This window comes from Mchenga conophoros, linkage group LG11, assembly GCF_057382185.1.
Source record: "Mchenga conophoros isolate Kocher_MC1m ecotype Shallow Benthic linkage group LG11, M_conophoros_male_GT1.1, whole genome shotgun sequence".
Lineage (NCBI taxonomy): Eukaryota > Metazoa > Chordata > Actinopteri > Cichliformes > Cichlidae > Mchenga > Mchenga conophoros.
In genome coordinates this window covers 27,097,437-27,312,349 of record NC_140536.1, presented here as the reverse complement: position 1 = coordinate 27,312,349, position 214,913 = coordinate 27,097,437, and the positions used below count along the sequence as shown (strand labels likewise).

The 214,913-nt window shown below is 41.4% G+C and overlaps 15 protein-coding genes and 1 long non-coding RNA gene across 27 annotated transcripts; 5 read left to right on the top strand and 11 right to left on the bottom strand.

The window, feature by feature from the left end:
- Positions 1-1,083: 1,083 nt before the first annotated feature.
- On the bottom strand, positions 1,084-5,951 carry aqp10a (aquaporin 10a). The gene is made up of 6 exons (XM_085292076.1): positions 5,763-5,951; positions 4,033-4,159; positions 3,518-3,655; positions 3,317-3,435; positions 3,021-3,238; positions 1,084-1,410 (listed from the first exon to the last, which is right to left on the bottom strand). The coding sequence occupies exons 1-6, from the start codon at positions 5,844-5,846 to the stop codon at positions 1,245-1,247; spliced, it is 852 nt and encodes a 283-aa protein (XP_085148202.1). The 5' UTR covers positions 5,847-5,951; the 3' UTR covers positions 1,084-1,244.
- Positions 5,952-7,087: 1,136 nt separating this feature from the next.
- Positions 7,088-18,635, bottom strand: LOC146564348 (uncharacterized). Of its 2 annotated transcripts, none has more exons than XM_085292074.1 (7): positions 18,397-18,635; positions 13,720-16,498; positions 13,427-13,622; positions 13,050-13,148; positions 12,701-12,947; positions 12,484-12,600; positions 7,088-7,720 (listed from the first exon to the last, which is right to left on the bottom strand). In XM_085292074.1, exons 2-7 carry the CDS (start codon positions 16,140-16,142, stop codon positions 7,557-7,559), a joined length of 3,246 nt encoding a protein of 1,081 aa, XP_085148200.1. In that variant the 5' UTR covers positions 16,143-16,498; positions 18,397-18,635; the 3' UTR covers positions 7,088-7,556. The 2 variants fall into 2 exon arrangements, with proteins under 2 accessions (XP_085148200.1, XP_085148199.1); XM_085292073.1 differs by lacking the exon at positions 18,397-18,635 and adding an exon at positions 17,527-18,097.
- On the top strand, positions 8,692-10,398 carry LOC146564349 (uncharacterized). Its single transcript, XR_014894420.1, has 2 exons — positions 8,692-9,051; positions 9,706-10,398. It is a non-coding gene; the product is annotated as an uncharacterized LOC146564349 (long non-coding RNA).
- Positions 18,636-19,400: 765 nt separating the features above from the next.
- ltap1 (lipid transport auxiliary protein 1) lies at positions 19,401-24,532 on the top strand. The gene is made up of 7 exons (XM_085292072.1): positions 19,401-19,699; positions 21,584-21,685; positions 21,765-21,873; positions 21,985-22,038; positions 22,134-22,300; positions 23,290-23,348; positions 23,461-24,532. The coding sequence occupies exons 1-7, from the start codon at positions 19,637-19,639 to the stop codon at positions 23,675-23,677; spliced, it is 771 nt and encodes a 256-aa protein (XP_085148198.1). The 5' UTR covers positions 19,401-19,636; the 3' UTR covers positions 23,678-24,532.
- A 3,279-nt stretch (positions 24,533-27,811) lies between these two features.
- Positions 27,812-38,179, bottom strand: tuft1a (tuftelin 1a). Its single transcript, XM_085292071.1, has 12 exons — positions 37,986-38,179; positions 32,459-32,539; positions 31,499-31,600; positions 31,310-31,396; positions 30,994-31,044; positions 30,801-30,884; positions 30,011-30,121; positions 29,672-29,895; positions 29,455-29,560; positions 29,271-29,354; positions 29,003-29,097; positions 27,812-28,889 (listed from the first exon to the last, which is right to left on the bottom strand). Exons 1-12 carry the CDS (start codon positions 38,043-38,045, stop codon positions 28,817-28,819), a joined length of 1,158 nt encoding a protein of 385 aa, XP_085148197.1. The 5' UTR covers positions 38,046-38,179; the 3' UTR covers positions 27,812-28,816.
- Positions 38,180-47,200: 9,021 nt separating this feature from the next.
- Positions 47,201-67,321, bottom strand: cgna (cingulin a). Of its 4 annotated transcripts, none has more exons than XM_085292066.1 (21): positions 67,121-67,321; positions 60,327-61,212; positions 60,119-60,216; positions 59,932-60,001; positions 59,744-59,839; positions 58,591-58,712; positions 58,292-58,403; positions 57,855-58,067; positions 56,244-56,392; positions 56,008-56,034; positions 53,829-53,949; positions 53,531-53,743; positions 53,136-53,357; positions 52,791-53,039; positions 52,484-52,654; positions 52,049-52,210; positions 51,585-51,758; positions 51,312-51,430; positions 50,482-50,590; positions 50,207-50,370; positions 47,201-48,941 (listed from the first exon to the last, which is right to left on the bottom strand). In XM_085292066.1, the coding sequence occupies exons 2-21, from the start codon at positions 61,209-61,211 to the stop codon at positions 48,806-48,808; spliced, it is 3,612 nt and encodes a 1,203-aa protein (XP_085148192.1). In that variant the 5' UTR covers position 61,212; positions 67,121-67,321; the 3' UTR covers positions 47,201-48,805. The 4 variants fall into 4 exon arrangements, with proteins under 4 accessions (XP_085148192.1, XP_085148194.1, XP_085148195.1 ...); XM_085292068.1 differs by having other exon boundaries at positions 60,119-60,189; XM_085292069.1 differs by lacking the exon at positions 56,008-56,034 and having other exon boundaries at positions 60,119-60,189.
- A 1,437-nt stretch (positions 67,322-68,758) lies between these two features.
- she (Src homology 2 domain containing E) lies at positions 68,759-76,306 on the top strand. Its single transcript, XM_085292064.1, has 6 exons — positions 68,759-69,650; positions 70,058-70,184; positions 71,504-71,758; positions 71,999-72,386; positions 73,906-74,025; positions 74,705-76,306. The coding sequence occupies exons 1-6, from the start codon at positions 69,204-69,206 to the stop codon at positions 74,895-74,897; spliced, it is 1,530 nt and encodes a 509-aa protein (XP_085148190.1). The 5' UTR covers positions 68,759-69,203; the 3' UTR covers positions 74,898-76,306.
- Positions 76,307-80,410: 4,104 nt separating this feature from the next.
- On the top strand, positions 80,411-99,523 carry chrnb2 (cholinergic receptor, nicotinic, beta 2). Its single transcript, XM_085292063.1, has 6 exons — positions 80,411-80,728; positions 89,239-89,384; positions 90,115-90,159; positions 93,014-93,123; positions 94,753-95,878; positions 99,225-99,523. Exons 1-6 carry the CDS (start codon positions 80,677-80,679, stop codon positions 99,372-99,374), a joined length of 1,629 nt encoding a protein of 542 aa, XP_085148189.1. The 5' UTR covers positions 80,411-80,676; the 3' UTR covers positions 99,375-99,523.
- Positions 99,524-102,074: 2,551 nt separating this feature from the next.
- On the bottom strand, positions 102,075-103,810 carry s100t (S100 calcium binding protein T). Its single transcript, XM_085290366.1, has 3 exons — positions 103,706-103,810; positions 102,678-102,840; positions 102,075-102,579 (listed from the first exon to the last, which is right to left on the bottom strand). Exons 2-3 carry the CDS (start codon positions 102,837-102,839, stop codon positions 102,418-102,420), a joined length of 324 nt encoding a protein of 107 aa, XP_085146492.1. The 5' UTR covers position 102,840; positions 103,706-103,810; the 3' UTR covers positions 102,075-102,417.
- Positions 103,811-105,337: 1,527 nt separating this feature from the next.
- LOC146564341 (protein S100-A16) lies at positions 105,338-112,438 on the bottom strand. The gene is made up of 3 exons (XM_085292062.1): positions 112,279-112,438; positions 105,899-106,020; positions 105,338-105,788 (listed from the first exon to the last, which is right to left on the bottom strand). The coding sequence occupies exons 2-3, from the start codon at positions 106,016-106,018 to the stop codon at positions 105,633-105,635; spliced, it is 276 nt and encodes a 91-aa protein (XP_085148188.1). The 5' UTR covers positions 106,019-106,020; positions 112,279-112,438; the 3' UTR covers positions 105,338-105,632.
- Positions 112,439-113,359: 921 nt separating this feature from the next.
- LOC146564340 (protein S100-A11-like) lies at positions 113,360-115,619 on the bottom strand. The gene is made up of 3 exons (XM_085290210.1): positions 115,599-115,619; positions 114,408-114,512; positions 113,360-113,494 (listed from the first exon to the last, which is right to left on the bottom strand). The coding sequence occupies exons 1-3, from the start codon at positions 115,617-115,619 to the stop codon at positions 113,360-113,362; spliced, it is 261 nt and encodes an 86-aa protein (XP_085146336.1).
- Positions 115,620-116,871: 1,252 nt separating this feature from the next.
- Positions 116,872-127,400, bottom strand: pbxip1b (pre-B-cell leukemia homeobox interacting protein 1b). 5 transcript variants are annotated; one of them, XM_085292057.1, is made up of 11 exons: positions 127,270-127,400; positions 125,450-125,528; positions 124,107-124,182; positions 123,149-123,219; positions 122,277-122,670; positions 121,278-121,520; positions 121,079-121,102; positions 120,451-120,503; positions 120,114-120,227; positions 119,730-119,964; positions 116,872-119,532 (listed from the first exon to the last, which is right to left on the bottom strand). In XM_085292057.1, exons 2-11 carry the CDS (start codon positions 125,498-125,500, stop codon positions 117,986-117,988), a joined length of 2,808 nt encoding a protein of 935 aa, XP_085148183.1. In that variant the 5' UTR covers positions 125,501-125,528; positions 127,270-127,400; the 3' UTR covers positions 116,872-117,985. The 5 variants fall into 5 exon arrangements, with proteins under 5 accessions (XP_085148183.1, XP_085148184.1, XP_085148186.1 ...); XM_085292058.1 differs by having other exon boundaries at positions 116,872-119,529; XM_085292060.1 differs by having other exon boundaries at positions 119,874-119,964.
- Positions 127,401-127,840: 440 nt separating this feature from the next.
- On the bottom strand, positions 127,841-129,777 carry lenep (lens epithelial protein). Its single transcript, XM_085292055.1, has 2 exons — positions 128,185-129,777; positions 127,841-128,037 (listed from the first exon to the last, which is right to left on the bottom strand). Exon 1 carries the CDS (start codon positions 128,512-128,514, stop codon positions 128,320-128,322), a length of 195 nt encoding a protein of 64 aa, XP_085148181.1. The 5' UTR covers positions 128,515-129,777; the 3' UTR covers positions 127,841-128,037; positions 128,185-128,319.
- shc1 (SHC (Src homology 2 domain containing) transforming protein 1) lies at positions 129,775-143,747 on the bottom strand. 2 transcript variants are annotated; one of them, XM_085292053.1, is made up of 12 exons: positions 138,532-143,744; positions 138,238-138,308; positions 137,696-137,756; positions 136,141-136,260; positions 135,025-135,078; positions 134,596-134,647; positions 133,770-133,896; positions 133,533-133,680; positions 133,258-133,315; positions 132,871-132,987; positions 132,057-132,313; positions 129,775-131,956 (listed from the first exon to the last, which is right to left on the bottom strand). In XM_085292053.1, exons 1-12 carry the CDS (start codon positions 139,138-139,140, stop codon positions 131,828-131,830), a joined length of 1,803 nt encoding a protein of 600 aa, XP_085148179.1. In that variant the 5' UTR covers positions 139,141-143,744; the 3' UTR covers positions 129,775-131,827. The 2 variants fall into 2 exon arrangements, with proteins under 2 accessions (XP_085148179.1, XP_085148180.1); XM_085292054.1 differs by lacking the exon at positions 135,025-135,078 and having other exon boundaries at positions 138,532-143,747.
- Positions 143,748-152,003: 8,256 nt separating this feature from the next.
- flad1 (flavin adenine dinucleotide synthetase 1) lies at positions 152,004-160,335 on the top strand. 2 transcript variants are annotated; one of them, XM_085292052.1, is made up of 11 exons: positions 152,004-152,242; positions 153,604-153,696; positions 154,068-154,236; positions 154,752-155,129; positions 155,815-155,928; positions 156,259-156,472; positions 156,829-156,976; positions 157,350-157,448; positions 157,594-157,783; positions 159,818-159,891; positions 159,978-160,335. In XM_085292052.1, exons 2-11 carry the CDS (start codon positions 153,689-153,691, stop codon positions 160,111-160,113), a joined length of 1,530 nt encoding a protein of 509 aa, XP_085148178.1. In that variant the 5' UTR covers positions 152,004-152,242; positions 153,604-153,688; the 3' UTR covers positions 160,114-160,335. The 2 variants fall into 2 exon arrangements, with proteins under 2 accessions (XP_085148178.1, XP_085148177.1); XM_085292051.1 differs by having other exon boundaries at positions 152,008-152,242; positions 156,205-156,472.
- An 11,381-nt stretch (positions 160,336-171,716) lies between these two features.
- On the bottom strand, positions 171,717-205,723 carry efna4 (ephrin A4). Of its 2 annotated transcripts, XM_085292049.1 has the most exons (5): positions 205,185-205,723; positions 185,162-185,460; positions 179,821-179,889; positions 174,657-174,683; positions 171,717-174,062 (listed from the first exon to the last, which is right to left on the bottom strand). In XM_085292049.1, exons 1-5 carry the CDS (start codon positions 205,307-205,309, stop codon positions 173,980-173,982), a joined length of 603 nt encoding a protein of 200 aa, XP_085148175.1. In that variant the 5' UTR covers positions 205,310-205,723; the 3' UTR covers positions 171,717-173,979. The 2 variants fall into 2 exon arrangements, with proteins under 2 accessions (XP_085148175.1, XP_085148176.1); XM_085292050.1 differs by lacking the exon at positions 174,657-174,683.
- Between the last annotated feature and the right edge of the window lie 9,190 nt (positions 205,724-214,913).

Sequence of the window (214,913 nt, the reverse complement as noted above, 5' to 3'; positions counted from 1 at the left end):
CAGTTTGAGTTCTTAAGTTATCCCTTTATATGTTGAGTAAATCTGATTATCTTTTGGTTGCCTTTAGTTTATGTTTCACTTAGGTCTTCTGCGTTAGTCTGTCATGTTTCTTGTCTTCTTGTCCATGTTGTGAAATTGTATTGTCATGTCTGCTTTCCATTCTGTTTGCTTTATTTTGAAGGTCTGCATCCTATGTCAGTGTAGCCAGCTTTGCTTCCTTTGTGTTATGTCAGACTAGTGTCAGCTGTTTCCCCATGTGTTTCCACTTCCCCTAATCACTCTTGTGTGTAATTAGTCTTTGTGTTTCTCTTCATTCTTTGTCAGGTTGTTTGTCCTTTGTGCCACATTGTGTTTCATGCTCCAGATTCCAGGTATCTTTGTATCCACATCAGGTTTTATGTTTTGTTTTTTAATGTTTTTTTTTTTTTTTTAGTTTCCCCAGTTTATTTTTTAGCTTCATCGCCACCTTTTGTTTCGTGTAGTTTTCACCAGCCTTAATAAACGGCTCACTTTCTGTTAACATTCAAGTTTTGTCCACGTTCCTTGATGTCTGCATTTTGGGTCCTCTTCGCAAATTCGTACAGTGTGCTGCCGCATACTGTGACACACTCTCAGGCAGAGGTTTCTCTGGATTTTTTGATATTACAAATAAAAACCTGAAGTGGAGCATTATTCTGAAATTGTTCCACAAATTAATTTTTTTGCAGGTTGGTAAATCTCTGACCAACTTTGCTCCTAAGAAATTCTCCAAGATGCTCTTTTTATATATCACTCAAGTTACTGACCTCTTTCCATTTAAACCAATTAGTTACATGAGGTCGTAAGCATTATTGTGAGTCCACTGAACTAAATTAAAACCAAATTATTTTAAAAGTGACATTTACTTCAAATAAACGCCCGCAAAAAAAAACAAACCATCTACTCCGATGAGATCCCGCCCCCCAGAAAAGAACTAAGATGGATTTCACTGTTTAAATCTACACAGTCCTCTATATCTGATTTACAATGAGGTGAACATGGTAGCAGTTTTCCCAGCTACAAAGTCAAAAAAGGACACACAGTGATTATTATACTAAACACACATTTCATTGTAAACAAACAGCTTTATCTTATGACTGACACACACCTCTGCTGGCTGTGTTTAAGGAGCAAACAGCTACATCATTTGAAAGAAGATATTCCTTTTTGTTTTTTCTAACAGTAGAAAAGTAGTTTCAGCGTTAAACTTTAAAAATTCACAGCCTTTAACTCATCTCCTTTTTTGCAAGTTTTTCACTGATGGTGGAAATCCTCTCAAGTTGGTCTGGGTCAGGCAGCTGCCAGTCGATAAAGATGAGATACATCAAACTACCGAAAACGCCTCCAACAAGCGGAGCCACCAATGGTACCCAGAACCAGTAGTTGTAACACCTGCAGAACAAAGAGCAGCAGGACATCACGGTTAAAGAGTGCAGATTCATTATTTTTAACAGGTTTTACTTCGATAGAAGAATTTATCACAGTGAAAAACCCCCAGAGAGTAGCATATTAAATATTTAAATATCAAACTTCACTCAGAGCTCTTTAGTCTAAGATCAGCAGTTTTTGTTTTGTAGGTCGACACCTTCCATCAAGATCATTTCCATAGAAAACCAGGTCCGATTAATCTGTCTGCAGCCATCAGCAGTGTTGTTCAAGTTACTTGAAAAAGTAATTAGGGATTACTTCTCCAAAAAAGTAATCCCGTTACTTTAATGATTACTTATTTTCAGAATTAATTAGTTACTTTTTAAAAAACATGATAAGGAACCTGAAAAAGTAATAAAGCAATAGGCCTTTCAGCCCAATTCTAGTTTTTTCTGCAGACTCCATCATATAAAATGTAATCAAATGAAAGTCTCTTTATAAAAATTGTTTTAATCTTTTAACTTTATGCACATTGCATCTAGCAAAAAAAAATTATATGCAACAGTCTTTGACTTGAAGAAATTTGTTTAACATTTAAACCTATTTTCTGCATATTCCAACATATAAATAAAACTATTTTTTGTGTTTACACTCACTCTTTCAAAGAGATGCAAGTAAAACATAGCAGAAAATAAATAAAATCAAAGACTACGTCGTCCTGTTGCTCTTAAATCTATTTAAACCTGTTTAGCAGGAGCGGAGCAGGCGGGGGTTTGCCCGGTGGCGTAGCGGTCATGCCAGTGGGAGGATCCGGGGGTTTCTCTGTGAATTTCACATTCCCGTGGCAGCGTGCTAGGGTACTTGCTCAGAAGTTTAGGGAGTTTTTTTCGCTGTAAAAAGAAGTTTTCTTCCCACGCATCATACAGCGTACGCTAATGTTTTTGTCACTTTTTACATAATCAAACTCAAAGTAATGTCAGTGCTTCCACCCTCTATATATTATCCATGGTTGATCATTGATCTGCACACGTCCGTTACCACGAACATCGCACGCGCTTACATCATTGTCATGAGACACTCTCGGAAAAAAAAAAAAAAATCACGGTCTAGTAACGCAGCGTGCTTATGGGAAAGTAACAGTAATCTAATTCCTTTTTTGCAATAGTAATCCCTTCCTTTACTCGTTACTTGAAAGGGTAATCGCGTTACTGCGATCAGTAACAAAAACAATCTGTTATTTCGAATACAGCTGAACAATAAGCTGAAAGGCCTGATAATAATTAATCAAGAAGCTATAAACTCAACTCAGATGAGATGAATTCCTCTTTGTCTATTTAATAAAAGCCTTACATGTTGATCTTGTGTTAAATTTGTGTTTCTCTTGGCCTGTTTTGCTGTTTTTCTGCCCATAGTGTTATAACGCAGCTTTAAGTGTTTAAGACACTGTGCACTGAGCATTTGTGGAACCACACGTCTCAGATGATCATAAGATTATAAAGAGAAAACAGCTTTTTCATGGAAAAACCCTCAGGATAACTCTTCCATTGTCCAACAATCTTTGACATACTTTTGTGAAATTAAGACATAAACAAAGTTTCAATAAAACCAATAACTTAAGCAGATAAGATACTTACGTGAAGACCTCAGTCCCCCAGCCTGCAGCTAGGGTAAAGAGGCGAGGCCCCAGGTCCCGAGCAGGATTTATGGCAGCACCACAGTTAGCCGACATTGAAATGGAGATCCCCAGAACGACAGCTGCCACTACAACAGGAACCAGCTCAGAGGGAGCCGGGGTGTTCCTCTTTTCCTCCAAACCCAGGATACACAACAGCAACATGCCGGTGCCCACTACCTAATGAAATGTCAACTCATTACGTTGGGTACGGGAGCAGCTGCTAAAAGATCCAATCCTGTTAATAATTATACTCACTTGGTCAAAGAAACTTCTGCCCACAGAAAGGTAGTCAGAGGGGTATGTGGCAAATATTGAGGCAGTCTCATTCCTGCCGTACACAGTCAACACTCCTCCACTAAAAGTCATTAAGGCATCTGCGACCGAAACAGAGGTGTTGCAGGAAACAAAACAAACTAATTTTTTTATTTATATGTCACAAAAATTAAAAAGACAAACCATAGTAGACGAGATAGACAACCCCCGACGCCACGAAAGCCCCCACCACCTGGGAGAGGGAATAGGGCACGAGCCTCGACCAGGACACCTTCCCCAAAACACAGAAACTCAGGGTCACCGCTGGGTTCAGATGGGCACCTGCAGGGATGTAGGGTACATATTTGGAGAAGGATACAGGAAGGTGAAAGTTAAAAATGAAGGTAATTAGACACACTGGCAGGTGATCGTGTCTCTGATTATCTGTGTTATCATATAACAGTGGATTGTCATAGGTATGAGCCAAAGCAAACACTTTGCAAAAGAAAGTAGATAATTTATTATTATCTATTATCTTATTTGTAAAGAGCTCTGGTGATAAATTTTGTGTACTCATTTAATAACTGCAATAAAAGTCATAATTACCTGAGGGATTTTAGACTGTGCAGAGCATATTGTAATGAGTTTAAATGTAATACTATGTAAAAAAAAAAAAAAGGAAATGTTAGTGCCCATTATGGATATCTTTTAATTTTTACCTGAGATGCCCTTGGTGAGATACATGGCTGACATAACTCCCACAGAGAAGGCCATGTTGCCAGATAGAAACTGGCCTTTAGTCTCATTGCTGGTTTTTACTTGTGCAGCAGCAGCACAGCCAAAGAGCTTTGTTGCAGATAAAGAGGACAGAGAAGGTGGAAGGTGCATGAGAAGTCAGAAGTTACTGCAAAACTCAGGTGAACAAAGAAACGAGATTTTCCACAGCTAAAAATCCCGACATCAAAACTAACTTAAATAGACGTAGAGGAAAGCACATGAGCAAATTTCAGTATATCTTTCTTGACTAACTAATTGATAAACAGAGACAAATTTGTTCTTGTTAAAGTGTAATTTAATGCCCTCCTCTTTAGACTTTGTAATGACCCGTGTTATCTGAATGACCATGTAAGGGACAGTATGGCTGTTACATTGTGATCTCACCACAGATGAGAAGATTTATGTAGAAAATTACGTAAGCTGCAAATATAACTTCTTTTTAATATTTTTTTGATCTTTTTCTTCATTTTAATCTTTTTAATATTTGATATACAAGCATAAATTATTGTAATCTGTTCTAACTCCAAGCAAAGTTCCCAATAAAATCTCAGTAGAGATTCTGCAGTCAGGTGAAAACTGTTTTAGACATGTGGCACAATTAAGGGTTTCAATTTCAACTCATATGGATTGTGCTTTCTTTAAATGCATTACATCAATTTATGTATCCAACTTCATACGCCTGCATTTTTCAGATTAGTTCATTTATGTCTTGCAGAGCTGACTTTGATTCCTACAGAAAACAAACATGCTTGAGAGAGATAAGACTGAGAACACCTTATAAATCCCATTCTAGGAAGCAATTTTTTATTTTATTTTTAAGAAAATTACCTTCACCTGGCTTCAGCCTTAGTTTTAGTGATAGATGTAAAGTCATGTGACAAGTTTTCACAAAACAGGTTCTGCAGTACTGTTTAAAACTGAAAGCTCCCAGTCTTTCAGTAGCTTGTGAGCCAGCTTTATCAGCAATAACTTGAAGTAATAATTTTCCATGACTATTAGTCATCAGTTTATGAGTCTCCCACATCATTGTGGAGGATTTTTTCCCCCAGCCTTTAAAATATTGCTTCAGCTCATTGTGGGTATTTTTTTATGCACAGCTCTCTTAAGGTCTCGCAACAGCTTGAGGTCTGCACTTTGACTTGAAATTGCAGCATGTTGATCATTTTGATTTTCAGTCATTCTGCTGTAGATTTGCTGCTGTGCTGGGATCATTGCCCTTTTGCTTGAACTGTTGAGCAGGTGGCCTCACATTTGACTCTAGAATACTTTGGTATACACAGGACCTTGTGATCTACTCAATGACTGTAGGTGTTCAGGTCCTGTGCCTGCAAAATAACCCAAATCATCCGATACAGTGGGAAAAACAATTTTAATCTGATGCTATTATGTAGTTTCATTTTTTTTTCGAGAGCTGTTTGATTCCATAAACATTCAGTCAATGTGAGGGTATAAAATCAAACTCAAGCTACTTACACGTTTTATGCATAAATTTAGAAAATTAAAAAATAATAAACCTGAAAAATTAAAGGATAATTGTCCAGGGTTTGGGATATGCATATACACATTTCAACTCCTCTTTCTCTAAACTGTTTTCCAGCTTTGATTTTTTATTTTTTTTTAAAAACCCGTTTGATTGATTTTGAAAATTACAATCCAACTCAAAGTCACTCACCATTAAGACGAAAGTTCCCAAAAATTCGGCCATGCACTCTCGCACGAGGGGACACCTCACCCTCATTGCGCGTAGCTTCAACATAGCCGGAGTGAAATGAAAGGCCTCCACTTATCTCACCCCGCTGAGCACAGTGGCAACTGAGTGCTTCTGTCACTGTATCCCACCGCCCCCCTACCCTCTACCTACTGCTCTCTATTCACAGCTGGACAAACACTACTCGTTTACTCGGTCGTCTCACCTCACGATTGGCCAGCGCAGTGAGCGTGATTGGCCCAGCTAAAGACTGATACATAAACAGACACCATAAAGCCAAGAGATATTACTTAATACAGATACCTGTTGACTACTCGGAAGAAGCCGCCGAGATAGTTTTATGACAAAGTGTGTGTGTGAGAATAGCGTTTTACGCATTTCCCTAACAAAGGAAAGCTCCTCGAGGCTCGACTCTTCGCTTAATTTGGTCGCTTTATTCAGGTTGAATAAAGCTGCCCGCTGTGGCGACTCCACGTGAATAAGGGAGCAGATAAAAGTCGCTTCTGTGCAGGTGTACTGAAGCACTGCTTTAATTTGGCTTTTAACCTTTAGAAATACCATACAAATCAAAAACAAACAAAAAATATAAATATGCTTTGTGCACGAACGTAAAGTAATGAGGAATATTCTTTTGGAGAAGAAAGCTTCGTGTTTACATGCAGCTAAAGCAAGTTTCTAAGTGTGTTGATATACAAGAAAACCAAGTATCGTTAAAGGGAACATTATCAGTTAGCATGAAATGACGGCTAAATATTTTTTATTTATTGATTTGTTTTGAAAAATCGGTCTCCAAAATATGTCAAATGGTTATTTAGCAGGATTGGGAATGGATTGTCAAATCTATTAAATTAGTCTATCACGGATTTCCACAATAAAAGCACAAATTGCTGACGATAGAAGCCCCTCTCATCATCGCTGCGATGCATGTCACTGTAACCTGTGTCACTGAACTCTGGACTCTCAGAAGATTATGTAAGCTAAATATTTGCTGTATTACTGCTGATAATATCCAGAGTGATCAAGGCAGTAACATGGGATGAGGATTTGATACTATATAAAACATATAACTGCCATGAGAGATTATTGTGTTAACTTTTTCTTATCAAATTATCTGAGAAATCTCTCCAAAACAGAAACCTTGACTTTGTGATGGAAGGCTGTAAAAGTCACATAGGGATTAGGTATTATCATGTGTTCACTTTTATTAATGTTTAAAAGGAAAGAAACCTTTAACCCCGATCTAAATGAAGACGAATTACTCCCTCTGCTGGTTGTAATAATAACAAACATCAATTTGTTAGCTTTTATTAAAAACAAATATAAAGTCTCAATGGAAAAGTTATTAACTATTAACAGTATAGTACAACATAGTTTTTCACTTACAGGTACCAAATGATCTGTTTTGAACTGATCAATCTATCTGTTACAAATGTTGGTTGATTTGATGCATGTAGGAGCCACAATTACTCAATGATTCGGCTGATAAAAAGGTTTGCCAGGCCTTGAGGTAGATGTAATCCTGTTAAAAAAGAGCATGTAAGAAAAATATACACCCTTGACCTGGTCTCCAAGCTTATTTTTCTTTTTCTTTAGGATATTATAGTTATTATACTGCCTGTACATAAACGCATTTTTAACTATATCATGTCCAGATTTCAAGTTCTTGCCCACTGAAGGAGATACAGCCTCTCATAGATAGCGTTTATGTTTTTGGTCCATCCCTTTAATCTTACAAGGAGTAAACTGCTTCCTTAATCTTCATGTTTCTGGATGCTTATGGGAGCGACGTAGCACCACATCCACAGGCCCAGGAGGAAGTGCTCTGATCAAAGTCCAGGCTTCTAAGCGCCTCATCCCCACCACGCTTGTCCCTTGGACTTCTAGGACCTCATCACCGGGATATACCATGTCAACAGGACCTCCTGAGGGTGGAAAGAGGGAAAACAAGTAATCAATAATGGTTTCTCTGAATGGGAACATTCTCCCTCCCATCATCTCCAACCAGGCAGATATCTGCCTCTCCCTGACACCTGTTCTGCTGGAGGTTTCTTCCTGTTAAAAGGAAGTTTTTCTTTCCGGCTGTCCCCAAGTACTTGCTCATAGAAGGTTGTCTGCTATCTGTTTCTCTGTATTATTGTAAAATGTTTAACTTACAATGTATAACAAGGATCTTAAGATGAGTGTTATTGTGATTTGGCCGTATATTACGGTGGCCCCTAGAGACAAAGCACGTACAAACTCCAAAACACGTACAAACTCCAAAACACATGCAAATTCCAAAACACATACAAACTAAAAAACACTTGCAAACTAAAAAACACATGCAAACTCCAAAACACGTACAAACTCCAAAATGCTTGCAAAATCCAAAACACTTGCAAACTAAAAAACACATGCAAACTCCAAAACACGTACAAACTCCAAAACGCTTGCAAAATCCAAAACACTTGCAAACTAAAAAACACTTGCAAACTAAAAAACACATGCAAACTCCAAAACGCTTGCAAACTCCAAAACGCTTGCAAAATCCAAAACACTTGCAAACTAAAAAACACATGCAAACTCCAAAACACGTACAAACTCCAAAACGCTTGCAAAATCCAAAACACTTGCAAACTAAAAAACACTTGCAAACTAAAAAACACATGCAAACTCCAAAACACGTACAAACTCCAAAACGCTTGCAAAATCCAAAACACTTGCAAACTAAAAAACACTTGCAAACTAAAAAACACATGCAAACTCCAAAACACGTACAAACTAAAAAACACTTGCAAACTAAAAAACACATGCAAACTCCAAAACGCTTGCAAAATCCAAAACACTTGCAAAATCCAAAACACTTGCAAACTCAAAAACACTTGCAAACTCAAAAACACTTGCAAACTCAAAAACACATGCAAATTCCAAAACACAACGGAAGTGCTCCAGGACGCTAGGGGCAGTGTTGAGCTTTTGTTACCTAGTAACTACACAAGCCAGGAAGTACCAATGACCGGATTTGGGGTTTGCAGCCTTAAAGGCCGCATTTTAAGGCCGATTACCTCACAGCGACAAGAGAAGGCTTTCCCAATTCAAAGGCTGCCCGAAATGCGGCCCTGAAAGTGTCCTTAATTTCCCTGAATTTTAAGGATGGGTCGGTGTAGCCTTCATGGCCCAACATATCCCAGACTTCATAGTGCGGTGGTGGTGTGGATAATTTTGCCGAAAAAAAACGGTGGAAGCGGAGCGGAGGAAGAGTAAACTTTCAGAAGTAAGTACTGAATATTATGTCACTTATTTATGCGCAAATATTTTTTTAATGAAGAACATTAAACCATTATTGTTGGCCACATGTCGGGAAAGTTGACATTAGCGATGTCTGTACTTTCAGAATTAACTTGGTTTTAAAGCCTTTACTTTAATAAATATATATATAGTCGACCTTAATCTTACAGAGATTGTGATGATTTTGTGGATAATTAAAGTCAGTCATATATCCACAAACACAACAAGCTGAAAGTCAGTGATGCTGCTCGGTTTGCAGTCCTGAATATCACAGCACAAGCAGGATTCACTGCACTGTTAATGTTAGCTGTGTTATATTGCTGCCTCTGTTCGGTGGTGTCGAGCCAAACGGACTTTAACGTGTGTTTGAACGAGCTGACGGTTCACTCGTTAAGCTGAAAGAAAGATGCTTTAATCACAGCAGTCACACATGTGTCCACTGCACCATCTGGGAACTCTTCTTGTTTCGTAATAACACAAACTAAATCCTCCTTCTTTTGTGCTGTTTTGTAGCAGGTATACACCTGAGACTGCCACCTGTCTGTCTGTCCTGCACTCTCTCTCTGTTTCTTTCTCTCTGATTGTGGAATAAAAGTATGAGCATGTGTTTATAAGTTACACTTGTGTTTGAATCCTGCAGCTTATCACACATTTGATTTCCATGTGTGACAACTGCAAGTGTCCAGAGTGAGGACAGACTGAGGGACCCACTGCTGCACATCATCTGTGAGGCTTTGCACCCCTGATGATCCACCGAACTCAACAGTGTGTGAGGAAGAGGAGGAGGAAGAGCCAGCAGCAGCTGACAGATGGAGAGAATAGACAGACTGTTCCCTGTTTGTGAAGGACTGCTAGGAAAGTTTAACATAACTGTCTGTGCTGAATCAGTCTTATTAGGTAATGTTCAAATAATGTGATCATCCCAGTGTTTTCAGTGTGGGAGAAAGTACTCAGGGCCTTCAAGTTACACACTATGAAAGGCAGCAACAAGTTTAATGTTCAGAAACCTAAAGTCTGTATCAGCAGCAGAATGGAGCTAAAAATAAATGTTTGTTTCAGTTCTATGAAGCTTTGAGTATTTTGGATCAGTAGCACTGCTGTGTTTGTTGCATCATTTTGCTGTAATTGTTTATATGCTTTATATATTCTGAGCTAAGTTGATCTATAGTGTTACATCATATTTTATAAGGATGTTATGTGTTTGTTTACTTTCTGCCCAGTTTGACCCATTTAGCAGAAGCCAGCCTGTTTAAGGCTCTGATATCTATTCTGTATGACTTAAAGCAGTTATGACATGGTCTGATTTTCTCACCCAATAAAGGAATATTTCATATATCAGTCTACTCTTCATTCTATCAGAAACAGTTATCACAGCTTGTACATTTTCTTTTTATAAATAGATGTAAGCAATGAGCCAAATTTAGTAATGCCAACATACTGAAGTAACAACATTTGTCTCTTATATATGATACACCTATATATACACTGTCAAAGATACTTGTCTTTGAGTGAAGATTTAAGGTGATAAGACATATAAATAACTGCAACTTGAATCTGTACTGAAGCTCAGTATTTGACACAGAGTTCATGTTCACTGCTGTAATAGCTAATAATGATTAATATAATAACTATAATATTGGCCATATTATATTTACATTACCAAAGTGATATGACTTTAGTCTCATGAACAACATCAGCTAATTCTTATTTACTAACTAATCTTGAAATGACTGTTCAGTACAGAAATGAAGCCCAAAAATCACGTTTTACTGTCCTGTGGTCTCAGCCTCAGATACTTATCAAATCACACAAAGCTCTTGTAGAAACAAACAAACAAATGAACAAAATATATTCTCCCTCATTTCTGTCAAACCAAGTTGTATGACACGTTTCCAGCGGTTAGTATCATGGTTGCTAGGCAACCTGGGAAGCGCGACAGAGACTAGACCATCCCATACAGACAAACTTGCCGTTTATTTTGCAAATAGAGCTCAACACTGCCCCTAGCGTCCTGGAGCACTTCCGTTGTGTTTTGGAATTTGCATGTGTTTTGGAGTTTGTGCGTGTTTTGGAGTTTGTGCGTGTTTTGGAGTTTGCATGTGTTTTTTAGTTTGCAAGTGTTTTGGATTTTGCAAGCGTTTTGGAGTTTGTACGTGTTTTGGAGTTTGCATGTGTTTTTTAGTTTGCATGTGTTTTTTAGTTTGCAAGTGTTTTGGATTTTGCAAGCGTTTTGGAGTTTGTACGTGTTTTGGAGTTTGTACGTGTTTTTTAGTTTGCAAGTGTTTTTTAGTTTGCAAGTGTTTTGGATTTTGCAAGCGTTTTGGAGTTTGTACGTGTTTTGGAGTTTGCATGTGTTTTTTAGTTTGCAAGTGTTTTTTAGTTTGCATGTGTTTTGGAATTTGCATGTGTTTTGGAGTTTGTACGTGTTTTGGAGTTTGTACGTGCTTTGTCTCTAGGGGCCACCGTAGTTATATAAATAAAAACGAATTGAATTAAATAAATAGCCGAAAATCTACATTAATGTCAAATTTTAACTTTATGCTGCCATAAAAGTTCATATAGTAAACATATAATATTTAGGACTGAATCTTAGATGGTTCTTTATGATGCTGTTTTCTTTAGTTATGAAGAAATAATGCTCCACATCAGATCACCAAGAGTGACTCAAGACTCAAGTGGCTCAAGAGTTGGGCGTTCGCCTTGTAATCGGAAGGTTGCCGGTTCGAGCCCGGCTTGGACAGTCTCGGTCGTTGTGTCCTTGGACAAGACACTTCACCCATTGTAGGTGGTCAGAGGGCCCAGCGGCGCCAGTGTTTGGCAGCCTCGCCTCTGTCAGTGCGCCCCAGGGCAGCTGTGGCTACAATGTAGCTTGCCATCACCAGTGTGTGAATGAATGGGTGAATGACTGGATGTGTAAAGCGCTTTAGGGTCCTTAGGGACTAGTAAAGCGCTATATAAATACAGGCCATTTACTGTATAACTTTAAGGTATTTCTGTATTGTTTTCATTTGTTGTATTTATTCTACAACTCATGTCAAGAGGAAATACTGCATTTCTTACACTAATGTAAAAAAAAATATATTATTTTGACTTTAAATACAAAATACATGACAATTCAGTAAATTAGTTAGTTAATTCTAATATGAACAGCCAAAGTTTTAACAGTCAAATTGTGTAACAATATAACCCTATATATGGTCATGCTCTATTGCGAGTGCTTTTCTTCTGCTGGAGTTGGACCTTCTCCCTCCTGTCACAAGGCAAGAGATGGGGTAGACCCTGCACAGGTTGCCAGTCAGTCTAACACACAGTGATAACTATCATTACCTATGATCAATTTTTGAAGGCCAATAACCCTAACATGCATGACTTGGGGCAGAGTTTCATGCATGACTTTGGGCAGAAGTTTGGTTTTTACCTTGGAAGATTTTCTGGACGGTGAGTGGTCTGTTCCCCAGACTTGAGCCTTCACCTCCCTCCAGACTGAAGCCCAGATCCCGGCTGTTTTTCTGCAGTTGCACAGACACTGTTTGACCTAAGAGGAGGGGAAAACACAAATAAAGTATCTCATTTTCAGTTCAAGATTAGGAACGTCATTATCAGATCTTTGTTAGAGCATTACCTCTAATACTGACCTGTCTCATACTGTTCCGGTGTTTGTCCCCGACTATTTCCCTCTTCTCCTTTCTTAGAGCTGTCTATGATGTCCCCCCTCCTCACCACCACAACTACCATATCCTTTGCCTTTGCCCTTCTTAAAACCCTCAAGGCTTCCCAGTGGGCACTCCCAGATAGTGCTGTGCCATTGATGGATAAAACCTGGTCACCTTCCTTTATAGAGCCTTGCTTGGCTGCAACACCTGAGTGAAATACTTTGTGAACCTGAGCAGAGGACAAAAGAAAAGAAGAAGAAAAAACATAAAAATACTGCAGACACACATTTGAATATTTGCCAAGTCGAAGCAGGAAGTAGAATTTTCTCACAGTGATGGGCTTGTTTTGGTCCACGCCTCCTGCCAAACTGAAGCCTAGTCCAACTCCCACATCTTTATGGAGAACCACTACCTGCACATCATCATAGTCCTGAGGGAAACAAAAGGATGTCAAAATACACAAAATGTTCAGGTGCTCAGAGTTGAACATTTTTTGTCCTTTTTTAAACTCAATTCAGTCGGTACATGACCTGGTCAGCTGCAACAGCTGTAGCAATATTAACATTACATGTAAAGTGCCTAGGGAAAGCCTTATCTAGATGGAGGTTACTGGACCAGTGAACTGACCACCGCAACCACAGCCGCAAAAATATCAAACAACTGATCATTAAAACCATTCGAAAGGTTTTAACTTCATGCTGTTTTTACCTGCAGGGCATTGTCCCCCAGGTTCCTCACTTCCTCTACAAGCTTGTCGAGCTCCTCAGCGGGCATCACAGACACACAGGAAAACGCTGACATATCTGAGCTCATTGAAGCGGTACGCCGGTTTGTTGACTGCCAGTCATCGCTGTCATTCTCTGAATCGTAGTCAGCTCCAGCAAAGTTACACAGGTCCGAAAGACTACAAGAAGGAAAATAAAATGTTTTAGGGGTAAAACTAATTATCTGCTTCAATGAGCGACTCCATTAAACCAGAAATAAACAAGCACGGTACGCACGTGACAGAGAAGCTCCTGCGATCTGACTGACTCATATTGCTGGTGATGGTAACTGAGGACTCCCCTGAGTCTGAATCATAGTTTGAATCATCATCTTTTTGGGTGCTTTCATCATCATCAACATCCTCATCATCACTAAAGACTTTCAAATCTGGGTTCAAACCAGCTATCCAAGCATTCAGGTCCAATAACCGTTTCTTGCCTTTCTGGGGTGTTGTTTGGATGTCTGGGGAGATGACATCTTGAAGGTTGTTGTTAGAAGATGTGGGAAGGGCACGAGGAGAAGAGTCTGGATCTTTTGCTGGACATGTGAAGACGGGAGGGCTTTTGTTGTCACTGTCGGCAGTGGGAGTGACATCCCCCAGCTGTGCCACAGGTGAAGTAGTCAGTAAATAGCTAGGGCTGTTTGTTGGAGTCTGTTCATCATCACTAACTGGTGAAGTAATATCAGAGTGTGACCTTTCCTTGTGTGAAGGGTCACAGGGTGGTAGTGGGGTTGGTGTACTGCTGCCTGTCACGTCTCTCTCACTTGCCTCTTCAGGGCTTGAGGCTTTGGAGAAATCTATCTCATCTGTGCCAAGCTTTCCACTTACAGCTCTGTCACTTTCGTGAGGCATTTCTTGGGTAGTCTTGAGTCTGGAAAATTTTAAATCGTCAGTAGAGTCTATTTTTCTTTTCTGATCCAAGTCATTTAGTCCTGTCTGTTCCTTCTTTATTCTTAGTCCAATTTCATCCACTGATAAATTTCTGTCAGGCCAAACCTTGTTTACTGTTCCCATCATTTTGTCTTCACTTTTATCTTGTGCCTCCCCTTCTTCTTGGAGTCCTGCCCACTTTTTCCTTAGCTCATTTATTTCTTTTGCAGACCCGCTCTTCTTCACTCCTTCATGTCCCCTGCTGGCTTGTGCTGGTACAGAAAAGGTACGTCTGGGTATTTGGACTTGGCCTGTTGCAAAACTCTGAGTTCGCTGTGTCAGAGCCTCAAACTGGTTGATCTTCTTTCTAACACTGGCTGCTGAGGAGTCAGACAGAGCCTTCTTTCTCTCTGCTGTTTTCACATTGGTTTTCTGTGGATTCGTCTCAAATACATCCTCATAAGCATTGCCACCCTTCAATTCCGTTATTTGATCTGGTCCATCAACACTTCTAGTCCTGTCTCTCAACATCCCACTTATTACATTAGTTTTTCTGTTTTCCTCTCCGTTGTTTGCAGAGCTATCGTCTTTGCTTTTGTCTCTGAATTCAGATGACTCTCTGAAAGAATCTGGTGTCTCTTCTAACAAAGTTTTTGGCTGTGCGTTTGCCCTTGCAGATCTAATCTGTGCAGCTATACTGGACCTACTCCTGGCTCTATCCAGGGACCTTGTACCTGTTTCCATAAAACCCTTGCCCCAATTAACTCCACTTTCCTCTGAATACCTTCCCTGCATCCACCCTCCTGGTGAGCTATCTCTTATGCTTGCCCCAGATGAAAATGAAGTCTCAAACCCTGAGGCATTGGCATCTTTTTGTGTCCAGAGTGAAAGTCCACTTTTCACTGCACTATTGCTGTCCTTCGAGAAGAAACTCATAGGGAAGGTGCCCCCTGCTGTCTTCTCATGAGGCTTTTGCTGCTGTGAAATGAGGGATTCTGTTGATGATTCAGAGTTATTAGAGGAATCCCTATTTTTGTAGTCATCCGTTTTACCAAAACCAGTAGGTCCAAAGAGTTTCTCTATCCGCTCCATTATACTTTGGCCACTTTTGGGCCCCAATGAAGCAGATGTCTCTGTGTAACTATAGTTAGATCCAGACAGGGATCTTAACCTGGTAGGGAGAGTCTTACCCCTACTGCCCCTTTCCAAAAGCTCGCTTCTCTCTTGAAGATTACTTACACCTACAGAATTAAAGGCCGGTAGTGATGAAATCCTGTCCATGACGCTGCCTTCAATTTGTGTCCTCCTTCCCTCCAAAGCTCCAGCATATTTACTGGTGTCCCCCTTATTGTTGTTGGACAGCTGAGAAAAGTCAGCTATGGTATTGGGATCAGGTTTTCTAGCGCCTGTTTTGAAATCTAAACTCTTACTTCTGCTTGTAAGGTTGGATCCCCTCCACGCCGATCTTCCCTGGCTTTCAAATGCAGGGTTTTCTCTTCTGTCAGTGCCAAACTCTGGGATCGTTCTGTTTGTGCTGACACTGCTGCCACTCCTAGTCCTGGTTTCACATCCAGTGACTGTGTCGTCATCCTTATTTGTACCGTTTGTGTTGGTGTGTTTCCTATATCGTTCTCTTTCTGCAACTTCTCCTATGCCCTCCCGTTTCCTGACACCTGAGCTGCGAGAGAGACTGTATGTGGGAGAGTTAGCTGAGCGGACGGTGAATTTCACCCCTGTCCTCTGCTTGCCATACTCATTCTGTGAAGCGGGCAGCAGAGACGAGTCCATTGTCTGAGAGTAAACAAAGTTAATGACCTCCTGTCAAATGCCAGATCCCAAAAAAAGAGCGGAAGAGTGAACTAGATATTTTCTGGGAGTCCAAGCGACTGTCTTTTAGATTGCTCTCTGGAAGCGGTTCATCTAGGAGGCTCGCGTTTTGGGCGTGTAAAAAACAAATAGTGTCACAGTTACAATCCTCTCATTAGATTCTTCCACAGACAGACATCCTCAGTGCAGTAGTTTGATATTCCTAATTGTGCTCTGGTTTGCAGCCTGGAAGTGGTGACTCCACTGGCTCTTCTTCTTGTTTTGACCACAGGAGACTCCAGTTCCCCAGCTCGACCTCACTGAACAGCTCCCATTGCCTGCCAAGCATAAAAATGCACAAAATTTTATTCTCAGAATGGATTGGACTGGAATGTAGAGATGTGGATTGTGGTCACTTTGGCCACTTGGAATGGTCAACAATATCTCACAGTGTTAGAGGACAGGAAACATAAAATGTGGAGACTGATTCGGGTAGAAAGTATTAACAAATGTTAAGAAATTAGATCAAAACTAAACAACAACTCACTTAAAAACCTCTGCCACAAAGCTCACTTTGCAACATGTTCTTGCTGTCCTCTCCCTGACTCACCGAACAGTATGACTCAGATAGTGTTCTCTGCTGTACACACGTATGAGACACCATGTTTACATAGGCAACATACTTGAAGTTACCTGTCAGCATCAGCTAAACCTGAACCAAAAACTGGTAAAACTCACCTAACAGCAATCCACTCAGCAAAAGCAATGTATCAAGTGCCAATCTCTGCAGCAGGTATCAGTCTCGTGGTCAAAGAGAGACAGCAGCTTGTTCAAATCAAACGGTCATAAGAGCACAGATTTACTTTGATTTAAATACAGCCTGCAGATAACATCACTGAGGGGTAATGACTCATCATGGTTATCTGTGTGTACAGCCAATGAAAACAATGATAACCATCTTTAATCGCTAATCAAGTCTGAATGAAGATCTAATCATTCATAATGTCATTAAGGATAAATTCTGCAAGCTGATGGTTTCCTGTAATTATATATCATAAGAGTAGATTTACAGTATGCAGTGCTTTGTTTAGTTTAGGCTAAAGCATGGCACTTCCAGACAGTCACTGGAGGTGCTTTCCAGTGCAGATGAGCCTGAGAGTCAGTTTACAGAAACACCTGTTATATTTTGCCCCATCTGCGTAAGCAGGGCAACACATAGTCATTCACTTTAAACTCCCCTTTGAATCGCAAGAAGGAAACAATTGCACCCTCACATCAAATGAAAATACACACATTTACTCAATTACACAGTTACAAATTAGCCAACTAAAAGTCCGCTCCTATATTCACAAAAAAGGTATCTTACCTCCTTTAAGTGTGTTTTCTGTACTCGTCCTGGGTCATTGTGTTAACTCGGATTCGTAATGAAGACATTGCCATGTAATGACATCAGCTCCTCGCTCCTGACTGCCCTTCTCTCACTCTTTGTCTGCTTCTCTTTACATCAGCTTTGCATGATAGAGTGTGTACAGTGACGCAAACCTGCCACACTGGTTTGTCCTCTCTCCTTTTCTTCCTCCCTGTGTCTCTCTGTCTTTCTCTCTCCTCCCCCTCCTATTGTTGTTCTCTCCCTCTTTTCCTTACTCTCACAGGGTAACATTCCTGACTGAGGTTCAATGTGTCACCCTTCAAACGCCTCGATAGGGAATGCACACACACACGTTTACCCACGTTTAAACACACACCCCACTAATCATTTGATATGAACATCTTTTATAGCTTCAGGGAGATAAGATACAATTTCGATATTGTGTGAAACGGTACAAGCATGACATTTCCTAAAACAAGGCCCGTAATGTCACCCCACCTCAGGCAAACCCGGGTCCAATCATCTGGGCTGAGCAGGTATCAAAATACATAATAACAGAGCACCTTTAATTGGGTCCAGAGATTACAAAGAGCCAGGAATACTAGCAGGGATAAATATTGCCATAAGAACACATCTCATATGTCAACTGTTCAACAAAACAGAGCTTCACTCCACACACACACACTTGGTGAGAGTCAGTGGGTTTGTAATGCTGACTAAAGGGAAAAATATCTGTGATTGCTGATCATTTTTGTTCTCACTGAACAAGCTGTTTGTGGGAACAAAAAGCCTTTTTATTACAAATTTTAAAACAAAGGGAAGCACACATAAATGGATAAAATAATTTTAAAAAATGCAGCTACTTACAGTTTTGTTTTTCATGAAGAGGCTATCTACTTACTGCCGCCTTTTTGCATGCACCTGTGACTGTTACTTGTCTTCCGTTGAGACAGAGGAAACTGTGGTTACCACGCTAGCTTGCTGCACAACTAAATAAGAGAAGTCTTGATGTTTATGTGTGCCTGCTGAAATAAATAACTTACATACACAGACCCTGGGATAAGAATTAGGACCATAATGATCCAATCAATTACCAGCCTTCCGGACAGAGGGCTGGTAGTTTGCATAGTGCCTCTCAGGACAAAGATAAGTGTGTGAGTAGGGGTAAATAGCCCCATGCAACTGCACAGACACCCACCCTTGTTCCACACAGAAGAATAGCACCCACTGTCTCTGCAGGATGGATGCAAATAACAGTTCAGCTCACACAGGCACACACTAGTGCTTGAAATTCATTCTTTAGGGTGTAGGACTGACAGACTGTGTGTTGCAGAAGCATTGTGGGAAAGGACAGTGTATTTTAAGTAGGGCATATGACGTTTAGAGTCAGGGAAGATAGAAATGTAATATGAAGAAGGAGAAAAATCTAGAAGCTGAAAGCTGGGGATGGAGATGACTTGAATTGACAAAGCATTTCAGTTTTTATTTTTATTTTTATGATTTGTCTGATATTGAGTTCCTTTCAAAAGAGTAAATTTTAGTGAAGAAATAATGAAGGTAACAAAGAAGAGGGTATTTTTTCAAACAGGAGAGGACAGAGAAAAAGGGGAGAAGATGAAAATAAAGACTTTAAATATCCAGTCTTATAAGTTTTTGTTTTTGAGGAAGAAAAATAGAAACACATTGCTGAACCTCCTTTATTATAAAACAAGAACTTGGGCGGTTTTTTCTCCTATTTACATGTGTGAAGCAATGACTCTGTTATACGGTCATTGCAGTAAAGTAGCATCCGTAAATATATAGTTAAAATAAATAAATACATGCACACAGGGGCAGCGTCAGACCTGACGTCACCCCCGTCCGTACCGGTCACGTGACTACCGCGGAAGTCAACAAATCAGGCAGCGAAATGTAGCAACAAGCACTTTAGTCCGCTCAACTTCCCCGTTTTTGTCTTTTGTTCCTTTAATGTTGGCTGCTTGCGGTTTGAAAACGCCTTCTTAAATGAGACACGTACCGGGCACAGGACGCACTTTGAATCGACATTTATCCAGTTAGTTCAGTTAAAATAACAACAAAGTAAAAAGAAAACCGGCAGATCTTCAAAATGTTTAACGACTCGCTTCCTTCGAGAATTAACGTGGTGCTTGTGATGGCCTATGGCAGTCTGGTGAGTTTGTTTAACGTTGTTTGTGCTGGTTTAATCCAAACCGAAACAATGAACACAGTCCCGGGTTACAGAGGTAATCGCGATGCTTGGACAGGTGCCTCATTCCTCATCAGAGGCTTGTAGTGGTTGATACTTTATCCAAAGACTCATTTCTACTTGATAATCTGCTATTAAACGCAAATAAAGCTGTTATTACAAGTTTGAACACCTGGATCCCTCAACTATGGTGTACTCCACTGAAAGGTACTAATAGTGTGTAAAATCTGTTTAATAAATATCACTGCAGCCCAATTTCTCCTCTGGTGCCTGTAGTTGGGCGATTAATCATAATAACATTCATAATTATTGTAATGTTTACAAAATGTCGACACTACACTGTGTGATTTAAGGATTTAGAGTGATGAATGACAACATTTACCCTTTGGAGGTGTCACAACCTGGCTCAGGGACTGTGGCAAAGAAATGAAGACAACAAAAAACAAACAAAACAATTTATTTATAAAACCACAATTAACCAATGGAGCATACTGCAGGGCCCAGGCATGACTCATGTTGATGGAATTTAATTTATATAGCATGTTTAAGTTAAACATAAAAACATATGTCGGTTTAAGATGTCTTAAGGCAGTGAAAACAGCAAAATAAACGTTTACAATGAAGTAAAATACAAGTTAATGTACATGTGCATGCACACACACACAACAGACACAAAAAGATTTTGTGTCTGTTGTTGACTGTATGCACGGATGTCATTCACCTCAGATCAGCAGGCAGCTTGTTCCAAAGAACAGTGTGGTAGTAACTGAAAGTACCCTCATGTTCTCAGCACACTTAGATCTAATTCTGGGGACATTTAAAAGATATGCACCTGATGACCTGAGAGGTCTTTTTTTTTTTAACCGATTTTATTTGAAAAGGCACCATGTACAATATTAACATACATGTTACCATGTGATGCATTGTTCCAGAAATATCTTAAAGCTAATCTGCATCAGCTGTCCCTTCAGTGGTTTAGTGACTGTTTCTCAAGCTTGTTTCTAACATATAGTTTAACATATGACAAAGAATCATGGCATGCATGAAGGTCTTACCAGCTTCTACTGAGAGGCAGACTCTAATGTCCCTCAGGCTTTATCAGATTATATGTAATAGTTTTGATCAATTGCTTTATATTAGACTTAAAACTGAAATTTAAATCATACCCAGATATTCAAACTCACTCACAATTTCAATCTTCTAACCCTTAGTGAAAGTTTCTGGTCTGAAAAGACCTTCCTTTATTCTTACTTGTATTAAGAGTAAGACAGGACTTGTCAAACCCCTCCATGAGCATTGCAATTGTCAATTTACTCGCCAAAAGCTTTGCAGTTTTTGATGAGCCACTTGTAGAAGGTCACTGATGTAGAGGTTAAGATAAAAACCAGTACAAACCATATCCACGCTGCAGACTGTGCCATTATTGTCCTCTTCAAACACATGAAATGAAATCACCTGATTGCAGCACAAGTGCAAGTGGAACCGGTAAGAGGGAGTGATAGGCAGGCAGACTAACAATTTCAAGGAGTTGGACTACTGGGTCATTAATCGAGAACGGGTTATTGTAGAAAACTGGTTCTTGATATTGATATTCTCGATATTGGTCCAAACCAAATATTTCGGTCTCATTTCTGTTTAGTTCTAAAGAATATGCTGCCATTTACCCTCATTTTAGCCGCTACACAACAAAACAATGAAACAAAGACACATTTAACCCTAGGACTTGCATTTATTTACACTATATGGACAAAAAAACAGTGCCACCTACAGGAGCTGCTTGGCCATGGAAATAATGTTTTTAAAAAAAGGGAAACTCAGACATCCATCTAGCATTTAACTTTCTTTCAGATTTTTGTCTTGCTGTTCATCTTTGTCAAAAGACAAATTATGCGACTTGCCATGAAGTCTCGAAGAGGACCACATGTACTCCTTGGCCACAACGCACCAAAGGTTAAACGCACACTATTATAATGCAAGTGTGTTCTGATGTTTTTTGTGTTTGTGCTGAAGAATTGTGTCTTTGTTCCAGGAGCTGAGACAAGAAATTGAGGCCAAGCTGAACCTGGTCCAGAAAATCCACTTTGAGCCTCGTCTGCTGTCTCCAGATGATGACCGGTTAATGCAGAGAGAACAGTCTGGTAAGAGGAGCAAACAAACACACACATAACACGCACCACTCCTGAAGCTATTCATATAAATAGTTTCCATGCCCGTGCACTAAGTAGTCTGTGTGTGTGCACATGTTCCAGGTTCCTGTGACTATTTGTATAGAATGAAAGCACTTGATGCCATCAGAGATGCCGGTAAGCTTTTCTGTTACAGTTTGTTTTGTTTTGCCATGAATCCAGATTAAATCCTCCTGACTGCTACAGCAACATCTTCAACTGTTTGTCATTAGATTTTCCTTTTCGTGAACTTGGAGGAACGTCCACCGCTGTTACTGGAAAAAGATTTCGGACCTGGCTTCTGCAGCTACGAAATTCCCACTGCATATTCAGAGAAAACCAGAGCTCTGTCATCGACACGGTGCTAGATGGCTACAATAAAGCTCGTCATGGGGCAGAGGTCAGCATTTTCTCAGACGGTCCACAGCTCAGTCCTCTCTTATTTACTCACTGACTCAAGTACCAGGTTGGACCCCCTTTGTCTTCAGAACTGCATCATTAGTTCTTTATGGCTCAGATTCAACAAGGTGCTGGAAACATTCCTCAGAGACTTTGGTCCAGTTTGACACAATAGCATCACAGAGTTGCTGCAGATTTGTTGGCTGCACATCCGTTACAGCACGTTCTAACCCTGCTATTCAAATGTCACAGGACAAACAGAGACTTAGCAGACCAGGCAACATTTCATGTTCTGTTTTCCGATATTAATGAGCATGTGGGAGTTGTAGTCTCAGTTTCCTGTTCTTAGCTGACAGCAGGGAGACCCAATCCGGTTTTCTGCTTGACAGTTCAACGTGTTTTGCTTTCAGAGATGCTTCTCTGCATACTTTGGCTTGTAACAACAGCTTATTTGAGTTCTCCTCTGACATAATTTGCTCAGAGAACTGCCGCTCTCTAGATATTTTCTCTTTTTCAGACGATTCTCTGTAAAACCTACAGATAGTCATGTGGGTACATAATTAGAGTTTCTGCCATGTAATTTGATGATGAGAGTTGTGTTGACATGTAGCTGAATGGATGTACCCAATAAACTGCCTGGTGAGTGTATATCATCATCATCATCATCATCACATGAACAAACAGTTCCATATTGACCTTCCAGTGGGCTCCCAGTTTGTGTTGTAGTTCCGATGCACTTGATGTCATTTTGTTTGCTAATTCTTGTGCTTTTTCTGAAATAAAAAATGTATGGGGTCTTTAATAGTAGTGCTTTTTGTAACATACTGTGTAGCCCAAGGTATAAAGCTATATTATCCATATGATTTAAGTTTTCTCCGTATTGCCCAGCACGGCAGTAAAAATTTGACAAATCTTTAGGGCACTTAAAGATTTTATTCTGGTTTCAGTAACAAATCACTGATCTTGATGTTTTCCTGCTTTTATCTTCAGGCTTTTGGTGAAGCAGAATTCTTGAAGTACCAGGAAGCCCTAACAAAACTGGCCTCCATGTAAGAAAACACAGCCAATCCTCACGCTGCTCCCTTACAGCTTTTCCTTTAATCCCAGCATGGAATGTTAATAAGGCAGCGGGAACAATTGGTTCTCCTTGTATTGTTTCAGAGTGAAGTCTCAGAGCAGCAGCACTTTAAATCAGCACCATCAGTCTGCAGCCAGAGACCTGACCGGCACCACAGAACCTGCAAGCACCTCCTCTCCCTCTCCGACCCAACCCACCTACCTCTCATCTACAATGCAGCAGCGCAGCAAGAGGTCCAGACACTTCCTGGAGCTGAAGAACTTCAAAGACAACTACAACACTTTAGACAGTACACTCTGAAAATGAGCCCGTCCAACAGAAAGTCAAGGACAAGGCAGCGCTGCCAGTGATTATGGAGCCTGAAGTCTCAGAGTGAAAAGACAAAAACACTGCCTTCATACTCTAACATGTATTGCCTTGTTTACACTGTAGTGCATATCAGATTACTGTTACAGTGCCCTTTACCTAAGTGTAGCTTATGCATATTATTGCATGTATGTATTATTGCATGTATGCGTGCTATATGCGTGGGTAGAATGACTCTAACCGACTATAGTAAGTAGGTTTGATTTGACCAAAACAAATCCAGAGCTATTAGGCTATGCAACAGCATAAGACAATCAGTATTTATTGCACAATGTAAACACCTATGCAGACTTGCTGAAAATAACCAACTGTTTTAAAATGTTAATAGTTACATTTTCAGAGAAAACCAGCATTAATTGTTGCTTAGTGAGAAAGAAATCTGCTGTTGATGTCACTTATGTTTACACGTACATCTTTGCTGTCTTTTGTTGCAGTGAATTTGACAACTTGTTTTGTTGATTTGTTTTTTTTAAGTCTTGATCATTTTTTTTACAGAAGCCAAAGTGCTACTTGTTTTCAGGAACTGTGATTAATAAGTGCATTTTAAAAAAAAATCAGTTATCTCAGTGCAATGTGAATTAACAGTATTTCAGTGTATTGATGTATTTTAAATGTGGGGTATTGCATTATGGGAACTCTGTTCCTTGACTCTTAATGGTATACTGATATGAGAGCTGCGTTTCATTTTCATCTGCTTTTATGGTTTCCCAGGGAGGCATTTTAATGCCTGAATAATTTATTTTATGTGGTGCCTACTATACAATTTACCATCCAAATAAAACTGTGACATACAGTTGATTCTTGAGTCATTGGGAATTTTCTTTGACAAGAAAAACTGCAAAATCAAACTTGCAAACCTACCCACTGTGGCGACCCCTTGTGGCAAAGAGGGCAGCTGAAACTAGCTGTATTAGGCACACCGTGATAGTACTGTGTTAGACCCTCTTTCCCCTTCTGCTGCCTTTAAAGTCTTCGTGGCATAAATTCTACAAGGTGCTGGCGTCCATATTGACATGATAGTATCACACAATTGCTGCAGATTTGTTGGCTGCACACACAAAACTAATAGTTATGCTGTCGTGAATAAACAATTGGATTTCATCAGGTTATATTGACCATGCATTCACATGCCTAGATGTACTGCATTGCTAAATTATTTAAATTAAATGTATGCGTTAATGAGTAGTTGATGTACCTAATAAAGTGTATCATTATATCATTTTGTAATGCAACTAGCGTCCAGCAGAAGGAGCCCGCGTCACCTTATTTCACTTGTGCTCTCTGCGTAAGAACTGAAAGGAAACTCATTGATTTTCAGTTATTTTATTCTAAAACAAACACAGATAGCAGATTAACAGGTACTTCGTACAAAAGCTTCTCTATTAAACAATGTCTCTAGGCATTTCATTTAACATTAATAAACATAGAGGAAAAAGCTGTTAGGTAGAAATCAAAACATCAAAATCACATTGATATGTACAACAAGAAGGTGACTGTCTGCGCAGTGACTGAAATGCTTTACAAGAAATATTAAGAAAAAGGACGCCTCTCACGTGTCTGACTTCCCAAACATCAGGGTGTACACCCCACCCCTGGCATCGTTGCCCACCTCTCAATTTTAAATACACGTAGACATTGAGGGCTAGCAGGAGGGACCATACGCTTACCTGCTGCTCTCTGGCAGGTAGCTCCATGCCCTCCTGGGTTTTAAATGCACCTTAGAACACACATGCATCAACATTACAATGAGCGGGTGGAGGGAGGTTTGGAGTCTTCTCTCACCCCCGTTCTCTGCGACCTGCTGGAGCGGGGGGTCTAGGAGGAGGAGTTGGCCGTCCGACTGCGGTCTGGAGTGTGGAGCCTTCCTGCTGCTGCGGAGTCGGGGCGGTCTGCCTCCCCCCACCGCAGGGAAAAGGGAAACACCACCTGGGTCTGGGTGCAGTTCCCCCCTCCAGGGGCGAGGGCACCTAGACCCGGTTTGTAGAGTACGCTTGGGGAGTGTGATCGTGTGTACAACGTCTCTTTATGTCTGTCTCCACGTTGGTTGAGTGTGGAGTAAGTGCATATGAGAGCATGAGGGTGGGAATGGATGTTTGTATCTGTGTGTGCCTGTATGTCTGTGTCTATATGTCAGGTTGGGTGTCAGGCGCCACCTCTCTGGGGACATCTCAGGCCCTCCAAGGTTTGGAGGCCTATCTCCCCCTACCACCACTTCCCCTGCCAGTGGCGGACCCCCTCAGACATCGGTGCGTTGGTGGTTCTTTGTGTCCGGGGATGGGCGTCCAGGTACACACCGGCTCACTCCTTGGCGGCCGCTTATCGGGGCCTGGAGCCTGGGGCTCGCTCGGGCCACTTCGGAGGTGGGGTGCCCCCGGCCTCTCGGCCTGGGGCTCGGTCACTCAGGCGCAGCTGGCTGCCGGCGGAGCTCACGGGCGCGTCACTGCAACTCCCCCTGGCTTCTGCTCCGCGGCTGCTGAGTGAGCCCTCATCTGGGACTCTCCTCAGCTCTTTCCGGGACAGTGGCGCAGCTGCCCCTCTGTTGGTCTTCCTTGGTCTCTTGTGTTCTGGGGGCCTCTGGATGTCTGGAGTTTTGATCTCCTCCACACCTGCTTCACGCCCTGGAGGACGGGGCTGTGGCCCCCCCACACCCTCTAGCAGATCATTACATGAAGGAACCTTTTAAAAAAACAAAAAACAAGCGCGTCCATGCTCACAGGTGTACACACGGGTGATCACACCCACAAACTACACCCTTTTTGGCTCCTACCTCAAAGCACACTGTGTTCTGTTGATCTTATGTGCTGCACAATAATGTTTAACATTTAGTATTTACTGTCATATTCCCATATATCATTGTGATGTTGTTTATTCTATTACTCTTGTTCTCTTCTGCTTGCTTTCTTTTTTCTTTCTCAGCAGGTGATCCAGGTGATTGATATATGCATTTTTTTTCTCTGCCCGTTCTGTTGGTTTTTGTCTTTTGCCCTTCTCCCCCGTCCCTCTTCTCAGCTGTTTCTCTTTCCCTCTTTCTTTCTCCCCTTCTTTCCCCCAGTCAAGTCTGTCCCGTATTCAGTAAGTGAAAATAAAATAAACAATAAAAGGTGAATCAAATGGACCATTACGGCAAGGCTGGGATGGTCAGTTTGGTAAAGTAAATCCGTTGGGCATCTTTCTTTGCCTTTAGACAACAATTCTGATGGCAAAAGAGCCAAACGGGACAGGCCCCAAAAAAAAAAAAAAAAAAAAAAAAAAAAAAGAAGCCATAGTGCTACTTGTTTTCAGGAACTGTGATTAATAAGTGCATTTAAAAAAAAATCTGTTATCTCAGTGCAATGTGAATTAACAGTATTTCAGTGTATTGATGTATTTTAAATGTGGGGTATTGCATTATGGGAACTCTGTTCCTTGACTCTTAATGGTATACTGATATGAGAGCTGCGTTTCATTTTCATCTGCTTTTATGGTTTCCCAGGGAGGCATTTTAATGCCTGAATAATTTATTTTATGTGGTGCCTACTATACAATTTACCATCCAAATAAAACTGTGACATACAGTTGATTCTTGAGTCATTGGGAATTTTCTTTGACAAGAAAAACTGCAAAATCAAACTTGCAAACCTACCCACTGTGGCGACCCCTTGTGGCAAAGAGGGCAGCTGAAACTAGCTGTATTAGGCACACCGTGATAGTACTGTGTTAGACCCTCTTTCCCCTTCTGCTGCCTTTAAAATCTTCGTGGCATAAATTCCACAAGGTGCTGGCGTCCATATTGACATGATAGTATCACACAATTGCTGCAGATTTGTTGGCTGCACACACAAAACTAATAGTTATGCTGTCGTGAATAAACAATTGGATTTCATCAGGTTATATTGACCATGCATTCACATGCCTAGATGTACTGCATTGCTAAATTATTTAAATTAAATGTATGCGTTAATGAGTAGTTGATGTACCTAATAAAGTGTATCATTATATCATTTTGTAATGCAACTAGCGTCCAGCAGAAGGAGCCCGCGTCACCTTATTTCACTTGTGCTCTCTGCGTAAGAACTGAAAGGAAACTCATTGATTTTCAGTTATTTTATTCTAAAACAAACACAGATAGCAGATTAACAGGTACTTCGTACAAAAGCTTCTCTATTAAACAATGTCTCTAGGCATTTCATTTAACATTAATAAATATAGAGGAAAAAGCTGTTAGGTAGAAATCAAAACATCAAAATCACATTGATATGTACAACAAGAAGGTGACTGTCTGCGCAGTGACCGAAATGCTTTACAAGAAATATTAAGAAAAAGGACGCCTCTCACGTGTCTGACTTCCCAAACATCTTCATTTTTCTTTCCTCCTCACAGTTTCATAAAGTGCCATACTTTTCGTTGGAGGCTTGACAACCATATATTTACTTACAAACAGCTCAGAGAAAAAAAATAAATAGCCCATAAAAATAATCACAGGGTGTCGCCCTTATAGAGGCTACAGTCAGTATTTACACTCTAAAGCATTACACTGCTCACACAGAAAGGGAGCGGAGTCACGGAGGAGTCAGCAACGAAGACAAAGACACAATTCAGATAAACGTGTTAATGATTCTTCACATCGTGTGTCCTGACGGTGGCGTTAGCTACAGTTTATTGGCGCTGCATTGCTGTATGTGAATTTTATAATGTTGTTAGGAATTATTACCCCCTGCTCTTTGAGTTAATCATCATTAGAAACTTAAAGCAGGGCAAGCAAAAACACTTGCATACAGTTTGCAGTACTACACGTAAACTTAGACACACATCGCTCTCTCTAATGCAGCTACATTAAAGCGGACATTCTTTATGCATATGCGCAGACACGCAAGTGTGTGTGTGTGTGTGTGTGTGTGTGTGTGTGTGTTTGTATGTGTGCTGATAAACCCCTCCCACCCCCTTTTTTCCTTCAATATTGTTTGGTTTGGTAGTTGTGGTCTCTGATGTTCAGCACGCACATCGGAACCGTTCACTTCAGTCGACATCGAACAGGCAGTTGGTGCTTCTGAGCCCTTCTCAGCAGTAACTGATTAATTCATCTGCCCAGCTGGTTCATGACTTGATCTCGATGACTTTGATGAAAGGAAGCGGTTTGTTGGATGAGGTGGACAGCTTGATTGGTTTGCTGTAGTGATGAGAGGAGGATAAATTATTTTTTAGGTGGAAAACAGCATTTAACGCACCTAAATGTGTTGTTTATAGGTAATATATTGGAAGAGCGCTGGCAAAATAAGTCACCTGTAGACAATCTGGGCGTTGCGTTCTGATGAAAGGTAGGAATTTGACCTTTGTCCTCCCAGAAAGTAGTCCACCTGGTCGTGCATTTCTCGGTTCTGCAAACACAGGGAGATTTCAAAGGGTGCAAATTATAATCACAGAACAGACACTGGCTTCAGCTTTTCTCCTTTCGTCTTCTCTCTAATTGCAGAGGCTGGTCTACGTTTTACCCTGACCCTTCAATTTAAATTCCTCAGACATATTTTCTTACAGAAGAAGCTGTCCTCACCTCAGCCTCCAAAAATGCCACTTTCTCCTCCAGCTCTTTGATCACGCGGTCCCGCTCCTGGATCACCATGCGAGAGTTCTGGAGCTAAAGACGAGCAAACATGGAGACAGACAGTGAGCGATCCCTACGCAAAGAAGACGGAGACAATGTATTTGCTTTATAGAGCCACACATGCTCATCCCACCTGCTCGATCATGTGTCTGACTTTCCTCTGTTGGCTTTTCAGCATGTCATCCAGATGGTGGATCTTTTCTTTGAGTATGGCCACCTCCTTCTCCAACTGCTCAGTCCTAAAAACACACACAGTATGTTACAGCACGCTATTGAACACGCTATTGACAGATAATTGATAAGTGGAGAGTTTAACACTTATATGTGTGTGTGTGTGCTTATTAGCTGACCTTTCCGCCCCTTTGTGGCCCTCCTCTCTGATCTTTCGCAGTTCCCACAGTTCATCTTCACGGTTGCGGATGGCCTCCCGCAACGTGGCGCTCTCCTGCTCCATTCCTCCCAGCAGCCTCTGAAGCTCATCGATGCGCTGGTCTTTCTTCTCATTGGCTTCTTCTGTACTCCTCAGCTTCTCCTCCTGGTCACTCAGATGCTCTCTAAGCCTGCTGCCTTCAGCCTGGATTGGTCAAAAAGTTTTGTTCTAAATATCGCTTTCATGCAAATTATATAAATATGTATGTGTTTACTTTGTATGTAATATGCACGATGAATGCAAAGCCAGTGTAGGTTACCTGCAGTCTCTCTTTCTCCTCCAGGTGTTTCTTTTCTGCTTCCTGCATCTGTGCATACAAGCGCTTACTGACTTCTCTCAGCTTGCTTCTCTCTGCTTCGTCATCCACGTCCTAACAGAAAATAAAGCGCTGGATTACCCTAATAGTACTCAGATGTTTTTAGAATGATGTAATCAATACAATGATGGCCGAGTCTCGTAAGAGCTCTGTGGGTGTTGCCGCTATAAAGAAAACAGGCGTGTCCACGTGCGTCAGTGGTGCAGCTGGAACATGACCTGCGTTTCCCTCCTATTTGTGCCTCCCACACTTAGAGCGAGTAAGGTGTCATGTGAGTCACAAATGTTGCTATAAGTGGCGCAAAAACAGTAAAAACCAAACACAACAGTGTCAGCTTCTTTGTTGTGTGTGTCTGCAAAACACTGCTGACACGCACAACAAGAGGATGCGACAAATGTCTGGCTTAGAGTCAGCGAGGATGAAGCATGCGTGGAATGAAGGGGGCCTGAAAACAATAACACACGCAGGCAGCGGTACATAGTGTGCCGGAACAGCTCTTCCGCGCATTTTCTTACACCCTGGGGTGCTGTAAACGTAGCTGCTTTTTGTCTGCCATTTTAATCCTCTTTTTCCTCCCATGATGACACCACATTCTATCTGTGAGCCTCCGGGAGGTGATCGCTTTACAGGAATCTTATAGAAAACGCAAACTGACGCAGATAGCCCGTGGAAAAAAACAACAACAAGACACCACAGGACTGAAGCTATGATGTGCATACGTGTGTTTGCTCACCTGCCCGTCATCTTTAGGTCCTGGTTTAGTGGATGAAGTGCTCTTTCTGAAGGGGATTCCAACCTTCCACCCATTTGTGTGCGGCTGGACAGATAAAAGGAGGAAGTGCAGATGGAAAATGTTAAAGACAGTGAGGGGAGAGCTAAAGGAAATGCCATCAAGAGCTCAGGATGCAAGGCTAACAATGGCTTACCTTGTTTTTGGCTGCCATCTGCTCCCTCAGAGTCTTCAGGCAGTATCTCACCTGTGTGACACAAACACACAAAAAAGATATTGTTATAAATTAAGATATTATCTGAACATGTATGTTTTCTACTTGAGCAAATAACCAACACAGGAAAGTCGGGAGCTGAAGGGAATCACGAGAGAAAAGAGGCGTATGAGTGAGGATGATTTTACAAGATGCAAATTCTTACATAAGTTATAAAACAGGGACGACAGACTGTAGAGTTACTGTGTGCATTTGTGTGTTAGTGAAACAGCCAGATAGATGCTGTCCAGACACTGACCTCCTGTATCTGTGAAACTTCATCTGACAGCATCTTCAGGCTCTCTTGGTGTTTCTGCTGCTCTTTTCTGCGGGCCTCTAGATACACCTGAAACAAGGACATACATGAATGTATATACTGGTTTAAAACCAACAGAAGAAAAAAAAACAAAAAAAAAAACACAAACAAAGAAAATACAAAGAAGCCTACCTTGATGATTTCTACCTGCTCCTCTGTGGATTTGACTGGTTCAGAGGTCAAAGCAGTCCTCTCGTTGGCTGGCTGCACCAGTGCAAAAGCTCGTCCGATTGGCTGGAGATTAGCAGACATAAGAGGAGTTCACAATTGGGTTTTTGCGTGAATAGATGGGTGTGATAAATTTCTAAATAAAATGTCAAACTAAATGCAGATGATCCAGAAAGGGTTTGGTCATATTTACAATCAATGCTGCAACACAGGATTCGTGAGAACTGGCAGGAATGAATCTGACTGATAATTAATACAAAGCTTTTTGCCAGGACCGTCTGCATGCTTGGTCAAATTAAACTGTTAACAGGCAAAAATGAAAAATTTCTTCCTGCGTGGGTGTGAAAGACCGAGAGCCTCTGCAATCAGGAGCCAGACTTTGAGCACTAATTACTATGGAGACTAACCCATAAACATCTGGCCAAAACGCAGAGAGGGAGTGAGAGAGCGAGGGGGGGGGGGCATGCAGATAAAGGTGGAGACACGTTATGCAACTGTGCTGGTGGTCCCACTGGTATTGGTATAACAATGGTTGTTTTGAGACACTGAGTGTGGGAACCCCACTAATGAAAAGCTGATGGCATCTTCTTACGCGGCTGGTGTCTTTTCTTTTTCCTTTTTTGAAAGCGCAGCTGTTCTGAGCTAATTACTGAGGATCGTAGAGAAGATTAAGCAACTGTCTGAACCTTCAGATCCAAAAATGGGGTGAACAAACCTTCAGCACTTCTTTTCTCATCCGTTAACATTTTAAAATCAATTCTCTCAGTTTAGCCTAATAGGTGACAAATCTATTCAAATATCAAAGACTCGTATTTTAAAACTCTAAACTCCAAACACGCTCCATCTGCTGCTGATCTAATGCCCAGGATCTGCTCTGTTCTCCCTTCTGGTGGTCAGAAGTTATCAGGTACAGGACGTGCTTACCTTGTCCCTGTGCTGCTCTGTGCTCCGAGCCGCCGCCTGGTTCTGGTCGTGAAGTGTGAGCCGCAGCCGCCTACACCCCTCCTAAAAAAGGCAGCGAAAGTAAGAGGTTGATGAAGTGAAGCCACAAAGAGACGGTTATGTGATGGAGAGGCTGATTGGGGACTATTTTGAGGAGGAGAGGGGGAAAAAAAAAGAGGAGGAGGAGAGACTGAGTCATACTCAAAGAGTGAAACAGAGAAGGAGGGACAGTGGGGTGGGGGAGTATCCAGTAAGAAAGTGTGCTATAGGAGCATCAGAACGAAAGAAAAAGTTTTCTCCCTGCTGCACAGGGACAGATTGTTTGATTTAAACCAATTGCTACAGACGTCAGAGGGACTTAGGCGGAAACCCTCCAGATGCTCGCAGCCAACTGGAGACAGTGGCTGGATTTCTGGGAAAGTACTCAGCAAATGTAATGTCAAGCAAGACGGAATATTTCCATGGCAACATAACCTCACAGTAGCCATAAACTGTCTGGCACACTAACAATACAAGAGGGCGGAGTAAGATGGAGGCAAAACAATGCACAGAATCAACGCTCAAGCAAAACGCACAGATATTTTCTTTCAGTCACAGGATAAAAGTCCCAAGGACGGGACTCCGTGTGTGTCTTCCAGTACACGGCGGCCTCTAATAAACAGTGACCAGTCAGCGTCTGTGCTAATGCAAGTATGCGGATGTTTGGGAGGAGGTCGGAGACATTATATAACTCGTTCCAGCCAACACAACTTGTTCTGTTCATTTTCCCGTGGGTATTCACTGTGTCCTCCTCAAGTCACCGCCAAACAACTCTAAACAGAAACTAATGTATGAACGAGTAATACTTCCAATCAGATTAACTGGTGATATATTACATGTAATCAGATAATTGGTTAAATCGTAAACAAAATGAACATATCTGTGTGTGCCTGCTCTCTGGTGCGTTTGAGTGGGAGCGTCTGGTCATGTTTAGCCACTTGTACGTTAATAGTTTATTCCTTTGTGTTCTTTCGGTGCTCATCATGCACCACAACAGCCCTACCTACATTTTGTTACCTTGCTTTTCCTTTCATAGACACTGCTTTAGGCGGTGTCACAGCAATCTCGCCTAAATGTCAGTTTAATTGGCGTTACAGAACAGCGATCAAGTCGCACGATCTTCATCTGCGGATGGACTTTGCCCTGCTGTCAGTTATAGATGCATGTTGTTCTCTGAGCCTTTAATACAACTCGGTGAAAGTGCGGCTAGAATGAACATTCGTGTGCGATTTCCTTTATCAACAGCTGTTTCTGTTTTGGTCAACAACTAGAAGAGAACCCAGTGAGCCCATCCTCCACTAAGGTCAATGCCAATTTTTAAGGCATTTTGTCTGGATTGACACTTTAATGGGTCTTTCCCTCCCAACAAGCTTCATGATCTTCAGCTTGGTAGTTTCAGCCAAAACCTTCCCTGTTCTCCCCCGTAATTATAAGGAAGTGTAGATAAATGAAATGCAAAATCACCTGTCTTCAAGTGATTTTTGAATGTAGATGAAATGCCACTTACCAAGCAACTCATTTAAAAAAAAAAATGTATCAATGATGGATAATAAAAACAAACAAATAACCAATTCTAATCTTTCTAATCTCAGCTTCTGTCCAGAGACTCTGTCTCATGTGCAGAGTGCGTCTCGATTCTGACCAGACGAGGGGAAATGAACTCGCTCGTGTTGCGTAATGCCACCATAAAAAGCTGCTGTTAAAGAAAAGCTTTGTGTTTAGAGAAGGTCTAGGGCTAGATTAGCTGGTTATCTTTTCAGGATGCAGTGAAAGGGAAAAGGCAGACAGCGAGACGTGTGGGACTGATATTCAGGAGACATAATAATAGAAAATGAATGTAAAAAAGGAAATAGAGTAATAGTCTTGGTGGAGGTCCAACCACAATGAAGAAAACTCCCCTTTCTTTCTTCATGTTCTCCTCTCAGATTGCAAATGTCTGTAAGCTCTAACAGGGTGCATGACTGGGGGAGGACGAAAGGGGAACAGTGGGATAGTTGTTAAGAAGGAATCCATCATTACACGACTTTTCTGGACTTCCACAGACAGCCAAACAAAGAGTCCACTAATCCCAGCTCTGAGCTATTCAGTCTCTCTGCTGGTTTGCTCTTTTATGTCCGTGGACACACAAAAATGCGGTCCTTTCCACCTTCAGCAACAACCTGTAATACTACACTTCCCGGGAACACGGACAAAAGGACCAGTTGGATGAGCTTATAGACAGTGACCCACGCATGGCCACTGACATGCAGAAAAACACACATACGAGGTTAAGTGCACACTGCCTTTATAATGGCAGAAACATGACAATGAGCTTTACGCACAGAGTCCACACAGCTGGGTGCACGACAATGGACACAAAAGATCACGGGGTACCTGCAGGCAGAAAGGCTGAAAGGATACGAGGATGCTTTTCATCTCAGACTTTGGCATCAGGAGGCTGTAACTGAGGGTTGACTAGCAGTTTAGGAATGTTGCTGTTAAACATGCAGAGTTTCTGGATTTGTCCCTTAGAAATCGATCCCGCTTAAAGAGGAAAGAGTTTATATTTCCGAACAGAGGTAGGAGCAGGTATCGCGCCCTTTAATAGTAAAGCATCCCCTTGTCTCTACAAGTGTACTTCCTGCATTCCCCAAAAAGAAACATCCTCTAATGTGTGTGTGTTTGAACAAACGTCTTTGAATTAAATGACATTCCTCCTCTCTTGCACTGCTTTCCCACACGCTGCACAGGTGTCACTTTATCTTTTGTCCAACTGCATCGTAAACCTCGGCCTTTAAAACGACAGGTGCAATCCGAGCATGGCCGCCAGTGCTTCCTGTGTGCTTTCAGGTAGTTTAGTAACAATGTTCACACTGTTATTGAGTTTCAGTGTCTTTCTTGCATAAAGGAAACGGGAATATAAACACATTTGTATAGAAAACCTTTATTTCAATAGGCGTAACCCAATACACCTCTTACTGCATCACATGCTCTCTTGACACAACTGATTGTCTGAACAGCAAACACTAACACAGGGAACTATGTGATCAAAGATTAGGTAAACAAAACTACGGCTCGAAGCTTCAACACCAACTTATCGGTAATAGAAACTGGATTTTATGACCACTTTTATATTCTGCTCCACCCAGCTTTGGCAAGCACAGGGAGTTTTACACAAAACCACAGAGATGAATCAAAGTTAATCAAAATAGGACTGATGCACAGTTAAACTGGTAACTTATTTATCGTTTCAGGGTTTCTTCATGTGACTAACCTGGTGCTTGCAAACCTCCAGAGAGGCTGCTTTTCTTTGTCACATAAGAGAATAAATTAAACACCCACTTTTGGATTTTGGACTGTGCTGAGAAGCTATGATGATTGTTATTCAATTAATCATTTAATCTTAGACCATTACTGGACGATTAGGTGATAATTATAGTGCTGAGCCCTAGTTTATGCATCTGTAGCTCCTGCGGCAGTGAAAAGGTGTCACTGTCCCACTGACTCAGCAGGCTGCGCCAATTAATGGGTTAAATTAGGTTAAGTCCATTTTAAAGAGGACAGAGGAGCTGATTGTTGCGTGAAATGCCATCATGTGAGAACCTGAACAGGTGATGATAAACAAGCAGTCCAGGATCAGAGTTCACAGTGACAGAGGACACTAGAATCCCTATAATCAGTCATTTTTCTGCTCTGTGTGGCAGGTAAAAAAGGTGTTTGCGGGCATATTGCAATCATGTCGCAACACAAATGTGCCAATAAGTCATGTCTGGCCCATTCCCAGCTGGTGATGTCAGACTCTCCTGACTAAGATGACTGATGATGAGAAGAGACGCTGGGAATGTGTTCAACAACATGCAATTGTGACATCACTTCTAAACATTGCCCGAGCTGAAAATAATACCTTGATAAATCCTGCTGTGCAGGAAAGAGAAAGCGCTACAGTTTCAAACAATAGATTAAAAAACCCTGGGATTTCTGGTCACTAGTACTAACCTTAGAGCACTCTTTGTTTCAGAGTCAGTGCTTCTTGTTCCTTCTATTTTATTTTTATCACATGATCCCAGTTCCCGAAAACATACTTAACAAATGAGCTGCTGAAGGCCTCTCTGTGCTACATCAGGCACATTCCTCCTCCTCTTGTATCCTTACAGACGTGTCACTGATAACTGTGTCATTAACTAATCTGTCAGCACCCTGCAGTCGTTACAGTACGCCGAGGTGAAAGTTCCTCGGCTGCTTTTTTAACTAGGAACAGCCATATCAGATGCAAATACTGCAGGTGGGTGACTATTTGACTGCTGAATTTGACTTTGTTAAAGATAAATTTATGTTCTCTGTGAAGCTGATGCAAATGTGCTATCAGCCTCATGTTCAAATGTCATGTATGATTAGATAAAACAAAGACTGGACAAACATAAAGTTTCGTATATTGCCCCATAACACATTCCTGAGAGCTGTTAAGCAGTTGTGTGTAAGTGGCCTTTGTACACGTTGACGTTTATGTCTGCTTTGTAGTTACACAACAGAAGATCTAGATCAGTGGGTCCCCAAATGGTGCGAGACTTTGTGCCAACCATAGATTTTCATCACAAATGGACAAAAAATAATGAATTTAATAGAACTTTAATACATTCATACACATCAAAGGGTCTGATTCATTGTAAGTAAAATAATTTGCCTTCCCGTCGAGCTCAGTCAGACAATATCTAATTAAATTAAGAATTTAGACGACCTTCGGGTTATTTTTAAACAAATATGAACGTGTGTGTCTTGAAAGTTTTACACGTTTCTGTAATATGATTTGATATGAGCTCAGCAGGGGAGCGCTGAGGTGGAAGGTGGAGGGTATCATGTTGCCCCGCAACCTCATAAACCACAGCGCAGGTCAACAGTTTGTTTTTTCAGGTGAGGTAAATGATTAATGCTTTTGCTGTCACGCAAGCAAATAAAGCCCATTCAAGGGATGTAAAGTATAGCTTAGAACTACTTTCTTTACAGGTTTGCAGCAAAGCACACACATAGTGAGCTGATTATTCCTGGTGATCAAACCTTCACATGGGCAGGTGGCACACATACTGCACAAGCACAGCCTTTAGTTCCTGAGCTGCCTTCACTCTCTGTAACTGTAAGCCTTTAAATGATGTGTCCAGAAGGTACTTGTGACAGACACAGATGTTATTTGGATTAATACTGAGCTGCCACCTTGTCTCTGTGGGTAAGAGGGGTTAATACCTCAAAGCCAGGGACAGTAAATGCACCATTTAAAGCAGGTGAAGCCACATAATCAGAGGGCAGAGTACAGACAAAAAATGAAAACTTGAAGAAATAGTAAATAACGTAAATAAATTAATTACAATAAATGAACAGGAAATTATCCACCGTGATTTATTTCTGGTTGGGTCATCCATTGATTAGACCTTCTTCAGTTAAGTACAGCAAACGCACAAAGACACAGAAATCCACGTAAGCTAATGTATAAGTAACTTACCCCATATTCTTGACTTCTGATGTCCTCAAAGGTGCACAGACTTCTCGTCACTCCGTTCATCTCTCACAGAAATAAATACTCCACACACACAATAAATAAAGAATTCAAAGCTTCGTCACGGTGTCTCTCTGCTGACCGCACACAGCAGCTCAGTCACTTTATCAGTCCTCGGCCCGGTAAGTGTGTGAGGAGCTACTTCTCTCTGCACGTCACAGTGGGAGTGAGCCACAAAAGCATGCGACCCGCCCACAAGGAGACCGAAACGGCCAAATAGGGAACTAGGGGAATCGGGAATAGCTGAGAGGGGAGGGTCAGCACCGGTATGACAACTTCTGGCACAGTGACTTCTAGAAATGTTACATCCCGATTATCACACGATGTTCAGAGAGCCATGAAAAAGTAGTAAACAGAGGAATGTGATGGCCCCTTGCTGAGCAGCGGAAGGCAACACCTACTGACTGCTGTCCAGTCAGCACACTGCTCAATGAATTATTGAGCGAGCTTGAACTCCTGACCGAGCCTGTTTAAGAAGACTCTCTCCTAAGATTACAAAGCAATGGAAACCAAAAGACTGAGTTCAGTGATTTGAGGCATTTATTCTTATTATTATTGATGTTGTTGTTGAACTTTTCTCACCAAATTCGACATGTAACTGCAAACACAATTGTTAATATAATACGTCTGCCCTATGTTAACAAATCCCAGATACTGTAGAAACCCATCCAGCCACAACAGGTTGCTCTGCAAACATATCAAGGTGGAAGCAGGCTAATTAATCTTCTGCAATGCATACACACTGTTACCATGGTGATGGCCATATTCAGAATATACAAGTAATACCTGTGGCCTACAGCACACTGGCCCCACCCACCTGCCATTCAAAGCTTCTGTTTACAAAGGGCAGCCAATCAGAAGGGACGAAACTTAAAGCAAGGTATTGGCCTTAAAGGGGAGTACGTATAAAAAAATAACGAAGCAGATTATCTCAATTAAACGGACAAAAAATGCGGTAATATGGGGAAAAATAGGTACTCAGTAAGTAAAAATCTGCAATACTACAAGTTGCTATGTAAAAAGCAAAAATATAAGGCAGTAAGATTGCTCTAAAAGTAAAACAATCAAATAATTTCCCCCAGGGATCAATAAAGTATTCTGATTCTGATTCTGATTCTAAAGCTAAAGAAAACAGAGTGTAATTAAAAGGAGAAAAGAAGCTGTTACAGTGAACATGTGTTACTTATTTATGTCAAAGCTACTTATTTAATGTGTTGCCATCGCCTGAATGTTTTAGTAATTGTGTTAATGTGTTTTTGACTCCATGCATGAATCTGAAGAATTGGTTTTACTGTTTTGATGTTTAATATCCTTTATAGTTATGCTTTTCGGTTGCCAGTCATATCCTTCACAGGCCGCATCCATGGCTTTCCCTTATTGTCTGTAAATGACATCAGCGTGCCAGGGACTGGGGGTGAAAATGAACGTATATGGCCAAATATAAACCCATTCCTGTGAGGTCAGCAAAGCACAGCTCATTCACGATATCACTCAACTGCAATACCAAGCTAAGCTTGTTTTCACTACCAGGTAAATGGCTGATTTACTTTAACTGAATTGTGAAATTGTTTATTCTTTGACAGCAAAGCATAACCACATGTCCTCACATAACAGTTAACAGTTCAGTTCAAAGCCTAAAAATGATTTACAGCATTTCAAAACAGAACACATGAAATATTAAAATGTTCCCTTTAATCCCTTTAATGTTGACTTTACATAAAACAGCACAATAAGCTGTCCTCCAGTCACAAAACAAATCAGTCGCGTCCAAAAGCTTGACAAAAAGGTTACTTCTTTATTTTCTTTATGTGTTTATTAATTTGTTGGTGCCAGGCAGATTTTTTCAGCAGTAATGTAAAACTCCAAAGCTTACAAAACATCTATTGTTCCTGCAGAATTCCTACTGTTGCACGACCTGGGCTGCATATTTCTACAGGCCACCCCGAAGGCACAAAGGTGACAGAACAAATGAGTAACAGAGTGAGCGTTCCTCTGCTGGCATGTAGCTGATGCAGCAGCAGCTGATCCAGCTCTGCACAGACCTCAAATTGGATAACGACTTTAGTGGCGTTTAGGAGCAAACAACAGCTCAGAGTGACACACAAAAGGATGATGTTAAGTGAATTCGAACCAGGAGCAAAAACCAGGAGCACAAAAGCAGGAAAAGCCTAACCAGGCATTAGCGAAATTGTCTACATGACCTGCATTTTTAATAAGTAATCACTTCAGGGTAACCAGTCACTAACCAAGAATGTAACCTTTATATCAGAGTGGTTGCTTTCACTAATGGTTGATTTATCACTGGGAATGAAGTTCCTCCACAAACTAGAAGACCAGCACGTGTACACCTAATGCACACACCAAGCAACAATCCTAGTCCTGATTATGAGTTTACATCATGCCATTGGTCGCATGCAGACGCACTGATCCAGAGATCAGACAGGAGACTGTTATGAGAGTCTATGTTTTCATGCATGCACGCATTAGACTGAGATCACAGAGTGAGTCAGACTCCTGCTAGTCGCATTCAGTCGTCCTTCTTATCTGTTTGGAAGAGTATGTCTTAAGTTGTGCCAACTTCAAATATGCACATAGCCCGGACGAGCTTTGTGTTTTCAGATCCTCAAGAATCTGACAAGCCTGTCTGGACTAAAGTCTTTGTAGACGACTAAATGGAAATGTCTCATTGGCTACCTTAAAAGGGCTAACACAAGTGAGTCAGGAAAAGTGCTGCTCTGTGTCCCTGCTGAAGCCCAAACATAACCAGATAACAGTTTCAACAAACGCTGTGACAGAAAAAAGGTAAATGCAAATATAACAAAAGACCATAAAACAACCTTCATTTTATACTTACTGGATGTACTTGGTGAGGGAGAAGGAAAATCACACTCAAATAAAATACAGTATTTATCTTTCACATACTTGATGTCAAATCTGGAACCACTCTGTGTTCATGTGTGTGTTTCTTAACTTAGATACTTCTAGCTTATTGGGATTTGTTCATCTCACTCCCGGTGAGCCAGTGTGCACGTCTGATATGGTTCAACAGAAATTCCACCAATACTGTAGGATTTTTTTTAACTTTATGCACTCATCCTTTAACTCTTTCCCACTTATAGACAACATTTGATAAACCTCTTTTGCACCTTGGTATATATCCATAAAGATGTGGTTTGCAGCTTTTTCCAAGGGTAGCTGCACAGGCACAGATCACACTCACTACTGATGCACATCCAGTTGTTTTGAAGGTTATTCCCAGTCGGCTTTCAAGGTGTAAAGAGTTAAAAATAAGTCGACATTTTACGCATTTCTTGAGTTGTACACATTGTTCTGGGGCATTAAAAAAATGAGTTTAAGCCAAAATTCAAATATAAAAGACTGCATTAAGTTTTTCCTAAATTGAGACTTTAAAATATTGATATCTAACCATGTGACCTGAACAAGAACACAACATTGTCTGACCTGCTATAACTGGGTTAAAAGTGCACTTCTGTGTAATGCAGATAGGAGCTGACAAACTGATGAAAATAATAATGACGCTATAAGTGTGGTCACATACTTTAGATTATCAAAGTGAAGCTTACAGAAAACAATGGCTCATTTCCTGTCTTGAGGGCTGCGGTTACCACTGAGGATGCACAGGTCATGTCCTTACACACAGATAAAAAGGATGAGTCCCTCTGGAGTGACTCTTTTTTATTATGTTTACTTCTAGGGAGCAAAATCACGAGCTAATCATCTACTAAATTATAACAAGCAGAAATACGGGAGGTGGGTTTGAGCAGTTAGTTAGAAAAGTTGAATTTGGGCGCTGTTGTCAGTTTCCTTGTAAAAAAAGAAAACTTACATAACACGCTTTAGTGGAATCATGATATCAGAATCTGGACACAGCCCTCATTTAGCGTTGAACACAAGAAAAGTTATTTTTAAAGCACTGCATGATGACAGTCTTTGCTCCACTCCTTATCTTTTTTATTAATTGTGCACTGCAATTACAACAGAACAACTGAAAACATTAGTCACAGTGTGTGGGTAATTTCACTGCTTCTGTTTTTATTGTGTTTCTACATGTGAAACCCCTGAAGGCAGACAGAAATATTTTCACACCTTCGGCAGGGCAGTTTCTCAACAACAGGAGCCATACGTAACGACAAACACACCACGATTTCTAAAGCCAACACACCCAGCTCTTTGGCAAATCAGCTCTCAGGTTTAATGCTGTGTGCTGGAAAACAGGAATCATATGGAAACCCAATCCCACCCACGGAAAGTATGTTCTAGTCTAGCAAAACAGGTATTGTACAAACATTAAAGGTGTGACTTCATGCCAATAAGTTTGTTCCAAGAAAATATTTACAAGTTCAACTCCCAGTGAGAAGGAAAGGAAAGGCACATTTTACCTCTTTTGTAGATCAATCGCACAATAGCTCCATGGGAGGTAAAATAACTTTGTTAAAAAATCAGCAAGACTTAAAGTCTGTGTGTGCCGATGTGCCAAAAAGGATGTAAACACATAAATAACCCAGGGAGTTGGTGAAGTGTTCCCTCCAGGGTGCTGACTTTGATATCTTTTTTTAAAAATGCAGCAAAAAAACCCCTAAAGTCATAAAATGTTGTGTCTTAAAGAGCAAAAGCCACAGATTTGTTCCCAGTATAGTGAGGAGAGTTTGCTGATTGTCTCCTTTCATTATTTCACTCATTTGCACTTCTGTAGAAGCTTCCTTGAACTTGTTTTCACGTTGACTCGGTACATTCCTGGAACGCTTCACCCAGTTGTGCTTCTGACACCAACAAACCATCCACCACTGGGCATCACTGGGAGATTCACGGTGCCGGCTCAAACACACTGGGCTATTTGTAGTAACATGCATTGCACGCCCTAATCCTATTTACACAGTTAGAGCTTCGACAAACAGATGTTTTTAATTCGTCTTAAGTCTGTCAGGGTGTTGCACAGGTTGGTTTCGGGATTTTCATGCTCTTTGCTGTGTGAATGTCCACTTTTAACAGTGTAATGTTTAATTATGATGATGATAATAATCGTGCAACTGTTTCTTTAAAAAAAATGATTCCAGTCACACAATAAACAAAGTTAGAGGCAGATTTGGCTTAGAGCGTTACGGTCATGTTTGTTCCAGAAATGTAAAAACATGATGATAACAGTGTACTGAGAGCGCGGGAGCCCAACGCACGGTTGATTTCTGCTCTTCTTCTGATGTCGCTTTGTGAAATGTCAGATTTAACTGAGAAAAGTGTCTTCCAGTTTAATGTTACTAAGTCTTGTTTGCTTGTTGCCTCATCCTTTGTTCTCTAACTGGCCTCATCAATGTGCCAGCATGTCAGTTTGTTCTGGGGTGTTGGAGAATGTATGAGCTGAGTCAGAAAGCTGAAATCTAACAGACAAGAAAGCAAAATATTCATCCAGATTTGACTGACCCCTGTAATCACATGGATGTGTGCCTGTGTTGATAAAATCTTTTATCAGCACAGCAGCTGTGGTTGATTCTGCTCTGCTTGATGGATATCACAGGCGTGATGAGCAGAAACAGTTATGCAACAGGAGACACCCGGAGTCAAAACAACACTCATTTGTGGCCTCTACAACAAGCAAACTGTGCAGTTTTAAAACAATTTATAGCTTGTTGTTCTATTCTGCCACAGAGCGGAACATCAGGGGTGTACTTTGGATCTCGCCCCATGACAGCTCAGACAGACTCCAGCCTCCTGACAACTCTGAACTGGATAAGTGGCAGAAGATGGATGCTGTTCTTTTTGTTATTGAATCTACAAAGTGCCAAGCTAAAATCTGTGTAATTCTGCTGTCATTCTCTCAAGTGTTCATGCAGGATGTATAGGCTACTTCACTCACTTAAGGAAAGACGGGATATAAGATCTTGGATGGCAGAAAACTTTTTACAACTTAACCAGGACAAAACTGAAGTTTTAATTGTCGGTCCTGAGGCTCAGAGAGAGAAACTCTTGTCTAAATTAGAGGCATTTTCACTATGTCCTTCGCTACAAGTGAAAAACCTGGGTGTTATTTTTGACTCTGAGCTTGGTTTTATCCCACATATTAAACATGTAACTAAAATTGGATTTTATCATCTAAAAAATATAGCCAGAGTCCGCCCTATTCTCTCTCGGGCCAACACGGAGATGCTGATGCATGCTTTTATTACCAGTCGCATTGATTACTGTAATGCCCTGCTCTCTGGTCTTCCTAAGAAGAATATTTCAACTTTACAACTCTTGCAAAACTCGGCAGCTCGTGTGCTGACGAAGACCAGAGGGCGGGCCCACATTACACCGGTTTTAGAATCGCTGCACTGGCTCCCCGTGTGTTTCAGGATCGATTTTAAAGTTCTTTTATTGGTTTTTAAATGTCTTAATGGTCTTGGGCCTTCCTATCTCTCAGATCTGCTTTTACCATACGAACCCTCGCGGACCCTGAGGTCCTCTGGTACTGGCCTTTTGATTGTCCCTAAAGTCAGGACACATACTCACGGAGAGGCAGCGTTTCAGTGGTATGGTCCTCGTCTGTGGAACAGCCTGCCGGAGGAGCTCAGGGCCGCAGAGAACGTACATGTTTTCAAGAACAGGCTCAAGACCCACCTTTTTAATTTAGCTTTTACTTAGCGTTTATTTATTTTATGCTTATTTATTCTATCCTGTTATTCTATTATTAATTTAGGATTTACCTAATATTTGTTTGATTTTATTCTTATTCATTTTTTAATCTTCTTATTCTATTTATATTTATATTGTATCCTGTTCTTATTTATTTTATCATTTTACCCTATATATATTGTATTGCGTCATATCTCCAGTGTTTCCTTGGAGGGCGCTCTCTGCACCGGGGCTGTTATTGACCGTGGCTGCTGGGTCTCTGGGGTCCTCTCAGCCTGGCTGGGGGGCTCCTTTGCCTCCCTCCTGCTGTTTGCCCAGCCTGGAGGCTGCGGTCTGTGACCGGCTCCCGGTGCAGACGGCTCCCTGTTATAGTGTTTCCTCACTTGGCTCATGCGAGCCCAGCCCAATTTTTACTCTTTAAGTGTGCGCGTGTGTGTATGTGTGTGTGGGTGGGGGGATATATGTGTATTGAGAGTGTGGGGAGTGAGTTGGAGGGTGGGGTGGGCTGCTTTTAACTATGTAAAGCACTTTGTGCTACATTTTCTCTGTATGAAAAGTGCTTTATAAATAAAGATTGATTGATTGATTGATTGATTTAAGGACTCAGTACACTTGAAACTGTGTGATGAAAAAAAAAAAGACAGCCACAGAAGACTTTTTACCATAAAGTCTTCTGTACTGTAAAAGTACAGCTATGTTAAAAACATTTATGAATGAAGTGTAAGTCATGCCTCTGTGTTAGAGCCTTGGGGCAGGTAAACTGAAATAAACAGAAACTGTGTTATCAGAGTTATTAATTACACCTGTGGTTTTCTGTGCACACTGGCAACATGTCATTAAAAAAAAACATTCCTCCAAAAGAGCTGGAAGCAGACTGGAATAAAACTGCTTAGAAATCATAGCCAGATCCAAATACGCACTTATCAAACAGTAATAGGAAACAGACTTCAGTGGAACTCACCTTTAATTCCTGAGAAGTTTGGTGCTGCTGCCAAAACAAACATGAGCAATCTTTGCGATATTGTATCTTTGGAAGTGATACTATACAGACAGCATTTATCAACTGCAGGTTTAGATTAGAAGTGACAAATGTTAGTTTGTAGATTTCTGTGTTATATGTGGCAGCTGAGGGTTAATGTCTAGGTGTCTGTGAAGGCTCTGTCATCCAGGTCATGGTAATGTAAGGAGCTTGGAAAGACAAGCGACTCGACGTCTTTAAGTTATTTTCAAGAAACGTAAAAATTCGTCCAGTTGCTTTTCTTTCCAAGCTCCTTAGGCTAATGTCTGCGGTTACAAATTCCTTCCTTGTATCAACAGTTTAGGCTGCTGCTGGTGTAATGGTGTGGGGGATATTTTTTGGAACACTTTGAGCGCTTGGTACCAACTGAGCATCATTTAGAGCGTATCTGAATATTGTTCTTCATCATGTACGTACTTTTATTTTTTATTTTTATTTTTTTTAAATTTTATTTTATTTTCACTTACTGAATATGGGACAGACTTGACTGGGGGAAAGAAGGGGAGAAAGAAAGAGGGAAAGAGAAACAGCTGAGAAGAGGGACGGGGGAGAAGGGCAAAAACCAAAAACCAACAGAATGAGCAGAAAAAGAAAAAAAAGAAGAAAAAAAAATGCATATATCAATCACCTGGATCACCTGCTGAGAAAGAAAAAAGAAAACAAGCAGAAGAGAACAAGAGTAATAGAATAAACAACATCATAATGATATATGGGAATATGACAGTAAATACTAAATATTAAACATTATTGTGCAGCACATAAGATCAACAGAACACAGTGTGCTTTGAGGTAGGAGCCAAAAAGGGTGTAGTTTGTGGGTGTGATCACCCGTGTGTACACCTGTGAGCATGGACGCGTTTGTTTTTTGTTTTTTTAAAAGGTTCCTTCATGTAATGATCTGCTAGAGGGTGTGGGGGGGCCACAGCCCTGTCTTCCAGGGCATGAAGCAGGTATGGTGGAGATCAAAACTCCAGACATCCAGAGGCCCCCAGAATACAAGAGACCAAGGAAGACCAACAGAGGGGCAGCCACGCCACTGTCCCAGAAAGAGCTGAGGAGAGTCCCAGATGAGGGCTCACTCAGCAGCCGCGGAGCAGAAGCCAGGGGGAGTTGCAGTGACGCGCCCGTGAGCTCCGCCGGCAGCCAGCTGCGCCTGAGTGACCGAGAGGCCGGGGGCTCGTACGTACTTTTATGACCACACTGTGCTCTTCTGATGGCTGCTTCCAGCAGGATAACGTATCATGTCACAAAACTCAAATCATTTCAAACTGTTTTCTTGAACATGAGTTCACTGTATTCAAATAGCATCCACTGTCACCAGATCTCAATCCAAACCAACAGAGCGCCTATGGGATGTGGTGGAACGGGAGAATCTCTTCATGGCTGTGCAGCAACACTATGATGCCATCATGACAATATGGACCCTGCTGTCTCAGTCAATGAGAGATACACAGAAAGAGAGGCAGGCTAGGGTACAAAATCCTATCAAGTAAAAACTTTCACTGTGAAGTAGGGCTGTTGTCCTCTTTAAATTAATAGATTTAATGTGGCTTAATTATTGCAATACAAAAAAACAAACAAACTTAATTACAGACAGCTTTAAATGTTTCCAGCCAACAATGACAGCGTACCAGCATCTTTTGATTCAACATGTTTATCTGCATTTAATAAATCATATTCATTACTATTTTCCAGTTTCTCTGAAAACAGTTTTACACTACGGAAAAAAGTGATTTTAACTTCAACTGATTTTTCAAAAATGTTTACAAAATTTAAAAAAAAAAAAAAAAAAAAAAAAAACATTTACAAAACTCATTGTCAAGTGAATTACAGATGATTCTTTAACAACTTCAAGGCATTATAATTACATACAAAGTAGATACAGCATAAGTTTAACTGGTTTGATATAAGGGAATGCACAGGAGCTGCGCAGCTTTAATCTTCTGACTAATTGAAAATTTTGGCCACTACTTTTGCTCTAAAAGTGAAAAGGCTTTTTCATTTCATATTCAGAACAGTTGTTAAGTGAAAAGACTGTTTCCTGTCAGGATGGACCACAAAACCAAAACACTGGAAATCCTGGAAAACCAGGAATCCTGTTCAGATGCAGAAAAGACTCACCAGGTAAGTCTAACCTGAACTTTCACACATTCTTCCCATTTCTCCCATCACACCACAAACAGAATTTATGTCTCTCCCCAAAACAATAAATATAAGATGGCAATTTTGTTATAATTGTACAATTCAGCTTCCCTGTGTATTATTTGACATTGAATTCTGTCATTGAATGTCTCAAATGTATCGGACATATTCCATAGCTAAAAATTTAAACAAAAACTAAATATTTTTGTTTTCAGTGAAAAAAAAATCACTTTTTATTCAGAAACAACAAAATGCAATCCACATAAGGTTGTGTTAGTAATTTAACTTTCAGAAAATGTAAGATTTTTTTATGTGAGGTTGTTTGTATCTACAATTAATGCTCGCAGTGTCAACATTTGGTCCACGTTTGTTAGAAAATCTACGTCATTTCTTTGCATTGTGTAGAACAAGAGCAGAGGAAAAAAGTCCAACATGTAAATAAGGAAATGATGAGGATTTCGCTCAAGGCAAGACGATCAGCTTTAAGTGCTTGACCAGAGGCTTCATCCCTGAAAAAGACATGATGAACTTGTACCAAAAACAAACAAAAAAAAGAAAATCATAACCTGCTTGTTTTTTGTTTTGTTTCAGATTGTATTTCTTCTCATGCAGTTAACATACAGACTTGGTTAGTGATACGTTTTTGTATGCTGGAGGCTTTTGACTAGTCCCCAGTGTCTGCTGGTGTACAATGTGCATCAAATGGAGGGATTTCAACTGTACCCTGGAGGACACCTGCATATATTGAATGCTGAAGGAAATTCCCTCAAATGTTGAGGATGTTTTGTTTCCTTCAATTCATACTGGTATGCAAAAAAAAAAAAAAAAAAAAAAAAATGTCATTACCTCCCCAGGTTCCCCTGCCTCATTGTCTGTAGTGCCTTTTGGCCTTACTCCAAGCCTATAAACTGCACACTCTCCTCCATAGTCTTGGCAGAGTTTTATTTTCCCACCTTCGACCTGCTCTCAGAGCGTTGCTTTAACAGGAGCTGGTCTGAAGGTTGCTCTCTGTGAGGATGGAGGTGATGGTGGAGGAATCGTAAAGACTGTCGTCATCGTCTGAGCTGAGAGCTGATGAATCCAAAGCTGGGCGTATTGCTGCCTGAGTTTTCCTCCTGTGAGACATAATAATCACTATCAGTAACCACATTCACAAAATCAGCTGCCGTCAGGTTTGATAAGGGAAAAAAGACTGTCTTTCAATACGGTTCAGGTCAGGGTTTTGGGAATGCCATTCCAGAAGCTTAATGTTTGTCTTTTTTATCCATTTCAAAAAACTATTTTGATTTATGTTTGGGATCATTGTCCTGTTAAAACAAACAACTGTGTCCAAGTTTAAACCATCTAGGTGTTTACATGCTTGACAGCTTGTACAGTGTTTTTACGTTGGAAAGCTTCACCTTTAATCATCCAAACATACCTCATGTCATTGTGGTTAAATAACAAAATCTTTGTGTCATCTGAGGTAAACCGTTTGGGTCTTCTTGGAAAACTGGTGACAGAGCTGAATAACTTGTGCTTACATTATGATTGGTTGAAATCATGACCTTGGAATCTGAAATTGTTTAGAAATGGCTCCAAGAGACCTAAATCCATAATTCTCATTCTTAGATTTTCACTGAGATCTGTCAAAAAATTATTTTTATGCCAGCAAAGAGAAACTATCAACTGTAGTTAACCACGATCACTAATGAGTGTTAATAGGCCTTGGCCTTACCAAATACCAAAGTCAATTTAAACCTAATTCTTGTTTTTTATTAGTCATTGAAGATGCTTGCTGTACAATCAATCCACCATTGAAGACAGAACAATTCAAAGAAATCTTTAAAAGCCCAAAATGTCCATGTCCATGATGAGTGCACATCAACATCTGAGCACGAGTCTGATCATCCTTAAAGTGGTTGGATACCCCGCCCTCTGCTGGTAAAACCAAAGAACTACATGCAATTCATTGGAACTCGTTAGAGGATGTTTGTAATTTAATTTCCCCTGTGGTATATGAGTAATGTATCGTTTTAGTTTAATGAAATCGCCGATCCACATGTGGCTGATTGCTGGAATGTTTTACACACATCAGACTGTGTAATGCTGCACCTTAGGGAGGCTGTGTGAATCTTTACCATGTGTCTGTATCAATGTGTCACAGCTAAACAATGTGAGTTCACTGATTATTACATCATGTGAATGCAGTTTTTTTCATTCTGTGACGCAAGTAGGAGGAGATGGTGTCTCTCTCAATTAAACACACACACACACACACACACACACACACGATAATCTGGCTGCCAAGAAGAGCCTTGCATAATCGTTACCAGAAGCTCACATTGAGTAACAAATTGGAAGAGAAAAGAGGAATGGGACAGGAAAAGGAAGCGCTTACTTAAGCTCAGTCTCCAGTGCTGTGACTCTGGTCTGCAGAGCCTCTTTCAGCTCCATTTGTTCCTCCAGGTCTCTCTGAGCTTTTCTTCTCATTCCGTCTAACCTTTCCAGCTCTGTCTCTCCTTCATCCACCTGCCTCTTCAGAGCCTTCACTCTCAGAGCAAGCTGCAACACCAGTTGACATTTAAGCATGGTTTGCCAGTATGTGTTTCAACTTTTCCACTTTCTGTGAGTGGATTTCTGTATTTACATTCAGCACATGGTAAATATTTATACCTGGTCTCTCTGTTCAGTGTGTGTTTGTCTTTCCTCATCCAGTGTCATATTGAGGTCTTTTAGCTTCCTCTCCAAACGACGTTGTGTTGCCAACACAGTGTTCTTCTCTCTTGAAGTCAGAAAAAGAAAGCAAGACTTCTCAGCTACTGAGCAAAACCGCTTACCAACTCACTGCTGTTACATGTTACAACTAGAAACAGTGACTCAATCACTTGACAGAAAAACGAGCACGACCTAGAAAACCTACAAAACCAATTTAATGAAACGTTTAATTTACTAGATTTTAGGATTGTCCTGAACAACAACTCATGATCGTCATCAATTAATACCTGTGATGCCATCTGGAACAAAACAGTAGCATACTCTATTTGGACAAAAGCCACATGTCCTAATCGTTTAAATCAGATGTTCTCGGTCACAGGTGTAATTTCAAGCACCTAACCATACAGTCTGCCTTTACAAACATTTGTGAACAAATGAGTTGTTCAAATGAGCTCACTGAAACTGAGTGTGGTACTGTAATGGTCTGTGACATTTCATCATTTCTGCAAAGTGGAAGCATCTAGGAACCACAGGAATGAAGTGGCAGACTACATAAAATTATAGAGCAGGGTCGCTGAATGCTGAAGCACATTAAGCATAAACGTCAGTGCTCTGGTGGCTCACTAATAACAATGCATAATAATCACTTTTGTGAGTAAGAGGAATGTCAGACTCATTCTTTACATTTCTATACAAAAATCTACAAAAACATTCTCAAACACAGCAATAAATAAATAGTTTCACTATATAGATCAACATGAGTGCAGTAGTTGCTGTTTTCACTGCACCTCTCTTCGCTCCGCAGACGGTCTTCCAGCTCCTGGATTTTGCTTTCCAGCTGGGAGACTCCTACAGAGGTACGCGACTGACCCTCCATGTCAACCACACGACTCCTCAGCTCCTTCAGCTGCAAAGACAGACATGAGCAAATATGACGTTAAAAAGTATAGACATGTTGGATGCAAACCCAAAGGCTTTATTTGTAATTAAATCGATAATACATGAGAGTTAAACAATACTTTGGTTAACTTAGCAAACAAATTTGGTGCATGTGCACATACATGTCTCTCCATTGCATTCTTGTCCAGCTCCAGGTCCTGCTTCGAGGATCTCTCCTGCATGAGCTCAGAGCGGAGCTGATCGATCTGGTCTCTGCTGCGAGCCACACGATCAGTCAGCATATCCACACTGCTTCTCTCCTCCTCCACCTCCACCTCCAAACGCTTTAGTTTGTCCTGATAGAAACAAGAAGAGATCAGTTTAATAAGCTGCTCAGAGGAGACACCGCTGGAAAAACCACACTAATAAATAAATCACACTACTTGTGTTTATTAAAATAATCAGCATTTATCATATTTTGATAGCTATGCTACCCTTGATTTATAAATGTAATAGATGTGCAGACTGTCACAGAGTCAGTGCATGCAGAGCACAACTATTAAAAGCTGTGAGCACAATATCCATGGGTTACACTCCCAAATGACTCATTCTCCCAAACCAGGAGAGGAGCAGATGAGCCGCTTACCTCCAGGATGCGAATCTCTCGGGTTTTCTCATTGTGGCTGTTTTTGCTGGCCTCCAGCTCTCCCTCCAGGTGGCGCAGCCTGTTGGCGAGCAGCTCTTTATCCAGCTGGTGGTTGTCTCTCTCCTCACATGCAAGAAGCAGCTCCTTCTTCTGCCGTGATATCTAGTTAGAGCGATCAGATTTTTTTTAGAAATGTCATGCATGTGCTAGAGGAAGTAGAATTAAACCCTTGATTATTATTCAGACAGGATATAGTGCCATAACAGTTTGGGTTGATTCCCTTTGAAATGAAGGATCATTTTACACCATGCAGGGCCTTAATCAGACAGTTTTTTTTCCTCGTTACCTGTCTATACATGAATACAATGAAAAAAAAAAAAAAAGAAACTCAGTCAAAAGGTTAAAAACACAAGTCCTTAAACCACAGGCACACACCTCTTCCTCCAGTTTCCGTTTATTCATCTGGCTTTTTTCCAGCTCAGAGTGAGCATCGTTTTCGTGACGCTGCACCTCCTGCACTTCCTTGCGTGCTCGCTCTTTCTGTTCTTCCAGTTGAACCCTGAGAGCCTGCGTTTCTTCTCTTAAGGATACGTTTAGAGAGTCATACTGACAGAAGGACGGAGGCAGGCAGGACAAAACAAAAACAGAATGAATTGTGCTGTGTATCCTCCAGTGAGCAGAGAGGACAAGATATAGACTTTTTTTCATTTGCACAGGTATAAAAATGATCCATCCTTCTTACGTCTTTGTTGAGTTTCTCTAGAGCTCTCTCCTGCTGTTGTTTAGTGTCCTCGAGCTGGCTGATGGTCTGTTTGAGGGCCTCCTTGTCCTTTTCTGTATCCTCCAAACGCTGGCTGAGTTCACGGTGCTCCTGGCTCAGCCTGGAGGCTTTCCTCTTAGCCTCATCGAGCTCAGATCTCAGGCCTCTAACCTCAGTGTGGAGTGCGAGCTCTGCCTCTGAGCTCTCTGTAGCATTGCTTTGCAGCTGAGCCTGAGGAAACCACAGAGGACATCCAAATAAGCCTTAATGTGAACAGTTTCCCAGGCATCACTAAGCTGGGTGGTGCTGTAAGGGATGCAACCTTACCTCTAATCTTGAGATTTTCTCTTTTAGACGAGCAGTCGCCTCCTCCTGCTCCTGCTGGGCATCATGGAGCGAGTTAATGTCCAGGTGAGCTCTGCTTAGCTGTGCCTTACTGGTGTCTAGTTCCTCTTCAGTCAATGAGAGCTTCTTTTTGAGCTGGGCAACTTCACCTTGGGCCTCATTAAGCTTCTGCTCTAGCTCTGAGATGGTTGCTGGGTCTGGCAGCTACAGGCAGGAAGACAAAAGATAAACCAGAGGATAAACCACAGTCATTTAAACAGATGCTTTTAATACCAAAACTACCACATTCAGAGAAATGTGTCGACCAAACTGGCTAGTTTTTATGATTAAAACAGGAGTTTAAATTATTATTATTTTTGCTGGGAGATTAAACCTACCCGTTTATTTTTCTCTTGTGCTTTAGCAAAGTCCTCCTTGGCCTTCTGTAACTGGCCCTTCAACCTGTCAATCTCATACTTCAGTTCAGCCTCTTGGTTCTGGTGAGATTTTTTCAAAGAGATGACCTCCATGACCTTCTTGTCAAACTCCACCCTCATTTTCTCTACCTCAGACTTGCCCTTCTGCAAATCAGCTTTGCACTGCTGGAGCTCCTAAACAAAAATGTAACATCTTGTTAAACAGATCATTCAGCAAAGCCTCCGTGATCAGATGAAGTATAGCGTTTGTCTACTGCACCTGGCTGAGAGTCTGTGTGTGGCTGGAGTCTGGTGTCTGTTGTTTCATGGAAGTCATTTTGTCTTGGAGTTCCTTTAATTCTTCCTCAAATTCCTCCTTCTCCAGACGGGTTTGCAGGAGTCTAAGAAATGTGCACGTGCATCTGATCTTAACCAATCAATCCATATATAATTGTTTTAAATAATGTTTTATTATCTGATCAAGAGCAGTTTGATTGTATTCGTTAATCATTCTGATGTATCAGAATTTGCTTTGGTGTTTTCATGGAGGTAAAAGATTATTTTTAAGTGACACAATAAATTGATTTCCAGCTACCACATAGCAGTCAAATAAATTCACAAGAAAAAAAAGTCTATATTATAGTTTTTGCTAAACACACACAAATAAGGCCATCCACACCACACTTCAGCATCTTAAAATGGACAGTTTATGCCAAAATCTAATTTACACATTTTTCCTCTGTAGTGCTTTTTTTTTTAATAAATAAAGATTGTGCACGTGAAAAGTGAAAATATTTATTATGGATTGCATTTATATAGCGCTTTTCGAGACCCTCAAGCGCTTTACAATTCCACTATTCATTCACTTTCACATTCACACACTGGTGGAGGCAGCTACAGTTGTAGCCACAGCTGCCCTGGGGCAGACTGACAGAAGCGAGGCTGCCATATCGCACCATCGGCCCCTCTGGCCAACACCAGTAGGCGGTAGGTGAAGTGTCTTGCCCAAGGACACAACGACCGAGACTGTCCGAGCCGGGGCTCGAACTGGCAGCCTTCCGATTACAAGACGAACTGCCAACTCTTGAGCCACGATCGCCCCAGTTCTTAGATTAAACTGCTGACTGAGTTTAAAAAAAGTTTTATGGTTATGATTTCTCCATAGACATTAGCAAATAAAATAGATGGATATATACTCTATTTTACTAGGTACACCCATTTAACTACTCATTAACACAAATATCCAGTCACATGGCTGCAACTCAATGCATTTAGGCTCACAGCTTTAGACATGGTCAAAACTGAAGGTGAAACAGCATCAGAATGGGGAAGAAAGATGATTTAAGTTACTTTGAATGTAGCATGGTTATTCGTGCCTAATGGACTGGTCTGAGTATTTCACAAACTGCTGATCTATTAGGATTTTCCGTACTCTGTGTCTCTATGGTTTACAGAGAATGGTCTAAAAAAGACAAAATATCCAGTGAGCGGCTGTTCTCTGGGGAAAATGCCCTGCTGATGCCAGCGGTTAGAGGAGAATAGCCAGAATTCCTTAGGTTGGTGGGAAGGGGGCAGTAACTCAGATAATCTCGTATTACAACTGAGATGAGCCTCTAACACACAAAATATTGATCCTTAAAGTAGACGGGCTATTGTATAAAGAAGACCACACCTGGCGCCTCTGCTGCCAGCGAAGAACAGAAAACTGAAGCTAAAATTCACACTGGCTCACTAAAAATGGACAACAGAAGAGGATGCCTGGTCTGAGAAGTGTCGATTTCTGCTGTGACATTCAAATGTTGGGGTCCAACACGAAAAGCATGGATCCAGCTTGCCTTGTATCAAAGGCTTAGGTTGCTGGTGTAATAGTGTGGCCTCCACTGCTACAAGAACTCAATTCAACAGAGCACCTTTGGAATGTGGAGAACAGGAGATTCACATCACGGATGGACAGCTGACAAATCTGCAGCAACTGTGCGATGCTATCATGTCGACATGGACCAAAATGTCTGAGGAATGTTTCAGCGCTTTGATCAATCTGTGCTACAAAGGATTCAAAAGTGCTAATTTGTTATTAGCAAGGTGTATCTAATGGACATGGACAAAAGATGTAAATTTGATTTTGGAGTTAACTGTCCGTTTAAAGCTTTATGCTTAGACACTGTTTTACAGTAACTCAGCCCACTATATCAACACAACGAAGAACAGGAAAATAGAATTTTTTAAGGTTCAAATTGTGACTAGACAACTAGACACATTAAAAGTAGAACTAGAACAAATATGATCCATATTTGATTGTTGGTTTTAGACACAAACACTTTGATTTGGCTAAAAATAAAATCATGAAATACGTTTATTGAGAGCGAATGGCCTTGACACTATAGACAGTTGTTAGCACAGTTCAGCACATCTACAGCTCAGTAAAGCTAAACAAACACTGTTTAGTTTGCGACTCTCACTGTGTTTCAGGGTGGCTGGGTGTCTCTCTGACAGAGAGGGTGAGAAACATTTACCAGGTAGAATGAGAGAGAAAGAATGGAAACACATTAGTAAAGAGAGTGCAAAGGAAAACATGACAAGATGATGACAAAAATCCATGTCCACGTGAACACTGGAAATGTCAAAGTCAGGTCAGCAATGATGACTAAACACTGCGAATGATACGACTGTTACATCAGAATGTATTAAGACTCACTCTTGTTTAGTTGTTCGAAGTTCGTCTCTGGTCGAATGAAACTGCTCCATCCAGTGGCTGCTCTCATCTCGACAGTCCTCCAGCTGCTGCTGCAGGGAGCGAACTGACGCATTTACACGCAGGCGCTCTGCTTCAATCCCTGCATGAGACTTAAGTAGGAGACAGAAAAACTGATCACCTGTTGTGTCATTTCTCTTTCGTAGTGTGTGTTAAATCACTCTTTTTGCATTTGAATGGCTTTTCCTTTCAAATATTCAAGTAAAACTCAACAAATGCTGCACTTTCACAAACACACAGAAAAGCTTTCATCTCAGTCCTTGGAAAGGCTATCGAAATTAAATCATTTTCTGTTGTATGAACCATTTTCAGTATTAAAATCCTTCAACTTGTTTTAGAAATATAAAGAAGCAGCAGTATGGCTTCATACTGAGAAAGAGCTCTACAGATGTGATGTTTGCTTTCAAAGTGTTGGTGAAGAAGTATAGAGAAGGTCAGAAGGAGCTGTGTCTTATGGATCGAGAGCGAGCATATGATAGTAGCAAAGAGTCAGGAGTAGCAGAGAAGCATGTGAGGCTTGTGCAGGACATGTATGAGGACAGCGAGACAGTGGTGAACGGCTGGAGTGACAGATGGGTTTACATCAGGGATCAGCATTGAGCCCATTCTTGTTTGCGATGTGGACAGGTTAACAGATGAGGTCAGCCAGAAATCACTGTGGACTGTGATGTTTGCAGTCGACACTGATCTGTAGTAAGAGTAGCGAGCAGGTGGAGGTATGCTCTGGAGAGAAGAGGAATGAAGGCTCGCGGAATCAAGACAAAGTACATGTGTGTGAATGAGAAAGAGGCAGGTATAACAGCGAATATGCGAGGAGTAAATATAGTGAAGGCAGACGAGTTTAAATACCTGGGGTCAAAGCAGCAGACAGTGCACAAGAGAGGAAAAAGAGTGCTGGAAAGGTGGAGCGGATAGCAGTAAGAGTGAAAGGAAAAGGTTACAAGATAGTGAGATCTGTTTTAATGTATGGTTTGGAGACGATGGCACTGACATTGAGATTTTCATTAGGAGTGACCAGAATGGACAAAATTAGAAACGAGTACATTAATGGAAGCGCTCGGGTCAAGCAGACAAAGAGAGGCTACGCTGAGATGGTTTGCATATGTGCAGAGGAGGAATATAGTGGTACAAAGGATGCTGAAGATGGAGCTACCAGGCAGGAGGAGGAAGGAGAAGACCACAGAAAAGGTTCGTGGATGTAGTGAAGGAGGACACGCGGAAGGTTGGTGTGATAGAAAAGGAGGCAGATGATCTAATGTGGTGACCCCTAAACCAAGCAGCTGAAAGAATGAGACAACCTCCTTGCTGCTGTTTCTTAAGAATTACAGGCTGTTTGACCAATTTCAGTTTTTTAACTTATTTTTCTTCTTTATTTTTAACATGGCTGTACATATAAAATGTTTTGTACCTACATAACTTTTATTCTTTATCCCGCTGCATTAGCGTGGCAGGATAATGATGACAGAATAGAATTTCCTGGATCAATAAAGTATTTATCCATCTTTCTACATGCCAACTGTAAGTGATGCTCAGTTTGCTACTGTGAGTGCACACCTGAGACACCTGCTCCATGCTGCTACGGAGCTTGTCCATATCCGCACTGTACTGCTCTCGCAGCGCCTCAATTTCTTTGTCATGTGATGCCACCTCTTCCTTCAGAGCGCCCTTCAAAGCTGTAAGCTCCCTCTCTCTCTGTCGCAGTGTCTCCTCCAGCTTCTTTTTTAGTTGCAAAACTTCCATCAGCTGCGCCTGACAAGAAACCAGATCCTGCACATGCAAGGGAAATACAGCATTAACCTGATAACTCTGACCACTCGCTCATAAAAATGTCTGAAATGAACATCAACTTCCTGTTTCAGAGTAAAGGATTTTTCAAACGAGTGTAAAAAATAGAAGCTACACAGCAGTTTATTTAAAAAGTGGGGTGAGATAAACGATCCCGGTGCATCAGTGTTTGTGTGTGTGTGTGAGAGGCCAAATGTCTGAGATACCGTCTTGTTGCTGCTCTCTCTTCTCAGCTCATCTTGAAACTCAGCCATCTGGTCCTCCATATCTCTGACCCGCTTCTCAGCGTTTTCTCGATCCATACGCAAATGAGTCAGCCTTCAAGGAAATGAGAATAAAAACACGCCTGTGAGGGATTCTTTGAATATAACCGGCACATTTGTTTTGTGAATAAGCTACAGTAGCTGCTTGTGTCATCCAACTGTCTAGCATGTAGCAGTACCATGCCCTTTGCTGCTTTCCCTTGTAAATGTGTTTGCGTGTGTGCATGCCATTATGGTCTTACTCCGATTGTGTTTCGTTTAATTCATTTTTCTTCCGGTCCAGCATCTCCTGGAGTTGCAGATTTTCATCCAGACAACTCTCCAGCTCTGCTTTCAGAGCAGGATCAGAATTGCTAACAGAGTCCTACACACAGACAGACATGATGAATAAATGAGGGCAGTGAAACATAACACCGTCTGCTCTGCTGGCATAAACAATGGGCTTTTAGGAAATGTTGAAGCAGGGTTGCATTTGTGCACCAATCAATATGTGTAAGAGATTTAAGTTATAAAGAGCTATTAGAGATTAAGACCTGCCCAGCTTCCTTAAGACAACATATAATGGGTAATTATTTAGATTAGTGTGTGTGTGTGTGTGTGTGTGCGCGCGTGCTGCTGACCCGACCAGAGAGCTTAAGGGATTAATCTGAGGATTAATCTGAAGCACACTCCAAGCTAAGGAACCCCCCAGTCCTCCTGGTAAGATTTGTTAAAAAGGCACAAAAACTCAGAGGACAGTTTCTGAGTCGATTTGGTTGGTGGAGTAGCTGCTCTCATTCCAAGAAGAGTGGCTTGAGTGTTTATGTGAAGCACTAGATGTGATCCGTGTAATCAGAAACGAGTTACTCTGGTAGGGTACTCTGAATGTTAACACCTTCTTGAGGCTGATTTGAGAAAAACTAGTCAGGTCCCACAAGACACCGAAACTACAGGAACCGTCTTAAAATCTAGTGCACAGTTTCCACTGAAACTGAAGATAATGTGACTACAGATATGGTTCAAAGTTCACATTATGGCTCAATTTGTCCTACTCATTATTATTATCATAATGCGTCACTTTAACACTGCTGAAGTTTTAGTTTAGTGTAAATTTACTTACTCAGCGCCAGTTTACTGAAACAGTCAGCTCAAGGTATTTATATTGAACTGCAAAGGATCGTTGGGACCACCCCAACAATCAGATGATAAAGCACGTAGCAACGTTTGGGAGAAAGAACTCCCTTTTAACACAAAGAAAACTCGACCGATTGGAGGGTGAGGGGACCAAAAAGAGAGCAAAGAGGAGCACAGTGACACCAAAAAACAGTAAATAGGACAAAATACAAACTACAAGAAAGACACGAAAGTATAGATATCAATATCTCTGTCTTACTTCTTTTTCTATGCTCCACTTACCTTCCTTTCTTCCAGCAGTGCAGTTTGTAGTGCAACCACCTTTTCCTCAAGCTTTCTTTTCTCACTCATCCACTCCTCCCTCATGCTTTGTTTGGGCTGTCAACATAGTGGACATAGATGAAAACGGTCTCTTCAGTGGACAGCAAAAGAAAAACTTATAGAATTTGACACTTTCAAAACAAGCAAACCTTAAGGTGCTGAATGTTCTGGAAGATGAGCTTTACTTTGTGCCTCACGATGACATCGGTTTCACTACTCCTGTGAAAATGAGAAACTGGTCAAATGACGAATTTACAAACACGTAACTATTTGCTTTTCTACCATTTTATTTAATTAGCTGAATGCGAGCAGAGCTAATAACATGAAAGCACGTACCCTTGTCTCAGGATGTTGTATATGGTCTTCATGGCCTGCTCCTCCTCACTGCTCAGCTCTGCACTCTGACCCTGGTCCAGCAAAAGGTCAGGGGTCACCTTAAGATATAGATCAGAAAACTACTCTTGCAATAGTGCACGGTTTACGGTGGTCAAAGCTCACTGAAAATCTACTTTATTGTGCAACCACAAATAAAACCAATTCTTACTTGTGCCTCAGTCAGATTTGGTCGTTGTGGCTCCAGTGAGGCCCACTGATTCGCTGGCTGTCCAGGAATTTTGGTGACATTGCCCTGGCTGCGCCTCAAGCTGCTGTGAGTTGGCGATGGGGGTGAGGTGTAGGGATTGGCGGTGGTGAGAGGAGATGTAGCTCCTGGACGTTGCTGGGCAGGGGGCAGTCCTCTCTGCTGGCCTCCAGCATTAGCACTATCAAACCTGTTTATTAGCTTGTTGACAGACGTCTGTCTCTTGTTAGAGTGTAGCTCGTTTGGCTGAGGAGGGGGCTCGGGACTGTCCCTCACTGACCCCAGTGACCTGTTAAGCCCTGCCTGATAAGAACCGTGCCAGATATTTCTTTCAGTGCCCCTCTCTCTATCACTGACATGCCACCCCTGCTCTCTATCTCCCCTTACTCCAATTCCTCCATCCAGATTCCCATAACTACCAGACTTTCCATCTCCTGGTGGTCTAGATAACTGATACTCCTCGTTACTCGGCCCTCCATCCCTGTCGAGAAGCGACCCATGAGACTGAGCCCGGCGTAGTAGCCCTCCCTGCTCTCCTCCTCCTATGTAACCTCCCTCTGTTCCTGGCTCTGCCTTCCCTCTGTTCCGAGGAAGGCTATTATAGCCAGAGGAGTACTCGGTCTTGAGCTGAACCCCATACGAATCTCCTTTTTGTCCATCCTTCAGAACCACATATGGTTGGCCAGCAATTCCCTGCACTCTGACTGCTACACCATATTTAGATGTGGTCTGAGTCTTGGTCTTGGGCTGGGGTGCAGGCTGCCCTCCACCATTCTGATAGTCATTGATGAAGCGGATCTGGACACCATAGTCCACCGGGGTCGTCTGACCTGAAGATGGTGTGGTCATACTGGCAATAGTAGAATAAGAAGAAGTTAGATATATTTTTGTAATTTAAAAAAAAAAAAATTCTGGCTTGAGACTAACAGTACTGTGCCAAGTATTAAGCGCGCCCTCATTTCTTTATATTTTTCTTCCAGTGAGCCAGACATTCTTGTGTTTTCTTAACATGGCCTTGAACAATAGCGCTCCAGGCTTGCTGAAGGTCTTTCAAATTTTGTCTTTGAGCACCAACTACTTTTTCACTCAAGTCCTTGACATTTTCTTTTCTTTTGCCAAGCAGCAGCCCCCCCCAAAAAAAACAATCATGGGCAGCTGAACAGTATCTGAAATTCATGTCCTTAAGAAAGGAAGAAATGTGTCAGCAAAGACTTGATACAGAACATAAAAGATGCATCTGACCCCTTCAGTTGATCCATCTACTGCTTTCCAAAGCCTCGTCAGACTGATGAGGCTTCATGCAATACCATCTAGAATTACTCTGACTGGCAGCAGCTTTATTTTTCAGCTTGAAACACACTGCCAATGTAGTAAAAGCATACCTGGATGGAAAAAAACCCCCACATTGGAACACTATTGGTTATGGATTGACCTCCCAGAGCCTAGACCTCAACATTATTGAAGCAATGTGGAATCATCTTAACAGAGAAAAGAACAAAAGAGCTTTGAATGTCTGTTAAGAAGCCTGGAGAACTATTCTTAAAGACTACTTCAAGACATTGCAAAAAAGCTCACCTAAGAGAGTTAAAGCTATGAATGAAGATGTTCATGATTTTCAACATGTAAACTCTGTTTCTGATATTTTGATTTCTATATGCTGTATTTCCATTAATGTTTTACCTGTAATATTAAATGTCTGCACCAAATTTTCTTCAATCAAATCACATTTTAGGTAAAACCCCCTCATGACACACAGATCTTTTGTTTCATTTGATTTTTTTGGCTCAGTTTTTTTTTTGCCAGTTTCTCTCTTGTATGTTTTTATATTTCATCTATATGATTTAAAAGTGCAGGTACAACAATATATACCTTATATGAATGTTTTAGATTTTTTTTTAAAAAGGGAAATGATCAAAGATACTTCTACTTTGCTTTCCATGAGGACATTGACTTCTGGACCACCAATAATGGACAACCTGTTTTGTTACAACCACCCTCTAGATAAAATTCTGTGACTCTACCAAAGTATGACTACATAACAATGTTGCACATCAAGCTTTTATTCTGATAAGATGGTTACTTCTATCAGCTGTATTACTGTATTGAAGCAGGGAGGGAAAAACTTAGAGGAATTTGTGCATGTGTCAGATTTTTCCCAGAATAGAAAGATTTAGCTGAGGTATGTGTGTGCAAGTGTTTCCACACCTCAAAAAGAAAATGAGTAATACTGAAAAATATATGGTGAGAGCCACACCTCAAACATCAGCTGATAATAACTTTGAGTAAATAGCAGTCTTTGATGTCATTAAGATACTGTGACTCATCGTTCATCCACCTGACCTGCACACATGAGATTATTTTTCACTGTAAACTGTAAGGCCATTTTTTAGTGTCAAAAAAAAAATCTCATGGTTCTATAACAAGACTGATTGTTTATTAAAAACAGATCTTCATATAGTTATTTGCTGTTTGTCAAGTATAATATTAGTGTCAGCTTTAAAATTCCTCAAATTGTGAAAACAAATGTATAGACAGTAGACTTTAATTAACAGGTAATTCTGAAAAGTAAAAAATAAGAGACACAGACTTCCTTTTAAAATACGTGTTCTGAGATTTATAGGCGCTTTCTAGCTCTTTACTGCTTATGTGGACTTTAACCTCAGTGCGCTCCATTAGTCATTAACCTGAGAGCACACACCCACATATCACTTTCCCCTGTGAGGACCAACTAAGCCTTCTGAAGCTCTTCGAAGTTTCCAAATCGAATTCCCTCAACTGAACTTTGACACCTTGAACACAGACAGCTACTACAGCAACTAGTCAAGTGTCACTACTGCTTTCATTAACTATATCTGAAATTTCTCAATTCATCTTTTTCTTGACTGCCTAATCCTAACTTTTTACACTTCCTGAATACACAAAATGAGGATTTCTAAAATAATGTTTCCATTCATTGCACTTGTTTAAGCTTAGTCACTGCCAGCCTTTTTCATCACTACTGATAATAACTTGTTTTAGGTCACCCAGTAAACCCCATCCCCCAGGACAGCACAATAGTATGGTTCATTCAACTCTCTCCCAAACTATTACAAAACTACCCCCCACCTCTGCGCTCTGCACCTTCCATTTCCTGTCTGCAGCCTTTGGAGGTGACAGACAGAAAGTGGGCTGGGAAACAGAGAGGGAGGGTGAAGTGAGAGAGAAAGAGAGAGAGAAACACTCCACTTTTCTCTTCTTATCAGTGCTGAGTGTGATAAAATCCAAAGTCAAGCTGTTCCTCCAAAACAACCCTCCCTCTCCTCCAGTCCTTACAAAGGACTGGCTACAAAAGTAGCCATCGAATAGATAACTATTTCCACAGACACATACTTCCATAAATTATTGCAACACTTTTTAAAAATTTCTATACTAACTTTTTAATCTGTATGACAAGACAAACCAGCCAAGCTCCTCTGAGATAGAAGTGAGACAAGCAGGAGTGGTAACTATGAAAAGGGGTTTTATATATGAAACAGTTTCGGAGCAAGATAAGAAGGTAATGACTGGCCCAGCAATGAATGGAGTGACGTCACTGAGAATGACCTTCGAAGGTATCTGTGTGCAGCTGGTCGATTTTTTTCACCCTTTGGGAACCACAGAAGAAGCGCTGTGTGTCACAACAAGTTTGTGAAGCTGAGCATAAAGTTTTCAGCCCACTCTTGTAAACCAAGGTCAACCAAAAGTGTGGTCCACTGACGACTGCAGCACAGACACGCAAGATAGTGCACTAACTAGTAATCTTTGATTTAATGGGACATACTCATCTAAACTGGTGTGACCCGTAAAGCAACAAGTAAGCCAAACTGATGTAAAGAAACCAAACTGTAAAGCAGAAACATGTCTGTCTGAGAATATCTGTTTATTTGTCACAGAGGAGGAAGGCACTTCCAGCTCCGACAGCGGGACGAGGTTGAAGGAGAACTCATCCCATTGTCCAGCTGATGTGGGGCGGAAAATGAGGGCAGCAATTCTGGAATGCTATAACTACCCCTGCTGCTCCTGCCCCTTTCTCTTCTGTCACACTGTCCATCTGATTAAAAGAAGTCATTTTCAATACTTAAATTTTGCTTTTAGGCTTCACTCCAAAGTTTTTTTTCTCCACAGCACTCTAAATAAACATGCTTTCTATACTGAGAGTAGGATGGCAAACAAGCTCTCCTTTGATCTTAAACTCGTGATGTGAAACTAACATGTCACACCTAAGGTGATTGTTTCAGGTCTGTAAAACACAGAAATTATTATTTTTTTAAATACAGAAAGCAATCCATTACCCAATAAGCGACTAAACAGTGTTCACTCTGGAGATCCAGAATCTTAACTATGAGTATTGCAACTTTAATAACAGACCAGCTTTGCTTGCACAGCTATATCTGGAGCTTTTGTAATTTCATGAGAGTCGTGCTACCCTGCAGCTATGCAGACGGGCCTGCGGCCTCAAACTCAATTCTCAAAAAGTAAATTGAATTGAAGCTGCTTTCATTTTAAGACCTAAGGTGGAAAGGAAAAGAAAAAAAGAATTAGGACATCAGAATGGGTGAGGAGAAAAATTAAACAACGGCAACGTGTGAAATCACATGCCTCTGCTGACTCAGAATCCACATGGCTAATGTGATAGCATCATCTCTAGACTGGCCCAAAAATGACACAGCTGGAGATGGCAGACAAGGGTGATGGCAACATGTGCCAAAAACATATCCTTAGGGTGTAAAAACAACCCTTCATGTCAAAACGTAAGCACTACAAATACGTAAGCACGTGCTATGCTTTTAAGTAAAGCCAGTCTTCTCTCGTTCTCGTACGAGAACAGCTTTGCATGAGTCACAGTTCAAAACAAACCTTGTTTATCCTATACTGGTCTTTGGTTTCACTCCTCAATTAATAAACACCCGAAACAATTCATTTAGCTGCTCTCCCTTTAAACTTTCTTTTTATTGGCTACCAAAAGCAAACAGAAGGTTTGAAGAGCAAGTGGGCGGAGCTTCTGTCCTCATAAAGCCACAAAACTGGACTTGGCAGAAAAAGTTTTTCTAATTACACATCTTAAGCAGAAAAATAATAATGCGCTTTACTACTTCCGTAAAAAATAAAAATAAAATAAAAAAAATAAAGCAATAATTAAGATTTTTGCTTCCAAAACAGAATTTTGATTAAAGAACTTTTAAAGAACAGAAACATAAAAATGATTTTGGTTACCGATACTGTCAATTTAGGGCAGATGTGCCATAAACCCTACAATGCACGGGGGTCTAATAAATTTGGTAAGCATTGTATAAACGTCTTAAGAATGAAAATGTAAACGTCTGTGTGCTGAATGAGGTTGAAAGCGATGGAAAACAGCCAGACACTAAACAAGGAAGAATCAAAACACCACATCTGAAAATATTTGCCTTTAAAAAAACCCAAACAAAACAAATCAATTCAAACTGTCATCAACTCATTGCTAGTTGGACTATTTGAGAGCTAGTTTACAGCATGCTATAAAGCTGGCATATGGATGCTGTAAAAACACATTTAATCCTCCTTTTCTTCCAAGTGAATCATAAAGTTTTACAGGACTGTCCTGCAAATCACAAATGTGATCATGTAAGCAACAGAGATACAAGTGCTGTACTCTCTCTTCTGCTTTTAAAGGACAGTCAGGTACTCAGTCCTCAGAGTATACTCCCTCTCCATTACATTCTTGACATAACACCAAGCCCTCATCCTCTTTCACCCTCAAACAAACACCCATTTATTCCTCTTCTCAGGTCAAAGGAGTTCATTTGCATAACAATGTACAAAAAATGACACAAAAGTAGGAGCACATAAATACACCCCTCCTTTTTCCAAATTCCTGACACTGGTCTCTCTGTCCTTTACACATACAGGGGCGGAAAGTGTGTCAGTGTGGGAGACTCACTTTATGGCGTTTTATCTGCACACTTGAGTGTATCAGCTGCTTGTACGTGTAACACGGCACAGGTCTTTATCTGTTAGTCCAATGTGAGGCATTCCCACCACATTACGAGTTCTGAAACTGTACCCGAAGCTTTGCAGGCTCAATGCTATAATTAGTGAAATTCATGACCCAATCCATGAGCCTTTCCCCACCTCAAAACTATAATCTGCTATTCCTTCTTGCCCGTGTCATCAGTTTCACATGAGCTGTGAAGAGAACAAAAGCAGGTGTACTCTAAATGCATGTTTATCCATTGTTTACCCGGGTTCAATCCTTTAATGGTTTCCCTACAGTTGCATTTATCCCTTTGAGCTCTGTGCTAAAAACCTTCCTCCTGTACCGTTGTTCCAGTGACAGATCGCCTGGTCCCACAGGTGTACACAGAAACACCTGGCTCATTTCTAAACAACTTAATGGTTTTAAAAGTTAAACCTCTGACATTAAGCCTACCTTCGCTATTCTTACATTTGTCTTAAAGAGACGTATTATTCTGTTTTATTTGTCATTTGGTTCCCCTCATTAACGGGCAAATCCAAAAGTTATCTTGGAGTAACGTTAGCTGGTAGCGCTGTTTCTCTCGAACCATCGTTAGCTGCTCAGCTACACTGGCTCACAGTGACACACTACCAAATAAACTATTAGATAACTGCCATAAATCAAAAATAAGTGCCGTTTGGCAGCACCAGAAACCCACAAAGCGTCAAAGTAACTGTCTGAGGAGCGGCGCCTGTCTGGTTTAGCTGTCTGGCTATGAGAAGTCCCAAACCCAGCGTGAACTTACCTCTTTTTTCTGAACTTAATCTTCTGCTCCTCTCGTATCCTGTCGCCTCCTGTATGCCGATAATAATTCAGATATATTGACTGACATCCATTAAAGCCCACACGGAAACCTGAACAGAAATACCTAACTCCTACGGAAATTATCACAGCAATAAGTTCATTATGCTGCTGCTGGGAATGCAACCTGTTACCTTTTTGTCAGGGATGTAAACGTTCCGCCCAGCCCCGCCAAGCACGGCGCTGCGATTGGACCGTTTCGCTGGCTTGGGCGGGGCTATTGATATTGTCTAGGTTTGTAATTGGTGAAACCTCCATGCCAATCATTCCTTGTTTCTGTACCATTTTTTTCACCTTTTTTGCTGAAAAGTGGAACTTGTATTTTTTTTTTTTCCAAATAATGACCCGCGTAACCTAGATAAACAAGACTCTTCAAGGACTACTGATTGATGCAGGTGCCTCAAAACGTTTATTTCTCCTCTTGACCAGTAGATGGCGCAGCCGTACACCAGCTGGTTCTCAAGGGTGGCAGTTTGCTAGATAGCGTGTGTGAAAAACACACCTATATATTTAGACTATGTCTGTTCAGAAGATGGTCGCTTAGGTTTAAGTTGCTATTTTTAAAAAAATTATAATTCATAGTTTCTTTCTTTCTTTTTATACTAAGTTAGTATTAATAGTATCGATACTAACGCTGGTATTTGTATCAGATTGATATTAGTGCAAAGGACTGACACATTTTGATTTGTTTCTATCCTGTAAGTTCAGTGTGTAGCCCACGAAATTTTGTTAAACACTTTTTCTTAAATGTTTGTTAAAATATTTTTTCAACTTACACTGGGCTGTAGCACTTTGCTATCATAGCAACAAGATTGTAGATGGCATCGGTTGGTGTCTTCCAACCAAAATTGTGATTTTTTTTCCTTCCCACTGTCACCAAGTGCTTGCTCATAAGGGGTCATGTGATTCTTGGGATTTTTCTTACTAATACTGTTGAGTCTTTATATAAATATAAATCACATTGAGTTAATTATTGTTGAGAATTGACACTATATAACAAAATTAAATTGAAAATTGAGAGCTTGAAAAGAAGGCAACAAGACTTCTTTAGATTTATGAGCATGTTTCGCCTCTCATCGAAAGGGCAGAACTGAAGAAGCCTCGTGCACGAGAGGGGAAACATCTTCATGAACCTAATGAAGTCCAGTCTACTATGACCTGGATAACTGAGAACCTACAGACATATTTAAACTTCACTTTTCCATTTTAAGCACAATTTTTGACATTGTAATAGGTTACCCGTGTAACTTTCCATTTAAGAAATCATGGGAACATCCCTGAGTGTAAAAAACATATAAATAAATATAACTTTTATGTCCTTTGTTATCTTTTTCTGTTGCAATGTTATGTGTGTAGAGCTGAGTTGAACACAGTTACTAAAGAATAATAATAATAAAAAAAGGTTTTAGAGGTTGGGTTCTGGAAATAAAAAGTTTTCATGAGATTTACAATCTTCCTTGTTGAGTAAAACTGCCACTCCGCCCTGTGCGCGCAGCTCCTCCCCAGAAACCAGCGACATCCCCCAGTCTGCTCACTCCAACTTTCCTCTCCTTTCACTCCTCTCATCACTTCGCCTGGTCGACAGACTGGACGCACCATCTCACGCTCCGGGAATGGGATCTTTACTGGGTTCAAAGAAAAACTTCCAATTCTTTCGAGTTTATGCTCTGCAAAAGTTACTTTTCAAATTGCAGGGATAGTTGTTACTGCAGGTGCAGGGTGACAGCAACACAGAGCAGCTGGCTAATGATCTCCAAGACGCACCAGAAGTTGTGAGAGAGTCGCAGGAGCTAGGAATCAGCATAGAATCATAAAGTGGGCTCTGCTTAAAGTGATTAGTCAGATACCCTTGCATACCAAAGTTACTTCAGTCGAAGTGTGAACAAAGTGAGTGTGCGTAAAGTTGGAGCTGTTGAGAACGGCTAAAAGTAACTTTTAGGGGGAGGCTAATGCAAGGAGGTGGGGAAAAATCCAGTAACTTTTAGTAAGGTTTAAAATCAGTAAGAAGTGTCATCAACTTAACAACCATGGCAAAATGGTTCAGAGATTTCCCCATCAACCTGAAGAACGGAAATGAAAGAGTGCGCTCAGCCTCCGAATCTGGTCCACAAACTCGACCCAAACCTTCATTTTCACGAGACAGTTTGAAAGGAAATCAGCGCAGAGATGGGGGAGTGGGGGGTTTGTTGGCAGGGAGAAATAGAAAGAATTCGGCTACAGAACTGGGTCGTAACAATGCTGGTTCTGGTGGAACAGTCTGGGACAGTCTCACGGCTGGAAAAGGTCGCAAGAACGCCAAGAGCGACACCGGGTCATCGGATGAGAACCGCCAGGTCAGGACCTCTAGTGTGGCTCAAGCGTACATCAGCAGGATGATCAAAGTGGACAAACAAGAAAAGACCCCCAAACTCAATGGGATGTGTCAACAGAAGCTACCCGAGAACGAGAAAGGACGATCTGACATTAAAACAACGGTGAGTAACTTATAGAAATTATATAACATGCACATATAACATGTCTTCATATTTCAGCAGCTATTTATTTATGAATTAGTTAATGAAAACATCATTATAGTACAGGGCTTAAGGTCAGTGCTTTCCTTTGTGTTTTCCGTCCATGTCTCAGATCATAACACTGTATTCAGTTTCCATCGTTGTCAAAAGAATACAATACAGTTTCACTTCATTGTTTCAGATCACACAGGCAAACACAATGCGCTGACCTCCTTGCACAAGTATTTCCGCTTGTCCCTCCATTACTTGTCACTCAGTCATGGACACCACACACATACACACACGCACACACACACACACACTGCTTGTTGTCTCTGTGACTTTTGAATAGGTAGCAGGCCGGCATTGTGCTTTTCCCTTTTCAACAGCTGATTATCCTGGAGGACTATGCAGATCCTTTTGATGCGGAGAAAACCAAGGAGCAGAGAGAAGCCGAGAGAGCAGGAGTGAATGATGGGTACATGGAGCCTTATGACGCCCAGGTCATCATCACAGGTGAGGTCAGGGTCACATGATCTCGTATCTCAGCAGCCAAATTTTTATTATGAAGGTGCTTCTTGGCTTTCCAGAGATTTGGACTGTTTTCTCAGCAGTTGAGCAAATGTGAACGACATATTTTTGTGAATTTCGCAGAAGAATTCAGTCGTGAACTTAGGCCTACAGCACATCTTTAAACAGAATGGCAGAGTCGCTTACAGAAACACAACAATAACACTAGCAATGTCCGTTCCTACACCTTCACCTTGTATTTTTTTCTTTTATTTGACCATCTTTTGTTTTTCTGAGAACTTAATTCCACTTTTTTAACATTTTGCCTCACTTTGTATATCATGCTTGATAAGCCAAATGTATTCTGAGCACATAAAGGAACACTAATTATACATCTTATTTAAGTTTCTCAGCACTTAGACCACATCACATTCTTGTTAACTTATCATTTTAAAGGGACTGAGAGCCGAGCTAGATCCTCAGTCTCTCTACTGACTTCCCTCCCCGCTGGCGGTGGCTATAGTAACAGTGTTGTGCAGGGACAATGGGTGCAGCTTCCTCTTCCAGCTTCCTGTCTCCTGCCTCTGTTTCCTTTGCCCCATTCTCTCGATAGGACATTGGCCCTAATGCCCTCCTGCCTCCCCTTCCACACATACACAAACACACAGAGACAGACACCAGCTACTCTATGGTCCCCTGCATGTGACAAGAATCGAAAGCCCCCCTCTCACCCCTCCCTAAAAACCTACAGGTTTCCCCCCCGGTCTCACCCAATCACTTCCCAACAGTCAGGAAGCGGTCCGGTTAGTCAGCCAATCAACGGCTGTGTTGACCTTTTCTTCCTGTAAATCCATTGTTTGGTCACACAATAGTGTAGACACACAGGCTACCTGCCGGGCACCAAATGAAAAAAAGAAAAAGGAACATAACAATTAAAATTCCCCGAAAATGTTAAAAAAAGACAATATTCAAACAATACTTGATTTATTTAAAAGAAACGAGCAAATGAAGGACACAACAGTGGAGTCTATATATGTAATCGGCACAATGTTGCTTTATAGACTGTGTGATGTAAACTCCTAATTTGTGCACTTGAGTGAAAGCTGGTAATAAACTAAGGATATTTCTAAACTTCAGTTTTGTTGTTTATTTTGTCCAAAATATCTGATTTGGACTATAGTGGTTATGTTTGAAATGGCACGTAAATTATTTCAGTAAAAGTACATTTGTAATTTTTTTTCTACTGTAATTTAGTTGTTTTTCTGTGCCTTTAGCTGATCAAATCTTATATACAGTTAGCTAATCACATATCCATTCTGCTGCAGAGGTTCGTAGACGGGGCTCCAAAGACCTCCTGAAAGTGTGTGTCCTGTTGGATCGAGGCCAGAGCGAGGGGAAGGCAGAAGAGGGAATGCCTGCACCCCCAAACATCTATGACATACCCTACGAAGGAGGACTGGAAGGCGACAGTGAGGGCGTGTGGATCCCTGTCACACGACCGGAGTCTGATGTCCGTCCAGCTGGAGAGTACGAGCTGCCGTGGGAGTGGAGAAAGGAGGACATTGTTAGAGCACTGTCAGGTAGAGAAAAGGAGGGAGGGATCACGGGAAGGGTGGGGGTTTAGTGTTTAGGGTGTGGAGGAATAACGTGGATTTTGTTTGTACAGCACACACATAACAGCAATTTTGTGTTTACTTTATTGAGGAAACAAAACAATCCTTCTGAATTAATTTCCAGAGATATGTTTACTTTGGTATCACTGGCATGCTTTGATAGAACTTTTTATGAAAGGTTGATATTGTCTCTCCTGCTTCTTTTAGCTCAGTTTGAAGCGGTGGATTGTTCTCTCAGTAAAGAGAACAATTCGACCCCTGGTCGCCAGCAGCAGCAGCAGCAGCAGCAGCAGCAGCAACAGCAACAGCAGCAGCAGCAGCAGCAGCAGCAGCAGCAGACCCTGAGGCAGAGGAACTGGAGCCATAAAACACTTGTCTCCTCTTCTCTTTCATCTTCCTCCTCCTCTTCCTTTCCATCTTCTCCTATTCTTAAACTCGCCCCTCTTACACAGCCATCTTCCTCCTTTCCCACCCTCAAGCTCTCACCCTCATCCAGCCCTACCAAACTTTCCCCTCCATCTCCTACCTCTCCCATTCCCCCACTGGATGGGGAGGCGAACAAAATGGACCCCAGCGTGCCCCTGGAGAAGCAGAGGTAAGGAAGGGGGGAAAAGGCATATTTGTGTCCATAAGTAAGGACTGAAACAAGTAAAGTTTTGAGTAACAAATGACAAATACGATGACCGCAAGCCACCAGATTTATTACATGGCGGTGTTGTCATGTTCAAAAATAGTACGTGCATTAACAGAGACATTTAAGACAGGTTTTCGAAACACAAAATATACTAAAAAGAATTACATTGAATAAAAAGTCAAATAAACAAATCTGCAGTACTTTAAAAAGATTACATAACTGTATAAAATTTATTAGACCTTCATCTCCAGAAGGAAATTCCCTGTAAAATATACATATACAGTGATATAGATAACTTATTTGTCAGCTAGCATGGTGTTATGTGAATATGTTCAGGGTTTAAATCCAACCTGTTAAGCCTAAAATATTCCCCAGGGAAGAGTCTTTTCTTTTTATGTATCATTTCTTTAAAAGACCTGTGACCTACCTCTCACCTCTGCATGCTGAAATCAAATTTAGCACCCACTACAACATCCCTGAACAGATTTAGTGGTTGAAAGGGATTAAACAAATGAGACGACAGGTTAAGAAATCTGCTCACCTTTATCTCAGATCTGTGCATTGTAGGTCTTAATTTAAATTAATCACATTTCCCAAAGCATCATCAGGGTAAAGTGCACCTCATATTTGCTTGCTCTGTAGCTCCACGCTGCATTTTTAAATTTATTTATGATAAGCCTACAATTTTTAGAAGAGCCCTCCCTTCCCACCTCCATCTACCCAACTGTTTGCCTGAAAATCAGTTTGACTTTGTAAAGGTTAAAAGAAATCAAGGAAATTTCCATCATGAAGAGCCGCAAAGCCAGATACAGTACAGTATAAATACAGGGATACATAATATATTACACATGGAAGTGCAGATAATTCTTAGTGAAACTAAGCTTTTGATACCAGACGGGTAAGTCAGCAACAAACCTCCCGATGAGACGCTGAGCATAAATGTTGGATGAGAGGTGCAACCTTAAGGTGAGACAGAGAAGTCTCACTGTAACTCTAAACTTTCCTTCCCCGTAATATTAAAGCATGGCGTTTCTTTTTTGATGGGACTTAGCATTTGTTCTTCTCATGTTGTGGTTGAATGTCAGTGTGTTTTGGCTCCTGGCATCCTGTTTATGTATGGTTCCTGCCCGTGGCCACTGTCAACACCACCTTGTGTCCTAATAGGCCTTTCTGGACACCCTACAGAGTCCCATACACGTTCATTTTATTTACCTTGGCGTCTCCAGTTTACCTTTGACTTTGTTGACTCATTCCTTCTGCAGTACATACCTGTCAGTCTAATTTGCACTGACTGTAATTTATTGTCAGCGAGTTTTTTTTCCTCCTGTCAATCTGTCTCTTTTTTCCTCTTTCAGTGATATCATGAACTTGGCATCTCTCTTAACTCCATATGTCACAATGCTATATGTCACTGATCTGTTGTGTTTCTCTCCGCACCCTGATCCCCTCTATCTCCCTCCTCCATCGCCTCAATGCCAAGCTGGTACCATGGCAGTGTGAGTCGGCAGCAGGCTGAGGCTCAGCTGCAGCGCTGCAGGGAAGCCAGCTTCTTGGTGAGAGACAGCGAATCAGGAACCAGCAAATACTCTATTGCTCTGAAGTGAGTGCACGCTGTCATACAGCATTGTCATGAATGCGCATAGATTTCATAATCAAATCCGTCTTTCTGATTTCCTTCCTTTGATTGTACGCAAAAAATTGTAAAAATTGACACAGCACATTTATCCTCTGCTGTCACATGTATTTTACAGCTTAAAATTGTATGCTCTCATTTGCCATTAAATACATTTAGGCGTTGTTTCTCACTGACATTTTACCCAGGTCCGATTAAGCCAGATTTTAGCTTTTTTTTTGAGGCGCTGCTGAGGAGCTACAATAGCTGCCATTGTAGTGGAAACCTCTAAGGTGTTAATGCATGAGAATGTGTGTCATTTGTAGAGTAGACGCTTCCAACAAGCGTGCCAGGAACAGGTTCTCCAGGATAAAGACTGAAATCCTGTGGTGCCATTGTGTGTGGGAGTGTGTGCGTGCGTGTGCTCATGTGCCTCAGTGCACATTTGTTGTACGCTGCTCATTCATTTGAGAGTCCACATCATTAACCCCATTTAAACATCCACTGAACTCAGAGAATGCACAGCCTCGTTTGGAGAGAGATAATATTTCCATTTTTTTTCATCTCCTCCGGTTGTGTCATCTGTGTGCAGGACTGTCTCTTCGGAGAAAACTGATGATAAATACACATTTTAAAATGCATCTTTCTCTCTGTCTCGTTCCACTAGGACCAGCCAAAGCTGCGTGCACATCATTGTGGCCCAGACTAAGAGCAGTAAGGGCTTGTGCTACACGCTGGATCAAAGCAGCTGCGTTTTCTCCAATATCCCTGAGCTGGTCTACCACTACTGCACACACAGACTGCCTTTCACTGGAGCAGAGCACATGACCCTGCAGCATCCTGTGCCCAGGCCACACTGAAGATACACAAAGAAAGACACACTCAGACACAAACACACATACTCGCACACATGCGCAGACATTTAGACACAACTCTGCACAGGCACGTACATAAATATGTTGATATATGTGCACACACACACTCAAAGACATGGCTTTGGATTCTCTTTTCCGCCCTTATAGTTTATAGTTTTTATCACCAACATGCGCTACCTAGTGGTCGAAATCAGACACTACAAGTAAAGACCTGAATATTTTACCATTTAAACCAACAAGGCTTTGATTCCTGAAATCACCACCTGAAATGATATGTGTATCTATAAATGAAATTTCAGGTGGACTCCCCTTTGCCTTCAAATCAGCCTTAATTCTTCATGGCATAGATTCAACAAGGTGCCTGTAACATTCCTCAGAGATTTTGGTCCATACTGACTTGATTGCAGTACAGAGTTGCAACAGAGTTGTCATTTCTAGTGATTTGAACAATGCTCAGTTAGTACTACGTGGGCCAAAGCGTGCCCTTAAATACCATTACACCAACACCACCAGCCTCAACTGTTGATATAAGGCAGGATAGATGCATTCTTTATCCCACTGTTTTGCTATTTTCTGACACTACCATCAGAAATTGAGACTAATCAGACCAGGCAACATTATTCAACCTGTTGTCCAGTTGTGGTGAGCCTCTGCAAACTGTAGCTTCAGGTTCCTGTTGTTAGCTGACAGGAACACTAGGACCAGCCCATCAAGCACCAATATTTGAGCCACAACCAAAGTCACCTTCTTAAGTCACCTATTTCTCCGATTCTGATGCTCAGTTTGAACTTCAGCAGCTTGTGTTGACTATGTGTACAAGCCTAAATGCATTTGGCCGGTGCTACGCAATTGGATGATTAGATACATTAACAAGCAGTTGGACGGGTGTGCCTAATAAAATGGCCGACTCTTGTTAGTCTCTCAGTGTGGTCGATACACCCAATTGGAATACATTCACTCATCCATCTGACATGTCAATCAGCCTATTGATCTATTCTTAAAACTGGGCACATTTGCCGACCACTCCTAATGTCAAGAGAAAGAGCTTTATTGATTGGATGATTAGACCTGGTGTAGCGAGAGGAGTCTTATCACATTAAAGTGCCCTGTCAGCAAAAATGGTTTTAGTATGTATAAGTGTTCTCTACTGCAAATATGTGAATATCAGCCTTTATTTACCTTCCTTCACAATCAATTAAATACTGTATGAAGCCTTTATGACTTAAAATCTGTCTTCCTTTGCTGTGAATGATCTGCACCTGTGCATAAACACTACATGTATGGAGCGATTGTTGGCTATCCACTGTTTTTTTTTCATCCCTGTTGCAATGTTGTGATCTGTATATTAATGCTGTAAAACATTTATTCGGTAAATAAAGTACAATTCATTTTGAGTGAAGAAAAACAGTGTTATTCATAGACACAGAGATTGCCAGGAGCAAAAAGTCAAAGGAGGGGGGGTTCAAGGAAAAAGGCAATATGACAGAGATGAGAAGCTAACCAGAGTAAATCTGCTGGCTGTTCTTCTGTAGCTAGAAAACCCATTGACCTGAGTTTGAAATCAAAACAACACACACACGCATGCATGCATGCACATATTTGTCATAAACAAATTACTGACAAACATGAGCACACATACACCCAGAATGCATATGTAACTAGTGCACACATAAATAGCATTTACTCACACAACCCCAAAGGTGCCATATTTAAATCCTTGCCAACACACGCGAAGCTACTCACAAAACAGGAAAAAGCTTTACCCTCGCAGTGACGCATGGAAGCGTGTGTTTGTGCTAAGATATGTCTTACCAGCAAACACCAGTGTGCTGAGTTGTATGAGCATCTCTTACAGAATGTGTGTGCATGACTGCATGTGCAAGCATGAGCGTGTGCACCCATGTGTACACACAGTTCCGCTCTGTCACTGTGTGTGCGTATTTGCGTCTGTGTGTGAGAGAGACATTTTTCTGTTCAGGGATTACCATGTTGCCATGGTGATTAGTTAGAGTGAGGTAGTGCTGTCCCTACAGGGAATGATGAGAGGGAGGAGAGAGGAAGAGGGAGGAGAGACAGGCTGCAATATATATAAGAAAGCTATGAATAATTGTAGCCATAGTAGCATCAAAGGTCCCCCACAGAACAGACTGCCTGGTTTGTGAATGGAAAGCTGCAACATGTAACATCGCAGAAGTTAAAAACTAATGAACTCCATTTACTGCTAGCTCATAAATAAAATTTATTGATTGTGTGACGCCTCCTTAACTGGCCAAAGTCTGTGGTCTGGTCTAAAACAAAACATCTAGCACTCGCTGATACTTCAGCAACTCAGATGCTCAGTTTTGCACAGGCTTTATTTAACCTAGACATTCCGGTTCAAGGGCTGTCCCTAATCTTGGCTATCCTGCTACCCAGTGTGTCACAAATGGCAATGTTACACAACAGACAGCCCTAACTATTTTGCCCTTCCTGCCATCCATGTGATCTGTTGTGGTTAGTCCTGTATGTCCTCTTAATTAAATCACAGAGCGGGTCAAAATATACAAGAGGCCTGGGGTGCTGGATGCAGGATTCTGGGGAGTCTGTTTTGGGGAAAGTTGTTTCTGGTATTCATCCAGCTTAACATCTTAGATGCTTGTTTGCCTTTTGTTGGCCTTTAATATCATTGGTACCCAGTGAAAAGCATATGTGCATCTGTGATAATAGGCATGTTTTATCGTGCACTGCTCAGTTTAAGATCTTTGCTGTTTGCATATAAGATGTCTTCTTTAGCAGTGGTGGAAATTAAATGTGCAAAATAAACAGGTATGTGATTATTTTACAGTGCAGTCTTTATTCTGGACACCCAAGATTTTCTCTGAGTGAAGGTCTTGAGCCACACCTCTGTATATTTGGCTAAAAAATGGGAAATATGTGGAGTGATTTATTGAAACATGTGCAAACACAGTATATTAGGAGTATATAAAGTTTGGGATCATTCTCATGCTAGAAAATGACACTGTTGCCCATCAAATGCTTTCTAGATAGTAGTGCAAAGTGGATCAAAACCTTATGGTACTTTTTTACCTTCATGATTTCATACATTTTTACAAGATCTCCAACACCACTGGCTGAAATGCAGGTCCAAACTATGACAGAGCCTCCGCCGTGTATTACAGATTGCTGTAGTTGTACCTGTTGTACCTCTCTGCTGACCACCTCCGTAGATACTGATGACTTGAACCAAATATTTCCAATTTATGATTCATCACTTCCATAAGCATTGTGGTGCCGTGGTTAGCACTGTTGCCTCAGAGCATTTCTGTGTGGAGTTTGCATATATGTAACTTAACCCCACAGCCCACAGGGGTACCCCTCCTCTAGTATCCTCTTAAGTATTGTGCTATTCATAATTTCTAAATTATACAGAATTTAATTCCTCTCGTGGCTAATGACAGAATTATCTTGTGTTTGTAGTGATAATAATACATTTCCCAAATCCTCCCGGAAAAAATAAATATCAACTCAAATAGTATCTATCCATCATCTACCCATTGCTCTTACCTACTTTTCTAGTTTTGGGTAGCAAGGGGCTCAAACACATCTCAGCTGTCACAGGGAAAGAAGCAGGGCACACTTTGGACTGGTTGCCAGTCCATCACACGGCCAACACAAAGAGAGGCAGATAACCATTCATGCTCACATTCACACCAATTAGCCTAACAAGCATGCCTTCGGACTGTGGGAGGAAGCCAGGGTACCAGGGGAGAACCCACAGGCACAGGGAGAACATTCAAACTCAAACAGAAGGGCCACAGCTGGCCGGTGGTTTCTATAACCATGAACCCTCTAATTTACTACAGAATATTGTAAGCAAAAAAAGATTTTGAGTGAATTAACCATATTTATTTCTACTTGTTAAATTTCTCAGTGTGAAAGAAAATGACAAGAACCGGCTTATGTCAATGACAAGACCTGATACATAAATTTAGAAAGTAAATTAAATGCAGGAGGAGATTTTTGGTTTATAAAACTCAGACACTTAGTGAGATACAACAGTTTAGTAAGAGTACAATAAACTTATAGCAAAGAAAAATAATATTAATTAGAAATACTATAGGTTTTTATAAACGCAGTCACATTTCCCCACTGTAATTTCTTAGACTTTGTTGAGTCTTGTTCCGGTAATCACTGTGTGATTCATAGTTCTGATTTGTGTTTCCCAGACATGACAGAAGCACAGGAAGTAACTGCAGCCACTAGAAGACGGAATGACAGCAGGAGAGGAAGGGACAGAGAAAAGAAGCGAGAGAGAGGGAGCGTGAGGTGGTGTTAGGGGAAGACAAGCACTCGTGGGGGTCCCAGCTTTTAAATAATTCAGAGAGAGACTCAGCACTCAGTAAGGGGAGGAGCACTGTCAGGTCAGCTCATTTCGCTGCAGAGCATAGGTGGGGGGGGACGGAGACAACTGTACAGCAGAGGGAGGGAGGAAGAGTGTATAAAGATAGCATGAGAGAGAAAGACATGCAGAGGACTGTGGAAGAGTTTGCTATTGTGTGCATTTATGCATGAGTGTGTGTTTTGTGCACGCGTGTTCACCTGTGTGTATGTGTGCTTCAGTGACGAAAATAGACAAAACGAAGGAGAAACAGGTCGCTTCCTCCTGGAGCTTTCTGGTTTCTCTGAGTCACTATGGCAACCGCCTCCTCCCTCCAACCCATACTTCTGTTTACTTGGCTTTTTTGTTCTCCCACGCACTTTTGACTTCCTTCCTATACCCCTCCTATTTTTTTTTTTATTATTTGCTGGAGTCCCATTGCCCTTCATCGCCCCATTCAGTTATCATCAGATTGTGAGTCTCAGCTCTTTCTCAATACCTGGACACATTTGTTTCTTAACTTCCATTTCCAACTTCATTCTGTGCAGCTCAAACATGTATCAGAGGTCACTTTAGTGGCCTAAAGGGTAGAGGAGAAGGACACACAGAAGCTTCAACTTTCAGACTACAGACCATCCTGGGGAGCCTGTGTGAGGATAGGGATAGATGTGGGGTGTGGCAGATACCAGAGCATCAAATTAACACACACACACACACACACACACACACACACACACACACACACACACACACACACACACCAGCCAGATTTCTTATGATTTACATTTACAGTTAATATTTTTTAATATAAGCAAAGCCAATGTAATCACATTTATAGCTTATGTTTAATTATCACAGCTACCACCTCCACAAATATTTGACCTGGAACTTTAACTAAACATAAAAATCCCATTAAGTTTGACAAGGTTACTATAAAGTCAGACTGAGCAGCACTCACACCCTAGGAGTGCTTATTATTACATTATGGTGATGTGTGACTTTGTGCGGGGAACACACTGGCATCTCTAACTGAGATACGGAGTCTCAGAGGTATGCCACATCCTCTCCTCCCGTCTCCCCCACCCTGCTCCTCTGTGCGCCCCCCCTCACCCGCCCCCGCCTTTCCAGCGCGTCGCATCGCTGAGCAACGCTCAGCACGGACAGCCAACACAACTCAACCGAGCGCAGAGCTTACCTGGCTCCGCCGAGATATTTATATTTTCCCCTGAAAAGGAAGGAGTGTGGACCGCCGGAAAGCCCTGACGTCACCATGACAGGTAGACAGTAAAGAAAGGTTTGAGTCGTGAGGAGGAGAGGGAGTTAACACTGCGGGCGTGCTTGAGGTGGCCTCTCCATCCCGGTGAACACCTTTCCGGGCTCGGAGCGCGCTCGGACGCACGTTTGACGATGGACGGCTGGCCGCCGCTGCTGCTGCTGGCTCTCCTCGCCATTGCGGGAGGTGAGTAGCCTACCTTGTCCACATAATGGCTCCATCGAAGCTCTTGTGCGTCACCCTCATAGGGCAATAAAACACCGCGCGTCTGTGCATTAAGGGAATCCGAAAAGGTTTCTTCCAAGTAATGAAGAAGTGAATGCAATAAAAAAAGGACTGGTTAGACGCTAGGGAGAGGCAGAGGTGGAGAAAGCGACTCTTTCACTGCTGTGTCACCATCTTTCTTTAAAACAGCAGCGAGCGCGACGGAATGATGTAGTGGAGAAATACCCACTCCATAGAGCACAATGAAAATACATTAGCAAGTGTAAAGGGGGAAAACACTTGCATCGTAAGCATATAAAATACAAGATATATTTAACCTGAGATTCTGTTGGGGTTAATATAATGCGTTTAGGGACGTGTGTGATGTTCTTCTATGGAATTACTGCTATTTCAGTGTTGAGTGTGCGGGAGTTAGTCACATTTTGGTAGATCAGATGAAAATGATACGTATTAAAAGACTTAAATCAAACTTATAATCTTTTCTACTGAAAATAAAACATGTGATAAACATACATGAGAAATTTACCAGCCTACTGCAACAGCTAAACCACTGTGGCATCAGTTAGCATATTCCTTCTAATTAATTGAGAGAGAAATAAATTATCTTATCACTCACTCGCCTCTCTCTCCTTCTCTCTCATTAACACTGAGGTCTTGCATTGAGTGGGCAGGTTAATAAGAGGCATGTTGGGCTAAAACAACTTCTTCTTCCTGTCATCAAAGGGCAAATGATGTGTCATCAGGGTGCACAGGGAAAGCCTTCTGTTTTTGCACAACAGCTTAGATGGATAAACCTATTGTTATGGGGCGCATGCATTGGGTGGTTATCTTATTTATGGCTCTCGCAGCACATTTAAAGTAAATACTGTAAGCTCTTAGGTTGTTTGGACATATTTTACCTCTGTAAGTTGGCTTTATTTTGGTGTCGCTCCAACACATCCGCTCAGTGGCTGAATTATGACTGCCTTAAGATTTTGTAACCTATCTACAGCAGAGGATAGAGCAGAGGCCAGCTCAGCAGCTCAGAGCAAAAGACTGCCTGTGCAGCAACACACACAGCACACACCTCTGTCCACTCGCGCGCATGCACACGCTTGGCCATCTGCCTTGCACTGACTAACCGTTCATCATCACCAAGGGCGAAAACATGCTGCTTTGACTCCTCTTTTACACCCTCCCCCCAAAAAAGACAGCTTTACACCCATAGTTCATCACACTGCATTCAGAGGAAATGACGAAGACAGATAGTACGAGATAAAGTGCTTCAACTAACATTAACCTGCCACTTATCACATCAAGCACCGGTTGCAGACGTTCTCACAGCACAGCTTTGGTAAAAATAGCAGCTGTATACTAGTTAAAGCATCCGTTTAAGATTTATATGGAAACAACATTTAATGCTCGATTTTGTTAGCAAAAATACAAAATCTAAAGTCTTTAGAGACATACAATAAAATGAAGATAACTAAAGAACATGAAAATAATCAAAAAATATCAGGAGTAACATTCATTTAATAACAGACTTTGTTTTACAGTGAAAATAATGAGTTCCAGTGAAAATCTAATAAGCTAAATGCCAATAAAAGCCTGAATAGAGCTAATTGTTAAAATGTCAAATGTCAAAGGACACGCTTTTTTGTATGAAGCTGGTGTAAATTTGCACAATATTCAATTCTTGCCCTATATTCGGTTCAAACAGAGGTGTTTGCACTAAAAATGCCAACATGAGATATCACTTTAAGGAGCCTCATAAGCTGTGGAGTACTAATGAGTCATCTTCCCTTAAGGGAGAAAATCTGATTAGCATCATCCTCAGAGACTATAAACTCTGTCCACACACAAGCACATGCAAACACATGTTTGAAGAAAAATGCACACTGGGCACATATAAACACACACACACACACACACACACACACACACACACACACACACACACACACACACCTGGAGCTTATAAGGCGTTTAAGAAGTTTCCTACAAGCGAGCAAGCAAAAACACACAAATGTTAAATACTTAGGAAACACAACCTTTGCCTAGTTTGAGGCTTACGTGTTGATTTCGGTGTTCTTATTTAGTCATGTTTGTCCTTTATTGTAATGTTCACGTCATATAAGAGGCGAAGAAGGCAAGAGACATGTGAGAGAATCCATGCATTTCCCACAACAAAAATAGCCGGCATAAAAAAAAGGTGGTGATCGAATGAAGAGGAGAAAAGTCATAGGTTTACACCTCCAGAGCCACGGCATCATTTACTTACATAAGCATCCACACACACAAACACACACACACGGAGGAGTCTTGTATTGAGTGGCTGTGCAAGGACGCTCAAGGACATTTCACCACCTGTCTAAGAGGCTGCCGTGAGGATTTGGCCATCTCGCTGTGTGAGGAGGATGTCTCTTGTCATTTCCCCAACAGGCCATGCATAATAAAAAGAGTCTGTGGGGCTGAGCTGACCTAATGCAGGGGTTACTTGATATGGAGCAGAGTCTGCGACACTCATCAGCCAGAGATGTCTCTGCATCTTAAAAGATATTTTAATAAGTGCATGCATACACTGGAACGGTAGTCCTCTGCTATGTGTGAATGCACATCAACAAATCATCTCTGTGCTAGCGCTACAGTCTAGAAAGTTCTGCTCCTTTACTTTAGTCTGTCATCACTTTTTGGGCTTTTTTTGGTGCACCGATTTTCCTCATCTGATCTTTGCAGAATCTCATTGTTCACATGACAGCAGCCCTGCTATCGTCTCGCTCAACCTCGCTTTCTCTTTCCGCGCTTTATCTCGCTTGCTTATTTTCTCTGTCTCTATCTCGTTGGACCGACTCCCAATACACAGCAGCAACAGGATCAGATCAGCGGGTAGGGGCAGCATCTGTGATTAAAAAATGTGCAGCGGATTCACCGCACGGGCCTGCACTCGCATGTGAGAGTGTGCGTGATTCCATGTGTAAAACCCTGTGCTCTCATGTGTGAATTGTGCAAGATTGTGTGTGTGTGTTTATGTGAATGAATGTGCAGCAGTAGTAGCAAGAGCAGCAGCAGCACACAGCAGTGTGGCCCGGGAGATTAAAGGGAAGCAAAGGGAGAGCACAGAGGTTTAATAGAAACTTAAGCAGCAGAGAAGAAGAGGCAGATAAGAGACGTTTGGAAAGTTAAGAGTTTTAAATCTGACCTTGTCTAAGAATATTTAAAAAAATAAAGGTGGACTTAAGTCGAGGCAGGTGTGTGCTTACCTTGCACTGATACAGCTTTTTGTAGAAGTGCATTCAAGATGACGCACACCTTTCAATAAAATCAAGTATAAGAGACGAAAAAGACTTTCTAACTTCAACAAAATGCGACATTAAGAGTTATGTGGAATAATTTTTGCAGTCAGTCCTCTTGTTGTTATCTATTCATGGGCACATTTTTGCTGCAGGCGCTGACCTGGTGCAAGCGTGGCCTCGCGATTTATGAGTATCTAAACGACAGTGCAAATAATAGCTGCGACGAGAGGCATAATGCATTTCAAGTGATGCATTTTATTGCAGCCCCTGAAATAGGCACCGCTGTTAGAAGGCCATATCCTGTCATCCAGCAGCTGAGCTCCATGCGTTTTAATAAACAAATGAAAGCTATTACTGCTTATTTACAGTATGATTTCTGGATGAGTTAAACTGCAGCCTCTGACGGCGATGCTTTGCAGCCTTCATTATTCTAAACTATTTTAGCATATTCTCCTCAAATTTCCCTTGATGTGACTTCAAAATGAATGAAACACTTTCCACAGCAGCAATATATTCTGTTTTGTCCCAGTGATCCACTGAGCTAATATCACTCATGCACCTATATATTAGAAAAATTCAAACCTAAGATGTCATTTTAATAGCTCTAGCATATAGCTAGAATATTTATGGCATTTGTAGCAACAACAGTCTATCTATAAATCTAAATATGGGCGTATATCTACGTATCCATGATACATGGACACATTTTTTTTTAAATTTGTCAACAAATTAAATAGTTGTGTTGATCTGTGCATGGTTTTCTCTTAATATTTATCCAGGTTCCAACTAATTTGTTTAAAAATTAATGTTTAAAAATGAACTCAGATTTTAAAAAAATGGTTCTTGGGTAAATAATTGAATTTATGTCAGATTATCATTTTGGCTTCCAGTGATTATAAAAACAAAATAAATGAAAGAAAACAGCTGTTATTGTGTTCCTGTTTTTGTTTTGTGACATGCACTCTCCTCTTTATTGGGCACACCTGTTCAGCTGCTTGTTATAGCTCGCATGGAGACGACCTGCTGAAGTTCAAACTGAGCATCAGAGTGAGGAAGAAAGGTGATTTGGCATGGTTGTTGGTGTCAGACAGGCTTGTCTCAGTGCTTCAGAAACAACAACAATCTGCTGGGATTTTCCCACATAACTATCTCTAGACTTTACAGAGGAAGTTCTGTGAAGAAAATATACCATGAGCTGCAGTTTTCTGCGTGAAAATGTCTTCTTGATGTCAGAGAATGACCAGACTGGTTTGAACTGATGGGAAGGCAACAGTAACTCAAATAAATACTTTTTGATTAAATTCAATTCAGTTTTATTATATATAGTGCCTCAAGCCACTTTATATTCTAATGTAAAGACCCTTAGAGTCAGCTAAAGACAAAAATCAGGTGTGATGCGTCTCAGTTTCTGCTGCAACGCTCAGATGTTCAGATGTTAAGGTCACAAACAATATGAAGACGTGTTGTTTACACCAAATCCCGCCGTGTAGTAATGGCTCGTTATAGTGGTGCATTGTTGCCCCTCCCTAAAATCCAAACACGATCGCAGCCAAGTCCTGGCAGGTTTCATTTAGCTCAAGCCAGGATCCTGCAAAGAAAGGTTTTGGTCAAATTAAATCGTCTCTAGAAACAATCTGATTTCAAGACGTCACGCCGTGAAGCAACAGCAAATACTGTGCATGGTTTGTCACTTGTTTTAAAACAGGTCTTTATTCATTACTGCATGTTTACAAAGTCAGTCACTGATCTAACCATATAACTAAGATCTAAACGCTGGTCAAAAATAAATCATGATTATGATCTTTGCCATATCCGTGGATCTATTAAATAAAAGGTTGAAAAAAAATTCCTTTAAAAAAAGCTGTTTTTTTTTTTAAATTAATAACATGTGATGATCAAAGATTAAATGCATCAACTAATGTTTCAGCTCTAATAATAGAACAACATGCTGGAGTGATTTGTCAGTGCTTTCTGTAAAAAAATGAAAACCTCTGTGGTTATTAAAACACAACAAACTCGACTGACTTTACATCTTTGTGCGCAGCGTGGAAAGACAATAAAGCTTCAGGCTGCAGTTAGCCCACAGTGGAATGCCTCTGTTTTTGTGCTCTGATATTGCAACTAGATGGAGGATCAATATTAATATCTCAGTTCTATGGCCACTACAGAGCCAATTGGGTGTTGCCAGTACATCAGTGGATCTCTCCATTATTGACTTAAGAATATTTCAGCATAAAAGGTTTCAGCTGCAGCCAAAAAGCCTCTTTAGCCGTCGACAGAAAGGAGGGCAGAAAATGACCCCAGTTTCCCTCCAACCTTTTCTCATTTGAGCGAGCTGTATAAATAGAGATCATCACTGTAATAGTCTTAGTGGGATAATTCAATTTAGATCTCGCCTCGCCTTCATTTTCTCCACGTTTGTCTTTACAGCATGAAATATTCATAATGTCACATTAAGTTTGCAATATCTGCTCTGGAAAACAAATATAAAGCCACCTGAACTACCAACAACATTAGAGCCGTTCAGTTCAGCCTTTAGCATGTGGAGACAGAGGCACATCAGTCTGTGGTTAGTAGCATTATTTGAGTGTTGAAGATGAGCGGCCGAGTTAATGTGTTTGCACACTGAGCAGGCTCGAGTGTGTGCGTAGTTTTACATAAAAAAAAAAACGAGATAAGAAAAAACGAATCTTTCTGCCTGATTAGTTGCAGTGCTGTAAAATATTGGTGTATCCTGACCACATGCTCATTTTTGCTTAGTTATTTTAAGCTATTTCTGTAGTAAATGCTCTAGTTCACGAAGAAGTGGTAAAACATGGCGTGCTGAAAGTGTTGTGGTATCTATCTATCTAAATGAAGTACATGAGGCAAAAACAGAGTTTGTACAAATCAATATTTGATATGAATACCTTTATTCTTAAACACAGCCTGAACTCTCTTAGCCAATCTTCAGGAAAAGTTCTCCGGGCTTCTTGAAAGACCTTCAAAGCTCCTCTGCACATAGTGATGATCATTTTAGGTCAGTGTTAAGTGGCTTAATAAATGTAAAAAAACATCTTCTAAAAACGGTCAGGTATAAGGACTGGACTTAAATGAATGACAAAGCAGCCGATGTTCAAAGAGAAACTTTGAAAGATCTTCAGTAAGCCTGGAGAACTTTTGCTCATGAGTGCTTTAAAAATTACAAGAAAGTCTGTCTCTACTGAAGCAAAATACAAAGAAATGAGGGACTTAAGACTTTAAGATAATTAATTACATTTTGTCTATTTTACTACATAGTACTTTTATAGTAAGCAGAAATCTTTCATATACACGTATGAGCATGGTTGAATGAACCGTGCTCTTCCTTTTTTTCCTCTGCCAGTCTGGCTTCCTGTCTCATCCGACAGTGTTATTGCCTTGTGCTTCCGGGAATAATATACATTACTCATATGGTTCTGACACAGACAGCAATGCTTATTTCCCTGATGAATGTGTGTCCACAAAATGGCACACATGCACGCATAGAAAAAAAAAGCCAGCTCTTGTGCACAAAAGTACAACACTCATGCTGACAGGACTTGTATTGATGATGCTGATTTAGCGAAGGAAAGGGCAATAAATGTACACTGGCTGTCAGCGACAGCGAGATGGAGATAACAAACAGGATGGGAGAAGAAACGGGCTGACTGGGATGATGAAAAAGATGGTAAAAGTGTTAAGGAAAATGTGATGACAGAGAAAGAGCAGAAGATTAAAAAATAGGGGATGTGGGAGCGAGGGATTGCATCGAGAGGTCACGGGGTATGAATAGAGTCCTTATTGATCCAGAGATAGAGGCTATCATTCCTGTTCAGTGAACACAGCAGCGCTACAGGGCAAAGAGGAAGGGGAGGGTGGAGAGCAGGGGATAAATAGAGGAGGACAGAGTGTCACAGAGGAGCCGGAAACATTCAGAAGAAGTTTGGTACGTCTTCTTTCCATTTCTGTGTTTTAATTTACCTTTTGAGCTCTCATGTTGCATTGCAAGCATCAAAATCAGACCAAATAAATATTGTTTTAAAGTTTTCTAAATACAGTTTTTGTGGTTTTTTATGTTATTTCTATTGGCAGTGACTTTCATTCATCCATAGCCCTGTATAAAACAGTTCTTTTATTTTCGCTGATTCTTGCTATGGGTAATAAACAGTGTCCTGTCTGGGAAAATGTTTATCTCTGTCTGCGCTAAAGTACAATTTTTTAAAACAAAAAGACTGAAATCCTTTACGCTGTACCAACTGAACTCTAACAGTTGTTAATTAATTCAAATTTGATTTATTTTTGCGCAGATTCATGGAGAAATTGAGAGTCTAAGCTCTTTGTATACTTTTTAATATCATTGTGTTCATTAAAAAGAAATAATTTTACCTACATCAGCTTTCACGCGTTTGTTTTCCTGCAATGTTAACGGCCTTTAAAAGAGAGTATGACAACATCGGTACAGTTAGCAGCCTGTGTTTATCTTCAGGGGTGGAGCGTGAGGGTGAAAAGACGCAGCGCAGGGATGAGCAGATGCCAGAGAGACAGGGAGTGAAAAGCAGGAGGGAATGAGGAAGGAAGCAGGAGGTGCAGAACAGTTGTTTTTCTCAGTGCATCACTCTCTCAGTGAAAACCCCCCCCCCGGAAAACCCTCCCCTCCTGTGTGTGGTGTTGTGACAGCTCTGCCTAAATTCAACCACTCACACAGATAAGACTACAGTCTGCTACAGATGGAGGGATGGGAGGGGGAAGAGACAGGGGAAGGGACGCGAGAGACTGAGTGAAAATAACCCAGAGCTACAAAAGAGTGGCAGCTGGGGAGAAGTGCAGCAGGGCAGAGGAGAATACATAGAGACAGAGCAGCGGGACGAAGTGTGTGATAGAGACAGGAAGGAGAGCGATAGAGACATACAGAGTGGTTGACTCATTCTCGTGATGTCAGATCTCGTAAGATCTATGCATTGAGGTGTGCTGACGTCCTCCAGCCGCCGGTGATGAGCAATGTCGCGGCTCTCAAAAGAAGCACTTACGGCACCACAGACTTCAAGCTCCAGTATGTTTGTATTGCAAATCCAATTTGATAAAACACCTTTTAAATAAGGCCAAGTGAGACACAGATGCCTGCAACTTTGGTGCTTCCTGATAGAGCCACACGATGATGATGATGATGATGATGATGATGATGATGCGCTTTCATTACAGGCGGCCTTGGGGCAGACACAGAGGAGCGGTTGGTGGAGCATCTCCTAAACCCAGCGCATTATAACAAACTGATCCGTCCTGCGACTAACGGCTCTGAGCTGGTTACTGTGCAGCTGATGGTGTCTTTGGCCCAACTCATTAGTGTTGTGAGTATGGACACGTCTGGGATTGAATCTGTGTGCATGATTTAATGTGATTTTTAGAATTTAATTTGGATAATAGAACAAACAACATAAACACAAATGGTGATTCATTTAAATTTCTGTTTTTCCTCCTGGTAACCTAAACGCCAGAATCTTGATTTAAAACTCAAATTAAACATAATCACAGACAAACCAGCAACACTGAGCAGTATTTGAATATTGTGACGCAATGAATATTGTACTTGTACTTGTTACTCTCCACGACTGCAAACAAGCCTCAGACAAAGGGTAACGTTGCTTTTGTCTCGAGGCTGAAATTCTCTGCTCAGGTTTGTTTTTTTTTTTTATTTTTTTGTTGTAAATTTAACGGCTGCACCGCCGATGTTGCACATAAAGATGATTTATAGTGATGAGTTCTAGCCAGCATATATAAAAGCAGTTACAGGATTCCTTCTGTGACGCGGGAGGAGCTCTCTAAAGAGAAATTAATCTTGAAGACATCATTAGGGTTATCTTTGGCCTCAGCTTGAAAACAACATTTATTTCCCCCTATTACAAAACTGGGACATGGAGTTTGAAGGATGTTTTCTGAAGCTTGACCCTGTTTAAACATACTATAAATCAGGACATCTCATCCTCACTGAGTCTTTTACATACAAATAACAATGAGCCGCTTCTGAATAAATTCATGCAATAAAACTACAGCTTTTAATGTGAATGTGTTCCATTGCAGCATGAACGAGAGCAGGTGATGACCACCAATGTCTGGCTAACACAGGTGAGAATTTTGACTCCCCATCTGATCTAATCACTGCGTACCCAACATTATGCTACATGGAAAAAGAGAAGGCAGAAAGCTTAGTGAAATGCAGAGAAAACAATGAGTAAATATTTATTTTTAGGTGTGTTTTTTTCTTAGATTTCACAGTGTCGCAGCTAGGTCAGTGGACGTGAATCACAAACCGCGAGGGACTTGGACGGTAGTCATAAATGTGACTTAGATAAACACAAACACACACATTGAAGGTTCCTCTCTCTAAAATTTACTACTGTACGTGATGAATTTCATTGGATAATCAAGTTCCTGAAGTGTTATCACACCAATAGTACACGATTCACGGATGCAGTTACTGGGGTGGAAAGATGCATTTTTCTTTTCCGTGTTGTTGCTGTTTCTGGATAGCTGAGTATGACCCTGCCAGCAATCATGTAGAGCTTCAGTTCAGACAAAAGTCGACAGGACTGGTGAAGAGAGACATCAAAAAAGAGAGTCATGCTCGTCCTCAAACAAAATCCAGAAGAAGAAAAATAAGAGATGGGAATTTACCAGAGAGTGAGAAATGTACAGAAAGACATTTCTGAAGCTGAACTCATGTTTCTGCGCTAATGTTGTGATTTTTGATGTTCTGTAAAGTCATATGTGACCTCTTATAGCTGAGGTATATAGCTATTTGGGCTTAATACTTATAATAATTTATTCAACAACATGAACATATTCTAGATATTCAGACAAATGACCAAAGACTGGCTTAAGCTGAGATTCACAAACCTAACAACTTTGGAAAAAAACCCCAAAAAAACAGCAAAGATGGGTTGTAAATAAATAATAAAGAAAATCCAAGGATTTAAACTCTTTGTTTCACTACAAAATTGTAACTGTGATGAGCTGATAAGCAGCAGGACTGTAATCTATTTCTATAGCTCTAAGGATGCACATTCATTTCCCAAAAGAGTTTTAAATTTAGTTGTTTTGTTTTGTTTTTTAAGATCACGGGATATTTTTCTTTAGTCTTACTCTTCTTATCTTAAGTGAGCTCTTGTCCAGAGAAGCCATCTTTGTTTCTGGATCTTTTTTAAATATGTCTGCAGTGGAGTCAGTGCAGTGAATATTACATAATACTGTTTTTTGTCCTTGTCCCCTGAGTATAGAGATTTCCCTCAGATTCTCTGAATCTGTCATTGATTTGATCTGCTGTAGACGATGAATTCCACAAATTATTTCCAATTCTGCACAAAAATATTTTATATTGTAAAACTCTTTGGCCACATAGTCTTACTAGGAGTTGTGAACCCCTTCCCATCTTTCCTTCAGAAAGACTCAGCCACGCTAGGATGATTTTGTATACGCAATGAAATTCTTCTGTTTAGAAAACTGTATAATGTGGCCATTGTTGATGGTGTATATATTCAGAAGAAAAGGTCAAGTTTTGAATACCTGGTCAGGGCATGCAAGGCAGATAGCTAAAGCCATACGTCAGGTGTTGAAGGACAAGGACATATTGATGAGAAGTGGGCATGTGGACATGGAATATATGGGACAGCATACACTGAAAGACACAAACAAGTGGCTGGGATAGTGTGTAGGAACATCTGTTTACCAAGTCCCGATGGGAGACACCACCAAAGGTGGGTAAAAAAACCAAAAAACCAACAGGCTAAGGTCCTGTGGGATTTCAAGTTCCAGACAGACAAGCAGCTGCTGGCTAACCAACTAGACGTAGTGCTGGTTGACAAGGAGCAGAAGACCACAGTTGTGATAGGTGCGGTGTTCCCACCGGACAGCAACATCAGAAAGAAGGAGCCAGAGAACAGAGAAGTGCCAAGGGCTGGAGGAACAACTGGAGCAGATGTGGAAGGTAAAGGCCAAAGTGGTCCCAGTTTTAATAGAAGGATTAGGAACTTCAAGCCCGAAACTGCAAGACTGGCTCCAACAAATTCCAGGCACAACAACAGAGGTCTCTGTCCAGAAGAGCGCAGACCTAGGAACAGCTAAATACTGCACACAACAACTCCCAGGTCTCCGGTGCTTAAGGAACACATGCATACCACACCGTCAGGGAGTGAGAGGGAGATTTATATATATATATATATATATATATATATATATATATATAAACTTTTTCATATAAAGCAGTTCTAAGTACGGTTGTCACACACTGGCACATAGACAGACACACACATGAGCCAGATTAGGATTTATGACGTGTAACGGAGCATAGAATCACCATCAGTGCTCTATGGATTCTTTGCCATCAGAAAGTAGGAGTGCCAAGGACAGCTGTCGTGAGCCGAGACAAACTGTAATGACCACAATGCATCACAGTTACAGAGGACAGTCTAGCATGAGCAATACAGCTCCAACCTGGTTATACCACACACAGAACTGTGGTAACAGGTCACAGAGGCTTCAGTGTGGCAATGTCAAAGTCTGATCTACAACATGGAAAACAAGATAATGTTTGTCTTTTACACAAAGTTGCACAGAGGACTCAGATGTCTGCTGATGCATTCACATGCACCCACACACACATACCTGGGAACAGCTGCTGCATTATAATCATGCTGAGTGGTTTGCGGCCGGGTGTGTTTTAAAGACCATTCAGGGTCAGGACAGACATGAGTGTTACTCTGGCTAATGGTAGAAGTGTGATGAAGGTGCAGGTTGGGCAGATAGCATATAACGTACCTTAGGCTTATCTTTATTGCAACATGTCATGTTGACCAGTGACTGAGTGACGAACACAAAAAGACAAACAGACACACCTTCTCCTGTCTGCTTCTCTCAAGATGTCATTTCCTGCTGTGTGGTTGGCAGATGAGTGACTAAGCGTTGTGTTTTTATTGGCCTTTAGGAGTGGCAGGACTATCGTCTGACTTGGGTCCCCGAGGAGTTTGATGGAATGCTGAAGGTCAGGCTGCCCTCCAAACACATCTGGCTGCCTGACGTGGTGCTTTACAACAAGTGAGTCACTCTCTCGTCCACCTGTCCTCACTTTGTAAAGATACAAACTGATAGTGCATACACTGCACCATGAAAGTACAGAACAAGTCACCTGCACTGCATACATCAGCAAATGAAGTGATGAGTCGGTGCACACAGTTGTTCCACAAGAATGCAAACTTCTGTCGTCTTGTCTTTTCCACTTGTAAAATATATGAAGCTTATTTGATGTGCTCGCTGAGAGTCTAGATAATTACCATTGCCTCTCTTTTAATGTGGCTCTTCTATCTTGGACCAATGGAAGGATTTGAAATTACTTCTACACTGTCATACAAATATGCAGCCATCACTTTTAATTCTGCTATTGAGAACAGATTACCTTATGAAAAGTCTTCAGGGGTGCGCATGGTTGACTTAGCCTATTATGCACCTCCAGACCAAAACTTTTCTGCTGGGAATTTAATGACTTTCAGCCTTATTCCTGTCCCTACCGTCTGTGCATAGTTCCTATCCCATCAGCTGCATTCCAGAAACCATCCAGTACTCCTGTGCTGACATACTACATCATACATTTTTATGTGTCGATTCATTTGTGGTTTGTGGTAACTAAATACAAATTTACTTAGGTCCCGAGGACCTTTAACAAGTTGGCAAGATGAGCGGTACGAATCACTCATGTGCAAATGAGTGTACTATCACATACATAGTACATAAATGATAACGTCCCAAATAAGCTTCACTGTAATGTATTACACAAAATGATTAACGTGTAAACTTCATCCGCATGTTTTGTTAATTAGAATTCTCCTGCATGTCTGAGAGAGAATGGGGATGTTGCGGACCACTGGTCTTAATGTAATGGAAACTGAGTGTCAGCATACAGTATGTAAATCAGCTCATCAGAGCACAGCGATCTGTCTGGCCTTCTCCTCTTTCCCTGCTTCAGGCCTTACTTGACTAAAGATTATAAGATCCCTGACCCAACTAACTCTGGAAAAGTGATCCCGTTAATCCCGTGTACCCCAGGTTGGGGTGTTATCCTCCATGACTCCGATGAGTCCAACTGTCAGTCCTTTAAACTGGAGGATTAACTCAGCTTATGCCACTACCACACCACTTTTTATATTATTATTTCATTTGGAGAAAAGATGAAGCGGGTCATAGTGCACTGAAAATGTGCAGCTATGTGTTCGTGCAGGTTCCTCTTTTGTATGTTAAAAATATTCTTGCTGCATGTATTTTTCTGCCATTATCGTAAGATGACATGAAATTCATACAGCTCACAGTAGCTTACATGTGCTGTTTAATCAAGCCCAGATTACCTTAAAAATGATGTCTTCTGCCTGGACTTCACATTCATTTGGTTCCTTATCCTTCCTCTGTGTGTTAATATAAGGAGTCTGTCACGCTGCTAACCAGAGAAACCTCAAAAAGTCACACCCATAACTTCAAGATTCGTTAATGTGTCGCTGAGGTCTAATGAAGCTGCTGCATAATAAGATAAAGCACTACCACATTACCCTATTCAAGAGGCCTGGAAGAAACATGGCTCCTCATGATACTCTTTTATTATTTAAATCATCACACCAGCATCTGGATTTATGTCTGACTCCTGTTTTTGTCTTTATCCTCTCTGACCTTGTCTCTTAGTGCTGATGGGGTGTACGAGGTGTCGTTCTACTCTAATGCAGTGGTGTCTTACGATGGCAGCATCTTCTGGTTGCCCCCGGCAATCTATAAATCAGCCTGTAAGATTGAGGTCAAGCACTTCCCCTTTGACCAGCAGAACTGCACGCTGCGCTTCCGCTCCTGGACCTACGACCGCACTGAAATCGATCTGGTGCTTCGCGCTGATGTAGCCAGCATGGATGACTTCACCCCCAGTGGAGAGTGGGACATCATCGCCCTGCCGGGCAGACGAAATGAAAACCCAGCTGACCCTACTTACGTGGACATCACATATGACTTCATCATTCGCAGGAAGCCTCTTTTTTATACTATCAACCTCATCATCCCGTGTGTGCTCATCACCTCGCTGGCGATCCTGGTCTTCTACCTGCCCTCTGACTGTGGCGAGAAGATGACACTCTGCATCTCAGTGCTGCTGGCTCTCACCGTGTTCCTGCTGCTAATCTCCAAGATCGTCCCACCAACTTCACTGGATGTTCCTCTGGTCGGAAAGTATCTGATGTTCACCATGGTTCTGGTCACTTTCTCTATCGTCACCAGTGTATGTGTCCTGAATGTGCACCATCGTTCTCCCACCACACACACCATGCCCCCTTGGGTTAAACTAGTGTTCCTCAACAAGCTTCCTGCCCTGCTCTTCATGCGCCAGCCGAGAAACAGCTGCGAGCGTCAGCGGCTGCGTCAAAGGAGGAGGGCGCAGGAGCAGAGCGAGGGTGGTCGAAGTGGAGAGGCAGGGGCCTTGATGGTGGGGCTCGGGCTGGGAACTGCTGGTGGGAATGGAGGGGGGACCTCCACAGTGTTTGGTAAGGAGGACAGTGACCCTTGTACGTGCTATGTGAACCGCGCGTCTGTTAAACAGTTTGGAGGGGATCTGGGAGGTGCAGGAGGGGGATCCATCGATGGTCTAAACAGAGTCAGAGAAGGTCGAGAAGGGAGCTCTGGAAACCTTCCAAGAGGGAAGCAAGCAGCTGCAGGTCCTGCTTTGACCCAGGCCCTGCTGGCTCAAGCCTGTCCAGGCTTTGAGGAAGCTGTGGAAGGAGTACGCTTCATCGCAAATCACATGAAGAGCGAGGATGATGATCAGAGTGTGAGTATTATCTGTTGCTTCATATCAGAGCCTGGAGCTGATAGTGTTGCACTAGATTTGTTTATGTTTTATAGCTGGTTAATAAACTTCACTATCATAGTAACTGCAAAAATAGCATTTGACAGCTGCTCAAAATAGATTTTTATGTTGACAACAGATTAAATAAATTAGGACCAGATTAGCTAACTGTCTGCATCAGTGCAAACGCCTCTTTTGGGACCAAAAATCTTCTCTTTGCTGCTGAAATGTGTGGACAATAGTTTTTGAGGAGCTCTTATTGTACATAAATTTATGGGAAAATTACTCAGAGTGGAAAATTGAGCTAAACATATTTCTGGTATTTCGGTATTTCAGTAATGCAAAATTCATAAAGGCTATGTTTGTGTTACAGGAAATATGTCTTTACTTTAAGATGTAATTTGCAATATTTTAGGGAATTTGGGCCACAGTGAAAACTGCAGAGGACACAAAAGCCTCTCAGCACTGTGCACACAGAGTTGTGCAACATAAAAAATAATGTGAATTAATGAATTTATTTTAAACTCTCTTTAGCATCGGCTCTATTATAGAATAAACAGACATGTCTGCCAAGCTATTCGTGGGACTCAGATTTCCCTCATATTAGAAAAATATCAGAATTTTACAAAATGCTGTTCAGGATTTTGAAGAAACATGTTTGTTGCCCACTAAACTATTTGATTCCACAGAGGGGAAAAAAGAATAAAAATTAGAGGGATTTTAAAAATAAAGATCTTAAAGAATAAACATAATAATAATGCCAATGACAACAATGTTTTGCCCAACATAGGTACTTTACAGTAACATAACTGAGCAAAACACACCTGGCACCATATTTTAATTGTATATATATATATATATCAAAAATAAAATTTAAATATAACATAATGCAAATATAATAAGGTGGGTGCCACTGCTGGTAGATTTGTCTTTGCTTCAATGTCTGCCTTTAAGAAAAAAAACAATTCTGTTATACTTTTAAATTATTCATATTCTTAGCTGCTAGCTACCAACTGAGTTATTATTATTTCTTTAAATGATAACTTAACTCATGGCTAATGTAGCTATCCAATATTTGCTAGTAGTTAAAGGGCTAACATTCATGTGTTCACTGGCCAAGTTGACTTTTATAATAATTGTTTAACACTTAAGTGTTGTTGAAGCAGGAGCTTTACCAACTTCATGTTTTTCATAAAGTGTTGTTCAGATTTGTGAAAATCAATTCAGCTGCTAGTGAGGTGAGGGGCTGTATGCTAGCTGTGTAAAGTTGTGTGCCATCTGGAGGAGGCAAAGGCCGCCCTGATGGGATCAATACTTTTGCAAATGAGTATCTAATCCATCCAATCTCGTTTTTAATATCTGAGCCTATTTTTTTAACAACCTGATTGCCCACAGCTGCCGCTGAGTCAGTCTTTCCTTTGACTTTAATAAACACCTGTAGGCTTATATGTCACATAGAAAAAGCAAGAGCAGTGTGCATTTACACACATGACACAGTAACAATAACTTAAAATGTGCATCGGTCAGGACAAAAGAAAATGTTGTGTTTTCTTTGAGGAAGCTGTGGAAGGAGTCCGCTTCATCGCTAACAAACCTGTGCAAACCTGAAACCTGTCATACACAGGTTTCAGGTTTGCACACTGACCCATTTTGTAATAAAGCAGCTCTTCTCTGCATAAATCCTGCAGTCAACTTGAGCCTTGCTGTATAATGTTTGTAGATTATTCACTGACTAATCATTTCTACTCTGTTTTGAGCTGTGAATTTGCCCTCCTCCTCATAGACTGTCCTGGGCATTATTGATGTCAAAAAGCTTTTTCTTTGCTTATAAAACTGGAAAAATGTTGTTTTTAGATAGTTTAGACAGTTAGTTTTGATTACCTGATAACAGTCCACTCACATCTGTGCTGTTTTCTGTGATTGCAACACCACTAATTTATTCCTCTCAGTAAATCTGTCTTTTTTGTGTAATCACAGACTCAGAGATAGTTATTATCCCACTGTAGCTGTCCTGCTTTAAAAGACTGCGATTTTACTGTTTGTGCTGACCTTAGCACTTTAATCAGACACTTTCTTTGACTGATAGAGCCTTTTAGCAGTGAAAGAAATTTTTTTAACCTTATATTGTAAAATTATATTGTATTGTAAAATTGGTCATTGGGTTATTTTGGGGGGATGGGGCTTAAATTATCTAGTATTTGCTAACTGTCTCCTTATGAAAAGAAACACAGCTCCAAATAAATGCTTTTGTGCTGCTTGTCTACTTTATTTGTTGAGCAGCAGCTTTTAACTTAGTGCTATTCCACTAGCTTAAAAAATGTAATCCTGTAAATTTAAACAGCAATTTTGGCAAAAACAAATGACATTAAAAAAGTGTATTTGATGTGGTGCTGCAGTTTACAGCTCTGACACCATGCATGCTAATATAGCCTGTGATAATGTGAGATGAGCACCAATAGTATCGGCTGATAATACATACCTCCATATTTATTACTCAGATTCAACTGTGTATTAACATAAAAAAATTATCATGTCTCCGTGCGTGTGAAATCCTGCCATAAACAATCTTCTTTTATGCGCATATGTTACCAGCCATAAAAAGTATCCAGAGCAGCACAGATCAGTGCCATATCATGTTATAGTCAAGACCGAGCTGTGCGACTCTGCTGTTTAGTACTGCCATTTAAAATGCAAGGGTTAGTACAAAAGGCCAGAAGCAAAGGAGACAGATCTGGTGATGCAATCGTAACCCTCTGAATATTCGACACAGACATGTAATTATAGCAGCAGCGGCAGCATGACGTGTGCATAGAGAAAGAGTACAACTGGTAAAGAGCTGGAATAGAAGAAGCGAGTCAGCAGAGTGAGGGTGTTATTTTTTATGTCTTATCCTGACCGCATCTTATTGGAGCGTGCGTCTGACATGGGAATTAATAAACCGCAGTAATTCTGTCTATCACTGATATAGTTACCATCCCATCGCCTTTAAAATCCTCCCATTCCCAGCGCAGTGCATGGCTCATCATTCATTCCCCTCTCTCTTTAAGTTATCATCACAGGGGTCACAGTTTCAGAACACCCTCTGTTTCTCTCCGTCCTCCATCTCTCTCCAGTCTCTTACATCCTTCTCCTCCTCCTTGACTCGTGTCAGACCTCATCAGAGCTGTGTAGCTGAACGAGTCTCCATTCACATTAACACTTCACCTCCATTAACGTTGCGTCTAGTTAAAGGCAGACGGGTAGGTCGAATGATAATGAGCATGACTGGACTTGAGAGTGGGATTCTGCTCACCTTAATCTTTCTCTTCACCCTGTTCCACAACCACAGGTGAGCGAGGACTGGAAGTATGTTGCCATGGTGATCGACCGCCTCTTCCTGTGGATCTTTGTGTTTGTATGCGTGTTCGGCACGATGGGCATGTTCATGCAGCCGCTCTTCCAGAACTACACAGCCAAGACCATCAACATGCCAGGTTGACCATTTTTCCCCAGCCACAATCACGCTGACAGACAGCTCCCCGACCAATCAGCACAGCAGGACATGGGCCGGAGGCGGGGGGGTGGGTCTGGGTTTTAATGTGTCTATGGTACAGGAACCGGAACTGGAATAAACAACAATCACATCCATTACCTTTATAGTAACAGTTTTTGCAACAAACGATTTTTCTCCTATGAAGATAAAGAAAAACACCATCTTACTCTTACCTGCAGGTTTTTGGTTGTTGTTTTTTTTGTCCAGATGCTTAATGGTGTGACCTCTTTCTGGTGGAAAGGTCTCTCCCTGCTTCCCTCTTCAGCCAGCCAGGGAGTGAGGATTCTCCGAGTTATTCCTTGTTGAACCTTACGCCAGCTAGTTAACACTTTCCGCATTACACTGACTGCTTAAGTGACACGTGACATACCTGTCTTCAGCTACGACAGACGTTACTTATTCACTATGTTAATTGATGTCAGTATCAGAGAGGAAAGGGAAGTTTATATCAATATCAAGGTTCTTATACTCCCCCCCCCCCCCCCCCCCCCCCCCCAAAAAAAAACAAATCCACTCTGTCAGTAAACTGATTCAGTATATTTTATCATAGCATAGCTGCTTACCACAGTATAGCATTGAGTATATATTATTAAGATTTCTCTATGTTTATTAGATCATGCAAGGATATGACGCTAATAGAGAGACTATGGTGTGTTGTATGATTGTATAGATATAACCAGAATGTGATATAAACTGTAATACACAGCCTGTGATGCGCACACTAACACAATATGTGTAAAAGCAACAGATTGTGAAGGAAAAATATATAGAAGGTAGTTGTACTTCGAAAAGAGCCAGGTTGCATTATTACATAAAAGTCAAAGGGATGAAGTAATAGATTATGCATGGACGGTTTTCTGCTCAGACTGTTGTGCACAGTAAGTAGAGAACAGCCGCAGCCTGCTGTGCCAGAGTGCACAGCTGCACTGAGACGAGTCTAGCTCCTGAGAAATTGAGGAAGCTGAGCCAAGAGTGTGGATATGGGCTCCTATTTGATGGGCGGTGGAACATGGTGGATTGATGGGAGGTGTATCATGGATATTAAGTCATGTCACAACTGTTCATTTTCTGTTATCAGAGCAGGACAAAGCCTCATTCGCTCATCATTTTCTCCTCTCTCCTCTCCTCTCCTGAATATATAATTCTGCAGTGGATTTTGTTCGTGTATGTAATGTCCAGAACATATGTACACATGTACATCTGTGAGATGCAGTGTCCAGAGGAGCATAACACATGTATGTATCCCTCCCATCCTTCCACCCTTTCAATTAATCTCTGCTGTCCTCTCTCCAGTCCCGCTCTGTTTATCTGGTCTTCCACGGGCGCTCACTTCTGACATTTAGTCCACTTAGAACAACAGCTAACTTCCAGTCATTAGTGCCGTATTCTTTTTGTGGCAGATTTCCACAATCTTCACAGGATCCCTGACAACAAAGACGATGCAAAAGGTCTTTTCAGGCACACATGCAGTCGGGTGGGGGGAATTAAATTTTTAGTAAACAAGAGCAAAATGCCAACAGGAGCAACAATGAAGCAGTCCTGGCAAGGCAATAAGTTGTGCAAAATCACAAGCAGAAAGGGTGAATGCCGAGGAGAAAAAAAAAGCAGGATAGGCAGAGACAAAAGACTCTTGTTATTAGTGCAATGGAAAGGTACGATAAACCTCTGGAAAAAGGCCATCTCCCCAGTCACTGTCATTTGCTACAGGTTTCCTGGCTTTATGCAGTCGTGTGACCAACTCTGCAGCTCAACTCAGTTTTGGACTGGAAGGCGTCTCTTGCTGTGTCTAGGGCGGATGGGATTACCCGCGGGGGTTCCCGGGCAGATCCCGAACAAGTGTGAAAAGCCTATCAGAGACCTGTGAAAACTGTAGGCTGCATGTCTCCACACGGAGAAAGTGCTGCTGTCCACTCTCTTCTCTTTCTCTTTTTGACCTTTCCACTCTCCTTCCTTTCTCTCTCACTTCCTCTCTCATTATGCTCTCCCATCTTTCACCTTCCCCTTCCTGACTCTAAAATCTGCTCCTGTGCACACCTTAACCAGTCCAATAAAGGTTGTAGGTTCAGATTAATCAAAGTATGTCTGCGTGACATGTTTTCACATGAAAGAAGGAAACATTTCCTGGCTTTCTAACACTGATGCTGGCAACTTCCTTTTTTATATGAACAAAAATGCACACACACTCAGTCACACAGTACTTTTTTTTCTCTTAGGAAGCAGGGCTTTTAAACAATAATGTGTTTAAAGCCCTGTCAAGGTCACTCTGGGTTCTGATTATTCTACTGTGAAAACAGGACTGTAGGTAGTTCTTATCTACACATATAAACCTGACATTTTTAGTGCAGAGAACCAGTTTGAATAATTCACACCACAGCAGGAATAACTGTCTCTCATATCTTACGCTTAGCAATACTTAAAGACAGCATCTTAGAATGTGTATTTCGTAAATACCACATAGTATCTCCGGTCTGCATCCATCCACCTCTGGCACAAACTGCTGTACCCATGTGGCAATGCAAATTAGAAGTAATGCACCAAAACCGCTGGATTCAGAGGACCACTTGCTGCCACCTGGTGCTCGTTGTTTGTTCATTCTCGTTCTCTTCTGTAATAATGCATAGCCAACTTGTTTGAGTAAAGGTCACATTTATTTTTTTCGGGGAAGGGGGGCATCCCTTACTTAAATGTGTGACAAGATGCACGAAAAGAGCAGAAAGAGAGATATTCACATATTCAAGAATGACAGCTCTTGAAACACTAAAGATGTTCACTTTGCAGTAATATTACAGTTTGAATGAATTCAAGAGACATTGAAGACAAAACACAACATTTATTTCTCTATTAGAGGTTTGTTTGTGTGTGTATCTGTGTGTTTGTGAACTTGAGGTCCATGACAGGATGTCCCAAACGGGCCTTCTCTCTCTCCTTAAGTGCTTCCTCCCTGGAACATGTGGGATTTTTAAGTGGAGACTCTGGGCGAAGGGTGTGTTCACTTCTTCTCTTGCTTGTCATTGTACTCCAGGAAGAAGTCGTTACAGGCCACAGTGAGAGCTCCAACCAAAATGATGAACTCTGTAAAATCTACCTCTCCATCATTGTTGGAATCCAGGTCTCCCATAATCTTATCCACAGCTTCCTTATCCTGGGCATTCTGCACGTATCAAGATACAAAAAAAAGCAATGTCTTTTCTGTACACATAATCTACATTTGCATCTTCTCTTCCTAAGTATGAACATGTGCTTTCTTACCCCCAGATAGCTGCCAAGCTCTTTGGTAAGCATTTCTTTGAGCTCACCCTTGCTCAGTGTATATTTGTCCCCGTCATTTCCAGAGTACTTATGGAAGGTCTGGATCATGAGCTGCATGGCATTCTCCAGGGTGGAAGCATTCTCAGAGTTAGGCAAAGACATTCTGTAGAGGAACAGAAGGGTGGGTTGAAGATACAGTAAGAACAGTTCATGTCAGTACATGTGCTCTGTCAAGCATTGGGGGAAGCATGGAAGTCTAATGCAGAAAAAAATCAGGTGAGAAAAACCTGTCTGTCGTTCTGTTTTGCACTTAAATGTGTTTGCAAATATGCATTCAAGTAAGATGAGTTTTGCACACAGTATTTGGGCAGAAACCTTATCTAGCTTAACAGTTTCTTCATCGTGTCCTGGCCCTGATAAGATTTTGCCACAGATAAAAGGATCCTGCTCTGCCAAGGTTTTTGAACCTCCGGGAGTCCGGACATAGTCAGCAGCAACCGGACATGTGAGCCAGCTGATAAGAGTGAAACTCTAAGCTGGTTAAAAAGCCCATCCACTGGAGAAGATGTATCGGGGACACACAGTGGCAACCTGATCTGGCTTTTACTTTAGCTTTACCGGATAGCAAAAAAAACCACCACAAACAGGTGTAGGTCCTACCTTTGTTGAACCTGTATCACCTGTGAACTGTGAAGACTTTTCCTAATTGTCAATCACAGCTTATAGTAGTTTTCACATAGATTTTATTTCCCAAAACAAATCAGCAGGATGTAAAAATGACTAAAAATGCATTTTTGGCATGCTATGTCTTTCCGATGTCTAGTTAACCAGTGAAATTGTTTTTTATAACTTATCAGTGAATCAACTGAAAGTTCTCCCTGTCCTTAGTGCTCTACACGAAGGTACTCGACAAGTGATGAACTAACAGACATGCTCTAGCTGCATCAGCACCAGTATGCAATCATAATTGGGAAAAAAGACAACAGAGAAATGTGGAGACAGTTGAAATCTGTCCCTCTGTTTCTTACCTGAGTGGAGGATTAGTGCTGGCCTGCTGCTCAGGTGCAAAGAGAGGAGGTAAAAGCAACTGTTAAGGAGGATGAGGACTACACCGTCTTAAATACATCCCTTACTCCACCCATCCCACTTACCCCTTCCTCCTCCTTCTCTACCCCCTCCACCTGTTGCCCCTCTCCTCTCTACCTTCTCTGTTTACGCCAGAGACACCTGCTATCCGCTAATTGGACATACACAAGAGCCGGTTGCAGCTACAGAAAGACTTAAGGTAAATTGAGGTATTCACAATAAGTCTACAAGCCAAACCTGCCCTAATGTGCTCAAATGTGTTGAAATAAGAAAACTCACTAAAAAGAGAAGAAGTGCTGGAGAAAAGATCTATTTGTTTCCAAATATTCATACGTTGTCTAAACTCACTCGACCAACTGCGCGCTCCAAGCACAATGGGCTGTTGTGCAGTGACAGTGACATATTGCTTACCGTGTCACAGGTTGCTATTGAAATAGTGGATTACCCTGCTCCTCTGTTGTGCAACCGCTTTGTACTTCATGTCAAAACAAAGGAAAGGCTTGCAGGAAGTGCTTAAAATACTGCTATACCAAGGCAAAGATTAATAACTCAATAGCTTATCCAAAAGCACCTGGTTTCAAGCAGCAAAAACATTGTTAGGTTAATTGTAGGGGTAGGATGTTCACTGGAGGAGGGGAGTGCGGCGGAGGCTCATGCTTGTTATATTATCCGAAGGATCAGAGTAGCACCGATGAATGAAGCCATCGCACCTGGCAGTCATGCAGAGAAATCCCCACACAAAGGAGAACATGACAATGCGAGGACACACACGAGCACTTTCACAAGCTTGTTCACACCTTTGGCTTCAAAATACACCATACATGCAAAAAAAAAAGCACAAATAAAGACATTTGAACAGGAACAGAAAAAATTCTTGAAATAGTTCAAGACACACCTTTAAAGCTGCACACCACCCTTACACAAACCACGTGAAGAAAACCGAGAAGCAAGAACAGAGAACTGGAACAGAAACATACTTTAAATAGTTCGTGTGAGGCATCCACCGGACTTGGAGACATCTGGATAATGGTGAGAGCGAGAGCCAAAGACCATGAAAGTAATTGCGTTTCTGAATGAATGATAGACAGGCTTGTGCTTAAAATTAAACATTAAAGCTTTTCATATGAAGAGATCATGTTTTAAAGTGCAGTGATGGTAAAGCATCTTCTCATTAATGAGTCTTTGGAGCATCATACTGTGCCAGTAAGGGGGGTAGCACGGAGTGTGTGTGCACATTCGTATACACCGAATGTATAGAGTTGCTGAGTGAAGGGTGGTGCACAATAGAAAGTGTAGACTGTATATCAGGATCAGGTTGCAATAAGTGATACATCTAAAGGGTGCTGAGTTTGACTAGTCAGGGATGTCGCAGCTATATTTAGCAAGTGCTGCTGGAAAGGAGCGGGCATGATTCAATTAGTGTCAAATCATGACAGAGAAACTACTGCACTTATAAAGTACTTCCGCACATGTAGAAAGAAAGGAAATGTATATGAGAAAGGGAGGTTCAAAGGTGAAATCTTAAAAGACTGACAAATGTGCAACAGCAGCAACCACAGACCAAAAAAACCCAATTTAATTTTAATATAAAGCTTTTATTTTGAAAACATTGGTATAAAATGTAGGATTGGTATAAAAAAGACCAGCTCAGAATCCTTCAGTGACAGTGTTACTACATAAAGGTTCATTTGGACAGACATTAAGATCTAGTATAGCCGGTTAACTATCTCAGAGAAAATCATTATGATCTGATGTATACATGGTGGCTGGAATGTTTGGAAATGAAAAAAAAAGACATTTAATAAGCTCAAAAAGAAAAAAACATGGCTGAATGCAGATCCTCTCCAAATACTGCAACTTCAAGAGCATCTACGATGAATCTGGATTGCTTTCAGTCTTGCGCTGACTCATGGAGTTAGCCAAGTAACCTATCAGGGTAAGGTATTCCTCGAAGCTGACCTTTCCATCGCTGTTTTCATCCAGTCCCCTCTGCATCTCCTTAACAGCAGAGGAGTTGCTTGCATCCTGAGTTTAAAAACAATAAAACAAATATTAAAGAGATTAGAGATTACAACTGCTTTTAAATTCATGTTCTAATATACTGGCAGCATGACGGACAACCACAAAACACTTACTTCCATGACACCACTGAGGTTTTTCTCCACCAGTTTCTGGAAAGATTTGCTGTCTAGGTTCTCCTTCCCCCTGGAAGATTTAACAAACGTGGTCACCAACGTCTTAATAGCGGACTCCATATCTGTATAAGAGAGTGAGACAAGGACAAAGCAGAAAAGAGAATTTAGGACAGATAAGGACATATCTTAGAAGACTCTCAGACTCTCAAACACTGTGCCATGAGATACTTTTCCTGTGAACTTTAATAATATCATAATGCAAAAAACTAAACAGAGCATTGAGTGGATGAGACGCTTATTTCATATTGAGCATTTCATGCTTTGTTTGGTTCTGATTGTGAAAAAGAGTAATGTCAGCTGTGAGTTTGTGGAAGGCTTGTGCACAACTATGTGACCTTTAACTCCATACAACCAAATTATAAAGCATATTATGATGTATTTAAATTGACAAACATGTCATTTATAATACCTGATGATTTTAAAAAGGCAAAACCCAGACAGAAAAAAAATCCCCCTAAGACCCTCTTGTCCTCTGTGGGAAGAACAGAAGTGAAGAGGAAATCCTGGGATTTCTTCTGACGCCACATTTGCAATAGTTTGACAAACAGATAACATGTGCTTTCTTTTCAAAATGGTGCAGCTTCCACGTTTTCTAGGGACAAGGGAACTTAAGTGATCATTCATTTATTCATATATTTTTTGCAGATAATATGATAATATTGCTAAAAATCTAATTGTTTCTTCAATGTCAGATTCTTAACTTCACATCAGTGGGATTGCAGAAATGTACAGTATTTTCTAACCCCCTAAAAACAAACCTTTTACTCAGTGTCCTTTGCAGTGGGCAGCAAGACTTACTAACTCCCATTTTTAACCATTTGTCCCATTCAGAAACCAGAGGACCAAGTGAGGCAGGAAGGACTTTACTCATACTTGTAGAAGCGAAGTCAGACTTACAGATGTCAGCGGACGAGGTGGACAAGGTTGAGAAGTTAGGGTGGGAAGGCGAGAGCTCAGAGGACATACCAGCTTCTGAGGAGCCTGAGCTGGGATTAAGTGACCCATGGTCATGACAAGCAATGTGTAATGTGGAAATTTAACAATTTATTCATTTAACAAGCAGGGGCCTCAGTAGCATACGGAAGAACCATACACAGCCACGACAGCCTGGCACCTCCTCCTCATGCTGCTCACAAACTTGGTCCAGCTTGGTCTGGGATGGCATCTCATTCTTCAACCAGCAATTGTCACAAGTCAGCCAGTGTGGTTGTGTTGGACGCTATGGCCCAAACAGCGCGCACAAGCTGATCCCACAAGTGTTTAACGGTGTTGAGGTCAGGGCTGCAGGCAGGTTCTTCCATCCTCTCCACACCCAAATTCTTCAGATAGTCGCTGATAAACCCTGCTCTGTGGGAGCGAGTGTTGTCACGTTCGAGCACAGAGGTCAGTTGCTAAACCTCATCTTGATATCTTTGTATTGCGAGTGCCTCCAACGACGACAATCCATGTTTATCCAGTGAGGGAGATGCTGCCTCACAAAATCACACCTCCTCTACCCTATTGGTGCAGCAATCAGAATGGTTGCTGCACCAGTGATGAAGGATGGTCATATCAGCCTTCCTGGCAGTTCTATGAGACCAGCGACTGGCTGTGTGCTGTCTTTTCTGGATTGTCTGGGTAGAGACCCCTCGGCCATACCGTCCTGCAAACCTTGACTGCAAATCTGTTAAAGGCTGCCTCTGGTTCCTAAGTGCTAATAGGGTGAGGAAATGATCTTCTTATGTAGTAGCCTTCTTGGGACGTCTATTTCGTGGCCTGACTCTGATATAACCTGTTAGATGGAGCTTGGCCTTCAGTTTGGAGATGGCACTGAAGAACAATCCAAATGATACTGCAAATTGGTTTTGTGCAACACCCACTTGAAGTTGTCCTATAGAACAAGCCTAATTCAGATCAGTCAAACATGGCGTGCTTGGAGTAGACACCAGTTGACCGCTGTAGCAAGGCCTGCTAATCACAGACAGTTAGACACTTGATAGCCAGAACTGGAGTACCAAAAGTTCAAAACAAGAGTCAGTAGCAGAACAAGCTATTTGGCATTAGCAGAGAAGATTTGGCAACTTTTTCATGGGCGCAACCCATGTGGTACTATTTAGGGGGAAATGAACAGACTTTAATGGTATAAGATTTCCCAAGAAGCATTGTTACAACAAATAAATAACAGACCAATCCATGACTTGGATCCGGATACACCGAGTCCTTATTATAGCTAATTTAATAAGTTGAGACATATTCTTCAAGACTGGGCAGTCCATTGAAGTAACAAATGAGATTATTCTTTTTCAACATCAGAGGAGAAAATTATGTGAGATTTCTGTTAAACAGCGTGCAGGAAGGCTGCCTCAATCTGCTGAGACCAGTGAAGGTCTGTGCACTGTAGATGAGCTGATGTTTCCTTTCCCACAACTTCAGAGCCCCGCCTTGTTGTCATCTTGCTTGAGCTCAGGCTCCTTAAAAGCCTGAATGTCGTCCTCTGAGCGTTTGCCTTGCTTTTTTAATCAAAAAGTTCAACGATGTGAGGGTTTTTTTTAGTTTTTTTTTTAAAAACAATGTTTATGTGTTCAGTCGTAACTGTTTTAATGTTAAATAAAAAGAACTTTTTTAGCAGAAATGAAACCAATATCATTTCATCACATCATTCTGTCATCACGCAAGACTCCATGTTCATGACAAGGGGCAAACAATTAAACAAAGAAAAACAAAAAATTTAATGAATAACAATTTTTTTTTCTTCTTTCAACTACAACACTTAAAATACCTTTTAAAAGATCCTTGTTTGATATTTAGAGTTTTAGAAAATTATTGTTCAAGTGGATTTTGAAAGTGCATTCAAATTGGTTTATGTAAGTGTCAAAAATGTGAGACACACAATTGACGTCAGCACGGAAGGGGAAGAGGGGGAATGGGGAGCGATGAGGGGACCCAGGTTGGATGCTGGTGGAGGTAAACAGAGCAAAAGAGAGGGAGTGAGGGGAGGCTGAAGAGATGGGGAGTCTCTAAAGGTAAACACAATGGGAGCTGTGATCTCTGACGGTGGACATCTGATCCCCAAAAGCGAACAGGAGGCTGCGAGATCAGATTACTGCCTAATGCCCGACTGCAGCAGCACACACTACCGCGCACTGTAGGAACACAAGTACGCACTGAAATATGTCACCCAACTAGTGAGCCAAACACTAACAGATAACCTGAATGCCAACGTCACATCCTGCACTCACTGAGCAAACCAAAAGCAAACCATTTACAATCTCACTGGATGCCAAATCCGGTAGCTCTAATAAATAAAAAACAGCAACATCAACACAGCACACACTGGAAATATGACAGAAAGCTAAAAAACAAAACTCTACTGATCTATTTTAAGCATGCAACTAATTAATTCCATTAGTCTGTTTTTAAAAGCAGGCACAATAATAAAAACAACTATTTAAAATACTGTAATTAATGATGATAAAATAACATTTAGACACTGCAGTTACAGAGTCCCGGCTCACTGTCACACTGTCAGGGTTTTCTGAGACATTTCAACATAGCCGTGCCATTATTAGGAACACTGGTGCTTTCCCCACTGTGACAAATATCTGCTGTGAAAATGTCTGTGGTTTCATATGTGACACAGAGATGATATATATACATATATTTATATATATGCATATATATTCTCAAATGAGCTGGTGGTGCATGCTTTTTATTTAAAATGCAACGCACCAAGAAAAGGCAGGAACTGCTCCCAGCTGCAAAGGATTACAAGTAATTGTGGTAAAAAAAAAAAAAAAAAAGATCTGGGGCCACGTCAGAGCCCTGTACCTCTAACAAATAAACAACTAACAAAAAATAACATGTAAAAAACAACACAAAGAAATAACCATAGTAATTTGACTGAAGTACACAATTACTATGCAGATTAATCAGGGAGATTTTCAGTTATTTTCTGTTGCATGTGCACATTATGTTTCCAAGCACAATTTGACTAACACAGGGGTCTTTTAAGGTCACTCCCATGAAGTTTTCTCTTGTCTCAACAAAGTAGAATTCCAAGGCAATGGCTCGCAGAAAACAAAAGCCCTGAATGAAAGCTGAAGATACTTGAGCAGCATTGATAAGTATCTCAGCAGCGTGGGGGCGAGGTCTTGCTGCAGGATTTCCAGTGTGTATTGGAAACTACCACAAAGCAGCAGTGGACACTGGGTGGGTAATAATCATTGGTGCCTGGAGTGATGTTGCTGAGGTAACTTTAGAAGCTGGTAAATCTCCCATCTGACACTGATGTCATGCCTCACCGCTCACACTACTCACCTACTCTGGCCCACACGAGAACACATAGACATACAGAAAGACGGAAAAGCACACACACATATGCAGAAACACACTCATCTAAAGAAGGACAATGCCAATTAGGACTTCTGTTGCATTAACCTAATTACTGGGTGAATGAGAGCAGGCACCCAAACCCTGGATTTTGTTTCATGTCTCCCCGCCAAGCCAGCACACACTGACACACACACACACAACTCTTTTCAACATTCAAGTTAGCATCTGTCATCAGCCTGCTGCTCATTATTATTTAATACGTTACTATAATTGTCTTAACACCTTCCTAACATCCTCCACAAGTCAAACAGCTCGGGAGCAGGCTGTTTACAGGCCATATATCAAAATGCTCGACAGGCCACAATCCATTAGCATCTCTCCTGAATGTAACAAGATGAGCAGAAAACCAAGAAGGCTCCAGTATGAACCGGAGACATCAGGGCCACAAAAATCCAAAATGAGTAGAAAGGAACATGTGGCAGGGCCGTATTTGTCTGATAAGGGCAGGGAGCGTGTAATGACGACAATCGTGGCTCTTGTACAAGCTCTTAGTGCATACACATTCCAACTCTGAGTGTGGAGATGGTGATTAGAGAGAAGGCAGTTAGTTGTCAAACAGAAGCAATGTGTTTTCTAGTGATTTGTCAGTTGCAAGTGTAATGATTAAATGGAAATTGAAACATCTGATACAGACATTTGAACAGGAATATACTTTTCATATTGTTGGTATGAGGGGTTTTTTTTAATGACATTTTTTTGCATTTTACACAGAGTGGTTCAGCAGCTGCTAATGTGCTTGTGAGCATCATGGATTATTACCAGTAAGAGAAGAGAAGAGCTAGATTTTCCTGTTTTAAACATCTTTAGAAGCCTAAAGTTACAAAATCATCCAGCACTCACAAAAGAAAAAAAAAGAAGAATTCAAGTTTTAAACAATAAATATTAAATAAATTAATAATGACAGTTATTTTTTATATCACCGGTGTATTATAACATGCAGCCCATTAAGCTCCCTTAATGGGCTGCATACACACTGTAGCTACATGAACTCCTGAATTAACGGAATAACATGAATATTGAGCAGACCTAGCAAAAGAGAGGGAGGTAATGTGAGGTAATGTGAGGTAATGAGCGCTGAAACTAGATGAGACTTGTCATGTGCAAACCAGTTTTAACCCAGTAAGTCCATCTAACCCACCCCTCACTACTCCACTAAAGAAGGCAAACTGAGAACGCGAAAACCGAGAAAGTTTGAGCATGCTTCCCATCTCAGACCAAACGGATCTCTTTCTTTTTTTCCGTCTTCTTCTGCGATGGCAACGGACGTGAGCAACCATTGATCCTTGACCAGCTCCACCCTGGTCGTGTTGTTTGCACTAGGTGTGACTGACTCACTTCCCCCGTGAGCATACCTGTCATCGCCCAGGTCGCTATTTCTCCTCTGCTTCATTAACTACACCGGGTCGAAGCCATTCGAGTCTCACTACCGGAGTCTTATCATAACGTTAATAATTCACAGTGATGAGAGCCAAATCTGGCTGTCGTTACAACGGTCACATTATGACTGACTAACGGGGCGATAACAGCCTCGGCGCACACGCCAAAACTAGTAAGCGCCGCGCGTAACGGAGATGTTAGGGGCTTGCCCACGTCGCACATTTACATTTAGCCCTAACTAATCCTCACAATTTGTAGAGTGACCACAGGCAGGAGTGACACACAGCAGATAAATAAGTAAACGCGACTCGAGACTCCGGTTTCTGTGTAAGTGTAAAGGGATTGGGGTTACATTACCAAGAAGATGAACCCGATCCCTGTGGCCACCAAGCTGGGTAATGACAATAGAGAGGCTGGCAAGTAATAGAAAATTGATGCCACGGTGCAGAAAATAAGTTCAAGTTTTAAATTTTTTGTGTTGAGTAGAAAGGTTTGAACTCGCAATTTAAAAAAGAAACAGCTGAATTTATTAATGAAGAGAACTCGTAATGGAGAGAGAAAAAAGCACTCACCTTTGAGAGCGAGAACAAAAGCCTATATAAACTGTCTCAGCAAATGCTCTGCTTCTTTCTTTCAGATCCTCCTCGCAAGGCTTCCTCTAGATTAAGCAGCTACACATATCTTTTCCGTGATTTAACTTCTGACTCAAGCCAGTTTTTTTTCACAGTTTTAGGGCGTGTGCCTGGGAGAGGAGGAATGTGGAAAGAGGCGCAGCTTGAGCAACGCAGCAATATTTTCTTAACAAAGATTTCCGTTGTTCCACAAAAGAGTCTAAAAAAGCGTTTTTGATTACAAAAAACTTGCGGCCTTTCTGCTTCTGTTTTATACTCACACCCGCATCTTTGCTATTTTTTTAAATATATACATGTATTATATTATATTGTACTTTTTTTCTGGCACAACACAGTTTCTCTCAACAAGTAGGGACAAGAGCGCGCGCATGTTTTAAGCGCGTGTGTGTTCAAAGTCTTACGAACAGACAGATGCAGTCAAGCCACACCCTGAAAGTGGTTCAAAGAGTGGAAAGATGGAGTTATGTAGCAAAAAAGAAGACCCCCCCCCCCACACACACACACACACACACACATACAAAGTAACGAATGAAAGACTGGACAGCAGAGAACACAGAACTATCCTGTTACATTTTATTCAGATTTTTCCCTAAACACCACCTCTGTTGGCGTCCGGAGGGGAGATGATGATTTCCAGGAATTAGGAAGCCAGGAATGCGCACGCACGCACACACACGGCTGTAACACACTACATTCCTATTCTGCAGTTTCATCATAGGACTGTGAGCACGCCGGGCTTAAAGCATGTGTGTTTTCGCTGCGGGCTGGGATTTGTTCTAAAACTACCGAAACCGTGTAGTGTTATGTAAAAGTGAAGTGACTGAATCTACCTGAGAGCCTCTTGAAACATGGGAGGTGGAAATGAAACACAAAGTATTGACTAAAAACACATGACTGTGAAACTGAAACGGGCTTTAGGGTGTTTTTCATCTGGCTGAAATCCCGTTTTTTTTAACTACATGGCACACAGGCGACACAGTAACACACAGAACTGCGAAAGAAAGAGTATCCGAGGACACTCTTATTGGCTAAACCTCCCATGCTTGCTCGCAAGTTGCCCAATCAGCTGCCAGAATTCCAAGAAGTTGAGCTCTCCATCATTGTTCTTGTCCAATGAGCTCATAAGTTGGTCAATGGCAGCAGGGTCATCAGCTTTCTGCAGGAAAACAGGAAATCACATGTATCCAATATTAAAAAAGAACCGTCTCAGTCCGTGGATAATGCAAAAAATTCGGTTAACACTGGTCATGTGTATGGAGCGAGAGATCAGAGGCAAGCAGAACACACTGGCATGCAAACGAGTTTAAAAAAAAAAATCATGCTTCATCAGCAGAAGTGGTTTGGCACAGAACTCTATTGACTCTGTCCCCATCTAGTGGTCATTGCGATTATTACAACTATTCAAACAAGAAGAAGCATGTGGAATTTTCCACACTGTGGGTAAAGCAGACCTTTATCCTTCGAACATGTAGAGCACAGACAAAACAGTCTCAACAACGCAATACTTTTTTTTTTGAGGGGGGGACATTTAGTGTGAAACATTAAATGGAGAGTAATATCCTGTCCCAATATGAGATGATGCAACTGCTCATTCATGGTCAAGATCACAGGCAGGAGAGCTGTTAAATGACTCAAAACTCCAGTAAGACTGCAACTGTTGATGAGAGCTCACATAGATGATGACTAACGCTTAATAACATCAGCTTCCCCCTTATGATTAATTTCGTGAGAAACAAAACTCAGTTTGAGTAAATTGAGTCTCCCTGATTATACTTTAATAATGAAACTGCGGGTCTTCAAACTGATATCTAAGTATGGTACTTTGTGTTGCATCTGGTCTTTTTTTCAGCGTAGTCAGCGTACAATAAGTGCTAACAGTTAGTAGCCTGCAGCCTAAATCCGCATATAAACTGTCTGTAAGTACAGAACCAATAGGCAATGCAAAAAAGAAAACAGGCATCTATAGAAATAGAAAATGTAATAGATACTTAAGTAAAGCCACCAACCTGCTGTGACTATTAGATCAATGAATAAGAGGTACAAATGAAACTACTGTGCACTGATTTTACCTTGACGAAGTTAAGGAGCTCTGATGACACCAGTCTGTAAAACTCATCTCTGCTCAGCGTGTCAGAGGAACCATCCCTGCCAGCACAGGCCTTTAATGGTCGACTCTTTTAAAAGCATATACTGAAGTTCAACAGAATTCTAACATTGATTTGGAATAAAAGACAGTGGAAACTCACCAGCTGTGTGTGTGTAGGTATTTGGTGAGTACAAATGTCTTTCTTCTCCTTTTGTACCCTGCTGTTGACGGATTAAGTAGATAAATCATTGGAATTGTTAAAAGTGTAAACCATATTTCCAAAGAAACCACAAATGTTTTTCCATGACACAGCTGTGTTTTCAGATGCACACACAGCTTGTAGCCAATCTTTGAAGAAGGATGGATTACTAGATGCATCATCTCATTCAGGAAAACCACCACAAGACTGAGTGGTGGTTTTCCTGAATGAGGATGAGGTTAACATTAACATTCTGCGCTGCCTGTGAACTATTTTTAATCATTTTTGCGGGTCATCCCAGTGCACAGACAGTTTATTTCCTTTGCTTCTTGTGAGTATGAAAATGTGGGCAGAATGCTGTGGAGAGCAAAAAGTAGAGCAGTACATCAGGTATATAATTATACTGTCTGTATATGGAAACTTTTGAATGAGGATGAGAATGAGGCACTTGGGTTTTACCTCATAAAATTTTTTTTTTTAAACTCTAAAGCTCTGACAGGATGTGCACAATTGGCATATTAGGGAGGCAGTTAGCACTAACAAGCACATCGGCTTTATCATCCAAATATCCCCTCTTCTAGTTTTTGTTTCTCTGCTGTATGACGCACACACCCAGACACACACATCTTTATCCCCTTATACTTGAAAAAGCAGTATTTAGTTCTCCTCCTTCCATTCCCTTGGCTGTCATTGGGGAAGGAGAGTGTGGCAACTAACTCAAAATAAATGGTTTAGTGAGGGGGCTGGAAATTGCTTCCCTACACACAGTCTTATAAAAGCATCGGTGCTTACAGTGGGCCAATGCTTCTAGTTGTTTTAAGATTGATATCCTGGGACTGTAGCTGCAGGTGTATCTCTGTCTGAGGACATGTCTTAAAGTTCTAAATTGCTACTTAAGTCTACAACACCAGCATTTGGCCTTGAGGCAAACATCATAGGCCTAAAGGTTTCAAGCTAAATATAAACTTAAATTACTGCCTTGGGGTTGTAGGCCATTCCCAACCAATCAATTTAGGCCCACATGTGTCCACATTTATTATTAAATGAAGTGAATTCAGTAGATTAGTGTCACCAGTTCAGTTTCTGACCAAATTTAAGTAAATACGTTCACAGCCTGTTATTTTGTAAAAGACTGTCCTGAAACATGTTCTCTAGAAAATTGACATGTAGTGGTGAAGCCGACCTTTGACCCTTAGGACATGAAATTTCACAGCTTAATTCATTTATGCAGTAGTTATGCAGTGGTTGGCCTCACAGTAAGAAGGTCCTGTGTTTAAATCCACAGCTATTTTGGGCCCCATGCTGAGCCTGCACAGATTCTCTCCAGCTCCTCTGACTTATTCCAAACCTAGACATGGGGTGAGGGTGCTCGTGGTGGTGCATTCCAGTGTGCTCCTAGTGCCAGTCCCAAGCCAGGATAAATTGGGAGGGTTGTGTCAGGAAGGGCATTCTTTGCCAAATCAAATATCATCAAGAATGAGATTTCCATAGCAGATTGGGTGCAGCTCGGGCTACTAACGATCGCCTCTGGTGCTGTTGGCCAAGAGCATGCCACCGGAAACTATGCTACTGTTGGCTGAAGACAAAGGAAGAAATGTGTATATCAGACAAGGAAATGACTCAGCTGGATAAAGTTAAGAAAAATGGATGGATGGATGTACACAATAGGAAGGGACAATAGATTAAAAATATATATATATCCTAATTTCTTCTCTATTTAAGATTAACTTAAAATAAGCAGGTATAAAGGCTGCTATTTGCTGAAGCAAAGTTAATGAAACAGTTGATGTACAGACAGACTACATTAGGATAAATGTTCACTAAGAAACAACTTCTTGTTCTCAACCTTGTAGAATTGTCTGTATCAGTGTGGCACAGCAACAAAGGTACCCCGAGCTCAATGCATCTAATAAGATGAGTTTGGCAATGTGGTGTGGTTTAATGGCTTGAACAAAGAGGTGGAGCAGGCTGGCACACAGCTACTAATCATGATCCCTCCTTTATAGTCTGTGTGGGCCCAGAGGAGTGACGCACGAATGAAATGCACTGAAAAGGCAGTGGCGCTGCAGCTGGGGCAAAGTGTCGGAGCTGTTTGAGTCTGTAAATAGTGTAGAAAAAAAATACAGTGTGTGGCAAGAGCCCGTGGCTTATCTGTCATCACTATGGAGAACTTGTTACAGCGAGCATACACTTCAGGAAGTATTCTTAAAGACTAAACAGGTGAGTTAAAGGAAGACAGAGTCAAGTATTATTCATCACAGAGAGGAATTACATTTATTATTTTTTAATGCCAAGAACATGGGAAAACACAACTGTAATGACATTTAAAGTTCTCTGTGCTACCACACGCTGTGTGGCAACCTTTGAAGAAAAAAAACAAAACAATCTCTATGGTGCTGAAGGCCTTTAAATCTGCTACATTTCATAAGTTTATCCACACGTAAAGAGATAAAGTATTTTTGAAAACAAATGTCTTAAGTACCGTCACCAACCACAAACAAATGTTACAGTCATCACAAAGCAATAACTTAAGGACATCTGCACAAGCTCCACACCTGAACAGCAATAAACATGCTCAACATGTCAAAATCTCATGTGCCCATCAATTCTCTAGATTTCACCTATAAAATAAGTTAATTAGACATTTGTAGATTTAAGCAAGTTCCTAAACACAAGCATAATGTATGTACAAACACAAGTGTCATGACTACAGACCCTCGCTCAAGTCGTTCAGCAGTCCATGCTTAATTAACAAAATCAGCCATGATCAGCGAATAAGCAGATTTTAAAAGTGCACAGTGCCGCTTGCAGAAAATAGTGAAAGTGTGGTGTTTGAATAAGACTGTGCAGCATCTTTTAGAAATCTTATTGAGAGCAACAGTGTAAGAGAATTGTGAATAGCAATGACTTTCACACTAACGGACATTCACAGTAGCTGCAGGTGGTCGGTCCCAAATAAACAGCTGTAAGTAAATGTTCATACATTTAGTGGGACTGTTTTAGGCTAGCAATATTTGTCTGTCACCATCTAAGATGTATGATGCAGATTCTTAAAATATCAGACTCAGCACTTCACACACACGATGTACGTTCAAGCCCTTCCTATGTAACAGTGCATTAAGTGTTTGCATATGAGCACTCAAAAACAAACAAACAAACAAACAAAACAAAAAAAAAACCCCACAAGTGGACAGCAGATGGAGGTAAAACACAAAAGGTCGTCCTGCAAAAAGCATGACAGGTTGATAAATGTATACTTTAAGCCTTTGTGGTCCAATAAGAAATGTTCCCTTTGAGTAAACCCTCGCTCGCTCTGACTCCTTTTAGCCACTTTTGACAGATCCATCAATTCTATCATTTCATCAGCCACGTCCTTGTCCGCTCTCCTTTCTCCAGTCCCCTTTGATTCTCTCCTCTTTCTCTCCACCTCCTCGCAATGAAAACTTTCTCATGACTTCTCTCTCAAACTCCTCCATTTCATCCTCTATGGCGCCATCTTGTTCCCCATCCTCGTCCTCTTCCACCATGTCTTCTAAAATATCGCTCAAATCTTCAACAAAATCTTGAAAGCTCATCTGATCATGAACAAAAACGCCATCCTTAAAAAACTGCGTGGCCAGCTTTTTGAGCTCCTCTCTTTTGGAATCATCGACACCTGCCTGCTCTGCCTTAGCTAGATAGGTTTGGAGGATGGCCTCAAACTCGGGTAAGTGGACAGGGAGCAGCCGCTCAGCCTTTGCACAGGACTCCAATGAGTCGCACTCCTGTGAAGGTTTAGGACTGTGCTGGAGACGCGCTCTCTGCTGGACCCAGTACTCAGGCTGCCCCATGGAGGGTTTGCGGTGTGTATGAGGCTGCTTTTGGTCTCCGTATTGATGTTCTTCCTTTTTGCCATGATTATTTTTAACCTTGTATACATCTTTGCTTTTCTGGAATTGCAATTTGTCTTTTTTCCAGTCTTCATTATGCTTCTTCTCCTTCCTCCCGTCTCTCTCTTTCGATTGCTCCCGTTTCGACTGTTCCCACTTCTTGTCCTTGCTCTTCCATTCCTTATCGTGTTTCCCATTTTGACTCTTCCGCTCATGTTCATTCCATCGCTTCCTGTCATCTTCCCTCGATCCGTCTTTGCCGTGATTTTTACTGCCTTCCCACCGTTTCCTTTCATCCTTTTCTTTCCCTACTTTACCCTGAAGTTTGTCATTTTTATCATCCCTCTCAGTGCCTCTTCTCCACTCTCTCTCTCCTTTCTCCTTCCACTCTTTATCTTCCCACTGCACTTTGCCACTTTCTTTGAAGCCATCTTTCAGCTTCTTCCATTCCTTTTGTTCTTTCTGTCTCCCCCCACGATCCTTTCCTTCCTTCCAGTGCTTGTTCTCCTCCTTACCTCCCAATTGTTTTCCCTCATTCACTTTCTCATGCTTTGGTCTTTTCCTATCGACATCTTCATTCCATTCTTTTTTCTCCCTCTTTTCTGTCCGCTCTCTTTTTCCTTCCCCATCTTTCCATGGCTTTCCTTCATCACCTCTGCTAGTCTTCTCTTTCTTCCAGTCTTTCTCCTTCCACTGTTTTTCCCCTTCACTATGCCTCTTCAGTCTACCTTCCTTATCATTCTCCCTGTCAAACATTCCTTGCTCATGTTTTTCCTTCTTCCATTCTTTTTTACTGCCATCTTTACGGCCCTTTTTCTCTCCTTCCATCCCTACAGATTTTTTTCTCTCTTTTCCCTCTTTCTGCTCGCCCAAGTCATAACGATCTCTCTTCACATCTTTCTTTTTCTGCTTTGGGTCATCCCGTGGATGCCTTGTCTGTCTCCCTGTGGATCCAGCCGTTTCCTGCTTGCTGTCCTCTGGCTGACCAGGTGGGGGCAATGTAGCGAGCTTCATGGAGGCTTGAGTTGTCTGACTGCCTGCTGGAGCAACCACAAAAAGTCAAAGTTAGAAAAAGAAAAAAAAGATACAAGTGTGCATTGCGTTTCAAAAACAGAGAGAAGAAAGCAAATCACTAAATGACTAATCTACTCCCAAGCTTTCTTATAACTCTCATCCTTCTATATCTCCTACTCTCCTCCACATCCCCTCCCTTCTTCCTCCCTTGCTCCCTTTGTACCTGAGGAGACTTTTAATTCTGTCACAGTGGATCTCAGAGTTTCTAGTTCTTTCTGTAGGGCCGGGAATGACTCCAGCTCTTTCTTCATCCTCTCATTCTCTTTCTGAAGGACAGGAAGAGAAGCCATCTCTGTCTTCAACCTACTGTTTTCCTTCTCCACCGCCTCCCACCTCAGCCGCTCCTTTGCTCCCTCTGCTGCATGTCCCTGGGCTACTTTTAGCTCCTCGTTCTGTGTCTGTTTAAAGAAGAACAGAAAAAGAGGGTCCTGTGAGAATACCACACACTCACTGACACCTTTATCCACAGACACACATGTATTTATACAAATGTGCATTACTGTACACACGCAGAGGAGACGAGGTGAGAGACAGAATGGAGTCACACCTGAAGTTGGGCTTGGAGCACAGAAATCTGCTCATTCCCTTTGGCTAGCTTGTTTAAAAGCTCTGAATTGTCAGCATCTAGTGGGGACTGAGGAGCCTCTGGGTTAAGCCACTCCTGTCAACAAACAGAATTACACATCTGCAAGATATTAGAAGTCTTCTCAAAATAACTATTGCCAGGTGGAGGAGTGGAGAAGAAAAAGGTGTTAATGGAACGGGAAAGAACAAGAACAAGTCACTGTACAGTAAAATTTATTTTATTTTTTTAAATTGCCACTCATTATACAGTAAATAAAGGTTAGACTAGAAGAAACAGACAGAGTAGACATTACACTGACCCGTTTTCCTGGTAGCTCTGTATCTTTCAGATCCCTTGTACTATAGTCGCTCTCTGCAACGCAAATATTAGTTTCAATGCGAGTAATAAATTAAAAATAGCATGCAAAACACAAACAAACTATGTGCAATTACCCAGAAACAACATGCTTAAGGTTTCTGACAGTAAAATGAAATTTAGCTGAGCAGAAAAGAAGCATTCATAATACACTTCATTACAAATGCATTTGTAAATGCAATAGAGAAAAAAAAAAAAAAAAAAAAAGGATGGATTCCTTGGTGAAGTCCTCATGAATCCTGTTTTCACCTTTACCTCATTCTCACGCCTTTGCTTTTCAAACTGTACGTCAAAATCAGGTGACAAACTGAGCTTACAGGCTTCTAAAGCTAATATTTACTGTCGTTCTTGGTCCCTTCAAAGCAACAAGGTTGCCTTTTGATAACACCTACACCAAGTATCAGGACAAAACCCCACATTTAACAGCATAAAGAACTTTGAAAGCTTTTTTTCTGCAAAGTATTACATGCAAAGGCTTTTTCCTGCATGCATCCTCACACATGCAAACATGCTGTGGCCAACAAAGACTTAATTAAATCAGTGACCCACACATACACACAGAAAGAACCTACCCTCATCCAGATCCATGAAGATACCTGCATGTATAATACACCTCAGTCTCGGAGCATCCTTCATCTAATCCAGTGTTAGTTACTTTCTATTCTTTTAAGCTTTTACCTTTAAAATATAATTTTAAAACAGGCAAAGAGCTTCCCAAAAAAATCTAATTAGAAAGAAAGAAAGAAACGTTAACCTTTGTAACATGCCTACCTGAGAAAAAAATGGTGCCAAGGCCTAACAGAATGAGAGCACCTAGGATGCACTTGTTCACAGAAAACCCGCTGTCGTCTTCTCGCTGGGGGAGCTGAAATTCGTCCACTTCCTCTTCCTCTTCTCTTCTCCCAATCTGCTCCAGAGATGCTAAAAGGGACCTTCTCTTCCTCACCTCTGACTCTCCCTCCTCACCAGCCTTCTCGGTTCTCTCCTGACTCACTTCTGAATCTGCATGGGGGTCTGGAGGGGTGAAAGAAAACAGTATTAAGGTGTAGTTCTACCAATAATTAAGTTACAGGAACACCTCAAATATAAACTGAAAACACCACAACAATATGCAATCAGAAATTTCAACCCCCAGCAGCGTAATTATTTTAAGCACAAAGTTGCAGTACAGATATTTCTTGCTTTTATATAGCTGATATAAGATAGCACTCCAGCTAAGTAGGGTATGCTGGTTAATTTGCTCCACTTTCTTATATTTAAACTCAACAAATCAGTCTGGCTTTGAAAGAAAAGAGCAATGATATAACTGGCTCTGTAAAGACATCACTAATGCTGAACTTTACTTTTTAAACACAAATTGTAAGGAAAAAAAAAAAAAAAAAGTGCAGAACAGAGTAAAAGAAGACCAATCATTTGATGGTGCAGCAGTAAAAAGTGACACAAACCAAAACCACTACACTGCAAAATATTTTAAGTGGTTCCTGTCCCTCTGAAGCCAATTTACTTCTGCAGGGTGTCATGTAACTAAAGGTTTCTGTCACATCATGCTCCCCTCCACACACAGCCTCTCCAGACAACCTCCTGGCCCAGATACTGAAAAAGTCCATAACCAGGTGTTCCAGCAAATACACTTCAAACACAAATAGAACATGTGGCTTAGTCTCCAATAGCAGAAGAGAAAGGCTGCATGCCATGTATACAGTGACATACACATAATAAAGTTTTTCTAATATTAAAGTAATAATGACCCGACTTTCGCCCTGTTCATACCTGTTTCTTTTCCCAAGTCAGTTGTCTTTAGATACGCATCTGACTCCTCCCCTTCTTGTTTTAGCTCCTCCTCATTTCGCAGATGCTGCGTTCCTTCCATCTGCACACACTCTGCACCTCCAAGAGTCTCTGTGCTCAACGGTAAGAGTGGGGGCTCATCAGGGGAAGGAGCTACATGAGTGTAGGAGTCAGAGTATGAATCGGGGTCAGAGCTGCTCTGCGCCGGGCCCTCAGGTAGGCCTCCTGCCTGGCTGACTTCATCACTGCCATGGTTCAAGTTGCTGGAGACTTCCAAAGAGGAAGGAATGGGGTTATCCGTGACAGAAGTGGGCACAGAGGTGGGCTGATCTGCACTCAAGCCTCCACTTAGCTCTGCTGTTTTTTCTTTTGGTACCTGGATATAAGAATAAGGTCATTATAAAAAAAAGTTTTTGCACTTCTTATAATTTGGCACTTTTGGTTAAAAGCCAAGCAATACAACTTTGGTCTTAAAGGTTTAAATGTTATTTAAACAGAAATATTGTTGTGTTATCTTTAGCATGAAGAACGCCGTCTCTAAGCTACAGCTGAAATGAGTCACTTTCCAAATCTGAGGAACAAATGAGAAGGATAACGCTGCTACTTGGAAAAAAAAAAAAAAGGCAAATTCTGTCCAATTAGAATCAACCAGTCTCACTACACTATAAATAGGTTTAGTATTTATTCTTTGAGCATTCAAAAATAAGCAATCATTCAAGCCCCGGGATTATTAGAAAATTAAAACGTGGGAGAGGAGAATGCTTTCTTTGGCCAATCAAGGCTACACATTCAGCAAAGCCGCGTGACAAATGGTACTGTTACAGAACAGAACATTGCATGTATTGCTGCCTTACTAGGTAGTTCTCCACAGGGAGCCCTTCTGCAGACTTTGCACCATTTGCAGGCTGGTTGTTGTCCCCAGAACCTGGATCAAACACAGACACAGGAGGGGAGCCATTTAGGCCAGCAGTTCAACATTTTTCAATCCTGACTCTTTGAAGTGGAGCAATTCCTACTCGTGACACCAACACCTGCCCCCAGTATGCACAGGCAGGGTGAAAAGCAGTGGTGATGAGGTGTATTTTTTTTCTACTTTACCAGTTGTTTTCTTTGATTACAGTCGTTTCTGATTGCTTAGGTAATAACTTTGCAATAATAGCTGGAAGGCTCAAAGCTCTAATGCACTAACTGCAGAATATTACATCAAGCCAGTAAAACTATTTTTGAGACACTCTTGTAAAAATTGAATTTATACGTTAAACCCAAACCATCATTTAAAGAACCTCTACACACTGATGTAGTGAAACACACACTTTATGTTTTCTGTGTGCAAGGCAGAGCAGCTCGCATTAATCAACTGACATGTGTGTGTAAATACCCATGTTTGCATCTTTGGAACCTTACTTACCTTTATTTCTGCACACAATCAACAGAAATAAAGGTAAAAAAAAAAAAATATATATATATAATAATATATATATATATATATATATATATAATTTTGCATTTTAAATATGCAAACACTCCTCAAAAGACATTAGCGGTAGAACAAAACATTTCCAAGGAAAAATACAAGAAAGCCAGCCAAATGTCATTCTCTTTGTCAATCCAGACTCACAACTTTATCCACATCTCATGGAAAGCATCAAATGAGTGCAAAGCAATCACTTTACAAACTGCCTGTAAAGCAGAGAAAGCACATTCAGTTTGCCAAACTTGGTAAATGCACTTGCTACAAAAGTTAGTATTTTCAGGTATACTCCGATCCTAATGTGGATATGCGATTGAGAAAAGGAATGGATGTGAAGGCACCTGGTGCAGTTGTATGGCTTTCTCCATGGTACTCCGTCCCCATTATCACAGGCTTCAGGGTTTCAGCAGCAGTTTCCTAAGAAAGACAAACACCCAGTCAGAGAACAATCCAATGCTGTGCAAAATATTAAGCCACCCATCAGGGTGCAGTCATTTACTGCAATGTACAAACACACATTATATAAAACCAAAAAGCAGTCTTCTTGAAGGACATTCAAAGCTCTTCTTTGGGTGTTGGCTGCCTTTTGTTTTGTTCTCTGTCCACATGATACCACGCTGCTTTAAAAATGTTGAAGTCTGGACTCTGTGGAGGCCAATTCATAGCTGAGTGTTCCACTGTTTTTCTATGCAAATATGCCTTTACTGCACCATCAGTGTGTTTGGGATTACTGCTGTTTTGATGAGACCCATAAAATTTTACATTTGGATTTATCACTCCATAAGACTTGCTGCCATAAGTTTCAGTCCAGTTCTTGTGTAATCCAGCATATCTCGACCTTTTCTCTGCGTTTCCATCTCTTAAGAATGGCCTCTTGACAGCTACCCTTTCACTGAGGCCATTTCTGATGAGGCTTCAGTGATCAAGTGAAGAAAGAGATGCTTTCAGGTCCTGTGTCAGGATACACTGCACACCATGTCAAGATCTGCCAAATTTTTCCCCTAATAGCTCTCTGGAAATCATGTTGTTGATGCAATAATGATTAAGTGTTAAGTGGCTTAACAAATAATCAAAAAAAGAAAATCATTAAATTACAAAAACTGGACTGAAAATGAGTGAAAAAGCAGCCAGCGTCTGAAAGAGCTTCAGAAAGCTTGAAAATTTTTTAAGACCACTTGAAAATCAAAGAAACCTCACAGGTGTTTCATTTTCAACACCAATTTTGATATTTAGTGAATTAAAAATCTAATATTACAATGTATTTTTTTCTTTCAGACTTATGAAGCATAACTAAATTTCCCACAACATGTGTTATTTGTAGTTATGGACGAGTCCTTACTGAGAAAATATGGCAACATAACCCACAACTTTTAAAGATAAAACAAGATTCTTTCTTCTATCTATCTATCTCTCTCTCTCTCTCTCTCGTTACTGGAATAATAACAACAATGAGTGACTGAGCATCACCCTCTTTAACAGGCTCACAAATGAGAAGATCTTATAATAGTTTGCCTTCCTGAATACTAGTCAAATCAGAAAGATCAAGACAGACTTAGTACAGAAACCAAACTTCATATTTAGGTAACCAAAAGAAAATAAACTGAGACCAGTAATTTTGTTTTTTTTAATAAAGCATTTTGCTTAAAGCCTGTGTATTCCAGTGCTCTATACAGAGCGATGATACCTCAGGAGTTAGGATGGTCCAGCTGTTATTAGCACTCCCAGTGCCAGACATGGCCCCCAAGAGACTTTGCGTGTCTCTCCTGCAACAAAGAACAACATAGAGAACAATGTGAAGAGCGTATATACGTACACCCTGAATCAAAGCCATGCATATTTTACAGTTTGACTTACAGAAGAGACAACTAACAATGTGCCACTAGCTTACAATTACAGTAACAACATGAGGACTGCAGCTTTAAGAAATTTACGCTCATTGTTTACCCGATTTGAATACAAGCCTCTACTACTCAGCCTCACCCATTTTGCCAATAAAGGTCTGACTGTAATGTGTTACTGAGGTCTTTGTGCGAGTGTGTGCATTTTGTATGTGAGCAGGAAGTCTAATTCCCTGGGAGCATTCAGTTCTTCATTAGTAGTTTATGTGTGCTATGAGCCTTTTGGCCAGCCTGGCTTTTGACTAGCTGGGAAATGTTTTGGCAGAGACATGGGTAACTAAGCCCGGCACTACAATGGGCTGTCCATTTCAAAGGTACTGGTCTCTTAAACAGAGGTCTACAAATGAGCACATTTGTGGTGTACACTATCTGCCCACTGCTTTGGAATCACTTATTTTACAGTAAAATCATTCATCTTAGCTGCCACCACAGTAGTTGAGAAAATCATCTCCCATGTAACCACTTCAGTGTCACCCCCTTGTTAGGTGGAAGTGTCAGGTATTAGATTTTTATAAAGCTTTTCCTTTCAAATTACACAAGGTAGCATAACAGCAAGACATATTTATATGCATCCAGTCTAGTTTTGTATGAATTCTGAAAGAACGAGGCACTTAAGTTAATACCACACTGTCTGGGTAATGACACACTTCACTCCCCAAATTCAATTCTCTCCCAGCTCTGCTATTTAGGTCTCCTAATCGAGTGCCTCCCAAGAGAAGCCTACTGAATCTAGCCTGGGGCCCAAGGAGCATTGTGGAGGATATAGTGGAATGGTTTAAATAGATGCCAGCTAAATATAGCTACCATGAGATTGACTAGAGACAGACAGAGGGAGCATGCAGGAGATGGCCATGGGGAATAAAATAGAGGCAGAAATGTATTCTAAGGACAGTTTTAAAAAGGATTATTTTACATGCAACACAAGGGAGGGAGAAAAAAAATAACATCCTGTTCTGATCTTATTCACTGATCGGTACGAATAGCATTTAATTTAAGATCTAGCTGTAGGAGTCGGTGCAAGATCATACTTTCACAGTGCATGCGTCTAATCTCAGTTTATCTCTTCAGACATTAATCTGCATGTGTGTGATATCTTCCAGAGACTAGACTGTTAATCTTTTTTCTTTTTCTTTTTTGCAGCGTCTTTGCCTCTGCATGGAAAAATTACCAAAAAAGGTCAAGAGATAAACTACAAGACTTTCCATGAGGACAGCCAACGCTGGGCTGCGAGCTAAAGCCAGCTCCACACAGCATCACCGCTAAAAGCAGACCGCTCTTATCACTATGCAAAAAGGGTCGGGGTTAGTTGGAAGAAGTTCATAACCTGCGACAGGAAATGTCACACGGCCTTAAAGAAGACAACAACATCTGGTTAAACTCAGGAATATCACTTCTCACATGAGGTGAGGGCCGCTGTTAGTAGGCTACTAAAGGCTTCACAAGCCGAAAGTTGTTGAGATTAGTCCTTAAAAAAACGTTTCCACTTCAACGACGTCTGCCGAGCAACCAGGAAAACGTGAACGTTTGCGACACAGAGGGAGAAGAAACGACACTAGAAAAGACGTCGTTATCTTGTAATACAACCAAAAATACAGGTGGGTCTTACCGTGGTCTGTCACTTTACTTTAGACTTCAGAGGACGCCACAGACGCAAGCTAGGACTTCTTTGATTCTTCCCATCAAACTTGACAACTTATAACGTGCCTCCAGAACTTACTGAGCCATGCTCTTCTCGCCCAATCACAAAACGCGTTTGCTCTAGTCCCGCCTCTCGCTCATCCAATAAGATATCGTTGTCGCTTCACTTCGGCTGGAAAGCTTCTAAGTTGATTGACATGTATATATGTATAAATATGTAAGTGATGGAGGCTGAATTAATGTAAAATTAATACTACAGGTTACTGCTACTGCTACCCTGACATTAGACAGGCTTGAGTTGATGGTTTCCATCATAAATAGAGCCTCCAGTTTAGCGATAATAATAATGCTCTTTTGCACACTCACTTAAGAAATACCAAGAGTCACATTAGATGCAAGCTAAAACTGTTTCATAGAAGCTATATTACTGACACTTAAGATCAAAGCATTTTTCTCCCTTTAAAGGTGTCTGTGCAGAATTACCTAATCATCAAATGACCAAAAGAAAAGAAGCAAAAATTCAGACATGTAGGTAATAATTTTTTCTGTTTATGAGTTCCTTTATTTATTGCCACACCACTTTGTGTTGTACAGTGAACATCAGGTGAGCCACAGTCCTGGGAATCTCAGATCATCAGGGTACAATTCAGAAAACTCTAACCCAGTCCGGATATAAAGTCTGTATCATCTTGAAACCTGCTGGCAAGCTTCCTCGAACCCCAAAAGACCTCCCTTCCTATAGAGACACCGAAAAACAAAAAGCAAAAAAATGTTAAAGGGTTGAGTGGTTTTATGATTTTGAAATTATTATTGATAGATTTATTAAACACTATAAATTAAAGCATGTAGTTTATACATAACAGTCATTCAAAACAAGTCATACCTGCCAAGGCTTTACCATATAACACTCCCATTTCTGATGAAATAAAAGCTGGTTGAAATTACAATACAGGACCCAGTGGAGAAACAAGGAAAAATCTGTGCTCTACCACTTGATGTACCCTTTTCTCTCAGTCTGTCAGTCCAGGATCTCTTTGATGCACCAGCAGCAGAGGAGGAAATAGAGGCATTCTTTAACCGACTGGATAAAACTGTAGGCAAAGTTTCCTCCCAGGAAGTTCTTGCCTCGTCCCAGGCCCATGGCCATGTCCCGCAGGTGCTGTCCCAGAGAGGCGGAAGGCATGGCCTGGGGAAGAGGACGCTGGGGGTGCATGGCTGTGCAGAGGGACCAGACAAATGCAACGAGGAGGGCAGTCGATGAGAAGAACTGGAAGATGAGCTGTGACAAATGGAGTCAGATGAGACCCATGCAACAGCTGAGCTCTGCTCCGTATTCCCGGCACTGTTCACTCCTCTACTTATAACCTCCTATACAAACTGCAAGCGCTCTCCACCCACATCTGGCATTTTCTGGACTGTCCTCTAGTTTCAAACGCCCGCTGACTGATTAAAGACTTTGTTTACCTTTGCTGTACTCAGTTCCCATGTGTCGTATGATGCCCCCCTGAATAAGCCCCTGCTGTTCCAGCCACAAACAAGAGAGTTCCAGTAGCTCCAACACATTCGCCACGACACCACACTCTTTGTTCGGGTCAGCGTACAACAAACGCTCATATTTTCTCGTAGTGTATGCTTTGTTTCAGTCTCTGCTGAACTTTTTTGATGTACACAGAGGGAGGCACAGCAAAAGCCAAACTCACAAAGCCAGATAAGTGATATATGTATTTATATATGCAATCTATATTTTTCCAATACAGGTGTAAACAGACACATTTCCCTAAAAACAAAACAAGACAAAGAGTATTAAAACAGAAACATAAAGTAATAAAAATCATTATCTGTGCACACTATTTCAAAAGGAACCTTTGGCTTTTTAAAAACACAAACCAAAAAGTACAACAGCATCATCAACACTACCACCATCACCAACAATAAACAACTAATTTTCTGAAAGGATTTTCATGCAACAAAGGCTACTGTGATGCACAATAATAACACAGAACCAGTTCACTAACGATAAAGAGCATCAAGTGAGCCTGTTCCAGCCCACACACACATACAACAGGTACGCACAGTAATGGCAGAACTTCTCTGCCGTTTTCCTATTTCTGACCTGCATAAAGCTGAACATGCAGACTGACCCGGCGGTCACTCGGGTATGTGTGTGCATACATGATCTACAACATGTTAGCCCACTTCAAAGTCTAATGACTAACAGATAGTTAAGGTTTAGGCTGAAAAAAAAAATCCCTTCTCAAATTTTTAAATTTTGGCTTCGGTCTCTTCGACGTGTTCAAATTCCACATGAGCGACCTCTGTGCTGTGGTTTCTGGCTCTGTGTTATTTATCAAAGAAGTCATTAAATATACAAAAATGGAAACAATAATCCATCACTTAAGCTTATCAGTCAAAAATTTATGTTATTTACAGATGATCAGGAAAAACCCCCGATCCCATACCACCCCGACCCCCACTCCCCCCCAGATGGTGACATCAAGTATCTGTGACTGTAAGCTGAACGCGAGAACGTGCATCAGAGGAGATTGCCATCACTAGATCTGTTTGCGTGTGTTTACCGGAGTGTCATTTTTGCAAAGTTGTTGATAAACTGAGACTTTTTTTGTAAGATTCTCCTGTAGCTGACTACATTTGAATTAAGTACATAAGGTGACTGCATTGGAGTGACATGACTGCATTGAAGAATCAAGGCACGATCAAAAAGGTATATATATATCTATATATAGATATATAGATATATAAACCAAAAACAACTACATCATGAAGGGAGGAGGAAAACAGTAAACAATAACGTGAACTTCTCCCTCCTGATCCTCGAAAATCTGTGAACACAGCACGCCGAGGAGCAACCTTTGGCTGAACAGTTCATTGTTAGCAATATCCGTCTAACCTCGGAACATAAAAGGTTTGGAAATCGTTCATTATTCTCTCAAACGATTCAATAAAACACAAACATCAAAATTACATAACCAGTTACCATGACATAACTTGCATTGTTTTTGCAGAAGGAAATTCATTGCTTAGACTGTTAAACACTTGTCAAAGGGGTCTCCCGCTAACTGCTCTTTTCAATTAGGATATTCTTTAAAGATATAACACATAGATTGTCGATGCAAACGCATATTAAGGTGTTTAATGTAAACCAAATGCTCAATAATATCTCGTCTAAGCTTCTCCAAACTTACTGAATTTTGTGTTGTGGTTGATTTTGATGTATTTTTTAAAAATCTCCTTTATTGCCCCCCCCATGCACACAATCGTTCCTCTCCACTCTAAAACGGGCATGTTTCGAAATGCATTTCTTTCTACACACAGTTGCTCCGATGCCGCAAACGCACAAGATCGATAGGAGTTGTTAATATTCATGGCTTCCTTTTCTGCTTCCTTTTCAACCAAGTTCATGTTCTTTGGCATGACAGGTGGTGCTGACTCAGTTGTGTAAAAGGTGTGTACGTCTGCGTTTAGAAAGGGATTGGGAGGATACAGCTGATTTGATCCTTGCGTACTCAGGGTGTCCTTTGATTGATGAGTGCCAAGATAATAAACAGAAACACAGAAAAAAAAAAAAAAAAAAAGGAATATACAGTATATGAAGATCATTGGCATAGCAGTCCTAGATTTGCATACAGGCTTTCCTCCAGGGGTTTAAAAGTCCTTAAAAGAGGAGAAGTTGGGGTTGGGGGTGGCCCTCTGATGAGATCGGAACCAAACTCGTATACCTGTACACATATTCTCCAGCCGAATTATTTTATACCAAGGATTGCTGTGAGAGTTTGTGTTTGAGCCTAGTTCAGTCTCGGAAACAAAGAACTCTTGCCATCCAGTTTGTGTTTTATCTAAAATGCTCCAGCAACAGTCTGAGGAGGATTTTTTTCCCTCCTTTCAGAAAGAATAAAGAAAGCACATGCTTAGAAGTACTGAAGATCTCCCTCCATGTCCCTTAATGTTCCTTTCCACACTCTTCAGTTCTGCCATTTCAGTACATGATTCCATGTAGTATTACGTTTCCACTTTTTTTTTTTTCATAATTACAGATAAAGATTTTTTTTTCTTAAAAAACAAAAAGAAAAAAAGATTGCATTTGTTTTCTGCCCCATTCTGTAATTTGCAAAGGGCTCCTTCCTGGTTCACAGTAGGCTGAGAAATTGCAGCAGTGCTTCTCCGCTTTGGAGGAATGCGCCTGATAGTCGGTGATGTCAGCGAAGGAACCGTAGATCACAGTTTGGACAGGAAATATAGCAACAGCAGCAAGTGAGTGATTTTGCAGAGAAACTGGTGATACTTTTTCTATTTTTTTTGGCTTTCTTTGCAATGTGTGTGCATATGTATCGTTGTGTGTTAGGTGTAGTGTTTCTGTGTGCATTAAAGGAAATGAGCGTGTGTGTGTGTGTGTGTGTGTGTGTGTGTGTGTGTGTGTGTGTGTGTGTGTGGTCGTGTATGTTGTGCAGAACTGATATAATAGTAGGAGTGTATGTTTTTGGTGGTGTATTTCATTGGTGTGGGTAAGGTCAGGCCCTGCGCTCTACTGGCTGTTGCAGACACACTTCACTCCCAGCTGACACAATGGGAAGTCTGTTGTCCATGTGGTAACTGATCAGGTGGCTGACACTCGAAAACCGGTGGTCTTTTGTACGGACCTGAAAAAAGAAAAGGGGAATAAATTAGAGTAAGCTTCAACACCAATATAACCCTCCACTCTGAAATCTCTGTTATGAATTTGATCGTTTCGTGACATACCACTCCTTCTGGGTCAACGAGCAGCAGGTGTTTGGGCTGACCACCCTGCTGTCCCGTGAGGACGTACTGCCCAGGTGTGGTTCCAGACTCCCGCACCAGGAAGTCTCCATCTCGGGTCAACAGTTTCTCTGCTTCCTTACGACTTAGGCTCCCGTGGAACCAGATTTCAGACTGTAATTGCTGCACCATAGAGGGCACTGCTGTCACTGAGTTTGGGCCTCCATGCCCAGAAACCCCCAGGGCATCATCCAGTGGCTCTTGAAAAATGAACACACAGAAATGTATTATTTTGTATTTCACTGTGGATAACATGTTGTCCTGTAGGATCCCATAGCACTGTCTGCATTTCTGCACGACCGATAAATAGGGAAGTGAACCACATTGACTCTGACAGATGCTGCACACAGTTGTGGACTCTGCCGTGAAAAGCTTTATGTAGTCAATCAATAATCTTATACAAATTGCCCCTGTAATGGACAAAGACATTCTAATATCCTTATCTTCCTCTGAGGCTGACTTCTGTGGAGAGCTCCACTGCCAATTAGCATCAGTCATATGGAAATGTAAAATACAAACTGCTTTACTCATCTCACGAGCCCAATGATTAACCCTCTTTTCTTCTCACATGAAAGAAAAATAGCTGATTGCAATTGCCAGAAATTTTGGTCATCTTGATTACAACCCACACACATCACAAATTACCTTTCTTATTTAGTTTTCTCACAGGCTAATGATTTGCACTAGTGTTCAGGATTCAGTCCATTTGAACTTCACTTAGCAGATTTCCAGCAAAAACGCACAAAAAGACACTTACTCATGTCGAAAGCGTCTTTGTGAGCATTTCCGTTTGCTGCAGCTGGGAGGCGAGGTTTATCTACGTTGACGTACGAAGGGTCATCAAACATCTCCCGCCCACCTTCTTTGGCACCCACTAAGAAAAAACAAAATAAAAAAGGAAATAAGTAAAAGTTGCACAAACACAGGAAGAACTTTGCCACGTATTCTCACTTCCTTGCAATTCTAAGAATTTTATCAGGACTAAACAGGGCAAAAACGGAGAGAAAGTTTGACCAATTTCTCATGATTTAGCAACAAATAATATAAAGAAATATGTTAGTAACCAAAAAAGAAAAAAAAAAAGGACAGGAACGACAGATAAAGTCCAAAGAGATGCACACATGCAGGCAGCGACAGAGCTCACCTGGTAGGGGTGGCAGAGGCTGTTTATGAATGTCATTCTGACCCGGCTGTCCATAAGGCTGCAAACACAGAGGGGTACAAACAAATGCTGAATGCGTGCACCATGTGGGCATCCTCAAAAAAAAGTTCTTTTCTGGCTAGTGAAATGATTACAATCTATTTATCTATCACTTAGGAATGACACAAGTAATTGATTAATTAATTAATTAATTTTTTTTTGGGGGGGGGGGGGTATGCTTGTCTTCCTTCTTTCATGTTAATATGCACGGTTCTCACCAGCGTGGCACCAGGCCGGGTCCTCATGTCAATCACTCCAGCAGGGGGAGGCTGTTTTCCAGGGAAATTATTATAGTACGGGACATCAGGAGGCGGAGCAGCCTCATCTTCTTCTTCCTCCCATGCAGAGCCATCAAATGGAGCCATTCTGTCACAGAGAACAGATACAGAAACAAATTATACGAGACAATATGCAAATACAAGCTCTTGGTTTAGGTTTGTGCAAGCGACAGTTACCTGTCATGAGGTGTGACCAGTTTCGGAGGGTTTTTTAGATACTGTTTAAAACGCAGTTCGAAGGCCTGACCAATGGTGCTGATGACTTCCTGGGCTAAACCCTCCGAACACTCCAGGATATGACATGCTGCAATAAGGAGGCACAAAAAGCTGATAAGCGGGCTTCTTTTGAAGGAAGCATGTGCTCCAACATACAAATACGTTCAGATACAGGTAGAATACAAAAGCACGTATGCATGTACATTTTTATTATGTGCGATGATGTAGGACACATGTAGCAGCTCTAATACATTTTGCACACTCTAGTTTTAACTCAGGAAATTACATAAGCAATAGGATGGCTTCTTTTTTTTATAAGCACTGCATGTTAGAACTTTAATGTCAATAATCTAGCCCGAAGATTTTCACTTTCAGTATTAAACAGAGGAGTGTTTTTGCTTTTTCAGCTGAGAAATGAGCCATAAGTTAACTAATTTAGCTTGCAAACAAACTATGGGACTTCAAAAATAGACATTTGGTGGAAAATGTACTTCTGCCTTTTCTCTACACACTGGGTGTGTAATGTCTTAGCTCTAGCGGGGTATTTGGCAAATTCAAAGGGGAATAAACAGCTAATAAAGCTATTTAAGTTTGATTTACTTATATTAAGATTAAATTCAGTTCATACATTAATGAAAATGTTTGGTTATATTTGCTGAAAGTAAAAAAAAAAAGAGGACTAGTTGCACAGTGCAATGAAAGCAACTACTCTAACTCATGTATTAAAGGATCATTTTATCTACACTGGCAGCTGCTACCTTGGTGAGGCTGTCATTTTGCCACTTACCTCTCTGGTTGACTGGATCTTTGGCCACATATGCTACGTACTCAGCTGTATCCTGAGGGAGACCGACAAGGAAGACAGTCAGAATGGGAAAAATCAATAGGAGGGAAAAGTGAAGGGCAGGTTTAGGACAGAAAAGCTAAGAAGAGAATAAGAAGAAAGAGGTAAAGCGAAGACTTTGGTGTTTAAGCCACAGCAGAAGTTAAAAACTTACAGAGCTTAAAGAAAAGAGAGAGAAGATACGAAGTAAAGAGATAATGTCTGGAAAGAGGGACTGCAGTCCAGGCAATCCAGTAAGGCTGCAATAAAATGAGTGGTATTCAGAGCAATAGACAATGACAGAAGGCAAGGAGGAAGAGCATGCTGGCTGAAGAAAGATGGAAAAAGGCGAGAGTGAGATTTCAGCTGAGAAACAGGGTTTGGCTGACTCACTGGGTCTCCTCCAGAGGCGAAAGAGATGGACTGCATGTGATGATTGGCGATTATCTGTGGAGAAAGAGAGAGAGAAAGAGAGAGGGAGAAAGAAGGAGAGGGAGAAGGAGAGCACGTGGGTGACATGAAGTATGTGGGAAGTGAAATGAAAGCATGTGGATGAAAAGACAAATGTGGAATCATTACTGAGAAAAGTGCTCTTTCCTCCATTGAGCGCTATCAATTGCAGCGGAGATAAAAACTAAGTAGGGACAATGGATGGAACACCTTTTTAACAGTCTGCAACAACCACCCATGTTAGATCAATAACAGCATCAACACTTGCTAATGCTTCAAGCACAGAGTGTGGTCTGTGAGTCCTTAATTGTGATTTGGTATATGTTCTGCATGACATGTTTCTTCGCGCTAATGCGAATGCACTACACCACTGTATACCATCTCCCCAAAGATAAACATCGTGCAGCAGCTATTAACTCATTAGAGGTCTAAGAGGAGGATCACATCCTGCCTTGTGGTAAAGCAGGAATCAAGACAATGGTTAAGAGGGATTTGTGCAGCATCCAGAGTAAATGAGGCAAACAATGAGAAGCAGTTCCAAATATATATCGGGGCATCTCCTGAATATTCCAGGAGGTCACGATACATAATAGATATGGAAAAATACTGAGAATTTCTTTAAAAAAAATGATGTTTATATCACTGAGATTCAACCACCTTTAACATTTTAGTGAACTAAACATGTTTACACCATTAACAAGAAGCTGAAAGCAGTGGGAATGATTACAATGCAACTCTGAAGGCAAAGAATAAAAACATTTAGAATTTTTGAAATAAATCATCTGTAGATTGGTCTTCGAAAGTAAGAAAACATAACAAAATCCACACAAAAATTCCTCAAGCAAAGAGATCCCCAGGTTTTCTCTGCTTCGGTAAACTCCACAGGCTAAGTGCACTCAGGGTACCTGAAAACATGCCCCATAGCTACAACAGAGAGCTCAGACAATCAAGTGTATTTCTGACTCAAAAGCGAGATTACTGGCTTTCAAGGACAGCTCAACGGAATGCCTGGGTAGAGTTTGCGAAAACAGCAGCTTGAGGTTAGAGCTTCGTTCTAACCTGTTTGCAGTCAGAGGCCAGCAGATTGAGGCTGCTGGTCGAGATGGTGAGGCTGATTGTCATGCCTGCAAACTGTAAATTACTCTTTCCCAGGATGGACGTTAGACAGCGAGAAGAAGGCTGCAAAAGGAGAGAGAGCAGTTTTAGTAATAATCAAATCAAGGTGCCCAAACCAAAAAGCAACAGGACGTTTTGTTTTTTAAAAAAATTCAACAAAGCATGATAGTCCACTGAGTGCTCCCTGCCTCAGCATGACTGTGGGCATATGTGTGGAAATGCCTGTGTGTGGGAGTGGGAGAACAGCTGCAATTGTGAAAGTGATCCTGTCTCCAAGGCCAACTGCGACCAATTGGGAATAGACAGGACAGTTCGCATACTGTAGCCTGGGCCAAGAGCATCACACAGACCATGCCAGCACTATTGTGCCAGCATTATTGCGCCAGCACGTTTATCCAAATCCTCCTACTGTTCTCATGGCTTTCATCCATATTTGTTCCAAAATGTTTAGAGTGTGCAGTGAGAAAAGCAGGAGCAACAGGACAGGAAGCACATGCTTAGCCACATTAACCTCAGTCCTACCAAATCAGAGGCACTAGACTAGTTTAATCTATTCTAGTTTATATCCTATAACTGTATTTTGTCTGCTGTGCTATACTGTCAGACATTCCTTGGTCAAACCCTGCTACAGCAGCTGAATATAGCCACCTGTTTTATAGACTGTTTGGGTGGATGTTTTTAGGTTTACAGGAATACTGTGCACAGACACTCGCAGTCTTTAAACAGCAGACTGGCGGCTGTGTCTGCTAATCTGTTGTGCTCCTTTGGCCTGACGCTGGCTCCACACAAGCTTCTACTCCACCTCTCCAGCCTCCCTTGTGACAACAGGGAGGGAAAAGAGAGATCAGAGAGTGACTGGTAATTTACCTGTGAGTAGTCGGCTAACCACAGAAGTGTACAATCAGCCCAAATCAAGATTTGTGTGTGTATGTGTGTACTTGTAAAGCTATATTTGACGGAATCACTGACTTTTAGATCACTGGAGGAAAAGTGGGGACATTTCGGTTGGTCCTGATTTTTGTGTGTAGGTTAAGGTTATAATTAGGTTTAGATTAGGGATAGGCTCTTCTATGAAGATAAAGAGGCAAGGGAATGGATTAAGTCAGTGAATGTGCTCATAAAGATAGCCAAACAATAAATGTGCATGTGGTCCAGCTATACTCACGTTTTGGGGACCTAAATCAGTTAACAAAGACACATTATGGAAAAAAAGGAAGTGCCAAATGTGTAATGTTTATAGTTCAGGATCAATGTCATAACAAATAGGAAAAACTCCAGGTTATGAATGCAACTTAATGTAATGTCCTCTAAAATCATGTATACACGGCTCTTTGTGCATTTGTGTGTATACATAAGACTAAATAGCCCACTGACCACAGGGTGGACAACGGAGCTAAATCTAGCTCTTATCCAGAAAACTCTTCATAACGCTGTCCACTTAAGTCTTATAAATAAATAATGCTCTGTATGGGTGTGTGCTCCTGTATGTAGCGCCTACCTTTCTCCTGCGGGCTCCTTTGGCACCGGGTACTGCCTCACACACCACAGAGATAGCTTCCCTGAAAAATGAAAAACATGCATGTTTGCAAATGGCATGTAATTGACCTAAACACCTTCCCAGATTCACATTTATGGATATTAAATGAGATCTGGCAGCGGGTGATAGAATTTATCGTCCCTGGCGACTGGGCTCGTCTTTGCCACGGAGACAAACATCATTGCGGAAACCAGATGGAAACCACCAGGATTCCAGAACATTCTAATTTGGGGGCTCTGAGAGCGGCAGGCGTGTACATGCAAACACACACGGGCAGATGTAGTCAGATGCTAAAACAGAAAGAAAACAAGCCCCGCAAGAAAAATGGAGCGGAAGCGAGCGAGCGGGCAAAGGAGTAAATGCGAGGTGAGTGATGTATGTGTGAGCCATAACATTTTTCAAAGTGTAACCACACTTTTAACATCTCGCCCCCTCAGAAACAAAGCAGAAATGAAACGAGTGAAAGGTCAAACCTGCAGCCGATGAGCTGTGTGTAATCTCACCTGGTGACCTGAGTTCTGGTGTTGAAGTCCAGCGCCCGCATTGATTGTAGCACCTCCACGCATCCCATGTACTGCCCAGGAAACAGGAAGGCAAAACATTAACATTAGACATTTCCTACATCCTGGTCCCATTGGACCAAGGGAACACAACAGAGGAAGAAAGCAACAGTATCCTTTCCACAGACTCAGTTTCTAAAAATGAAGGGTTTATATGTACACAAAAACAGCTTGGCAAGGGTGACGTGCAACTTTGCATTTAAGCTAGAGGCTACTGAGAATGTGCCAGTCACTTACCCGTACACTGTAGGAAACACCAGTGGTGCTGACCACATTGTCTGAGTGCAGCCAGCCACGGGTGGGCTTGTTGACAAAGGAGCCATGGCGCGTCCACTCGTCTCCTCCCAGCTGCCCTCCTTCCACCCGTGCCCTCCTAGACACCCCTCCTAGCCGGTTCATGTCCTGCAGAGGAGGTCGGGGAGGGGGAGAAGGAGCAGTTAGAAGCGAAACAGGGTGATGAAGTGGTGGGGAGGAGCTAGAGTTGCTCCTGTCATCCCCAGAGGACTCAACAGGTGCCTGAGGTGCCTGAGCTCCCTGTGATTTGCTTGAGGCCTTGAGTCCTGGGAGAAGAGTAGCTGAGACACCCAGACGAAGAGAGCCCATTCTGGGGAAGAAGGAGCAGAAGGTGGTGGGGCTGTTCTCAGCTTGTTGGGGAGAGGAGGGGGGCAAAATGGGAGTGAGAGATGAGGAAGAGAGAGAGGAAGGTAAGCCAGGGGAGGGTGTGAGGGGGGTGACAGGACTGGAAGGAGGAAACGATGATGGATTGGAGTTTGTTTCGTCAGTTGAGCTCAGTGATTCACTCCGAAAATGGGTGTATTTTGTTTTCTCCATAATGAATTGAATCATAATGAATCTGCAGTGTCAGTTTTTATATCCGTGCAAGTCCACACAAGCTCTTGTGATTCAAAGTCTCTTTGTCTCAGTATTCAAAGTTTTTCTCTGAAAGGACAAACAGCCATCTGTCTGTCTTGCTCAGTGTAAGAGCTGCATCCATCTGTCTGGTTGTGTGTCCTCCACTTGTTTCCAGGCAGCCAAAACCCAACTGCTTTAAAAACGGCTTTATCCACAATGAAAGCAGTATGAGCAAAAGCACAGAGGAAACGTTGGGTGCCCCAGTTAATGGTAAAACACAGACAAAAAAAGCTTTTTAGTGCACCAGTGCAGCTCATGTTGTCATGAGTTCATTTTGAAATTTACTTGAGTGTTTTCTGAGTTCCCAGGAACTGATGAATAGCTTCTTAGCTGTCCACAGACTGTTGCTCTTGGTGTTTTGCCATGATGTAAAACAATATCTGTGACTATCTTGTCCCAACTTAATAGCCTCTGAGTGAGGCCCAGTAATTCAGCTGTCACCAGCACCATGAAGAATCAGCACAAGTGATTGTCTCTCTGAACACCCCCTCATGTGTATGTCTTACTGCTCTGGGGGGTGCGCATTTCTATGTGATGTGTCTACATGCATGAGGCAGTATAAACCTTGCCGGCCTACAATGCTTCTTTGATTATCTGTGTATGTTCGTGTTGGCATGCGCTTGTGCGTGCACGTGTGAAGCAGCTCCCCTTGGCAGCTCTATCCTGCTTGACACGGGCCCATAAAAATCCTATTAGCAGCCAGAGAGGGGATTGCAAGGAGGGCCGTGCACGCTAACGCGGCAGCGACGCACACATTATACACAGCCTCAACTGGTCGATACGACAGCAAGCACCTGCAGAGCTCAATGAAGCCCAGAACTGCTAAAGAAGAGAGAGGAGGCTTACTGATGTATGGCTAGTCTCCAACTCTTGGTAGCAGCACACTTTCTTTAACGCCTACTTTTCACTCCCTCTCTCTCTTCCTCCAAATGCTTTCATGTCCTCTCTGAATGGCCCTCGCTCTCTCTCTCCCTGCTTCTTCTTCTTCTTCTCTTCTCTTCCAGATTACCTCTGGCGCAGGCGCCTTCCCTTTCTCTGAACTCTTTCCTCCCTTCTCTCTGTCTCCTCTCTTATCCTGGAAGTCTTCTCTCTTCCTCCACACTATGTGCTCCGCCAGCCTCTGTCTCTCCAACGCCTCCGCCCTCTCCCGCGCCACCACTTCCTCTCTCCTCTTCCAGATGATCTCTCGCTCCCCCTCTCCCCCTCCCTCGTCTGCTCGCCCGTTCTCCAGGCTGTCCCGTTTAACAGTCCCTCAGTCGAAAAAAATTAATAAAAATTATATTGAGCCCTGTCTTTCTGCTTCCCTTAGCTTTAGGATTATAGATGGTTAAAGGCTAGGCATGGTAACCTTTGACACCAACAGAAACCCTAAAGACAAAAAGTGAAGTACTTAAGACTGCACTGGCAGAGTTGAATCTGTTCCTGACTGATGTTCCTGATATGGCTAAAACAAGTGAGCCTGTCTTGTTTCAAGTGTGTTCCCTAAAACTGGCCACATAGGGTGTTGATTTTTTTCTTCCTGGAGCACCATTAGATAGCGGTAGTTTGAGTCTGAGATGCTGCCTGTGTCTGGTACACTGACACACACTGCAGTAGCACGGTGGTGATGTAACACTGAAGAATGTAGGTCATTGGCTGATAACAACTACCGGTGGTCTTGTTGTGATGGTAATGAGACCTGATTGGTCAGGTTTGAACTCCCAACCCAGGGTTCCCTGAATGGTGCTGAGGCTCACCAGTGTTCAACATGTAGTCACTCGCCCAGCTGGAAATGCTCAATCAAAACTGCTGTTAGGCTGATTTCTCTATGCACGGCTGTTCTCACCCTGTAACTTTATTACGGCCTAGTTCAAATAGCAATCGCAGAACAGAGTTATTTACCTGAGAGAAAAATATTGACACTGTCACAGATGATATGAACGAGCCAAGAGTTATATTCCTTCCTTATCTAAGGCAGGGCTTATCAAGCAGCAAGTAAGCTCTCTCTACTGTACAGACACCATCTCACATCTCATAGTCTGCATAGTCCAATCTAGAAGGCAAACAACAGTCTGTTTACATTAACAGTCTCTCACAAACCGGAGCCCTACAATTAAAACAGTCTGCAACAGTTTGACCTCAGTAGGAGGCAAAGCTACACCTACAGTCCAGCAGTAAACTGGCTGGCTGACCTACAACTTAGTGCTGCTGAGGCACTAGTCATACTTACAATCTGTTGACCTTTGCTCGCTCAAAGGAGAAGGTTTACACCCACCTTTTCCACAACACATACAAAAGTCTGTAAAAGTGGCACCAGCGTTTCAGTAATGCCAAGCAAAAAAGGTTGATTATTTATTTCCTCCTCACACTAAGATTTCAGAACTTCATTCTGCCTGAAGGACAGCCCGCAAGCTGGTGGTGGGCGCTCAATGCATGGCAAAGGAACAGTCGCCTACACCAGTCTAGCACCACAGAGGGATTGTCTAGCAATTCTAGCTAGTCATCCATCTGGTCTTGGCCAGAAAGCACCATGGAGGATCCAATCATACTTATGAACTGCAAGACAGGCTGGGACGATCTCCAGAAAGCTGTAAAGCATCTAATAAAACCAGAACTTAGTCCGTAGAGATGAATAGCACTTAAAAAGGCAAACTATTCAACCTCAGTAGACTTGCTAACACTGGAGAGAAATTCAGGTGCTGTTAAAAAAAAGGGAGCTGCTGAAATGCTCTATGGGCAGAGTTAACCCTGGCTCTTCCCAGGGATGTTTTAGTGCACCGAACACAGTGTAGGTCAGGTGACTGCAGAGGAGATGACCCTCTACAGGAAGAGAAATCCTGAGTCACCTAGAGACAAACAGCAAAAGGAAAAGGCTGTGACAAACACAGCTAATGACTGGTAATTGGTGGCCTTGGGGCCACGCAGCTGTGATATGTACAAGTGAAATCAGTACTGTAATCTAATTCATCCAGTCATTTCTGATAAGAGCGCATCAGTTTGACTGATGGAAATGGTAGTTGTCATTAATAAATGTGAGATCGGGACAGGCTGGACGGAGATGAGTCGTACAAGGCGAACACGGAGAATTGGGAGGGGGAGACAGGTGACCTGAAACAACCCTGATTCCCGGAGCTTGCCGAGCTCCGCAAAGACAAGGACTGTCTAGTAGAGAAGAAGGGAAACAAAAACTCTAAAAACTGACACAAACAATGAACTAATCTTGTTTTATCAAGTAAATATATACAATTACCAAACGGCACAGCACCAGTTTAAAAAGATAGGACAAGGAAAACCAACTTTACATCTTGTTCTGTCTGCAGCTGCTGCCCGTTGCTATGGCAACAGACATTAAAAGAGATGCCTGCAGAGGATATATACTGAGAAGTCCTGACAACAGCAGAAATCTTCAGACAAAGAGATAACCGCTTTGTCAAATCACATTGCAAGCAATTAGTAGCTCCATCAAAGGCTCCACATTAGAGCTCTTTTTTTTCATCCAACAGGAGAAAAACTACAGACTCCTAGAAAGATCAATATGGTTCAGGAAATGATCAAAGTTTGGCCGGCATCCCGCCAGCCATAAAACCGAATCAATGTTGACATCCGATGTCGGTCGCTTGCACCGACTCCGACTAGGGCATGTAAAACTGACACTGTTTTCAAAGAATAATAATCTATTTTCTAATAACTGTATAAACAAGAATTTCACCAAGAATTAACATCAAAAAGACAACTCATGTTTAGAAAACTTGCATAAAAACAACCTGAATATTCTGTGCAGCAGCTAACAAAGATTAGAATGATTGTATAACATCCTGCAGAGTAGATCCTACGCTCATGAAGGATAGGAAAAGAAAATAGAAAATCACAAAGGGAGTCTGTATTTCCAAAAAAAGAAAAGAAAAAGTAATTAAACTGTTCTGTATAAAGTGAGTCTTATCGATTTCCCTAAGTGTTTTAATGAATGGCAAAAAAACAAAACAAAAACCGAAGTAGTTCCTTTTTTGGTTTATAAAGCATGCAATTGATAATCCACGGTGATTCTCCTAAAGCTAGGTTCCGTATTCACATAAGAACCACATTAATGTTTAAACGGCCACAGCTTGTCCGATCATTCGTCCTCTCCTTCCTCTTCCTAGCTTTCCCTTCGTCCACTCCCCGAAAAACGTGCTTCTCCTCTGATCCGCTCTTCCGCTCGATTAATTCACAAAGTCACTGCCGGCAGCTCCTCTCCATCTATCCTCTCCTCCGTTTGGCTGCCTCCTCTTTTCGTCCCTCCTCTCACTCTCTCTCTCTCTCTCTCTCTCTCACTCTTTCAGCAGATGGTGAAATGGCAGTGTTGCCAGGATGGATGATGGTAGTCCTTCATTGTGCTCCTCTTCTCCCCTCACGTCTGTCTCTCATCCCCACTTTCCTTCCACCTCTGTCTGTCTGTTAGAGGCACAAGCACACTGTCTGTCCTCCCCTCCTCCCTGTCTGGGTGGGTGATGCTGCCTCCCATTCTCAGTCTCTCTCTTTCATACACACACACACAACCGCGCCACAGCCTGTGCCCTCCCCACCTTCTTTTCTCCCATGCTACCTCCTTCCTGTTTCCTTCCCTTCCCCCCACCTCCTCTCTGCAGCCAGAGTCATTTAGCAGTATACATGTGTATGCACAGAAAGATGCTGCACTTCTACTCAGAAATGCACACACTCCAAGGAGAGATGGAGATGGGGATGGGGAAGGAGGAATGAAGGGAAGGGAAGAGAAGGGAAGGGATGGTGGATACATGTGTTTGTGTGTGCATGTGGAGGGTGGGCTGTTCATGTTGGGTATTCAACGCTCCTCCCTTATTCATGTTTGGTAACCTGAGAAACACAGTTAAAGAGTGAGGGGAAGAGAGTGAGAGAGAGAGAGGAAGGATGGATATAGATAGCCTCTGTGTGCTGTGACATGAGGTCACTCTATATAACCTTGATAAAAGTGGACAAAGTGAGGGGAAAAAGGAAAGCAGACTGCACTCGCATGATGATAAATATTTCCAATGTTACTACATGACTACAGCACTCTAGGGGAAAAGACTGGAAGACATAAAGCAGAAATCCCACAGATTGGTCTTGACATTTGAGCGCATCTGATGAGAAGGCAGTGTTGCGGAAAGTAGAGGAAACCACACATAGAGTGACACAGGAACCCGGCAGAGTGGATAGCAGAGTCCTCAAATGACACCCCAAAGAGTCCCCGCAGTACCAATTTTCACCACTACACCATCATTGTGAGCTCAAGCAGTGCACTCAAGGATGTGAAGGTTCATAATGAGACAACTGCAGACAGCTAGCATTAGTCATCATACACAGTGATCTGATTGGTAGTGATGGGCATGATTGGCGAAGAAGACACCCTCCACCGCCCAGAACCAGCGAAACACACGATACACTGTGGCTTAGGGTTGACCTAATCGAACATTTTGTGCTCCCTTATTAGATTGAGTGAATTAACAGTTCAGGTGCCATCTTGAATTTACATTAAAAAGATAGCATCCACACTGAGCTGACAGCTTATTCAGTACACCCAACTAAAACTCATTGTACGATCTACTGTACAATATAAAGCACCTTGAGGCAACTGTTGTTGTGTTTTGGCGCTAGATACATAAAATTGAATTGAATTGAAAACTACTGCAGTTCAGCCAGTTTCTTCTCCATGGAGCCGCAACCTCCAAAAATAACCAAACATATCCATCTGAAAATATAGATATGGGTTTTTTAGCTCATAAAGGTACGATTTATCTCACAGCTTCCAACTGCATTTGTTTTATTTGGGTGCAACTAATAAACTGCAGAGGAAGTAAAGTTAACATCCCATTCAAACCACAATAAATTTACATGCACAGGGCTGTACAATTACTGAAGCACGATTTCAAAATGACTTTAGTTTCCAGTTCTTTCTTGCAGGTGAAAACTTGTGCAATATTAAAGATAGCAAATGAGGAGTAAAAAAGGAGGGGCGTGTGATTTTTCTGCATCACACTGTACTGCTTCTTAGAAGGCTGCGCTTTGTTGAAACATCTCTTAAATAAGGTTTTTGTTTTATGTTGCATATGCTACTTGGAAACCCTTTTAAATGGGTCAGAGAACATTCCAGTTTGTTTCATATCAAAGCCTGAAACGTGACACTTTCATAACGCTCGATTATAATTTCATGAAAATGGAAAGGAGGCATCTTAATTGGTGAAATATTGCACACCAACTACAATCACTCTTGTGTCCACAGTATCTTTGAGAGCAATTTTATTTTATTCTTGGTGTAATTGTGCAGCCCTGAAATTACAGTGCTTTAACAAATAATGCTTATTTTACACATATGCCCACCAGGGCTGGATGCGAGAGTCTGTTCATTTCTATATCATATCAGAAATTTAGAAGCAGCAACTCCTTTGCCACTGTGGCACGATGTGTTTTTTTGATCAGCTGCTTGTATCATTTTAATGCCTTACCATATATTCCATCGGCCAGCACAGGCAGCGTGTGAGTCTGTAGCCCTAAAAACACCAAGGTGCACATCAACACACAGTACACAAAAGCATACACAGTCGCAGACAAGCACACACGCACACAAATCAAAGAGCAAATTACAGCGTGCTCCAACCAGCGCCCTTGCAGCCACTTGACTTCCAGCATGCTTTGCTCCCAGCATCAGCTGTGGAGAGAGTCATGGGACCTTCTTCATATCGAGCACACAGACACACAACACTGACACAGGGAAGAGGCCGGGCGATACTGAGAGGGATAAAGTAACGGAAAGCGAAGGAAGGAGAGAGGAAGAGTGAAAGGAGAAAGGCAGAAATCCGCTGTGCGTGTTGAAACATACCCTGTGGAATGAAAAGAATCAACTCATAGGACTGCATGTGTAGGTTGTTTGTGTTTCAGCTTGCCCAGCGCGAGTTAGCAAGTGTGAGTTTAGGTGTTCTGCGCCTGCAGAAGTCTGTGGAAACTGCAGCTAGTCAGTGTTTATTAGATGAAACAGTCGGAGACAGACTAAGAAAGAGCTCTGGATCTAATGCACACGCTGCAGGGCCACATCTGCAGTCTGCTCATACACTGTATATGTGTGTGTGTGGGTGTGTGTGTGTGTGTGTGTGTGTAATGTGATTTGACCCACCTCACTTATCCTTATTTGAACTAGTCAAAAAAAATAAATTAGCAAAGATGAGTAAACAGGGCCTCGATGCTGACATTTTCTCTTGGATTCTTGCCAGAGATGCTGACTAACATCAATTCCCATTATCAAGGCAAGACAGACAAGAGTCGAGTAAAGAATGAACAATAGAAGGGAGAGAGGGAGGAAGCGTAACTCACACGGGAAAGTCTCAAACGTAAACACAAATAAGCAGGCACACTGGAAAAAGGCAATCAAATTTTCAAAAATTAGGCTGACGGTGAACATTAGATTAGCCACGGCTTCAGCAGGAGTACTTTCTCTCGGCTTAGTAGCTCACTACGCACACAGCAAACATGTGAGCTGGCTATTTTGGGTTGTGCTTCCACCACCACCACCACCACCCCTCCTCTAACCACACTCCCACATCTCTATCTCCTTCCATCATTCTTTTCCTGCCACCACTTACTGCTTTGCTCCACTTACGACTTCCACTTACAACTTCCTTCTCGGTTTAACGGCTTACTTGTCAGAAACTGCGGTGTTTCTACACCGAGGTTCCAGCTGAACCTTTGAACATTGTCTGGCGTAACCTTTAGTCCTCCGTAGCAGCAAGTATCGAAATTCTTCAAGGGTTCAAGTTTGCATGAAATACTTGGGTCAGGGTTTTTTTTTTTTTTTACACAAACATACGTTTCCGGATTTAAGTCATAGCTGTGCAAACTTTGTGCAGTTTGCTTTTGCTCAATTAACAAAAGTTCTGATCACACAGCAAACTGGGGTGAACATCTGAAAGCGAAGTGCAAACGCAATTTGATTCAAACTTTTTTTTACTGGACAACCACACCACTTCACCCATTAAGACTGTGTCATCTAATTTAAGTACATGTTGCTGAGTCGCTGCTTTTACTGTTATTTTAACAAGTTTCCAAGTCGATTTATTTTAGTGCTGTGTCTTTAAACATTGCTTCATGTCCAAGTGTATCTGAATAATGTTAACCAGTGGCTTCTGAAAAGTGCATGCTGAGGAGCGGATACACAGAATAATCAACGCTACAAAACAATAACAGCTAGGAGATTTTAACTTGACCCTAAAGTGACCCTAAAGAGTTACTTCAATACTATTAACACTAAGCTGAAGTAAGATGTGGGATCATTCCATCTAAAAACATCACATTTTCTGCTCAGCCACCTGTGATTTGCCTGAAAATGTTACAGTTTAATTCGGACATAAATGTGTGATTACTGGGAAATGTTAACCTTGCAAAAGACAACTGGTGCACATTTCTAAACGTTATATAGCTGTATTCCACAATAAGATCAATTAAAGATGCAGAATCCCTTTTAAAATGCAATTACTACTCACCGAAATGAAGAAAATGCTATTTTTATTCAGATTTTGTGATGATTGATCAAATATGATAATTATGTTAAGCTGTACCCAGCAGAGAGTCTTCCCCAGATAGTACAAAATTCTGGAGTTTCTTGGAGTACAAGAACTTTACTTAAAACTGAGAAAATAACTGTTAAATATATACATATTTAGCCTGCTTTGTGGGCATGAACATTCAGGCTTATCATTATGCACTTTAAAATATACTGAAGACCTCCGGTGAAGCGAGCCTGAAGGAATCCTGATCTGCAAGAAGAGACACCGTTTGAAAATGCAATCTCAGCTTTCTGAGTAAAGAGAGACAAACCACAATAAAGACACAAACAGACTTTCAAGTTAGATACGTGGCACCACAGAGTCACTCTGCTGTAAAGCGCTGCATATAAAAATGCAACAACCAGAGTCTCATACAGAATTCAGAAAAACCATCAGCAGCCATCACGCTGCTAATGAAATTCTGCCGAAGCTGCACTAACTTCTGTTTTTTAGCATCGCACGGGACGAGATGTTAATCAAACTGTGGCTCACGCAGTGCGCTGAGCACGTCGCGCTAGACTGAGCACCGCAGGAGGAAACGCAGCTGAGACTCGGCTCTATTGTATGAAGGCAGTGACGGACAACCACATGCTATGGCCTCAAAAACAAACTCCTACAGTTGGTTTCCAGAATGCGCTCATACACACCAGGAAGTAGAAAAAAAACGCGAACAAACAACCCCCCTCCCCACATGGTCGGAGAGACAGACAGATAGAGTACATGAGCCAGACAGAAGAAACCTGAGAAAAACACATCCTCACAGGTCAAGACACCCACACAAAAAGCGTATGTAGTGTCGACAGTCTCGAAGTGTTTATAAGAGCTTAGCACCTCAGCACTGTGTTTTGTCAATAGTGATGCACCACAGGCCGAAATCCAAGTCTAATATCTGCGGTAATATTTGCACTGCTGACAAAAATCGAATTCTTTATTTTTGAATTGGCTGTGCGTCTGAGACGCACGGACTCCGTGCACAGCTGTCAAGCTGAAACCGCTGTAACAATCAAGTGTCACACCTCCCGTCAATCAAGGCGAAGGCTTTTACCGGTGACCGAGGGGTTTGAAGGGAATTGGACAGATCCAATTTTAATCAAGTGGATTTTGGTTTACGTTGGAGTGTGATGGAGTGGCCGAGGTGCTCGACTTTGGCTGACAGTTTGTGTCCCAGACTGTCCTCCTGCCTGTGCTGTGTTTGTTTACGTGGGTCTAAGACGCACACGGCCTATTTGTCAGGCTCCTGACATGTGTCTGAATCTACCGCTTCTTGGGATCAGATGTTGACTGGACCTTCCCTCGGCCTCCATTTCATCGGTGGAGATAACTTGAGTCATATAATATCGTGTCAGCGGCTGCTGGTCTGAGCGGTATGGTTGACCCTGATAACAGCACTGAGCCCACTGCTTTCAGCTACCTCAATCACAGCACATAGCCTTGAGTCTGCTTCTATAATAGTCTGTCTGCCCTTCACTTGTTTACCGCAAACTTTAACTCTGTCACACTGACCCTGTTTTACACATCTGAGGTGCGTTTTGGTGACCGTTCTCCATGGATGCGCACAAAAGGGGTAACATTAAGTAAGCTTTTTTTAATGTCTGACTTTGTACAGATTTGCGAGTGGGTTCGTGTGTGTACTGATAGCTCCTAAGGCTTATCTCACTGACACTTTATAGCCTGAAGCAAATCAGGCAGATTTCAGCAAAGCCAGGACAGGCTTTAGTCCCTAAAGCAAAAATAAACACAAATTTATTAAATAGTGAAGGAGTAGTGAAAAGTATCTTTCATAATAATCTCCAATGTGATGGGGAAAAAACTTGTTCTGGGTGCAAGAGTCCTACACCTTTTTTTCCGCTTTTATACAAAAGAGGGAAAGTAAGAAGGTTGGAGAAGACGACAGCAGCAAAAAGTTGCCCCTTTATACCAAAAAATGTCCTCAAATAACTGTCTTATTTTGCTCAGGTCTAGTTTGAGTTTATTGGCGCCTCTTAAAAAGAAATGGCATGTGAGTGACCTGCTTTCTGTTGTTTTTGCTCGTCCAGAGGACACAATGATGACTTCTGATCACTTTCTCTTATAAACATTTTATCAGAGGCTCCAACAACAGCTCACTTAGGTTTCAGGTTTTAATAATAAAACCTGGCAACACACACACAAAGTTTGAAAGCACAAAGTTAAACATTTAGTTAACTCGTGCACGCCCCAGTCTAACCATTTACATATTTCTTACAGTAACCCAACAGGCTCGACTGCACCGTGGCGTAACATAACAACGAAACATTGAATTGTCCGGCAGAACTATGTGTCCCCACAAATTTAGCACATAATCAGTTTCCTCACACTTTTCATACGTGCTATAGCTGACGCACAGCACGCAGAGACCGCACCATGCCCACAAAAAGTGTGGGCAACTTTAACGAGCAACTTACCAGCTCTGTTCCTCCCTTTCCCTTGAATGCCCCTCCTGCCCACCAAGCTCTGTTGCTGCTGTTGCACAAATTTCAGCTTAATTTCATATAACAGGGCAAAGGGTCGAAAGTTTTGTCCGCCGGGATCCTTGTATATTTGATGCTTAACTTCATAAAAGAAGACTCTAAACTTCTTCTTTCCTCTCCCTTTCCGTCCCTGCCTCCTCCCCCTACCTCCCCCTCCACGATCACGACAGAAGTCACTTCCGCGAACAACGCAGCGTCATCCGGCTCCTCTCTCTCTCTCTCTCTCTCTCTCTCTTTCTTTCTCTTCATTTCCCCCACTCCCGTGCGAGTGTGTGCGTGCGTACGCGCGCGCGTACCATTTTGCACCTGGACCACTCAGTGTAGGTTGCGCAAAAGTGGAAACCCTGACCGCCAGCCATGAGTCTGCAGCTGAACATGTACTTTACCGTAGATAAATACAGCGCAAGAACAGCTGTTTTACGCCTGAAGTTTTGCTTTTTCCAGCATTTAGAAAGAGACCGCGATGACCCGCATCCGCTACCAATACAAACCATCAGCATCAGCTCAGGGCATAAGCTGCTGGCCCCCGCTTTGAGGTGTTATTACCGCAAAGAAATTGACATAACTACATACGCACTGTCGTCCACATATGTTTTAAACACGTTTTTGTGTTGTCCATACATGTCCATACATTTGAATATGATTCTCGTTTCTTTGCTTTTCTTTTTTTTAAAGCAGTTTGGTGATGAGATAACTTTCTTCAGGCCGCAGCCTTATACCACCAATAAGTAAACATGGCATTGTGCAAGACGCTAAAGCCCAAGAACTAGATCTTTACCACAGATTGTATGCATAATACACATATTATCACGTACGAAGGCAAAGGAGTGGCTGAATTCTACAGTTTCAGAACATGCTGATTCAGTGGATCGGTTCATGCGTTGGTGCACTGACACGTACGCTTTTTTTCTTTTTTCCCACTGAAGCATGTAAAAATGTACCCGTGAAGCAAGTTTGCCCTTATTTGACTCAAATGCATTCCCTCCAGGAAGCAAAACGAATATAGTTGTGCTTGGATCTAAGAATGTTGTGCTTGCATCTCAGAATTGCCCATTCACGTAATCATTTCTAGTTTTATATAATTATATGATAGACCATCACATAATTGTATCACACAAAGCATTTTTATTTTTCACGTTGATAAGGACTTGTTCTGCAATCCCAGTCTGCTGAGTAAGATAAGATAAAATAGCTGTTATTACTCCTACATATGGGAAATGGGCATTATTACAGCAGCAAAGTAGACAGATAATAATAACTGGAACAATAATAAAACAATAGAATACTTTATTATTTTGTAGGTCATATGATCTGATAGAAAAACAACACATAAATCAAGCGTTGTACGCGCTCTCGTTAAGCGGACATAAAGGTACAAGGAGTTACGTTGAATGATCAGTGGTTAAATTGATTAATTTTTAATGAATTCAGACAGACAGAGTATATCTTAAACCGTCGATGTGTTTGAAGGCAGTAAAATGCTGTGCGCGAGAATCAATTCGTCTCTCACTTCGGTTTAATATTTCATCCACAAGCAGACAAAACTGTTAAATATATGCCAACATGCTCCACCCACAGGCGAAAAAGGTAATTATGAGTTTAATAACAGCATTTAGGTTTCGTGGAGTTCACTCCTCCAGTCAGCAGGGGCGCACGAGTGACAGTAATCTATTTTGAATCGGGCAAAGGAAGGCGTGATTCTCCGTCCTCTTCCGGGTGGTGGTGCAGCAGTAAAGTTATGTTACTAATCGTTTGGCTGACACTTGTTTTTAAAGTAGATAAGCGACATTTATTACTCCTCATTGACTGTACTGATTCCGCCACATCTTTAAATGACTTTAGTGTACATTACGTGCTGGTCGTTAAGATCCGCCTCCTGAAATATGATTGGCTATCGTAGTGTGGTTTTAAGGTCACGTCATACCTTGAGCGACAGCTCGAGCTGCAGCTGTACCAACCGGTGATAGGGAGCTTAGCACGGACATATACAGCTGAGGGGTAAGTTCCCTCGGTTTTAATGAGATTGGTTATCAAATAATAAATGTAACACCCGGACTTTTTCCTCACACTAAACATATTCGTCGAGAGATATCGACAGTAGAGACAAAATTGAATGTGCACATCTACTTAAATTGTACTTCTTTATTTTGGCATAAGTAACCTAGCGAGGAGACTTAGAGTTAGCTAAGAATTTACTTTCAGGTGTTACACACGCTCACACACTTGTGATATTTGCCTTGTGTTTCAGTTATTTTTTGGTATGGCCATAAATGAATATGTCTGAGTTCACTTTATTTTCGCCCCGTTAGATAACTTACAAATGTTACGCAATGCAAACTATGTAAGCAGGTGCAAGGCAGTTGTGTCAAAAAGCGAATACTAATGTTTCTACGTTTTTAATGTCTAATATGGTTTCTTGTGTTGGTTAATAGACTGTAGTCAACGGGATTTACGGAGGGGCTAAAATGAATTATTCCAATCTCTGCACTCTTTTCCAGATCTCTCTTGAAAAACTATTAAGAAAAAAACAAACAAACAAACAAACAAACAAAAAACACCCAAAACACTTTTTACCTTATACTTTGTCACTTTGACTTGATATCGTCCATAAGACATGTGTTGGACAGATCATAGGCCAGCTAGTCATCTACAACAGTTTACCCCTAATCAATTCTTGGCAAATACCAGAAGTCACTGTTTGCTTTATCCTTCTGCAACTGTGACTCCCAGGCTGCTCTCCAAACCACATGCACAATGTGAAGCTTAACATACAAGACACCTAGAAGTATCATTAAATGCCTGCTTTGGATCTGTTAATCCCTTAACAGTGGATTTAAGTACCATTATTTCTCTTTTTAACACATTTGTGTAATATAGATGTTTTTGCTTTGTTATCACAGAGTTCTATTTTGTCAGCAGTTTGCTAGCGTTTCAAACACTGGATGGAAAACGTGTTTTTCATCTGCATCAAATGATTATCTACCTTAAAAGACACAAATTATTAAAACTATTAAAACAAACTGTCACCATCTTATTGTTAATGATGCACACAGGACTACTGCAATTTAGTTATATACAACTGAAAAACAGTTAATACACACATTTAAATAGAAATAAAACAGTTTCATTAGCAACCAGTGACTTTTAATCATTCAAGTGTTTTAAATACAACTCTTTTCTTATTTCAAGTTCAACCACTTAACTCCAATTTAAAGCCTTATCAAAAGACCTATATAAATAAATAGCCGATTTAAAAAAAAAAAAAAAAAAAAAAAGAGAGAGAGAGTGTCAGTGTTAAGGAAATGCAGAAGAAATGCACAAATTATTCACATGTTAACAGTACACCCTTCCTCTTCCAGAGATACCTTCAGCTAAGGGACACACTATGACAGAGAAGAGGGTCTGAACAACAGCGAAGCCTTTTCTGATGTTCTGTGTGGATTCATGCTGATGTAAGAAACATTTCTTGTCACTGTAAATGCAGCAAAGTAATACAGATGCTATATTAAAATGCACAAATATCTGACAAATTACAGGGAGATCTTTAATATTTGACCTTAATATGGGGTGCATTTGTTTCCTCTGTTATGGTATTACAGAAATCACCGTTTGTAAGACATGCTGGCTTTTCCTTTAATTTGTGGCCCATCTGCATATTAACAGTTGAGCATACTGCACACTGCATTCCATATTGCATATGCTTACATACTATGCTAAAGAGGTCTTATTGACTCGATAGGTTTTTGACTTTGCTGAGTGTTGATAAACCTAGTATAAATTTGTAGTAAGAAGTACTCAATTAATTTGTTTCCATTGTTCCCAGCTTTTCTTTTCCGAAGCTGAGTAGAGCAGTGGTGCGTGTGAGGAGACTGGCAGCTCATCTCAGCAAGGCAACCATGTCAACAAACCTCCAGAGCAACACTTCGTCTTCTGCAGCCAACGGGGATGCTCCTACTGCAGCCATTCTCATCATTGGAGATGAGATTCTTAAGGTGCTTTTGGTGTTGATAAAGTTTGTGCCTTGTGTGGCTTTTAAGCTATACGTGTGTGACAGCACCCAAATGAAAATCACTGGGAGTTTGTGCAATTGAGGAAATCAATATAAACTGGGTTTTTTGTAATAGAAGTAGGAGCTTGCATTGTGCAGTGTTTAACATATACCGTCATCTGCATCCCTATGTGTTTGGACCTCTATCCAGTCTCTGATGTGCATTTCATGACCTCAGGGGGAGAAAACTGCGATGGTTATGTTATGTGGCAGCTGTGGCTGTTTCTGAAATCACAAGCTTACTATTATTTTTTTTTGACTTGACATGATCATGATTTAAACATGAAGTATTTGATTTTTGTCCAGTGTCACATCTCTCTGCCTGAAAATCAGCCTTCAGTCCTTGAATTTCATCAAGCAAGACCTTGGAGTTTCCTTTTCCTTTTTCTTTATTTTTTTGTGTTTCTTTCTTTTTTTTAAGGTTCTTGAATCTGATGTGCATGTGGGTGTCTCTTTCAGGGTCACACAGTGGATACCAACAGTGCCTTTCTAACTAAAGCGCTTAGGAAGCTTGGAGTGTCTGTGCAGCGCATAACAGTCATACCGGATGTGCAGGCAGTCATTGCCAAAGAGGTGGCCCTCCTTTCATCTCAGTATACGCACCTCATCACATCGGGGGGTATAGGTCCCACTCACGATGACGTCACCTTTGAGAGTGTTGCCATAGCATTCCACGAGGAGTTATATGCCAATCCAGACCTTAGCAAGCTGGTTGAAGAATTCTTCGGGGTTGGGGAGAAAAACAGTGCCGCTATGAAGCTGGCGATGGTGCCTCGCTCAGCAAAACTTAACTATGGAACTGACCCTCAGACTGGGCTAAAGCACCGCTACCCTCTGGTGAGTGAACTCGGTACAGAGGAATTTTTATAGAACACAAAGTTACTTCAAATATATCCAAGCTACATGGTGCTGTTCAACCCATAACCTTTCTTTAAGGTAAACAAAAGTGACGGTGTTTTCTTTAGAAGACAGATTGCAAACTAACTAGTTGCTGAAGGAGTGAAAATAGCTTCCTGCAGTGGTCAAAACAATAAATACTCTGAGCACACACAGACACCAGGCGTGAGAAGCATTCACACCTCTTACTCACAGGTCATTAAATTTGGACATTTTTCTCTTTAAGGTTAATATCTTTGGTGATTTATTAATGTGTTTCAAGTTGAGAAACATTAATGTACAGTATATTATTATTGAGAATTTACTATTGAGAATTTAAAATGAAACAATGAAGAACAGCCCTTAAAAAAAGTGCCCTGTCTCGGCAAAAGGTGGAGAAGGAGTTGGATACCATTCTCATGCTTGTTAGCTATAAATGGAACCCCAGACACCAGCCATTTATCTTAGCAAAAATAAATATCTGACATTTACAAAACTGTAAATCTGACCTCAATTATTAGCTGTCTCTGGGTTGCAGAGATGTGATTTAATTCCTGCATCATATTTCAATAGTTTCAACAATGATGGCTCGAGTACCGCCCCACATCTTTTCTTATAATTTGATGTGTCTACCTTTTTCTCCCAGGTCAGTGTACGTAATGTGTACATCTTTCCCGGGATCCCATCTTTAATGGAGAAGGCCTTCAATGGGCTGGAGCATCTCTTTGCTGGTTCAGGGACCACCTTTCACACTCGCGAGGTAACTCCATAACCAAACCTGTTACTTCAAAATCCAGTCCAAGTCAGAGTTAGTATACTTTTGTTTTTTTCTAATTAATTTTTATGTATTTATCTATTTTTTACTTTTTGTTTTTAATAGAGTTTAGTACTTCCTCTATATTTCTGATATTTCCTTGATACTTTTAATGTATTTTACCTTTTAGTTTACTTTTAGTTGAGTAAAATAAAGTTGATTTGAATGCAGTGTTTAAATAGTACAATTAAGTTTACCAGACATTAGCTTTTTTGTTTTTAGGTGTTTGTCGATGCAGATGAAACAGACATTGCACCTGTGCTGACCAAACTGCAGGCTGACTGGGGCCGAAAGGTGGCTCTTGGCTCCTACCCTGACTGGTTGAGCAACTATCACAGAGTTAGGCTGGTCCTGGACGCAGACAGCCAGCAGGAGGTGGACAAAGCCCGAATACAGCTGCTAGACAAGCTGCCCAAGGGGAGCGTGGTGCCCTTAGTCACAGACCCGGTGTCCATAGCCCCCGCTGAGGTGTACGGATTGGCCAACAGTGGTGAGTGTGCGGAGAGTAATGGAAGATGATTCTTAAATATGTGTCATCTTGATATAAAGTGAATACTGACTTGTGCATTTTACACAGGCATTGGGACCAATAAAGAAAGTTAAAATATTAAAGTAATTTAAGTCGTAAAGTCAGAGTGGATAATAAAAAAGAAGAATATAACTCTGTGAGACAGAATGGTGAATAGATTACAATAAAGCTTCAATAACTAAGCTATGACAAACTACTAGCAGCTTTTTTTCTTTTCTTTGGATTAGACGTAGAAATGTGGGCTCATTTCTAAGATGCCTCACAGCTTGACTGCATTAATTATGAACCATCCTCTTACTGTCGATTCCTTCCTACAGGTACAGAGCTGGGTGAGAAAGTCATGTCTGCACTGAAAACAATAGAGGCAGCACTCCATCAGTATTCAACAGAGCAAATCTGTGTTGGCTTTAACGGGGGCAAAGACTGCACAGCGCTGCTTCATCTCTACTATGCTGCACTGAAACGGTAACAGGAGGGGAGAAGACGAGATGAGACAATTAAAACATTTTTGTGGATTTTTTTAATCTGTGAGGGGGGAAAAAAAACAAATGACCTGAGAGATGAAAGATGAAAATGAAGATTCAAATTAAAAACATAATGATAGCATTAGCGCACAGTGGGGTGTGAGATCTCAGCAGGAAGTAAATGGAAAAAGAAAACTAGTTTGAGGGCAGCACTTAGAGAAAATCTTGGAGAAGACTGACTACTTTTTTGGACTTTTCATGACCTGTGCTGGACAGATTGTGAGATATGACAAATACTTATCTGATCTTTTTCTGTGCCAGCATTGCTTATCTTTTTAAAAAATGTCCCTTTTTTCTCTTCCTGTCACTCTCAGCCGATATCCAGATACTAAAGAAAAGGTGAAAGTCCTGTATATTCGTATTGTCTCTCCATTCCCAGAAATGGAGAGATTTCTACAGGACACAACAAAAAGGTGAGCTATCCACCATCTAGCTATCTATCCAGTTGATGTCATGTATTTTAATATATCCAGTCCAGGTCTTGTTTTGAAAAATGTGGCCTAACCCTGTCTGTGTGGCACCACTGTATCTCATTACTTGCCGTTGTATGTCCCAAAGATATAGCCTGGAGCTGTTCACTGTGGAGGGCAGTATTCGCCAGGCACTGAGCGAGGTGAAGGAACGAAGGCCAGAGCTAAAAGCCGTCCTGATGGGGACCAGGAGGAGCGACCCCTATTCACATACACTCACAGACATGTGTCCTACTGATCCTGGCTGGCCTGACTACATGAGAGTCAACCCCTTACTAGTGAGTGTCACACAGTATGCATGCCGTTATATTAGGACTGTATGCTGGCTCTACGTGGCGTGAGGCGGTATGACTCGCCTCGATCTGTTTTCCTTTACAATCGAGTACCACTAAATGTGCGTGGGGTTGTTAGAGCAACTTGGCCAAACATCCCGTAATGTCATTTGTACGTGACACAAACGCTACAACAAAGGTGGACATCAAAGCGATGGTATACTTGCTGCTCAGTCTGTGGCTTTTTGTCAGACTGGGACCAAGTAGGTACTAAAAAAGTACCTGATACCAGATACTATCACCGAGGCGACCCGAGTAAGTACTAATGGAAACTGCTATAAGATCATACCTCATGGTTTTCATTTTTGGCGCTTTTTCTGTTGCAGTGCTGTTTCTCTCTCTTTACTGAATTCATCTCTCTAGACTCAAATGAAGTCAAAGTACGTTCAAAATAAAGCTAAAAATACCCCAAAATACTTGAACAGAAAACAACATCATGCACAGATGGATTAAGACTTTTCTTCCATATTTACATGAAATACAACCATCTAGTAAAAAATGTGTATTTCCCAATTGGTTGGGAGTAGTTCCTGGAAGTTGCTTGTTACCAATTCCATCAAAAAACTCTCAACAATTGAATTTAATTACTTGCAGGTTGCCATGGTTCCATGTAGCTTTTTACCCCTTTAGCTGTAAAAGACTGATGGGTTATTGTCACAATGAATATGCAAGTTTGTGTTACTTGAGAAGGAGGTGACATGGGATTTTGAAATTGATACCATAGATGCAGCTACTAAAAATTTCAGAAGAGTTTGACTCCTTGATCTCAAGTTCAAGGTCAGAGGTCAAGTTTCCTGAAAATCTTTTGAATGTGATAATTTGATTTTGAAATTGAAGTCATAGGTGTATCTAATAGGAGGGATACCATTGGTAAGCCGCTAGTATTTTTCTTGTTTGTCTGCAGTACTTGCCAACCACGAGTTAAAGTAAAGGTGGAAGTAAAACTTGTTTTGTTGAAATGTACAACACAAATCGGAAATGGAGAAAATTCACCTTCAAAGGGAAAGTTGTGCCAACATTTTTCAAAAGGCCAGAGCTCAGTTTCTGGATCGTGTCAAACTTTTCATAGTTTCATTACAGCTCAGAGAGCAGCTGGACTGTATTTGTAGACAAGTACGTCACTGTATGACCACAGCAACATGGTAGTGATTAAAGCAGTCACGTGGAGGTTTTTGTCAAGTCATTGGAGAATACACATTTTTCCTAGCGACAGATGTCACTGACCGATGTGTAAACCCGCGTGATTCAGGCCTTAGCAGTCATTTTCCCAGTGACCACTCATAACCGGTCATTTTCCTTTCATGACCAGTGATTGTCAGATTGTAGGGTCGGGTAGTTATTATTCACTTATTCATTTGACACCACATTGTCACCATGATTGTCACATGTCTAAAACAGCAGGTGTAAAATAATGTGTCTGCAAAACCTCATGACCTGGGAAAGCTTCACTTGTTATCCTTGATGTTATTTGTCATCTTGATAAAAATTTCTGAATAATGCTTTATTCGTAAAGCTTTAAACGACTATTTTTCCTAAATAAACTCACACATAATGTGAGTGCACCAGTACATTAAAAGGCTTTCTAATGCAACACCAACGCAGAGTGAGGGATGCATGTTAACATTTCAACATGAAAGGGTCACAAAAGTGAAATCATTGCAGTGCTTTTTGCTGAATAGCTGTAGCAAGCTCACGTCTTGTTCTTCTGTTTAGTCTGGCTGAAGAATGGATGTGCATAAGCGACATGGCAGTCGCCTGCTTTATTTGATTTTATTGTTAATGCTAGTACTGTGTCAGCTGCTGTGATGGAGCACATAGAAGCACAGGTACATTTAGCAGTTGACCTCAATTCAAGATAATTTATGTAGTGCTTCATCTCATGAGTATATCTAAAAGGACTCCACAGAGGATGAGTTATTATAGCTTGAACAAAGGGAGTCAGTTGCAAACCAATTACATTTGTTTTCTAACACTCTCCAGGACTGGACATATCACGACATCTGGGCATTCTTGAGGACATTATACGTGCCCTACTGTATTCTCTATGATAAAGGGTAAGGATGTGTTAGTTGTCTTTATTCAGGTGTACACAGCTTAAAAAGCAGATCTTTAGGTCTAAAATATCTCTGTTGAAATGTAGGTACACTTCACTCGGCAGTATGGACAACACCTGTCGAAATGAGGCACTGAAGATGGTGGATGCCAGGGGGGTGACACGATACAAACCAGCCTACCTCTTGGAGAATGAAGAAGAGGAGCGAAACTCCCGCGCTTGAAACAATCTGTGCTCGTCTTACTTAAGCTGTTCTTCGTGGAGCCATTATTTTTTCTTTTTAAGGATGTCTGCTAACCATCCACCCTCATTTAATTCATAAGAAGGACCTTTTCAAAAATACCATGTCTGACTGCGGAATGAGATCACAGAGAAAATGTGTGTTGCTTGTGTACATGAGTCTAAAGTAATGGCTCTCTGTGCTGTTGAATAAAACATCACTCCTTTTTTTTTTTTCTTCTATTGTCATGTTACTTTAAGAGGGCTCTCACATACAAATGGGAATCTGCAGGGCATTCAATATAGCTCTTCACTTAACTTATTCATGCCTCCCTTTGTCTTATCTCTAAATCCAATAACAACACTCCACCAGGAAGACGGGCTCCATCAAAATGTATTTGTAAATAATGTAAAAAGGGTTTTCTCATCGTGGAGAGAACACCAGATTTGAGAAACTCCCTGATGAAGGCCACCCAGCAGGCTCTCGTTTGCTAATCCGTGTCTCCGACTGAATACCCAGAATTGCAGGCTGCAGCATGTTTAGCTGAGCATCTCCCCACCACACACCCGCTCGCTGTAGTTCTCTTTGAAGCCCTCACGGGCGCGTTGTTCTCACGTTTTCTATTTAGTGCCCGTGATTATAATAAATTACCTTCTCCGTTTCCAGACATGATTGAATCCAGGCTCATCGATCTGCGCTCTCCCTCTCCCCGCCTGGAGATTAGTCAACACCGCGCAGCGTGGATCAATACCGGCCGATCTAATAAAGCGGGTCGCTTACGAGGCCACCGCGGGGCTGCACACACTGTTACACCAGCAATTACCACTTCTAGGCCGTCCCTCATACACCCCCTCCTAACATATCTGTCCTGGCTTCACGGCTTGCTTGATTTATTAATAATAACAGTAATAAAAGAGGCAATGAACAGCGGCTTTATAATCACAGCACCGATGTAATGGTGTGTGTTTTGGTGGTGCGGTAAACACACCGGGACATTGTCTGGAATGATGTTTTTGGGGTAGAAAATTAAGTTACAGTCTGTGTTAGGCCACTTCTAACTAGCTGTATATGCAGCTTATATAATGTGAGGGGTTTACTTTTAAATAGGTCTAATTTGTGCTTTTATTTATTTAAACTTCTCCTGTGTGCTTGTAGCACATATCCACCTTACTTTTAGGTTGAATCCTTAATTATGCATGTAAAAATGTATATAAATCCTTGTACTTCTCATACTTTTATACATTAATGGCAACAATTGTATATAATAATTCGTTTTGAATGTATCTTGTGTAACTTATTTACTTGCATATCTGTATTTCATATTTCTATCGGCTTCTTTTTTTTTCTTCTTTTTTTAAAAAAATCATTTTATTTTGATTAATTCTTGCTGTGTGTTAGGAGGAAACAATATCTGGATCTGGTGTATATCCTGTAAATATTGTAGAAGTTACAATAGCGTTGTCTTTATCTTTGGTTAAAGATAAAATACAGTGCAATTAAACACATCTAACCAGTGGTTTCCAGGCATTTGGTTTTCTGACCTCATTTACAAAAGAAGCTGTTGCCTCTTGCCACATTTCTGTAATTTTCCCATAAACATCTTAGTAAAATCATTTGTTAACTTTGTAAAGGCTCAAAGCGCAAAGTCTTCCTAATAAAAGAATTAATTAAAAAAATGAGCGATCACAAGGATGCATGGAACAAAAATAGCTCTTTATATTGTAAGGTAAAACCCTACAAAATTGCAAAGATACCCCAACAACCACACAACCCTCTATGAACAAGCACTTGGTGACTGCTGGAAGGGAAGTGTGGCAGAGCCATTGTTCTTTCCACTCTCATTAATCACCCCACAATCCCTCAGATTAGGTTTGTGACCCTAAGAGGGGTCCCTGAACGTTAGGAAGGCAGCCGCTTGAACTGCTAAGTAGTTTACTATATAAATTCTGAATACAGGACTTCGATTGAAGACTTCCAGTTAAGCAGAAAATCAAAGTTCTTCCACCACACGGGCAATAATATAAAATGAACTTGTGTTTTTCCAAAGTTTATCACTGCTGTACTTTTTCCTCCACTGGTTCATATTTCATTCTCATTCTTTTTCAGCTGTCATGTTTGTTTTGGCTGCATCAATCCACCACTGTAGCCAAACCAGTTTCTTACTCAATTCCTTTCTTGTGTATTATGACTCTGAATTCTTGCTCAGTCTTTCTTATGAATTTCAAAATGATGTTTTGATTTTGGCCCAGAAGCCTGAGTCAGAAAAACCTCTTGGGTTACACAGTGAGAGGATATGCATATTGACTACAAGGGACCTAAAAACATATTGGAGTGAAATACTTTTTTTCCTCTTCCTTTTTGTGGTCCTTAACTGCATATTTATAAATATCTTATTTTGTACTTCACAATACTCTTCCAGGAACGGGGTTTATCTGAAAGCCAGAAAACTTCAAATAAAATAATCCTGACGTTCTGATAAAGCAACTTTTCTGCCATTTGAGACAAAGGGGAACAAGTAGGAATATAAAGTGGTTTTCTTCCCACCCTCTCCCCTGTGCACATTTAAACTTAATTGGTCCTCCAAAGACAGGTTTTAGGGTGGGTGGGGTAGAAGTATGATCAGAGCAGCCGCTTAAGGTGATGCGAGGATAAGAAGCTAATCTTGCTGCTCGCTCAGTACACTCCAGTGTTTCTCTCCATATCCCCCAGGTGGGACTGACTTATAAGAGGATCCACACAGCTAACAGTGTGTGTGATATGGACTCAGCATGACTTAAAATGACACTTAATGTGACTTTGTACAAAACATGTGGCAAGCTTTGATATCGGAGTGAACTATCCATCTGATGCTCAGGTGACTGTGATGCTTTTCTCTAAAGGAATATGTTCTTAATCCAATTCCTCAGCAGCTCCTGCAGTGTAAAACGAGACTTGAAGCACCATGAGACAGCAATTCAGGCGATGTCCTAGGAGGGATGCTTAACACAGAGGATGAATAGACAGACCGTTGTCAGAAAGCATCAGGAGAGAAGGGAGACCTTTGAGTCTATGCAAATTACCAGCCCATCTGCATGTAAAGCCAACCGACCAGAACACGGGAAATAGGATGTTCAGTATCAAAGTGTCACACATTAAAAGTGGATGAAAGTAAGTGAGAAAGAAAGGAAGGGAGGGACTGGGAGCGAGAAAGAGGAGGGAGGCGGCTTTGCTTGCTGCCATGTGAAGTGTGACTGACTTAGCTCATTTGTGCTTGGTTTTGGTATGTTCAAATAAAAGGCAGTTTCATAATCCTAAGTTTGTCACAGCTTCCAGGCCAGTACACAGAACCAAGACCCCCTGCTCATATCCACACACACACACACACACGGGATGCATTCAGAAATGCTTTTCATAAGGCGGACTCGCTTTAATGTAAAGAATCAGGGTCTGTGAAGCTTCAGCCAGCACACTGAAAACTGATGAGAAAGATTCTGCTCAGCTCAAGCCGACTGGAGCTCATTTGCACTCAACAGCAATAACTTAAACACGATGTGGGCCGGTAGAAAGATGAGAGATGTTTAGCACTAGAAAGTCCGAGCCGATGTCAGACGATTCCTGCTTTTGAACTGGATTTGAAAGATTATGAAAACATTTTATGTGTTTTCTAAGCCCAATTTAATGTATCATTTCATATCCCTAATCAGGCAGCAAAACAAAATTCAGCCGTGTTTACCTCATTCAGCTGATATCTTCTTCAGCTTCTAGTATCAAAAACTGAAATGTGTGCAAATTATGTGCAAATTAATGGAGGAGAATGATAATAGGCAACCATACTCTGATTTACAGTCATGTGGCGAGATAAGTACCTCCAACTGAAACAGATTTTTTCAACATATTTGAGCAAGCAAGCACCTGTTCCTCTTTCCTCATAGATAAAAATGCTACACACAGAAACAAATTACATGTCATGTGCAATCATAGTAACAGGTAGATTCTGTCATATTTAACCTGTCTCTGACCCAAGGTATGGACGGTGTTATTTGCTTCAGATATAAAGAGCTCTCTAATATCTATGGATGTCAAAAAATCCTGCAAGGCACTGGGAAATATCTCCAAATGATCTGAATAAAATCATTCTACCTGTAACAAAAATTTGTGTCTCAAGTGGTGTAGATATTAAATCACTGCCAGTTTGTCCAGAACTGGCCACCTTATCAAATTCTGAACAGAATTTGAAACAGTCTCAGAGAACCCCAGAATGATCTGCAGCCAACTCATGCCACTGTTGGTATTATCAGCCACAGGTTTATGACCCCAACCCCCCAAAATATAAACAGAAACAGGTGCGGTGGTTAGTGCAGTTGCTGTTGCCTCACAACAAGAAGGCCTGGGGTCTTTCTATGTGGCTGGAATGTTCTCCTCATGTCTGCATGGGTTATCTCTGTGTATTCCAGTAACCCTAACCCTTTCTACAGCCCAAAGACATGCAGTCGATTGCGTTAGATCAGTTCCCCAAACTCAGTCCACGAGGGCCCGTGTCCCTGCAGGTTTTAGATGTGTCCTTGATCCATCACAGCTGATTTAAATGGATAAATAACCGCCTTTAAGTTCTCCAGAGGTCTGGTAATGAACTAATCATGTGATTCAGGTGTGTTGACCCAGGGTGAGATCTAAAACGTGCAGGGACACCGGCCCTCGTGGACTGGGATTGGGGACCCCTGCGTTAGATTAACAGGTGATTCTGAATTGTGCATAGGTGTGAATGGTTATCTGACTCATAGCCCTGCGACAGGCTGGTGAACTGTCCAGAGTGTAAAACAGCTCTTGCTCTATGGCAGCCCTACTCAGAGTCGTGGTGGGGGGACAATAAGTGGAGGAAGATGGATGGATGGATAAACTGGTGGATGCGTGTCTTTGCTCTATCTTCCTTCCCTTAACCCCAACTGGTCACCGAGCCTGGTTCTGTCTGAGGTTTATTCCTGTTAAAAGGGAGTTTTTCTTTTCCATTGTCGCCAAAGTGCTTGCTCACGGGGGAGGGGGTCCTCTGATTGTTGGTGCTTTCTCTGTATTATTGTAGGACTTTATCTTAGAGTATAAGGAGCCAGGAGGCAACTGTTGTTGTGATTTGGCGTCATACTAAATAAAAACGTTTAACTGAACTGAAAAATTGAATGAATAAACATTTTAATGGGCTAAACATTGGCTCAACTAGGATTTCTGCATCATATCAAGAAAGTTCCTGGGGGCTGTTTGAACCACAAGTAGATGTTTCAAACTTGTACACAATTAGAAAACACACCCAGAAATGTCTTACAAAGAAGAAATCTGATGTTATGTTCTCACTATTGTGAAAGTGGAGTTTTTAATGACACAGTGTTGTAAAGGTTTTGGAACAGGGCACTACACGCAAAAATAAAGATGGTCAAAGATTTCAGCAAGCCCACTTACTGTGGGGCCTTCAAGCCTGCAAGGATGTGCTTGCTTTTTCTATTAAAAGAAATTAAAAGATTAAAAAATAATACAAAAATGAACCCATAAGAACTCAGAAATAGAGAACAGAAGGTTCACCCTGAACACATTTCAGACCTCTAAACAAATTGTGGTGTTTTTTTCACATTTCTTTTGTCAACAAAATGCACAAAACAAAAAATAATTGAGACTGCTTTATGATGGCAGTGCTGCTGCTGTAGCAGTACAAACCTGAGTCTTATGTAGGGAACTTTATCCTCAGCTTTGTGTTGTCAGTGATGATAGTAGGATCTGACTGTGATTGTCTGTCTCAATGGGACACCTTGTTTCCTTTTCCCAGTATGCTCAATTTACTGGCATTTGGCACAGACCCATGTGAAGCGAGAGAGTGATCGCTGTTAATGTGACTTTCAGATTTTTGTATAAATTTGTCTGTTCCTTCTGTAAACTGAGCATGTCTGCTGTGACACTCCAGGGGAGTATCAAGATTGTTGCATAACAAATTTTTTATAATTATTGAATGGATTTGACATTTTTTATGATTTAAATTGAATGATAAAACTACAAGTTAAAAAAAAAAGATAAACAGCTAAATTAATTGAGCAGATCAATACAGTTTTTTCTTATTCCGACAGAGACGCCATATCCTCCCGAGAACAGAGGAAACAAGCATCTTTCAGTTTAACTTTTTTTGTGATGTCCTGCTTATTTGGAGCTCAAACAGGCCACACAAACGCATGAGATTTCATTGGAAAGGCCAGGACGTCCTCTTTGGGACTTATTAGGGTAGCTCAAGTAAATCAAAAGATATAGACCAAAAACAAGTGTCCATTTAGCTATTTTGTTGCTAAAACCCTGATGTGACAAATAAGTCAATGAATAAATGGGGTCAGAAAAGTCTAACTATAATATCAGACACGTTTTAATGCATTAGAAATGTTCAATGACCTGAAAGGTACCTTTAGTAATGACAGTTAAAAAACAAACAATCTTTTTAAAATGAACTAGTTCTGTTACAGGCATCACGCCACGATTTGAATGATTTGATATGAAATTATTTGACAAACAAAGCATAACTACAACGTGTTCTTCCGTACATGTTGTTTAGAGGTCCTGAGCTGCATGAGAACAACTTTTGAAAACATTTAAATGGTTTGTGAGACGTATTTCACAGCATTAAACATGTTTTTCCTTGTGGTGTTGTTCAGGTATGTCGAGTTTAGCAACGGACACTGTTTTACGTGTAACTAAAAGCTGATTTGTCCAAATACACACTTACATTGTACATTTTTTCACATGTCTGTGTGTTGACAAATGATCTGGCTTAATCTACCAAAACACCAAAACAGCTATTTTATTTTTCCTTCTTTGTCATCATCTGAACCTTTCCACATTTATCACTATTTGTTTGACACACTGTAAGTACCTCCTTTGTGAGCATTGAGCAGAAATAATTACTCTCTTATTGGCTACCTGACATGTGAAATGGATGTGAAAAAGAGTATGTCATAAGCACACCCAGTGCACATAAGCACGCTTCGTTTAGAATAAACTACTTGCTTTCACCCACGGCGAAAATAATTACTCATAAACTGGAAATTGAAATGCCAAACAGATTAATCAAAGCTGGAAAATACTTAATTCAAAAATAAAAAAAACCAAACAAACAAACAAAATAAGCCCCCACACAGATAAAGACATACAACCGTGCTTGTCTTTTAATGCTTCAGACACAGTTATTATCATAAATGACGCAGTAAATCAAATTAACTAAAAAATCAAAAAGCGTTTAGAGAGGCGCAGCTCTCCGCAGCTGGTTGTGCTGCGATGCAGCATCTTCAGTAGTCTAATGAGTGCATAAATGCAAATGTGTTATTTCAATAGACTCATTCATTTCAGATTGTTTGGTTGTCTGTGTTTTTTTTTTTGACATTTTGAGTTTGTAACATGATAAATTATTGGAAAATAATAAGAAAGAATGAACTTTTTGTTTGTCTAGTATCAGTAATTCAAATTAGCAGCTGCCATTATTATGGTTATTATAAGGCAATACACGCCACACTATACATCAAAGCTTGCAAGTGCGTTTTGTAGCCAACCAAGAATCTTTCTCTTCTTGATTTAGGAGCTTACTCTTCCTTTGCTGTTTGCTGAGCCTTTCTTGCACAACAAATGTTTGATCTACTCATGGATTTTGAATGATTTTCAAGTCAAGGGATCGTGCCAGACAGTAAAAGACATTCAAAAGTCTCTGGTGGTGCTTTTTGAAGTAGTTGATTTTTATGTTTGTGCTTCATTGTCCGGTTGTAGCTGACCTGATTTCAGTTTCATCTTTTTGGCCGACTGAAGAAGATTAATATACAAATTTCCTTCTAGAATCTACTTTTTTCTGTATCTGCGCAGCGTTTTCAGTGTCCCGAAACAAACCATTTTTACCTATTTGGTGCCAAAGTGTTGGTTTAATCAAATGCTGCTCCTTTTCTCGTCATTGAAAGATTAACTTCATCTGTCCATTGCACTTGTTTTCAAAGCCGCTCAACAAGGTGCTTAGCAAACCTTAGATGTGAATTTTTATAATGAGATCAGAGGTTACATTTCCTTTAAAATAAACCCCTGTTTGTACATCAGTGCTGCACAGTCACCGTCACGTATGCGTCAACTAAACCCTATGTTTTTTTTCCTTTGCTTCTTTGCATGGCAGTCTTGCAGTTTTATCAGAAAGTTTTCTGGGTTTCCAGATCTTGTCCTGACCTCCAGAGTTCCCCTTATGTGCCATTTCTTAATGACATTTCAGACAGTGGAAATTGCAAGCTGGAAGCACTTTGATATCTTTTTATAGCCTTCCCCTGCTTTGTAGGCATCAATTAGTTGAATTTTTCTGAACCTCAGTCAGTTTCTCAGCCTATGGTTGCTGAGTATTACCACAAGGTTTGAAAAGTTGTTGGCTGACACTTCCTAATCACAGTTCTTGACCTGCCTTATAAGTGAGTCGATTAAGGTCTAACAATTAAAAGAAGTTCTGAAGCTTTGCAAGTAGACGGCTGCTAAAACTTGCAACATTATTTCATGTTATTTTATCCCTGATTTCAAGTTGTGCATTAACATAATCAAAAGCATTAGAGAGCCCAAATCAACCTAGTGTTTCAAATGAACAGTGCTCCAGAGAGTCCGCTTTAAACTGGTACAGTGTTGTCATAATGGGCAGTTAACGAGGATCAAAGTTGTATCAAATATTACCTGGTGTGTTTATTGTTAGTCCTTTTACAAAAGGAGTCATGTACATTTCCCACAATGCTGGTAATTCAAAGACTCAAGTGTATAATGCCAGGATTTAACAAAATGTACAGTAAGCTTGCTTGTTGACTTTCCCAGAGTCAGATGAGGATTCAGTTTCTGGCTCATTTTCATTTCTCTTCGCTGTAGCGCCTTTATGTCTTTTCACTTCAATAAAATATGTAGAAATCTGTGGAAAACAGGGGAGCCCAAACTTTTACATCCAACTATATATAAGGAAGAGTGTGGTTTAACTATAGACTTTGAGAGCTATTGAAAATACTCTTAATGCATCTCTGGCAAATCAAGCGAAATGAAACGTCAGAGAAAAAAGGGAGGATATCCTCGAATTGAATTTTGAGAACTCTAAGTAAAAACTCTGCTTGTTATAACCCTCTTCACAGATTTAGCATCTTAAGTCTTTTACTCTCCACTGCATAAAGGGGCAAATTTTTCACCCTCGGAAATATATACTGTATTGGATTATAAAGTATTGAAAAAGGAAACGCAATATGTGCAAGAGATGTCAAGTGACATTTTTCTGATTGCACTCGACTTTAACGTAGTCCTTTATCCAAATATTAGTAAGAGCTATTTTACAGGGCTAAAATACTGCACACACAGCTGAGGCAGTGCCTTCAGGAGTAAATAACACCGAATGCTGCTTAGAGACATCTGAACCCGACAGAAAAAGACTTTCCCCCTTCACGCAGCTTCTGTTTCCTCATGTTAGAAAAGCTGGAAGTCCTGAGCTGCGAGATTGAAAGGTAAGGAGATTTCAAACTGCGATTTAGTCCCGTTTCCTGATGCAAAATGCTGTTCTGTTTGGAAGCGGGCAGATGTGCACAAAGATGACAACTAAAGATTACCACAGATTGGTGAGCTGGAAAGATCAGTGGAGCTTTATTTTGGCACCCATGACATGTTTAACTGGCTCAAGCCATCAATAAAACGTATAAAGTCATCTCAGTGGAACCTTTAAGAACTCTACTTTAATAAAGTTGGGAAATATCACTTTAATGACTTCATCAAAATGAGTTAATGAGATTAAAAATCCCTTCCATGTGTCTGAAAACACATTTTAAAATAACAATTTGTCTGATAGGTTTCTTTTTCTCATAAAACAGTTAAATTACTGATATAAATCGCTAAACTAACATGTACAAAAAAGTAACAAATACACTCCTTTTCTTTAAAAAGTTGAATTATTGGATGCTTCCACGATTATCACTAAAGAATCGTTCTTAGTGTTTGTGCAATCCGAGCTTCAGTTTTCATATCACGCTCGTGTAGACTGGCTTAGAAAGCCACCATTTCTCGAATCTTACTCGTAGGTACAACTTCTGCTTACAGGTGAGTCCAGTGAAAGCTTCCACTTTCAGAAGAATTTGATACTTACAGACTGTTGTGAAACTTGCATAAATATATACATTATATACATAAATCATGCTGAATAGTGAAGGCTGAAAAAAATATCCCTACAAGAAATGTTGACAAAAACATACATAATACATGAACATCGTTTGAAATAACACATTGAAGGTTTGGTGCCAGATGAAGGCTTCCAGCGACAGAATGACCAAAGAAAGGGAACGCAGATTCCCCAGAGGTGATGATATTAGTTTTTGACTGAAATAAAAGCTAAGCAGCACATTTCAGATCTTGAAACACATTTTATTAGGAACCTAATGTATTCAGGAGGGCATGCTTTCTCTCATCTGACTTCACTTTGGTTCTGAAAAATGTGAAATATACACGATCGAGGTGCTGATTACATGCTGAGAGGCTCTGAAAAGCATTCTCCAAGTAGGAAAACATTACAGCGTCTTCTATCCCAGGCATAATTTTACTACAGCAAATTCAGGGGACTCTTGAAAAAAAAAAAAGTATATAATCTATACACCAAAAAACCAAGACTGCACCCTTAAAACAAACAAACAATGAAAAAGCCCTGAATTGAGTGACTAAACTATAACCACACAAATGTAAAACACATAAAATTAATTGAAATTTTAACGCAGATAAATATTCTTTGTCTCTATTAATATCTAACATCTTATATTTCAAAATATGTAATCAACACCAACAATGCAAGCCTTATTATTCAGCCGAGCTGCAATCAAATGTGGGTCAACATGTGACAACAGAGTCTGCAGTCCCGAAATTCCATACACTGTAATTACAGGGTTATTTGCGGAGCTCTGCTTCATCTTGTAAGAATTATTTTTTTTGTCAGACATAGTTAAAAAGTAAATTTGGCCTTGCATAAACTGTTTATGAATGCAGTCATCCCGGAAAACCTCGGCGGAAACTTGGTGGGATTTTTACGATCTTCTAAATTTATATTATACGGCAACATCTGTCTACAATTATAAACTTCGTTTTGGACGTTTACTTCAATTCCAGCATTTGCATATCAACACATAACAAGAGTCAACATCCATAAAGTGAGGAATAAAATATCAGAATTGTAATATTTGATATGATTGTTCCAGTGTTTCAGGTTTTAAATCAAAGCTAGAACTATTACACGAAAGCTTTTGGTGTGTGCATGCTTTTGCAGGAGTAAACATCCATGCAGTTTAACACGCAACACACAGAGAGGTGCTACTGCTTATAAAGTCCTTTTACACCACTCTAAAAGCATAATTCTCTTTCTGCTGATTTGAGTATGCTTACTTTATCATTCTCAATGGTAAAAAAATAAATAAATAAAAATCCAAGCATGAGCTCTGGAATGTGAAGGTCAAAAATCAAAGCCACTTCACAACAACATGCCTCAACAGTACCAAACATGTCATCAGAAGAGATCATAAACCATGAAATAGAAGCATTAGTCCCATTATCCAGGAAATTGCCTCCCTAGCTTCACAATCTTCACATTCTATATTACAGCCTATATAAATGGAAATGCATTTACAGCTTATTTGGATGAACACCTCTATGTTTTAAAAAAAACATAAAACAGAAACATCTCCTTTAGGGCTAAAACCAGCCTTCGACCTGACCGAAAATAACTACCTTAAGGTCAATGTATGGGCTATGATGCTACAAAGTCTATTAATACTTGAAGTCTATTGGGTATCTGAATCTTATCAGGCTTTGGCCCCACAGATAAAAACTCTGCTCGATATTCCACTAGGTTACTCACATTACAACGGCCTCTTACACCACAAGGTCATTTCAAGTCCCAGAAGTCTCCTTATCTCTATACTCTGGTGTATTGCACTGAATGAATGTGTGTGTGTCCCACCAATAAAAACGTGTGTGTGTGTGTCGTCACTGAGACGGTGGTTACATAAACAACTCAATATGTTTAAAAGATAAATAATCATGTACTCAAACCATTTAAATGCAATCATATTTATTTTGTTGTTTAGCCACATAAAAAAGGCTCAGATTGCAGTTGGCTCTTCACAGAAGAAGCTACATTCTTCACTAAAATGTGAAAGCAGAACACACATAAACCGCCTAGTAGTAGACTACATGATGTTGGGGGAAGAACTACATCACTGACCAGGATATTTAAAAAAAAATCTTCAAACATTTGTCACCCATTTAAGAATAAAATGATATATATAAAAAAAAAACATTGACATGATTGGTGCGATTTACAGCATTTTGACACTCAAGTTGACACTCAAATATTATATATATGTAAAGCTAGGATAACGTGTACAATTAACCTACAGATTTTTCTAACACAAGTCACTCAAATATTTTGGGTAGATAATTTTGTGATGTAATAAATATATTACCTTAATTTAATTTCAATGAAAAATACACATGTACGTCTTCTCTAATTTAAAAATATCTAATTTGAAAAATAAATGAATTTTAATTTGTTAGGATTTTTTAAACGAGTGTCTATAATTTGGAAGGACTTTCTTTAAAAGCACAAAAAAGCAAAAACAAGAAATAAACAACATTTAAATCACTTAGCTTGAGAAACTACATCACAGCAGAGCGTACTGAAAAATATACCAGTAAATGCACACATATGAAAAAAAAAAAAATCATTGTTTTTAGTCAAATTTTTGTTGTTAAATAAAAAAGGTAAGTTCTCACTAAAATGTGTTGCATAGTCAATACATCTTTTTTTTCTGGCAGATTATATTAACTATACAGCAAAAGCTAAAGGAAAACATGTGAAAAACAAAACAAAACAAAGAACAACTAAAGGAGCAAATAGTTTGTATCCTTATCTGCACAACTGCTGGACCAACAGGAGAATCAACCAATCAGTTCCACAGTGTGTTCAGTGGAGTGAGATGAGCTGATGCTGTCCAGCTACCCATAAACCTCTCCGTTCTGCTTATTAAGGGTGCAGATGCAGAACAGTGGAGTGGCAAATCAGAGAGGACAAACGCTGTCCCAGGTCCCATTATTAACATACAGCACCAGATTCTAGTGTCCAGTTTCTGGGTTTACGGTAAACCCAGTTCAACTCCAGTACAACCAGTTTAATCCCAGCAGGGGGCGCAGGAGCCCAGCCTCCCTCTTCGAGAATATTCCCCAGTTCCTCCGAAAATGCCTTTTGTTTCAAAATCTAATTAGTTAAAAAAGTAGAACACATGTGTCTCGATCACGTCAGAAACGAGGCAATGAAGGATCATTCAGGTATTTGCGCATAGCAAAGTACAGCATGTCAGAACAAAGTAAAGAAGTCACCAGCTAACTAGTGACCTCTAACCTGAGCCGCTAAGTACAGTAGTATGTGTTTATTTGGCCACTTTTCACCAGGTTGAAAATGAGAAACAAAACAAGAAACAAAGAAAAACTTGGTATGGGTCCAGACTGACTCATTATTCCTCTGAAATCAGACTGGGATATGAGTCTTACAGTCAGGCTTAGCTGTAGAATTGATATTAAGTGGTATTACTTACACAACAGGTAGGAAAACAAAATAATCAGAAATGAATCATTGTGATTCATAATGTCAGTTCCTGGCTCACCGTGGCCCCGTTTTGGAGAAGATGTCCGATTCTTTCCAGATTTTCACACGTAAACAGCCACGAGGCAATAAGTGTCATTTTGCAATAGCTTAGCAAATATGGCATTGTGTAATTCACAAGTAGTGCAGAGGCGTACTTGTACGCCACATTCCCACGGAGAACTGGTGGGAGGTCAGCGATGAGGACGGACAGTTCAGGTAGTCAACAGGAGCACGATGAGGAGGAGCGGCGGTGACGCTGTCCTGAGTGAGGATCCACTACTTAGAGGTACGGTTTCTGAAACAGAGATGTATGAAAAATCTTCAACTCATACACGACATATACACAAATTTGCTCAAATCTGTTTTCTAAGATTTGGGCTTGTCCTTGCTTTTCAAGAGAGATCTAAACAGTGACAGGATATGATGTTAATTCAGATACCAACTCGTCTTCAAATTAATAGCAACAGTTTTGCAAAGCCTCTGGGTTTTCTGAGTAGCACTAGATGAACTGACTGGCTTAAACAAAGCCCTGACCCCAACCCCATTAAACACTTTTAGGTCAAACTGGAGCACTGATTGTGTTTTACATCTTGTCAACTAACATCAGCGCCACAAATCACTAATGCCCTTGTGGTCGAATTGGTTAAAATCTCTTTGTGGAAACTTCCCAGGCCAGTGGAGGCTGGTAAAGCGACACATCAATGTCCATTAATTCAGCAATCGCTTTTGTTCCACTTCTTTTGACTTGTTTATCTTACGTTTAAAGCGTGTTTGAACATTGCAGTAAATGAGAGAAGACACAGAGGTGCGACCTGTCTGTTAATCGTGTAAGCATGCACATATGGCGGAAAGATTGTAAGTAACTCCAGTTTAAGACGTTGCATCTCACCTTGTTTTTGTTTTGAACCTTCTGATGCTGGAATAAGCAAGTGGGATGGGGGGTGGGGGTGGGAGAGAAAAGATTTAGATAAAGTTGAGGCAAAGAAACAAGTTGCTGATTAGTCATTTTTTCCATGCTTAACTTTCTCAATAAAGCTGCTGCTTTGTGGAACAAGAGGAGCAAGAAACAGACAAATGACCAGGGGAAGGTATTTACCATTACTCAAAGACTAACGCCATGAAAAATGAGTACTGACTGGCTGTGCAACCCTAAATATGTCCCCTATGCAAATTCTTCTAAAGGTCGGATAAAAAAAAAAGAGCTTGAGAAGCATGGCAACAGGAAAAGATAGTGTTATGTAAATTAGAAAGAGTAAGAATGATCAAAATTATACAGAGGGGATACAGGAAATGAAAAAGAGGGAGGGAAAAATAAAAGAAAATTCAAAATGACAGAGCGAAACCAAGAAGTGGACAGAAGATGAAAGGGAGAGCAGTGGAGACTCGAGTGAGAAAGTACGGCACAAAAAAAAAAAAAAAAAGAAGGTTGGAAAGATTGAAACAAGGTCAGACAGAGAGAAAAGGGAGGGAGAGAAAGAGACGGGATATGAGGCTGTTTGTGTCTGGGCGTCACTTTCTCAGCAGGAGGGGGACTAAAAGGAAATAATGGAGGGAAGAATGGAGGATGCTATGATGCAGGAACAGGGAGGGCTTAAAGAAAGGACAAAAAAAATACAGGTAGTGGGGCTGAAAACGGTTAAAAATCCCTCCTGATAGAGAAGCGCCATATAATACCAGTGAGAGCGTACAGAGGGTCAGGGAACGAGGATGAGCTTGCACAATTGCAGGTGTTATTAAATGAATCTATGGCCTTGAACCAACCTCGGAGAACTGCAACCCTGAACGCTCACAAGACACAAACTGCATTTATTTCCTGGAGATGTAACCGTAACTTAACTGCTTGTGTGCACCCATAAGGAAGACGCGTCCCCATAACGTGACTGCAGATTTCAGACCCCACAACATTAATAATACCTGCACCCCACACACACACACACACACACACACACACACACACACGCAGAATGTGTATCGATGATGCCAGGATAACTAACGCTATATCCCACAGTTTCTTCCTGTGTGACTGTTGTGCTGACACAAGTCACTACATTATTTCTGTGCGAACAGTGACCATCTAAGGGTTAACAAAGGATTAGAGGTCTGGGCCTTGTGCAGAGCTTGTGTGAGTATGTGTGTGTAAGTGTGTGAGAAACAGCGGGAACCCCCCCCCCCCCCCAAAAGCAAACAGACAAAAGTAGCAGAGAGTTCCTATCTAAACGGCCTTTCTGCGCTCCATGAAAATGTTCTCAAAATTGTTTATTTAAAATATGTACAATAAAAATATTTAAACGCATTTCAAGGACCACAAAATTGCTTCTCAACTTGAAATTGTACAATGAAAATATATTAATATCTTTATATAGGTGGACATTTGGATGGGAAAGCTTATTCATGTTAGTTTTTAAAAAAATAAAACCTGTATTTTAAGAGTAAAACTTCTCAACGGTACACTAACAGTTAGCGTTACGTGTAACTCGCACATAATGCGCAGGTGGAAAATAAAATTTGCTCATAAATGCCTTGTGTTTGCTCGGGTGTGTTTGATATGTGTGTTTTGATCCGACTTTAATCACATCATTTGCGCAGAAGCCGAATGTTCGGACATTCGTTTGTGTCAACATCACAATTATGGTCATGGCGAGCCCCCCGCGACAAAATGGTGCCCATGGTGGCGTGACTGCAAGAAGAGTGCCCTCTCTGCACTGCAGTCAGAAACAAGCCGCATGTGTAACTGTACATGCACAACCATGGTTAAGTGAATGTGTGTATGGCGGTGGAAACGTGTGTGTGTGTGTGTGTTCTTCAGTCAGCATAACGCCCCACTGCAGAGACAGACAATGTTCCACCATCCCACCTCTCCTCTCATGCCGCCATTTTACACGAGCAGGAGGTAACGTTAACCAAATCTGATTTTTAATCGCTTAACTGAAAAACAAAAATAAAATCGCGAACGAATAACGAAACGCGCAAATCGATGAAGACGGGGAAAGTCCATTTTGAGTCCGAAGTTCGGGATCCGAGCGAGCTCGGCTGGGCGAGCGGTTTGTGCACGTCGCTGTTCGAGTCTTGTCCCTGAGTATAATGAGTTCAGAGGGTACAAAGGTATTTGGGCGGGAGGGGGTTAAGGAGGGCACTGGAGTAAGAAATTAGAAAAAAAAATGGATGGAAAAAAGGGAGAAAGAAAGTGGGGAAAATGGTGAAGCTCTGTAAACTGAAATGAATGTAACGGACTGCTCACAGCAGGAGAACGGCAGAAAAAAAGGGAAGAGAGACAGAGAGAGAAAGGGAATCAATTAGAGAGAGAGGAGAGTTGGTCTGTAATGGTTTCTCACAGTAGGACGGCTGAAAAACAGAAAGGCAGCGAGACAGAGTGACAAGAAGAACAAGAGAGATAAACACAACAGGATGAGTTTTAGGGAAAAAGTTGCAGCGTAACAACAACAACAAAAAAAAAAAAAAAAGGTGAGCGTAGAGTAAGAGGCAAAGCGAGCCAATGAAAGATGCAATTGAGGGCTGCAGGGCGCCACAGATTTCACACGACAGCAGTCTGCTGATGCCGATTCAAAGCCCTGTTTTCTGATGCAACACAGGCTTTCAGCAAAGTCCTTTCTCTTGTGTGATTCCTGACAGTTTTGCTCAATTAAACATCACATCATCACACACATCGCTGTGCTAAAATTCAGAACCGAAGCCTAAAGAGCCGAAACACGCTTTACAACACGACAAAAAACAAGTTAGGGAAACAACGTCGCGGAGAGCCATGTGTGCACAACATCATTAGGAGCCTCCCGTGTCAACGAGTCTGCCCTGCCTACTTTGTTGTGTTCTTCGGTTAAATTAAGGCGATAAACACACATTCACACACTGGAGAGGAGATCGAGGGACCGGAGAGTGGTAGCTGACCTTGGAGCAATGACAGCGTACCTGATGGACTCGCTCACTGTCACCACTCTGTCCTTCAGTCGTGTTGTGAGGCAGTGGGTCATTTTGTGTGTGTGTGTGCACTCCTATAATAAATTCAAACACCCATAACAGGGGCATCCCCGTATTGAACTTTTAATTATATGGGCTTCTTTCTGTAAAAAGAGGAGGAGGAGGGAGGGAGGTGCGTGTTTTGAAGTTTAGATAAGAGATGTAGCTGAAGGACAGGAGCTGCCATCACCAGCGGCCACACACACACACACACACACTCAGCGAGTATAAAGGCACTGTGTGCCCTGCTGCCATGCTACCTGTCAGATAAAAGGGAACCTGAGCAGGAAGGAACTAGGGAGTATGCGAGGTGTTACCACAGGGAACAACACAACAACAGCTGTGGTAAACCGCCACTAATGGACAGCCAAAGAGAGAAAGAGAAATCCTACAACTCTCCTTCATCTCCTCTCTCATCCATCTAATTTGCTCCCATCTCGCCGGCCTCATGCATTCTCATCCCAACGCACTCGCCGCACAGCGTGTGCGTGACAGAGATGGAGCGAAGAAGAGAAACGGGAAGACGGGGAGTCGGTGAATAACTGTAGATATGGAGATACAACAAAGAGATAGAGAGAACACGGGAAAGATAGGGGAGGTGGAGTGGGGCGGGGTCTGGGGGGGTGGGGTGGGAGAGTCGGGTGGAGGACGTGTAAGACACTGCTATGGATGGTGCCTAGATTAGTTTTGCTCCAGTAGCGAAAGATCATAAAAAATGAGGAAGGGAGGAGAGAGCTGAAGAGACAGAGAGAAGGGGGGGATTAGTGCCACTTCAGGAATGACAGAAGACTGAAGAAAGAAAGAGCAGGAGGTTGGAGTAGTGGGGGGAGTCAAAGACAAGGAGACGGAGATCCTGAAATTTAGTCGGGATTAGTTTTGGTTAAGAAATAGGATGAGAGGCTAAGAGGGGAAAAAATGAGACAAGGAACAGTACATTGACATATGTGTATCTTTGAAGGGGAAGTCTTTCTGCTATGAAGTAAATAGATTCTTACAGTAAAGTCAAACTCATGTCTCCCTGCATGCACGATCCAGGTGATTGCAAATATTTTGATTATTTTTGGCTCAGACGGGCTGATCAGGGAAAAGCTGTCAGAAGGTCAAGACTGCATTAGCATTTTCTCACTGAACAACTATCTGTGGTATTTCTAATTAATGACAGCAGGATAATTAGCATATAAAAAAAGTCATCAGCCTTCATTCTGGTAATAACGCAGCAAATTACTCCCCGTATCACCAGGATGGTGAGAACCATTCGGAGACGGCCGGAGCTCCTTTTATTCCACTTTAATTGTCTTCTCTTTTTTTCCCAAACTGATGAATTTAGTCAGTGCTGATTGATTAGACAACCACGACACCAGTTTCTTTAGTACAAGTGCGTGTTAGCGCAACAAACCCCCTGCAGATAACACTGGGATGGGAACTGGGACGGGCGTCTGAGACACGCATGTGGGCGTATACACACACACACACTTACAGTTGTACAAATTGAACTCCAGAAGAATGCACGCAAAGGCCCATAGATGCAGAAACCCACAAAAACCAAAAAAAAGCGCACTTGGTAGTACACATAGAAAGGCTCCCACGCACACACTGACAACTATACAGGGATTCCCACTGTGACTGGGCAACATTCCCAACCGGAATGGGCAGCTCACTGGACTGGAAGACTAACATTACTCCAGGCGGGCTCTGGATTAGATCAACTCTGGGAATTTCAGATGGGGACAGAGTGATTGAGAGAGAATGAGGAAGGTAGTTTTAAAAAAAGAGAGCGAGGGAGAGAGTAGGGGAGGGGTAAAATGTGTTTTAGAAGATGTTGTCTCATTTATATGGTAAAGATAAATATTTTGAAGCATACAGATGCGTTAGGTTTCAATGATTACGGCACAAATTTTTAAAAAAGAGAAAAGAGAAGAAAGCAGAAGGTACTTTAGAGGGGATAAGCAGAAGTCTAAACATGATGCTATACAGCCCATGTAGCAGAGATGTGAGAGGCAGAGAAAAGAGTGTCTTGGTGTACAAAGTGGGGCGGGGGTGAGCATGAAAGAAACAACAGATGAAAAGAGGAGTGTACTCACTGGGCGCACAGCACACTGTGACGCGCAACTTCATACATGGCAGAGGAGGGCCTTCATCTGTGGGTAGAGCTGGAAAGAACAAGGAAAAGAAAAAATGTAAATAAGCTTCACACTTAATAAATCCAACAATCGGTTAGCCAATATTAAAAAAAAATGTAATTAACACTTGCTGAATGAAACTCTTCCAAAACAGAAATGTACTCTTTGAGAAGTCCTGTGCTCCTGCTGGTGAATTCATATTATAAGCTTAAGGAACAGCAAGGTTATTTATTTAGGTTTTCTGTTTTAACCATATCAATAACTCATGACATCTCCCCCCAAAAAACACTCCCTGTGTGTACTCATCACACTCATCTACACAACTAAATAAAAAACAATGCAACACAATCGAGAGTGCAACCATTACAGAACGCAACACTTTCGATCCACTCAGATTATGGCTCACATGGGAACACAGGCAAACATCAGCGGTATTACCTGCCACTCTAACGCTGCTTTTGCAAAACAAATGTGTCTGGAAACTGCAGTTAAAGGCTTTTTATCTTTGAATAAAAACGCAACAAATTCAAGGCCCAACACACAAGTCGAGTGTACGATTACCAACAGTTTGTCTCACTTTGTACCGACACTTTCGACTGATAAGACGCAGCAAGTCCTCCGAGAAGTCTGTGGTACAGCACAGAGTGACAGTGGAGCTGCAGAACTGGGTTATGCTTATGACGACTGAAGCAGCTCCATCACAAACAGGAACTAGAAGGGCAATTTGAAAGCGCAGTAATCCAAAATTTGTTCAAACCTTGCGGTTTTAACAGAAATGTAACACGCTCTTCGTTCGCCCATCTTTCACCTCTCTAAAACATGTCAAGTTATCCAGCTTTTCAAAGCTTTTTTTTTTTATTGTGTTCATAGAAAAACAAATAATACTGAAAATGAAACAAGGTTTACAAAATATGATGCTCCATTGTGCTAGCATAATGGGCCTTTTTCACAGAGTAGCCACTTCAACGTGTCATAGCAGCTGGTGTGCTACCACTGCTACGCCAAAGAACCAGAGCTCTGTTTACCCAAATATGCTTTAAAGCTAAGTCGGTTAAAAAAATCTGTCTTACATGCACTTGTAAGTCTAAGACAAAAGGCACTTTCCCAAAAACATTATTACTTAAGGGGCACTGACAATAGATTAAAACGTTTCTACTAACCAATGTTAGCACATCGGGAGATTAAATATAGCTACACTGCCACAACACAGGTTCAAATGAACTGAGCAACTTAATGTTAAGTTAATGGTTAAAAAAGATCATCTAGTTTGTTAATTACTCCATAGCCCAGTCTCAAAACAATTCACTATGATCATTATTCAACACAAAATGTTAATTCAGTTTTTTCATCAAATGTGTTTTCTAAAGTTCTACTTTTAGCTGGCAGGATCCAGAGTTTATTAACAGACCCTCTAGATCTACATTCAGACATGTAAACGGTCAAACTGAATGAATAAATTGCAGCATCTACTCGTCACACACTGGTACATTTTTTCCCAGATAAAACGAATTTCACAAAGTCAGAAAGCTGGTGGGAATTTCTACTTTAGCAACTTTCATAGGAATAAATGGAGTGACAACCATCTACACCCACTGGCCACTTTGTTAGGCACAGAAGGTCAACTCGTTGTTAATGCAAATATCTAATCAGCTATTTGTGTTGATCAAATGACAGCAGTGCAACACATTTAAGCACGTAGACATGCTTGAGACAACCTGCTTCTACTGACCCCCAGAACGTGGAAGGCGATTAAAGTGACTTTGAACGTAGCATCCCATATGGAAACGATATATATAAATCTTATAAAGTTTGTATCTGTTTTGTGTGAAACTTGTATGAAAAGCATACAAGAGTGAAAACAGATATAAGATCCCTTGAAAAATTATATAAATGAAACTTGTAAGTTTTGGATACTTACTAAGACAATATATGAAAGTAATGAGAAAGTGGCCACTTTTATGAGTAAATCATGTAAGCCTGATATGATTCACTATATGAAGTAGGCCACATCTTATGCAAGTCTTTTATAAGTTTTTACTTTTTCTTTTCCATATGGGATGGTTGTTGTTGGTGCTAGACCGGTTGGTGTGAGTATTTCAGGAACTGATGCTTTACTTGGATTTTCCTACACAACCATCTCTAACTTTTACAGAGAAAAACTGAAAACATCCAGTGAGCAACAGTTCTCTAGGCGATGTCAGAGGTCAATAGTAACTTAACTCACTTGTTACAAGAAAGCTATGCAATGCACAACCATGTAAAATCTTAAAGCACCTGCGCTACAACAGCTGAAGACCACAGCGGGCGCCAGCCCTGTCAGCTAAGAATAGGAAAGTGAGTTCACTCGGGTTCACCAAAACTGGACAACAGAAGCTTGGAAAAATGTTGCCTGGACTTTCTGCAGCAACATTCAGATGTTAGAGTCAGAATGTGGTGTAAAAATAAAAGCATCCTGCTTGTATTAACAGTTCAAGCTAGCGGTGGTGTAATGGTGAGGGATATTTTCTTTGCACACTTTGGACACCTTACTACAAACATTGTTTAAAACACCACAGCTTACCTGAGCATTGTTGCTGGCCATGTCTATCCCTTTATGACTACAGCAGGATAAGGCACAAATCATCTTAACCTGGTTTCTTGAACATGAAAATCTGTTTGGTGTACTTAAATGAACTCCACGGTCACTAGATCTGAATGCAACATCGGATGTGGTGGAACGATAGATTCACATCACAGAGACAAGAACTCTGCAGCATGTGTGACGCTATCACGTCAATATGAACCAAAACGTTCCTAGCACTTCGTTGAAAATGTGCCACGAAGAATTAAGGGAGCCACCAGTAAAGAGCAGTAAAAACTGTAAAAGGAATGAGTGTGCTTGTTATTAGCAACGCTGTTTTGATTCCATTGTGGTTTTTGAGGGCCCTGTATAGTGGAAAAAGTGACACGCTCCAGTCTTTTTGTTAAATGGTGAAAAAAAATGCATTGCAATTTTATGACACTGGGCTCTGAATTATGTCCATCAGTTCATAATGTTTCAACTCAAAGCTTTTGTTAACTGTTTCTGCGTTTTCCTATTTGTAATAATTTACTGGTGACTCTCCAAATGTCAAGTCCTTTGTTCGTTTCCTCGGCTTTCCTTTATCTGCCGCATTTTTCAAATTTCTTGTGATTGTTGTCAAAGCAGTGAGATCTGTTGTTCTAAGCTCTCTTTGTCACCATTACTCTGGCCACTGTTGGGAAGAGCTGACTATCAGAGGATGTAAAGGTGTTTCCTGTTTTTGGGGATCTAGATATGGAGACCCAATGGGTCTTGGTCAGCAGGGTGAGCAGTAGGGCAGAGACCAGGAGGCAGTGGGTTGTCACTGTCATAGTCTGTGGGAGAGATGAGCTGGGCCCGGCTCAGACTCAGCCAACTAATGCCATTAGTGTTTCTAATACCATTGTACTGTTCTCCCGGGCTAATGCCATTATGCAGTCTCCGGTGCTGCGGGCCCATTCAGTGCACACACCCCAGAGCCAGACATTTGGACCAACTTTACGCCTTATCTTTGATGTGGACAAAACACACACAATCGCCCAAAGCCCGATGTGACCCAAACCAGGGGGTAAGACCTATTGTTGCTTTTCTGTGAACTGGCATGAACTACCACAATAGCCCAGTGTGCATGTGCGTACATACATACGTTTGTGTGTGTGTGTTAGTGTGCGTGAGCGTGTCTCATACCCTCACAATGCTCCATTGTCCCTCAGACCGCAGCAGTAATTTATGTAAAGATTCTTTCTTTTCCTTCATTTCCATCCATCACTTTTGTTGTTCCCCACTTTTCTCTCTCCCATTTGGGTTCCACTCATCCATCCTCCCATCCCTTTCTCCCCCCACCCTTCCCGTACTGTGAGACTGTGTCCATCTTTTGCTCTTTTTCTCCCCGTGTCACTCTTCCACGCTTCTCTACCTCCGTCTGCTTCTCTGCCTGCCTTTTTTTCCTCCCTCGCTGTCACCGTGTATTGATCTCGATTTCTTCCACCTACACTTTTTTGTCTCTTTGTTGTCACCCTTCCGTACTATGCATTCGCTTGACTCTTTCATTTTCTGCTTTCGTTTCATGCCCTCCCTCCTCTTGGACTTACACCAGAAGTTGTAAAAAAGCAAGCAAAAAAAAAGGCAACTGATTTTACAGCCACTAAGCCATCTTCTGTATCTTTCCCTCCCCTTTTTTCCCTCCAGTGGTTTGAAATAAATGAGTGAGGGGAGAGGATTGCAGGAGGATGTTACGGAGAAACCATCACTTAAATTGTACAACAGCCTACAGGTTTATGAAAACATCATATTAATGTCATTCAGCATGAATTTATGGATAACATTAATGGCATTCAGAAAGCTGCAGTTTGCCGACACTCATAAAAAACACGTTGGCTTAAGCAACAGTGAAACCTTTTTATCCTTTAAATAAGGCTTTCTGGCCGCCACATCATCTCCTGCACAGGTGTCTTTGCACAGACTGATGAACTGAAACATTAAATATTTAGATTTCTTTTTCTTTTGGGGCTGTTTTATTAGGGTGTAAGGAGCTGGAGCGAATATTCATTGTTTCACTTAAACACGATCATAAAAATGATGACAGATTATGCGCAGCAAAAACGTATACTATTGATCTTATTTAAATAATCACGTGACAAAGGCTGGGAATTAATATCAATACCATATCGATGCTTCTGAAATGCCAACTGTAGTGCTGAAATGCCCCGAAATGTGCCATTAGGAGTTAGATAGAAACAAAATAATGATTAATACTAATGATTTTAGATGCTTAACTCATATTAATACTTAACATTTATTTAATATTAAATACTTCAGATTCAAAGCAACATTCTTCTTATGCTAAACTAAAAATCAGATGGTGTTTGTTGGCTGGACAAAAAATCTCAGGGCACTGATATAATGGAAAAATTTGTATCCATTTATTCATATTTCTGGAAACTGACAAGAATCAAAGCAACAAATAACAACAACAACTTGCAGACCGATTTGTCTGCATATAAGCTTCAAAATTGTTGCATATTAAGACATGTTTGACTTTTGATATCTCTAAAAATCAGACAATTAAGTTAGGAATTTTTTGTATGGCTGCTAAATAACTAACGGTGTATCTATTTGTTATATCTGTCACATGACTGATCATCAAACATCAGGCATGTCAGAAAATTTCATATAACACTGAGCTCAAGCTGTGATATGTTTGACTCTCTAAATCGGTTTACCCTCTCCCAACACACAAAAACATACACATCATCTACTCACAGCTGTAGTAGTAGTGTCTCCCTGGCAGAAACTCAAACCCCAGTGAGAAGGGCGTGAACCTTTGGATCTTTTCTGAGAAGCGCACTGGTCCATATGGAGCAAAAGGGGTGTTACACTCCCACCTCTTGATGGCCCCCCTGGTCTCTACACAGCCTTGGAACGACTCTTCTCCCACCAGGTAGAGGGCAAGGGTCTCCGGCTGCCCGTGACCCACGGCCTCCTCGTTGGGGTAGTGGGGGCAGTGGATGTCCAGGTAATCGTTGAAATTCAGCTGGACAGACAGATCACCTGCTGTTAACCTGGAAGGAAGAACGACAACGGCATTAATACTGCATGTAGCAATTAGAGACTGATACATGACTGAAGGAGGGGGGAGGCAGTGATAGACTGCAGACACGTAGAGAAAGAGCGAGAGAAAGGACAGGAATTCCACAATTTTCCAAATGCACATCCAACACTTGTGACAGGCAATAAAACAACATTTTGATCTTTTTTAATACAAGAATTTGGTGGGATTCAAATGCTACAGCTACACTTCTGGACCAGTGACGATGCTGAGTGTCAGCTAGAGAGAGCAAAAATTCCTCACATGCTAATTAAGACCACTGAGGGGAGTTCAGCGTAAAATAAACTCGACTCCCTCTCCTTTCCACTCTCCCACTGCACAGCACAGATAGACAGATAGATGTGTGTACAAACGTAAGCGGATGTGCATGTGCATGTACAACCATGTCAGTCAAGGCTGACTGGAGTTTGGCATAACAACAACTCTGGACAAGACAGCATCATTAGGACAGAGCAGCTGCATAATGTGCGATCTTTCAGAGTGAGGATTCTGACTTCCTGTCAGCCCGCAGTATAAAGAGTTTCCCATGTACAAGCTAATATGTGAATGAAAGAATGAGAATAAAGTCAGAAGGGAAGAAGATGTAAGACAAAGCAAGAGAGGTTAACTTAACATAAAGATATCATAAGACTTCATGAAAGAACAAAGAGGGAGACAAGAAATAGGAAGGGAAACGTGTGACAAATGGAGGAAAGGCCTGTGAGTGATGAAGAGACATGAGACGAGTCCCACAGGCAGACAGAAGGAGGTTGGTGAAAAGAAAGTTTTGGAGACAGGATGAAGAAAAGCTGGAACAAAAATATGTTTAAAAAGAAGCCAAAGGAAGAAGTTGGACATACAGGTGCAAAAAGTGGAGTAAAGAGAAAAGTAAAGTGTTTTAATTAGTGACCCCAGAGAGCCTGAGTGCAGACACACAGAGAGAAGAACAACGGAGTGGAAGAAGAGAGGAGACGGACTTTAATTGGTCTCCTCTTCGCATGGAGTGCAGGAGCAAAGAATGAGGGGCAGAATGTGGCTTGGGCAGAAGGTTCAGGTCCGTCAGTGGGACTCTTTATAGAGGGGTGACAGAGCGGAGGAGAGAGGAAGGAGTGCTGGGAGTCAGTCAAGGGGAACATGGGAGGGAAAAGGAGCGTGGAATGGGGAGGGGATGGCGGTGGTGGTGCACGGCAGAGTACTCTGAAGTTAAGTAGGCGGACAGAGAGTAGACCAAAAGAATAAATAAGAGGAAGAAATCAGTGTGGAGAAGGAGGAGGATGAGACAGAAGTGATGCAAGCCAAAATGAAACGGATAGAAATGACAGGAAGCAAGAGACTGAGACGGTCCAACAAATCTGCAGAGAGTATCAAAGATGGATGGAGCAATGAGAGGAGAAATGACAAGAGTGTCGGCGAGAAGGAGGCTAAAGCTCAAAAAGTAGAATAGAAATGAGCGTTGTGTTAACTCTGAAGCTGAGCACGTGTGCAGCAGGTGTGTATTTCTGTGTGAGACCACAAAAGCAGAAAGGCATGTGTGACTGTGTGTGTGTGTGTGTGTGTGTCTTGGGGATGCAGGTGAGACCCTGGAGGCAAATCTCACCAAAGCTGCTTCCTGCTCAATAGCGACCGTGCAGAATTGGCAATCTATCCACAGGACAGGACACCATCGATCAGGATCCCTCGCTCAGGACACACACGCGCACACACACTCTCCCCTGATCAATATCCCCTCTGTGCACGTGTGTTTGTGTGCGCAGTTATGTGCGACAGCTCTATTACCTGTGCGCTCTAATTACAGCCATAGAAAAGCACTTGAATTTCTAATTAAGAGAACGCTAACGCAAAAAAAGCACATACACACAAGCACAACACTACATTTACTCTTCATACTATCCGTGGTGATTTTTAAAGCCCCTCTGGGGCAGAGAAATGTTTGCTTAGGTGCGCCAGCTGTGGAAGTGTGTGTGCAGGTGTGTGCGTGTATGTGCATGTAATAATAGACGTGTGCTGTGTCAACATGCTGCACCCCCTGCTATACATGTCATTCAGCTCCAGCTTCTTCTGCATTCCTTAGGTCCTGTTTTCCCCACCCAAAAGCCCACTACGCATTTTTCCTTACTCCCTGCTTCTACTCCATCTCCTCCCTTGTTGTTCTCCGCTCTGGATGACGTGAACCCATCCTCCATCTATTTCTTCAGCCTGCATTCTCCCTCCTATTTTTGACTTCTCTCTATCCCATATTACCCCACTCGCTACCCCACACAACCTTGCAACCTTGGGTTGCACCATATGTATGCCAGCAATTACAGAGTTGGTGTGCTGTACTGATGTCAAACTGTCAGCCCTCTTTCTTGCCTCTTCCACCCCCCCTCTCTGGTCCTAGTAGGCTTGGGTACGCCCTAATTACACTCAGCATCCTCCCCTCCTGCCAGCTGCCATGCAGCAGAGTGGTGACAGCACAGGGGCATCATGGGAGCACTGTGGAGCTGTGGGTGTCATAGAACAGAGCGCTGAAGCAGCCTATCGGTGGGAGAAACCTATGGAAGCAACAAAGAGGATTGGCTGGGTCCAGAGGGAGAGGGAAAAGGCACAGAACACACACTCACTGCATTTTGGCACACGTTGGCGGGAATACACACAAACACATGTTCACAAGCACCAGGACATGAAAGTACTTCAGGAGAATAAAACATGCTCTGTCCCTCATGCCACAGGGCTATCAATGACACCCTTCTCAGGACTGGTGCAAGCTTGTGGTTGATAAAGAAAAATCTCACAGAGGAGCAGAATCAAAAATAACATGCTGGGTTCTTCAGTGAAGAACTTGAAAAGACCAACATTTATCCCTTTATAATCACAGGAAATCAAATGCGGAATTGAAAGACTGAACATAGCTGACATGCTGCGGATGTGTCCATGTAAATGTGTGCAGACAAAGGCAAAAGTGTGCGTGTGCGATAATAATGAAATGCAGGGAGTTCACTGTGGCAGAGACCTTTGATCCTTTAATATGAGAGAATAATTAAAGGAGCAACAATCTTGCAACACAGCTTCAGGAATACAGAAAGGATACTTGATCACGCACAGCAGCTGCATGCTATGCATCTCGAATATACTAGAGCACTTAACGAAAGTACTTCACATAAACACCGGGGATACAAATATTCTGCTATAATGAAAATGCTAATAACATACTTACACTGTACTGTGCATGCCGAATGAATGCAGGAAATGTATATATACAGTCAGAGTACAGTAGGTTAAATAAACAAAGCCCTTAGTAAAAGCTTATTGGTTCCTTCAGGTGACAATAGGAGGCCAGAAGGCTTGGTCTAGCTTCACTCCTTCTTTGGCCAATCACAGCAGGATGACTGTTAACTCTGGGCACTACGCTGACTAGGCACAGCACGCCATGGTCACCCTACCTTGGCTAGGCATAGCGTGACACAGTTTCAGTCTTCATGTTGGATACTGTAGTAACACAGATCTTTGGTGCTTTCAAGAAAGATACGCTTTTAAAGTGTTGTTCCTTTTTCTTTTCTTTGTGCATTGCACGATGGGTGGGAAATCACCTTGATGATGAAAGATGAGTGGGTGCAAGGTGAGTCATTACTCAAAATGAATAACGCAACTTCAATATTCACATACAACCATAATGACTGTCATAGTTTTTAATTATTGTTACTGTTAATGAACATTAACACAAACACTGTACTCTTGACCAGCTACAAACTGTCTTGCGACTCATAACCTTGAAGGGAATGGAAACCCATGGAGTCATATTGGCTTTATTGCACCATAAAATTTAATGCAACTGTACTCTGCTGTAGCATAAACTGTTCCATTAAGTACAGAATTTGCAGTCAGTTTTGACACTGGAGTCGATGATACAAAGTTTCTCAGGCAAACTTACTCATTAGCGAATGAGCTATCTGACAAGCTTGCTTAGCAGGATGCAGAGGCTGAAATATACTGAAATTTGTTTGGGCTTTTGCCTTAATTGGATAGTGGCAGTGGAGGTGGACTGGAAAGCGGGGAAAGAGAGAGGGGAAGACACGCGGCAAAGGATTGGTCGGACTCAAACCCGAGCCGCTGCTTTATGGCCATGCCATACAGCATGTGGTCAGATGCTCACCCATAAACCTGAAATACGGAAAAATATTACCAATGCCCCACCAGCCACAGCAGCTCTGCAATTAGCTCTACCCAATATGTAATCAACCCACAGACTGTATGTAAAAGATGGACTGAACCTCTGAGTCTGAAAAATAATTCCAGTGTTTCTTAAACCACCAAAGTCACCAAAAACAGTCAAAAACAAAACAAACTAACAAACAAAAACAATGAATTGAGCTAATATTTAGGGTGTGGCTACTTATGGATTTTTTTTAAAATTTATGTATATTTTTATTTTGCAAAAAAAAAAAAATATATATATATTTTTAGGTTTTTTTTTTTTTCCATCAACACGTTCACTAAGCACTTCATTTTTATAACGTTTCCCGGCAATTGTTTTAGACTTTAAAGGGTTAAAACGGGAATTTGAAAATGCATCTTTTACATACAGTCTACTTCTAATTTCTATCGGCTTCACAAAGACATACAGTCATGTAAAAATGATTTTTGCATTGCTGCATGTAGTCCTGTATTTTGCCCCCACCGGAATTAAAGTAAGTAGCAGCCAGGTGCTGCTAATCCTGATTTACTGAGCATTAGTCAGGAGTGGTTGTCCCATCAGCCCAAGGTCAGCCCATGCAATGCCCACAGAAACTGTAGGAAAAACCCAAAAAGCAAAGAGCTACATGTCACATGGCAACACAGCTTAGGTCTTTATGTGAAGGCTTTGGAGAGACAACACCAAAGCAGAGATGTTCAGCCAAAACTCTCAGAAACCCAAACACATCATACCATCAACCTCATACCAACTATGAAGCATGGTGGTGGAGGGGTGATTTCGACTTGTTTTGAGGCACAGGGCCAGGGCACTTCGCTGTTCTTGAGTCAATCATGAACTCATGATCATGTATACCGAAGTGTTCCAGAGTCAAATGTGAGCACATCTGTCTGACAGCCAAATCTTGGCTGAAATTGGGTCATGTAACAGGATGATAATCCGAAGCACAGCAACAAATCTACAATAAAATGACTGAAGAAGAAAAGAAAAGTGCTGCAATGGCCTAATTAAAGCCAGTTAAAGACTTCAACCTGACTGAAAATCTTTGATGGGACATTAAGAGATCTGTGTATGAACAAATGCCCAAAAACCTCGAAGAACTAAACACCAAAATTCCTTCTCAATGATGTGAGAGACTGATAAAGTCATGCCCAAAATTATTGCTTCAAGTTATTGCTGCTAAATGTCATTCTACAAACTGATTTTTTTCAATATGTTTTGGTACCAAATGATAACAACCAGGCACTGAATCACAATTAACTGCTACTAGAGACAGATTTGATTACAGAAGACATGAAAGATGACTGAAAGTGAGCACAACTAATACCAATACATTTTTCAAGTTAATATGTCTGTTTTGGGAAGACTTTTATAGGACGAGCTGCAATGCAGCTCAACTGATGGAAAGTATGGGAGATTTCATGACAAAGAGAGCCCAAAGACAGTACAGTAGAGAAAAGGGAATGAGCCAGATAACTGAAGAGTCTTTCCTTGAGGTCTGCAAAGCTTCAGTTAACTCCTACTCTACAGGCTATCCTATTTTCAAAAGGAAATTGTGGAGATTCTCAGTCAGCTGGGTCATGGTAGGTTATATCTAAAATGAACTCCTTCAGTTCTATCTAACTGGTTTGGAGGATGCCTGGGAGTCCTTCCCAGTCAGTAACAACTGAAGAAGCCTGAGAGGTGAAACTTCTTGAAGAAACTCAAGCAGATTGAGCAGTACTTTGATACTCAATACTTTTTGTTAGAATTTGGTTCTAACCTTGCTGTTCACCATGTCCCTTTCTCCCAGTCGATTACTCTTTACATAAACGTAAAAGAAAACAGAATGAGGGCCCCTCCACCCCCCGTTCCCAAAGCCGTGCCCCCCTCCATGCTCACACAAAGCCTTACTGTGTCCAGAGCCCAAACACCAATGTTGTGTCTAACCTGGTGCTTACTCCCCTCAACGCACACAAACAAGGATGTCACCCCCCACCTCTGACCATCTGGGCCCCCCCCCACGACCCCGCCTGCCCAGCTGGCTCAGAAATCCTTAAACAACCCTCCTACCACCCCACATCCTCAACACTCTGCAAACCCCACCTCTTTAGATTCTCAGTGTCATCAAACTGTGGCCAAACACTGATCAACCACTCCTCACAGAGAGGAAAGAGAGACTTAAGGGAAATAAGCTGCCGTGCTTATCTACCCTTTCCTGTCTGGTATGCCTCTACACAAGTGTGTATGCATTTGTGTGTCTCTGCTTTGTTCAAGGTCAGCAGGAAGTGTTGCTCTCCTCTCCACCAGACCGTTTGCTTTTCTACAAACTCCCAATCTCCAAATGTGAGTGCTGCGCGAACTTTCCTGCTACATTTTCCCCCTCCTGTCTCTGTCTGTTTTATCTTCATATGCAAGTTCTGAGCACTTTTGCATTAATATGCATTAGGATCTAGGTGGCTTTCCACCACTGCTCAACATTTCCCAGGAAATTCCTGTGTCATCACCCAGGCAAAAAACCTCCGTCCTCAAAAGGATATGTGTGTCCACATGTTCAAATACACTGCATTGTGCTTTAATATGAGTATGTAAGCGCTTATAATGATGGCTGTGGGTGTGCATATGTGAGTAAACTAGATGAAGTGATTGGTTGCACCTTTCCTGCCCTCCAGGCTCTATTAAATGACCAGAAGGCACAGGGTATTCATACCTCTTCACTTCTCATTCAAACTGTGTGAATCAGCAGGTTGCCTCATGGAACCACATTCGCTATCAATTCCCAGACACTGATAAAATACACAGATACACAAACACACAGCCTTGCTGCTTCAGGCCTAAAGGACTCTCAGCCTTAGGTAAAGACAGAGTCTATTTTCTGCCTGTTACGGCAAAGGTTCTCTTCAGTTTGTGTATATGTGTCTGTTCTATGAGACTCAGCAGCACAACAGGATGCATAGCTATGGCCAGCAGAGCTGAAGAAAATTGCCCAATTCAGGCCCAGAGGACCCATCAGTATGGAAACCAATTCATCGGAGCCATTTTGATATGGCAGGATGTCTGCAGAAACCATCATCCCCTTCTGTGACAGACCTCTCTCATACACGGGCACAACTCGCCATGTGTGGTCCAGTCTGATCCAAAAATAAGCTTTCCAGTGATTTTTTTCCTTTGAGGTATGAAATTACGGTCTACAGCATAAATGGCCAAGAGTGCAGTCTGGCAGTCTATGGGTCCTTTTTCTTTTTAATTTTCACCAATTGGCCAGAAACAGTGTATGGCGAAATGTTGCCTCACTATACCCACCAGCGCTGCAGCAGCTAAAAGTCTGGCTCCACTCTCTCACCTTCCCTGAGCGGTAGCGCCCACACTTTTAAGATTAGTGTAAGGGAGAAAAGAGGCAGAAGGCGAAGAGTTTGAGCTCTCGTGAAGAGAAGAGTGATGGTGAAAGTGTGCGCGCGCACGGCTAAAAAAAAAAAAAAAAATGTGCACGGGACGAGAGCAGAGTGCATGGACGAAAAGGGGGTGTACAAAGGGGGGTAAATAAGGTCAGTCGTGCCGTTGCTAGGACAACCACCAATCTGGAGCTGGGACTGGTTCCAAGCCAACGCCCCACCCATCCATCCGTCGTTCTAGCCGTCCTTTTCCTGCATCTCTCGGTCGGACAGCCTAAACCTCAGAGTAATGAGTGCTCTCCATGTTTCTGCAGTCTAAATGGAGCTGCAGAATAAATACAGGGCTGATTTGTACAGGTGCCAGGCTCAGACACATAAACTAGCTACAGTACCTCACCGCCAAGACGCTGACAGGAATGACATATGACGAGAGGTGGGGAACAATGACAACTATGATGGGTGGACACCAAGACCAATGATTCAAACTATTTATAATATCTATCAAAGCGTATTGCTACAAAGTGGCAGCTGGGCTCATCTGCTGTGTCAACATCATGTGTCTAATATTTATGTATTGCTGGCTGGGCCCTTTGGATTTGCACAGTTCCAGAGCAGACAGATCCATCTATATTCAGAAACCGTCATGCTAAAGTTGAGTAAATGGACTATAAAAAGGTTTGTTATACAGAGTTGCCAGTGTTGCCATGCCAATAGACTGTACGGTGCATTGTAAAAGGGCACATTGGCAAGCTTCTTAACAGTTAAAAAAAAAAACAAGAAAAAGTATCTGTTAGTCTGCTTTATACACATGTGTTTAAAATGGAAACAATAGTCAGAATGACTCCATAGTTGGATCGTCACTGTCCGCATCCATAGGCTGTCATACATTCTGAGTTTCTGTCTGTCCTTTGAATGATAAAACGAGGATTTGACAACTCTGAAGGTGAAGGCTGCTTTGAAATTTTATAGAAAGGTTCTGTTTCTGTGCCACTTTTATGAAACTCAAATGCTCTAAATTGGCATTCAATCAAATGTGACCCATTTTTGTAGCAGTATTTGGAGTGAATGTGTTTTTTTTTGTGATGATGTCTGCTGTTGGTGCCATTTCTCATGTTGCATAAACGAACATTGTTAAACCAATATTTTGTAATTTTTTTTACTGACTTCTTCTCTTCCATTCAGTCTTTGTAGTATACGCTCTACACTCTCATCTATTATTTAACTATACTTAACTACACTTACATGAGCCCCGGGTCTTTCAGCCCACCTGTGTAAGTGGGTTAAGGAGGACATGCAAGCGACACCCCATAGACACACATTTGCTCAGATGCACTCAATATAGTGAAAAGGGCGCTCATAAAGCACATACACTCAGCCAATAAATCAGACTTGGCTTTAAGAATCCATCATTTACTAAGTAGGTCACAGTTCTGATGCTGTAGACACTCTTTCCCATTTGTGTACTCTGTTTTTTCCCCTCCCTCGCCATGATGAGAAGGTCAATGCTGGATAGGCAGCCTAGTCCATTTATCCCAGGTGTGCATTCCTTCTCACTTTCCCAGTGTCTGATTATTTGGTGGTTGTTACCTTAGGAATGGCCAGTTGGAGGCCTAGAGCTGTCTTTCTGTCTGTCACTCACACACATGCACACACACACATACATACACAGTTAAGACATGTCAAGGAAACCTGCTCTAATACAACCAACAGGCTTGAATAATTTAAACAGAGGGAAGGAGAGGAAGGGAGACGATGGAGAGAGAAGGATTGGAGAGGCATACGAGTTAAGGAGTAAATAGAGTGAGCTGGTCCCTTTCAGTCTCTGTCTCCCGGGGAACTTATTTAGAAACTTCTATTCTTGGTTTCACTCTCATCTTCTGTCTTTCACCCCATCTTAAGCAGGTCTCATTTCCTTCACCAGTCAGTGTGTCTACACCTTCTTCACCATTCCTCTTCCTCCGAATGCTTCTTCCATCCTCGTTTTACCCACTTTGCCCTCCCTCCCTCTCTGTTTATCTAAGCACTTTCACGGTCACTGCTTTGGAATCCCAGGAGTCTAAACTGCCCCCTTCCCTCTCCCTTCCCACCATCACAGCAGATCCACGCTTCTCTCTCCCTCTCCATCTTTTTCCGTCACAACGGTTAAGATTCATATCGCTCTGTGTGTCGGGGGTATGGAGGGTCCCCTTTATTTCCCCTCAAGGCAGCCAGCTTTGTCCTGTTCTAGTCACGCACAGCCACCCACCCTGCCCCACCCTGCCCCTCACACTCATGAACACATATTCCCACCAGGGGTAGGACACTTACAGAGCCCGATACAATCAAAAGAGCCGAGAACAAAAATACTACATTATTGCCAAGTCTGCATGGGGTTTCGGCTAGGGTTTGGATAAGACTGTTGAATATGTTTTATTAAACTGAGCATATACAGCATTTTTAGCTCAAGTACATGAGCTTGAGAGTGTGAAATAAAAATTTATACTCTTGACACTTAGCTTGATTTAAAAGTCTGCCTTGAAGCCGGATGCCTCTGAATTTCTTAGAGGGGCCAGTTGTGTTCCACAACACTGATGAAAGGTTTAGACACAATAAGAGGAGGGGTGGTGGTGGTGGTGGTGAGGATTTAGGAGCAGAAAGGAAGGAAATGGTGAGGGTCAAGAGAAGCGGTGCAGACGCCAGGCTAACGTGGTGCTAATAACAGCCTGGCATTGGACTGGGATTAACTGATTAATTTGGGATTAAAGATGACTGGTCGCTACTTTAAGTAATGAACCAGAATGACCCAAAATTACAAGATTAACACACAGGAGGCATGGTATGTGTGACTGTGGGTGAGTGTTCTTTGTTTCTTAACAGCAAAGCGACACGCGCTGCGACAAATACTACAAAAACTCACTTGTTTAGGTGTTAATTATGAACCTTTGATGAAGAACAACAAGGCCCTCACCAAATTTCCATTCTGCAGGCAAATCCATCACATCGATAAATGCAATAAACAAACGCAGCGAGTGAGTGATTTTGCGGCTTTTATGACTAGGCATTTGTCACCGGGTGTATTTTAGGGGAACGCACAGATTAATTCTGCGATCATAAACGCGCAGCATCTGCTACAGTGTTTTGAGAAGCGCACCGTGCACAAGAACTCCATTTCCAGCTGAATAGGGGAGCAATGAGATTCATGAGTTCTACTGCTACAAGGCCACAACTATGGAGATTTGGGACAAAGCTATTTCCATCCATTCAGCACAAAACGCAACCACCATTCCCGATACTCCTAGACTATCAACGATTCAAAAAAATAAAAGTTTACTTAAAGGATTAAAGAAAACACAAGTTAAGCCCTTAAAAAACTAAGTGGCGGATAAAGCATAACTAAAATTGAGCTGGTTTTCACAGTATTTCCCCCCCCACGCTATGCACAGTAACACAACATGGCGAGATACCAAACTAATAACACACAGATTATTAAGAGATACATATGTGCTTGTGCACATTTAAAAAGTGAACACAGTAGGGGGTTAACCGATGGCAATTATATAGCTACAATTACATAGCAGAGTTGATCAAATAAGGAATTCTGAAAAATAAAGCCCACATTTCCTTGAACTCATAAATAAAAGATCTCATTGGAACAAAATGTTGATGAAAGAGGTGGAAAAAAGGAACAAGGGAGAGAAAAATAGCAGTCAGAGTACCAGGAGACAAGCATCAAGCTGTGCATCACTGCACCCCCCCTCCCCCCCCAAAAAAAATCATGTGGTACAGGTTATTGCAACAACAAAAGCAAATCTTGTCTGCATGCACGCACATGCCCCCCCCCCCCCCCCAAAAAACAAACAAACAAACAAACAACAAAACAAAACAGAACAAAAACCATATCTTCATCTTAGTGAAGTCCTCAAAGAATTGCTGGTGTTTATTTCTTTAATGAGCATGTGTTATTATATTATGTCTCGGTGGCAATCAGGTAAAGACTGTAGCGCAAACTGAAAGCAGCGTCAGGTCTAAACGCAGCGTGGTCCCTACGTGGCTTCTCCCCAGAGTCCGAGCATCCATGAGCGAGCGTATATGCAGGCAGGGTGACGGTAGCGTGTGTGAGCCTCTCTACGACACCTGTATACATGGCTGCGTCACGGTGAGTGTGTGAGTAAGCCCCTGTGTGTGTGTGTGTGGAGGGAGGGGTGGAGAGAGGGTTTGCTCCTCACGCCTTCTTGTGACAGTGATAGTAATACCTGCTGACATCCTTTCTTCCCTCTCTCCCTCTCTCCTCATCCCTCCATCCCTGGGGGCCTCCCTGAGCTGTTTTGGGAGTTGAAATCTGTTGACTCTTTCACTACCATCGTCTCCTTAACGCACTCTCCATCCCTCACTTTTCTCCACTGCAGGTCTAATGTTTTTACCATCTCTCGGGGCTGACGAAAAAAAAAAATGAAGCAGGCAAGGCAGCGTGTATATTCATTTGTGGTGTGTGTGGCAGCGCAAAGAGAAACAGAAGCGAAATGTTTCTGCACGCGTTTTACATCACTGGGGGGAGCGCTGCACAGTATGCTGTGCTACCACACTTCTGGGAGGCAATACCAAAATAATATTAGTTTTTGTTCCACCATGGAAAAGTCTCCTAAAAATAAATAAATTAATAATACAGAAGAGTCATAATATCAACACAGCACAACATTTGTCATGTGATCTATCTGGAAATCTCAAAGGACGGGATAAAAACCGGCTTTAGGAAATAGGAATACTTGTGTATGTGTAGCTGAAAGTGTTACTCGAAACTTTTCTGTAACAACTATAAAAAGAGAGCAAAAATGAAACATACACCCCATAAGTACACACACATGTTCACACCCCTTTACATATCTTTTTAAATCTAAGGATTTCTTTGTTGTGTGTAGATAAAGTGTACACAGCCACACCTATAGCTTTAAAAAAAAAAAAAAAATCCTTTATACACACCACCAGAATACATAATTGCTAATACTTATCAAAAAGCTGCGAGTTAGCAGCTTGCACAAAACATTCCCCGTAATCAGAATATGGGAATTTATGCTATTCTGTGCTTTTAAGCATTTTCCTCACACATTCTGTAACAGAATTCATTTTTATATAAAAGAAAATTATTTTAAATCCTCCATTATACACCCCCCACGACAGAACGCCAGAGTGCCTTATTATTATTACATCAAGCACATTTATGATATTTCCCCAAATCGTAATAAATGTAGCTTAAAAGCACCACTTCGCAGACACTTTGTGACACGTGAAAGAGAGGATTTAAACCTGAGACAGATTTGTGGGGCTCTTTACTTTAATCCAGTGACACACTGCAGCGTTAAAATCAAACACATGAATATTAAGACTTTTAAAAAGACATCAAGCCCATAGACCTCTACTCCTCTACTGGTTACGTGACACATGAGAGAAGCACTCCTGAAGTCGCAGATTTATGATGAAAACACAAAAGTTGTCCGCTAACAAGGCAAAAAGTTAGAGTTTTGCAAGAAAAATGGCTGTCCTGTCTGCACCTGATGACTGTGACTCTCAATTAGTGACCAAAACAAGTGAGTCATTGCACGGAAATACGCACAAAGCACAGCTTTCACACACAAAAGCAGGAGCAATTTCTAGGAAACTGGCTTGGAGATTCTGTGTGAACATCTAAGCAATTATCAAGAAACACTTCTGGAGTGAATGTACTTAAGCATCTTTAAAGAATATAGAGATATGATGGCAAACATGTCTCAGTGCCCTCCTGGTAGTGAGGACCTTGTCTGGTACAATAATCCTGATTCCAGCTACAGCCTTTTGCTTTGCCTCGGTCAATACTAATTCAATTTCTGTCAGCGGGAATTCCCAAGTTGCCTCTTGGCAGGATCTCTGAGCCGAGAGAAAGAGTACAGCGAGAGGCTATAGGTACATGCGGACGCGTTTCTGCCTGCACGCGTAATAAAATGAGAATGAAATATTCGAAAATGCACATATGGGCCAAACAGCGAGCAGATTGCTTTGTTTTGGTCAAGCTCAGAGTGACGGCGTTTCCCACAGTTTACAAATTCTTGCGTGCCAATTTAATTGGCGTTTTGTACGTCAAAGGACTACACAGCTCGCCTGACACTTACAACAATGACATCTCATTGTGTGTCGTGAATGAATGAATGCGCTCCTGCTCAGTGCTCACCAACAGCCCTTAACCACCATAACCACCCTCTTCACACACATGCGCCACAGCAGCCATTTTGTGCCAAAGCTGGGCTGCACCGTGCCAACTGAGCTGCAGACATCACTGAACCTCATTTCATTCCACAGCTGTTCCACCCCACTTGGAGACATTCACACAATGCAACTTATTACAGCTTAATGCAACCTAATATTGATGTATGTGTGTACACAGAGAAACAGGGCAGCGTGGGGAGAGAAATTGGGAAAGAGATGGGTCCATATGCAGTCTAGCGATAATGCAAGAAGCCGGCGATAATATCTGGGTGTTAAATTGGTATCGATTGACTAAATATCCTGACCAGGAGGAGAGAGCGGCCGTCCTTTCATGCTTGTACACCATGTCTGCTCCGACTGCTCCAAGCTGCACTGTGACTATCTGATCCATTTTAATACAGACATCCTCACTGCTAGGCCCCAAACCTCATTTTCAGCACAGTGTGCTCGAGTCTTCCTATGCATGTGTATCTCAGCGTTCACTTCAAATGCAAAGATTAGTTTTGTCGTGCAACGATTATGCTGGTTTCATTCTAAGGTATATCACTAAACAGTGAAATAGAGGATTACTGATTTCACACAGATGTACACATGAAAGGTGAGGGAAGCAGTGTGGTAGATACCTCTAAATATTTCTGGAAAGACTTGCTGGAGATAGTTAGGCCATGTGGCATTTCAAAGTTGCACAATACTCTTATTTGCAAGCCCCACCTTAAAAAAAGCCAAGCATCCACAGACAATATTACGCCTTTTTCCTCGAACACTTTAGTCACACCTAAAATCAACTAACGAGTGGAAACAAAACAATGACCTATTTAGATGCGAGGCTGTTGGTAAATGTTCCCACAGCTACATACTGCTGACCGGAACAGACGATTTTTCCTGTTAAACCATTTTCACTACTTGCTGTGAGATGAAGGGAAGTTTGGAGAAAAGTAAAAAAAAAAAAAAAAAAAAAGATAGACAAAAGCACCTCCAACCCCCCCCCCAAAAAAAGAAAAACAACCCAGATGAATTATGTGCAAGATCAGAAATGAATCAAAGCCTTGAGTGGTTTAATGGGCCTGGGTATCCTCGTGCATTTCTGGGTTTTGTTTTTCCAGAACTTACACTTATCACACTGCATCTCTTCAAGGAAACAAAGACTTCCCTTTTACGCTAACCAGCCAGTAAGAGCCACAAGCTTGCACGCAGAGACACACACACAGGCACGCACACACCTCTGACAGAGCTATTGTTCCAGTGAAATGAACTTCAACCAACAACAACGACGACACCCAACGTCAATTCTCAGGCATTCAAATCACTAAAAATCACTGCCTTGCATTGTTTTCTGACAGAGATGAAGAAGCTCGAGTGTACACAGAAGTTAACTCAACCACAGTTTACCTCCAGATAATAGACTCGATACCACAAACAAACAGACAAAGCGCATTTACAAAGACAGATAACGCACACAATTGCACTCGCAAAGGCGGTTCTATATCTGCACAGACCACAGCGCAGCGGCGAAGTCAGACAATAGGCACTGACACGGAGAAGGGAGAGAGACACTGATGCAGCTATGACAGATGAGAAAGAGAGAGAGACATGAAGTGATATTCAGAGAACGAGGAAGAGAGTGTGTGTGTGTGTGTGTGTGTGTGTGTGAGTGAGAGAGAGAGGGGGACTGCTTTGTTAGCAGGACCGGGAATAAAGTGGTAATTACCTCACTGTGGGTTTGTTGATTATAGTTCAGCCAGGTTCTCCATGTTAATCATTTACCAGGGGAAGATAGAGATTAGTACATAGACAGACACAGAGAGAAGAGAAAGCAATCCGAGGAACGTATTCATTTGCATGTCCAATCTACAGAGGGGTAATAGATGCAGACAGATCGCTGGATGAAGGAATAAAATAACGAGAAGAAAGAAATCAGTCTAAAAGTGCAATCATCATCCTTGACAAGACACAATTACAACTTATCTGCTTTTATTTTACTGTATATTGCATGCGTCTGTTTGTGCAATCCCACAGATCAGTTACGTGTGTGTGTGTACGTGAGTGCAGCTATGGTATGCAGAATGTGATTTACTTTGGTATTTAAACTGGATCATTCACAAGTGCACACAGACGGAAATGATGCATAAACAGAGCAGAGATTACACGGAGGACTTATGAGGGCAGCTTTCAATAAAGATACAGAAAACCAATACAAATATTCATCACCTCATGCCCCGTTTAAACATGCTTCACTGGCTTAGAGCTCACCCTAGGTCTTTGTGTGAGCGGGTGAGAGACGGGGGGAGAAAGAAAGAAAGAAAAAAAAAGAGAGGGAGCGCGAGAGCTCAGAGGGGTCTGGTCTGATGTTTTATAAAGATTAAGTTTGTGTCCAAACTTTCAGAGTGAGTTCAAGTCTGAGCAAGTGAGGATGCAGGTAAGGAAAACTGGTTACGATGTTTCTGTCGCGGGTTTTAAATGTTAATGTCATTTACAATTAAAACTACGCTTGTCTGCCTCTACGCAAATTCAGAAACAAAAAAATTGGGGTGCGGAGAAAGCAAAGGAGCTGGCACGCAGAGACTGAAGCTTGAGCTGTGATCCAGGGGAACTGTTGCAACAAGTTTTCATCCTCTCCGGGCAGATAGGAGGGAAAGCAATAGTACAAGTGAGTGCCAAGAACCAGAAAATGGAGTAGGTGATTAAAGCTCCAGGTATGGGTGACATTTATTCTTGTTACAGATGTATGAGCAGCCCAATCTTTCAAGCCATTTCTTGTCCCCCAAGAAGTGTAATTCAATCCCTAAAGTTTTGATGCTTTGAGTAAACTTCCTGACGGCTCCTGAGCGAATTTATGAGGATTCATGCAGCGCAAAAAGCAGACACAGCTGTATCTGCAAATAGGCTGGTCAACGTGTTTGGCCCAACAGGTTTAAAAGCTCTCCGTGGAACACAAGAAGAAGCCGAATACACCAATAAACCAGTCTGAGCTTGTGGCTCAGGGGGGAGCTAAGGTAAACTGTCAGCACTCACAAATACACACACACTCAAGCTTTGAGCACTGGGGTTATATTATTATACTAACCTTTAACTGCTCCAGGAAGTAAAAAATAATTTCTCTTCTAATAAGGAACTATTGCTCTGAGAGAGACACGGTTATAAAATGGAGAGCGATCGTAAACCGTGTTCATAAAAAATCATAAAAGAGGGCGATCGAACCACTGGAGCCCCACAAAAGAAAGAGGCAGGGGTATCCGATTCTGCAATGTTCAACGCCGACCCCGCAGTCAGTCTATCACTTTCATTTCAGAGCTTCATTTTTCAATATAGGGGGTGCTAAATGTGTGCCAGTTAAAGTGTTTCATTGAGCCTTTGTTACAAGCATATTAGCCAGCAAAGAACAGAGCAGTGAAGCCCTACAGTCTCCACTTCACTGCCCTTGCTTCATTAAAACTATAAATCTAGATGTTGTAGGGAAAGGTGAAGGCCAGAGATGGGATCCTGTCGTTCATATTAAAAAGAGTTCGTTTTTCCACCAGCTACGGTTGTTATAAGCAGCTTAAGCATTTGTTTTAAGCTAGTCTTTAGATGCTTTCCCAGATTCACATGTGACAGGAATAATGTTGCCATGAATACACTCAATCACTTATTGTTAGTTCATGAATGTGCAAAATACAATTTCTTACATTTCCAAAGAAGGTTGGTGCATGGGGTCAAATTTATTATCAATATTTTACCAATAAATCAAGCAAAGCCAGTTCTACACAAAACTATGAACTGTTTTTAGCTTGTAAAGCTATAGTGTTTACAACATTTACAGAGGAATGTTAGTGTGTATCTCAAGTCATGCGTCTGGCAACATGGAGAATGATGATCCAAGATTAACTCTCTTTAAGTCCCGTTTCATCAACTCCAAAAGAAAACGAGGCTTTTCTCTTACTTAGTATACCTCTGGTCACCATCTTTGACCTGCTGCTGGTTTTGTGTCGCCCAGGTAGCCCAAAGATGATGGACTTACCAGAGCCATTTTAGCAAGAATCAAAGCACTGAAACTAAATCTCAGCCACAACAGTGAGCTGAAAGATGTTAAACAAGGCAATGTAGAATGGGAATGGATGAAATAACACAAAGTTATGCTGAAAATGTCAAAAAAAAGAGGTTTTACACGGTTATTAATAACAGTTACACTGTAATCTGTTGCAGCACTGCAGACAAAAAAAAAGCAGGAAGCCAATCGTGGTTATTTTCTGACTGTCTGTGCTCAGAATGTCAGACGCAGTCTTTGGCTCTCTTATTGCTACGTTGATCCAACAAAATCACGGCTCTCGTGTCCCTGTGCTCCTCTTCCCCTCACCTGGCTGCATTTACAGGCCTCAGGACAACTTGGCTGGCTCGTTGGCTGGCAGCTAATAGAAAATATGGTATGGGAAAATGACTGAAGCTCAACTAATCACACAGCCAATATCCATCACTGGGCTGGAGGGAGTTGTGAGACATAAAGAGGAGAAGGAGGAGTGAGGGAGTGCAGACAAAAGATGAAAGGAGAAGGCTGTAACAAGGGAGGTAATGAAGAGAGAGGAGAGGAGAGGAGAGGAGAGGAGAGGAGAGGAAAATCCTTGTGGTAAACCCAGGGGATTCTGGACTTGGTGCAGCATCACGGCACCACTGATAGCTTTGTGATTGGGTGGTGTTGCTGATGAGAGTGATTCTCTGCCACAGTGGGTTACTCTCCACCGTGATGCTGATGGCATTGTGATTGCGTGGTGTTGCAGCAGACTGTGTGGCCATGCCACAGGCTGTGACCATTCATCCCTGAATCTCTGGAGAACAAGAAGGTGCTTCCTAATCCTCAGTGTTTCTGTCCACCACATTTCTGTCAGATCCCAATTACATGACTGAGTTTTCCCCCACATGCACACACCGGGTATAACCTCCACTACAAGAGCCTGCCCCCTAGACAAAGGAGCTCTTGGGGAAATTAATAGTCCCAGGAGTCACATTTCTGTCAGATTTTGAGCATCTACAAATGTAAAATCATAAAGATAAAACAGTTACTGACAGAGCAGTCTCTGTGGCCGACGGCTAAGTAAAAAGGTCGTTCATCTGAAAGAGCGTTTGGGGACTCTGGCCTCTGAGAGAGCAAGAGTCTAGAAAAACGTGTAAGAGAGTCGCGAATGTGTTCTGGTGGGCAGTAGCCCGTCAGGCCCTGCAGGTCTCCCACCTCAAACCTTCAATTAGCAAGCACTGGAACACCTGGATCAGCAGGTGAGCCACACTCTGCCTGGCTAATGGCCCCAATCAACCCATTACACACACACAGCTTCCCCTTACCTGACTACATATTCGCTTATGCACAGCAGCACTTTAGACTTTAATATACACCTGTGTCCTGAGAATGCTATCTAGGGCACTATTCAGAACAAACACTTAGGAAGAAACCCTTACTTCTGCCTTTCTATAAGTAGCATAATCACTAACTCCAAGAAGCAGCAGACAGGTGAAAGCCACGGTTAGAGTGTGGTCAATATGATAAAGATAACTGGCTGCGGCAAGGAGGTGAGATCACTCAGGTCTCTCTCAAGTGGACCGAGGGTTCCACTGTACTCACAGAGTTGAGACTACTTGATTTAAAGGAAACAGCCTGATAGCTTTTGGTGCAGGTTTGACCTGCTTCCCTCCCTACTGCATTTAAGTAAACATTGACGTGAGCTGGTACATAGCTGAGATTCTTTTAAACAACTAAAGCCTGAGTCATTCACAAGGCATCATTAAAGATGTTGTGCAATGGCATGAAAGTGCAAGTTCAGACCAGCTATGTTTATTCTCACCTAAACTGGTAGATTAAACCAAATCTGGACCCCTTAACAGTGAACATTTATTTGGTCACTAGTGATGAAAATAAAACAGCCTTCTCGTTTTGTACCAAGAGAAGCGTCATTACGCGCACAGACTCCCCCTCCTCACCTTGTGTTTGTAGAGTTCCAAAACACGGTGTGCCTTTTGGCCACAACAGCTGATATTATATTGAAGAAGACAATCGTAGCTTTCCAAGCAGGCGGAGTTCCGAGTGTCCACAGCAAGGTGCCCATCCTGGCCGCTGCGGAAAGGTTCTGCACCGGCTGGGAGTGGTGCGCAAAATCAGGTGACGAGACCCGACGCAAAGGAGCTCCGCGAACAACTTTCTTCAGGAGCTTCAGCAACTCATGAACAAACTCACACTTTAGCGTCAACTGCTGCTGCAGCTTCCCATGATGCAACAACGTGAAGTGATGTCCCTCACAAAAAAAAGTTAACAATTACAGGCTGCAAAGAAGGTGTGCACCACCACAGAGAAACGTTGCTGAGCGCGTCTCCACACGGCGCATCGTGGTTTAAGAGTGAGCTCTAGTCACTGTAATGACTTAAAAAAAAAAGACTGACTTTAAAGCTTGGGGATTCGAGTACAGTAATGGGGCAGAATATAAATTTAAACTGTCAGATGGTTTGGCAGCAACAGGCTACGGAACGCTGGAAGGGCGGATGCGCTGGGCCGAGGGCGGTGCCGGGGAAACTTTAGGCCAATCACTCAACAAGGGTGTGGTCATGTTATTGTACTGCAGCGCAAAGTTAAATCCTTGGGAGGTGCGCCCACTGGTGTGGGGAGACAGATTGTCACTGTTCCAGTTTTTCAGGAAAACCTGGGTTCTTCTTAGTGGACCGAATAGTTTCACTTATTCAGTCTCATTACTCAGCAGCAAACACCACTTTTGTTGTTGGGTGTCTGCTCAAAGGTAAGCAGCTGACTGATACAAAAAGAAAGCGTCCTTTGTCCTCTCCTGAAATTTCTTTTCAGTCCTTATTGTACAGCCCCAAGTAGGCCAACACTGTATGGTGAAGTGGTGCATTCAAGTACCCAACACAGGATAACAGCAGGGAGCCACAGCATCTCCGTAACTGGTGTCTGCAAGAGCTACATTTAGTTCAACCACTCTTGGCTGGATGGTGTTTGTGTGTGTGTGTGTATGCTGTGATAAGTATTAATTCTCTGGTTGTTGTCAAACACCCCAGGGGAGGGTGTAGCGACAGTAATCACAACGCCTCCATGGGCGAAAGCCACTGGTGGTCCTCTCTAATTATCTGATTTTCCAAATGTGTGTGTGTGTGTGTGTGTGTGTGTGTGTGGGTCACACTAACTCAGCTGTTGGTTCAGTGCTATCACTCATCCAAAGTTACATTGATAGCTGTGTGCACATTTGGCTAGTTCCTTTTTTCTTGTCTTGCTTTCTGTGTCTTCTACCATGTGTGTGTCTGTCTCTGTGTGTGTGTGTGGCACTAGGACTCATTAGCTCACTTCCTGGAGGTCCTGATCATTAATTTCCCATGATGCCTCAGTGCTCCTGTGTGGCTAATTTGTCCCTGGTGAGCCAGCGCTCCCTCAGCAAACGTGGACCACAGAGGAGTAACTCACTCTGTGGGGGTCTCTCTCTCTCTTTCTCTCTCTCTGTTTGATTGATCTATAGGACCAGACAGTTCCTCACAAATTTTGCAATAGTGCCAGAGGTTAATAATACTTTGTGAAAATTCATTTTATTCTTCCACTCTTTCTCTGAAAAAATCTTTCTAATTTTCAATTTGGGAATGTCTTCTGAACATAAGAGTTTAAGGAGCCCTGCAGCTTACTCTTCTTTTGCACACTATAAATTGGCCCACTCCCTCCTTTTACTTGGATTAGATTGGAGAGAAAAATGGTCTCATTTACCTCATGGGACCACCAATTAAAATCGAGAGTTATGATACACTAATTTAAGAGACATGTTGATTGCATAGCTGATTAATTCTGCTACTACTAATCCTTCTTGTAACTCAACAGGCAGGAAAAGAACTTCTGGCAACAACTTTGTGTCCTCGTCTTCCTTAAATCTTGCTTTTCTTCCTCCCTTCTTTCCTATTTAATATTTGTCTCATGTTCTGTCTGTCTGCTATTCATCATTATCAGCACTCTTACCAAAATCCTTTACTTCTTTTTACCCCAGTCTCTATCCATCATCTGTCTCAATCTTCACTTTCATTGATCTTCTCATTACTGGCCAAATATATTTTTTCCTGTCTCTTGGCACAGTTTACTTCAGCAAACATTCTCTGTTATACACTAGTTCTTCATATATCGGGTAACCCTGTAGCTGAAATAACACTCTTATTTGCTTAAGATTCCTAAACCCAATTTACACTCAAATCAGTGCCGATCAGATTGGAGTATAATTATCGCTCCCTGCTAAAAACTGGAAGAACATCCCAGCAACACAACATTAAAGGAACTCTGGAAATAACCAAAACTGACTGAACATTGAGCAGGAAATCATAATATTGCAGTATGTTTATACAAAGTTGTATACAGTACAGCAGGAAGGTTTCAAGTTTGTTAAAAACCAGTTCAGTAAGGCCTTTTGCGTGAAAGATTTCTGCCAGTGTTTGGGGTAAGTGTCATTTTTAATCGTTTATGTGCATGTTTGCAGCGCTGTTTGTGTTAGGAGAATTTATTTAGATGTGATTAGCATTTTTCCTCACATGCATTCATAGATACACTAGGTGAAAAACAAAGGGAAAGATGGTAAAGTCTTATTGAGGCCAAATCAAGTTTCCAGAATGAATTCACTGTTTATTTTTAAACAAACTACTCTTTCAACGGATATTAATTTGTTTGGTGTTTTGATGGAAAAAAACAGCATGTTTGATGTTTCATGACTTTTAATAACTCTTATTAACCCTTGAGTGACCACACGTGCTTAATATGGAAAAATCTGTGATTGTTCGCCCCCCGTGTCTGTAATTTTATATAGCACTGTGCAAAAGTGTGGAGCCACAAATTTCTGGATATTTTGCTAGGATAACAGGAAAAGGAGTGATTTATTGAAGCTTGTGCAAACATGCATGCAAATACAGCATATAAGGCAAAAAAACAAACAAACTCGAAAACCTCAGCACAACCTGAAACTTAGGGAAGTTTTCTCGTAATTTCTTTAAGTAGTCTTCAGGAAAAGTTTTCCAGGCTCATTTAAGGATATTCAAAGCTCTTCTTTGGATGTTGGCTGATTTAATTTCTATTCTCTGGCAAAATGATCCCAAACTGCTTCAATAATTTTGAGGTCTGGGCTCTAAGGAGGCCAATCAATGACTGATAGTGCTCCATTGTGTGTGTGGGGGATGGGGGTCAGGGTTTTTTTTTAAAAAAGATGATTGTACTGTACTAAAAGTTTCCTTTTAGTACCAATAGTACCAACCAATTACTATTTCCCTATAGTAATTCATGGTGGGTCAAAAGCTGATGGTACTTTTCTGTGTTCAGAAGTCCATCATCTTCCGAACATGGAGGCCCAAACCATCACCTCTGGTGACCTTCTCTGTACATATGGATGATGATTTAACCTATACCGTCAAATATGGATTAATCACTCCATCAGACCTGTTGCCACTGATTTTCAGTCCTGTTCTTGTGTCGTTTGGCCTTGTCTTCCTGTTTACCTTCCTTATAAAAAGCTTCTTAACAAACCCCGTCTTACACTGAGACCATTACTGAGACTTCAGTTTCCCCCCCCCTATTTTTGTAAGCACATGACTTTCAGATATGGCTTTTCTGTTCATAGTTTTTCTTTTCCTTTTAGGCATGCCACCTTTTTGCCACTATTTATGCCTGTCAGATTGTGTTAATTTGACAATTTTCATAGATTCAACTAAAAGAAATTGGAACAAATTACACCTTTTTACGACAGGCTGCCAATAACAAAGTCCCCTAAGATGCAGTTTAAAATTGGTTCTTTGCTAGGTTGTTTCTTATGTGCCGACACAACCCTGGTTAATCCCTTGAGTTAGGTGACTTTTTTATGCTAGAATCATTCGTACGTCAGTGTTGAGTGATTTAACAAAACAATCCGCCCAAAACTTTGAACGACCTCCAGAAAGCCTGAAAAAGTATTGCTTTAGACCATTTTTAAAAAATTACAAGACTCCTTGGAAGCGGGATATACTGTAAATTCTACTGAACTCTAGCCCTAATTCTCCAATTGGCATATGGCAAAGGAATTTGATGGGAACGTCCCTTTAAGTTCCTTTTCGTTTATTTCTTCCCCCACTGGTTTTCTTGCAACCCTTCCCCTCCTAGCATCACTCCCTCTCCTCCCTCCATTGCTTTTGTACAGTAGTGTCAGTAGCCTCTTAATCCTGTTATCTCTACGTATACAGACTGACACCAAGCTCACCAGAGCTGTAATCAACTACCCTATACACACAGACACACACACACAGACACAGACACACACACACACACACACACACACACACACACACACACAGTATGACCATGTTCCTCTCATACAGACTGTCTGTCTCTCTATGTCTCACTCACACACACACACACACACACACACACACACACACACACACACACACACACACACACACACACACACTGGCCCCATTCTCCATCTACTTTGTAATGCTGCTATTTTTGGTCTCTTACTATTTTGATCAGCCATATGCCCGCACGTTTCACGCACATCTCGGTCTGTCTATCACTCATCATTCAAGGCTGCTCTTCCCTATAAGATAGCTTGTCTCTGCCTGTCACTCCTCCCTCTCCTCACTTTTACTCCACATCTTCTTCTTTGTCCCATTTCCACCCCTGCATTTCTCTCTGTGTTGGCTGCACCAAGTTTTATATCTCTGCTTAATTATTCAAGTGGCTAATTTGTTTTTTTGGCTTAATGACCAGGCATAATTGTGACCCGTGAACAAATGAATAGGAACACTCTCCCTCCACACGTGCTTACAAAAGGCATCATTTTCTCAACTTTCCTTCTGATTTGTCTTTGTCGTTTTGTTCTTACCAGAGCAGCTTTTTTCGCCGGCTTTCTTCTGCACGCCTACGACACTTATTTGCAACAGTGCCAATTTTATGGGGTCATCACTTGTGTGTATCTTTCATTGTCACCTTATCCTTTTGTAAAAGCACTATGTGCGCAGCTCTTTTCTTGTGTGTACCTCCAATCTTTTCCTCCCCCTCTGTCGCTGCGTCTCAGTTCCGTAATTACAGCTCTGGACTCAAGCAGCGATGGTAAATGCTTTTCTATTCCCCTCTCTCCATCACTCTCCCTCAATCGCCATCGTTCTCTTTCTCTCACCAAGCAAATTACATCTTGGTTACTATAGAGACGTGTTTATTGAATGCTTTTTACCACACTTTCTTACTTCCCCTTAAGCCCCCATCGCCTCCCCTCTTTTTCTTCAACTCCACCTGTCGTTCTCTGCGTTTACTCTTTTCTTGCCCTCTTGTGTATTGACAGTCATCTGTGTCTATTCCTTGATTTCATTTTTCTCTTTTGTTGCCTGGGGAGCTGCTTCAACTTTTTTGGTGACAAATAGTTGCTATTTGTAAAGAAAAGATGAGAGCTGAGTATGTCAGATAGATTTTCAATGCAGCACTTGTGGCTATTGTTGTTGCCATGTACTACATGTAAGCAGATAAAGAGGCAAGGTCTCTTATTGTACTGATATGGCATGTGCTATCCATTACTATTGACTGTATAAGTGGCCCCCACTGAATACAACGCTCTGAGCAATCCAATTGTGCCTCTTCTTTCTCCTTACAGTGTCCCATCTGTGTTTCTTTGTTTCCTATCGGGTTTTTCTTCTCCTCTCCGTCTCTCTGTCCCTTTTTTTTGTTCAAAGACTCAGAGTCTGGTCTTATGTTCTGAATGCAAAACTGCAGATGTCTGCAAAGAGTAGGCAGCCAGGTCTAAAGAAAAGCCATTTCAAACCTCTGTCATGATCATGAAATGTGGTTAAAAGATCAGGAAAAGGTGTGAACTTGTAAAGGGCTGTTTTCTGAACTTATGAGAAGCTTTTTGGAGATGTATAATTTTCACAGTAGCTCCTGTTTGGTTAATGTGTGGTTCTAAACTGACCACAGGTGTGAATATGAGTGTGGATTTTTCGATCTTAATTGGCCCTCCAATAGCCTGGCGACCTGTTTAGGGTTGTCCAGTGCTTCTCCAGCAACCCTGAATTGTGTAAGCGGTTAAGGAAATGGAGGCACTGATGGTTTTTTTTCATAGGACAACAGTGATATAAAGCTTCAGTATGGTTCTCTTCAGTACTGTCCAAATAGAGAAAACAATACAAGGCAGCATGACTAATGTTTGAATAAATACTTTATGTAAAAAATCACATTGACAGAGATGATTTACGCTGATGATGTCCACACAGCATACAGTGTACACAGAAACAGTTAGATGTGTCAAATGCATTTACAGTATTGTTCCATTTAAGAGCTCCTGCTAGTCGTGACCACTTAACAGCGAGTCGGTATGCACAATACCAGGAACCACAGACCAAAGCAGTTTAATGGTCCCGAAATGTTGCGTTTTTGCTCCTGTCTTAAATCTGATCTGTGCTATTGCACAATGACTCAATAAGTAAGTCACTAGTGTCAGTTTGCCGGGTTTCATAAGAGACAGATGTGCCGCCTGCCACCAGACGAGGCAGACGGACAAACTTTAAGCTACAGCAGCAGCAGCAATGTGTGTTTGAGGTAACAGTAGAAGATATATGATCTCTCTAAAGGGGCCCTACTTCACCCAGCACTCTTACTTTGCAAGCACGTGATTCTCTTTGCACTCAATTCAAATGACAGCTAATCCTTGGACCCGGAGAACATAATAACAGCATTTGTACAAGTCGCAGTCCGCAACCAGCACTTTAAGATCTCAACATGTTTATATTTTATAATTTTTCTTGTTAATGTCAAAATATTTATTGATAATATAATTGTGAAGGGTTGCTGTAAGAGTTGGGAAAGCGAGGACCCCAACAGACTTTAGAATCACCACAGGCGATGGTGACTAATCTTCTTTTTTTAATGTAAATATGATTTATAGATAATGGAGTTTTTACAGTTTTCTTTGCATATAAAGTAGAAGATAAACATTCTGAGTAAGTGCTCTTCTTGCTTAACGTGAGTCACAAAAAGATGTTTCTACAGTTCAACATTTCTAGAGTTTGTGCAAGTATTGTTTTTGTAAGGATAACTTGATTTGATCAAGTGTAAATGCTACATTTGCAAAAATACATTTTATTAGCTTTAAAAAACATGAAAAAATCTATTCTGTAGTACGAGGTGCAACTTTTTAAATGTTTGATTGGATCCTAAAGCATTCACATAAGATGTCTTTCATTGCTAATAACAACTAAAAAACCCCAAATCATTTAATTGTAATTCAGTAACTGATTACACTTACGAGTAATCTGACCAAACCCTGATGATTAGTAAAGTCAGATGGAAGCACGAGGAGGAAACACACGGGTCGCTCTGCATATTCATCTGTCCTTATGTTCCCTCTGTTCACCAGTTCACTCGCTGCAGTTCTTTTTTTCCTCCCTCTCCTCCCTTTTTTGTGTGCCAGCAGTCATCCTTTCCCCCAACACCCCCACAATTTATCCTCTCCCTTTCTGTCCCCTACTGTACTCTTTCCCTCCCCGCTCCTCCTGCTCATCTCAGATGGATTGAGTGAACTCTCTGTAGCAAAATTAACTTTGAGATGAACGAGGCTATAGCTGTTTGTGTATGCAGTTTGATACTCTGCCAAAAAATGGAGTGAAGGTTATGTCTTGATCTATTTACTGCCAAGGCACTCCACTTTTAGGAGCTCCCACGGTTGATGCTGTGGTATCGCGAAACAAGCGATTCTCCTCAGTGCCAAAAAGACATTTCTCTTTAAATACAGCTGAAGTTGAGAGAGCAGGGTGGTGACTAAAGTGGCTGTCCCGTGACGATCTTTGGATGTCGTTAAAGCGTCCTTTTGGAGGACACAAGTCCCATACCGGATCAGTCTTGTGGTTCTGATGCAGGGAGTCTACCCAGACAGGACGGCCTAGTACACCGAATATTACGATTTTGTTAAACTGTAAATTGTTTAGTCTTTCTTTAATCATCAGCACAGAAGAGCTAAAATGCTGACTAAGTGCATATCTGCATCTAAGTAGATGCACGTTTGTAGATAAAACACAAGCTGTACAAACAAAATTGCTGTTTTCTTCCTTTCTTTTTCCCAGTTTTACGCCAATTTCTTGCTGTGTCACTGCCATTTGCAGTGTTCACAGCATTCTGTATTAAACACCAAATGTATTTTCCAGTTTGTGTCTGTGTATGCAATCTCTGCCTGTCAGAGTGTGGTTTTTTGTGGGCAGAGATCTGATGGGGATTTGGCAGACATGCTCATGTGGTATAGGAACTAAAAGCAAGTTAATTGTTCCCTTAGGAAGCATTTCAAACAGGCCGGACCACTTAGAATTAGGGGCTGAAGATAGAAATGCAGATTTCTTTCCTTTCTCCCCCCCCCATCAATGATTTTTTTCCCCCTGTGAGTTATTACTGCAGAATCAGACCCCAGCATTGTGTGTGTGAAGGACCGAGAGAGAGGGCGAGGGAGACTTTTGCATGTGCCAATATAATGTCTGCTTTCTGCTGGTCTTACATCACAACATAATGTCTGGCAGGTTTACATTGAACATCTGCAAACATTTAATCAAATGGGTGCATGTTTTGCAATTAACTTTACTATAGAGTGCACAGCCTGAAGCTAAGACTACCATGTGAGGCTGATCAGGTAGACGTGAACACCGGAAACAAAATGAAAAAGACTATTAACGCTCTGCTAACAGGTTTTTGTAACTCCCAGTACATTGGCTGATGGCTTATGATTTGAATTATTAATTGCTAGTTATTGTCTTATTACTCAAGGATGCAGATTCTCAGACTGCTCTTCCCCTCATCAGAAGACGGGTGAAAGTGATATCTTCTAATGATTGCCCTCTCGTTCTCATCGCACCCCCCCTCTCCCCTTGCTGCCTTTCAGTAAATGAGGGGAAAGTGATATGGTTCTCTAATGACCAGTGTGAATAATCACCATCTAAATAAAGTCTCTGTTTGGCACTAGAAATCTCCCACTTGGTCTCTGACTGGCTGTTTTCGGACACTCCTCAGCTCTCCATCGGGCCTTTCCATCCGTGTCTTTATGTGTTTCACACCTTTAACTCAGGTTTTTCCTGTTAAAATTCCTGGACAAAATTCTGACCATGACACGCAGCGTGTCATGGTCAGAATTTTGTCCGGTCGTCATAAAAATATTCTTGTTAAAGTCTTTTTTTCATTTTTTGGAGGGGAGGGTGTCACATGCTTCCCCCCTGCCTCCAACCAGATGGTTCATTTTTTATGTGGTTGTCAGTTTTCACATCCTCAGTCCATTACAGCTGTTGGGTGTGTGTGCATATGTGTATTTTCCTCTGCACAGATCAGAGAGGAGCTCAAATTGACATCCATTTCAGCTGCACGTTTAGCTTTTATATCCTCAGCCGGCATGAACAGTGAGAGGAACCGGAAGACATGAAAGAGCAGGAGAGCGCTGGGGAGATAAAAGGAAAGCACTAGAAAAACCTTGCTGTCTGTCCGCACATTTATTTTGTGCTTACTAAAGTTCTTCTTCGCGCACATTCTCCCTCTCTTCGTTGGGGTGAGGAGGAGCTGAGTTATTAAAACGCCAACCTTTCCAACAAGAGGCAATAAATCAAACTAAATATCCAGGGGAGAGAGGGAGAGAGGAGAGAGAGAGAGAGAGACAGAAAAGCAGAGAGAAAACATGGAAATGAAAAATAGGGAATGTAAAA

Bases quoted from the DNA above. Each gene is read 5' to 3' on its own strand.
- aqp10a (XM_085292076.1), bottom strand. From the start codon at position 5,846: ATGTTGAAGCTACGCGCAATGAGGGTGAGGTGTCCCCTCGTGCGAGAG. The intron at 4,160-5,762 runs GTGAGTGACTTT...TCTGCAACAAAG, and splicing joins TGGGAACTTTCGTCTTAATG to CTCTTTGGCTGTGCTGCTGC. The intron at 1,411-3,020 runs GTAAGTATCTTA...TTTGTTCTGCAG, and splicing joins TGGGGGACTGAGGTCTTCAC to GTGTTACAACTACTGGTTCT.
- LOC146564348 (XM_085292074.1), bottom strand. From the start codon at position 16,142: ATGGACTCGTCTCTGCTGCCCGCTTCACAGAATGAGTATGGCAAGCAG. The intron at 13,623-13,719 runs GTGCGTACCGTG...TCCTTCTTGTAG, and splicing joins CGCAGGAGCTTCTCTGTCAC to TCTTTCGGACCTGTGTAACT. The intron at 13,149-13,426 runs GTAAAAACAGCA...TGTTTCCCTCAG, and splicing joins TGGGGGACAATGCCCTGCAG to GACTATGATGATGTGCAGGT.
- ltap1 (XM_085292072.1), top strand. From the start codon at position 19,637: ATGTTTAACGACTCGCTTCCTTCGAGAATTAACGTGGTGCTTGTGATG. The intron at 21,686-21,764 runs GTTAAACGCACA...TCTTTGTTCCAG, and splicing joins TTGGCCACAACGCACCAAAG to GAGCTGAGACAAGAAATTGA. The intron at 21,874-21,984 runs GTAAGAGGAGCA...CACATGTTCCAG, and splicing joins AATGCAGAGAGAACAGTCTG to GTTCCTGTGACTATTTGTAT.
- tuft1a (XM_085292071.1), bottom strand. From the start codon at position 38,045: ATGAACGGAGTGACGAGAAGTCTGTGCACCTTTGAGGACATCAGAAGT. The intron at 29,561-29,671 runs GTCAGCTAATAA...GTGTGTTTTTAG, and splicing joins GGCCACAAAGGGGCGGAAAG to GACTGAGCAGTTGGAGAAGG. The intron at 28,890-29,002 runs GTGACTTATTTT...TCATCACTACAG, and splicing joins AACGCCCAGATTGTCTACAG to CAAACCAATCAAGCTGTCCA.
- cgna (XM_085292066.1), bottom strand. From the start codon at position 61,211: ATGACCACACCATCTTCAGGTCAGACGACCCCGGTGGACTATGGTGTC. The intron at 51,759-52,048 runs GTAAGCGGCTCA...TGTTTCTATCAG, and splicing joins GAGAGATTCGCATCCTGGAG to GACAAACTAAAGCGTTTGGA. The intron at 51,431-51,584 runs GTATGTGCACAT...CTGTCTTTGCAG, and splicing joins AGAATGCAATGGAGAGACAT to CTGAAGGAGCTGAGGAGTCG.
- she (XM_085292064.1), top strand. From the start codon at position 69,204: ATGGCAAAATGGTTCAGAGATTTCCCCATCAACCTGAAGAACGGAAAT. The intron at 69,651-70,057 runs GTGAGTAACTTA...CCTTTTCAACAG, and splicing joins GATCTGACATTAAAACAACG to CTGATTATCCTGGAGGACTA. The intron at 71,759-71,998 runs GTAGAGAAAAGG...TGCTTCTTTTAG, and splicing joins CATTGTTAGAGCACTGTCAG to CTCAGTTTGAAGCGGTGGAT.
- chrnb2 (XM_085292063.1), top strand. From the start codon at position 80,677: ATGGACGGCTGGCCGCCGCTGCTGCTGCTGGCTCTCCTCGCCATTGCG. The intron at 89,385-90,114 runs GTGAGTATGGAC...GTTCCATTGCAG, and splicing joins TGGCCCAACTCATTAGTGTT to CATGAACGAGAGCAGGTGAT. The intron at 95,879-99,224 runs GTGAGTATTATC...CCACAACCACAG, and splicing joins GCGAGGATGATGATCAGAGT to GTGAGCGAGGACTGGAAGTA.
- s100t (XM_085290366.1), bottom strand. From the start codon at position 102,839: ATGTCTTTGCCTAACTCTGAGAATGCTTCCACCCTGGAGAATGCCATG. The intron at 102,580-102,677 runs GTAAGAAAGCAC...TGATACGTGCAG, and splicing joins AGCTTGGCAGCTATCTGGGG to AATGCCCAGGATAAGGAAGC.
- LOC146564341 (XM_085292062.1), bottom strand. From the start codon at position 106,018: ATGGAGTCCGCTATTAAGACGTTGGTGACCACGTTTGTTAAATCTTCC. The intron at 105,789-105,898 runs GTAAGTGTTTTG...TTTTAAACTCAG, and splicing joins ACCTCAGTGGTGTCATGGAA to GATGCAAGCAACTCCTCTGC.
- LOC146564340 (XM_085290210.1), bottom strand. From the start codon at position 115,619: ATGGCCTACAACCCCAAGGCA. The intron at 114,513-115,598 runs GTAATTTAAGTT...TGCTTTTAAAAG, and splicing joins TGGCCTACAACCCCAAGGCA to AGTCGACCATTAAAGGCCTG. The intron at 113,495-114,407 runs GTAAAATCAGTG...GTTTTCCTGCAG, and splicing joins AGCTCCTTAACTTCGTCAAG to AAAGCTGATGACCCTGCTGC.
- pbxip1b (XM_085292057.1), bottom strand. From the start codon at position 125,500: ATGTCTGGCACTGGGAGTGCTAATAACAGCTGGACCATCCTAACTCCT. The intron at 121,521-122,276 runs GTATGAACAGGG...TCACCCCTCCAG, and splicing joins TGACTTGGGAAAAGAAACAG to ACCCCCATGCAGATTCAGAA. The intron at 119,533-119,729 runs GTACAAAGGGAG...TGGTTGCTCCAG, and splicing joins AGAATTAAAAGTCTCCTCAG to CAGGCAGTCAGACAACTCAA.
- lenep (XM_085292055.1), bottom strand. From the start codon at position 128,514: ATGCACCCCCAGCGTCCTCTTCCCCAGGCCATGCCTTCCGCCTCTCTG.
- shc1 (XM_085292053.1), bottom strand. From the start codon at position 139,140: ATGATTCAATTCATTATGGAGAAAACAAAATACACCCATTTTCGGAGT. The intron at 133,681-133,769 runs GTAACTGTCGCT...TCTCTGTGACAG, and splicing joins CTGGTCACACCTCATGACAG to AATGGCTCCATTTGATGGCT. The intron at 132,314-132,870 runs GTAAGTGTCTTT...TCATTTTTCAAG, and splicing joins CAAAGACGCTTTCGACATGA to AGCCACTGGATGATGCCCTG.
- flad1 (XM_085292051.1), top strand. The intron at 156,473-156,828 runs GTGAGTGTGCGG...TCCTTCCTACAG, and splicing joins GTACGGATTGGCCAACAGTG to GTACAGAGCTGGGTGAGAAA. The intron at 157,784-159,817 runs GTGAGTGTCACA...AACACTCTCCAG, and splicing joins TGAGAGTCAACCCCTTACTA to GACTGGACATATCACGACAT.
- efna4 (XM_085292049.1), bottom strand. From the start codon at position 205,309: ATGGGCACCTTGCTGTGGACACTCGGAACTCCGCCTGCTTGGAAAGCT. The intron at 174,684-179,820 runs GTGAGTACACTC...TGCTTATTCCAG, and splicing joins CACAGTGTGCTGTGCGCCCA to CATCAGAAGGTTCAAAACAA. The intron at 174,063-174,656 runs GTGAGATGCAAC...TCTCTGTTTCAG, and splicing joins AGGTTCAAAACAAAAACAAG to AAACCGTACCTCTAAGTAGT.